Here is a 242,793-nt window from a genome sequence, read left to right as displayed (position 1 = left end):
GAGGAGGGGAGAGTGGCTCACTCTTCCTAGGAAGAATGACCCAGTGTGTACACTCACACATGCACACCCCCACACAGACACACAAAAAACAGGCATCTGAGCATGTTGCTAAACTTATGCAAGCACCAAGGATGACATTTCTGGACTCCTCCTTCATATTTTAATTACTGTCAGGACACCTCCATTTTTGCCTAAACTAATTTGCCCCTCCTCTGTCCCTTTGACCTTGCTTATATTTTATTAATCTCTTTCTGGCCTTACCTTTCCCCACAAATAGCTTTATACAGTTCCCTAACTTAAAGCTAACCTCACTGCTACGGTAAGCATTTTGGTTCTTGAATCCAACTGTCTTCAGTTTCTTCACAGTATTTCCATCAGGGTCTTCGAGAAGGCTCATCTCTCAGTCTCAGAAAGGGAGAGACCATGAGAAAGGTGGCCGTTTCCAGGCAACCTTCCTGCGGCCAGAATCTCCTTCTTTCGGTGTGAGGAATTCTTTATAAGCGTAGCACTCAGGATATTTTGTTTGTCTTTTCAGGTATTATTCTTTTTATATTGACAAAATTTGTATATATTTATGGAGTAAAACATAACAATTTGATATGTCATACACACACACACATTGTGGAATGGCTAACTTGAGCTAATTAACATAGTCATTACTTCATATACCTGCCATTTTTGTGCCTGGTGAAAACACAATCTACTCTCTTAGCAATTTGCCAATACATGATACATCGCTATTGCTATAGTCACCATACTGTACAGTTAGATAGCAATTGTTTTCCTATGTTGCTTTAACATAAGAACTCTTTTTCTACTACCATATTTGGAATCCCAAAATATAAAAGAGATTAAAGAAATGCACATATATAGAGACTGGAGGTAGGGCAGCTACAGCCCCTCCTCCTAGTTTTCCCTTCTCTAACCTCATAGGCATCCAGCCTTCTCTGCTATATAGTTCTCCCTGCTGTGTCCTTTCTAAGCTAGTGGAGCATCCAAATTACCTTTATAAATTCAAACTCCTGAGTTCCTTCCCACATCTACCAAATCAGCAAACACCTCCGAGTGTGAGGTGATTGTGGAGAAAGCCATCCGTTTTGAATTGCTCATCATCCATTCATATTTAGTGGGCTCCCACATCATTCCAAGAATTAACAACCAGAGAACTCCATTCATGCCACTCAAAAGGATGTTTTGGTGGAGGCAGCCTTGGGTAAAGGTCTCAGGGCCTGGCTTCTTTCACCCAGGAGTCATGAGAGACAGCAAACTCTCAGGCACAAGTAAAATGTCTAAAATCTCCATCCATATCCCTAATTATTTGGGATAACTTGTGGTGTCAGAAGACGAGGGACTCTCAGAGCCTCCTCCAGCAGACTTAGAAAAGCAAGGTGGCCCTGCTGCCTCAGAATCAGGCTGGTGTGGTAAAAAGGACATCATTCCCAGAGCCATACACACTAGGACAACTTTGCCATATTTGCTCAAACTTTAGGTCTCAGTTTCCCTATCTGTTTATTGGGGATATTAACATACTCAGTGAGCTGATTGGGGAGTTAAATGAGAAATAGTACAAAGCATTAGGAGACTGCATGGCACTTGGTGGGCTCTCTGGAAATGCTTCTTTTCTCCCTCCACTAAGTGTAGAGCTTGAACCCCAGTATCACCACATTAATAAGGAATGAAGTTTCATATGAGTGGCCTGAGAACTAACCCTCCATGTTTATAAGAACAAGTAGAAGGGTCTGGAGATGGCGGCTCACGCCTGTCATTCCAGCACTTTGGGAGGCCGAGGTGGGTGGGATGCCTGAGGTCAGGAGTTTGAGACCAGCCTGGCCAACATGGTAAAATCTTGTCTCTATTAAAAATACAAAAGCCAGCTGGGCATGATGATGTGCACCTGTAATTCCAGCTACTCAAGAGGCTGAGGCAGGAGAATCACTTAAACCTGGGAGGCAGAGATTGCAGTGAGCCAAGACCACGCCACTGCACTCCAACCTGGGTGACAAGAGTGGAAATCTGAAAAAAAAAAAAAAGAGAGAGAGAGAGAGAGAAACAGAGACAGACAGAGAAGGAAAGAAAAAGAAAGAAGAGAAAGAAAGAAAGAAAGAAAGAAAGAAAGAAAGAAAGAAAGAAAGAAAGAAGGAAAGAAAGAAAGAAAGAAAGAAAAGAAAGAAAGAAGGAAGGAAGGAAGGAAGGAAAAAGTAAGAGAAGGAGGTGAAGCTGGAATGGTATAGAAGAAAAGGAACAGAGGAACAGAATAATGACTATTCACATTTGTTAAGTTTTAATCTTGTCCCAGTGACTAGACTAAGAATTTAATTTGCATTACTTCATTCAAGACCCACAAAAACTCCATCAGAAAGGCACTATTAATATTCTCACTTTACAGATGAGAAAACTAAGCCTCATGAGCCTTATCAGTTAACATGGCTGAGGTTGCACAGTAAATAAGACAAGTAGCTGGAGCTCAGATCAGACAGCATCGTTGCAAAACAAGATCCCTTAACCACAACCCCCTCCAGAAAACAGAAGCTTAGCAGCTGGCTGAAATTAGGATTACAAGATCTTACACAGACATGGAAAGTCAAGCTCAGTTTTGGAATGCAATGCAATTGGAAATGTGAATGTTTCTCAGAAGAGGAGATTGGAAAGTTGAAATGAAAACAAAGTATAAAATATACAAACAGGTTTGGATCTTATAGAACAATGTTTAGCCCCTGCCCTTCAGAACCAAATATTTAAAAAGCTAAATGCTCAGAATAAGAATCAAGGGGAAATCCATTGGAAAAGTTGTGACTTGGCCTTGCCTGGGAAGTCATGAGGCTCTTGTGATACAAAGGTCACTCTGCCACCTACCAGGTGTAATAGCACTGAACAGGCTAAACACTCCAGGGAGATCCTTAGGCCTTGGGATCCAGAAATAGCAGAGAGGGATAGAACAAAGAGTTGCTGTGATACAACGGCATTAAATACAAAGGTGAAGGGCAGTAGTGAGACCTAACTGGGGTGAGGGTCACTACCAGTTTCTCTATCCCCATTCTTCATCTGCAATTGAGAGTGTATCAAAGTAATATAAAATGAACCAGATGGCTGCTGCCCATAAATGCCTTTCAGATAGAAAGTAGGAGATCCAGACCTGCTCGTGCCCATGGAAAGAATGCATCTACAAACCTCCTGGAAGTGATATCAGAGAGCTGACAGCACATCCATCGCAACTATGTAAAAAGACTCATTTGTATAAATAAACTATCCATTCAGTTCATTCAAAACATATGCACCTGTACATTGGTGGAATGTCAGGAAAGAGGCCCTTGGAATTATTTCTGAATAATTTCATACTCAGGGGAAATTCAGATGAAATCTCCCAACATGTGTCATGGCATATCTATGATTCTTGTCCCCTCTCTCTCCCCCACTCCTATTCTTAGCAATCACATGTAAGTCCAGGGTTTGGAATTAGTCAATCTGTCTTCCTGGACAAGGAAATATGCCAAAAAGTCCTATTTTGAGACTTAGTTTCTTTTATGACAAGGCCGTAGGAAAGTTTTATGAGAATTTTGATTTAAGGTTAGAGGTTAATAGCTCTGAAATTCTGAGAACCAAAAAGTATTGTGTAGGTGGGTATACAGTAAAACTGAAATCAGGAAGTCTTGTGCAAACTGATCCAAAAATCTGCATAGTCAGTGCATCTGAAAACTTCTCGAGTGAGGATAGCCCTGCTGCGAAACTGACCAGCCACACTGGGCTCACTTCCTTACAGTGTAAACATGGAGGCTGTTAGGCTGGGTTATGCTGGAAAGAATGGGGTAAGGAGAGCAAGGGGAAGGAGACATCTATGGCAAGGGGAGTGAGAGGCATGCCTGACTTGCTGTGGACTTTGTTTACCAATGCCAAAAATACCTTAAAGTCTGCTTAAGGTTTATGATCCTCAAATTCATGTCTGTGGTTCTCCAGGAGTTGCCAGAAGCACCAGGGCAGAAAACCTCAGGGAGCACAACTTTAGATCTCACAATTGTGTATGGTTGTGGTGGGGGATGGTGCTTTTGGCAAACATCTGATTTTTGCAAATCCATTTTCTTTCCAGCTTGGCAGGTCACCTTAACTTGGAAGCTCAATGCCCAGCTGGGAATAATATGCTTGTTAGGAGATGGGCCAATGCTCTGTGAACTTGAGCCTTGGCTGGGGGTAACATTCTTTGTACACCCAGGTAAAATAAGCCTGGAAAGCCACAGCATCATGCCAGTGCAGACATCATTGCCAGGCACCCAGACCCACTGGGGGTCACTGTATGGCCCACGGCCTTACTCAGAGCAGAACTGTTCATTCTTTGAACTGTAATCCCTCCTATTCCTCAGAGCTGTTGGCAGCAAGAGTTGGGAAGAAGGCAGAGCTGCTGGGAAAAAGAGCAAAGTGAGACCAAAAAGGGAAAAGACAGTGAGAGAGAGCAGTTCTTGTATATTTCATCCTGCTGACCACAGAGACTTTGAAATGCCCCACCCCAAACTTGCATTGATAATATTTCTTCCCATGTTAGTCACAATCGTGCCAACATTTTATGCACATATCTTCCACTCAGTACTTCCTCACAAGTGTAGTTTTCTCAAAAAGCAACTGAATCATTTCTTCTTTCAAAAATCTTTGCGGGTTCCCCTGCTGGAGCTGTGGTCCTCAGAGGGAAGTACACCTACCTCAGGTGGTGGGCAAGATGATTCTACATTCAAATTATAATTTTTATTTTAACAGCCATGTGTGTTTGATAGGAAAACAAATGTAAAGTTTAAAAGTCAGTCATTTGAAGGAAAAGTATTAAATAAATAATATAGGTGGGCACACAAACATGGCAAATATAGTGGCAATGGAATAAGAAGGATTGAAATTTGGACAAAAAAATGGCTTAAAGAAGGGAGTCCAAACTCCCTGAAAGTGCAGCATTCTTCATCCTCCACCACCTGATCTCCACCAACATGTCCAGTTCTCAGGCCCTCAGTCTCCATCTCTACCTCACAGGGGCCATCCCAGGTGCAATGGACACATGTCACTTCTGCACAGGAATCCTGTACTCCTCTGCTTCCTGATCCCAATACATGGTACCCAGACCCTTTCCAACGCCATTTCTCCCTTCAAACTTCCCCAACTTGCCTTCATCAGAATTTAAATCTCCCTGGGCCATTGGTTTGTACTTGGAACCATTCGATAGTCAACATCTCACCAATGTTTCTGGAGTTTCTGCCACGTGCTGGGCACTGTGCTGGGTATTGGGGCTCCAGTTATAGAAGTAAAAAAGAAAAGAATTCCTGCCCTCATGTAACACAGATTTGGGTGAAGCAAGATGACAACATGTTTCCTACTCTGCCATGTGGGGCTGGTTTGGGCACCATTTTTCCACATCCAGCCTGGTGAACCCAGGCAGACAGGGCTCTTCATCATGGTCAATACCCAGAAAGTCCTGACATGACTGCCTCCAAGGAGCAGGGCATTCAAACCTGCTTGTTGAATTGAAAGGTGGGCCTTTTCCAGGCCCACCAACCAATCCTCCACAGAGAGGCTATGTATAGACTTTCCTGATTTTAGGTCTGAATGCCCTACATCCCAGAAAACCCCATATTCCCGGGTAAACCAGGAAGGTCGGTCAACCCAGCTGTATGCACATATAGTATGCTCCAATACTACTTTGTCCAACTGCTGTGTGTCTTTGGACAATTACCTACCATCTCTGAGCCCCTACAGTCTCATCTACAGATGCAAATAATACCATTCCCCCAAGGCTGCTGTGGGGATTAAAGAGATAATGTAAGGTTAGGGAGATCAGCTTGCCACCACGAACAGCTGCTGTGATTAATACCACTGGTGGACTGAGAGCAGAGCAAAAAGAGAGCACTGTGCTGAATCAAAGAACCTGAGCTGCTTGATGCCTGTTGAGAAGCCATCTCTCTTTTGGAGATTGACATGCCAAAGGTCATGTGGCCACAGTGGACATAGTTAGGCCATGGTCTCTGAGTGGCAGGAATCAAGAGACTTGCTGGCAAGGTGCTGTAAACCAAACTCTCAATCTACCCAACTCTGCCTTATTATTTTTATTAAGCACTTATTATGTGCCAGATACTAAGAACTTTTTTGTATGCAAGTTGTCATTTAATCCTCGCAAAGGCCCCACAAAGTAGCATGATAAGCCTCCATCTTAAGGATGAGGACATTGAAGCTGAGAGAGATTAAGTAACTCACCCACAGTCACACTGCTGGGAAGGACAGACAGAAACCAGGTCTGCCTGATCTTGGAGCCTCTACCCCTAAGCACCACCTACCCATGCACAAGAAACATCCTCTCCCTGTGCCTCAGCAGGAGCTAACAGCTTTGCTCCCCTCCACACAGAAGGAAACTGGCATTTTGCTAGGTGCTGGGCAATCTGATCAGTCTCGGAAGAAAGGGGAATTAGCAGGCGAGCCCTTGCTTGCTGGTAGATGGTTTACCCTGAAACCCTTCTGGATTTCCCAGAACCCTGAGTAAATATTAACATAATCTCATTACATTGCTCATTACATTGCTTCAGATTGATGATAAAACATAGAAGCAACCTGGGCCAATGTACCCTGTGGTTTGAACAGATCATTTTTCAGCCAAACAGTCTAATTTATGTAGATAGCATTATGGAGGAAAGGGCTCCTGACTTGGAAACAGACTGGGGTTTTCATCCCGAGTCTATCACTTTTAGCTATGCCACTTTGGACAACTTGAGGCTCAGTTCTCCCATCTGTAAAATGGGTGTAAGTTTGTCCCAGCATCAGCATTAGCATCCACATCATCACCACTTCTAGTAGAGTGTTTGCAGTTTGCTAGGCACTATTCTTGTATCTTTGCATCAATTCCTCTCGAAAGCTCGTGGATGCAGTTACTATTTTTCTCTCTATTTTATAGTTGAGGAAATCAAGGCCTAGAGAAGTTAGGAAGGTTGGGCCAAGGTCATACCTCCAGATAAGTGGCAGAGGCAGGTCTGAAACCCACATAAGAATCTTGCTCTTTCTCCCTGTGTTCTGCTTGTATAACTTGTGCTGTAAAGCTTTCAATGAGATGGCTCATATGAACGTGCCTGGCTCATAGTCACCCTATGGTAGCATCCTCTGTTCTGCAATTCTCTGCCACTGCTCCTTACACATGGCTGGAAAGAAGAGAGGGGGCTTACCCTCTCCATGGGAGCACCCATGCCTTCCCAAACTGCACTGCTCTCTAGGGTGACGGCGAATGATTCACCAGTCTGGATAAGCACAAGTGAGCCTGCGAGTGACTCAGGGACATGCCGGGAACAACGAAAGAGCCTCTACCTATAGAACAAAGCCAGACAGCAGCTTGTGACAAAGATAATTACAGGCTGGAATGGCAGCACCAAGGCCAAGGGCTGTCTAGTTTATACAGCGATTAATCACAATCTCAAAGACTTTGAGGAGGTCTGGAGGCTCTACCAGGACACTGGGGACCAACTAGGATTTTAAAAACAAAAACCCAAACCAAAAAAACTTCCCCCAGTCCCTACTAACACACTGCATAACCTCCTTGCCTTTTCTCCCAACCTATGTCCATGCCCAAGGTCCACAACACTCCCCACAACTAGACCAGTATTCTCAGACAGGGTGGGAGGAGGGCATAAGGCTGGTAATGTACTACAGCTGTCAAATGTACACAAATCTACAACATCATTTCAAAAATGGAAGTCATGCTCTTTTGTGATGTCCTGCAACAGATTTTTTTAAAGTAGCCCATTTTCTCTTTCAAGATAGAAGGAAAAAACCTACCACTCTCATAGCTGGTAATCTACCACACTGCCCTCTACCTCAAAGTTGAACCCTGCCATGGTGAAATCAAAGCTACATGCAGCACTTGGGTTTAAAGTCAGATAGACCTAAGTTTGTGTTCCAGATGTGCCATGTGTCACTGTATGACTTTGGCCAAGTAATTTGACTTCTCTAAGCTTCTGCTTCATCTCTTTTTTTTTTTTCATGTGGATCCTGACAGTGCAAACTCTATAGGGTTAAGAGGATTAAATACTTTTCTTAGTCATTTCATTTATTATTCCTATCATTCTGAATTCTGCCTCCTTCTTCCCCAGCACATAGCCATCTATCTTACACAATTCCCATTGATTACCATCTCCCCAGTGCTCTTGGGCTTAATCCTCTGTTTCTGCTTATGAGAGTTTTTAAATGGGGACAGTTGAATTGGAGACCAACTCCAATCTCAAGTTTCCTAATTCTTTGGTCATCCCAGGCATGCCAGCAGAGGGGCCTGTCTTCTTAGTGATCCAGTTCCAGAACTTTCTATTGGCCCCTTGTTTTAGGTTGCAGAGGCTGGAGAGGCCCCTTTTACCCTCCCGACCCTGGCCATCCCTTTCTAAGTGCTCACTGTCTCACCTGTACACAGCACCAGAAGCCATGGATACTCCCATGGAAACGCTATTTGGTTCCCTGGTGATTTGCATTTTGTAACACCAAAGGCCTGGATAGAACCAGGTTGTGGGACCAGCCACAGCTCAACAATGACAAAGACATACTTTTTAAAACTAACACCTCGACCTCTTCATACCTTCCTGCTCTCTCTGACTATCCTCCTTCCAAACACAACTGAGATGTGTGTGTCAGAACTTTCCATAACAACAATAATTATTTCTTGTGTCAGATGCAAAGTTATCTACTTAAAGTGCATTTCTCCACTGCTGCTAGATTGCATATTTGGAAATGTGCATACTCCATTGAACCCTCAAAGCCAGTTTCCCAAATCCCCTAGGGCTGGTTCCTACCATTTTACTGGGTAACCAGGTCTCAGAAGGCCCTACCTACTGGTGTTATATAAGAATAGACTTGTCAGACAGAAGAGCAATGTGATGATGCAGGCAGTAGCCACATGACCAGTTGAAGGAAGAGGAGAGTTTCATGGAGGCTGAGGCAGACAAATCACTTGAGGCCAGGAGTTCAAGACCAGCATGGCCAACATGACAAAACCCCATCTCTACCAAAAATATAAAAATTGACCAAATGTGGTGGCACACACCTTTAGTCCCAGCTACTTAGGAGGCTGAGGCATGAAAAAAAATCACTTGAACCTGGGAGACAGAGGTTGCAGTGAGCAGAGATCGCACCACTGCCCTCCAGCCTGCACAACAGAGCAAGACCTTATCTCAAATAAAGCTTCAGCAGTGGTGGTAACGCCTATGGTTGGTCCAGGTGTGGACGGCAGGTACTCTGTGGGAGCGTGTATTTGTACAGTCTTTATAAAAAGCAGTTTGGTTGCACCTACCAAAATTTTAAATGCTCATATCCTTTGAGTCAGCAACCCTATTTCTAGGAATTTCTCTCATAAGTATATGTACAAAAGACACATATGTACAAAATATATGTACAAAAAAATGATGAAAAATTGCAACTAACTTTAATGTTTACCAAAAGGAGAATGCTAAACAAACTATGGTTCACCTAAACCATGAAGTAATGTTAAAAAGGCAGATCTGTATGCCATGATGCTGAAAGATTTCCATGTCATGGGGAAAAAAAGCTAAAAAACAAAGCTTATAATATGATTATATTTTTGTTTGAATATATACATTGCACATGCCTGGGTGGATATACAACAAACATTAATAGTTGCTGCTAGGGGTGAGATGGGAGAAAGTTCATTCTTTCTAAATTTTATGACAGATACGTTTGTTCATATTTATATACATACAGATATTTATATCTCATGATAAAAATATTTCAAAGAATAGATTTCTCAGTTCCTCTCCTTCCATCCCTCTGGTAGACTACTTCAGCAAAGTGGTGCCTAATAACCCCAAACAAACACTTATTTAGAGCTTTGTAGTTTACAAAGCAATTTTGCAAACAAAACCTTGTTTAAATCTCACACCATCACTATGACATGAAACCCATTTTATAGTTGAGGCAACAGGCTCAGAGAGGAAAAGTGCTTCTGCCCCCTGTCAAATGCCTGGTGGCTGGGAGAGGACTGGAAGCCCGGTTTGTCCATATCCAGCACCAGGCACCTTTTCCAGCCCTCCCCAACTGATACCTGCAATATCTTTCCCATGGCCAAAGTCAGATAGATCTTCTCTGGCACAGGTGAAAACAAGACCTGGGCATGGCTAAGAAATTTGAGGGCAGAAGGGAGAAGAGTAGAGAGAGAAGGGGCAGTGTAGGGCATGGTGGAGAAGAAAGGTTAAAAAGTGTTTGAGGCCAGGCACAATGGCTCATGACTGTAATTCCAGCACTTTGGGAGGCCAAGGTGGGTAGATCACCTAAGGTCAGGAGTTTGAGACCATCCTGGCTAAAATGGTGAAACCCTGTGTCTACTAAAAATACCAAAATTAGCTGAGCATGGTAGCACATGCCTGTAGTCCCCGCTACTTGGGAGGCTGAGGCAGGAGAACCTGAGAGGCAGAGGTTGCAGTGAGCCAAAATTTTGCCACTGCACTCCAGCCTAGTGTCAGAGAGAGACTTTCTCAAAAAAAAAAAAAAAAAAAGTGTCTGAGGGCCAGGTGCAGTGGCTCACACCTGTAATCCTAGCACTCTGGGGGGCCAAGGCGGGTGGATCACCTGAGATCAGCAGTTTGAGACCAGCCTGGCCAACATGGCAAAACCCCATCTCTACTAAAAATACAAAAATTAGCTGGGTGTGGTGGTAAGCACCTGTAATTCCAGCTACTAGGGAGGCGGAAGCAAGAGAATTGCTTGAACCCAGGGGTGGAGTTTGCAGTAAGCTGAGATGGTGCCACTGCACTCCAGCCTGAGTGACAGACTGAGACTCCATCTCAAAAAAACAAAGTGTTTGAGAAGGCACAAGAGGCTTGGCATCCTGTTCTATAATTAAATGCATAGGACACCAGCAAACCAGGTAAGCAAGACCCTAACCGGGGTCTCCTTTCAATGCCTGCTCTGTTGTTTGAGGATTAGTCATTTGTCACCATTTTGCTCCGAGCTGCACCTAAGCCCCATGTGAGCTGAGCCTAAACCCCAGTGCGGTGGTGGGACCACTTCCGCCCTTGAGAGCCCCACAGGGAGCTGTCCCCAGAGCCACAGTTCAGAGAAGAGGAGATCCCAGAGGCCTTCCTGGCCTTTCTATAATGTGCATATCCTTGTTCAACACCCGTTGATGGCTCCTGTACCCTTTGGAATAAAGTCCAGCCTCCATGACACTATTCACAAGGCCATCTGTGACCTGGCACCTACTTATTTCTCCAGCCTCATCTCCAGCTATCTCTCAGCTGGCTTTTTACATACTGGCTCCTTTTTTTTTAATTGCATTCTAGGTTTTGGGGTACATGTGAAGAACATGCAAGATTGTTGCATAGGTACACACATGGTGGGGTGATTTGCTGCCTTCCTCCCCTTCACCTATATCTGGCATTTCTCCCCATGCTATCTCTCCCCAACTCCCCACCCCCCTGCTGTTCCTCCCCTATTTCCCCCCAACAGACCCCAGTGTGTGATGCTCCCCTCCCTGTGTCCATGTGTTCTCATTGTTCAACACCCATCTATGAGTGAGAACATGCAGTGTCTGATTTTCTGTTCTTGTGCCAATTTGCTGAGAATGATGGTCTCCAGGTTCATCCATGTCCCTACAAAGGACACGAACTCATCGTTTTTGATGGCTGCGTAATATTCCATGGTGTATATGTGCCACATTTTCCCAGTCCAGTCTATCATCGATGGGCATTTGGGTTGGTTCCAGGTCTTTGCTATTGTAAACAGTGCTGCAATGAACATTCCTGTGCATGTGTCCTTATAGTAGAACGATTTATAGTCCTTTGGAATATATACCCAGTAATGGGATTGCTGGGTCAAATGGAATTTCTATTTCTAGGTCCTTGAGGAATCGCCACATTGCCTTCCACAATGGTTGAACTAATTTACACTCCCACCAGCAGTGTAAAAGTGTTCCTATTTCTCCACATCCTCTCCAGCATCTGTTGTCTCCAGATTTTTTAATGATCGCCATTCTAACTGGCGTGAGATGGTATCTCAATGTAGTTTTGATTTGCATTTCTCTAATGACCAGTGATAATGAGCATTTTTTCATATGTTTGTTGGCCTCATGTAAGTCTTCTTTTGTAAAGTGTCTGTTCATATCCTTCACCCACTTTTGAATGGGCTTGTTTGTTTTTTTCTTGTAGATCTGTTTGAGTTCTTTGTAAATTCTGGATATTAGCTCTTTGTCAGATGGGTAAACTGCAAAAATTTTTTCCCATTCTATTGGTTGCCGATTCACTCTAATGACTGTTTCTTTTGCCGTGCAGAAGCCGTGGAGTTTGATTAGGTCCCATTTGTCTATTACTGGCTCCTTTCATTTCCCCAAACAAGCAGGCCATTCTCCCATTCCCTTTCTCTCTTCTTTGTCCCCATGCCCCATTATTGCATGTACTATCCCACATGCCTGGAGCACCTTGACTCTCTGTCTTTCCTGGCTAACTGCTACTCATCCTCACACCCCAGCCCAAACTCAGCTTCCCTGGGGGCCCTTCCCGACGAACCCACCCCGCCACCATTCAGTCCCCACTGAGCTGTTGTCTCCCTGTTCCAGAGTCTTCCTCTCTCCAGCACATATCGCACTGTGTTGTAATGTCTCGTGTACTTCCTCTCTCTCGAGCTGGACTATCACAGTGGCTGGGGCACTCTAGGAATCCACAAATATGTACTGAATGAATGGAGAATGACACAGTATGGATGTCACCCCATGGCAGATGACAGGTATCAGACTTCAGCAATGGAACTTAACATCACTGGCTTGGCAGGTGTCACGTAAATCCCACTGCCTTGGTCCACATGGCCAGTTTCTCTCTGTCATGAATGCCAAGGCATGTTGAAAAGGACAGTGAACAATGGAAGATTGGTCCATTGTGAGAAATTTCTGTCAGGTTCTAACCACAACTCCTAGGGATAAAAACAGAGCACCCTCAGGTTTACAAGGTGGTAATAGAACCCAAAGGTTGAGACCAATGTCAAGAGGTCATTGAATTCATTCCCGTTTCTTCAGGCAGGGCTGGCTCAGTCACAGACCAGTGGGAGTTTCCTTATATTATTAGGAGTAATTATTATTACCACCATTAATAGCAATATAGCAAGGTTTTTATCAAAAATAAGTACTCACAGGGAAGATGTGGGTGCCTCCCTGCATCACCCTTCCCAGTACTTAGCAGAACACAGAATCTGTCTCAACAATGTAAGGTCCGACTCCACCTCCCTCATGTCAGGATGATTGCTCAGTGGGAGAATTGAAGCAAGCAGGTTCTGGTTTGGAAGACAGCAAAGAAGATGTTCCAGAATCAGGCTTTGGGGGCTCTCTCTCACAGCAGCCCAAAGCATGTGCCAAGTCTTGGGGCCACAGCCAGGCATCCCCTTTGCTATTTACAATCAGCCCGGCTGTTTCCCTGTGCAGAGGGCATGCGGTTCAGAGTCCTGCCCATCCATGACCTCATCTGATCCTCACAGTAACATGCGTACCCAAGGAATGGGAAGAAGCCAAAGGTGGGACAGGCTGTAGGTTGGGTCACCAGAGTTCTCAAAACCAAGTGGGTGAGTGGGCTCAGAGTAAGGAACAAAGACATTCGATCACCAGTCGGACCCTCTGCACTTTATCTTCTGCTTCTCAGTCTAGAAAGAGTCCACGTGGTTAATAAATATGTGAGCACCTGCTATATTCCAAGTTCTGTTCCAGGGTCTAGAAATACAGCAATGAACAGATTTTTTAAAGACAAAACAATATCAAAAACCCCCGCCCTCGTGGAGCTTACATTCTGGTGATGTGGTATTTATAAGCAACTTTAAGTGACATGGTTTTAGATGATAGGTGGAGCTGGAATTAATCTATATTGAATCATATCCTGAGAAAAGTGTGCCCTTTCCAATTCTCTTAATTCAATCCTTCACAGACTTTAGAGGAGATCTCAGCTGGCTGATAGTCCCCTTCGACTAAAAGAGCACAGCTGCAGGATCCAGTGAGAAGTTAATTCCAGCCTTGGGTTTCATCCTATTTATTACCAGGTGTAGCCAGGGTTGCTAATTTTCCATTAAAGGTAGTGATATTGTTGCTGTGTAAATAAATGCACATTCTTTAATAAGTGAGTCATTAAAGAAAAAAACCTAAGAGGCTAATAGGACAAGTGGAAAATGAATATAGCAAAACACTGGATGTTTAGAAGACTTGAACTAGGTGGGGCCCTCAGCCTGGGAACAGCCAAGAGCACTTCTGCTTCTAAAGACCCAGACAAACTAAGGTTGCCTCACTTTTAGAGCAGGATAGTCTAAAGGTTCACTGCTTCCTTTTTTTGAGACAGTCTCGCTCTGTTGCCCAGGCTGGAGTGCAGTGGTGTGATCTCCGCTCACTTGCAACCTCTACCTCCCAGGTTTGAGAGATTCTCATACCTCAGCCTCCTGAGTAGCTGGGATTGCAATGCATCACCACACCCAGATAATTTTTGTATTTTTTTTAGTAGAGACAGGGTTTTACCATGTTGGTCAGGCTGAACTCAAACTCCCAATCTCAGGTGATCCACCTGCCTTGGCCTACTAAAGTGCTGGGATTACAGGTGTGAACCACCATGCCCGGCTACACTGTTTCATGTTTTAATTAATCCCACACCTGTCACCTCCATCTCACCATCCACTCTCCAGCAGCCACTGCACTCACTGTGCACCATCTCCAGGTGGGATACCACAAGGGCTAAGCCTGGAGCCTGACAGCAAACACCTGCCTTTCCTCCTGGCCACCAAGGATTTCTGTCTCTTATCTCAATCTCCACACTTTCACTGAGGGCAAAGATCACTTTGGGAAGCTCCCCAAAGTTAATTACCCGTCATTCTCAGAAGCCAACAGTCTCCTACTATAAATAAGGAGGAGCCGTCCAGTCCCTTTGAAACTGCGTTCTCCTTAGGTCAATGGGTTTTGCACAAGTTTAATATCAGAATTACCTGGGAGCTTTACCAAAATACAGTTGCCTCGCTCCCTACCACCGATTTGCTGAATTGGGCACTTGAAGACGGTGCCCGGAAAGCTGCCTGTTGTGCTCCTTTGGAGAGTCCAATGTTCAGCCAGATTTGGGAGCTGATATTCTTGACTGAAAACAACTTCTCCATAAGCTCTTTATTTGGCCAAGTAACAACCCACAATTATCTTATCAAGGCAGGAAGTGTCGTTTAGCACACAGGCTTTGGAGTTGAACAAGCCTGGATTCAAATCATGGGCCCACCACAAGGAAGTCACTGAGTGGCCTCAAGTTAGCTGTTTAACCACTCTGAGCCTCAATTATCCCAGCTGTAGAATGGGGGTATCAATGGCTCCTACTCATCATCAGGTCGTTTGAAGGATTTCATAATATAATGTATGCAAAATGCATTATGCACTGGCTTGGAGTCAAAGCTAAAGAAATACCGGCCATAATTAATGTGGATTGGTTTTATCTCAGTAACCAAAGGGGACTCAAAGTGGTTTGCAGGGAAGACAAGAGGAGAAGCGGACAGAGAAGAGTGCAAAGGAAGGCAAGCTGAAATAATCTTTGATGTCCAGATCTTATCTGTCCCTCTCCCTTTAACACGTGAGGCTCTAAGGTCAGAAGCCAGGATTCTAGGTCATTCCTCACCCCTTTCCCCACCTTCTAATCTGAAGATCCCACACTGGATAAGTGGCCAAAGTTGCTGAGTAACCGACAGATGTGGGGCAGACATTCCAAGAGAAATCAACTGAGTGGACCATTGAGAAGGGCAAGCTGAGACTGCTGTGTAATGTTAACAGTCGGGGAGCTTGGGCAGGCCCTACTCTTTCCTGACCCACAGCAGATACGCTTGACATTGTTTCCCTTCTACTAGCATACTTCTTTTGTTTTCTGTTTTCTTTTCTTTTCTTTTTTTTTTTTTTCTGACACAGAGTCTTGCTCTGTCACCCAGGCTGGATTGGAGAGCAGTGGCACAATCACGGCTCACTGCAAACTCTGCCTCCCAGGTTCAAGTGATTCTCCTGCCTCAGCCTTCCAAGTAGCTGGGATTATAGGTACACACCACCACATCTGGCTAATTTTTTTTTCTGTATTTTAGTAGAGACGGGGGGTTTACCAAGTTAGCCAGGATGATCTCAATCTCCTGATCTTGTGATCTACCCACCTCGGCCTCCCAAAGTGCTGGGATTACAGGCGTAAACTACCACGCCCAGCCACATACTTCTTCATTTGGAAATGGGGGACTGTTTCCTTGTAGTGGATGATCAGTTCACTCACTCATTTACTGGTTCCCTCATTCAGTAGATTCCCCACTGAGTCCCTGCTGGGCACCTCATCCTGTGCACATAGAATATGCTGCTGGGGCCAGGCGCATCTCTGGCTTGCCTCCTGGTTTTACCAATTAGGAACCTGGGACCCAAGAAGGTGAAATGACTCAGCCACGGTCTGGCAGCTGGCAAGTGGTAGCACTGGATTTAGATCCAAGCGTCCTGACTTGTACTCCACACACTGCCTGCATGAAGGGTGTGACCAAGTTCCATAAGGACATGTGTCTCTGCACCTCCATTGGTCACCTGGCACAACGTCTGGAGCTCAGTAATCGTTGGCAGGTGGAATGAATAGTTTGAAAACGAAATCTGTACTGAGCATAGAGCCATATAATGTAGAAAGGGCAGTGCTTCTGTAATGTACACACCAATCACCTGAGATCTTGTTAAAATCATGGTGCTGATTTGGTGAGTTTCGGGTCGGCTGAGGATTCGACATTAATAACAAGCTTCCTGGTGATGCTGACATTGCAGTACCAGACCAGAACCTGAACAATGTATAGCACACTTTGAAGCCAGAGTGCCTAGATTTTGAAGCCAGAGTGCCTAGATTCAAAGTCCAAATTTGCTACTTATCAGCTGTGCAGCCTTGAGCCAGTTATTTAAACTTACTGTGCTTTGATTGTAAAAGTAAGGGTGGTGATGATAACGGAGTACTTGCTTTACAGGATCATTGGGAGGTTTAAATCAGGTAATACGTGTTAAGCACTTTGTCTAATGTCACTTGCTAATACTAGGCACTCAAAGGGCAGAAGATGGAAGGAGAGCCTTCCTTCCTTAAAGTAAGGCAGTCTTCTTGCTTTCTGTCCCAGGCCCCACCCCAGAAAAGTCAACGTATTCTTTTCTGGAATCTGGCTAGTCTTCATCCAAACCACCAGACCACCCTTGAACAGCTCCTGCAACCAAAAAGGATGGGCCCACCCTAGCCAAGATGATGGTTAGATTAGCCCAGAATGTGGCCCAAGCCCCAGCTCTTCCACAGCTACGTGAGCCCAGAAGATGAAAATGTGCCAGCAGGCAGATGTGGCAGGGTGCTCCCTTGCAGAGTCGAAGTTCCAGCTGGCAGTCATTTAGCTTTGTTTCCCCTAAAAGCTTCTTTCCATGAGCACATTGACAGCAGGGACCCTGTCTGATTTATCTTGGATCTCTGCACCCCGCACAGAGCTGGCATAGTAAATGGGACAAGCTGAATTCCTGGCCCTGACCTTAGAGATAAGGGAAGGGCTCCTTGAGCAACTGCTCCTGTTTGTCCTCCAGGCTGAGGCATGGCTGAAAGAAAGGGTCGTAGAAGGAAAGGGGCAGCAACTACCATTGGACCCTCAGCCTGGGGTACTGCAGCCTCCCCAGAGACTGGTATGTCAGCTCTCTCGAGTGAATAAACTCAGTTTGATCGCGGGTTTCTCTGGTCAGGCCAAGTTCTGGCGTGTGCAGGCAGGGAAGCACTAAGCTCTGGGTTGGGCATTTTCTCAATTGTTTCATTCTCTCTCTCTTATCTCCAGCTAGTTAGTGATTAACTGCTCTTTGAAAGTTTCCCAGCCTCCCCAAGCTCCCCAGGAGCACAGGTGGCCACTGAGTTGGAGCAGAAGAACCTGACTCAGGGCCCAGTTCTCTTTGCAGGACAGGGAGGACCGACAGACACAGCTACTGGGTCATGGGCCCAGTGGGGTAAGGCCAAGAGGTTTGGCACTGTGCTGCCTGCCAGGGGTTACTGGGAGGGCACCAGAGAGGCATGTCTGCAGGCGCCGGTTCCTTGGAAGTCTGTGGGTAGATGTGGAACGAGACAGGGGATACAACCAGAATCTGGGAGAGAGAGAGAGAGAAGCTTGACTTTATCTCCCCACCACCAAGAGCTTTCTGTACAAACCCTGACCTTGGGCCACTTTCATCAGATAATACCTGCATTTACACACAGCCGCCATAGGTTGGAGCAACCACCTCCCACAGCTTTTTCTAGCAAGCCCCACCCCAGCTGAACCACAAAGGATACCAGGTAGAAGAAGCAGCTGACTTGGTCCAGGAAGCACCATCCAGAACCTTCCAGGAGTCACTGGACCATTTCATTCAGAGTATGAGCCTCTCCTTCATCTTTTCCTTTCTTTAACCCTAGGATTTTTTATTAGCGGTTTATAATTCCACAGGGAGACCTGTAAACCTCTAAAATAATAATAATAATAATAATAATAATAATAATAATAATAAACAAGATACGCTTTGGCTGAGTGTAGAAGCCCATCCTAGAAAAATGTACTTAGATATGTATTGGATTCTCAGCCCCTGCCTGCCTTCCTGCCCTGCTGCCACTTTTGTGAGCTGCCCCCTCTCCTTTCCAGAAGCCCCTCTCTCTTCTGCCTGCCCTGTCACTGACCTAGGCTCCTGGCTGACCCAGGGGAGAAGCAAGTAGAAGAATGGCAGTGGGCTGGGGTGGACAAGTGACAGCGGAAAGGAGGGATTATATTTGGAGACCGCACTTCCCTGTGGTAGCTTCAAGACAGGAGTAGGAAAAACCCAGGCAGGAGGCTTGATTAGAAATTGATCCCAGATGAACACTCTGTCTGGTATTTCCGGTGGGGGGTAATGACTCTCACTTTTGTGGCTGGTTTGTGAAAAAGAATGGGTCTCCTTATAAAAAAGCAGAAAGAGATAATCTTATGAGTACTAGCCCTGGGAATTCAAAGACAGATGATGGGGAGGTGGGGCAGGAAGAGATTAGTTTCAGAAGAAGTATGACTATGGCTTCTCTGCCTCTTGGCTAAGATCAGTGCAGAAGAAATATGGCTGATATATTAGTAAAGGCAACCAGAAGAGGACTGGGCAGTGCGCTCTGTTTGTTTCTGTTGGCACCATATCGGCTAAAGGCTTTCTATCTGTTTGTGCTTTCCCTGCGTTTGTTCGAATGACTTTCAGTGGCAACTACTAATAACTCCTAGGGGACCACAAGACTGAAGGCGAGGAAAGACTCTGCACCACAAAGCACCTCTTTGGAGGCCAGGTAGCAAGAGGAACCTAGCAAAGAAAATCAGATAGATGGCAGCAAAACAGAAGAAACAGGTGGGCTAATCCTCAGAATCTGCAGTAGAAGAAAGAGCTGGGTTAGGTGGACTACCCTGACATTCAGAAGTGATCTGTCCCTTACAGAGGTTGAACAGAACCTTTCTAAAATTTGCCATCTGCTCCTTCAGTCTGTAAACTTTCTTTGTTTTTTTCCAGGGCTGAGTGGCCATTTTTACACCAGCAAAATTCAGAAAAAACAAATGTTCATGCAATTTATTTCTTTTTCATTCAAATGAAAATTACTTTACAGAGGTGAATCCCAGAGTGAAAGAAATATATATTCTTACAACTCGAATTCACTGCTAAGAAAACACAGAAGAAAGTCAATAAAAAATGAACATCATTAAACACATAAAAAATGCTCAATTGGCCAAGTACAGTGGCTCACCCCTGTAATCCCAACACTTTGGGAGGGTGAGGCGGGCAGACCACTTAAGGTCAGGAGTTCGAGACCAGCATGACCAACATGGTGAAACCCCATCTCTACTAAAAATACAAAACTTATCCAGGCGTGGTGGCACATGCCTTTAATCTCAACTACTCAGGAGACTGAGGCAGGAGAACCGCTTGAACCCAGGAGGTGGAGGTTGCAGTGAGCTGAGATCATGCCGTTGGACTCCAGCCTGGGCAACAAGAGCAAAACTCCATCAAAAAAAAAAAAGATGTTCAACCTCACTGATCATCAGAGAAGCACAAACTAACACATGAGAAGCCACCGTATTTCCTTCAAATTGGCAACATTTTAAAAATCTTATGATAATAATTGTGGGCTAGGATGTGATGAGGAAGGAATTCTAACCCACTGCTGGTTCAGGAGTGTGAATTGTTATAAATACTTTGAAGAGTGATTTGTTAATATCTAGAAAAGAGGAAAATGCATATGGCCACAGTCCAGCAAATACAAGCCCATGGAAACTTTACTGCATGCTCACAGGTACAAGGATATTCAATGCATCACTGTCTATAAAATGAACATTTGGAAGCAATGTAAGTGCAGTAGGAGAATGGATACATACATTGTGCCAGCCATCCTCATCTGCTGCTTCATTCATTCTTTTATTCATTTTTCATTCAATACATTCCCATGAGTTTGTATTATTATAATATGTACAGAATCACCTGGGAAGATTGTGAAAAAGGCAGAATTCCTGGTCCTACCCTCAGAAAGATTGAGTCTGGGAATGAGTCCAAGAAATGAGGACCTTTTGTGAGAATATGTGACACAACTGCCTGTGGTGTCCTTGAGTCACATCATATATAATTATTCATTCTGCAAGTCGATTTCAAGTTGCATTACCAAACTTGGTGGGGCTACATGTGGCCCTTGTACTCATCTCTAGGAAAGAGTCCTGAATTGCCTGGATTGGTGGAACATGGGAGCCTGAGAAACTTCTGGAGCCTCAGCCATCAGACCCAGAGAAAAAGAGCAGAAGAAGAGATGGAGAGGGGGTAGAGTGAGGGGGGAAAGGGTAGGGAATGGGTCTGAGGGCAAAAAGGGCTAGAACAGCACATCTTCTGATCTTTTGCCCAGACACAGGTCTACCCACAGATCTTTGTTAACAGAATTTGGCTTGGAACTGAGAAAGCTACCCTCCTCCATCCTGTCCATCAATAACACTAAATGATTTAACTCAAAAGTTTTTTTTAAAGTCCCAAAGGCTAAGTTTCTAGATCTGGGTCACTTCCCCACATGACCAAGATTCATGAGAAAAGAGATGAAATTGAATCAAGCTTTTATCTGAACCTTTGGTCAATATTATTTTTCCTTGTCCACAGAAGTAGGGAAGTAAGTATTTGTAGGGAATTTACCCAACCTTTGTCCAAACAGTTTATATAGTCACATAATTAATCAGATAGTCTGGCTTTTATAGCTATGATATCTAATATGTATGTATTGATTTTTTTTTTCAAGGCCTTAAAATCTATCATCTATATTCAATTGGGAAATGGTCTCTAAGCATAACTTAATGTTTTGGGAGTACACAGGAACCATGTAGAGATTTAAGGAGCTGGAAGTCCCTGTCCTGATTAATGCAGCGCTGGTAAACAGAATTGCTGCATATAGAGGTGGTGCTGTGGCTTGTTTGGAAAACTGCGTTCGCTTAATAGGTAGCTGACTTACCCTCACCTACTTACCCTGCAGGAAAGAAGCATAGAAGTGAGAAATGGAAGGAAAAATTGAGCCAACCTCTGTTTGACCCTCCTGTTGTATGCAAGGAAACTCTGTTCTGTAGAGGAGAACTGCTCCCCTGAGTTCAGCCAGTGGGGTGCCTGCAAGGACTGGTGGGAGGAAATGAGAAGCCAGTGTATTTCTCTGCTCCATCTCTGCCCCGGGAGTGCCTCTAGCAGCTAATACATTTCCTCCATGGCCCCAGCCTCCTCCAGACAAGCCCATCAGGGATTCTGGTAACACTACCTCCTCCCTTTCTCTTTTCAGCCTACAAATAGTAGTGACTTTCTGTTCTTACCAACCTTTGAGCTACCTCTTCATCCCCTATTTGGCTTTGCAGCTCTTCTAACACTGGTGTGACCCATTCCCTGCATTAAATTGCCACTGTTGAAGACACTTAGGTTTCTTCCTGGTTAGATTCTAACTGATAGAGGAGGTGACTGGCCTTTACTTTCCAGATCACATTCATTTTAGAAAAGAAAGAGCAAATTTATAGACGCTCAACTAACGTGCCAACGTTGCACAGCTACCAAGCTAGCAGCCAGGTGGCTTGTGGCCAGTGTTAATTTTCCTACAGTATTCAGGCCCTTCTCTCTCTCCCCGAGTCCTTACTGGCAAAGACATTCTTTCTGGGTCAAAATAAAGATTCATTTGGGTCTCATTTGCACATGATGAAAAGGTGCTATAATTATGCAAAGTGCACATCCAAAGAAGTTCAAGGGAGTATTCATTTCTATTTTGGTCTTTATAAGAATATTTTGCATTTGAGTCAACAAGCCTTTGTCAGCACTCTGTAAATCCTATGGCAGTATTTCTCAAAGTCATAATTCCCTATAGAGCATGAGGGTGCAGGTCTTAGTCCATTCGGGCTGCTACAAAAGAATATCATAGACTAGGTTATAAGCCATGGAAATTTATTACTCACAATTCTGGAGGCTGGGAAGTCCAAGAGCAAGGCACTGGCAGATTCAGTCTCTGGTGAGGGCCCACTTCCTAGTTCATAGATGCCATCTTCTCACTGTGATCTCACATGGCAGAAGGAACAAGGGAGCATTCTGGGGTCTCTTTTGTCAGGTCAGTAATCTCACTTATGAGGGCTTCATCTTTATCATCTAATCACCTCCCAAAGCCACCTGATAGCAACACAATGGTGGTTTAAATTTCAACATATGAATTAGGGGGGAACACAAAAATTAATTCTATAGCAGGGGATATTTTGGTAAAAACACAAATTTCCAGGACCTGCTACCACCTACTGAAACAGAAAATCTGGGGAATGGGAACTGGAACAGTGTATTTTTAACTTGCAACCTAGAAAACTAGTAATAGTAACTAGCAACCCAGATAATTCTTATGAAAACAGGTTTTGAGGACCACTGTTCCATGAGATAGAAAAACACTGTCCATGTCCACAGAGAAGAAGGAAGGACCAGGAAGGTGACTAGAGTGCTGGCTTCTGGTCAGTCAAATAAGGGTCCAGCTCCTCTGGCTTCCATTCCCAATAAGAGGTAGTGCTTACTGACACCCTGTGTCAGTAAGTGCTTGGCACCACACATTGCAGGTGCATGATTTTGTGTACACTTTATAGCAATCCTGTAAAGCAGCTACTGTAATTTCCACTTCACAGACAAGAAATCTAAGACTCATTAAATAACTGTCTCTGGATCACCAAGTTCTGCTTGACTCCAGTGTCAGAGCCTTCTCTATTCAGGTCGCCCCTTCCAGAAAGCAGCCTGCTTCATCCCCAGATGATCGGGTGAACAATTATATGCTGAGCTGGCTCTACATGGTATGTCCTAATCCTGTTCTCTGCATGGTCTGGTGTTTCCTTTCTGCTTGTTTTTGGACAAGACATCAGTGTATCTGCAAAGGGGACGGGTGAATTGTATTCCAATCCCCTCTTCTGAAACACCCCCTGACAGGACGGGATCCTGAAAGTGGAGCTACCAGTGGTCTCTTGATTGTCCTTCCTAAATTTTCTCAGGAGCTCTTCGGAGCTCTTCTGCCCCTGCACCTGGCTCAGAAGCTTCCAGTTTTGCCCCAAACCAGTGGAAACCAATCAGAAAGCCTGAAGCAGCAGATGTCTGCACTAATCCATCCAGGACCTGAAGGAGGCAGCTAAACCGTAGTTCTCATTACAAATGCTTAAAAAATCAACATGAATGGACAAGTGTGCAAGCACACACAGGGCTTGACATCTGGATAATCTTGCATCATCTGAGCTGCCTTTTCTTTCTTTCTGATACATTGCTTTACGTGCCTGATCACCATTTTTTTGTTGACATTGCTGTTTGGATCAGCCAGCTGATGAAACAGCCAGATAGAAACTGGCTGAGGCAGGAGTGGGGGTAGGGGATTCTCTGATCAAGCTGATCATTCAAAGGGTTGCAGAGAGGGCTGCTGGCCTATTTATTTATTTATTTATTTTCAAGTCTTTGGGAGGCCGAGGCGGGCAGATCATGAGGTCAGGAGTTCGAGCATAGCCTGGCCAACATGGTGAAACCCCGTCTCTACTAAAAATACAAAAACTAGCTAGGCATGGGGGCGGGTGCCTGTAATCCCAGCTACATGGGAGGCTAAGGCAGTAGAATCGTCTGGACCTGGGAGGTGGAAGTTGCGGTGAGCCGAGATTCCGCCATTGCACTCCAGCCTGGGAGACAGAGTGAGACTCCATCTCCAGAAAAGGAAAAAAAAAAAAAGCCCTATGCTCCCACATCTTTAGTGTTTTTCTTTTATGCTTCCCAACAGATTGGGATTCCAACCTGTCTCTCTTAATTGCATATTCATGTCTCAGTGAGCATTTTCCATAGAGGTGAGGCTCCTTAGCTAGCTTTAGACAGCACAGCACAGTTCAAATCTCAGGTCAATCGCTCACTGGTTCTGTCTCCTTAGGCATGCTAAATAACCTCTCTGAGCCTCAGTTCACTCATCAGTAAAATAAGTAAAAAGACAATAATAACATACTAAACTTTTAGAGCTGCTGGAGAAAAAATACTTAATTTCATGTAAAGTAGTTCTCACAGCATCTAGCTTATGAGTATGTCTTGAATTCCTTCTACATGCCAGACACTATTCAAGGCACTGGAGATGATTACGGTGAACAGGAAAACCAGAGTCCGTGCCCTCAGAGAGCTCATGCATGAGTCATGGAGGCAGGCAGTAGACAAATGGATCCGTTTGTAATATTCTGACCCTTAGTGATAAGTGCTATAAAGCAGGGTGAGATGATGGAGAATGGCAGAGGGGAGAAGGAATGCTGGTTATTGGATAAGTTGGTCAGAGATGACCCCTCTCTAGAAGTGACATTTGAAGAGATGGGAATAAGATGAGGGATTAAAACAGATGGGTATCTGGGGAGAAGAGCATTCCTGGCAGTGGGCAGAGCAGGTGCAAAGGCCCTGAGGCTAGGGCAGGCTTCCTCATTTAGGGAACAGTAGGAGGCCAGTGTAGACTGAGCACAGTGAGCCATGGGAAGAGTGAGGTCGTTGAGGTTAGGGATGAAGCCAAGCGACAAACTATAAGTGAGATGTAAGTAGGTAGGTTAACAGGTAAGAGGGTAAGACTAAAATCATTCACTTAGTCATAGTGTCTTTGTAACTTGGGTGGAAGTCTGCTAGGTACCATAAGAGATACAGAGATGAACGAGACAGAGAATTTACCTTTAATAAACTTTGAACTATTAGTTTAGTAGAGGAGAAAAATATCTAAATGATGAGATGAGAAAATAATAAACATCATGAAAGAAATGTGGGTAAGTCCTAAAGGCACCTGAAAGAAAGTTTTCATCTCTCATGGCCAATCCTCCACCAGAAATGTGGAAAGATTAATAAAAGAGAAGGTCTTTACATAAAGACTGTAAAACAACTGTGCTCACTATGCTCAAAGAGATGAACTTGAACTAAAAATGTTTCAGCAATCAGCTGAACCAAAATCATTGCAAATTTGAGGAAAACCCAAATGAGAATGATAGAATTTTAACATTTAAAAGCCAATAAAACAAATGAAAAAGTCATTCAGATAGCTTTAATAGCAAATGCAGCACTGGTAGAGAGAGAATTAATGAACTGGAAGGTAGATGAGAAGAAACTACCCAGAATGCATAAGAGAGATAAATGATGGAAAATACAAAGATGAGAAAAATACAATGAGCAGACTTAACATCTTTCTGGGAGTCCTAGAAAAAGAACTGAAAAGAACAGCACAGTCATCTACTAAAAATATGGAAGAAAGGAAATATAAAATATCAGAGGAAAAATTAATGAGAGTAAAAATAATAGATAAGATTTAAAAGATAAAAATGTTAAATGACTGATAAAATTGATAAACCTCTGCCGAGACAGATGAAGACAAAAAACGGGAAAGGCACAGATAACTCATGTCAGTAATGAAAAAGAGAACATCTGTGGAGAAAGGAGAACCTTTGTACACTGTTGGGAGCGTAAGTTAATATTGCCATCATTAAAGACTGTACGAAAGTTCCTCAAGAAACTGAAACAAGAATTACCATAGGGCCAAGCAGTTCCACTTCTGGGTGTTTATCCAAATGTTGAAATCAGTTTGTCTAAGAGATGTCCTTGCTCCCATGTTTACTGCAGCACTATTCATGCTAGCCACATTATGGGATAAACCTAAGTGTCTATCAACAGATGAATGGATAAAGAAAATGTAGTATATATGTGCAATGGGATAATTCAGCCTTTAAACAGAAGGAAATTCTGTCCTTTGCAGAAATGTCCCTGAAACTGGAGAACATCATGCTAAGTAAAATAAGCCAGACACAGAAAGACAAACACCACATGTTCTCGCTTAGATGTGGAATCTAAAACAATCAAACCTGTAGAAGCAGAAAGTAGAATCACAGTTACAGGGCTGGGGATAAGGGGAATGAAGGGATGATGGCCAAAGAGTACGAAATTTCAGGAGGAAGAAGTATTTTTTTGAGATCGGTTGCACACCATGGTGGATATACAGCTGCTTCTCCAATTATGATGGAGTTATATCTGGAGGAGCCCACGGACATTTTCAACTTACTGTGGGTTTATCCAGACAGAACCCCATCATAAGTCATGGAGCATAGTGAATGCATATTGCTTTCACACCATTGTAAAATTGCATTTCCCCACATGGAAAGGTCAAGAAAGACAAATAAAGGCATAAGAACCATAAAGGAAAAAATAGCATTGCGATTATTTGTGGATTATGTTAAATCTATGAGAAGCTGCAGATAATTTTTAGAATGTAAGAAAATTTCATAAGGTTACTGAATAAAGTCAATACAGAAAAATGAATTAAATTTCTATATACTAAATACATATATTTGTAAAATGAAAAATATATAAGGATAACTTTTATACTAGCATCTTAAAATATCCAAAACCCAGGGGGAAATCTATCAAAAGATGTGCAAGACCTTTGAGCAAAACATTATAAAACACTCTTGAGAGAATTAAAGAAGACCTGAAGTCAAAGAGAGAAATTCTCTGTTAGTGGATTGGAGTGCTCCCTATTTTAAATGTCAGCTCTCTCTAAATGAAGCTATGGATTCAATAAAAGTCTCAGCAGAAAGAACTTAACTAGCACTTTCTAAAGTTTATATGAGATTGCCAAGGTTCCAAACTAGCCAAGACCTTCTTGAAGAAGGAAGGGGTTAAGAGGACTTGCTCTAACAGGTATAGAGTCTTCCTATCTTACTGCAGTAATTAAGACTGTGATTTTCATTCAATGATAGTTAGATGGAAGTACACGTCACGGTATTTTCCAGCATCTGTGTATTCCCCGCTTCCAAGCAAACAGCAAACAGCATGTCATAACCCTTTGCAGGTGTGTGGAACTCTGACTGGTTCTGACAAATAGGCTGTAAGAGGAAGGGAATGATGGGTGATGCTTTCATTCTGGTTCAATGAAAACCTCATGGACCATTTCCGGTCTCTCTCCCCTGGATGGAGAGTACTCCTAATGATGTAGACACTTCATCTTGCAAAGGGCGGTTGCCCTGATGCATCCTCTGCAGTGACCTGCCAATGGAAAACAAAAATGACTTTAGTATGTTCATTCATGAGATGCTGGGGTTCTTTGTTACCTGAAACAAAGCACAGCCTATCTGATCCTGTCCAACATACAGACAGACCAATAGACTCCAAGAGTGCCCAGAAAGAGATCCACCCACGTGTAAACAATTGAGTTTTCAACAAACAGTGAAACTGCAAAGTAGTGGAGACAGGACAGCCTTGGTCCAACCAAATATTCATTTGAGAGAAAAAAGCAGAACTTGTCTCTACTGCATGCCATACACAGAAATCAATTATAGGTGGATTGTTAACCTTATTTGAAGGGCAAAACTGTATAAAACTTTAGAAGAAAATATAAGACAATTGTTTGTGACTAGGAAACACTTTCCTAAATAAGAAACAAGAATCATTAACCATAAAGTAAAAGATTCTTCAGTTGTACTCTATTAAATTTCACAAGAAAAAAAAGTTTTGTTAAAAAAGGAAAAGTGAATACCTACATTTTAGTAATTATTATCTCTGGGTGATTACAGGCTAAATTAATTTTTATGATTTTATCTCTTTTTTCCAAATATTCTGTGATGAATATAGATATCTTTTGTAATTAAAAAAAAGAAGAAGAAAAAACTCAGTTGTTAGTTTTTGTTTGTGTTTGTAGTCAAGAAGAGGCGATCCAAAGTGAAGACGTGGAATAAGAGTCTTCCAGACCTTACTCTTTCTTGGTTGCTAACCCAAAGGAAAAAATTTTAATGGTGGGGTTTCAGGCAGTGAGGAAGGTGGATGGAGGTGGGATTTATTGGTCATCGTGGCCTTTTTCCATTCAGGCACTAGAACACCATCCAGGCATCTTGCTATTTCTTGTTTAAAACCTTTCTACTGTAGATTCACAATCTCTACTTCTAGAAGGGGATGCCCTTGAGAGGTCCCTTCCTCTCTCCCTCTTCCATTTATGGTCTCTTTTCTTCGATAGAACACATTTTGACTCAGGTGTCTTTCATGGAGTGTAATAGACGTGGAGATGTGGCCCCACGTGGCTGTCCATCTTGTCTTCCAGTAATAGACACTGGAGCCCTCTCTCTTCCTTTGGTCACACCACACCAGGCCCTTTGTAGAATGTTTATTAGGCACATGTTTGACTCTGAGCAGCCTGAATATAAAGGTCTCTTAAGATCTAAAGCACAAGCAAGGAGGCTTATTTTGGCTCTTGGTCTTTATAGTTATATGGGCTCTTATTTATTCCTTAAACATTTACTGGGCACAGGTAGTAAACTCATCATAGACCATGGATCCTGAAGCCCTGAGAATTTAATACCTAATTTCTTGAGTCTGACGCAACATGGAAGGGGTCTGTAGGATGAGGCAAATGAGCTGTCAATAGGTAGAAAGAGCCAGCCCTCGAGATAATTGGACTTCAGATGGGTTTAGAGATTCTAAAGTGCCTCACAATGGTCAGAAAGAAGGCTCTGGGGTAAGGGTGGACATTAGTAGCCCCTACACTCATCCATACCATTAGTCCTTATTGAACACTTACTATGTGCCAGAAACTGCCAGGCCAGGTACTTTACATACACCATCTCATTTAATATCGACAGCAATCTTGGGACGTATGTAATATTATCCCTCTTTGAAGATAAAAAAAAATTGAGACTCAGAAAAGGCTAGGTAATTTGCCCAAGGTCACATGGTTAGAAGGGGGTGTTGTTGAGCCAGGAATCCAGTCTGTCAGACTGGAAATCCTTGCCTCTTTTTCTGACAGTAACTACGGCTCCAGGCACTGACTGTCATCTGTCTACATCTTCATAAGCTCTTTCCATTTCCATTTCACATGCTTTTAAGGTAAAACAGGAACGTTGATTTATGAAGACCATTTTTATCTGGCATCCGTTTCTTCAGGATGACTTTCTGCATTGCAGACATTGCCCCCTGTGAGGATGGGGTCCTTGCTACTTCACGCTGTCACAAGGTCCAAATGAGATTGTGCATGCACTTCTCTCAGAGCATGACATGGAGGAGACTCCCAACATGCTAGCTTCCATTAGGACTGTTCACCCCCTCGGTCCCCAGCACTGCCTGTTCCTCTTTGCTTTTGTAGGCAGTGGGGAAAATGTCCAAGGAGACCTAGATTCTGAGTGTTTCTTGGACGCGGGTGCTGGCAGCTTTATGCAGGAGTATCTCTCAATATCCCTGGAGTCCACATTCTAAATGTCCTGTAGGTGTGATGCTGATATTACCAACTCTATAGGCCCTAAGCCTGCTCGCTATCACTGAGACTTCATGTCACAACAGGAAAATGATGAGAGGTGACTGCTGTTCCCATAAGAAACTGGTAAGTTTCCGCATCAGATCCTGTAAATGAGAAAAACCGTCATGAAGAGGCAGCACAGCATAGAGCCTAGAAGATCAAATCTGGAATTAAGCAAAACACGGTGTGACTATTGGCTCTGTTTCTTCCAGCTCTGTGACCTGGGGCAAGTTACCTAACCTCTCTGAGTCTCTGTAATAACTATTTCACAGCTTTATTAGGAAAAGTGCATGACACAGTGATGTTAAGTGCTTAACACAGAGCCTGGTCCACAGGAAACACTAAATAAACATTTGTTGTTATTATATTGTTGTTAAATGCAAAAAAAAAAAAACCTGCTATGAGATTTGTTTTGCAGATTAATAAGCAATTACTTTAAAGACTTTTCTACTCAACTGGCTAGATCTGCTGTTGGATGGCTTTGAACCAATCTGTCAACTGTTGGAGTCTCACTGAGTGCATGCAGCATGCCCTGGTGTGTATAGATGTGGAGGCGTGGCAGGCCCGGAGGCCAACAGGCTTAACACGGTATGCTAGCTGAATACAGCAAGATGAGACATTTGAAAAGTCTACTTGAGATGTTTAAGTACAAAGTAATTTGGCAAGGAGATAGAATCAGGAGAGCTGACCTGCTCTAGGCCTCAATTTCCCCATCTGCCCAAGAAAGGGGCTGGACTTTATGTTGCTCCCTTGCAACTCTGACCTTTATGAGCAAAGAGTCTGATTCTGCCAGGACCATTTTAGCTGCGCTGTGAGTGCATCTGGCAGCTCCTGGTTTTGCATTGTCTGGAAAAACTTGGCACCAGATGCCCCTCTATAAGTCAGAGTTTTGCAGGGCTCACGTAGGCCGACCAGCTAGGGCACATCTCCAAGCCCCCTAAGCCTCCTGAGGACCCACCAATTCCAGTATCTCCCAGTTCCCACCATATGTATGCACTCACAGAAGATAAAATTCCGACTGAAGCTCCCAGTCCTCAAAGAGAAGAGAGATCTTCTCTTAACAGGGGCCCTATCTGTTTCCACTATAAACCACCTGAGAAGTTCAGAAGGAAAGTTACTTCTTTCCTCCACAGTTTCAGAGAATTCATTCTTTTGCACGTTCAGAGGGGGAAAAGTTGGCCACAAAACTTGACTTTTTACCAGAACGAAAACTTTCTTTGGGGTTAAGGAAACATTGCCATCTGGTGGCATAATGTAGAAATAACTGAACAGAGTGATGAGTTTCTAATCCACCACAAGAGGTGAGGTCACAGAATTCTAATTAGAAAGAAGTAGAAGGGTCCTTAAAGCTTAAATCCAATGCCTTTACTTTACTGAGTAATGGAAATACTGTAGAGAGATGGCTTGTGAATTTCAAGACCAGAACCCAGATCTTCTCACGTTTATGTGAATAATTCAGCTCTCTCCCAGCTCCACAACTCACTCCGCACCCCAACATAGACACACCTCACACTTTAGCCTGCAATGCTTTAATAATTCAGGCTGGCAGGACCAGGATCGTTTTCATCCTGCATGTTCCCTCGTGCCTTTTATCAACGCCATGGGAGGCAGAAGAGGAAGATAAGAGGCTCTTTCAACTGGCAACGCAGCTAGAGGGTTTACAAAGATAAGGAGGAGGCCTATCAGAAGCCAGGGGAAGAAAGAATGGATTGATCAGGAAACTGAAATTTTTGTTTCATGTTTCCAGCCCAGGAGTCAGCAAGGTTCGCTTTAACTCTAAACCAGCAAGAGATATTTGACCTAACAGCAGGGGATGCTTTCGGCTTGGGGATTTTGGATCCTGAAGATAGTAAGTTCAGTGATTTGAGTATAGAAACCCTCATTATTTATGCAAAGTGTGAAAATCTATTATTGTGTAAATTGAGCCACGTTATCATAGGCATAGTCATTCCCACCTCTTATGTTTGCATATTGCCTTGCAGTTCATACATGCTTCAATGCATTTAAAATTATTTAATCTTTACAAACACCCTATGGTGGGAATTATTGCTCATTACTAATGAGGAAATCAAGGTTTGGAAAAGTTAAGCAACTTTCCTGAAGTCACAACACCAGCAATGGTGGCACCAGGACTTGAAAGAAGGGAGGAAACTTGATATTTAATCTACTCTGGGCCAGATGAGGTACAAAGTGCTTCCAGGGAAGCTCTCAGTGGCTTCTCCCCTTGGTGAGTAGTGAGGGATCAATCACTCATTCCTTGTTCTTCCAGCCTAACAACTGTAGAGGCACCCAGTCTTCCTGCAGCTACCATATCCAATTGTTATTTGCTTGACTATAGAACATACTAAAAAGCCATATGACATTCTTTTTTTTTTGAGATGGAGTTTAGCTCTGTTGCCCAAGGTGGAGTGCAATGGCGTAATCTCTGCTCCCTGCAACCTTCGCCTCCCCGGTTCAAGCAATTCCCCTGCCTCAGCCTCCCAGTAGCTGGGACTACAGGTACGCACCACCACGCCCGGCTAATTTTTTTGTATTTTACTAGAAACCGGTTTCACCATGTTGGCCAGGATGGTCTCGATCTCCTGACCTTGTGATCCGCCCACCTTAGCCTCCCGAAGTGCTGAGATTACAGGTGTGAGCCACCATGCCCAGCCAACGTTCATTTTAATTTATATTTGACTTGGAGAAATTTTTCCAAATATACAATATCTCTTCTGAGCCACAACAGAACTCAGCCTATGAGGCCACCAGTCCCTGAGGCTGTTCGAAGGACTTTTCACCCAGTCACCACCTAAACCATTTCCAAACGACCTGACAAAGAGGATTCTCTATGCCTTTGGATCCTCACCTCTAAGCATCAGAGCCTAAAGCCCACTCCTCAGACCACTGCTCTTCTGGATCTGATCTCTCTCTGTAAGGGGGGGTCATCTGGTCTCACAGCTTTAAATGCCATATGGACACTGAGGATTCATATATCGACACTCAGAACCCCAGCCCCTCCCTCTGCACTTCTGACTCATATGTGCACCTGTCTACTCAACATCTGCATGGCAATGTCTAAGGCCCACATCCAAACTCCTGGTTTTCTCCAATCACGAACTCATCCTTTCACAGCCTTCCCATCACAGTAAGTGGAAATTCCATTCCTCCAGTTTCTCAGGCCAAAAACTTTGACATCATCACTGGGTCCCTCTTTTCCTCTCATGACCTAGAGCCAACCAATCTGTAAATCTTGTCAGCTCTGCCTTCACGGAATTTTCTACTTCTCCTCCATTGCTACCCAGCCACCTTCAACTGGACAATTGCAAGAGCCTCTGACCCGGTCTCCTCGTACAGCAACTAGAGTTGCTCTTTTAAGATGTAGGTCAGAATGTAACATCCTCTTGCCCCAAAACCCAGTTGCTCCATGATCTAGCTCACTCCCCTCTCTAACCTGACCTCCTACCACTCTTCCCCTGCTCTCAATTGTTATCATATTGCTGCTTTCTGCCTCACCCCCTCAACTTGTAAGAAACAAAAGAACGGGAGTGTTCTTCTATTCCATGCTGTAACCTAGTGCCTAAACAGTCTGGAGCATGGATGAGGCTCAATACATCGTTCCTGAAACACAAACGCCTCTTCTCTCAGCCCAATTTGTTCCTTAACCTCATCGGTCCAGAGCCTGATGTAACTGCCTCCTACTGCATTTTCAACCTGGAACTTCTTACACTGTACCCCATGGTGAGGGAGTCCGGGAGCCTCAGGGGCTTCACACCACCTTTCCCACTCCCAGCAAGGCTGTGATGGGCATGCCCTCCAGGCTTCTAGCCTTCTCTTCAGGGTGAGGTTTCTCAATGACCATGTGATCTTCCCATTGGCAGTTCAAGATAAGTACAAACAGCCAAATGGTGCCAGACAGTAGAGCCAACCAGGAACTGAGAACACATTGATTCTGATGATGCACAGGTGTGCTCAGATACCAGCCAAGACCACACAGGTCAGGGGCTGACAGTTCTAGATAAACACAAACAGCCGAATGATTTCTTGATCTCTTTCTTCAAGTTCATGTAGCATCTGCCTCAGTCACAACTGAGAGGTTTAAATAAGGAGGGAAAGTGGAGGGGAAAGAACGAGCTAAAACAGAAAAGAGAGAAGAGGAAAAAGTTTTCAGGGGAAATGAGAAACATCGAGGTACACACTTGGGTTGGTGGTGTGCCTCTGGAGAAGGCAGTAACCTTTTGGGGGGAACTAGGAATTCCAAAGACATTCCTCACACCTGCAGTGTTACCAGACATGCAAACCCTATAACCTTTGGGTCAACAAGACTCCTTTTTTAAAAAGTGAAAGTGTTCCCAGGCCATTAATGACTTACACCTTATTATAGATTGCTGCTGCCATTTGGTATCAACCCTACCGTGGAAATAAGAGTACTGTTGGGAAGCAGATGAAAGGGAACGGTACTCTCTGGGACAAACGTTTTCAAAGACTGGTTTGGCAAAAAGTGGGGTTTCTGTGTAGCCAGAGGGCCATGAAAACAGCAAAGGATACTTTGGGAAGCAGACAGAAGCTAAGAGGAAAAAAGGGATTATCTCCCGGAGACAGGGAAATGGCTGAAAAAAGAAGACAACTGGGCACTAAAGGAAAGCAATCTTGCCAACTTCATGACAATCGACTGCTAAGTTCCCAGAGATTTTGCAAACCACTTGTTAAGCCCAACCATTATTAGAAATTAAAATATAAACTTACAAGCAAATAAATTCTATTTAGAAACAAAGGTGATAAATACTTGAAACTCACCAGTTCTTAATTATGACTGCATTTTACTATTGTCTACGCTCTGCAAGTTATTTATGGCCACTGTCACTATAGAGTGAATATACTCTATAATGGTGCACTTTACACATCTCTTCCCAACTCTATGTTTTGCTGTGTCACATTGGTAGACAGAAATTGGCTGTGGCGGGACTATTTACACCATGGAAATTGGAAGACACTGCAGATCAAGGCTTGATTTATTGATTTGTTGACTATACAGACCAAGGGTTGGTAAATCTTGTTTTTCAAAGGGCCAGATATTAAATAATTTTGACTTTGCATCCATTCAATCTCTGTTCAATCTACTCAACTCTGCCTCTCCTATTGTAACACAAAATCAGCCATACACAATATATAAAACTAGTGGACGTGGCTGTATTCCAGTAAACTTTATGTACAAAAACAGGTCGTGGGGCCAGATATGGCCCCTGGACCATAGTTTAATAATCCCTAGTCTAGACTTATAAAAAGTGATGGAGAAATGTTAATAATGCAGGTCAAATTCTAAAATTCTGTAGCCAATGCATGGTGAGTAGCAGAAAAAGATTGAGGAAATATTCTTCTGGTATTCAAAAACTACCATCCAGTTCAACAAAAATGTTGCTCATGTTGTTAACAAACGATTGAAAGCCCAATGTCTAGCTCTTTTGTTTCCCTTTCTTCTTACTCATTAACATAAAGGGAAATCTCAGCCCATGTTCTTATCAGAATGACACTTATTCCTCAATTGCAGTAATAGATTGGATGCACTATAGATACAAGAGCCCCAAGCACAAATCAGCAAGAGCATTCTATGGGGATCCATTGGTTATAAGGAATTTACAATCAAGAGTACTGTATGTTTTAAATTGTGATGACGCAATCTTTGTATCATTAAATATTTGCCAGCACACCAGGGAATACTTTTTTCATGTGCCTCATGCTATTTTGTTAAGGCATAAGCCAAGGAATGCAGGGTTTTACAGTCTTTGAGGATGCATCATGGACCATCAGTAATATTTGTTCTTTTTCCATCATTCACCCCCTGCCTCATCCATACTGAAGCTCAGAGCAGGTCTCTAAAGATCATAGCCCAACTTCCCCAGGCATCCACAGGGACTCCCCTAGTCTAGAAGCCCTGAGAATCAGAGGGATCTACATGAGATCCACTGCCTTTTCAAAGTGAACCCCAAAGTTTCCACTATAGACATACACCCGTAAGTCCCTACACACCACTCCTGGGAAGTAAACGCTATTTTCAAACCAAAATTGGGTGTTTGCCTGACAAAGGTGTTGCACACGTAAAGTAAGCGTGTTGTAGGAAATTTAGGCCACGTGCTCAGTTATTGCAGAGCTTATCTTCTGCCTTCATTTCCAATAAGCTCATTCGTGAGAAAGTTTTAAAATATTGACCGATGTATCCATGAAAATCAATTATCTAGCAGAATATCTAAACTTAAAAAATAAAGACAATTTCAAATGTTTTGTTATTCTTCTTGAGGAACACAATTCCCAGCCAAGACAGGGAATCAGGCCAGTCTAAGAATGATGTTATTTTAAGTCTACTTTAGAAAACGCTGCCTAGTTCCAGGACCATTAACGATATTGCTGCATATACTGTGGTTAAACAGTCAAAAAAAATGTAGCCCTAGAATTATGACCCTAAGCTAAGAATTGTATATGATTTTATAACTTCCTCGTGTTTAGTGTCAGCTTGGGACCCTGTTTACATTCCTATTGCCTTTATTAGGCTCTGTGCTATTAAAGCCAGTGACTATGTTTTGTTCTAATTTCCCAAATGACTGGCACATTATACAACATAATGTACAGCCTGCATCACTGCACAGGACAGAAACGGATTTACACAGCTGTTGAGGTATAACTTAGGATCCCAAACACTGCACTGGGAGAGAAAAATGTGCAGGCACCTTGTTCATTCTCGCACAGAGAAAGAAACAGTTTTCGTGTACCAAAAAGAGCAGCGGACTCGTCCTGAGAGCTGGGTTCAGATGCTGACTCTGACCATGGACAAGGCTCTTGCTTCATACCTCCTGCATTCCTCCATTTATCCCCATCTCCAGGGATGCCCCTCAAGTTCAGCAGTCATTGCCTCTGGTCATGGGGTCTGGAGAAGCCTGCTCTTGGCCTTCCACATGTCCACTCTGGTCCCCTCCAACGGAGTCTGCACAAAAATAAGAATGAGTGCTTATGTAATAAATCTCATCGTTTCTTTCCATTGTACAAAACTCTAAGTCATGTCTCCACATCTGCCAAGGCCACATACAGGTTCTTTAACAGAGTGCACAAATGCTTCATGGCCTTCTCCCTGACCTGGTCTCTGTTGCACTTTATGCCACACTATTCCATTGTTTGTTCCAGCCACACTGGCCTTTCAGTTCTTTATATATGCAAAGCCCCTTCCTGCCCCTGAGACTTTGCTCATGCTCTTCCCTCCCCCTCTCCAACCATAGACCTCATTTCATCTGGCCGACTCTTTCTTATCTTGCAGTCTTAATGCACTGCTTCAGGAGAACCATCCCTGAGTCCCCACACTAGGATAATTAATGGCCTTTACACATAGCACCTTGCACTTCTTTTTCTTGACCCTTGTATCAAATGTATTTAAGAGACTATTTGTGAAATTATTTATTTCATATCTGTTACCCTTGGAAACAGACTAGACTAGACTAGAAACTCCAGGAGGCCAGGAACACATGCATCTGCCCCCTGCAGTATCCTCATTTTCTAGCACATAGTAGATACTTGGTAAATGTGTTGTATGGATGGCTGGAGAAGTTTTATCTCTCTGAAACTCATTTACGAATGGCAATAATGCCCACTTCACAGGACCTTCATGAGGACTACATCGGATAACCCATGTAAAGCCCTTGCATGGTGTCTTCTATATGGCTGACAATAAATGTTTGTTGAATGACTATAAACACTATAACTTCTAAGATGCCACCTCTTTAAATGAGTCTAGCTTGAGGACTAGGTTAGTAATTAGCACTTGTGACGGTTTTTTTATTAGGTGATTAATGCAACTTAAACCTCGGGTGTTGAGGCTAAGGTATTATTAAGACAAGTGTTGATTGGCATTTGCTGGGAATAGATAGTCACCTCATGCCAGACCAGGACACACAGACAGGTTGTCCTGGGGGATGGGTTCACCATGAGCTCAACAGACAGAATAGAGTTATCTATGGTTGAGAAGTGCAAGGGGAATCTCTCGTACAGATAAAGGCACAATGATGCTTCCACGTTGGTGACTTCAATATTCATCCCAGAACTCAAAAACTCATTTCTCTTTCATTCTTTCTTAGGAACATCATAGGTAATATGTTCAATCAAAGCAAAGCAATAAACCAAGAGACAGAAAGATATGGGATCCAAGACATAGTTGGTCCAACACAGGAAATGGAAGACCAGAATTCCCAGGATGATGAAGATAAGAAAACCTAGGAGGATGAGAGAGCGACCAAGAAGAAGAGCCACCTGGTCAGGATGGAGGGCTCGTGAGCAATGTCGACAAGGGGAAAGGGTGGAGCTGAGAAATGATCTTGCTGAGAGAAGGGCTGGAGCAGCAGTCGGGAGATAGATTTTAGAAAACCAAGCAAAGGAAAAATAAGGTAATTTTGAACTCCAGGATGAGATTGGGGTTGGGGAGGGGGCGGAAGACAATAAGGAATAGTAAATATACACATATTGTGTGCGTGTGTGTAACCCTAACACATTACATAAACAACATTTACATAGTTATAACGTAAATACTGACCTGTGACTTAACTAAAAGAGTAATATTGCTTCTAGGAGGACAGGGAAGGAGAATTATGCATATAGGTGGGGAGGGTGAGCACGGTGTGAGGAAGGCCCTGTAAGTGATCTAATCCCTATTTTTCATAGCAGTAAATTCAACAAATAATAAACAAACAAATAATACAAGAAGCCAGAGAAGCCATTTAGGCACATTACTGATAAATATAAAGACCAGAAATAGCATGTGAAAGGATTGGAGCACAGGGTTGGGAGGAGGGGAGTTAGACTGCTGTTGTTTATTACAAACCTATAGTACTATCCGAGTGTTTAAACTATAAACATGTGTTTCTCTGAGAAAAAAAGAAGAAGAAAAATAGATCTAAGAGGAACTAAGGTAGAAGTATGGCAAACAGTGTTTGAGTGATTTTTATTTGTCTGTATTTCTCAGTTTTTGAAAAATGCCCACCTTTATATCCCTGGCAACTACCATTCTATGATTTTGACCACTCTAAGTAGCTTATATAAATGGAATCATATAATATTTGTCCTTTTGTGACTGGCTTTATTTCACTTCACATAATGTCTTCAAGGTACATCCATGAAGCATGTGTCAGAAGTTCCTTCCTTTTTAAGGCTAATATACCATTGTTGGTGGACACTTGGGTTGCTGCCAGATGTTAGCTCTTGTGAAGAACGCTGCTATGAACATGGGTGTACAAACATTTCTCCAAGATCCTGTATTTTGAATACCCCATTCTTTGGGGTATGTATCCAGGAATGGAATTGCTGGATTATATGATAAATCCATTTTTTACATTTTTTAAAGATCCATCATACTGTTTCCTACAGTAGCTGCACCATTTACATTCCCACCAATAGTGCATGAGTGTTCTGGTTATTCCACGTCCTTGCCAACATTTGTTATTTTCTGTTTGTTTGTTTGTTTGTTTTTTTTTGACAGTAGCCAACCTAATGTATGTGAGGTGGTATTTCAGTGCAGTTTTGCATTTCCCGAGTGATTTGTGATGTTGAGCATCTTTTCATGTGCTCATTAGTCTTGATTTTTGATGTGCTGATATCAGCAAGAGTCATGGCCCATATTGCACCTGTGTAATCCTCTTTTACTGCACACAGCACAGAGCATGGGCAATTAGACACTAAAAATACTTAATGAAGAAGCAGAGAAGAGTTAGTAAAACTTCATGGTTAAGTGCATGGGTTTTGGAGTCTCCTGGACCTCATTTGAATCCCCATTCCACACTCATGAGCTGCTGACTACAGGACCCTAGGCAAGTTGCATCTCTTTGTGAGTTTGCTCATCTGCAAAACGAGGAGAGCAAAAGAGCTTCAGTAACAGTTGTGAGAATTAATTGAGATGATGCAGAGTACCTGTTCCCTATTACCTCCTATGTCCTATTCCTGGAGGAAAGCACTTTCTACTTCTTTTAATTTTTCTTCTGGCATTTGCATCCACATTTCTAAATAATATACTATGCTGCTATTCTTTGGTATGGCAATTTTAGGCATTACGGTAAGTGAGGATTTAGGTCTCTTACACCCCACTGTCCCTACCCCTGCTTCCAAATGTCACAACTTTGGGTTAAATCAATAATAAATGATTGCTTTTTCATAACTACATACATCTTCATTTTTCACCCATTCATCCAGAGGTACACCATGATTTCATTTCCTTTCTTGAATATTGTTTTTTGGTTTTCCAGGAGTTAACCATTGCCCTCTTTACTTTTCATCTGCTTGGGAATTTTTGTGCCTCTTACTCTTTTTTTTTTTTTTGGCAAATGTAACAACACACTATGAAACCATACAACTTTCCAAATGTTTATGCCAATCAGATATTCATTTCACATTTGCCCCTGGTGCTGTCCGTTCTGAAGCTGTCCATCCCTTTTTCACCCTGGCCATGTTCTCCCTGGGACCCCTCTGGCTGTGACTCTGTATCTTGTGATCCCCCTTATTACCAGATCTCATTTCTTCCACTTTCTTGAACTATGTCCTTGTTCTGACAAAGTGCACCTTCCTGAGATACTTGCCAAGATGAGGTGCACAAGAGGTAGAGTTTTAGAGCTATTATATGCCTGAGAAGATTTGAATTTTTTCTTTACACCGAGTTTTTTTAATTGAGATTGAAATAGAATTCTAGTTAAAAATCATTTTCTTTTAGCAAGTTTAAGGTATTGCTCTTTTTCCTTCAGTATCCAGTATCGCTATAGAGAAGACTAACGCCATCCAAGTCCTTTGTATGGACTCCCTCTAGAAGATTTTAAATCGACATGTCCTAAAACTTCACAGGGATGGGTTCTGATGTAATTCATTAAAAGTCCACTTTTTCTGGGTACAAGATAGATTTTTATCCACCTGGAGACCCATGACCCTATATTCTGGAAACTTTTCTGATAATACTTCTTCCTTTCCTCTATTCTCTTTCCGAGACTTCTTTTGGTCACAACAATCTCCTTGGTTGATCCTCTGTTGTTGTTTTTGAAACCTAAAGTTTTATCATTTCAATATTACGTTCTAAGTTACATTTAATTTTTTTATTTTGTCTTTTATGTCTTTAATTTCCAAGATCTCTTTCCTCTTCACTAATGAATCTGTTTCCATGGCAACCTGCACTTGTTTTAGGTATGCAATATCTTTCTTTATCTGTGCAAAGGATTACAATTGTATATAAGTTTCTGTTCCTTAACTTAATTTTCATTTCCCTGCTCTTTACACTACCAGGTTTTTTTTCCTTTTTTTTTAAATTCCTTTATTCAAGTTGGAAGTTTCTTCAAAAGTAACCCTGTCTTTTGAGCTTTAAAACTGAGTTACTAAACAACAAATTAAAACCCAGAGGTTCATAGTAAGGGCCTGATCAGCGGTCATCACTGGAAACTGATCAAGTGGTGAGCTACATTTTTACTGGGGAGCTCTAAAAAGTAAGAATCTGAGCTGTTCACTCGTGGATGAGTCGATTTCTCCAGAAAAGGATCTTCCCATCGTCTTCCTGGGGAAGGGTGGAGAGGCTGATCTAAGCCTGGCTGCCGGCATTCCAGGAAGAGAGCAAGAGTCTCACCTGTAGATTTGAACCTCTTCTTTATTTTCTAGATGATACCATACTCTGTATTTGGCTGTCTCTAGATCTCTCCCACCCAGAGAACAAAAAAAAAAAACAGTCTCCTGAGTTGAGATGAGGGGGGAAAAAAGCCCCTTACATCCAAATTCGCCGTATTCTGAAGTTCAACAAATTCCCTGATAACTGCTACCTGTAGTAGCACCAGCTGCTTCCAAGCCTCCATCTTTCTATAGTTCTTCCCAGTATAGCGGCTTGTTTCTCACTGGTTCCACAACTGCCCCATTCCTCACAATCATGTACACTATTTCTTCTGCCATTCTGGTAAGTCAGTTGCCACTTCTCCATATATTCTCCATATTCCAAAACTTGTTGAAATGTCTGGTTCAATAATGTCTCCTTTCCTCTCTTTTCCTTGGTCTTTTTCTGTTTCTACTCTTTTTTTAATTCAGATAAAATTCACATAACATAAAATTCATTTTAGCCATTTGGAGGTGTACAACTCCATGGCAATTAGTACATTCACAATGTTGTGCAACCATCGCTTCTGTCTGAGTTCCAAGACATTTTCGTCATCCCAAAAGGAAACCCCACACCCATTAAGCAGTCAGTTCCCAGTCTGCCTTCTCCCCAGCACCTGGAAACTACCAATCTACTTCCATCGCTATGGATTTACCTAATGGAATCATACAATATGTGACATTTTTGCATCTGGCCTCTTTCACTTAGCGTGGTTTATGAGGATCATCTATATTGTAGCCTGTATCAGTACTTCATCCCCTATTATGATTTGGTAACAATTTATTGTATGTATATACCTAATTTTCTTTAGCCACTCATCAGTTGATGGACCTATTTCTAGTCTTTTATAAATTCTTTCCTATCATGGGCGGCTGGAATTTGGAAGGGGAGGTGATAATGTGGGCGTTTGATCTGACACTTTAGCCAAAATAATGCTGCCAAGTATTAATGCAAGCTTTATCTTACCAACCAGACAGCAGCCTGACTTTCATTTTCACATCTGTTTAGAAAATAAGCTCTGTGACAAGTCCCCAGTAGAGTCACCACCAAAAGGATGTAGTTCATTCCATCAGTGTCACAAATGAAATTCTCTTCCTCTTCCCTGGTCTGGGGTTTCTTAATCAGTTGAAGGAATCCCCCAGAAAGATGCTTGGAAAGGCAATTCAAAATTGTTTGGAATAGCATGACTACTTGCTTATTAGACAAGTATGTTTTAATCCCAAGAGTATTTATAATTAAGTATAGAACTGATAAATTATTTTAAATCTGTAGAATAATATGTTATCCTAAAGAATACTGTTAAAGAATATTTCATGTTAGGCCAGGTGTGGTGGCTCACGCCTGTAATTCTAGCACTTTGGGAAGCCGAGATGAGAGGATCTCTTGAGCCCAGGAGTTCAAGACCAGCCTGAGTAACAGAGAGAAACACTGCCTTTTAAAAAAATTAAAATTAAAAAATAATAATAATAAATGCATGTTAAAGATGTTAGGGAATAATTCATATATACTCAGTATTTTAAGAACATATTGGCTGGGCAGGGTGGCTCATGCCTGTAATCCCAGCACTTTGGGAGGCCAAGGCTTGTGGATCACCTGAGGTCAGGAGTTCGAGACCAGCCTGACCAACATGGAGAAACCCCGTATCTACTAAAAATACAAAATTAGCTGGGTGTGGTGGCACATGTCTGTAATCCCAGCTACTCAGGAGGCTGAGACAGGAGAATCACTTGAACCCGGGAGGCGGAGGTTGTGGTGAGCCAAGATTGCACCATTGCACTCCAGCCTGGGAAACAAGAGTGAAACTCCATCTCAAAAAAAAAAAAAAAAAGAACATATCTCATGCTACAGAATTTCACACTTCATGCCCTAAAATTGGCACCAAGTAATTTCAAGACATGGGCAATATCTGGGTTGGAAAATTGGCATGAAGAGATAATGGTACATTCTTAGGTGTCACTTGTTCATTTTCAGAATATCCCAGGTGGATACAATGTGGTCTGTAGAAAAAAATAAAAAGTTGTGAGATGCTGCTGTGTCAGAATTTGCTAAAAAGATGAATCCCCAAGTCAATTCCTAGAACAAAAGCTTTGGGGAGTTTACCATGAAGTACCTATCTCAGACTCTTGAATTTCTTAAAAATATAAAATCCGAAGCACTTCTGAAGAAGATGGTGCATACTTCCCTCAAGTCCAGTCAACAAGGTTAATGATAAAAACAAGCCCCCAGAAAAAGAGCTTAATACAAATTCTTATTTTAATCCAGCCTTACCTTTTGGCACTACTGAGCACAACGCTAACCCTCCTTTGTTCTGATTTTGGAATAGGAAGTCTTTCCTCTGCAGCTTTCTTGGGATCCCCAGCCCAGGGGGTTTCAGCCCTTCCCAGGAGGCTTCTGTGATCATCTGGCACATGGAGGCAGCAGAATTCAGTGGAAGATTTCCTGGGCAACCATGTTCCAGGCGCCTCTGTCTAACTAGGTTTGGGCCTCACCCCCGGTTTTGCACGTGTTATGCGTTTGAGTCCTACGATATCTGATCTCTTTCATGACAGGAAAGACACAGGTCACTTCTTGCATAAGGCCACAAAGGGTCATATTCTGTAAGTTTCTAGCATTCTTTCCATGGTCCCCAGGGGCTGAGAGGCAAGTCTCTTGAAGTAAGTATAAAATAGTTGCTGGGAGATGAATGACCCTGCGGTGAACAGAGATCTTACTCCCAGAGATCTTACTGGATTTGTGTACCACAACTGCAGTACTAGGCTTTACTGAGAGACAGAGACCCAGGAGCACAGTGGAGGACACACAAGCAAAACAGATCAACAAGGCAGAGAGGCCTGGAAGGGAGGCAGGGCACAACACGTTCGTCTTCAGCGTATTGGTCAGACGATAAGGTAAGGGTTCCTAGGAAAGACAAAGGAAAATACCAATGATGTAGCTCGGGTAGGGACTGTAAGTCTTCCATTTCCGGTCATGTTCGTCACCCCCACATGACCATCCCTGTAACAGTCATCATATCATCAGCAGCTTCATCAATGCAGATAAACTAAATGAATGACAATATAGGTCATGCTATTCATCACACCCAACACACCCATTCCTGAAACGATCATCATAGCCTCACCATCATTATCATCAACACCAGCAATGCCTGAGGAAGTGTAGTAAATTCATGCATAATGCTGCGGTCCTCCATTAAAAGGGGAAGAAAAACCTAGACCTATCCAAGTTAGAAATGCATTATTATCATTACTAGTATTATTGGCTAAAATGTATTGCATGCTTACCACGGGCACTGTGTAAGAATTAAACCTTACGATTACCTATAAAGGGTTAATGCCCTCATATTACAGGTGAGAAGAAGATAGATGCAGAGAAGTTAAGTGATGTTTCCAAGATCACAGAATAAAAGAGCAGTGGAGCTGGGATTTGGACCCAGGCTGTTCAGCTTTACGGCCCACACACCTCACTGGGTTGGGATGTAGTATTACCTCCCACAGCCTTCTCCAGTGGTCTGCAAATGGAGGTATGTGCAAGAGGATCCACTGAGGGAAGATGAAGATATTAGAATTGCTATTCATTTTTACTTCTCATTTCATCCTTCTAGTTTCTATTTTATAATATATATAATTTACCAGCATAATAGAGTACATAATGCAATTTACAAGTAAATAACTTATATTTTGAAAAATAGTATGAGTACATGCTTAATTATCTAGTGATAAAAGAATTATCTAGTGATAGAAGTGTGTACCCAAAAAAGCTAGGAGGCCAGGCACAGTGGCTCGTGCCTGTAATCCCAGCACTTTGGAAAGCCAAGGCAGGCAGATATCCTGAGGTCAGGAGTTCAAGACCAGCCTGGCCAACATGGTGAAACCCTGTCTCTACTGCAAATACAAAAAAAAATAGCCAGGTGTGGTGGCAGGTGCCTGTAGTCCCAGCTACTCAGGAGTCTGAGACATGAGAATTGCTTGAACCCAGGAGGTGGAAGGTGCAGTGAGCCAAGATCATGCAACTGCACTCCAGCCCAAGCAACAGAGTGAGACTGTTTCAGAAAAAAAAAGAAGGAAAAGTTAGGAGACCCCTGGTCTGGACAAAACTGACATGATCAACCCCATACCTAGGCAAATGGAAACTTATATACAGTGGACCTGAGATTACCTCTGGACAAAACATTCAATGTGTACAATTTGCAATCGTGGTATGACATTCAGTAGAATTAAAGTCTTGGTTTCAGCAAGTGACTAAAAACTATGATATATCTTTCTTAATGGCCCTTCTAAACTTATCTGAAAACCTGATCTCACTAGACTATGTATAATAGAATGATCCTATTTTTATGGTATCCATGTTAGAAGCAGTAAACATGGATTAGTTGTCCGATACATTTTTAAATTAAAGAAGTATAGTTTCTTCCCTTTCTAAGACCTTTATGAAAATGTCCCTCATTTTTCTTCATTTAAAAGGTGGATATATTTTTTAAAGGGAATGCTTACCTTTGGGAGATACAGAGTGCAGTGCGGAAGTGGCAGGATGTCTGAGACGTGCTTCAAAAGAAATGAAAGTCAGGGAGCATATGGGAGCCAGAAGAGGCAGAACTGACTGCAGGTTGTTCACTGTTGAGGCTTGGAGATAGATATTGAGGGTACGTGATGTCATTCTGCCAACTTCTCTGTATGTTTTAAGTTCCATAATAAAGAGTTTAATACTTAAAATATTTTTTAAACTGTCACACTTAATTTCTTTCTTCTCTTGGGCACTGTCAGAGCCCACCTCTCAATTGAGAAAGGCAAGGAATGATCTAGTGTGGATTTCACAAAATTTGTGTGGCCTTTCATGCCTTCATGAAATGTGTTAAACGTGCATATGTCATTTGCTATTGTGTTAGAATTAATCTCATCCTATAAATACAATTAATGGGGGTGGGAGAGGATGTGATTTTAAAAATCATTACATAGTTGTACAGGGAAAAATTAAGAAAAGAAACAAATATCTTGTATCACTGAAATGAATGTCCTTTGAAGACATTTTTCCACTAATATTGTTAGTGTGGGTAGCAATTATAGGACTTTTCACACACGGGGTCATATATTATCTCTCTCTCTTCTGTGCCTTCTGTGGTTTTTTTTCTTTCTTTGAGATGGAGTCTTGCTCTGTTGCCCAGGTTGGAGTGCAAGGCACAATCTTGGCTCACTGCAACCTCCACTTCCTGGGTTCAAGCGATTCTCCTCCCTTTGCCTCAGCATCCTGAGTAGCTGGGATTACAGGCGTATGCCACCATACTCGGCTAATTTTTGTATTTTTAGTAGAGACGAGGTTTCACCGTGTTGGCCAGGCTGGTCTCGAACTCCTGACCTTAGGTGATCCATCCTCCTGGGCCTCCCAAAGTTTTGGGATTACAGGCATGAGCCACCATGCGTGGCCTCCTTCTGTGGTTCTAGAGGCTGAGACCATTGACTTAGAATCTGAGTTGGAATCTCACTGTCCACACTGAGAGGGACATGAAGCTATTTGAAGGACCCCAGACACATTCAAGGGAAACACAGTGAGATGCAGACCAGAGTTCCCATAGGGACAATTAGAACCAACAAATGGTGACTGCTCTGTCACTGGAATTGAACTGTGGAGTAATTCCAACGTCACCAAGCAATGCAGAGAAGACAAGGAACAGTGGGCTCAATGACAGCCCAGAGCTACTGAAAAAGCAAGAAATTGCTCCCAAAGGAAACATCCACCTGTTGGCCATACCACCGCTCCAAGAAACAAGAGCCAGATGCCAAGAGGCCTCAGGGAAGTGTCCTTCCAGAGTTCAGCCTTCAAGCGCTCTTCAATCCTTTGTGTTCTGAGTAAGAATTTCCACACTAAGAGCTCAATTCCAATTACACCCCAAGATAGTATCAAAATGATAGGTAAATACAGTCCCAACTTTCTGGCCAGGCAGCCAAAGCACACAGTGCCACAGGGGAAAAAACGGGCTGATTCGGATCTTTCGCGGTTATGACGTCTTCTTGGAGAGCAGGTGAAGGCAGCCGGGAGCAGTGTTTGTCAGATGCTGCTACCAAGAAAGCACTGAGGAGAAGCACAGGCATGCTTATTGTGACATGGGTTTTCCTAGGAAGGGAGAGGAGGCAGCCACCTCTCCGTGATGTCTGAGGTGAAACAAGACAGTTACAGATGAGCCAGGGTGCTGTGAGTGGCTGGAATCTCTGGGTCCAGCTAGAGTCTGTGCAGTGGCAAGAGTCCTTGAATCACAAAATCTCAGAGATGGGAGAGGTTTGACTAGGGTCAACTCTCCCCCAGGTAGGGGAACCAAGGGGTGGTTTGGGGTTTGACTTTAGATTACCCATAATCTCCACTAGCAACCTTCCAAGTCAGCCCCAATAAACACAAGATCTAAAGGAAAGAACAGTGCTTGATCTGTGCATGCTGTTTCAAAGAAAACTCCCATCACCCCTCATGAAGAGAACAGCATCCCTACGCCTCTCCTACATAGGAATTTTGGAAGCTTCACTGCCCTTCCCACCCTTACTAGGTATCTAACACTTGAATCAGCCCTACCAATACTCAACATCCCTTAAGATTAGAGCTTCACAGCCCTTGGTGGCAGCCCACTCCATCTGCGAATGGCACCTTCTGAACATTTTTTTCCTAGTCATTTGGTGATACAGATTATGAGTCTGAAAGGTTCACATTCCCTATAAACCAGTAATTAATTTATTGATTCTGCACAGAGGAAGTGCCTTGCAGTATGATAAAAGTTCAACCCAAAAATACATTTTCACAACATTGTTTAAAACAGCAAATATTTGGAAACAACAGAAGACTAATAATGACTGGTACACCCACTGGATTCTATAATGTTCAGCCATTAAAAATGACTTTCAAGGCCGGGCACGGTGGCTCACACCTGTAATCCAAACACTTTGGGAGGCCGAGGTGGGTAAATCACTATGTGAAGAGATCAAGGCCATCCTGGCCAACATGGTGAAACCCCATCTCTACTAAAACTACAAAAAAATTAGCCGGGCGTGGTGGCACATGCCTGTGGTCCCAGCTACTCGGGAGGCTGAGGTGGAAGAATTGCTTGAACCCAGGAGGTGGAGATTGCAGTGAGCCAAGATTGTGCCACTGCGCTCCAGCCTGGTGACAGAGCAAGACTCTGTCTCAAAAAAATAATTATGTTCAAGGCCAATACAGTGGCTCGCACCTGTAATCCAAGCACTTTGGGAGGCCAAGGTGGGTGGATCACCTGAGTTCAGGAGTTCAAGACCAGCCTGGCCAACATGGTGAAACCCCATCACTACTAAAAATACAAAAATTAGCAGGGCATGTTAGCATGCGCCTGTGGTCCCAGCTAATGGGGAGGCTAAGGCAGGAGAATCACTTGAACCCGGTAGGCAGAGGTTGCAGTGAGACAAGATTGTGCCACTGCACTCCAAGCCTGGGCAACAGAGTGAGACTCTGTCTCAAAAAAAAAAAAAAAATGATGTTCATTTAGAGAATATAGCAATACAAGAAGAGTATAGAATACAAAAAGATGCTTATGATGCTGAAATGTTCAAAGAAGCCAGTACACTATATTCAATCTTCATTAGGCTCCATTCATATTTTTTAAGACAACCTATTATAAAAGTGACTGAAAGTCATCCCACTTATAAGAGGCACCAAGAAAGTCAAATTCATAAAGACAGAAAGTAAAATGGTGGTCACCAGGGTAGGAAGAGGGGAATGGGGAGTTATCGTTTGGTGGATATGGAGTTTCAGTCTTGGGTGATAAAATCTGGAGATGGATGGTGGTGATAGTTGCACAGCAATATAAATGTACTTAATGCCACTGAACTCTACTCTTCAAAATGGCTGAAATGAGGCTGAGTGTAGTCGCTCACACCTGTAATCCCAGCACCGTGGGAGGCCGAGACTGGCGGATCATGAGGTCAGGACTTCGAGCCAGCCTGGCCAACATGGTGAAACCCCATCTCTACTAAAAATACGAATATTAGCCAGGCATGGTGGCATGTGCTCATAATCCCAGCTCTTCGGGAGGCTGAGGCATGAGACTTGTTTGAACCCAGGTGGTGGATGTGGCAGTGAGCTAAGATCATGACACTGCACTCCAGCCTGGTGACGGAGCAAGACTCTGTCTCAAAAAAAATAAAAATAAATAAAGGCTAAAATGATAAATTCTGTGTCACATATGTTTTACCACAGTTTTAAAATGTGCCTAAAAATGACCTGTATTTGAGTAGACTTCGTTTGATGGTTTTGCTTGTTTTGTTTTGTTTTTTCCTATTTCTAATTTTCTGTATTCTCTAAATTGTCTACAAGGACTCAGTTGTTCGTGGAAAATCCAATAAGTCTTCTTTTAAAAAACTAATTTCAACATGATATTGAATAAAATATGTCTAGTGTCTTTCTGCATGGTTTTCAGGGCACTAATAATACATTTTCCTCATTTAGGTTAAATGTTTTGTCTAGCTTGATTACCCTGCCCTTTTTACAAGAGGAGGAAACTGCGGCTCATAGAGGTCAGGTGACCTCCTGGGATTACAGAGTGTGTTGGCAGGGACAGTTTTGAGAATGATGGCCATCAAAACCTCAGACCATTTTCTGCTGAAGGCGGCCAGCACAGACCACCAGGATTCAGTTTGCCCTTGGACACAAGTTTCTTCAAGAAGGAAAAAAGAGCCCATTCATTAACTGGAATTCCAGCTAGCCTCTACCTTCATTTAGTTTTTTAGCTTTTGTGACAAACAAACAACTGATTTTTTTTAACTATCTTGAATTTAATTCAAAAAAGACAGTTTCTTGATGGATCATATTTTTAAACTTCTGAAGTTTCTGCTTTTCAAGACTAGGATACTGGGGCCTCGAAACTGGATCATTAAGGACTCGAGAGCAGGAGGTGGGACACACTGAGGCAGGAAACTTAGACTCAGCTATTTTGGAAGAGTTTTTTACAGCAAGGGCTATTAGTAGTTTAATACTATAATTTCATTAATGTTCAACTATTAGAATATGAAATTACTCAAAGCACCCATCTCTCCCACATTCTGATTTTTTTCCTTTAAATAAACAAGCAAAGTATGTCCAGAGGGATTTTATCTAAGTCTCTGAAAGGTACAATGAGGATAAATCCCACACCTGTTGGTGTTCTAGGCATGACTTTTCCTGGTCTCCCTTCATTCTGATTCCCAGCTAACTTGGATTTGCCTTGATTACCTGCTCAGTGACCTGAAGAATGAAAAAATCAGGCAGTTCATGCCAGACATAACAAATATTTATAAGCCCTTTGCTAAATCCCTTGAAACAAAGAAAAGCAATTCTAGTATCTGGCACCTGGTAATTAAGGAACAACGCCTCATTAGTAACAGAGGGAATATGGTGCAATGAGAGGTCTCAGCCCGAACTCCGGCTGAGCCTAAGAACCAGCTGTGTCAGTGGAGGAAACAAATAGATACCAGTGAGTCAGTCAGGCTTAGTATGCGCTGACAGCCATCAAATCCAGAGGGCATTTTGCGAATCCACACGGGATTGTCTTCCGGGGCACCAGGTCCTATGGAAACCACAAGAACAAGATGGAGCTCCTTGGAAATAGGTAACTCCAGAGAACTCGTAGCAAAAGGCCTAACCAGGCATAGGGAAGTGTCTTCGTTGCAAATGCCAACTCTGACCAATGGGGCCATGCAGGATGCTGGATTGCGATGGGTCTGTGTCTATAGTCACAGAGAGGAGAAGTGGTGTGTGCCCTTGCTAACGTGTCAGGAGACAGGGGCTGGCAGCAACCCTGTCAGACATGTATCAGACATTTATTTGCCATCCCTGGCCCAAACTGTCATGAAAATTTCTCTTCCAAAAAGAGACTGCCCAGGCAACATAAGTCTTAGGAAAAATTGACAAGATAAAGTTTGCTTTTAGCAGACCTCGCTCACGTCCTTCTAACATTCCCCTTCTCCCAGTCTCCATCACTCCATTAACTTTATGTTTTCTCACTAATATCTCAGCCCCTCCATTTTCTCCTGGGAGCTAATGACAAGCAATGATTTAAAGAATGTACATCTTCAGGGGAATCAAAATGTCTGTCTAATGAGCTGGTGTGTGGGCGCTGGAACCACTGGATGAGAGGAGAGGGCAGGGATTCTCCTCACTCCCAATCCCATCCCTCCCTCACAGATGTCTCTGACAGGAAGAAATCCCTGAATCTGAAAAAAGGAGAAATCAGTGTTCCCACTGCTTCATGCCACCAGCTCTAACTCTGTTTTCCTTCCTCTGTTGCCAGCACAAAGACAAAGACTCTTCCATAAGATCTCGGGAAGAGTCCCAGGATTCATGTTAGCCTAACAAGAAGCATCACACTGGGCCCAAGACAGAAATCACACGGCCTTTTTTCTGGGTTTATTGCCTTCCTCCAGTAACTACCGCTAATTCACCTACACCATTCTTTCTCTCACCCCAGACCTGGGCTCAAGATGTCAGTAAGGATGGAAGGATAGAGAAGGAGAAGTTCAAACCATGGAAAAGGAATTGGCATTGTGTAGCCAACACTTAGATACCAGCCTTCCAAGGGACTTGCATGTGTTCCATTTGACCCTGTCCCATAGAAAGGTACCCCTCAGAACCTCTCTTCTTCCTCAAAGTCCCAAGGATTGGCATCCCAAACATCTGGCATGCAGTCTCTGACATCCCCACCCAGGTCTCAGAAGCCCACTGCACCCACAGATATATCCGGGGGTGGAAGAAGGAAGGGGATGCATACCCAGAGGCTATCTTTAATCCTCGTCAAGAGGAAGGACAAAGCAGGCTTGGACAAAGGCAGAGGAATATAGACAAGGCTCTCCCTACATCACGTCTGGGGTAGTATCCTGTCTGGCCCAAAGGTGAGATTCCAAGCTCATTGCTATAAAATCTCTATCCAATCCTAGCAGGCTGAGCTCACCAGAGTAGAGTGCAGTCTTTGTTCCTGCTGCATACGCTCAATAAGCTTGGGAAGCAGACCCAAGGTCACCTGAGGATCCTTTCTATTCTCTTCTGAACCAAAACAGTTTAGAAGCTACCCTTGCAAATCTGTAGGTCTCTGGACCTACTTCTTTGCCCTCAGACATAGCTAGGACTTTTTAAAAAATATTACTAATGAGTTATAAATAAATGGATGAACTAACAGCTAACTCTGGCCCTTTAAGATCACAGAGGGGTATCCCCAGAGACAGACTTCTTTGAATAAATCCTCAGCTGGGGAGGATTAAAGGCCAGTCAACACAAACTTTGCATGGAGGCAGCTGCTCTCAGCAAGCCTTCCCATAGTTAAGTTAGACTCACCAAGGGATTCTCTGTTACCTCTTACCCAATCCTTGTCCATCCAGTCAGGACATGGTGCCTCTGCTGGGTCAGCCAGCCCAGCACTCACCTGGCCAGCCTGGCCACTCCCTCCTCCCTGTGCCCACCAGGGAGAGAAAGGCAAGTATGTGGCACAAGTGAATTGCAAAAACTGACTTCAGTATAAATCATGGGTCAGTCATTTTTGGCTGAAAAACTCAGCAAGTTACTTAACTCCTATGTCTCTGTTTCCTAAACTGTAGTCAGGGGATAATAACATCTACCTCACCGGTATCAGACTCCCTTCACTAGAATGCAAACGCCACAGAAAGGGGCTACCAGGATGCTCAACACCAGAGCGCACCATTCATAAGTTGGCCCCTGTGTGTGATGCCCCCTAGAGTTGTGTGCTGTTAATTGCATGTAGTAACCCTAACAGCAGAACAGGGGTTTTGTCTATCCTGTCCCTTGATCTAAACTAAGCACCTGGAATAGTGCCTGACTCATAGTAGGAACTTAGTAAACGTGTGTTGGGTGAATGAATAGAACCTTTGTAAGGATTTAAGTAAATAATTTTTGTAAAGGACCTGTCTTTTCAGTCAATGGTAGTAGCGATTATTTTTGTTGATGATGTTACTAAGTATAATGGGAAAAACCTTTGCCCCCAGCCCTGCCCTTTAGTAATCCATGGGTGTGAACTTGAATCTTGAGGGCCATTCTCCACCAAGCCTTCAGCTCCAGATGAGAGTGGTTTAGCCCACATCCTCTCACCAGGTTGCAGGAGACTTTGCCCTTCCCACCTAGCTTGTCCAGGCCATTCTGCCTTCAGCCCAGCTCTGCCCCTACTCTGACCGCAAGACCACTGCAGAACAACGGGGCTGCCATCTGGCTGCCACAAGGCCGGCTGTCTCATCTTCGAGTAAAAGTCAGGACTTCCCTCTTCTCTACCTTTTCTTGGCTCCCTCATTTGGCACCAGGGCCCCTATTCAGGAGCCCAGTCCTACTCAAAGGCCACTGCTCTTTCTTGGAAATGACACAGACCTGAAAACAAGAGGCTCAAATATCTTTGCCAACAGGGACATTGCATAACAACAGCGCCGTGTTCTGGGTGAAGAAAACCCTGTTTCAGAGAGGAGAGCGGGAATTCTTCCCCCTACTCGGGAGGCTGTGTGGATTTTTAAGCCGTTTCTCCTTGGAAGGAACAGATTTGGTTTTGAGAATCAGATGACCATGGCTTCCGCCTGCAGGTGCCTCTCCTCTCCCACCATCGCCGCACCCACAGGGACAGACAGCCTCCTTTCTAGAGACAATAGGTGGCTGCCACCTTTGTAGAAAATTAAGTGCCAGGAAGGAACCCACCCCAGAAATAGGACATCCCTGGATGCCTGAGATTCCACTATTAGTGATTCACTCTTTTGAGTTGAGTTCAGCACCACCCACTCGCTGACTGTCTTGAAAAACACAAATTCTCCTGGGAGGGGAAACACATTAAGTTCCAAACACCTTGAGTGAAGAAATTCATCAGGCATTTTATTTCCTCCTGATAGAAGCAATATCTGGGTGCTCGGCCATACTGTGGGGCTAGGGTGGGGCTCACCAGAATCAGAGAAGAGGGAAGACTTTGAAGTCAAACTTGGTCAGTGTCACCAGATTTCCTAGAGCCAGGCCCGCCTACACCTTCCAAAGACAGCTGGCTCTGGAGCTGTTTATTTTTATGAGTTGATCAACAAAGAATTAAAAGAGGCAAACACACAAAGGGCCTACCTCCATACCCCCATGTCATAAATACTTAACAAATGTTAGTCTCTCCTACCCCTCCTGTGAATGGAAAAATACATTTGTCTTTGTGGAGAGGGCTGGTCTGTCTGTGCCTGCCCCTCATCTTCAGGGACAGGGCGAGTCAAAGAAATCAGGTTTCTCCTCCACTCCTCTTTAGAATGCTGGTCCACCTCTATTCAACAAGCCCCTTTGGCCTATGGTTTCTTTGCTGCTGCTGTAGGAGAGAAAGTGAGAAAAGGCCAGGTGTACAGGCTTAAGTGAATGCTCACTGGAGACCTGGTTTCTGAGATCCCAAGACTATGAGAGTCTGCAGAGTCTCTTGCTTGGCGTTGATTCTGCTCTGCTTTCCAGGTCTGCAAATTCTCTCCAGAAATCCTGGCCCTGTGTGAAGAGAATTTGCAGAGCTGGAAAGGTACCTCCTTTGCCCTCTGGCTTCCAGTTAGACTCAGACAATTCGAGGTACCAGCAGGAGACTCCAGGGAAAGAGGAGGGTGATGTGAACTCTTTATTTCCCCCACTCCCTCCCTACAGGGCCAGAGTTGTGGTGGCAGCTGTAACCCCCTAGCTATGACCACAGTTCCTGACAGTCAGCCCCCTAACACATGGTGCAGTGGTCACTAGGTCCAACTACCTAGCGGTGCAAAAGGCTTCCTGCTCTCATGGTTCCTGGTGCTTTGCCAGCTCTTACTGATCATAATCCCCCCAACAGTGTCACTGCAAGGACCAAATGAGACTACAGATACAGTTTCTTCACAAACACCTGCTGAAAAAGGAAACAACCATGAGAAAAATCTTCCCTTAGGAAGAGGCCACACAGATCAGGACCACGGTTAACCTTGATAGGTCACCCTGTCTATGCTCAGCTGGTCCATTCTCCGGATCCCCGGATCCCTGGATCTCTGGATCTCTGGATCCACTCTGGATCCAATCTGGATCCCTGGATCTCTGGACCCACTCTGGATCCACCCTGGATCTCTGGATCCACTCTGTCCATTTGCAGCAGCACCTCGTCCATCTGTAGAGATGGATGAGTTTACACGGATTTCAAAAAAACTGTTCTCCTTTCGGTTGAAATGATCATTTTTAGTCACTTCTCTAAGCAGTGAGAATTTCCCCTGGAAGTCTCCACATTGGCTAAGCCCATGAGAATTTGATTTCAAATGTTACACTTCCCCAAAGAAGGATGGAAAATAAGTAGAAACAAGTTTGTCCCTTTTAGTCCCTTTCTTTTTGAAATTATTAGATTCACACTTTAAATCAGAATACAGGTTGTTCTCCCAATCCTGGAGTCTCTGAGTGACCAAAAGAAAAAAAAACAGAGCTGCAAAGACCCACAGAATACAGCATTGAGTATGGCAAGCCCCCAGTTTCAGCCAGGGAAATGGAAGGTCAGAAGTTGGAAATGACCTGCTCAAAGTCACAGAGCCTGCATCAAAAACCCAGGTCTCCTGGCACCCTGGATCAGCAGCCTTCATACTAACCCAAAGACACAGGTAGCCCAGCCCCCATTTACCCAGTTAGAGCCCTCACTCTGCTGAGTTTACTCATCTGTTTCCCCTACAAGAGAGTAAGCTCTATGAGGGCAGGAATCAAGCCTTGTGTGCTATTTACCCTCAGCCCCTGCCTCTGTATCTGGAACACCGATTCCATCTTGAATGAATGAATGTTTTATGTGCACATCAGTATTTCCAGACATCAGGCATTTTAAAACATGATCACTTCCACAGCCCTCATCTGTCAGCATCGATGAAGAGACCAAAGTCATAGCTCTTAGAAAAAGCACCCCCCAGGCTATCTTTGTGCAAGTCCCACTGTGGGGGTCCCCACTCCTCAGCTTTGTACACAGGAGAAATCTGGGACAAATGAATATCCAGAAAAACCTTGGAAGGAAAGAACTGGACAGAGATGGCTCCAAAGAGCAGCTTGCTGGGAATGTTTTCATGGAAGGCAGCCCACCACTCAGTGATTATTAGTAATTAATAGCTGCCATTTATGGAATGCTTACTACGTGCCAGTCTCTCATTGCACCCTTACATGCATCATCTGAACTGAGCCTTATAATACTCATTGCACATGTAAGGGATTTTGTTTCCTGAATTGACAGAGGAGGGAAATGCTGAGAGGTTCAGCAACTTACTGAAGTTCACGTCACTTCCACGTCTGCGTCTGTTCCACTTCACCACCGTGCTTTTTCCAAGACTACCGTAGGTTTTCTTTTTTTAAACGAATTTCTATTTTCATTTCAGTAGGTTTTTGGGGAACAGGTGGTGTCTGGATGCCTGACTATGCAGCCATAAAAAAAGATGAGTTCGTATCCTTTGTAGGGACATGGATGAACGTGGAAACCATCATTCTCAGCAAACTGACACAAGAACAGAAAATCAAACACTGCATGTTCTCACTCATAGATGGGTTTTGAACAATGAGAACACATGGACACAGGGGAGCATCACACACTGAGGTCTGTCAGGGGGAACTAGGAGAGGGATAGCTGGGGGTGGGGAGTTGGGGAGGGATAACATAGGGAGAAATGCCAGATATAGGTGATGGGGAGGAAGGCAGCAAACCACATTACCATGTGTGTACCTATGCAACAATCCTGCATGTTCTTCACATGTACCCCAAAACCTAAAACACAATAAGATATATATACATATATATGAGGTTCTTTAGGGGTGATTTCTGAGATTTTGGTGCACCCATCACCTGAGGACTACCCAGTGTATAGTCTCTTATCCCTCGCTACCCCCTCACCCTTTCCACCAAGACCCCAAAGTCCAGTGTATGGTTCTTATGCCTTTGCATCTGAGAAAACCGTAAGTTTTCTTAAAACATCATTTTTTTTATTTCTCCTGCCTTCCCCTCACCCACCACAACTTCAGCCCCAATCTGACATCAGGGGAAGAGGAGAAGATGTTGGCAAGAGCAGGGTTCAAGACAATCTGGTTTGCTCTGAGAAGTGACTTTGAGCCAACAGAAGAATTGGGGCTCAGGGGGCAGTTTGCAAGGAATGCAATAAGTCCAACCTTCAGAATCCTGTTTTTCCGATTTCTATCCTCCTATTTATAAAACACTATCTGCATGCCTAATAATAGATCACACAAAAAGCTTTCAACTCATTATATTATTTAAGCTGCTCAACAGCTTAAATAATATAATGAGTTGAAAGCTTTTTGTATGATGAGACTTAAGGTAAGGAAAGATTACTATCACCATTTAAGATGAGGAAACAGTGGCTCGGGAGGTTCAGTCACTTTTCTAAGGTCACACAGCTAGTGACTGGAAGAGACAGATTCAAATTCAAGTCTTCTTACATCCAGACTGATTCTAATTCCCCTGAACTGAACCATCAGAAGAGACACAGGGCTATGAACCAGATGAAGCCAAAATAGCCTTGGCATTGACTCAGCTTGCCCTGAACCACAACCTCCACCACTGAGTTTTATGAGATGACTTAAGTACTCTTCGTTAACACCAAGCAAGATGGCTACCAAGCTCAGGACACTAGCTCTACACTTCTCAGTGCTTATGGGTGTTCTAAAAATGGCAGGCAGATTTTGTTGGTTGAGTCTAGAGAATAAGCAGGGCTCTCTTTTGGCAACAGAAAGTTGTAAGGCACATGGGCTGGCCACAGGGCAGAGGTGGGGCAATGTTCTGCTAACTCAGGGAGCTGAAGACAAGTGTACACACAACATTGAGGCCAACACTGTAAAGTTCCCACTGGTGCTAGCAGGTCAGAGGACACAGAGGAAGAAAGAGAGAGGAAGACACAGGCAACAGGCTAATTCTATTTTTACAATTCCTTTAGCACTCAGCCTGGATGATGTTTGGGTTCAAATTCCAGCAACATCATGTTCTGGCTCTGATCGGCTTGAGTCTGTTTCCTCATCTTCATAGAGTTGCTGGGGAGATCCAAGATACTGTATGCGATCATATCTCTGAGCACACACTATTTAATATATTCCAGGTACTCCGTGCCACATACTGATTATCTCCTTTAATCTGAAGGACTCGGCAATGTCTAAACACTTTTATCCCTATTTTACAATGGTGACACCGTCTCAGAGAAGGCAAATAACTTACCCACGACCCACAGCCAAAACATGCTGGTGCTAGGATAATAAATATTAGTTAGTAGTAACCATCCTAGGTCAGGCCTATGAGCATCTTGGAAGCAGACATCTGAATTTGGGTGTTTTTTTTAATTATGAAATATTTCATGCCGGGCATCGTGGTTCACACCTGTAATCCCAGCACTCTGGAATGCCGAGGTGGGAGGATCGCTTGAGGCCAGGAATTCAAGACCAGGCTGGGCAACATGGCGAAACCGCTTTTCTACTAAAAATACAAAAATTAGCCGGGTGTGGTAGTGCTTGCCCATAGACCCAGCTACTCAGGAGATGGAGGCACTGAAATCACTTCAACCTGGGAGGCAGAGGTTGCAGTGAGCTGAGATCACACCAGTGCACTCCAGACTGGGCGACAGAGTGAGACTGTCTCACGCATGTGTGCGCGCGCACACACACACACACACATTTCAAGTGTACAAAAGTATATGTGATTACAAATGCCTGTGTAACACTCAGCCTAAGAAACGAGATATTAAAATCAAAGTCTCAGCACACCTCCCTTACTTTTATTCTTCCACCTTCCCCAGAAAGTGCCAGTCATTTGTTTGTTTAACAATATTTATTGAAATACCTACTCTATGACATGAGTGGTTTCCAGATGTTGAATTGTTGTAAGCATTTTCCTGAATCGTGAGTTCATCATTTCTACACCTATTTTATACTTTATCATATAGTCAAGTATCCATTAGCAACATTTGGCATTAGCTGCATGGTTTGAAATTTTGTACAAATGGTAAAATATTTATAAATCCTTTGAAACTTCGTTTTGATTTTTTTTTAATTTTTTTACAGACAGGGTTTCACTATGTTGTCCAGGCTGGTCTTGAACTTCTGGACTCCAAAAATCCTGCCTCCTCAGTCTTCTGAGTAGCTGGTACTGCAGGTTCACACCACCATGCCCTGCTGATAATCTTGTTTTTAAGAAAGACAGAGACAGATAGAAACACCCTATCACTATACTAGATATGGTAATATCAATAAATGCATTGAACTGACTTACAAAAACACACTCCTTCCTAAGAAAAGATAGGAGCCTCTCATCTCATCTGAGCAGTTTCACTTTAAATGGGCTTTGCAATATTTAGTGGAGCTATTGGGAAGAGTTATGGAGGCTGATACATGACCTGTTCTGACCAAAATTCAAGCTAAAATCACAATGAAAAATGATAATGACAATAATATAGCTTTCCCTTTGTATAGTGTCTTATCATTTTTAAGGCATTTTCATAAACATTATTTTTCTTGGGATGTTAACGTGTTAGTGAGAAGAAATTCTAGTGAACATCTACTCCAGAGGATTTTAGGGTTCATTTTCACAGCAAAACACATAAACTAAATCTTACCTGGATTTCTCTGGTTTAAACAGGACTGGAGAGTCCAGATGCTGTTCCCCAGCTCAGCCTCCTCCTCATCTCCTCTGTCCCTTAAGAAAACCATGGAGATCCAGGACTCTGGAGACAGCTCTAGCTCACATACCTTATGTTACAGAAATCAATATGGGAAGAGACGCTGAGCTTGGATCCACTGAGTCTCTACTTTGGCCTTATCATGCATTCCTCGTTGAATTCTTCCAGTAGAAGTGCAATAACATTAAGGGCCTTGCCCAAGGCCACACAGCTGTTTTACAAGTCCATGGGAGCTCCCGTGAGTAGGTGGCTGAGTCAGAATTTAAAATCCATCTTCCAATCTCAAGGGCAGACCTGCTGGTTTCTAAGCCAGGGAAGATTAATCAGCCAATACATTTCAACTTCACTTCTCTTCACTACACCTTAGTTGGATAGCTCTTTCTGAGTTTATCTTCCAAAAGCAGGCTCCGTCCAGAGAACCTGTGACCTTTTTGGATATAGTTGGGTAAAGATTTAGCTGCCCGGGAGGACCCAGCACATCCAAGCCTTGGCAAATAGGGGATATGGAGAATCTTTGTGAAGCCTCCTTCTCTTCCTTGGGGTATCCAGTGTCTCCCTTCTGATCCTCAACTCTATGTCCACAGAGCCCTCTTGCTGATCTAGAGGACCCCCTAACACCAATTTTCCTTTCTCATCCCTCCATATGTGCCTTCAGCACATTCATCCCACATGCTGCTCCCTGAAACTGTGCCAATATAATCCAGGAGGACTCATTGTTTAACTTATTGAAATACGCGTATCCTTAAGGTAGCTCTAAAAGATCAAATTAATGGTCGAAGTTTTAGGTGCCAGATTAGATCAATCAGAGAGTTATTTATAGAGAAAGAACGTTTTTCTCTGATTTTCCAAAGATGCCACACAGATCTATAGGTTATGGTTCCAAAACCTCTAATAAGAAATGGGTTTAAATTGGCATTGGAGATGCCCTAAAATCTGTGTCTTCTAGCACTTTCAGGGAAGGAAAGAGAGATTGAGCACCAGGCTTACCCCAACTTGAAACCAAAACACCTCCTCTTTTTACCATGAGTAATAGAAGCAGTGAGTGCAAACCAAATATTCCATGTGCTTCCCTGTATTCCCAGTCTGCCTCACAGCTAAGTGAGCCACGTGACTAGCTTTGGACACAAACTACAGCCACAAGTGACACGTGCCACTCCTGAGCTGAAGTGGTTAATGGCACATGTGCCTCCTTCATCTCTCTCTCTTCTCCGGCCTTGATGTCTTGAAGGTCATTTGTTCTAGAAGATGATATGCCTATAAGAAGGAGGAAGGTTACCCATCCTGCACCAGGTATTTGGTGAGTGAGAAATCAACACTGGCTGTATTAAGTCACTGAAGTTTTAGGGTTGCTTATGACTACAGGGTAGGAGAACCTATCTGACTAATACCAGGGAAGGTGATATTTGCAGTGTTTGTGCTAAATAGGACTGTTGGGAGTAATTTCCCATTTCCTGTAACTCGGGAGCTAGAAAAAAAAATCAACATTTCTGAGATACCCCTAAAGGCAGGGTTCTGGAGGCAAATTAGACTCCCCCAGTAATGCCCTTGTGTGAAGCAACAATATAATAGAGACATGAGTGCTTAGAGAGTCCTCATTTCAGTGTCCAGTCACTAGTGAAAACAGCAGGGGCAGCAGTTCCCTGACATTTAGAACGCAGCTACAATGGAATGACTTTGAGATAGTGCAATATCTATCCAGACTTCCACTCTACCGACCCTTAACAACAGTTCTGCATGCTCTGAATTCTCTGAATTGAATCCCTCTCTACTTGAAATACCTGGATTAGTGTCTACTTCCTTCACTGAACTATGACTGAATCTTTGTTGCTTTCAAAAATTTGAAACTCTTTGAAAAATGATATACAACATATAAGAAGATGTCGAATATTCCAAAGGCTCAAACCTAGGAAAAGGCAGGTTCTCTGATGCCTCTGGGAAAAAGCTTGAGAAAAAAAAAGTAGTAGGATGAATTTTCACAAAGCCATGAATTCATCTTAAAAACATGACATAAATCATTTCTTGCAAATTCTTCACATGACAGTTGAAGGAGCGAGCCCAAAGAATGTAAGTGCCTTCTCTAAGGTGGCACAGCTAATGAAGGCAGAGCTGTGTTTCAAACTGAGGTCCCCAAGACTCTGACCAGTGCTTCCTCTGCCACATCATGCCCACTTTGAGTCCTGGTAGAGAAGATTAAACTCACCTTCCTGAACTACTGGAGACCTACCTGAATATTAGAGAGGTGATATGTGTGGAACTGGTTACTCAGAGCTGGGGAAGTTCTACCACATGATCACTGCATTTAAGATTGTGGAAGACATGCTTGAAATAAAATCTAATGATTGGCATTTATTTTTATGGCATAGTTTATAAAAATATAAAGTCTTCATAAACAGCGGCCATTGCCAACCAAAAGCCTGTTAAGTGCATTGACCTTTTACTTCAGAGCTAACAATCCGAGCTCCTCATGTGTCCCAACTAATAATACCCCACATGACCTTGAACTTCTGGTTTAAACTTCTTGTGTCTCATTTTCTCTGTCTGTAAAAGGGAGATAATGACACTAGCCGCTGGATCACATTGGTAACATGCTCGGAGATCCCCAGATCAAAGGTGCTCTGCCTCAACCAAGCAAGATGATGATGGTGTTTACCATCATTAGTGTTGTTATCGTTATTGTTTTTGTTGTTTGGAGTGGCCATGTTGCAGCCCAGGAACTAGATATGACTCTTACAGCTGAGTCAGCACCACAGCAAGAATAAGGAGGCATTTTATACTGCAGAAGCCACTGATACAGAGACCACCCCTGTCATTGACATCACAGGAGAGCACATTCCTAGACTTCCCACGTGGTCTGAGGCATACTCCTCCCGGAAGGTAGGACCATGCCTAGAATATTTCCAAGAAGTATGTATCTGCCTTCTGGGGAAGGAGATCAGTGAGGAAGACCCCATCATTTCTTTGGCAATATGGTCCCCGTAATCACACAGCCAACTAAAGAGTCCTGGGAACACGGCCAGGAAGCTTCAGATTTGAGTTCCAGTTCCACCACCTTGTAGCATTGACAATAGGCTATCATTTCTCAGGGTCATCATTTTCTTATTACAAAATAAGGGTGTTTCACTGGAGGGGTCCCTTGGTCTCCTTGTGTTGAGATTTATAGATCCAAAGAAAGTCACAAAAGAAGATTCTGCCAAGATAAGGTCTTGCCTAGCATGTTTCTCCACAGTTTAGTGACAATATCAGTCCCTGCCCTTCCAACAGGCTGTTGGCCTCTTGCCCACACCCAACCAGTCATGTTCAAAGTTTGGGACAAGAAAATGTACTGAACTTGTTTTTAAATTTACCAGCAAACTGGGGGCTTAACATAGAAGGCCAAATTCTATGTTCTAGTCAATACTTATTGTGGTTCTCAACGTATATTCATGCAGGAGCATCATCTGCCTTTATGTGGCCTGTATAAAAATGGTGCCCCACTTAGATGGAAGAATTTGTACCTCTGGGTACATGCTACTCTTTGGGTACACCGTTTTTAAGCAGATTGTACTTTGTGCAAAGAAAAGTGTACCCATTCACCTAGATGGCCACAGCCCTCTACCAGAGCCTAACTCTTGATAATGAAAGTTGTGGTGGATTTCAACTCCATGACCCCTTGGCCAGCACGTTTGTTTAATGTGCACACTACACAACCATAAAGGTTCCCTGGAGGCCCCTCATGAACCTCAGAGTTGATGGGAAACTTCCTCCCTACCCCACCAGCTGTTTTTTACTTTTACTGGCTTTACATGATATTGGCCATCCTTGAAAATTTTGTTCAAGCAAATAGGACTACCATGCCCCCTTGCCAAGTTACACCTTCCTTTTTGGAGGGAGACACAGAGTAAGGCCACTGCCATTCACGCCTAACCCCCTTACTTCATTTCTACCTCTATTATACCCAGTGGGTCAGAGGTCAGTGGTAGGGGAAGGAACTGACTGAGCACATCTACTTCCCAAATCTTGCTGCCTTATATCTGGATCCTCAAGCACTTGAACCTAAAATGAAATGCTTGCCACCTTTGTGCAGAAGTTCCGCCATGTCATGAATGAAGAAAAGCCCTCAGGATGTGGTAAAGTGGAAGAGGGAAGGTGTGGTAGCATCTGCATTAACTTCTCACATGTCATACTACTGTAAGCTAGCACTTGTGGACAGAAAGAAGTAGAGGGGAGGCTAGAGGTGGCACCATGGGTGCTCTGTGAATGAGATCACTCTGGAGCCAAATGGGAGCCAACCAATGGGACTAGTACTAAAAGCAGGATAGGAGGCTAGGTAAAGATACATATCAAAAGATATGTTTTCAAAAATGTACATTCCCTACAGCCCAGAAATTCCGTTCCTAGGGGGTTATCTCAAAATAATCAGATAAGTGCTCAATGACTATCTACAAAGAAGTTCCATGCAGAACTGTCTACGATGGAAAAAAAATTGGAAATAATCTCCATATTCTATAACAGAACAGATATGTGAAGAACTGTTCTTGCAATGGAATATTATGTAACCATTAAAATGATGATCTAAAACTGTATTTATTGCAGTGGAAAGATGTTAAGATATCTGCTTAAGTGAAAAAGTAAGTTTCTAAACAAAAGTAGAGCATATTGTATTTTTTTGCATAGATATAATAATATACAGACAGTTCTTGACTTTAAATGGTTTTATTATGATTTTTCAACTTTACAATGGTGCAAAAATGATAAGCATTTAGTAGAAATTATACTTCAAGTACCCATACAAGCATCCTTTTTTCACTTTCAGCATAGTACTCAATAAATTACATGATATGTTCAATACTTTATTATAAAATGGGCTTTTTGTCAGCTTATTTTGCCCAACTGTAGGCTAATGTCAGTGTTCTGAACACATTTAAGGTAGGCTAGGTGAAGCTATGATATTTGGTGGGTTAGGTGCATTGAATGCGTTTTTAACTGACAATATTTTCAACTCACAGTGAGCTTATCTGGATGTAATTTCATAATAAGTCAAGGAGTATCTGTATTATATTTATATACCACATATGTATACATAATATTTATATTTCATAGATTAGCAGTAGCTATTCTGATGTGGGTGCTCTCTGTTTCACTTACCTATATGTTCTAAATTTGCTATAAGCAACAAGTATTACTTTTGAAAAATAAAAAGTATCTGCAGGTCTAGATCTGAAAAAATAAAAAAGGAAAAAAATGCACAAGAATGTTTTTGGTCATGTTCTGAAGATAACTTTTGTAATCTGGAGAAAACAGAGGAAAACCACTCATAGGCAAAGCAGAGAGCTACCACTTCTGGGAACTTATTGATGAGATCAACGTTCTCAGCTTCAGGGGACAGTTCTTCTGTGCTCCTGACCTTCATAAAGGGAAAGGGCATCAGCTGGGGTTCTTTGTTGCAAACAACAGAGCTCAGTATGGCTAGTTTCTGCAGAAAAGAAACTTTCAAAGGATTTTGGGACTTCTGTTCCTGGGGAAATTGAGTAGACGTACTGCACACTCTTTCTCCCACTAAGTATGTCTGAAAACCATAGACAATCACAAGAAAATTCTGAAAGGTACACAGAGGAAGGCAGACAGACTAGGTAGATGGAACCCCAGGAAAGTCAGAAATGTGAGATTTCTGGGTTTTCTTTTCATCTCGTATATCCCAGACTTAAATGAAGCATGTATTCTGTAACCTAGAAATGCAAATGAGTACAGACATTTAAAGCCCCAGTAAAAGCCAACTCTCTTTAGCCAAGGACCAGAAAGGGGGAAGGTAGCAAGACAGAAAATTTTTAGGCAATAATTTCTCTAGTCCAGTCAAATACCACAGAAAAAATTGTGCCCACCCTCACCTGGGCCAGCAAAGGCCAAGTGGAGAACTTAGATCTCCACTCTGCCAGGCTGTCTTATGACTCCTTAACACCCCTGCTAGCATGGTGTCAGAGAAGGCCCAGTAGAGAGCTGGGACTTCCATCACCACCCAGCAGTAACAAGCACCCACCTATCACAGTGTAGGTAGGTCTCTCATGGGGAGCTTGGACCTCCACCCCCAGCCAGCAATATCAAGGTGCCCTTCTGCTTCCATGCAAGACGGTGTCAGTGGAGCTAAGGGAGAAGTCAGGGCTTCACCATCACCCGGACATAATGAGGCCACTTCCCTTTATTGCAGTGTCAGAGGACAACATGTGACAAGCAGTAACAAGGCACTCCTACCCCTCCCAGCAAGGGTGGTATCAGGAAGGCCTGGTAGGGAACCAAAACTCCCAATTCTGCCCTTGTAATGAGGAGCCCCTGCCCACCTCGGGTGTCAGTAGACAGCAAGGCAGTACTCCACTTTCGCTACAAGAGCAGTGTCAAAAAAACAAAGGCCAGCTAAAACGGAAGGTGTAAATAAGATCCAGGATAGCGTAACATCATAACCAAAATGTCCTCTTCCCATAGAAAATAACTCTCTACACCAAGAATCAAGAAAATTTTAACTTGAATGTAAAAGAGACAATCAATAGACGTCAACATCAAAATAACAAAAACATTGAAATTATCTGCAAAGATTTTCAAGCAAATATCATTACAGTGCTTCAGTGTACAAATTATAAATGTGCTTGAAACAAGTGAAGAAATAGCAAGTTTCATCAGCTGGGCACGGTGGCTCATGCCTGTAATCCCAGCACTTTGAGAGGCCAAGGCAGGTGGATCATGAGGTCAAGAGATCAAGACCAGCCTGGCCAAAATGGTGAAACCCCGTCTTTACTAACAATACAAAAATTAGCTGGGCGTGGTGGTGTGTGCCTGTAGTCCCAATTACTGGGGAGGCTGAGGGAGGAAAATTGCTTGAACCTGGGAGGCAGAGGTTGCAGCGAGCCAAGATTGCACCACTGCACTCCAGCCTGGCCACAGAGCAAGACTCCATCTCAAAAAAAAAAAAAAAAAAAGAAAGTTTCATCAAAGAAATAGAATGTCACAGTAAATAAATAGAAATTAAACTGGAAAATATAATGACCAATAATTTAAGAATTTAATGACTGGGCCCACCAACAGAATGGAGGGCACAGCGAAAAGAAACAGTCCACTTGACAGTAGCACAGTGATAGCCCAGTCTGAATAACGAGAGGTAACAGGCTGGAATGAAAAAATCAACAGCACCTCAGGGACTTATGGAATTATCAAAAAAGATTTAAGTGCATATCCTGGGAATGAAAGGAGAGAGAGGGCAGGACTGAGGAAGTATTGGAAGAGATGATGGCCGAAAACTTCCCACATTTGCAAGACATAAACCTACAGTTTGAAGGAGCTGAGTCGTAAACCCAAAGCAAGATAAATCCAAAGAAATCCATTTCAAGAAACATCATAGTCAACTTCTGAAAATCAAAGACAAAAATCTTAAAAGCAGCTAGAGAGAAACACCTTACCTGTAAAAGAAAAACAATTTGAATGACAGAGTATTTCTCATCAGAAACTATGGAAGGAAAAAGGGAGCAGGACAAAAAATTACTCAAAATGCTGAAAAAAAAGAACTGTCAACTCAGAATCGAATATCCGCCAGAAATATCCTTCAGTAATGAATAAGAAATTAAGACATTCTCAGATGAATGAAACAAGAAAATTTGTCACCACCAGGCCTACCCTAAAAGATTGGGTAGAAAAATTTCTCTGGAAAAAAAAAAAGGTATCTTAGACCAAAAAAAGAAATCTTTTTTCTTTATTAGGAAGAAAAAAGAACATGATAACAAAAAAATATATAAGTGAAATCTATGGTGTTTTTCTCTTGAGTTTTCTAAATTACATTTGATAATTAAAGCAAAAATTATAACATTGCCTAATATGTTTTTAAGTGTATTTGGAGGAAATATTTGAAATGATTATGATAAATGAAAGGAGTAAAAGGATATAAAGGGAGATAAGTTTTTACACTTCACTTCAACTGGTATATGTCCATGCCAGTAGACTTTAACAAGTTTTATGTATGTATAAAAGTGTATATATAGGTTTTAATATACATATAAAAGTTTTATATATGCGTGTACATATATATAAACACACATATATAACATTTAGAACAACCACTATAAAGGCTGTCAAAGAGGTACAGTCAAAAGCATAACAGATAAATCAAAATTTAACTTTAAAAATGTTCAACTAAACCACGGGAAGGCAGATAAAATAAAATAGAGAAACAAAAACAGAGAACAAACAGAAAACAAAAAATAAAATGGCATATTTAAAGCCTAACACACCAATAATCACATTAAATGTAAATGATCTAGATACACAGATTAAACATACAAATAGTCAGAGGTTGTTAGACTGGATTGTAAAATATGATTTCACTATTTGTTGTCTCACTTCAAATGATATTGGTAGGTTGAGTGTAAAAAAGGATGGGAAGAAAAAGTCTTGCAAATTTTAATCAAAAGAACGCAAGGTGGCTATATCAGTATCTGATAATGTAAATTTCAAAGCAAAGAAGATAACCACAGGCAGAAAGAACATTAGGTAGTAAGGACAAAGGGTCAATTCACAAGGAGACATAACAATCCTGAATAGGAATGCATCAAACAATGGAGCTGCAAAATATATGAAGCAAAAACTTGAAAGGAGACATAGATAAGTTCACAGTTACTGTTGGAAACTTCAGTACCCCTCTCTCAACAACTGATAGAACAACCGATAGTACTGCCATGAGAACAAGCTGTGTTTAGCCAATGGGGAATGAAAGATCACACACAGCAGAGCTGAATTGTCCCAGCAGAGGCCACCCCAGGCCAGCCAGCCTCCAGCCAACCTGCCAGCAGACCTGAGATGCGTAAGCAACCAGAATCATGAGAAATAATACATGTTGTTTTAAGGCATATGTTTTCAGGTAGTCTATTTCTGTTCTAATATATATTCACATTATCAATGAGAATATGGAATTTGACAACACCATCAACCAAAAGGGTCTAATCAACATATACAGAACACTCCACTCAGACACAGAATAATACACATTTTTTTCAAGCATCTGTGGAATATATACCAAGATAGACCATAGCCTAGGCCATGTAACACACCTCAAAATATTTAAAACATAGTGAGTATCTCACAAATCTCTGAAAGAATCAGATTGGAAACTTTGCCACCAAGAATAACACCCAATCCCCACCTGCTCCTGCAGAGGTGACACTGCCAGCACTGTTAGGCACAAACTCCACACTGACCCTGCCAGGACCCCAACCACTGCTGCCCTTGAAAATGGATCCCTTGCAGGGATGCTTGAAAATTATTCCTTGTATGGGGTAATATGAAAAGTGGGCTTTTTCCTAGTACCCCCACTTCAAAATCAAATTCCGCTTTGCGGGTATCTCATTGAAGGAGCCTAAGTCCTATTCCCCAACCCAGCTGTAAAGGGGGCTGAGAAGACAAGAGTCTGGCTCCTCTGTTGGGGAACCAAGATTCAGAAAGCAGAAACAAACCAAAGAAGGGTATTCAAAACAGCCACCTGCCACAAGCCTGGGAAATGCTCACTACAGAATGCATGGTACCCAGAGGTTTGCACCAGCAGCCCCGCCCCATCTTCTGCAACTGGTCCAGGGGCTGGTCTCCTAAGTATTTGCAGTGGGAAGACCTCAGCTCTCCTTAGAGAACTTGGCTGAATTTTTAGCTTCCCCCAGCATGCCTCCCCACACCAGGACTCACTCTTCACACATGAGAATTCAGGTGGAAGAAGTCACCAGTTAAAATGAACTCATTGCAAGGGCCACATTATCTCAACCTTCAATCTTTCTGGGATGACTTCTTATCTTCAGGTTGGGGTTGTTTTTCACCAAAAATGAATCAAACTCAGGCACAGGACCAGCTATCTGTCAGGAGGAGCAAGTAAGGGAGGGTGGATCACGCAAATGTACACACACATTCACACATGATGGAGCCACTCCTGTCACACTCAGAGAGAAAAACAAGTGACTTATTTACACTCAGCCCCAGACAAACTGTGTAGGATCCTCCTGGTTCCAGATTTGAGGGATCACAGGGCACACCATTTGGGTAGGGAGAAAATGGCACCCAAATGACCCACGTGCTCTCCCACCCATGTGACAGTTTGGACTTCAGAATGAAAAGAGAGTGGGGCGAAGAAAGACATGGAAAGCCACATGGGATAGTGGCTAGAAGGTTTGGGATCAGAAAGCTGAGCTCAAATCTAGCTTGGCTGCTTCTTACTGTGTGCATTGGAGCAAGTTAATCTCTCCACATTAAGTTTATTCAAAGGTAAGAATACAATAGCCGAGGCCAGAGACACACAAGGGATCTCCGGCCATCCAAGACAGGATGCGGATCTGACTCTCAGATCCTAGGTTGGGAAACAGGTGACCTGAAGCAGAGACTGTGGCATGAGAACAAGGCAAGAAAGCACAAGAGACCCACTTCTGGGAAGGGAGCCCCCTCCTTAAAGGAGGCAGGGAATTCTGACTTGGGTTCTCAGAAGGTGGGGGTATGTGGTAGGCCTGGGAGCCCAGCCGAGGGAGCAGGTTGGAGCCAAGTTAAACGGAGACCAAGTCCATGGACAACTACGGGCAGGAAACAGTCAGATGCCTTCCTCTCGGTCTCACCCTGAAACTCACACACCAGGAACCACTGTTCCCTAAAAATCAGGTGGAAGGAGGGTCATTCCACAGTGAGCACTCCCTGATCAAACACCTGGCAGCTGCCAGTAGAAAGCCAGGTCAAGAGGCATGAGGACTACCATATCTGCTTCCAGCACATTCTACCAACTGGTTTCTGGGCTTTACTACATGGTTAAAATCCTGGTGGCTCTCACATATAATCCCAGCACTTTGGAAGGCCAGGGCAGGAGGATCACTTGATTCCAGGAGTTCAAGACCAGCCTGGGCAACATACCAACGTCCCCACAAAAGAATCCAAAAAATTATCCGAGTGTGGTGGCATATGTCTGTAGTCTCAGCTACTTGGAAGGCTGAGGTGGAAGGATCACTTGAACCAGGAAAGTGAAGGCTGAAGTTAGCTGAGATCTGGAAAAAAAAAAAAAAATCCCAGCTGTGTAATATTAAACAAGTTGCTCAACTGATCTGTACCAAGTTTCCCATCTACAAAAAAAGGGGGAAGCTACTATTCTAACTGTATCAGAGCACTGTAAGAATTAAATGAGATAATATCTGTCAAGTTCTTGCAACAGTGTCCAGAACATATTGAGCACTTGGAACAGAGTGTTCAATCAATGTTACTCATAATTATGGTTATTAGTATTAGTATTAGTATTAGTGCCATTCTCCTCCCAACCTGACTACCAAGGAAACAGCCTAGGAAACCGCCCTCTCTGATTATTGCGGGAACTAGGGAGTGGGGATGACATTCAAAATGAAGTTAAAAAGTCAACTGGAACATGTAGGTGACTATTCTTTGGGGTCAACAAGACATACAGAGCAAAGCCCAAGCCAAAGGGGAGATGCTTCCGAGGCCAGATGGATCCTGGTCCAAAGTCTGGCTTCGATCTCGCTCTGTGACACTGGGCATGTTGCTTAAGTTCTCTGAGCTTCTGAATCCTCGTTTCCAACATGGGGATAAAAATCCACAATACGTTTCTTGCAAGTTTATTCCTGTCAATTAAATAATGCACACAAAACAGGCATGGGATGGTGCTTAAATTGCACCCAGCAAAAATTAGTTTCTTTCCCTCTGTTCCCAGTATGAAACTCCTCAGCTTCTAGCTTAAATATTATGGTTCTCAGCACCATCTCCAAAGTAGTAAAAAAATCTTACCTCCCATACCATTTTTTCATTCCTCCCATCTGAATTCTAAACAATGTCTCATAAAATGTAACAGCTAACACAATACTGACCTCTCACTGTGGGGAAGCCCAAGACTAGCTCCTTCAATGACTGTGTGGCATTGAACATGTTACTTCTCTTCTCTGGCTTCCATATCCTCATTTATAAACTGGGGATGATAATCTATAACATCGAATTTGCTATGTTCATTAATATGGATCAAATTGCATATTGTGTATACAAGAGCCTTAGCTTAGCACTTGGCCCATGATGGGTGCCCCACCCTTTATATACATCCAGCCATTTAATCCTCACAGCAATCCTATGTCCCCAATATTTCCATCTGAAACTAATGCTCAGAGAAGTTCCTCCACTGACCTAACCTCACACAGGTGCCTCGAGCGCCCTTCTCAGCTCAAACAGGGGCCCCCTGTTTCTCCAGGTGTTGGTGCTCATGGTTCTTTTTCAGAACGGAGAGCATGCCAGTTTCACAAGGAGATTGCTGGCAGGCGCCACGGTCTCTGTTACTAGAAACTGAATTGTCAGTGAAAGAGGCCCATTGTGCCGCCTCTGAATGAAGAATACCCCATTTAGAGAAAGAATTCAACTAGTTTTTCACAGAGAAAGAAGACAGCCTTGGTGAAAAGAGAGAACAATGGAGATCATTCACCAGGTTTTTACTTAACATCCAAGCCCAGTGACCAACCAGGTTAAGGGCCACACAGCGCCCAGCAAGCTGAGGCCACACTAGTGTGCAGGAAGACAGGAATGTGGGCTAAGAAGTCAGGGGACAGAGGTTCCAGGCTCAAGCCCTTCTCTGTCCACATTGGCCAACTTAACTCCTGGACGCTCTTGAATAAAATGAGGAGAGTGGACAGGTTCAAGGTTCTACCATTTGGGTTCAGTAGAAATACTTTAGCTCACCAGGTTGTCAACACTGCACTCAGCTGGTTCTCAAATGTGACTGCACATTGAAGTCACCTGGAGAGTTTTTAAATTACTGATGCTTGAGGTGTCTGCCCAGGGACTCTGATTTCATGGGATGGGGCACCCTGGGCATTGGGAACTTTATTAAGCTCCTAAGGTGATTTTAAGATACTGCTAAGGTTGAAAACCATTGAGCCCAGGTGCAAGAACTGTCTTTTTATCCACAGCTACAACCAGAACTAAGCACAGGGCTTGGCATATAAATGTCTGTGGAATGAGGGGATCTGTGGGCGGCTCCAAGACATTTGGGAGCTGTCCAGCTCCAGCCCCAATGATGGCAGTTCTGTGGGTTTTTTGGTTTTTTGTTTTTGTTTTTGTTTTTTTGAGACAGAGTCTCATTCAGTCACGCAGGCTGGAGTGCAGTGGCATGATCTCGGCTCATTGCAACCTCCACCTCCTGGGTTTAAGTGGTTCTCCTTGAACCTGGGATTACAGGCACCTGCCACCATGCCTGGACAATTTTTTGCACTTTTAGTAGAGATGGGGTTTCACCATGTTGGCCAGGCTGGTCTTGAACTCCCGATCTCAGGTAATCCCCCGCTTTAGCCTCCCAACGTGCTAAGAATACAGGTGTGAGCCACCATGACTGGTCACAGTAGCTCTGTTTATCAACCATTTATTGGGATTTAGCACAAGGTTTCAGTTCTTTTTTATACAAAAGGACTGTCTCCTTTAAACCTTTTTTTAAACCGCTGAACCATAAAATCTCTGAGATTCTTTCCAACTCCAAAACACACTGTTCCCAAGACCGTAAATCCCTTCTTACCCTGTGAGAGCAATAGTATTTTTCAGATCAATTATCAAGGTGGGAAAGGCTTGGGAGGGTCCCTTTTGACAGCTGCTTTGCATCCCACTTGCCCAAGCCAAGACTTTTGTCACATTTCCCCTCCTTTTCTCATGATGACCGCTTCCTGGGCCTGCCCCTCTGTTGTCCGTGTTCTCCCATGTTCCATTCTTCTCCCTCTTCTTCTGTCACTTTGTACTCATTCCCTGAGTGAACTCAAGCATTCCCGAAGTTTCAGCTCTCATCTACAAAGCTGCTGACTTACAAATCAGTATCCCCGGCTCCCTTTCTTCTGAGGTCCAGACTCAGTCATCCAACTGTCTACTGGGTATATCCCCCTCAATTTCCCTTTAGGCACCTCAAATTCAACCTGTCTCAGAAATGAACTCATTCCCTTGCCCCACCCAAACCTGCTCCTCCTCCTGCCTTCTCTGTTTTGATGAACAGCATCTCATCTGCCCAACTGCCCAAACCAGGAACCTCCAGAATCATCTTTGACCTCTCCCTCTCTTTGTCTCATACCCCACCCTATGAGTTTTTAATCTTTAAAACAGCCACTGATTTCATCTATCTCTTCCCTTTCTGATTTATTTATTCTCCACAGCACTGCCAGAGCACCTTTCTAGAATGCAGATTTAAAGATGTCAGTGGGGCCGGGCTCAAGCCTGTAACCTCAGCAATTTGGGAGGTCAAGACAGGCGGACCACCTGAGGTCAGGAGTTTGAGACCAGCCTGCCCAACATGGTGAAATCCCAACTCTATTAAAAATACAAAAATTAACTGGGCATGGTGGTGGAGGCCTGTAATTCCAGCTACTTTGGAGGCTGAGGCAGGAGAATTGCTTGAAAATGGGAGGCAGAGGTTGCAGTGAGCCGAGACTGAGCTATTGCATTCTAGCCTGGGCAACAGAGCAAAAATAAATAAATAAATCTCAAAAATAAATAAATAAACAAACAATAAAGAAAATAAATATATAAAACAAACAAATACATAAATAAACAATAAAGATGTCACTGGGAAGAAAGTTCTGGTTCCTTAGCAAGGCAAACAAGAGAGCTAGATCATCCCCAGCATGGCACAGGCACAGCACTGGTTGTTCTTCATCACCTCCCTCTCACCCTTACATTCTGAACACAATGGCTGACCTGAGACCCACATTTGCCACACATCTCCTGCATGCTAGTTCCTGGCAGTGCCTGGACATACAATCTTTCACCCTCCTTGCCTTGATCTTCCATCTGAAATGCCCTGCCCCTCTCCATGTGGCAAGTACCAACACATTTTCCTTTTTCAAAATTTTTGGGCAAAATAAGGTTTATCTTTATTTATGGTTTTTGCTTTCCCGATTTGGTGATCTTTTAATTTTTAGAAATTACAAAATGAAGTACTAAGCAAATAATAACATAAAAAATTCGTATTTTACCACCCAAGATTTTTTTTTTAGATTGTCATGTTAGTTTCAGGAGTACATGTGCAGGTTTGTTACATGGATAAATTATGTGTTGTGGGGGTTTGATGTACAGATTATTTTATCACCCAGGTAATAAACACAGTAACCAACAGGTAGTTTTTTACCGTCTCCCACCCTCCACCCTCAAGTAGGCCTCAGTGTCTTTCGTTCTCTTCTTTGTGTCTATGTGCACTCAATGTTTAATTACCACTTGTAAGTGAGAACACACAGTATTCAGTTTTCTGTTCCTGTGCTAGTTCACTGACGATAATGGTCACCAGCTCCATCCATGTTGCTGCAAAGGCCAGGATCTCATTCTTTTTTTTTTCTTTTTGTATTTCTTTTTTTTTCAGACAAGTCTTTCTCTGTAGCCAGTTTGGAGTGCAGTGGCGCGATCTTGGCTCACTGCAACCTCCAACTCCCTGGTCCATGAGATTCTCCTGCCTTAGCCTCCTGAGTAGCTGGGATTATAGGCACACACCATGCCTGGCTAATTTTTGTATTTTTAGTAGAGATGGGGTTTCACCACGTTGGCCAATATGGTCTCAATATCCTGACCTGGTGATACACCCATCTTGGCCTCCCAAAGTGCTGGGATTACAAGGTGAGCCACCACGCCCGACCGTATCTAATTCTTTTTATGGCTGTGAACCTGCCTATTTTCCAAAGCTCAAATAGCACCAGTTTTCAGAGTTTTATCTTCCCCCTACATGGGGCATGCTTGATCAAGGAGCTTCTTAAATAATAAACAGCAAACACTTAACACAGCATTTATTATATCTTGGGCACTTTTCTAAGCACCTGACATATTTTATTTAACCAATTTAATTCTCACAGCAACCCAGTGAGACAAGTACTATTATTATCCTCATTTCATAGATGAGGAAACTGAAGTACAGAGATGTGAATTCCAGGAGCTGGGACTCAAACACCCTTGGATAATGCTCTTACCCACTGCATCCTAAGACCATATATCCAATATGCATATTACCTGTCCTAAGAAAACTATTATCATGTTTTTCAGATGAGGACTATTTCCTTCAAACGAAATCTTCCTCTGACACCCAACCAGTTGCACAGAAAATAGGGGGCTAATCATGATAGACAGAGAGAACCCAACTCCCCGCCACCTGCCACCCACCAGCACCATCTACAAGAGAATGCTAAGGAAACCCTAGGGCTCTGAAGAGGAGAGCGTGAAAAGCAATGTCCTAAGATGATGTCTTCTGCTTCCTGCTGTTCACTGGCAAGAGGGCCTTCATACCTAAATGCGGTGATGAGACTGCAGAATATCCTCCACCCAGCAGGACCGTTTCTGTGTTAAAATGTCCAAGCACCTTCATGATTAAAGGGCCCCATGTCATTTCCAGATGGCTGTAGCCTCTTCCATGAAAAAACCAATAGGTTTCAACGCTTTTGCTTTTTCTTAAGCAGAGCATGCAAAGTATAATTTAACGTTCTTGTAACTTGGGGCATTCCATTGAATATTAATTTTGGGGCTGTGCAGGAATGTCCTGTGCCACCTGAAGTTGCTTCCCATACACGAAACAAGCCCATACTTGAGCGCTCCATTGTGTGTTTTGTAATTTAGCTATTCTTATCACTATCAGAGTTCAGGTGTCATTTCTGCATTCAGTATTCTTACCTCTAACAGCTTCTTCCCCACTTCTTCTAATCTGTTCTTTCTAATCAGCTATGGATTTTTTAAAAACTGTTAAAATTGTGCCTAAGGTAAGAATAGGACACAGAAGCTTTTATCTTAGTAAAGTGAATGTCCTTTAGAACAATGACTTGTGACTTCTCTGTTGAGGTATTAGGAGATCTCTTTCCACCTTCTTCATTCATTCAACATTTACCAAGTACTCTGTATGCAAAAAAAAAAAAAAAAAAAAAAATCTTGGCTGGCTGCTGAGAACAAGAAGATGATAAAACATAGTCCCTGCCTTCAAGGATTCCATTTAGAATGAGAGACAAGTAGGTAGAAATAATGGTGCCACCATGGTATAAGCCCTATGACAATGATACCTACAAAGCACAAAAAAGCATTTAACTTTGCTGTGGAGCAGGGTAGCAGTCAGGGAAGGCTTCCTGAAGGAGGTGATGTGTGGTCAGGAAAGGCTTCCCGGAGGAGGTGACATGTGAGCCAATTCCTGAGACATCCATTGGCAGGAAGTCCCTCTGTCCCACCACCATCAAAGACAAACAAGACAGACTGCCAAAAGGACATGCCACGCAAATGCAAAATCAAGGAAGCATAGCAGAGCTCAACGAGTCTGGGAACCCCAAATAGTTCAGGGAAGCTGAAGTATGTGTGTGCTTGTGGGAAAGGATGAGAATGGCAGCTGAATCTAAAAAGAAAACCAAGTTAGCAAATTGCTGACCTATTTTTTAAATGCTTGAAGGAAAGATAATGCAAATTTCCCAGAGCAGATTAATAATTAACTTTATCACACCCATACGTATTTAATGATTCAAATTAACTTGCTGCAGGGGAGAGAAGACATCACTAGCAGTGAGCAATTCCCATTTCCCAGACACATTGCTGTAAGTGCTTTACCTAGATCATCTTATTTAATTAACCCAACAAACTTGGAGTTAACATTATGTCTAAAAATGAGGAAACTGAGGCAAGGAGAGGTTAAGTAACTTTCCTGAAGACCCAGAGAAATAAAGCACCAATCTAACAACAGAGACAGGGACCTTAGCATTTTGGCTTTCGTGGAGTGGAACTAGGTGAGCTAGCAAAGGTCTGAGGGTGTGAAGAAGGAAAGGAGATGAGAGGAGGAGAGAGAGAAAGAGAAACAAGATGAGTGAGAGTCAGTGAAACAGAGAGAGAAGTGCACACATTGCCAGTTTCCCATGGGAGGCTCCCTAAGCTAAGGCCTAGGGCTGGAGGCCCCACTACCCAGTTGACCCTTTGGCAAACACCAAAGGAGAGTCCACCAAGCCCCAGATTCCTATGTAGAGCCCAAAGCTGCCAGCCATGTAGGTGAGGGAGGAGCTGACCAGCAACCACAGCAGTAGGCATGAGACTAAAACAGAAATGAGCCTTCCACCTCCATGACCCAGAGACAGTCAAAGGAGATGAGACTCAAGAACTCCCGGCTGAACGAGGTTTAGGCAGCACAGTGCAGATTCCTCATTCTATAGCTGATGAAACTGACAGAGGCTGAGATTTGCCCACAGACACCCAACACTAATATGTACTTCTCTCTCTGCCTAAAATTACTGGTAAGAGGAGAAGCAGAACTAAACTCTAGAGCTTCTGATCTCCTGCAATCCAAATGTTTGTCACTAGCCCTTTCTTCCTACAGGAGCAATTTCTCAGCCAAGTTCTGGAGACTGAAGTTTAGGATTGTCACAGGGAGAACTACTCTTCCAAAGGTCACGGCTTCAAGGGTAGGAGCAGAAGGGTTAGAAGGCTTTGTGAGTGTAGCAAAGCTCACTTGAGCCCATGAGGAACAGGAATTTGAGGGTTACTCCCATGAAGTCCAGGGTGAATCCCAATCCTTTCTCATGCTTTTCTTGAATAATGTGGCCTCCCACTGACTGAGCAAGGGGAAGAGAATTCTAGAATAATAAGTGGTGAAAGGTAGAAACCAGAAGAGAAACTTTTAGAAAGAAATTTCATCAGGATGTCCTAAAAACATTCTGTGTACTGTACTCTGCAAAATGGTCTTCTAATATTCAGAAGCATGTTCTAGGATTGCCTTGCTGGCCGCTAAAATTTTGCTAACAAATACATGCCATCTCTCACTGTGCCCTGCTTTCCTGACTCCTGTCACTGGAACCCCCTGGACTGTCCCATGAGCCAGTGGGTAAAGATTGCCTGTTCCATCAGGGGGGCTTCCAGATTCTCCAGAATAAGTTTTGACTGGTCCATGCTTGTGCAAGTACTATTTGTTAAATATTTTGAATATTACCTCTGTTTAAAAAAAACTCTGCAGTTCATTTTGAGTAAGTTATGTGAAATTAATGCTATAATTACTATATGTATACTCTTTCCAGCAACCCAGTACAAATATCTATTGAGAATCCACAAGGGTCAAGCCCTGTCCTCAAGCACCAAAAATGACAGGGAATAAAATCCAGTATGGGTCTGTGCAGGGTTTATGGAACTTCCCTTCTAGTGGGGAAAGTTCTAGGCTGGACTCCACACCATTGCCAAACAAGGAAACCTCCAAGAGGTGTACAATATTAGCTAGTGGTTCTCAGTAGGGCAGGTGCAGTCCCTCTCCAGGGCTTCTAGAAAAGGGGGAGGCATTTTCAGCTGTTGTAATGACTAGGTGCTGTTGGCTTTCACTGGAAATGAGAGGAACAGTTTCATGAAAAGAAAAGTTGCCCTTGCCCAGAAGTTGCAGCGAGCCAAGATCGCGCCACTGCACTCCAGCCTGGGCGACAGAGTAAGACTCCATCTCAAAGAAAGAAAGAAAGAAAGAAAGAAAGAAAGAAAGAAAGAAACAAAGAAAGAAAGAAAGAAAGAAAGAAAGAAAGAAAGAAAGAAAGAAAGGAAAGAAAGAAAATTAAAAAAAATAAAGGTTGTCCTCCTCAAAATGCTAATAGTTCTCAGATTTACTAGAAAAAAAGTTAGAATCAATCAACACGAAACAGCTATCCAACAATATGTTCTGCATGTCAAACCACCACCTGCCGAAGTATTTTTTTAGGATGCTCGACATTCAAAAATTGGGAAGAATCTATGTGGCCAAAGTTCTAAGAATCAAAGGGGCAAAAAAATTTAACAGGGAAAAGATCTATAAAGTGTTGCATATAACCAATGTTCCTCCACCTGGAGTCAGGCAAAGGGTACTATATTCTGAACAAAATACTTACAAATCCAAAAATACATGTATGTTTACTGAACACTCTACTACTACCAACCAAAGACTGTGGATCACGAATACTGAATTTCAGCCCAGTACGTAAAGAGTTAAGTCCCTAGCTTGTTCTTGGTTTGTGTATTTTTTTTTAAGTGCAGCGTACCTCCTAATCCTTGTGGTTTCATGCCTTACCAGCCAGAAAGTATTGTCTGAACCCATACGCTTCTCTCTTAAGCTTTCTTTACAGTCGTTCTGTTTAAAAAATAGCAGAAACAGAAGTATTATTTTCACCTTTAGTATTCCCCTAAAGTGAAGTAAAGGATCTCTTGTCCCTAACCAGAGGGCTGGGAGCTGGCAAAGTAAACTCCAGTGAAGAAATAAACAGTCTAGAATGCTAATCCATCAGTCAGCCAAAACTACAAAATATTTTCCCAGCATTAATCCTGATTCCCACACCAGGACTGTGAAAGCTGCAGTAGCTTATATGTAATAGACAGGCAATGAACATGTGTTAAGTGAATGAATAAAATGATGAAACAGCATACACTGGGTCACAGTGAGGTCTGAATGCTGCCTTGAGCTACCTGGAAGTCAATTCCATGTGGGGTTCCTAAAACTCTGCCCTGTCTCCTACTAAATATTCAGTAGGTTTTTATTGATTTATAATAGCAACCACAGCTAACTAAGTTTTTCTTATATGCCAACCACTGAACTAATTCTGTGTCGTTTTATTTAATCTTCTCAGCAATGCTAAGCAGTAGGGTTCAACGTTATCCCCGCTGTACAGATAAGAAAAGTGAGGAGTAATGAGAAGTTAACCTACATGCCCAAGATGCTATGGCCAGAGAGTGATGGAACAGGTTTCCAATCCTGATCTCTTATCTCCAGAATTTAGCCACTCTGCCCTCTGGGAGGGAAGAAAGGGGAGTTACTGCCTTCAGTTAGCCAAAGCCCATAGGATTTCAACATGTCTCATTCCACGGTTTTTACAGGCTATCCCAGAGAAATGGGAGTTGAAGAAGTTAATTCTGAAGCCTGAAACATCACTACCAAATACTTGAGGAGCACAGTGGCAGGCAGTGTGCTGAAAACTCGTTAAGAACTAAAAGATGGATAAAGAGCTCCAGAAACCCCACAGCTATAAGAATTAAACAGGCCTGAGAGGAAGTAGGGTCAGGGATGGATTTCCTGAGAGGGTAGCATCTGGCAGCCCTGGAGCATAATGGAATTTGGGGAGTGAGGGAAGATATGTAGGGAAGAACATTCCAGAGAGAGGAAAGAACATGTTGAAACCCCCAGACTCCAACATCACTACTTCCCGCTATTAGGTTGGTACAAAAGTCATTGCGATTTTTGCCATTGTAAAACAAAGGAATGGGAAGAACCATCTCGAAGGAAGAATTTCACTCTCCTGCCTTTGCATTCCTGCTGTTAATAACGACCCAGGGGCCAGACCTCAACCACTGAGAGTAATCGTCACAAACCCAGCACCCAACATCTGGAGGAATTTTTATAAAGGCATTTACAGGGTGACAGGGAAGAGCCTGAGACCAGCCGCCATGATGTGAAGTTTGGCTCAATCCAAGAACCCTCGGGTCAAGAGTGGGTACCCGCAGGTGCTCAGATCAAAAGAGGCTACTCCTCTGCCCTTTCAAATTTAGGAGTTTATACAGTAGAAGCATATATATCTCCCCAGAGGTTCTGCTTTCACGGGATCCTTTAATCACTCCAAACTGGCACTGAGTTCCAGTTTATTTATTCATACATATTCTAGAATTTCTCACCAACAACTCCCTGAGGTCCCCAGGCAAACCTGGGGCTCTGTTCAGGATGAGTCACTTAAGACCTCCAAGATGTTCCTCTGGGTTGAGCAGGGGATGCTGGGAGCAGGTGTGAGGTGTTTATCCTCCAGCCGGGGCAGCCAGGGAAACTGCAGAGGTCACAGAGGGAAGAGCATGGAAATAGTTGATGAGGGTTCCTGGATCATCAAAGGGCTGGCATTTTGGATGTGCTCATTAATAGTAATTGACAGACAAGGCTCCTCAAGGATATTCTAAGGGAAGGAAGATTAATGAGGTCCTTGTTTCTTTATAGCACCAAACAATTTCAAAGACCAGGTTTGCAAACTCTGTGCTTCCAAGAATATTGTCCGTTCAATTGGTCATGACACTTCTAATACAGGTAACAGAGACTGTTTGAGACTCAACTCAAACTAACAGGAAGGAAGGAAGGAAGGAAGGAAGGAAGGAAGGAAGGAAGGAAGGAAGGAAGGAAGGAAGGAAGGAAGGAAGGAAGGAAGGAAGGAAAAAAAGAAAGAAAAATGATTGACTTATCCAAGTGAAAATTCTAAGGGGACTTCAGGCATTGCTGGGTCAAGGATCTCAATCAACAAGACTTGGTCTCTCCATGTGTCAGTTCTGCTTTCCTGTGTGTGTATCACTCTTGAGCAGTCTCCTACCACATGATACATTCCCAGCAGCTCCAGGCTTTCCCCTTCCCTGCTTCAAATCCAGGAGAAAGAGAAATTCTTTTAAATAGCTCCAAGAAAGATACCAAAATCAAGTCTCTTTGTAGTCTGGTGGCTGAGTTCCAGAGCAAACATCTCAAAAAAGCTACATAATGTCACTTCCACTGTAGTCATGGTCTCGGGCAGGTGAGTGGGGAGACTCGGGCAAGTGGGGAAATAGAACCCAGCTTTCAATTATTGGCATGTCAAAGAAGAGCACATGGGGAAAGGCATATTGTTGTAACCGTCTTTGAAAAATACAATCTGCCAGTGACTGGTGTGCCTATTCCACTTTGAGAAGCCCTGCACTACAACAGTGTTGGGCTCACTGTTTATTGGACACTCAGCTTTCCAAATTTCCTAATATGTACAACAACCAAAGAAACATAGTGAACGTTATTTATATTGCAAATGCTCCCTCTGTGTACACATAGCAAGTTGGAAAACAGGATTTTTTTTAAAGTAATCTCCAATTTTCACTTGTCCATTCACTCAGTAAATATTTGCAGAGTGTCAGTTACATGGACAAGGCACAGTCCCAGGTGCTGGGATAGAGTGATAAACAAGATGACATGGTCCCTGGTCTTGTGAAGCTCTAGTCCAGCAGGAAAGACGTTTTTTGTAGAGTAAGTGCAGCTATAATGATTATAATGGCAAATGAAATAAATATACCATGGAACGTAAAACAGAGGGCATTCACCTTGTCTTGGGGTTCAGGGAGGATCTGAAGGATGAGTGGGAGTTACTGGTCAGCTGTCACCTTCTTATTAAAATTCCCACCACTTGCCACCTCCTACCCACACATCCCATCCACCTTCCTGACTTCAGTTTTCTCTATATCTCTTTTCTTCATCTAACACAGCATATATGTCATGCATTTATTTTTCTTTATTGCCTTTCTATCCCTACTAGAATGTAAGCTCCATGAGGGTGGAAATTTGTGTCTCTCACTTGTAGTGTCCCCAATACCTATGCAAGTGCCAGGCACATAAAAAGCACTCAATTAATATTTGTTAGGTGAACTCAGAGGGTTCCAGGGAGGGGAATTGGCATGGGCACAGGACTTGAGAGAAAGAGTGTGGAAAAAAAAAGGAGAAGTCCAGCAAAGCTGGAATGTTGAAGGAGACAGAAAATAGAGTCCACCACAAATAATCCAATTATGTATTCACCAGCTACTTACTGGATGTCTGTGTGCCAGGCTCTGTTCTGGGCATACATTTTGAGTATTCAATAAAAGAGCAGAATTCATCACTAGGCTTCAATCAGTAACTAGGTTTTATATGAACGTGTAGTCAAAACCAGTTTGTAAAGGCACTGTCATAGTGAATTCTGCAGGCTTAATACGTGCCTGCTATGGACTGAATTGTGTTCCCCCAAAATTAATATATTGAAGCCCTGACTTCCAGTGTGATGGTGTTTGGAGATGGGACTTGAGGTAACTAGGTTTAGATGAGATCATGAGAGTGGGCCCTCATGATGGGATTAAGTAGAGAATCATATCTCTCTCTCTCTCTCACTCACTCACACTCTCTCTCTCTCTCTCACTCTCTCTCTCTCACTCTCTCTCTCTCTCTCTCTCTCCATCCCCGCATCTCCATCACTCTCCTTCTCTCAGATTTACTTCTTTTTGCACATTTGCCTCCTTCCCTCATCTAATAATGGCTTCCTCCAGGTGGTCAGGGAAAATGTCCCCGAGAATCACCAGGTTCATTGTCCTCACTGTTTCTTATCTGAGAGGAAGAGAAACATTCCCTTTCTTAGAACCTCTATGCATCCCTAGTGAGAACTTTGGTTGGCCCTGTTGGGACATATGCTCCCTTCTGGGCCCATACTGAGACCCAGGAAGTTGGAGAACTCTCACTGGCCAGCCTGGGGAAGGGCCAAGAAGTGATTGGATCAGGGAGAAGTGACTTTGATAAAGGAAAAATGAGTGTCTGTTGCCAGAAGACAAGATAAGAACACTGGCCAGGCAAAAATTACTGAGATCCCTTGCATCATCCAGTGGCTACTTGGCCCTTAGCCTGTGTCTTCTCTGGGACCAAGATTGTCATTGCAGATGACAGTGCGATAAAGCCTTCCTCTGCATATGCCCAATCCCGACACCCTACCCAGCCTCATGCCTCAGTCCAAATGCTACCACCTGTGTGAGGCCTTGCCTGATTCCCTAAAATCAAAAGTAGTCATCCTGCCTCCATCGTCAAGGACATACTGTGGCCAGTGATGGTGCTGGGCTCTTACATCATCTCCCAGATCCTCACATTTCCAGGAAATAAGTACAGCTATTTCCCCCTGTATTTGATAGCTAAGGCTGTCATACCAAAGAACCATAAACTGGGTGGCTTAAACAGCAGTCATTTACTCTCTTGCCACTCGGAGGCTAGAAGTCCAAAGTCAAGGTGTCAGTCCAGCTGGTTCCTCCTGAAGGCTACGAGGGAAAGTTTGTTCCAGGCCACTCCCCAAGCACTAGGCATTCCTTGGCTTGGAGATGGCCATCTTCCCCCTGTGTCTTCACATTGTCTTCTCTCTTTACATGTCTGTCTCTGTTTCCAAATTTCCCCTTTTTCTTTTATTTATTTGTTTATTTATTTTGAAACAGAGTTTCACTCTTGTTGCCTAGGCTGGAGTGCAATGGCGTGATCTCGGCAAACCACAAACTCTGCCTCCTGGGTTCAAGCAATTCTCCTGTCTCAGCCTCCCAAGTAGCTGGGATTACAGGCATGAGCCACCGTGCCTGGCCAATTTCCCCTTTTTATAAGGACAACACTGATATTGGATTAGAACTTACTTTAATGCCTTCTTCTTAACCTGATCATCTGCAAAGACCCTGCTTCACTCTCACAGATACTGAGGGTAGAACTTCAACATCTTTTTGGAGGCATGTGATTCAATCTATTAAACGGAGGCATGTGATTCAATCTATTAAACTGCGACAGAGAATTTTGGTAATCCTCCAGGACCGCAAAGCCAGTAGGCAGCCTAGATGCTAAGGCCTGGGGTCTTAACAACTTCACTATGTCTCTGTTCTTGCTTTTCTCCAGAAATTTCATCTCTCTTCAGGACACTCAGCAGACTCAACAGGACACTGTTTATGAGATTTGTATATAATTTTCCATCACCCTCTAGACTGTAACCTCTTTAAAAAACAGGGGTTGAACTTATTATTTCTTTTCTTTTCTTTTTTGAGACAGAATCTCACTGACTCTGACACCCACGCTAGAGCGCAAAGGTGGGATCTCAACTCACTGCAACCTCCACCTCCTGGGTTCAAGTGATTCTCCTGCCTCCACTACCCATGCAGCTGGGGTTACAGGCATGCACCACCAGACAAAAATAATTTTTGTATTTTTAGTAGAGACAGGGTTTTACCATGTTGACCAGACTGGTCTTGAACTCCTGACCTCAAATGATCCACCCACCAGTCTCCCAAAGTGCTGGGATTACAGGTGTGAGCCACTGCACCCGGCCTGAACCTATTGTTTCCCCAGCCTACCCAGCAAGGGCACAATTAATAGCTCTCAGATGAACAGAGGTGAACACCAAGATCAGAGGAAAAGCTGGCTGGATTATTTCATTTTTGAACCAGAGAATGCTCATCTTAAAGGGTTAAAAAAGAAGTTTTTATTTGTCTCTCTGGCTTATTTATTCATTCTTTCAACAAATATTCAATGATTCTCTCCTATGAGCTGAGCATACTACTAGGCACTGAGATAAATCAGGCAGAACATACACCCTCTTAGAGCTTACAACCTGGTAAACAAGACAGATGAGTCAATAGATCCTTGTAATGCAATATCTCAGGGAGCACTTATTTCTCAAGTAAAGATTGTTTTGGAGTCAGGAGTCCTCAGAAAAATAATGAAGGCAGGACTTGCCTTCCAAGACAGGGACTTAAACAACTTCTAAGAAGTTGGAGAAGAGACCATATAAGCCAGAGACCATCTTAAAATATCAAACCATAGGTCAGGCATGATGGCTCACAACTGTAATCTCAGCACTTTGGGAATCTGAGGTGGGGGCATCACTTGAGCCCAAGAGTTTAAGACAAGTTTGGACAACATGGCAAGGCTCTATCTCTACAAAAAATAAAAATAAATTAGCTAGTCATGGTGGTACCTGCCCGTGATCCCAGCTACTCGAGAGGCTGAGGAAGGAGGGTTGCTTGGACTCAGGAGTTTGAGGCTGCAGTGAGCTCTAATCGCACAACTGCACATCAGCCTGGGCAATAGACAGGGAGACTCCACCTCCCAAAAAAAACACCAAACTATAATACAAGAGAATGCCAGCAAATAATCCCCCTGTTTCTGGTATGGCAGAGAGCCAGACCGAAAAGAGTGTGCTTGAGACACTACCTTGGATCTTGGTCTAAGCCAGAAAGCCGTGGAAAAACTTCACATGGGTTTCAAATCCAGTGAAGCCTAGGTTCTGATACAGAGTGCAGTCCAGTACTGCACTCATTAGCTGCGTGCAGTTAGGGAAGTCTCCTAATCTTTAAGTCTTAGTTTCTTCGTCCATAAAATGGGATGATAACAAATTGGCCCAGTTCTTATGTGATTGGGTGAAACAAATACACAAAGCACATCCTGTGGTATAAAAGGCTCTATAAATATCATGAAAGCAGATTTTGGACACATCAGACCTGGATTTGAATTCCAGCTCTGCTCAATGCCACCTTGGGAAGCCACTAGACATCACTAAACCTCAGTTCCCCCTTCATAAAATAGGGAAAATAATGATCTGCCTCATGGAGTTATTGTGAAGATTCACAGAATGAATATATAAAACCCTTAGCACATAAAGGCGAGTCATTGCTGTGTTTTCTGTCTACATGGCCCTGTGGCTCTTGCTATTATCTCCTGCTCTTTTCCTGCCTTCTTGTCTGGGATTCTTAGGTGAGCTCTGACCATTTCCTTTTGTTTTTTTAAATTGTGATAATATATATATATAACATACAATTTTCTATTTCAACCCTTCTTAGGCATGCACTTCAGTGACATGATATAGATTGACAATACTATGCAACCATCACCACCATCCCTCTCTGGAACTTTTTTTTTTTTTAAGATGGAGTTTTACTCTTGTGGCCCAGGTCGGAGTGTAGTGGTGCAATCTCGGCTCACCGCAACCTCCACCTCCTGGGTTCAAGCTATTCTCCTGCCTCAGTCTCCAGAGTAGCTGGGACTACAGGCACATGCCACTACATCTGGCTAATTTTTGTGTTTTTAGTAGAGACAGGGTTTTACCATGTTGGCCAGGATGTTCTTATTTCCTGACCTCATGATCCACCCCCTCAGCCTCCCAAAGTTCCGGGATTATAGGCATGAGCCACCGTGCCTGGCCTCTAGAACTTTTTAATCAACCCAGACTGAAACTCTGTACCTATTAAACAACACCTCCCCATACCCCCTCCACTGTCCCACACAAACAACTACCATTCTATTCTGTTTCAATGGATTGGACTCTTCTAAGGATCTCATGTAAGTGCAATCATACAGTATTTGTCTCTTTGTGTCTGCCTTTTTCACTTAGCATAATGTCTTCAAGTTTCATCCATGTTGTAGCCTGTGTCCAGATTTTGTTCTCTGACCCTATATTTTCAAGTTCAAGTCTACTTGTTGTTCCCTCCCCTAATTCAGGCCACCCCTCTGCCAATTGGAAATATGGAGACATAATGACATACAAGACAGTATCTATGTACAAACAAAACACAAAATGTCTTTTCCTGACTAAAAACATAATGCATATTCTTTCCTATGGAGCATTTGATGACAGTTCCAAATTCCTCTGAAGGCCACATCATCATCACCCATGGCCCCTTCGATGACAAATGTGTTTCTTGCAGGGAATGGCTGTTAGTTTCTCATCCTATAGGGTGGGGCAGGGCTGAAACAACAGGCAGCTTCTAACCAATATTTACTCCAAGCAACACCATCGCATATCCACAAATCTACATTCACTGCGTCTCCTATCTTTCTCTGGATCCAAAATTGAAAGCATCCTGTTGCTCTTTTCATTTGGGACATAAGTATTTCATTAATCCTATTAATTTTTAAAAAATAAATAGTTTTGTGGGGTTTGAAGCCACTCCTTCATGCTAATAGGCTTGACCTGGCCTGCCCGCCACCCCTGCCCCAACCCCAGAGACTCACCCATCACTGGTTCACTGGCTGGGCTTTGGGAGGCTCACCCTGTACCCCTACCCCACTCTATCCCCAGGAGCTATCATGGAACACATTGTGCAGTGGTTCTTGTAATCACGGAAAGCTGGAAGTAGCCTAAACATCTAACACTAAGAAATTAAATAAATGGAGTACACACATAAAACAGAATAGCCTGGAAGCCATTACAATCATGGTGAAGAGCAAAAAAAAAGTGGAAAGGTATTAAGAATAATCCCAGTGTGTGTGTGTGTGTGCATGTGTGTGAAAGTGTGTGTGTGTGTGTGTGTGTGTGAACCTTCACTACATGAAGCAGAATTACTGTGACTTTTCTTGTCTTCTTTGGCCTTGTCTGCATTTTTTTCTCTTAGATTCTCAAGGCTGCCAAACAAATTTTCACAAATTTAGTGGCTTACAAAATTTATCTTCTCACATTTCTGGAGGCCAGAAGTCCCAAAACAGGGTATCAGCATGACCATGCTCCCTTCAAAGTCTCTAGCCTCTTGCCTCTTCCATTGCTGGTGGCTGCCAGCATTCCTTGGCTTGTGTCCACATACTCCAGTCTCTGCCTCCACGTCACACAGCTTCTCCTCACCTTCTCCTCTTCCAAGTGTCTGTCTCTAAACTCCTTCTGCCTCGCTTTTATAAGGATCCCTGTGATTGCATTTAGGACCCTCCCAGATCATCCAGGATAAACTCTTTTTCTCAATATCCTTAATTTAAACACATCTTACTTACTCCTGACCACATAAGGCAATGTTCACAGGTTCTAAGGGATTAGGACATGGACAGATCTTTGGGGGATCCACCTTTCAGCCTGATTCACTTTATAATCAACAAAAAGAAAGTTCATGTTTTCCTTTTAAAGACTCACTAGCTCACACATGATTTTAGCCGGAATGCCCACTGCCTGGCTCATGGGAGACACAAAGTAAATATTTGTTGAAAGGATGAATGAACTGCCCAGAGTAGGCACTTTGTTCAGGGTGAGAAATTATAAGTGGCTTCTTTTCTGTCGAATTTTTCTTTGTTATTTTTTTATTACTACTGTTTTCAGATGCCAAAAAAGATATTTTCTTCTCCCTTTAGAGCTAGGAAGCTAAAACTTTCCTAGAGTCCAATATTATAGCACAGGAGGGGGGTCCAGTTTTCTTGGCCTGTCTTCATCTCAAGAGGGTAAATGAATGAAGAATTCTCACTCTCAGTGCCCTCCCGCCCACTTTCACTTCTACAGCCACTTCACGGCAACGTGAAACCAGACACTGACGTTTCAAGAAGGGATCTTTCGTCATTTTGCTCTTCTCCCTTCTGGCACTGGGAATATTGCTGAGCACCAGAGCCAGAGGCTGAGCATCTGAGAGTGCAAATTTTTTTTTTTTTTTTTTTTTGAGATGGAGTCCTACTCTGTCACCCAGGCTGAAGTGCAATGGCGTGATCTCGGCTCACTGCAACTTCTGTCTCCCAGGTTCAGGAGAATCTCCCATCTCAGCTTCCCAAGTAGCTGGGATTACAGGCATATACTGCCACACCTGGCTAATTTTTTGTATTTTTAGTAGAGACAGGGTTTCACCGTGTTCTCTAGGCTAGTCTCAAGCTCCTGAGCTCGGGCAATCCACCCACCTCCGCCTTCCAAAATGCTGGGATTACAGGTGTGAGCCACCGCGCCCAGCCTGAGAGTCAGATTTATTGCCTAGTCTCCCACCTGAGAACCCCTTCCACATACCCCTTAATCCCATTTACCAAAATAGCACTGAATCTCTACAGGGTCTAGCTTAAGAATGACGAGTTGATACTATGTGCTCTACCTGCCACACACACACGCACATTGTGAATCGATTGTGACGATCTTTGCACATAGCAACAAGAGCCTTCTAAACACAGCTCTTTGGCATCCATGGCCATTGGTCCAATTTGACATGTGAGATTTGCTGTTCCTCATCTACCCGGTGGTGAAGAATATCAACAAACAGAAATGGATTGAGCTTCATTATCAACAAACAGAAATGGATTGAGCTCCTAATGCCTGCAGGGGTTTACAATCCAGGTGTGGATTCAGGGAATGGAATTCAGGGAACGTATAAATAAAGAGACACAAGGCAAGCCAGGTGGCCTGACTTAAGGGCCAAAACTGTGATGCACTCAATGTTTGGGTGCTGCTGAGATGTCGGTGGTGGCCATGAGGGCTCCAGGAAAGCTGCTGGGAAAGTCAGACTAAAGAAGACCATGGGGCTGTGTGGCAATAAGAGTTAGATGAGTGGAGGGGGTGTTATAACACAGTCTCAGAAATCACCACTAACGTACTTATTCATGTAACCAAATACCACCTGTTCCCCAAAACCCTACTGAAATACAAAAATTAAAATAAAATAAAATGGGGTGGGCGCTGTGGCTCATGCCTGTAATCCCAGCACTTTGGGAGGCTGAGGCCAAGGCGGGTGGATTGCCTGAGGTCAGGAGTTCGAGACCAGCCTGGCCAACATAGTGAAACCCCATCTCTACTAAAAATACAAAAATTTAGTCAGGCATGGTCGTGGGCACCTATAATCCCAGCTATTCGCTACTCAGGAGGAGTATATTGGATTATAGGAGAATGGCTTGAACCCGGGAGACAGAGGTTGCTGTGAGCCAAGATCACACCATTGCACTCCAGCCTAGGTAACAAGATCGAAACTCTGTCTCAAAAAATAATAATACTAAAATAAAAAATAAAGATTATGGAGGAAAATGAAGAGAAGAATCCAGACCTCAAGGAGAATGTGACCTAAAGCTCAGAGACAGACAGGAATGTCTGGGGTATCTTCCGGGAATCGAAAGGGAATCAATTTAGCCAACATCAAGGTCATTCAGAGGTCAAAGGTTCACCTCCTCAGAGAGGTCTTCCCTCACCAGCCCAGCTAAAACAGACACTTTGTTTTTCTTCCTGGTCATCTAAACTAGGAGCTCCACCAAGACAGAGACCTTGTCTATTGCATTCCCCAGAGTGTTCCCAGCACCTGTCCATGGTCTGCTCAGAAGATATTCCCTGAATGAGTGAAGGAACTAAGGGCTTCTGCAGGGGCACTTGCAGGAGCTTAGTATGGAGAAGTATGTGGGCTCAACTACTATTACCTTTGAATATCAAACGAAGGACTTTTACCTACTGAAGAGTATTCCCAGCCAACTCCATGGGAGGTACTAGGTCAAAAACAGGAATGTCATGTTAAGTACATTTTTGGAACACTGGGCTAAACGAAGTTTAACAAAATTTTTTTCTGTAGTTCTTTCAAACACATTCACCATATAATTGTGGATATCCGAGTGTGCCCAGGTACTAATCCGTAGCACCTGGATTTTTTTTTTTTTTTTTTTTTTTTTGAGACCAAGTCTCACTCTGTCACCCAGGCTAGAGGACAGTGGCACGATCTCGGCTCACTGCAACTTCTGGGTTTTCAAAAGATTTTAGTGCCTCAGTCTCCCAAGTAGCTGGGAATACAGGCACACACCACCATGCCCGGCTAATTTTTGTGGTTTTAGTAGTGAAGGGGTTTCCTCATGTTGCTAAGGCTGATCACGAGCTCCTGGGTTCAAGCAATCCGCTCCCCTCAGCTTCCAAAAGTACTGGGATTACAGGCAGGAGCCACCATGCCCAGCCCCTTTTTTTTTTTTAATACATTACTCTGGATTTGGTGCTTCTCTGACGATACTTTGGGAGACAGAGCTGCAGAAATGGGAATTTTTTAAATTGCTGGAATGGGAGGCTTTTGCATACACAACGATATGCTACGGTTAATCTGGTAGGATAGATTGGCAAAGGGGAGGGACTTGAAACAGGGAGCCCAGTTTGAGGAATACAGTGGGAGTCAGTCCCTCAATTAGAAAGCCACAAATACGAGGTGTCAGGTACTGTTCTAGACAATGGACAGTGTAAACAGAACAACGAAGTCCTCCCGACACAGACAAGGCAAACACATGTTCTGGTCGCCGAGGACAGTCCCAATTTTTGTTCGTTGGCCACATAACTATTAAATGGCACCATACTTATTCTCAAAAGTGTTTGGGTTCAGTTAATAAACAGTCACCTAATTCGTGGAGCTTACCTTCTGTAGAAGAGATCGTGAAGCTAGCCCACCTGGCACCTCTGTGTAAATTAGAGGATCCTCCTCTGGGCAGACATAGCTAACAGGTGTGCAGTTGGACAAGTAGATATGCCCCTTGTGCAAACTGAATAAAGACCTTTTTACGGAATGCTCAGCCTGGAAGGCAGAGCTCAGTGTGCCTTTCTGCCTCCATTCCCTTATCAGATGCAGGGATTTGCAATCTAGGTGTGGATTCAGGAATGAAACAAAAAGACACAAGGCTATGACTGGCCTATCCCTTGATGTGGTGACCAGACTGCATACCAACTAGTTGATGTCCAGATGATGATCAATAGCAAATAAAGACATAAGCAAATACAATGTCAAATGGTGGTAAGTACCATGAAGGAAACTAAAGTGAAGTTGGGGGGCTGAGAATGATGAGGGCAGCCGTCCAATGTGCACACTTCCAAAAGGCACCCATCGCATTGTGGTCTATGGAAATGGTGCCCTTGGGGTTGAGCAACATGGCCACCCTGACAGGAGGTGCTATTTTAGAGAGGGTGGTAAGGAAAGGCCTCCCTGTGGAGGTGGCAGATAATTTGACACTGGCTGTTAGAAAAGAGGGCCACAATAAACATACCTGCAGTGTTTATAATTGAATATTTTATAATCCTTTGGGTATATACCCAGTAATGGGATTGCTGGGTCAGGGGCACATATACACCATGGAATACTACACAGCCATAAAAAAGGATGAGTTCATGTCATTTGCAGGGACATGGACGAAGCTGGAAACCATCATTCTCAGCAAACTGACACAAGAACAGAAAACCAAACAAGGCATGGTCTCACTCATGAGTGGGTGTTGAACAACGAGAACACATTGTTCAACAGGGAGAGGAACATCACACACCGGGGCCTGTCATGGGGTGGAGAGCTAAGGGAGGGATAACAGAGGGTGGGGGGTTTGGAGAGGAATACAATTAGGGGAAGCACCTAATGCAGATGACCGAGAGGATGGGTGCAGCAAACCACCATGGCACTCGTATACCTATGCAGCAAGCCTGCACAATCTCTACATGTGCCCCAGAACTTAAAGTATAATAAATAAATAAATAAATAATTTAAAAATTAAAAAGAGAGATAAATATGAGAGAAACATCACAGTCAATGTGACATGGTGGCTGGTTTCATTCAAGGACTTCGGGAATGAGTGTTCAAGAGGACCTCAAGCTTCATGCCTGGGAAACTAGGGAAATGAAGGTGCTGCTCAGTTCTGCGCAACATACCAAGCCTGCCACAAGTGGGTGGTGCAGGGAACACACTGGCTGGTGAAAGAGGCACAGTCCCTTCTCCTGGGGAGTGGACCATCTCAATGAAGATTTCCCAATGTGCGTCTGGTGGAACACTAGCTGGGTGGTATGCTAATGGGTGTTATGAGAAAGAGTTGCCTAAATAAGTGTGGAAAATGCTGAGCTAAGCAAAATTAAACAGGTTTCTTTACTGAAAGCTTCTTGGAGCTTTTAATAAGCTAATATGCTTTGTGAACATATGGATGTCAGTCTCTCCCAACTTAGCTGTCCAAGGAGATTTTTCTTTGCAAGGTATTTCAGAAGGTTCGTGTTACCACGGAGGGAAACTGGACTCTAGGCAAATGTCAAGTGGGCCAGAATAGAAAAGAGTCAGAGAAGGGATATGGGGGAGCCATAGCCAGCAGAGATAAGGGAACCATCTCAGTGCCTTCTGCACAGCCCCAAGGAGGGCAGCGGTTGGATTCCACAGCATCATGGGGCAGAGGTGCCTGTGGCTGTCCCCGCAGGCCTGGCTTCACCCAAGCTCCAGTGGTAACTTCTGAGTCAGCCCCGCTTCGGGCCAAGTTTAGCCTCTGAGCGACTGGCTAAAGTTGTTGTCTGACCTCCCTGGGCCTCCACTTGCCCTTCTATAAAACGGGGATACAAATATTGCCCTCCCTCCCCTGAGTGGCACGAGGCTCCGATAATTACTATTTGGCAGGGTGCTGAGGTGCTGACAAGCACTGTCTGACACATTTCTTTCTGGCTCCTCCGGACGCCGCACGCCTCCCCTCCACTGGAGACCACAGACCCATCAGCAGCACGCTGAGATTTCAGCCACTAACCACAGAGCAGGAGTCTCTCTGGCTGTCTCTCTCTGTGGTAGCTCATGTTAAAACGAAAGACTGGCCTAAGCCTCTGCTGACCCCTGGGCATTGTGGAGGTGGAAGAGCCACCTGACAGGTCCTCCAGGACCCTGCTGTGCCTGGAAGGCTGCTCAGGGCCGGGACACCCAGGGGCAGCGTCCCCTACCTGGAGGCAGCCATGCAGTGTCCTTCTCACTGAGGAGGAGGGGCCGATTCAGCCGGGGCCCTCGCAGGGCTGGGTGATGACAACATCGGAGGACCCGAGTCCGGCCCAGCCTGGTGGGACGAATGAGCTGAGGTGGGTGCTGCATGGGTCTGAGCGTGCAGGGAGAGGAACGGGCACCTGGGGGGAGAGGAAGTGCTGGGGTCCAGCCGGCAAAGCTGCCTGTGCTCCAAACTTTCCACCAAGGAAGAAGGAGAGGTGGCTCCTGTAGCAAGTGCCAAGGAAACTAAGGCCCTATCCTTACACTTAGCCTGCAAGCCAGCCTCCATTGCCCTCCTAAGGGGTGGGACAACTCTCCCTAGGAAGCGGGACTGTCCTTCGTAGCTACTATGTCCCGTCCAGTCTGCCTGTGCGATGCATTTTTACTTTTACCTAATTTCATCTAGATAGGGAATGTCAGGAGTCATAAAGCTGGGCACAGCACCCTGGAGCTTGGGCTGGAGTCTCTTGGAGACAGCTCTGCATGTGGCTAACCTATTGCCTGGCCCCAAAGAGAAGGATGGAAAAGGATGTCGGTTCTCCTTGTGTGATTTTGAGATGCCAGTGTGTCCACCTGCAGAATGGGACCATAATGTGAGCTCTTTCAGTGGGCTGGAATCGGAACTCATTCCTGTGTTTTGGGCATTTGACTGTGATCTAGTCATTCATATTGATGTATACCTTGCTTGTTTGTACAGTCCTGCCTTTTGCATGATCCAAAAGCACCCCCTTAGATAGTGGGCTTTTGTTTGCGTACTTGGCTAAATTCAGCTGCTGTAAAAAGCGTAAGACAGAACTGAGACCCATGAGGACGCCGATTCAAATCTCCAGGCCCTTGGTATTGAATGTCAGTTTAAAATCAGGATCTCTTAATTCTTGAAAACTGGGAAGTGGGGTCGGAGCTAGGGGGTGGTGGACAGGGGAGGGGCTAGATTAGGGAATGACGTCCGGGGCGGGTCTAGCTGAGTTTCCAGTCCCTGTGCCTTCCTTAAAAGCAGTCGCTGTCTTTAGCCCTAGCATGTTACCGAGTGACTTGTCAATGTCAAGGCAGCCGTGCAAAGAATCTCTGGCATGTCATTAACCTCGTTCCAACATGTAATTAGCCTGAAAAGCCTCCTTGCTGCCTCCATTCAGCATTACATCACAAAGAATACGATATTTTACTATTTGCAGCACACGGTGAAGACTTTAAAGAGTTAATTATGGCTCACTGGAGCCCGTCCCCAAGAGCCCAAGACCCAGAAATTAAACTGATGGCTTTCAAGTGTCAATCTTCAAGAGAGCATGCCAGGCAACCTCCTCTATGGAATCTGAGGTTGACACTGGTTTGCAAGGAGACCCACCAGGATACACAAGGGTGGGTTGAAGGAGGTCATTTGATTTTGGCCTTCCTCCTGTATTTGGCCATGTATTTTCAGAGGTCACATCATCTGCACAGGGTTGCAGAGAAAAGCAAAGCAAGGAGAGCTGGAATTCTACTTACCTTCTTGGTTCCATGGGGTGAATCCACCTAAAGCCATTTGTAATCTCTGAGCTGGAGAGACCAGCAGTGTGGCCAGAGTTCAAAGGGAGTTCAGCTGTAATCTGGATGTTACAATCTGAGCCAATCTAACCATGCAGGCTCTGAGGACATTATTATCAGTCAAGTGTAATTATAGATAAAATAGTTTAGTAATCAGCTTCCTAAGGGGACTGTGTTTATCTGATGGCTGTGTGTATAATGTGTGCATGGGAAAAGGGGGAGGGGTCTGTGCTTGTGGGGTTGGACAGGGTGTCTGCGGGGAGAGTATGGTGGATGCACGGGGTGTGCTAGGTGCCAGGTGAGCTCTATGCATGAGGGATGGGAGTGTATATGGTAGCACTGGCAGCATGCGCACGTGTGTGTGTGTGTGTGTGTGTGTGTGTGTGTGTGTGTGTGTTTGCTCAGGTTTATTCAGCTGGATTTGAAATTGTGCCGGTTTTATCCACTATACCTTGGATTTGTCATCACTCTTTTCCCAAAAAAAGAGGCTTTTCCATATCTGTACAGTTATTGGCTACAGTCTATAGGCTTCCTAGTTGCAAATTCCACCCAGAGGTGCCCTACTTGGCTGCTAACTCTCAGCCAAATTTTCAAATCATATTTCCAGACCTATCATGATTTGTCTTAAATGTGCATCACCTTCAACCTGTTTGTCAGTTGCAAAGGATCTTGAAAGGGTAGGGCTCCTGCTGAATATTGTTTGGTCTGCCCTGAAGTCAACTCCACTCAACACTGGGTAGGAGAAATGAACTTGCAGAGCCCCGAACTGCAGGTTTGATTTAAACTTGATCAGGCATCAGTGGGCAGGTGGGTGTCCAGTAACACTCTGAGGCTACATTCCCCCTACAGTGAAGCTGAGGGCTGAGCAACTGCCCAGAGACTGTGGAACAGGCACAGCCAGCCTGGTTGCCTCTGCCCATCCCAGCAATCTACCTGAGCATTAGTGCCTGGACCAGCCCTCTCCACACACAGCCTTTCTCTGCTGGCTGACTGTGCAACATGCTGCTCACCCTGTCTGGAACACTTGACCCAAATTATTCTCCACTTCAGAGGGCCTTGTGCAAAATCTGCCCTCTGCCTTTAACTTGGCCAAAAATGACAGCTGAAACCTGGGGTGGAGCCAGCCTGAAAGACAGAAACACCAGGTGGCTGTTTCCTTCCCATCGAGGTAGATAGCATCCATTCTTCCATGGGCACCGCAAAAAGGTGAACTCATCAAAGCCCCACTATTAGGACTTTTGATGTCACACCTGTTGGCCACTCTGCAGAGTGATTTGCTGGGATTCCTGGAGCTTCATTGCTCCCAGAAGGGCACATTAGAGCCCAGGGAAGGAGGAACAATTTAAATAAGGAAATAAATATTTTATAGAACTATTGCTCCATTTAAGATAAAAGAGGACTGTCGGCCAAATATAATGGCCTTCTCCTAACACCCAGGGTTCTTAAACTTTTGATGACTTCTAAATAAACTGAAAATGAACAAATGGATGGATGAATATCTACCATGTGCCAGACACATACACCTCTATTATTTCAATTTATCTAGTGAGTAGTTCATATTGTTTTTATTTTTCTCATTTAGAAATGGAGACATTACAGTAAAAATCACTTATTGAGTATTTAATATATGCCAGGCACTGGGCTAACTGCTTCTAATATTACACATATTATGTTATCTCATTTAATTGTAACCAAAACCATATGAAGTGACAATTTATTTTCAGATGAGGAAACTAAGTCTCAAGGAGATAAGTAACTTGGCTACCAAGGGATAGAACTGAGATTTGAACCCACATCAATCAGACTCAAAGCCCAGTGCTCTTTCTGTTACTGGTTTTTCTTTAACTGCCTTCTTATGTGGCTTATGTTCTTTGCAAAACCATGGATATCTTTTTCTTTTTCTTTTATTTATTTTTTTGTGTGTGAGATAGAGTCTCATTCTGTTGCCTAAGCTGGAGTGCAGTGGCATGATCATGGCTCACTGCAACCTCTGCTTCCCAGGTTCAAGCAATTCTCCTGCCTCAGCCTCCTGAGTAGCTGGAATTACAGGCACACACCACCACAGCCCGGCTAATTTTTGTATTTTTGGTATAAATGGGGTTTCACCATGTTGGCCAGGCTGGTCTTGAACTCCTGATCTCATGATCCATCCACCTCATGCCAGGATTACAGGCGTGAGCTGCTGCGCCCAGATGGATATCTTTTTAAATTATTACATCACTCAAAAATATTCAGCCAAGTTCCACATCTTACTGGTTCTTTGGAACCGAAGAGATATTGCTGTCCATGCAAAACGAAACAGAATCCTGCCAATCTCCCTTCACACACTGAGAAAGAATTAAAACATAGTTTCTTGAACAGGGATTTGGGTAACAGTGACATCCAGAACATTAAAGATACCTGTCTTCACTTTAATTCCAATTGCTTCGCAATAATTTCCAAAAATTCCAATCCCAGACACTCACCTTAGGGATGGGCACATTCTAAGGGCGCCTACTTAGGCAGGCTCAGGGTACAAGTGAGCCCATGTTGACATGAACCTGTTGGTGAGTCTTGAGGCCTTTCACCTTGGATTTAATAGTACCAGAATCATTGGACTTCTGTTGAGATATGATGTTAAACTCTGTAATAAAGTGGCACATCAGAAAACTTCATAATAGTTTTGTAAAAGCATAACGCCTAAATTCTTATACCATTCTGTCACTCTATGTTTGCAACAGAGACTGTTTCTCTAAACAAGTTGCCAAACAGAATCAAACTTGGGAAATATCAGTGTATAATTTGGAGACATAAACTTTTTAATGGCAAATGAAACTGTGGGAGATGGTAAAAAATTGTAAAGACAAGGAAAAAAAAAGATTCTTTCAGAGTTGGTGGAAGAAGAAAAGGAAGCAAATCTCCATAAGACACAACAGCACAGTCTGGGCACGGTGGCTCATACCTGTAATCCCAGCACTTTGGGAGGCTGAGAAGGGCAGATCACATGAGGCCAGGAATTAGAGACCAGCCTGGGCAACATGGTAAAATCCCATCTCTACTAAAAATACAAAAGTTAGTTGGGCGTGGTGGTGTGAGCCTATAATCCCAGCTACTTGGGATGCTGAGAAATGAAAATTGCCTGAACGCAGGAGTCAGAGGCTGCCGTGAGCCAAAATCACAACACTGAACTCCAGGCTGGGCAACAGGGTGAGACTGTCAAAAAAGAAAAGAGAGAGAGAGAGAGGGAGGGAGGGAGGGGAGGGGAGGGGAGGAGACACAACAATATGAATCCCAGAAAAATGCAGCAGTCATATTTTATTTTTAATGGGGCAAGAGTAAGAGCATAATCAAAGCTGGAGACCAAGTCTCATTTTGCTTTCCTGCACAAGTTTGCCCCTAAAGAGTAGACAAAATCAGAACCCTTTTCAATATTGGGGTCCCCATTAACAGGTCAGAGGTCCCCTTGTTCATAGATGCCGATATTCCAGACACATGATTCAAAACTTACCCAGGACTGTCACACAGTGACACATGTAAGACTGAACCAACCTCCCATGAGTAGGAAGTAGCAGTCATGGGCTCTCCATGCCTGTTCTTTCCTTCCATTCATGGCCAGGTTTCCACTTGATTGAAAGACCCCCGACCCCACCCAAACACTGCAGAACCCAGTGGTCAATGGCCCAAGCTTTGAGTTAGATTATCCTAGGATTTAATCCTGGCTCTGCTACTTAGGTGTGTGACCTTGGGAAAATTACTGAAGTTCTTTGACCCTCAGTTTTCTCTTATGTAAAATGGATATAATAACAGCCCCTACTCCTACAGCTGCTGAGCTTAGCACATAATTAGCCTCCAGTTCTAGCAGGTGATTCCAATCCTTCATCACCAAACTCAAATACCAAATCCTACAGAAAGTTTTTTTCTGGCTGCTCCAGCCGTGTTAGCTCCTCTTCTCTGAAGTCCTGCAGCCCCTAACTCAAAATTTGGCTTGGAATTATATAATGCCTCTAAATATTTCTTCTTGAATTCTCTATTAGGGTATCTATTCCTTGAAGGCCACAGCTAGGTCTTGCTCTTTTACACCACCCTCTTATTAGATACTGCCCTATTGGGGTTTTTTATTGTTACATTTACCAAATTGACATTTTAACATTTCTGATATCAGGACAAGCTTTATTATCTATCTGCATAATTAACATAGCATTTCCTCTAAGACAATTGCTTAAATCAATGATGTATCTTATAACCAACAACATCTTAGCATTAAGACTTGGTTGACTGATGAGGATAGATCTACGTGGATCCAGCATCCCTTCTCACCTCCCATGCTTTGTCTTCACATCCTTCCACTCTCATCTTTTGACCAAAGACATGCCTATGGGTGACAGTCGGCAGGAGTGAGGTGTTTCATCCCGGCTATGGAAGCCAATGTGTGTGATCACACACATTATCAAACTGCATCTTCACACTGGAAAGGTAAGGAAACAGGTTCAGAAAGTTAAGTTCTCCCAGCAAGTCCAGTGCTCACTTGCCTGCAGAAAGAGTGCTTAATAATTGTATGATTGATAATCTATTGATAATTTAACTTTTATTAGTGTGAATCCCAGATTCATCAAGCTAATTAGCTTGATGGGGAGGGACCACCTCATTCACCGTCCAAGATTCCAATGGCGGCACCATTAGCCCAGCCCACCCTCTAAACAACAGTGTGGACTGGCCACAGAAGTCATCCATTCCTCAGACTACCGTCCCAAACAGCTCTCTCAGAAAGCACACCTCATGCTTGCCATTTCTTACGTGTGATAGGAAAACATCTAAAGAAAATCCTGTCTTCAGGAACCCTTCTTATGAGAAGGGTTCCCTTGGCTGTGCCTCTCAGATCTGTGCCTTTGTAGAGGCATTATGGCTTAAATTCACTGGGCTTACCCAAAATACAGAAACACCTAATAGGTTGACTTCCAGTGTCTTTAATGCAAGAAGAAAGATCAGCGGTACAATCATGCAGTTACATCAACTATTTCACAAACATTACAATAATTAAACCTACAACTATAAAATCAGTATTTTTATTACAGATTTTAATGAAATCAAATTCTGTCATTTTTATATTACAATATTTCCCTTTGACTTTGCCATTGTTTAACCTCCAGGGTGCCTTCATAACTGGAAATTACAGAGAACTTTACTGTCCTGAGACTCATAGCCAAGGAAGGGTTATTAAGGGAACCACCTAACCGTTGCTCTCAACTGAATTGGGACTTGTGGTCAGGAGGATGGTGACATGAACAGCTAAAGAGTGAGTTGGATGTAGGAGGATGAGGGAACACACCCAAAGAGGAAACAAAGTAAAAAAAGAAATCTGACCAATCAACGAACCGACAATCAACCAATGAGAGTTGCTTAAACACCTATTCGCAATCAACCGATTCACAACCAGTGAGAATTGCTTAAGCACCTACTTTTGCTCAAGTCTGTGGAAGGCATTTTGGGGGACAAAAGATTTGTGACTCTTGTCCTTGCTTTCAAGGATCCTACCAGCAATTTTGGATGTCTAAGAAGATTGGTATCTCTTCAACCTAGATTCTGCCTGACCGAGAGGTACCAAATGGTAGCATAATGGTAAAGCTTGTGGACTCTGGTGCATAGGCTCCATATATGGTGCATTGGTGCATCCTACAGCAGCTGCAATCCTGCTTTGTGTTCCACCTGCTGTGTGATATTGAGCAAGTCACTTCGACTATGTATTCCTGTTTCCTCATCAGTAAATTTTAGGTGATAACAATGGTATCTACCTTTTAGGAATGATGTAAGAATTAAATGACTTAATATCTGTAGCATGCCTAGACAGTTCTTGGCACCCAGTAAATGCTCAGCAGATGGTAGCTATTCATTGTGGAAGAGGAAGGTCGTTATCCTACTTGTTATGGTAACGCCCGAAGATTAGGGATCTCAATCAATATCTGTGTCTCTCTCCATAGCCCAATACAATAACTGCCATCTACTGAAATTTGCCATGCACCAAGAATCATAGTAGATACTTCACCAGTGAGGAAACTGTGACCCTGAAAAGCTGATAGCTCATCTAATGTCTCCCAGGTGGCAGGTGCTAGGAGATTGTTGTCATATACAAACCACTGACAGAAATCTTTTTGTTCTTAAATATTTAAGCCAATAGAGCATAGAAAACTGCATTTTCTCCAACAGACTCTTTTCTAAAAATAATATCAGATTAATAGTGACGAGGTCTAATCCAAAGCCAGTGCATTTCACCATCACACTGTAAAGCTCTCCTTCCAATGGCATCATCTATGAATTTATCTAAACTTGTTTTCCTGACTCTTTTTTGTCTTCAGCCTGTGCTGCCTCTTGGGCTGGTGGTGAAGGTGGCAGGTTGAGGGAAAAGTAAATGACAAAGAAATGTTGACCTTGGTTAAAGAGAGCAGGTTCTAGGGAAAGCAGGTGAGACATGAAGCCTGTTATATGTAGTGAAAAAACCAGATGGGAGCTTCCAGCCTCTGTCAAATGGCATGCCCTTTAAGTCATGTGGAGTTTATGATCCATGTAGGTATTGAGTGCATTCTTGACCTCAAGAACCATGCTAGGCACCATATTCCATGAGGCACCAGAATTTCCGCTCTATACTAAGAGACAGATTGTGCCAGCAATAACCATGAATCCTAGAGATCTTGAGCCAACAGAGAGGGATCGGCCCCTTTTAGGCCCCTGCCGAGGCCAGTGCAAAAGAAGAGAGGCCAACTTCAGTCCCTGTTTCTATAGCTTGACTTTAACATTGGTCAGGCCTGAGTTCAACACAGGTTTGGCCACTGACCAACTGGGTGACCCCCAGCAAGCATAACACCTCTGATTCTTTGTCTCAAAAAAGAAAGTAGAGGCCAGGTGTGGTGGCTCAAGCCTGTAATCCCAGCACTTTGGGAGGCCAGGCAGGTGGATCACGAGGTCAAGAGATCGAGACCATCCTGGTCAATATGGTGAAACCCCCTCTCTACTAAAAATACAAAAAATTAGCTGGGCACGGTGGTGCATGCCTGTAATCCCAGCTACTCAGGAGGCTGAGGCAGGAGAATTGCCTGAACCCAGGAGGCGGAGGTTGCGGTGAACCGAGATGGCGCCATTGCACTCCAGCCTGGGTAACAAGAGCGAAACTCCGTCTCAAAAAAAAAAAAAAAGAAAGAAAAGAAAGTAGTGATAGCTACCTCGTACGATAATTGTGAAAAATAACCAAGGAAATACAGATGACTCATCCTAGCACAATACTTGGCACATCATAGATGCTCTTTAGGTGTGATTGTCTCCTCCCTATCTCCAAAGATTTGCCCCAGGAGCACCCAGAAACTGGTTAGCACAGCAGTTAAGAGGATGGGCTCCAGAGGCAGTCATCCTAGACTAAAATACTTTCTCTACCACTTAGCTGTGTGACCATGAACAATTTACTTAACCTCTCTGTGCAGCAGTTTCCTCATCTGTAAATTGGAAGGGAGATGATCAGTAACTCCCTTGTCAAAAATGTATGAAAATTTAATGTAAGGAATGTAACAGGCCAAAATGTAGATAAGTCACACATAGTTAGGGCTTCCATCTACTCCCCAAGTTTTCACTCATTTAATTCACACAACAACCCTACAAAAAATGTATTCCTTTTTTCCCACTTTACAGATGAGGCAACTGGGATGCAGAGATGTTCAATAGGCTTCCCAGACTCACCCGGACAGCAAATGGCAGATGGGAGATTCAAACGTAGGAAGTCTCCTTCCAGAATCTGCTTTGTTAGCCACTGCGTTATGATTATGAGCCCAAGTAGTGTTAATGATCGCTGTATGGCCAGGACACTGGAAGCAGGATAGACTGAGAGTTCTAAAATGTCTCATTCCTTCTTCTGTTCCCCCCACCCACCCCGGTCCTTTTACCTTCCTCTTCCATCCTCAGTCCCCATTCTTGTCCTCATTCAACACTCAGTTCTTAGATGCTTCATGTTCAATATCATCCAAAATCTCCACTCCAATCAAATTTAAGTTTAAAGTGATAAACTTAATTAGAGTCAAATTCCTCTTTTATTTTGGGTTTATCTTCATCACCCCATTTATCCACTGGGCCAGAAGCCTGTAATTTCACACACAGGCCTCCAGAAATGCTCCATTATGCATTCAGGACCATGACACAGAGTTCATGGTCTTACACATCCATTGCCAGAAGACTTTTACACTCAGATAATTGAGCCAGTTGGGCAGCCACAGCCTCTGGGGGCGGGGATATTGAGTCAAGAGAGTATAGAAAAAGTCTTTTAGGGAAAACATGTTATTCAGTTACTGTCTTAGCCCAAAGGCTCTTTTCTAAAAACAGTATCAGAATAACATGTTTTCCCTAAAAACCTCTCCACTGAGACGAATGTATGTGTTCAGAAAGAAACATTGTTAACATTTGAGAAACCAGTGACAAGATAGGCCAGTGCCCACCATGGAAAACCTAGTGTGTAGAACTATCACAGCCCACAGTCCCCAAGAAACCGAAGAGGAAGAGAAGTCACAGAACTGTAAAGCGTAAGCGAGGCCCAAAGACCATTAATCCAGTTGCTTGCAAACCTTTTCTAAGAGCAGATTCTTTTGTTCAAATGAAATCTTACCCAGATTTATAGAAAAGCTGAGATGCTCTTATTGAGTCAGGAAGGACTGCGGTGGTCTAGAGCCCAACCCATTCTACTCCAGTTCCATCCTCTCACCCCCAAAAGTCCTTGTAAGGGCTCTGGGGAACGAACCCCTGGGGCTCCTCAAGTCGCAGTTTGAAAAAATCACTATTCTAACCCCACTTCCTCCTTTTGCCACTGGGGAAAAATGAAGCCTTGGTGACCCAGCCAAGACAGCGACCTAGGCAGTCACCTACCTTTCTTCAACAATTTTTCCATGATGACACCCGGAATGCTCTCATGAACTGCCTTTTGTTTCTGCAGACTATATGCGTATTTGTATTTGTGTGTTTGTACCCATGCCCAGTGATCCCAAGAAAACCTAACAAACCAGTCCCTGCTTTCGCTTTTAAGCTTAGAGTCTGCCATTTGAATACATCTCGGCTGCCCAAGATGGCTAGAAGCAGAATGCAAAACAGCATTCTGTTTATAAATACCTGCCTCGTCAATAACATGGGACACTGTGCTTCACAGCCTAAATTAGGCAGTTTCTGTTGTCACCTAGAAGTACTAAAAAAGGGCGCAGTTCTCAGAGAGACACCTGTGAGCTGGCATCCACATCAGGCCCCCTGGCCTATTAGCTTTGGACAGCTGACTGGGCCACTAAGCCTCTTCATTTCTCCATCTGCAAAACAGAGGAAGGGAAAGGAAGCCGCTGCACGGCTCATTACATACAAGCATTAGAAGTTTAATAAGTTAATGTGTCTGATGCCCTGTTGGTGCTTAGGGATAAAAAGTGGAAGAAAAGGCCCCAAAGCAGTTCTCTGAGCTGCCTGTTCCCTTCACCTGGTTGGAAGGTGTAGGCTGGAAGAAATAGCGAGGAGGAGTCCTGCTGAATGTGCTCTATCAGGGACAATGCTGCAGTTGTCCTAGCTAACAGAGGGCTTGCCTGGTCTCGTGAATTTCACAGCAGTCATGAGGAGAGGTCCCATCATTTACATTAGACTCATGAAGCCCAGAGAGGTTAGCTACGTTTTTCTAGGTAGCACAGCTAGGAAATAATAGACACAGAATTTGAATCCAGTCATCTACCTGCAAATCCTGAGGTCTTAACACCCACCCTATAATGTTCTTCCTTCTCAGCACATGGGAAAGACAGAGAATGAGTGATCTACAAAAGCATCTCAGCCAGCCTGGGAGGGAGGCAGCGGGAACTGGCACTAGGGGAGATGCTCTGCGTTTCCCCTCCAGCCTGCACAGAGGAAAATTCCTCAGCAAACGCACCATCCCGCACAGCTCCCAGGGACAAGAATTTTCTGCTTGTTTACTGAGTCCCCTGGGTTGAGGGGGGGGGTTGCAGGGCAGGGGTGAGCTGGGCACAAAAGCAGGATAAAGGTAAACTTTCTGCATATGAGAACCATTCCCCCCTTCCAGGAGCCGTGTCACACTGTATGTCACCGTCATCAAAGGGGCTGTGCATAAACCTGAAAAACCAAACGGACCTGTCTGTAGGTGTCACTTATATCACAAGGCTACAGGTGCCTTTATTTCCACTGCACGCTGGTGCTGGGAGCGCCTGCCTTCTCTTGCCTTGAAAACCTCCTCTTTGGACCTAGCCACTGCTGTCCTCACGTAAGCGCCTTTTCTTTGCTTTTTTGGATGACTCTTAGTGGGTGTTGGGGCTCAGAGGCTCCGCTTGGGGCCTGGGTCTGCTCGTCCATCTCCAGCTCCAGGGCCGGCCTCTGCGCTGGGTGCAGTCCCGGGGCCTCCCGGGAGCTGTTTGACACGGATGTGACAGCTTGTCTGAGAGAGTCGTGTTTGCCTCTGCAGGCCGTGCGGCCCCCCCACCCTCCTCACAGACCCCACTCCCTCTGGATCCCTTAGCTGAACCAAGGGGAACTAAGAGAAGGCACCCAGGCGCACAGTTCTCTACCCTCCCTTAAGTTGTCTTTAGGAAGAGAAGCTGGATTTTACGCAGAAAAATATTCAGTTTCAAGGAAAGCGCCTCCCCCCACCGCCTCCACCCGCCTACCCTTCTCCCCTGATTGAATTCCTTTCCCTGCCAGCCTGCCCACTGTCCCCCACCCCCTCAATACAGAGAACTGCTTTATTATAGTTTGGGGCATTTTTTCAGGAATTTGTCTGTACAAAATAGTTTTAAAAGAAACCCTTTTGCCCTCCGACATCTCCCCAAAAGAGAGTGCTTCCAGAAAATCAATGGTTAGGGTTTTTCCACTGTGCGCTCAGGTCTTGTCAGATTCTGCAGTGTGTGGGTTTCTGTGGGGTTGCCCCCTGCCGACGGCCACCGGTAGCACAAGCTCCCTTCTCAGGCTGAAGCTGGGCCGCTTGTGGATGAATGAGCAGTTTGTACGCCCGGAAGAGTGTCAGACATCATTAGGTGCAACCGCTTCATTTGACAGATGAGGAAACCAAGGCCAGAAAGGCTAGGCGACTTAGGGAGGCAGCTCTGTGTTTCAATCCTAGTTCAGAGACCCAGGGAAAGGGGTGGTTTGCCCTTCCAAGTGAAGGCTTGATTGTTTTGTCTTCGTGTTCTCTGCGACAATGTTTTTCTTAATCTAAAGTAGTCTCAGACTGGGGTTCTCAGTTTGATCGTCTCCCTTTTCCATAAGTCGTCAGAGTGGCAAATTTCTAGATACATTGTCGATGGCTGTTTGATTTTTCCCTCTAAAACAAGATTGAATATATGTCTTATGCTCCGTCCTCTGCATATATTAATAAATTTTCTCAAATCCTCAAGACATCTTGAGGATTGCATGGTTTTAAAAAATCTGCATTTTAGAGATGAGGAAACCGGAGTTCAAAGAGGGGCATGAATGTTTATATACCACACCTGCATGAAAAAAAGCTTAAGAATTTCTGCAGGCTGGGCAGTAAGAAATGTGCCCCATGCCCGCTGCAGCAGAGGTAGGATTTAACCCCTGATGTATTTAATCCAAAACTGGTAAGCTTTGCTTCGAAGCCCACAGCAAACTACATGGCATACCTTTTTGGATCTTCACTGCACCTTCAGAAAAAAAGCTATCGACAAACAAACATGTAAACTCCCCAAGCGAGCTAAAGAAAAATGAGGAGTCACTTGACAAGAGGTCAGCAAATTGGTTCTCACAGCAGCTGGGGTTCTTCCGAGAAGAACAAACACTCAAGCACCCAACCCTCAATCTTTCTTTAGCAGTGAGTGTTGAAATACTCCACTGGGTTCTCCTCAATGGGCCCCTTCTTAGGGAGGTCCAAGGGCTGGGAAATTGACACTCCCTTGCTCAAAAGGCTTGGGACGGAGTGAACATTTGGGTGTTGTGAGGCTCTGGGGAAGGAAAACTGATTTTCTTCCTAGTGATACCTAACTCAGAGGGTGGAATTAAGGAATCCATTTCTTGGCCCCTTTTTTCTATATTTTGCACCCTTGTGGCCTTGTTCTGCCCAGTGATGATCTGGCACGTAAACAGCCAATGTGTAGATGCTTAATTGGGTCGATTTTTGGTCACACGCCCAGAGTGAAGTTGATGATCACCACCAGAGTCAGGAAGGAATTTTCCTCCTCTGGCAAACTGGCTAAGGCTGAGTGGTTTGCTCCTTCCCCTCTCTCTGGGACGCTGAGCAGGCCATGGGCACCACACCTGTTATTGCTGCCTCTGATTTGTGTGACGCTGAGAAGCCCACAGGCCTGTCCCTCCAACTGGGTGGACCCTCTTTGCGTGCATTTGGTGTGTGAGCTGGCTCCGAGAAGGGTTCAGAAGCCACCGGAGGCTCCAGGAGACCTCAGCTTCCATGCCATCGCTGCCTCACTCCCACAGGTATCTGCAGCCGACTTTCTCTCGTGTGAAGTGAGCCCACCTGATTCCTCCACCTTGTGTTAACCATTCTTGAGCCTTTCCTACTTACCAGACAGCCAGAATGGTGTTACTTTGGGGGAAACTGATTCCAACTGCCATGGATCTATTGGTGGGCAGTGAGTGAGGGTCCAGAGTGTTTAAGGTGCCTAGCTAGCCCGGGCAAAGAATGTCCGGCTGTCCTGAGATCTCTACATCCAACTGTGGTAGAAGGCAGTGGGCATAGGAGAAAGGGAGAAGAGGAAATCAAGGGGCTTTTTCTGCACTAAAAGTTCAGTCTGTGTGTGTACTGCTTGCACTTTCCTCCAATTTACTGGACTTGCTTGACCCAAACAATCCCGATATAATCAATGTAGATGCATATGTGTGTGTGAGTGCCCAGGTTTGGATGTGTTGGCTCAATCAGGTGGGTGTCTGCAGAAAGTCACAGACAGAGTTAGGGCAGAGCTTGAGGGCTGTCTTATTTATGTTCCTGTTTAGTAGTTGAAGAACTGAGATTTGGAGAGGGGCAAGCGGCAGAATCATAATTCCAAGCCTGGGGCTACTTCCAGAAGGAGCCAGCCAGTTCCTCACAAAATGAAAAGTGTGGCCAGAACAGCAGGCCAAGAGCCCTCCCTGGAGACCCCCATCAGCCCTGACGCTCACACTAGGTTTATCTAACCAGCACTGCTCCGCCTTTTTCCTTTATCACTTCTCCTAAGGACCCTTTTTAGATCATTTTTTCTTAATCATCTCCCCACCAGCAATGTAAATACCAGAGATATAGTATACACCTACTGTAGACCTTTGGAGGGTGATAAAACACTGTAATTAATATCTCAGTTTGGCTGAGCACCATGGTGCATACCTGTAATCCCAGTACTTTGGGAGGCCGAGGTGAGTGGATCATAAGGTCAAGAGATCAAGAGCATCCTGGCCAACATGGTGAAACCCCGTCTCTACTAAACAAAAAACGCTGGGCATGGTAGCATGCACCTGTAGTCCCAGCTACTTGGGAGGCTGAGACAGGAGAATTGCTTGAACCCAGGAGGTGGAGGTTGCAGTGAGGTGAGACCACGCCACTACACTCCAGCCTGGCAACAGAATGAGACTCTGTCTCAAAAAAAAATCTCAGTGTTTTGACCCCCAAAAACCCATTTTTGTCCCCTGAAGAGGGGGACAGTATCACCCCCCTTGAGCAGGGCTGGCCCAACTTCAGGCCTGTGTTCGATGTTACTGCTGAGAAAGGGGGCTCCAAACACAAGCCTTTTCCCACCCATCCTACTCTACCTCCACTGACAAAGTCCTTAAGCGCTAAAATGTTCAATTATTGCAAGGACCTTAGAGGGCCTAGGGAAGAGGCGCTGCTGAGTACAAAGCAGCCATTATTCCTGAGCTCTCACACCTACTGCATGCTAGCTAAGGAGCCAAGGTCTTTTGTGGAGAGCCCAGAGTTCATGATACCTGCTCCTACTGTAATAGGGGGGAGAAACCACCTTTTTCTGCTTTTATAGAAGACATTTTCTCCAAAAGCAAGAAATAATTACAGAAGAAAAATAGCATGTTGCACACCTCACGAGGCCCTTTACGGAAACTTAATGGATATAATTTGCCTTAGAAGGAATTACTAGAGGGAATCAGAATCAGTGACGTGTGTAGCGCTAGAGAGATTACAAATCAAGGGAGTGGGCCGGCATAAAGAGGAGAAAGAATACAATATTAAAGGAGGTAAAAATCCTATCGATCAAAACATATTCCTAGTTTTTATGTAATTCCATTCAATTCACCAAATGACCTTTTTTTAAAATACTAAATGACATTAGAGAGCAATTAGTCAGGCATAGATGAGGAAGATCTCATTCCCACGGTGGCATTTTGTATTTGATGGATTCCTTATTTGACATTGAAAACTTAGGGACTGTTTTCTGTTTTCTTCCATGTAGATTTCACCTCTCCTTTCTCCCAACCCAGTGTCATATCACAGGCCTGCCATCCTTTTCTTCAGTTTTCTGAGCCTTCTGGCCCAAAGGAAAAGGGATATATTTGTCTTCCGCCCTCACTTAGAGGAATTTTTCTGAAGTCCAGTCCAGAATACAGAAGTGGCTTTCAGCTCCTGGGGCCCTTCCCTCCCTCATAACCTCTCACCCCATCCCTCAGCATCCTGCCCCCTACCTGTCCCCCACACTCAGGATATAAAACAAGCCAATCCATGGGAAAATCACAGTCCAAACCCAGGCAGCCTTGAAGTCTGTTTGATAGGGCTCCCAGGAGGAGATCCATGCCCACGATAATCTGCAGAGCACATTAACCCTCTCCAGGCATCAGAGAAGACTTCCCAGCAGAGGGTGGAAACTCCTGGGTGATGGCCCGGATAAGGAGCCTAAGTGACAGAATTCAAACTCAGCAAGATAGTTACATCTGGAGAGGAGTTTTCATGCACATTTGTTGTTGTTGTTGTTGTTGTTGTTGTTGTTGTTGTTGTTGAAACAGAGTCTCACTCTGTCACCCAGTCTGGAGTACAGTGGCATGATCTCCGCTCACTGCAATTTCCGCCTCCCAGACTCAAGAGATTCTCCTGCCTCAGCCTCCTGAGTAGCTGGGATTACAGGTGTGCACCACCACACCCAGCTAATTTTTGTATTTTTAGTGGAGACAGGTTTTCACCATGTTGGCCAGGCTGGTCTCGAACTCCTGACCTCAAGTGACCTGCCTACCTCAGCCTCCCAAAGTGCTGGGATTACAGGCATGAGTCACCACACCCAGCCACTCATGCATATTTGATGATGGTGGTGGTGGTGGTGGCAGATTTTCAAGCATTGTAAAGAATTAATCTTTGGTTTTAGAATCACACGACCCTGCCCCTCTTAGTACTGAGGTTTGATTTGCTATATAAGTGTGGCTTGGGGCTCAGAAAGAGAACCAGATGGGCTGAGAGTCAGAAAACTAAGGACTTCCCTGCCACTTAACTCGCATCCGTTGGCTATGTGACCTTGAGCTAGTTACACAAATTCACTGAGTCTCAACTTCCTCAATGTAAAATGGTGGAGGTTGAGGAGGGAGATTGGGCTAACTCAGTATTTTCCAACACTTGGTACTCACATCAACTGGTAATATGCCAGATAAATCTGGTTAGGGTTGCAAACTTTTTCTTAAAGGGCCAGGTATTTTAGGATTAGCAGGCCAAAAGGCAAAAGCAAGGATATGATGTAAATATTTATATAAACACTTAAAATGTAGCCACTTAAAAATGTAAAGGGGTGTGTGTGTATGTGTGTGAGAGAGAGAGAGAGAGAGACAGACGAAGTGTTGCTGGAGTGCAATGGCGTGATCTCAGCTCACTGCAACCTCCGCCACCTGGCTTCAAGCAATTCTCCTGTCTCAGCCCCCTAATTCTCCTGTCAGCCTCCAGAGTAGCTGGGATTACACACACACGCCACCATAACCAGCTAATTTTTGTATTTTTAGTAGAGGCGGGGTTTCACCATGTTGGCCAGGCTGTCCTTAAACTCCTGACCTCAGGTGATCCACCTGCCTTGGCCTCCTAAAGTGCTGGGATTATAGAGGGGAGCCACTGCACCCGGCAGTAAAATTATTTGTAACTACAGGCTTTACAAAAATAGGTGGGGGGCTGCATTTTGCCTGTAGGGTGTAGTTTGCTCACCCCTGATTTCGGAGGCACATGAACCATTTATATTCAAATGCTTAAATATTTATTTTTATGTATGTTTAAAAAATCTTGACTTTCTATTTATAATGCTGATATAAGGTTTTCCTTTTAAATCAGCATGTTTATATTAAAACAAAAAAAGTTGATTTTTAAAAAATATTTTAAGTAAATAATAGTGCTTGTACTATATGGATTGAGTGAAATTATCACAGTGGTACACAAATGACTGAAGTTTAGGAAACGCTGAACTGGATAAAGAATTTGCTCCTGCCAATCTTAAAACTCCACGTGTTTAATATCCCAAGGCACTTACCAGTGGTGTGATCTTGAGCTGCTATGTTCCCTTTGCAAAATGAGGGAAGAACTACTCTATCTCAACATTATTTCAAGAATCAGAAAAAGAATTCGAGTGAACAGATTTTTGTTTTGTTTTCTGTTTTTTCTCCAAAAAATTTTATTTTATTTTTATCATTTCAACTTTTAGTTTAGATTCAGGGCGTATGTGTGCAGGTGCGTTACCTGTGTGTACCGCATAATGCTGAGGTTTCAGGTACTATTGATCTGATCACCAGATACTGAGCACAGTACCCAGTAGTTAGTTTTTCAACCTTGGCCCCTTCCCTTCCTGCTCCCTCTAGTAGTCCCCAGTTCCTCCATCTTCATGTGCAGGAGTACCGGATGTTTAGTGCCCACTTCTAAGTGAGAACGTGAGGTATATGGTGTTCTGTTCCTGATTAAATTTGCTTAGGATAATGGCCTCCAGCTGCACCTGTGTTGCTGCACAGGGCATCATCTTGTCCTTTTTTATGGCTTCATTGTACCCTGTTTCTGGGAGCATAGTATTGAACATTGTAAGTCAGAGTTCAGGGGTCACGTGTCAGCAAACAGGAAGCCTAAATAAAGAGGCAGTATTGCATAGTCAGAGTCTCCATGCTCAAGTCCTCTCTTTGACACTTCCTAGTTATGTCACTTGGGCAATTGCCTCAACCCTTTTGCCTCAGTTTTCTCATCTAAAATGGGGATAGACAGGATGTGGCGAGGGTGAAATAATGTCACTCAGAGGTGACATTAGGGGGTGCCTGCTCCTAGTGAGTGGCGTGTTTGTTATTATTATTAAAAACCAAATATCTCCCTGCTAGGGGCTCCTGCAGAGGGTAGCTTCAGGAGTCCCTCACCCCAGCCTCCTCACAACCTCTCCTGCTGTTGCAGGGTGATGTTGGACTCCGTGACACACAGCACCTTCCTGCCTAACGCATCCTTCTGCGATCCCCTGATGTCGTGGACTGATCTGTTCAGCAATGAAGAGTATTACCCCGCCTTTGAGCATCAGACAGGTGCGTACATTTAAAGGATCCCATCCGAGCATAGCCCCGATTGGCTGGAGTGGGAGGTGGTGCTGGCCTCAGGTGGAAGGCAACGCTGTGCTGGGGCCTAGGAACAGCAGTGTTCAGGGCAGAGGGCTGGAGGGCTCCTGGATGGAAGAGCAGCCTCTTGCAGATAAAAGGCGCTGCAATCCTCACCACCCCCAACTCCCTAGTTCTGTGGCTTTGCGGCCGTGCGCAGCTCAGCTAAACTCTCTGAACCTCCTTTTGCTACCAAGTAAAATGTCAGTCTCTTGGGGTTATTATGACATTTAAACAATGTAGTAGAAAGCAAGCCCTTAGCCCAGGCCCTGGTATATGGTGGTTGCTGGATCATGGCGGTTTGGGCCAACATTTACTGAACACGAGCTGTGCACCAAACCTTGGGCCAAGCATCAACCTTGCCAAAGCCCTATGTGATGAACAATTATTAACCTCATTTTATAAATGAAGAAACTGAGACACAGAGAGGCTAAATGACTTGCCCTGGGCCTCCATGCAAGTTGACCCATCTTATAATTGATATCGCACTGTGGTTGCTGATATGACTATATCATTATTCTCTGAGCTTCTTTTCCCTAAACCAGTGGCGATGACAGCTACCATAAGGTTTAAGGGAGTCAAAGGGTGTAAATACATAGCCTGGCACAAAGCAAGTGCTCAGTGAATATGAGCCCCTCGATGTCTCCCAGGCCACCCTCCCCACCCTTCCTCCTCACTCAAGAAGGCAGCATGGGACCTTGAGATAATCCCATGCCGGAGGGAGGCCAGCCAAGCTTTGCCCCAGAAACCCTTTGAGGGCCTCTGTCCCTGAGGTGCTTGGGTGACCGCACATCACAGCACACCTGGCTGACTGATGGCACAACAGGAGCACACACTGCTAGGCGGTGATGCAAGTGCCAATCAAGCTGTCAGTCCTCACTGAGTGTTTTAGTGTCTGGAGGCAGGCAGCGGGCAAGAGTCCATGCCTCCAGGTGCTGCAGCATGTCCACTACCAGGAGCCCTGCTTCTGGGGCTAGGGGCCAGGCCACACACACAGACTTGAGGCACTTACCTGCATAATACAATCCCACACCTGTCCCCACCCCACACACACACACACACACACACAGACACACACACACACACACGTGAAATCTCTCACCCTCATCTGCAAGGTCTAGATCATTGCATTAGGACTTGAATCAAGCAGAGACATTGTACAATGCTCCTTTAGGCCTAAGAAGCACCTTATTTCCCAGAAAGATGTGAGAAATGTACTCCATCTCCTTCCCTTGAAATTTGGTTAAGAGGTTAAATCTGAAGGAGGGAAATGAAAACTTTCAAGTCTCCCTACCCTCCCTATGTGTGCCCCAGTGGTAAGACCCAGCTCCAGGGCCTCTCCCTACCCATGCAGAAGGCCAGGCCTCACTTAACCCAGACCTGCCATCGTGGGAGCCCCTTCTTTCTGCCTATTCTGCTGGGAGGCAGTTGGGGTGGTGTGGGAGGGGTGGGCCACAACCGCCTGCCCCAGGCAATGGGGGCCTGGGCAGTGAAGCAGCAGCTCTGTGTCATAAAGACCTGGCATGTCCCAAAAGGGAAGTCTGACTTTGACACTAGCTGTGTCATCTTAACCTCTCATGTCCCAGTTACTTTTTTCATCTGTAAAACGGGAATGACCACAATGCTACCCTGTAGAGTAGTTACACAAATGAAATGAGTTATCATATGGGAAGTGTTTAGGACAGTGTCTGGTACCTGGTAAGCACACATAAGTGTTTTTTAAAAATAGAAGGATTGGCTGGACGCAGTAGCTTACACCTGTAATCCAAGCCCTGTGGAAGGCCGAGGCAGGATTATCACTTGAGCCCAGGAATTCGAGACCAGCCTGGGCAACACAGTGAGACCTCATATCTACAAAAAATTGTTTAGAAATCAGCCGGGCATGGTGGCACATGTCTGCAATCCCAGCTACTTGGGAGGCTGAGGCAGGAGGATCCCTTGAGTGCTGAAGGCCGAGGCTGCAATGAGCTGCAATCATGCCACTCTACTCCAGCCTGGGCGACAGAGAGAGACACTATCTCAAAATAAAGGTCAGGGAGCAGTCACAGTGGCTTATGCCTGTAATCCCAGCACTTTGAGAAGCCAAGGCAGGTCACCTGAAGTCAGGTATTTGAGACCAGCCTGGGCAACATGGAGAAATCCTGTCTCTATGAAGAAATACAAAAGTTAGCTGGGTGTGGTAGCACCCCCCTGTGGTCCCTGCTACTCGGGAGGCTGAGGCAGAAGGACCCCTTGAGCTCAGAAGGTCTGGACTGCAGAGAGCTGTGAGCGAGCCACTGCACTCCAGCCTGGGCAACAGAGGGAGACTCCATGTCAAAAAAAAAAAAAAAAAGTATTAGTTTCAGAATGTGATAATGAACAAGTTCTGGAAGTAAATAGCAGCAATGACTGCGCAACAGTGCGAATGTACTTAATGCCACTGAACTGTGCCCTTAAGAAGAGGTAAAATGGTAAGTTTTATGGTATGGATATTTTACCACAATTTTAAAGAATGAAGTTAACAGAAGTGATCACCAGCGGCATTGCCAAAGTTACGTAAGTCCAGCCAAGCCTTGGCCACTCAGACCCAGCTCTCCGGCCGGAGGCTTCTGCATTCCCATCAGCGTCATGAAAGGTTAGACCAGGTCATAGCTAGAATCCCTTCCAGAAGCTTCTCTGATTCCTGCATCAGGCAATATTGAAGACACGTTTTCTCTTCCCACCACCCACTGAGAGAACAGAAATCCCTACCAAGGCATGTAGCCAGTGAAAATGAAATATCCTTCAAGACAGGCCCAGGTTGCTAAGGTTCCCGAGGGATGGAGCCAGGCTTTTGAGTAGCCACCAGCCCTCAGGATTTCAGGGGAAGCTGAGTATCTCTCACCTCCAAAAGGTCGAAGTTAGGTGCAAAATGTTCACCTGGAGTGAACACCTCTCTTGGAGCTACCTGGGCACCACGTAAGCCTCATAGCCCCTGCTCTCCTCCACGTCCCACACGTGGGAGGAAAAGTGGGAGGGACCTTCTGTCTTTTTCAATGAGGAAAAGCCCCAGAGAGCACATCCAACTGAGTTTCTGCAAAAGCTCTCTCTGACAGGAATGCATCAGGGAACAGCCAGCTTTGCCTCTGGGCACTGCTCAGCCAACTTCCCCTGTTCCGTGGCCAGCAGGCTCTGAGACACCTCTCTTGAGGTTCTTACCCACCTCCCAGGAAATACTATGTTGAATTCAGGGCCCCCCTAAGGATTGTCCCAATGGCAGCTTCCTGTTCACCCAAGTGCATGGGCAGGCACTGCCATTTACCAGCCATGTGACCTGCAGCCCATTTTCTGAGATATGCTTTCCTCTGCCCCCTGGAGTTGGGAAGATTGGATGAGATTTTGTGTAGAAAGTGTTTAGTCACATGCCTGGCACTTGGGAGGAGCTCACCCTAGCCAGGAACTGCTCATCTTCCCTGTTGAGTGGAAAAACAGCCTTCCCTCTCCTCTCTTTATTGTCCTTATAGAACAAAAATGACACAGATTTCCATCTCAAACTTCCCAGTTCAGAATTTTTAACAGCTTAGATATTTTCAGACGGGAGGGAAGGGAAGGAAAAGGAGGAAAAAATGATGTGCCTTCTAGACAAATGATGACTGGGCTAGGGAGGGGGAATACTCAGCCTATTTAGGAAAAACAGCTGTTCTCAAAACCCTTCAAACGGCTCGAGCAGAGTGCTGCTGAATCTGCCCTGGTGCGCTAACCACGAACGATTCTGACCTGCTCTTTGAAGCAGGACTTCTGCTTGGCTGCACTGCAGGCTGGAAGGTGGACAGTCACAGAGGGCAAACTTCTCTAGAATTTCATGAACTCACCCTGCCTTGCCTGTGGCTTTTTCCAAGTAAAGAATGATGACTACTGGAAAATGTACCCAAGTGGGAGGGAATGTTGGTGGTGGGGAGGCTCCGTGTAGTTCACATGCAGATATTTTAAAAAGATGATTTCTCCAGTTGAGCTCCAGGAGCAGCCCTCGGACAGTCATTGAACACCCTGGCCTGGCCGCTACTTTCTTTCTGGAGTTCTCTCCTTAGCCCCCAAGGACCACACCCCTCCCCTAACGGCCAATATGCCATGCGCACATGCAGCCCCTCCTTTGCTTTGGAATCTTGCTGGTACTTTGCCAAGCTGCAGAGGCTTCTAAACCGGGGTTCCTGAGAGGCTTTAGGGGTTTCCCAGAGGTTCCTCAGGGACCACCAGAGAAGGGAGTAGAAGTGACAGTTGAGAAGATGGGGCTCCTTCTCTCTCCACCTCCATCCCTAAGCAGGCTCCTCCGCTTTAATTCTGGGCTGCAGGAGCCAGAATAGACCGAGATAACCCACTCCTAGCTCTGCCACTTACGGGTTATGTGACCTTGAAAAGGGTCACACCCATGTGCCTTTTTTTCTCCCTTCGTAAAACAGGTGACATGATACAGGACTTTATAGCATTGTGTTGAGGACAACATGAGACGGCGCAAAGCATTTAGCATGATGACAGGCACATACTAAGTGCTCAACAAATACGTTAGCTATAATATTATTGCACAATGGAAGATTTTATTTGAAGAACACTTTTTGTAAGGAAAAAAAAAGTGCAAAACCCACTGGTCAGAGAAAGTGGCATTTGCATCCCCACATGGGCTTTTCTAAGCAAGCTTCATGTGCTGTGTACAGAAGTTAGAAAGCAGATACAAAGGAAAGAGGCTAAGAACTTCTAGATCAATACTAGATTAACAAATACAAAATCAGCTGAAAGTCTGAGGTGAGCCCTGTGGCAGCGTCCCACCACAGGAGGACACCTCTAGCCCGTTTGACATGCACCTGAGCCATCCGTGTGGCCGTGGTCCCAGGACGGCTCAGGGCTTGGCTCTCCTGGCACCTCCCTAACTCTACGCTCCCAGGGCCACGGCTACCACGCAGCCAGCCCGTCTTCTCTTGTCTCTATCCGGTTTCCTACACTGCACTGGACTTGACTTTTCCATCTCATGGTTTAAGTCTTTCCACAGGCTGTGCTGGACAGCCAGGATGGGATATGGGATGGAGCTGGACTGATTCAGGGAGGAAACTTGAAAGCCAGTTATCATTTCAGGTTTTCCCTCGTAAACTCTTTCCTTTCAGTGACAAAGCTGCAATGGATGGTGCCCCTGCTACCCAGTTCATTCTCTACCTCTCTTCATGCTGCCCCAGGCGAAACGCTTTCCCAACTCCCTGTGCTAGTAAATCATGCTAATTATGGTCCACGGTTGTCTAACTCGGGCCTCCTCTGACCCAGACCGTCTTGTCCCAGCCAGGCCCTGAGCTTGCTTTACTGTAGTTGTTTCTCAGCTACATTGAGCAAAACCCTGTTACCCTGAGAACAAATGTAGTCCCAAAATAATAACCATTAACAGGTGACTTATCCTGAAAACTTACAGTCGTTCAGATACTGTGCTATATTCTTTACATGCATCATTTCCTTTTCACAACAAACCTCCTGAGATACAGGTAGTATTGTTATTTTTATTTTACCAGTGAAGGAAGCTGAGGTCCAGAGAGGTTAGGAAAGCTTGTTAGAGTTGCACAGGTAATACATCAAAGAGCCAAGATTTCAAATCAGGAAGGTCCGTCCCCACAGCCCAGGCTCAGCTGCCCTAACCAACCTTGTGACTTCCATTGGAAGGTCCCTTCCACTCCAAGAGGCTCTTCGGCAGAATCCTAGAATGGAGGCTGGGAACAAGAATGGATTGAATTCCTGTAGCTGGCAGGTTCATCTAGCTTCATAAACTTTCTTCTCTGTTCCCCAATCAGTAGAGAAGAAAGACCAAGTTCTCCTCCAGCGGGACATAACTGAAAGCTCTAAATTCAAACTACTTTCACAATCTGCAAATTTTACATCCTGCTGCGTATCCATTTTGTTGTAATATAAAAATCAGGCCAGGTGCAGTGGCTCATGTCTGAAATCCCAAAAATTAGCCAGGCATGGTATTACCCACCTGTGGTCCCAGCTACTCAAGAGGCTGAGGCAGGAGGACTGCTTGAGCCCAGGAGGATGAGCCTGCAGTGAGCCATGTTCCAGCAACTGCACATCAGCCTAGATGACAAAGCAAGACCCTGTCTCAAAAAAAAAAAAAACTTAAAACTTTCCCCCAAAATGTATGCTTTGAGTGAGGCTCCAAGAAAATGAACAGTGTGGGTTCCAGAATCTTTACATAGGAAGGGCTTAGGGACAACAATCCATTTGGAAGACATGGCCAAAGGACTTGTCTGTAATTATTTATTTATTTATTTATTTGGAGATGGAATTTTGCTCCTGTCACCCAGGCTAGAGTACAATGGCATGATTTTGGCTCACTGCAACCTCTGCCTCCTGGGTTCAAGTAATGCTCATGCCTCAGCCTCCCAAGTAACTGGGATTACAGACGTGCACCACCATGCCTGGCTAATTTTTATATCATGGGTAGAGATGGGTTTTCACCTTATTGGTCAGGCTGGTCTCAAACTCCTGACCTCATGTGATCCACCTGGCTCAGTCTCCCAAAGTTCTCAGATTACAGATGTGAGCCACTGCACCTGACCTGGAAATAATTTTTTAAGAACACTGTGTAAGATTGAGAAGACATCAGTTATCTATAACAAAGAACAGAGTTGGGGGATTAATGGACCCACCCTCTGGCCTTTCTACTGAAGATACACAATGAATATTATGGGACTTTCAATTACCTGCTCTGCACCACCCTGGGGATACAACACCACCACCACCAACCTCTCCTCTGCTCAGTTTCAGAGGCTTGAGTCTTGTGTGTGACCTGATGATCAAGAATTTTACAAAGTCACACAGACTCACCTGTGTCCCCATGTTTTAAAACGAAAATGGGATGGCAGCATTAAGGCACCTAACCCAGGCTGGCAACACAAAGACAAATTAGCTAGGTTTGGTTTCTAAGCTTGGTTTCTAATATAATTCCTATTGTTTTAATGAAGAAAAGAAACCAAGGGTCTAGAAAGGGACAAAGCTGCTGGCCTACACATTCAGAAAAAAATTAGAAGTGTTTGAAGGAATGTAATTATAGTGGCTTGGGAAGCCCAGGAGGTAACCCTGATACTGACAAATGGAAGCGGATGATACTTAATGAGCACTCACCATATGCCTGGGCCTGTTCTAAGCACTTTCCATGTATTAATTTACATAATCCTTTTAGTAGCCCAAATAAGTCGGTCCTATTATTTTTATTTTGCAGATGAGTCTGAGGAGGCAGGACCACTAAGGCTCAGAGACCATGTCCCCTTTCAACTTTGAAGGGCAATTCAAAATATAGGAATCCTGGTTACAAGTTTGAGAACAGTGATTTTCAAGGAGCCTCCTGGAGCTAATACCTCCACCTCCACTCCCAGAAAAGCAGGGTTGCTTTTTTCCAGATAAGTTTTAACTTGAATAAAATAGTATTCAACTAAAAAAGAATCCTTCAAAGTTCTTAGCATGCCCACTCTAAACAATAATCTTGAAGGAGACAAGTGAGATTCTTCATCACAAAGTGATGGCCAGGAGTGATCCAGCCTATGAGAACATTTTGACTGGGCTTCTCGTGCTGTTTTGTAAAAATCAAGTTAGATGCCACACTTGAAAATAGAAATCAGAAGAGTTCAGTTAGCAATCTGGTCCTGCCAACACAAGGCCCACCCTTCCACAAGGCAAGGGGTCAGGTAGCCATTTCCCACTTCGGCGTGAACTTTCCAGTCCCGACTGTCCCCCCACGTGGGGGCTCAGGCATAGACATTATCCGCTGACCCTGCGGGCATCTGGTGCATCCACCCAGCTCTGAAAGTTAGTCCTCTTTCTGAATTTAAATGCATCCCAGGTTATATATAGCATCATTTGTGAAAATTCCCCCAGAATTTCTGAAAACTCCCTCTAGCTCAATTCTTCCTTCCAATGCAGCTGGCCCTGAAACAGTGGGTTAGTGCCCTAACCCACTTCAGACTTCAGAGGAGCTGGCAGAGTCTACTGCTTAATAATAGTGACCTCTGGGCATCCGGAGTAAGCCTACCAGGCAGAGGATGAGCCTCTACTGGTCAACATAGGCAGAAAGGCTTATGGCTCATCTTCAAAATCTTGAGATTATTTTATAAATGATAGAAGCATTGGGAAAATCACTTCACATTTCCAGACAACACAACCCCTTAAAAATAATATATTCTGCTGGTATATAACCCCTTATTTTATTTGCCCTGAGTTCATTTCTTCCAAGTAGCAAAAGGGTCTTCATGTCTTCATTAAGAGTATAAACCCCGTCATCTTCAGTCTCTCCATCCTCTGTCTGATTTTTCAAACCTAGATTGTATTTTTTACTTTTTCTAGTCAGGCTCTGCTTATCCATTATTTACAGTTAGGGTTATACATATCTACCTTCATCCAAATCTTGCTTTAGTCAGTCTTGAGATGTGTGCCCACCTTGGTCCTCCTCAACCAAGAAGGGTGGGGCATGGTAGGAGGGAAAATCCCCACATTCAAGAAGAGATGGGGGTGCCTAACGCCTTTACTGGCAGGCCGTTTGACCTTACAGGAGTCCCTCAGTCCCTGGAACTTCAGTCTCCTCGTGTGTCAAGTGGAGAGAGTGACTGCCAGTCATCTGGTCAATCAGACACCCTCACTGAGGGAGGCCTGCGGTGGGCTAGGTCGGGCTCCAAGGACTCCTGGTTCAGGGCGAGCAAAACTCTTGGTCTGGAGGGGAGGGATGAGGAGGACGTCTGAGGGCCACTGAGTGGAGAGGGGGAGACTCTACGCAAGGGAGAGTGAGGATGAACTGGGATTCCTCAGGAGAAGGCAGGTGGGGACCACGTTCCATCCAAAGAGAAGCCCCTGTGGGAAGACTCCGGGCTGTGAAGCCTCCTGAGCGAGGAGAGCAGGAGAGGAGTGGATGAGGAGGGGCTGACGCTGCCCTCCCTCCCCTGGGCAGCCTCCGCTCTGCCGCCCTCCTCCCGTCCAGAGGATGGGACCCCCTCCCCCGGAAAAGCGCCCCCTGGCGGCCCGGCATGGCACCCAGAGCAGCCATTTTCCTCCCAGCTCTGGGGCTGTGGAAGGAGTTTGCGGATGAGGAGAGGGGGCCTCCGCCAGGCTCTGGCTCCCCTCCAGGGGCCGGGGCCGCACACAAAGCCGCTCTGCGGGTGAGCTTCAAAGCCGGGCGCCGAGGAGCAGGGAACCAGCGCCAGCAACACCTTCCCCGTGTGGGGCCGACTCCCGCCCGGGCGTTTCTCCGAATCCTTGAGGCCCCCTTGGCTTCCGCAAACAATATGGCCCTCTTCCAGTGCCAAAGAAAATAGCAACGGGGTGGAAGCTCTTTTCCACCGAGAGGGGAGGGGAGGGGAACAGGGGACAGAGCCTTGGCGAAACCTTTCCATGAAAAGAAGTCAGCTGTGCCCTCCGACCGCCGCACACCGATAGCCATCTCGGGCAAGGCCCGAGCAGGACCCGCGGCTGAAGAATGTCAAGGCTCATAAATGTTTCTCGCGGAATGCCAGGAAAGTCCAAAGGCCCCTCAGGTTTACTCAAGCCAGAAATCAGTAGATGAAAACGCAGGCCGAACTCAGGAATGGCGCCTTGTTCTGCCAGGAGCCCCTGCCTGCCCTGAAGAGCCCCCACGAGCCTGGTGGGCCGGCTCCAGCCAGTGGCCAGTGATCAAGACCTGGCCTCACCTGCTCCCTGGCTCTTCCCATCCGCCAGGTAGAGGCTACGACATCAGCCTCAAGCAGCCTGGCACAATACTGACGCTTTGATCTGCATGCATATAAAAGATCTCTGGAAGAGCTTTGAGTTTTAAGGGGAGCCTCTATTTCCTCCTTTGTGAAATAGCCCAATTATACCTACTGGATAGGATTGTTGGGGCGACCTGGGAAACTTGAGACGACAAAAACACGTAGCACCTTGGCTGCCAGTCAGAGGGTGCTGAGTGAGCACCTGACTGCACAGAACCCACCTCCTGCCTGGAATCATCAGCAACTGGCAATGGTGCGATTGCTACTCACCTTTAAATGCTGCAAATCGCGCCACTGCCATTTGCTGTGGGACCTAATATGTGAGGGACCCTTTCTGTCATCGTCACCTTGCTCTCTGCATGTTACTCTCTGCTGTCTGCCTTTCTACTCAGGCCCTTGCGTTGTGTTTGCTCCAGCTCTCCCCCTGTCTCAGCCAGCTCTCCCCCAGTCTCTTCATGTTCATCTCTGCTCTGCGCTGACCCTCTGAGGACCACTATGGTGGCATGGGGAGAGCAATGGCTTTCCAGTTCAGGCTAGGGTTCAAATCCAGCTCTGCCACTCACTGGCGTGGGTTCTTGGGAAAGTCCTTCATGACTTTCAAGTTCCTCTTCTGTGACCTCCTGGGGGACAGGGACCAAACCTGTCCACCATGAATCCTTAACAGACAGTGTGTTGCTGTACACATAGTAGATATTCAATACTAATATTTGTAATAGCGTTTAAATCCTCCAGGCTCTGTTCCAGGTACTTTTATGTATATTAATTCATTTCATCTGCAGAACAACACTATGATGTAGGTGCTATAATTATTTCAGTTTTACCAGTTAAGAAACTAAAGCTTTCATTTGTTGAATGAAATGAATAAATGGATGAATGAATAAATAAATTCCATGGCAGATAGAATAATTGTTTATGTCAAAGAGCCTGACCAAGTACCTAATACCTCACCTCTTGCATACCTTGTGTCCACCTCACTTTCCATTTCTCCCAGCAACAGTAGGACAGAACTGCTGAACACCAAATCTCTGTCCCTGGACCACGCACAGTCACATCCCAGTCTCCCAGACAGGTGGCACTCACAACATTGAGGCATGTACACGACTCCTTTAAAGGAGTGAGGGACTCTGATCTCCGGATAGAAATTACTCCAAACACCACCAAAAACACAAGAACAACAAAACAACCAGCTCTCCTGTGACCACCTTCCTCTGGAGGCGTCTACTATGGTGACCCAAGGACAGTTAGACTCTGGGCAATGTCTAACAACCCAAGGCTCTTGCCACAAGATGGCGAGTAACCTTGCAGAAACGAGTAGCCAGCACTGGGCAGCTGCCCTTTAAAGTATAGGAACTAAACCAGCTTCAAATGGTGTCTGATAGGCAGTAGATGTGTAACTATTGAATTGGTTACTAAGTTTCTATGCGCCATTCTGCATACGTTAACCCCAAACTCCATAACAGTCCTGGGTGTTGAGCATATTATCTCCATTTTACAGATGAGGAAACTCAGATTTCAATACCCACAGACCTTGCCCAACTGGAAAGTGGTAGAATCCGAATTTCAACCCGGCCTGTCAAATAGCTGAGTCTGTGCTTTTGAAATCATGTTGTCTGGAATCAAATAACTGAAGGGATGTTTTCTTTCTTTTTTCCACTAAATGCTTTTTTTTAAGCACCAGCATTAACTCTGGTTCTTTCTTGCCCCTGTCATTCCCTCTCTGACCCTAAAGCTTATCTGCAGGATCCAGTCCCTCTGATCTTCTCTGCAGAATAGAAGGTGACCTGGGCCCTACAGAAAACCCAGGGGTGGAGGCCCTTTTCAACTCATTGGCTGAGGGATGAGGATGTTATTTAACTGATGTGGCCTTCGGGGGCCCTCTTGAAGACTATCTTGGGACTATCATTCCTCACTTCTTTCTCCTTTGGTGCAGCCTGCGACTCGTACTGGACATCAGTCCACCCTGAATACTGGACTAAGCGCCATGTGTGGGAGTGGCTTCAGTTCTGCTGTGATCAGTACAAGCTGGACACCAATTGTATCTCCTTCTGCCACTTCAACATCAGCGGCCTGCAGCTGTGCAGCATGACGCAGGAGGAGTTCGTCGAGGCAGCCGGCCTCTGTGGGGAGTACCTGTACTTCATCCTCCAGAACATCCGCACACAAGGTCAGTGTTCAGAGGGCCAGGCCTCCAGGGGAGGGACAAGGATTGGGACCAAACAACCTGGAGAAGTCCTTTTTCACCGTGTGACTTGCACAGCAAAATTTTACTAACTGGAGTTCTCTGTTAACCAAAACCTTCAATAACTGGAAGCTAGCATGACAGAATTGGGGATTTTAGGGAAAAGGGAGCAAGTTACAGAAATGCAAGTTGAGTGCATTTTTAAAAAAGAAAAACTGGCTGGGTGTGGTGGCTGACACCTGTAATCCCAGCACTTTGGGAGTCCGAGGCGGGTGGATCACCAGGTCAAGAGATGGAGACCATCCTGGTCAAGATGGTGAAACCCTGTCTCTACTAAAAATACAAAAATTAGCTGGGCATGGTGGCATGCTCCTGTAGTCCCAGCTACTCAGAGGCTGAGGCAGGAGAATTGCTTGAACCCAGGAGGCGGAGATTGCAGTGAGCCAAGATCGTGCCATTGCACTCCAGCCTGGGTAACAAGAGTGAAACTCCATCTCAAAAAAAAAGAAAAAAGAAAAACTAACACCACATTCAGGGACTGCCCAGGCACCAGGCTTATAATAATACAGTATCTTCATAACGATTTGAAACCACACAGGATGGACAAAAAAGAGGTTTGTGCTTCATCTCTCATTAAGCAAAAGGGGAATAAAATTAAACAGGCCCTTTCCCTTCCCATTTCCACGAGTCCAACTAATTACCATTTCTTCACATTCCTAATGGTTGAGGATCAAGTGGCCAGAAGGTGGCGCCAATAGCATTATTTAACTTTTCAACAGGCCTTTTGCGTGCAGAACGTCGAAGCACATTTTTTTCAATCCAGAAAGGTTCTTTGAGAACATCGAGTTCTGATGTCTCAACGTCACACATAGATGAAAGGAACTGATATCCCGAGACGTTAAGTGACTTCCTTTAGGTCACACAGCATACAGGGCTGATTCACGGAAAGTCAGTACAAAGCAAGGGCTTGGAGATCCAAAAGGCCTGCATTCCAACCCTGGCTCCAATACTCCCGAACCATAGTACCTCTGGCGAGTGGCTTAACCTGTCTGAATCCCCATTGCCTCATCTGTCCAATGGGGTAATGACACCTCCATGAGCTTTTTTAGAGGATTGAGGGAAATATTACCTAGCACAGCATATAAAGATGGAAATGCAGTAAATGGCAGCTATTTCCATCATCATTAATATAACCAACATGCATATTGCAGGATGCTAAAGGAAACATATCTCAGCTCAGTTTTAAGAAGGATCTTTTTAAAAGGTAGCACTTTCTTTTGAAAAGGTAATTCAGAAGATACAAGAGATAGGAAGCTCCCCACCACCAGAGATAAGCAAGCAGTCTAATAACCCCCTGCTTGAAGGGGAGGCTGTGACAGCCACTCTTATTTGGAGAGAAGACCCGCAGAGGACCTTCCTGTCTGACTCTTTGACCTCTTCCTGATCTTCATCCATCCTGAGCTCTAGAGGGCAGAAAAGCTAAGAACGGTGGCCTTTGGGTGCTTCATAGCTTGGGCCCTGGGAGCCACAACTCCAGTGACAGTGACCTACCAAGAGTTGGGATCTGTGTCCTGTGCTCAGAGTGGGCACTCCCTGAGAGAGGACCAGTCTGAACAAGTCACAACAGCTCCAGAAGGAGCTTGGGACTCCATTTAGGATCCTCCCAAGGGAACAGGCTTGCACAAAAATCCTAGGGCCATGGAGAGGGGTGAATTTCATTCTGAAAAAAGATGCAGACTGGCAATGCCAGCTTAGCCAAATGTCAGGTCAACCTCATTTATCTCCATGCCCCAGTGCTGGCGTCTCCCACCACAGTCACCTCTCTTCCCTGGCAATTGTCATATAAAAAAAAAAAAATACCTGTTGCTGGGCATGGTGGCTCATGCCTGTAATCCCAACACTCTGGGAAGCTGAGACAGCTGGATCATCTAAGGTCAGGAGTTCGAGACCAGCCTGGCCAACATGGTGAAACCCTGTCTCTATTAAAAACACAAAATTAGCTGGGCATGGTGGCGCGTGCCTATAATCCCAGTTACTCAAGAGGCTGAGGCATAAGAATCACTTGAACCCAGGAGGTGGAGGTTGCAGTGAGCCTGGATTGCACCATTGCACTCCAGCCTGGGCAAAAAAAGAGTGAAATTCCATCTTAAAAAAAAAAAACTGTCACTGGTTTTATTACCCCAGGGCTCTGTGCAAAACAAATAGGCTAAACCTATAAAGCCAACTGCTTTTTAATAGGCCGTGCATTACCTCTTCTTATCCTAAGGAATTCCTGGAGTCACAATGCTGCCTTTAATGGTGGGATTTCAGACACTTTTTAGCCAGGAGGGTTCCATGTTGAGCAGTAAAACTCTCTGCTCCACCAATGTACTCCCTTCTGAAACTCCTCTTCTAATGTTTCTCAAGCAGGTATGTGGATTGTAGATTGTGGAGATATGTTATTGTGACCAAAGTTCACACTGTCCCCATTTGCCCAAGAAACATCGTTTCCACCTGTTATCCTGGAGTAATTATTACTACAGCACTAACCTTTCATTCTTAAAAGTGTCTCCATTTGGATCATAAATTGTATAGTGAACTCAGGGTTATTACCTCATGTATGCCTTATGCTACCCCACAGGTTAGGACTCTGGCAGAGCAGGATACTGAACAAGGCAGTTTTCTTGAGGAGATGAGCTGGAAGGGTGCTGTAGGGCCGGGCACCATCAAGCTCCATAGGTATTAGGGTAGGATTTATGGGCCCAGAAACCTGGGGACACTGGTTGCTGGGAGGCAAGGTCAGAGGGTGGCTTCCACAGCCTAGGAGAGAAATGAGCCCCTCTTCAGTCTCCCATCCTGTTCTCAGTCGGTCCCTTGGGCAGAGTCAGCTGAGGTAGCTGGCTGGCCAAAACCAGTGAGAACATGACACCAGGAATAAACCGTCACAACTGCACCCTGCTCCAGTGTGCTTAGCAAATAGAAATTAGTCCTTGGGTTGGACCAAGCTAGGAAATTGGTATCCTTCAGCCTACACTGCTATGTGGAAACACAATCTGAAACTTCAACCCCAGCCCACCCCATTCCCCACAGGGGAGAGAACAAAGGTCCTGGCCTCATCATCCACATCCTCATTAAACTCAGCATTCACATAGGGTTTCGCACTTCTTGCAATGCCCATTCTCCCTGCTGACCAGCACGTAACAGGCATTCCAGTCCCTGAGGGATTAGAGGCCATGTCAGAGACTATCGACTCTTCACCAAAGGGGAGCTTAGTGGGTATTTTGTCTCATGATGTCAATGAGAAACACCTATAAGCCCAGAGACTCAGTGACTGGACGAGGCTGCACAGGAGTCAGTAGCCCAGCCCAGCTCAGAGCCCAGCCCTGGACCCCATACCCAAGCTTACCCTCCAGTGCCTGCTCAGAAAATCTGCAGAGGCTGCTGGGATGCCTGGTTCTGGGTGCTCCCTCCAAATGACCTTTAAAAATGAGGAAATTGTTACCTCTCAGGGATGACTTCAGGGTGGCATACTAAGGCCAGATGGTCTCCAAGGTTCCCTCTAAAATGTAAACAACCTTGAGAGGGACAGTCACTCCACTTCCCTCCAATACCCCTCTCCTGAGCTGGCCAGTGGAAACCAGGATTGTATGGTATGGTTTGTGGATTTCTTTTTCTTTCCCAGGTTACTCCTTTTTTAATGACGCTGAAGAGAGCAAGGCCACCATCAAAGACTGTAAGTATCCAAGCACAAGCCACCCAAGGCTCTATCAAGGCTGTCATTGGCACATGGGCTTGAACATTCTTTTAGGATGTACTGAAAAGTTGATGAACTGAAACAATCCCAGACCTGGAGAAGCCAGTGGGGAAAAGCGTGGTGGAAAGAGTGACAGAAAGCATCAGCGTGGGTCTGTGGGACCACAGCTTGGGTCTATGGATTGCTTATCCTCCAAGACCCAATTCCCCTGTCTATAAAATAGTGTGACCCTTGTGCGTCATGGTGAGTTTGAGAAACGACACACACAAAGGGTCCAGCATGTGCTACCAGTGCAGATGCCCCCAAAACCAGTATCTATTAGTCATAACACTAATAATACTATTAGAAGACTTGTGGTTCATGGTGCTTAAGAAGACTCTGAGCTCACTAAGTAGGGATGGTTTTTAAACACAAGATGATGGAGGATCTCAAATAACCTTGATGCTGGTGATTAACCTTCCCTGTTTCACTTTGGCAGATGAAGAAGGCTAGGGAAAGGGATCTGTGGTACTTTCATTTTTAAAGATGGCAGTGATTATTGCTATTAGTTACTGAATCCCAGAGGCCAGGGGGAGATGTGGTCCTGGGCAAACCCCATTCTCCTATGGGCTTCAGCTCAGTCATCTGCAGAGAGGGAGCAGAGCACATGGTGATTTCCAAGGCCTCTGAGGGGTGCAAGCTGGAGGGGCAGACACAGAGGGACTGTGCTTATGGTTTATGATTTTTTTCTTCTTAGTGTCCCAAGCAATCGACTGAGGAGTCATGTTACTTGGCTCCTAGTTAACAAAAGTTTTTGGATTTTTGCTTTTTGTTTTGTTTTTGGTGCTTTAGTACAGGAATAGCCAGTTTGTGGACCACATGCTACGGGCTTAAGCAGGCACACGCTGCCCCACAGACCGCAACTACCCTCTCACAAGCCGCTCTTCATTCTGCCAGGTTTTATCACTCGGGACCCCCAGGTCTAGCATCTCACCCATCTGTGAACAAAGCTCACAGTTTCCTGATGCTGGCAGAATCCCTTGTGATCCATCTGCAGCAGCCTTGGGGATGTAAATCCCAGCTTTCACCACCCCACCTAACCCAGGCAAAGGCCCTGGAAAAAATGAGACATTACTGTGGCCAAAGGCTTGAGCCACAGGCAGGCATTTGCTTTACTCTCTAAGTAGTGGTGACCTGGACCTGACCAGCCCTTTCTCCAGGGGTCAGTGTCTTTACCTACAAATGGGGTCGCTTACCAGCCTGCCTTCCATACGACAAAAGGAAGATCATGCAATAGAAAGGGAAGGTGTGTCCAGTCAGTTCTTTTCAGGTAGGTGTTACCTGAATATACAACTAGCCACAGTTAGATTCAGTGTGATCATGAGGATGAGGATGAGGATGAGGATGAGGATGAGGATGAGAATGACATAGCGGCTAGCATTTGTTGACTACTTCCTATGAATCAGGCCCTGTGCTAAAATCCTTATAGACATTGTGTCAGGTAATCTTCCCAATATGAGACAAGTCCTAGCACTAGAGCCTTTTTGTAGGGGTAGGAGATGGAGCTTAGCAGTTAAAGGTGACATGCTTAGAAGGCAACAGATGACCCAGTTGTGTCTAAATCTGAAGCCCTTGACGCCTTTGCTCCCCTTACCTATTTATTTCTCTCCTGTTTCCTTCACTCTTTGAACACCTACTATATGCCAGGCCCAAAGCTAGGCACTGTAGCTGCCATGATGAGCACTTCTTGAGTCTTGCTCTCACTGAGGCAGGGTCAGGGTAGAGATACTAAACAAATAACCCAAACGATAAATACATAGCTGCTCATCACAATGATATCATAAAGGGAAAGATCAGGGTGCTTTGTGTGTAATGGGGAAAGATTGCATTTAAACTGGGTCCAGGGACAGCTTTTTGGAGGAAGAGATATTTGAATTAAACATGAGCAAAAGTTAGCCAGGAAAAGAGGGAGGAAAAGGTTCCAAGAAGTGAATGGCCAGCACGGAGACCCTGAGGTAGGAAAAATCTTGGTGTCTTAAAGAAATAACTAAAGAAAGCCAGTGAGTCTAGCACTAGCTTGGCCAGTACAGTAGCCACTAGCCGAAAGGGGCCAGTTTAATTACTTAAAGTTAAATTATATTAAAATTCAGCTCCTCAATTGCTCTAGAAATTTCAAGTGCTCAGTAGCCACAGGTGGCTCAGATTCTACTGAGCAGTTCAATTCTGTGATAGTGGAGGCATAATAACGTGTATAACACTCAGACGGGGCATCAGTAGAATCTCAGCAGCATCAGCAGAATGAGAGGTGGGAGCTGAGGCCGAGAGCAAGGTAGGGCCAGATCACACACAACTTTGTGGGCAGCAGAGTTAGGATTTCATTTTGGGCAAGCTAGGAAGCCACTGAAAGTTCATAAGCATGAAAGTGATCAGATCCTATTTACATTTTAAGATCTCTCAAGCTACTATTGTCTAGAAAGCAGTCTAGCCAGGAGGTTCCTGCCCAGATGAGTGATAATGATGGTGGTCACCAGTGATAGGGAAGAGGTGGAGAGAAGTTTCTAGAAATAGAAGTGGTGGGGCAAGGGCTCTGGGCTAGCATCTCTGGAGCATGCACTCATGGAAACAAGCCCTCTGCTGATGGTGGGTGCCATGTGCTCTGCCCAGTCTGCTGCATTTGGGAGCCTAGAACTAGACTGAACTCAGGGTTAAGAAGCTTAAGTCCACCTGAGAGCCAGCCCCAGAGCCTTTGCCATATTCCAGCCTCAATGCCTTGGCCAGGACACTATGACCATCCCCCAAATCCCCTGAGGCCCATCTCTGGTTCTCCCACAACCCTGATGACCATGCTTTCTCCAAACAGAAACCCTAGTGGATAGTTGATGAGCACAAGGGGAGGTATGAAGACAACAGATTGGTAGTTTATACAACGAGCCCATTCCAGAAAGTCCAGGACATGTGGTCACAGTGCTCATGGCCCAGGTGATGTGTCATGGTCTCAGATATTCCCTGACCCAAAAATGAGAGGCCACCTTTCAGTGTTGATGTGCCATTCAAAGACCAAGACCTGTCCAATGAGGACAAAGTGGCATCCTGGGGCTTTCAGCAATGTTCCCATTGGGTCTTCAACAAAAATGAATAGCTCTCTTTACCATTTATTAAGCACTTACGATGTGTCAAGCATGACACTGTGCCAAGTGTTCTGCTTATATTGTCTCATTTTATCCTTGTCCTGGCTCTGTTAGGTAGTGTTGTTATCTCCATTTGCATCTTAGGAAACTGGACATGTAATGACTTGTAAGTGCAGGGCTGAGATTCCAACACATTTCCTCAAAGCCTGTGCTTTTATACATTGTGCTATGCACACTCATATATGCATGCGCGCACACACACACACACACACACACACACAGGGACATATGCACACACACTCCCAGACCCTTCTATTCACTCGGCTGCCCATTCAGTTAAGATCCAAAGCCCAGGAACCCCACAGCATCTGGGTCTAGCTGGTGACAATAATTCAAACAGACCATTTTCAACTTGGTGTCCACTGAAGTTGTCCAGGCATACAAGCTACAAAGCTGTCAGAGCTGGCCAAAGTGAAGCAGCCCATTCCCTCTCTGCTTGTTCTCTTCTCTCCACCTGCCCCACTCCCTACCCACCTCCACTGCAGCAATGCCAGTAGAGGGTATGCTGGACCCAAGAACCAAGTCTACAGTCCTGGGTTCATTGCCAGGTACCTCCCTGCTCCTGAGCCTCAGAGCTTCTCTGCACCAGCCTGGCATGGGGTATGGGCACCACGGCTGGGCTGTTGGTGTCATGGGGATATGATGAACCTGCTTTGGAAACCCTGCCAGACAGGCCCCCATCCCAGGGTGGGGGCAATCAACAGCTGAGAATATATCCTTTGGCCACATTTTAAAAGTGTCCAGTCTCAAGGCCAACCAAACCACTCTAAATTTCACAGACAGTAGAGAGCCTGGGCCATGTCTCCCCTCATTCCCCACCAGCTGCAGGGACAGAGTCAAGATGATGAAAGTTGTGAGCCAGGGAGAGCTGCACCCTGAAACACAACTGGCATTTACAGAGAAATATAGTGGGTTCACGGTGCTGCTACAGATCCACCAACCAGCCCTGGTGGATCTCATCTGTCTCCCAACTTTTTCCCTTCCCTTGGGTCAAATGGTTCCATTGGGGTGTGGCTTTCTCCTGCCTCAGGACCTTTGCACAGACTCCCCACTCCCTACTTCTACCCAGCTGACCTCTCACAAGACCTCTTCAGGAAGGCTTCTCTGAACTTACCTTCTGGGTAAGTTCAACCAAATCAACCCTGGTGGGGGTTGATTTGGGAACCTGCCTCAATATTAACACTGCAGTAATGACTAGCTCCCTGCCCCTGCCACCACCAGCCAAGTGAGGCCTTGACTAGTCAACCAATGAGTACCTTGAAAGCTATCACTGCAGAGCTCGGAACAGATAGAACAGGGTTATCTCCGGCAAGACCCACAGAAGAAACTCCCACCATCCTCATAAACCCCTCTCATGCTGATCTGTGCTGTGTTTATCCTACCATGCCAGATCCCCTGCATCTAAAACACAGGAGGAATCATAAAGTCCAAAGGCAATGTTTTTCCTCCCACTTCTTGCCATTTTGCATTTCAGTGAAAGCTTGTTGTCTATTCACACTTCATAATTCACCTTTGTTTATGACTCCATTTGTTTTCTCTTCTAAAAGATTAAATCAAAAGAATAGATCAATCTGGAGACAGTAATAGACATATATCATAAGGGTGCAGGAGGTTGAGTGAGCATCCAACAACAGCAACGCTCAACAAATCTTAGCTAATGATAGTTCATTAAATGTCTATTGAACGCCTGCTGCGAAAGATGTGATAAAGGAGTAATTGTGAATATTAGCTTTGGAATGAGAACTCTCTGGGTTCAAATCCTGGCTCCACCATCTGGATAAAATTCTTAAAACTCTCTGGGCATCAAATTTCTCCTCAATAAAATAAAAATCCTAATATCACATAGGGTTGTTACAAGGATTAAATGAGATACTCTGTGTGAAGCCCTTAACAAGCACTTGGCATTTAGTCAGTGCTCTGTGAATGTCAGCTAATAGTAGAGGAAAAAAAGAGATGAGATGAATCTTTGCAGTAAAGTGGGCCCAGTTCTGTGATACCAAGGGACACAGGTGCTCTCCATGGGGTTCATAAGGGATCTGACCCAGAAGGTAAGTTCAGAGAAGCCTTCCTGAAGAGGTCTTGTGAGAGGTCAGCTGGGTAGGAGTAGGGAGTGGGGAGTCTGTGCAAAGGTCCTGAGGCAGGAGAAAGCCACACCCCAATGGAGCCATTTGACCCAAGGGAAGGGAAAAAGTTGGGAGACAGATGAGATAAGGCTGGAAACTTGGGTGGGGGTCAGTCTGTGAAAGGCCTATCTAATGTGCAGCCTTCATCCTGGAAGAAATGGGGAACTACTGCAGGATGTTCAGCCAGGGAGTGACATGACCCAGTGGCACTGAGAGGTCACCCTGAGCAGCAGTGCGGGGCACGGGATGTCATTCCTGCCCTTCCTGCATTTAGCAGTGACAGTGTACATACTAGACGATGCAGCAGAGATGGTTGTACAGTATGATGTAGTATAGTATAGTATAGTTAGTATAGTACAGCACAATGCAGTATCATTAGTATACTATAGTGCAGTATAGTCAGTATAGTCTAGTTTGTATAGGACAGTAGGTATAGTATAGTATCATATACAGTATAGTTAGTGTAGCACAGTATAGTATACTTATTACAGTACAGTATAGTATAGTTGGCATAGTATACTATAGTATAATACAACATAGTACAGTTGGTACAGTACAGTATAGTTAGTATACTATACTAAAGTATATTAGAATATAGTACAGTTGTGTAGTTATTACAGTACAGTAATAGTATAGTTAGTATAGTACAGCACAATGCAGTATCAGTAGTATACTATAGTGCAGTATAGTCAGTATAGTCTAGTTTGTATAGGACAGTAGGTATAGTATAGTATCATATACAGTATAGTTAGTATAGCACAGTATAGTATACTTATTACAGTACAGTATAGTATAGTTGGCATAGTATACTATAGTATAATACAACATAGTATAGTTGGTACAGTACAGTATAGTTAGTATACTATACTAAAGTATATTAGAATATAGTACAGTTGTGTAGTTATTACAGTACAGTAATAGTATAGTTAGTATAGTACAGCACAATACAGTATCATTAGTATACTATAGTACAGTATAGTTAGTATAGTCTAGTTTGTATAGGACAGTAGGTATAGTATAGTATCATATACAGTATAGTTAGTGTAGCACAGTATAGTATACTTATTACAGTACAGTATAGTATAGTTGGTATAGTATACTATAGTATAATACAGCATAGTATAGTTGGTACAGTATAGTTAGTATACTATACTAAAGTATAATAGAATATAGTACAGTTGTGTAGTTATTACAGTACAGTAATAGTATAGTTAGTATAGTACAGCACAATACAGTATCATTAGTATACTATAGTACAGTATAGTTAGTATAGTCTAGTTTGTATAGGACAGTAGGTATAGTATAGTATCATATACAGTATAGTTAGTGTAGCACAGTATAGTATACTTATTACAGTACAGTATAGTATAGTTGGTATAGTATACTATAGTATAATACAGCATAGTATAGTTGGTACAGTACAGTATAGTTAGTATACTATACTAAAGTATATTAAAATATAGTACAGTTGTGTAGTTATTACAGTACAGTAATAGTATAGTTAGTATAGTGCAGTGCAGTACAGTATCATTAGTATGATGTGGTATGGTATGGTTACCATGGTATACTACAGTGCAGTCACAGTATAATTAGTGTGGTAAGTACAGTATAGTGTCATTAGCATAGTATAGTATAGCACAGTACAGTATATTTTGTGTAGAATAGTACAGTATAGTATAGCACAGTGCAGTATATTTTGTGTAGAATAGTACAGTATAGTATAGCACAGTGCAGTATAATTAGTATAGTATACTATAGTATAATATAGTTAGTACAGTATAGTTAGTATAGTATAGTACAGTATAGCATAGTACAGTATAGTACAGTGATAGTATAGTTAGTATCATATGGTATGGTATGGTATGGTATGGTATGGAATACTTAGCATGGTGTACTACAGTACAGTCACAGTATAGGTAGTATGGTATAGTACAGTATAATATAATGTAGTATAGTATAGCATAGTTAATATAGTGTAGTACAGTACCGTGTAGTTAGAATAGTATGGCACAATAGAGTATAGTTAGTACAGTATAATTTGTATAGTATAGTATGTATAGTATAGTACAGTATAGTTAGTATAGTACAGTACAGTATGGTGTGGTATAGTGCAGTAGAGTTAGTAGAGCACTATACAGTATAGTTAGTATAGTTACTATAGCATGGTACAGTGGCTGCTCGATGATACTCACTGAGCACCTACTATGTGCCCCGGCAGTGTGCTGGGTTCTGCAGGGTTCTGGCTGGAAACACAAATTGCTGCCCCCTTGTGGACACAGACCGACAGTGAACTACATGAATAAATACATCATAGAATATACTTGAATATTCTATGCAAAATGCGGAGAAGTGGGGAGGATATACAGTCCCAACTTGAGTGGTCAGAGGAGGCCTCACTGGAAGGTGATTTTGAGCCAGGATTGAGATGAGGGAGTGCACCGAAAGTATCCAAGGGAAGAGCGTGCTGGACAGGTGGAAGAGCAACTGTGAAGCCCCTGATGTAGAATGTGCCTGCACGTTTCCAGAGAGTGTGAAGCCAGGGTGGCTAGGGCAAAGCAAGCGGGGGGCTATGGGAAGAGGTGGAGACTGAGTGTGGGCTGGAGGAGCAGATCTGGTGCCACCATTTTAAGAACTCATATACTACTTTGGGACAGTGCTTGTCCAGGTGTCTCAGGTTGTGACTCACAGTCCGAGTTATCATTTAAATCAGCACAGAGTTAATGTCTTGCTTTCTACCCTTCATAGGCTGTCATCTCTTTGCTTTTACTTGTGTCTCTTCCAGTCTGTCCTCCACATAGGAGCAAGAGAGATCTTAAAACATGGATCTTTGCCCTGCACTTTGATATAAAGTCCCAAGTCCTTACCATGGCCTCCCAGGAAGGCCCGGCATGGGCCTTGATCAAAACCAGATTTATTTATTCTCATCGGGGTGGGTGAGGTTAAATCCAAGTGCTCCTTAAGGCACATCTTAAAGCATCTTGACACCTGCCACCTACTAATCACCCCCAAAGTGCCTAACATGGTGTCTTCTACCACAAAGGCATTCAGTTAGTGTTTGTTCATTTGGGTATAACTTGAGGTCTGTATACCTTTCCACTGCTATAAATTATTCTTTTTCAGATGCCGATTCCAACTGCTTGAAAACAAGTGGCATCAAAAGTCAAGACTGTCACAGTCACAGTAGAACAAGTAAGTGCAGGAGGCCGGTTTTCATTTCCACTGTCTTAAAACCATTCCTAAGACAAAGTCATCTACTTTAATAAGCTTTGGAACTAAACATTTGAGTTACTTTCCAAGGAAGGCAGTAAAGAAATCAGTGATTGCTTTTATATGTATTATCAAAATCTGATTTATTTCTTCTCATAAGAGTGGGTGAGATTGAGCATCTGACAATAGCAAATGCTTAACAAATCATAGCTAATCATTATCCATTAAATGTCTATTGAACACCTACTATGAAAGACATGATTGTAGTTGTGAACATTAGCTTGGGAATGAAAGCTCTCTGGGTTTAAGTTATGGCTCCACCATCTGCAGCCATGTCCAATCCTGGGTCCACTGTGGCTTCTTCTGAGAGGAGGATAACAAAGAAAACACTGGGAATCGGCAATTCTATTAGCTTTCCTAGCACTAAGATATCTGCCCAGAGCAGTGTCAAGCTTGTAATTTCACAAATGAGTGTGGAGAAAACAATTGCTATAAGCGAGGCATGATTCTAACTATTTGGTATGTGTTAAATCATTAAATTCTCTAACCTATCCTAGGAGACGGGTACTCTTATTATCCCATTTTATAGGTAAAGTAACTATAAGAGTTCATAGTTATAAAGGTAGGAAGAGATGAATTCAGTCAATGGGACTCCAGAGCTGGTCTTAACCACCATATCATAGAATAAGAGAAATACCAGCCTTTCATGAAAAACTAAATTACAGGATCAGTCCACCCAGACAGCTGTGGCTATGGAATCAGTACAGCCATGCTTCCTGTCAGAACGAAGAATCGAGAGATCATTTGACTGTCATTTCATTCATTCCATCAGAATTAAACTGTAGGCCAGGTGCAGTGGCTCTTGCCTGTAATCCCAGCACTTTGGGAGGCTGAGGCAGGCAGATCACAAGGTCAGGAGTTTGAGCCCTGCCTGGCCAACATAGCGAAACCCTGTCTCTACTAAAAATACAAAAACTATCCAGGTGTGGTGGCACACACCTGTAGTCTCAGCTACTAGGGAGGCTGAGGCAAAAGACTCACTTGAACCCAGGAGGCAGAAGTTGTAGTTAGCTGAGACCATGCCATTGCACTCCAGCCTGGGTGACAGAGTGAGACTCTGTCTCAGAAAAAAGAATTAAACTATAGTTCCATAGAACATCTGTGAGTCATAGTGTTTGTTTCACAATTGCTTCAATCAAAGACAGACACATGTCACAGCTCAGTAAGTTTCCAGGTAGAGCAATCAGTCATGGATTAGTGAGAAGTTGCACATCTGTTCTCTTAAAATGAAACAAGCTGGGCATGGTGGCTCATGCCTGTAATCCCAGCACTTTGGGAGGCCAAGGTGAGTGGATCACCTGAGGTCAGGAGTTCGAGGCCAGTGTAGCCAATGTGGCAAAACCCCATCTCTATTAAAAACACAAAAAATTATCTGGGCATGGTGGCGGGTACCTATAATCCCAGCTACTTGGGAGACTAAGGCTGGAGAATCACTAGAACCCAGAAGGCAGATGTTGCAGTGAGCTGAGATTGTGCCATTGCACTCCATCCAGCCTAGGCAACAGAGTGAGACTCTGTCTCAAAAAAAAAAAAAAAAAATTAAAAAACAACTGTAAATCGCTAATGTTTTCCCATTTTCAAAAGGCCTCCAAAGTTCTCATCTATGGGAATTTGTACGAGATCTACTTTTATCTCCTGAAGAAAACTGTGGAATTCTGGAATGGGAAGATAGGGAACAAGGAATTTTTCGGGTGGTTAAATCAGAAGCCCTGGCAAAGATGTGGGGACAAAGGAAGAAAAATGACAGAATGACATATGAGAAGTTGAGCAGAGCCCTGAGGTAAGTTAACAGCATAAAATACCATGAGCCTTCAAGAAGAGTTATATAAAATGGATGGCTATAGAAAATTACACTGTTTTTGCAGATTTTTTACCTGATAATGGAAAGGTCATGAGACAAAACTTTGGCTCTTAGTTACAGGTAGGATTATGGTTTGTAAATTGACACGCCGTCCTTAGCATTCTTGGCAATATTCCCCAGGGATCACTCTGAATCCAGGCCATCTCGCACACACATGCACAAAACACATTTTGAACTGAGAATGGTGAGGTTCAGTCTTCAAGATGTCTGGGAAAGGTTTAAGTGTAAGTTGATAACAGGGTGTGAAAATACCAGGGTAATCAAAGACCAGCCTTGTCACCTGAGAAATGAGGAGAGCGTTTGTGTTCTGTTGTTTTCCTAGGATGCAAGCCCTCCCAGAGTTTCTCTTCTGCTTGCTTTTTCAGATACTACTATAAAACGGGAATTTTGGAGCGGGTCGACCGAAGGTTAGTGTACAAATTTGGAAAAAATGCACACGGGTGGCAGGAAGACAAGCTATGATCTGCTCGAGGCATCAAGCTCATTGTACGGATCTGTCCTTTAAAACAATCAGATTGCAAGAGACATTGGAAAGGCTTCTTTTTCTTTTCTTTTTTTCTTTTTTTTTTAACCTGCAAACATGCTGATAAAAATTCTCCACATCTCAGCTTACATTTGGATTCAGAGTTGCTGTCTACGGGGGGGGTGACGGTGGCAACTCATAAGAAATCCTTTCTTCCCTGTAAGGGGATGAGGGGATGATCTTTTGTGGTGCCTTGATCAAACATTATTTTCCTAGAGTTGTGGAACAGTGACAGCCAATGCCATTGGTGCTAATCAGAGAAAAATGATTCAATTCTGCCATTAGAGACACATCCAGTACTCCCATCCCAACGGTTCAAAAGTTTTCAAATAGTTAACTGTGGCAGCTCACCAAAGGCAGGGGAAAGCATGATTAGTTTGCAGGTTATGGTAGGAGAGGGTGAGACATAAGGCATACATACTTTAGATTTTTAAATTATTAAAGCCAAAAATCCATAGAAAATATCCTTTTTCTTTCTTTTTTTTTTTTTTTTTTTTTGAGATGGGTTCTCGCTATGTTATCCAGGTCTGGTCTTGAACTCACAGGCTCAAGCGATCCTCCTGCTTCAGCCTCCCAAAGTACTGTGATTATATATGTGAGCCACAGCACCTGGCCAGAAAAGTATCTTAATTAATGAAAGAGCTAAGTCATCAAGCTGGGACATAATTGGATTTAGCATAGGTCCATAGTAAATTTCTTAACCAGAGCATCTTTCTGACCACTCAGCAAAATTTCCACAGACATCTTTCTGGACTTACTTAACATTAACCACATTATTAATTGTTGCTGAGTCTATTCCCCCTTCTAACCAATGGCTGGCATCTGATATGCAGAGTTAGTCAACAGACACTGGCATCAATTACCAAATCACTGCTGTTTCTATGATTAAAGCTGTCAACACAATAAAATTGTAATTCATTGATTCCATCTCTGGTCCAGATGTTAAACATTTATAGAACTGGAAATGTCCTGACAACTCTGTAACAGCCAATTAAATGGCGAGTCTTTTTTGTTTTGTCTTCCTACCTGATGTGTATTCAAGCGCTAAAACACCTATTTCCTTGACAAAAAATAGTGACAGTGAATTTACACCAATAAATGTTCATGGGTTAAAGTCTGCACTGACATTTTCTCATCAGTCACTGGCATGTAGGTCATTAGTGACTTACGACTAGGTAGACTGCCCCTAGGGCTTCTGTTTCACCGGAGGAGGAATCAAGTGGTAAGGCACTGAACCGCTGCACAGGCTGAAGACCTCCATACTTAGAGTTTAACTTCAAAATAACTTGTTTTAAAAATGTGAATTACTGTAAAATAATCTATTTTTGGATTCATGTGTTTTCCAGGTAGATATAGTTTGTAAACAATGTGAATAAAGTATTTAACGTGTTCAACTGTCTGCATATCGTTCAATTCAGCATAGTAGGCTCAGCAAAGCACTGACAACCTATAAAACCTTTGATGACTCTTCCATTTCCTAGCAGTAGTGGTTGGAGATTTATTTTTTAATTTTTGGAGATGGGTTTTGCTATGTTACCCAAGATGGCCTTGAACTCCTGGGCTCAAGCAATCCTCCCGTCTCAACCTCCCAAGTGCCTGGATTATTATGAACCTTTGCTAAATCCACACCACACTTGGCAGGCTGGAGATTTTTAAAGAGCCCAAAAAGATGCAAGAAATATATGAAGTAATCTTACCCTCCACCTTTAATATCTCAAGACAGATTCCCCTCGCAAAATGGAGTTCATTGACCCGCATAGCCTACAGATGCATTTTTGTTTGGTGCACACGGTATTGTTTGTCTGCTGTTTTGAGATGATCTTTTATTTCTTACTGTGACTTCATAGCCTTATATAGAAATTGAAAGACTCACCTAAAAATCCAGACTTTAGCTTCTTTTTAAAAATCATATCTGGCAACACTAGTATCTCAGTCTCTTGTGGCATTAATTTCCTGGAGCAAAATTGAAGTTGCACCTTGGGACAGAGGATTTGGTCCTACTGCCTTCTGGACACGCAGCTTGTCAGCTGCCATTCAACTTTGTTCTTGCACTAATGGTTGTTGTTGTTAATACATCCAGAATGCCTTTACATTTTGAATTTGGGACCCATGTCCTGGCCATCTGAAGAGGTAAGTACCATGTTAATGGACCACAGTCAGGATGAAAGGAAAGACTGTCCAGGAAAAGAGAAGTTAGCTAACTGTAGGGGAATGGGGAGTTTTCAGGCCAGAGCTTGGCAGTGACAATAAAGCAGAACTAAGCAGCTCAGGGGCATGGCAGGGACTGGGGTGGGGCAAACAGGCATAAGTCACAGGACTGCAGAGAAACACTGTCTAGGAGATGTGGATGCCCTCCCTCACATACCCCGGGCATCAAGCAATTTAGAGAATAAGAACATTAATCCCTCTTGCTACTCAAGATATTTTATCAAACCATTAAACCAGCATCCTCTTTGGATTAGCTTTCTAGGGCTGCCTGTTACAAATTACCAAAATTGGTGGCTTAAAACAACAGAAATGTCTTCTCTCACCATTGTGGAGGCTACAAGTCTAAAATCAAGGAAGCCATAGGCTCTGAGAAAGAATCCTTCCAAAAAGAAAGAAGGAGGGGGGGGAGGGAGGGAAGGAGGGAGGGGGAGAGGGGGAGAGAGGGAGGAAGGGAGGGGGGAGGGAGGCAGGGAGGCAGGGAGGGAGGCAGGGAGGCAGGGAGGGAGGGAGGGAGGGGAGAAAGAAAGGAAAAGAATCCTTCCCTTCTTACTGCTTCTGGTAGCTCCATGCATTTCGTGGCTTGTGGCTGCAAAACTCCAATCTCTGCCTTGGTCTTCACATAACCTGCTCCTTCTTTTCCCCTTTGGTCTCTTAGAAAGACAATTATTATTTGATTTAGGCCCCACCTGAGTAATCAGGATGATTTCCTCTTGATCTTTTTTTATTTTTTAGACAAAGTTTCACTCTTGTCGCCCAGGCTGGAGTGCAGTGGCACCATCTCATCTTACTGGAACCTCTGCCTCCTGGATTCAAGCGATTCTCCTGCTCCAGTCTTCCGGGTAGCTGGGACTACAGGCACACACCACCATGCCTGGCTAATTTTTTGTATCTTTAGTAGAGACAGGGTTTCACCATGTTGGCTAGGCTGGTCTCAAACTCCTGACCTCAGGTGATCTGTCCACCTCAGCCTCCCAAAGTGCTGGGATGACAGACATGAGCCACCACACCCAGCTTCCTCTTGATCTTTAACTTAGGACATTGAAAAGATCCTTTTTCCAAATGAGTCACACTCACAGGTTCCAGGGGTTAGAACATGGGTATATCTTTTGGGGGATCACTGTCCAATCCACCATATTCATTAAAGCAAGAGTTTTACTTAAACATAAAGTTCCACAATACAATTCATTAAAGGACAGAAAATACAAAGGATTGTTTAAAATGCTACACTTGGCACAGCATGGTGGCTCACACCTGTAATTTCAGAACTTTAGGAGGCAAAGGCAGGCAGATCCCTCGAGTTTAAGAGTTCTAGACCAGCGTGGCCAACATGATGAAACCCCACCTCTGCAAGATCACAAAAATTGGCTGGGTGTGTGGTGTGCACCTATAATCCCAGCTACTAGGGAGGCTGAGGTGAGAGGATCACTTGAGTCCAGGAGTTCAAGGCTGCAGTAAGCTGTGATTGTGCAACTACACTTAAGTCTGAGTGACAGAGTGAGACATTGTCTCAAAAAAATAAATAAAATGCTACACTTTGAGCAAACAATACCAAAGCAAAACAATAAAAAAGCAATAGACAATGCAAAATTCACTTGTCAATCAGTCGAATGAGGGAATAAGTACTTCCTTTGTGAAAAGAATCTGCAATAGAGCTTTCCACAGCAAACTTCCCATATATTAATATGTGATTGTTTACATTTTTCAGAGGTTCAAAATTATACAGAGCTGGCCAGGCACAGTGGCTCACACGTGTAATCCCAGTACTTTGATAGGCCGAGGAGGGCAGATCACTTGAGGTCAGGAGTTTGAGACCAGCCTGGCCAACATGGTGAAACCTCGTCTCGACTAAAAATATAAAAATTAGCCAGGCATGGTGGGGTACACCTGTAATCCCAGCTGCTCAGGGGCTGAGACATGAGAATCGCGTGAACCCGATTCAAGCGATTGCAGAGGCAGAGGTGCCAGTGAGCCGAGACTGTGACATTCCACTCCAGCCTGGGCAGCAGAGTGAGACTCCACGCCAAAAAAAAAAAAAATTATATGAAACGCCTTGAGTTGACTTCCACTAACCCTTCATATCTTTAAAAGCGCTGATAAAAAACATGTTAACACCTTCAATCTGGCTTACCAAAGAGTTTAAAGTGGAATGTGCCCTTTGCCCCTTGGTAATGCCATGAACTAAGAGGCAAAGAAATGGCCCAAGTAGCTTGCTTGTGGCTTTTCTCCCAGAAAAAATGAGTGCTAAGAAGTTCTTAAAACCGTTTCTTAGCACAATCAGAGTGATGCCCGTCATCCAGGAAAGAAAAATTAATGTGGTTGGTTTTGGTTTTTTGCTCATTTGTTTTTTTGTAATTGAGTCTTGCTCTGTTGCCAGGTTGGAGTGCAATGACACAGTCTTGACTCACTGCAACCTTCGCCTCCCAGGTTCAAGCAATTCTCCTGCCTCAGTCTCCCTAATAGCTGGGATTACAGGTGTGCATCACCACACCTCGCTAATTTTTTGTCTTTTTAGTAAAGATGTGTTTTTACCATGTTGGTCAGGCTGGTCTCAAACGCCTGACCTCAAATGATCTCCCCACCTCAGTCTCTCAAAGTGCTGGGATTATAGGCGTTGGCCACCATGCCTGGTCAAATTCATGCATTTTTAAACCCAAATTCTAACATGTAATTTGAAACAAACCAGGCAATCCTTCACAGTGCTTCTGAAAGCCCGGACCAAGTCCTCCTTTTAGAAGAGCAAGTCTCTCGAGCAGTGTGAGGTCAGAGATGACCAGGTCCAGGCACATCTGTGTCTTTCCACAATGTCTGACTTTCATGGAAATCATCTCAGTCACAAAAGCCATGAGCTGCACGGAGTTCCCAAGGAAGCAGTTTGCCTCAGTGCTTCTCACTCACTCATTAGTCAGAGCTGCATGCACACAGGCTCACACCACTCCACAAGTCAGATAATATGGCAGACCATACATAATAGTACACTTAATATGTAAATGTGATAGATTAAACATTCCACAACAAAGGAACGTTTAACATCAAAAGAAGGAGGAGAGGAAAAAGGGTTAATGAATCAGTTCAGGGAAAGCGACTAAGGCAAAAAGAATCTCCTGGTCTGGGCCAGGCAGTCCAAGAGCCTTCAGTGGCAGATGCCAGGTGATTATCATGATTTAGCAAGATGGTGTTAGTTAAGACAGCCATTTTGAGCTGCGCAGGTCCTGTTCTTTTTATAGCCACAATCCTCTGGTGAGGACTGATAGTGGAAGAGTGTGCTTGCTTATGTCCTCATCTGGTTGGATGCAGTCTTTATTTATTAAGCAAACATCTTGTCCCTGTTGGCAAAGTGCCCTGTGAAATATAAGATGGAGTCTCTAAGATAGAGTCACTTATGTCAACGGTGCTTGACACAGCAAATGAACAGATTTTTAACTAGGATTCTAATATTTACATTTTTAGACAGTGCTGTGGCAGAGTGTAGATGAAAAACACCTTTTAAGATGAGGATGCAAGAAACAAAAATGTTATGTCCACACAAAAATGTATACAGAAATGTTCATATCACCACTATTCATAATAGCCAAAAAGTAGAAAGAGCCCAAATATCCATCAAATGATAAATGGATAAATAAAACACAGTAAATCCACACATGGAATATTATTTGGCAATTTAAAAAATGAAGTACTCATATATGCTATAATATGTAAAAATCTTGAAAACATTATGCTAAGTGAAAGAAGTCAGTCACAAAAGACCACATATTGTATGATTCTATTTAAGTAAAAAGTGCAAAGTAGGCAAATCTTAGATTCATGATGGCCTAGGGCTGGGGGCAAGGTTGGGAAAGAAATGGAAAGTGACTGCTGATAGGTACAGGTTTCTCTTTGGGAGATAAAAATGTTCTAAAATTGATTGTGGTGATGGTTGAGCAATTCTGTGAATATACAAAAAAACATTTACTCATACACTTTAAATGGGTGAGTAAATTATATCTCAATAAAGCTCTTATTTAAAAAAGAATGAGAAGAAGAAAAAAGAAGGAAGAAGAGAAAAAAGAAGGCAGAAGAGAGCAAGAAGGACAAGAAGAAGAGGGAGGAGAAGGAGGAGGACTAAGAAAGAAGAGAAGGAGAAAGCGGGGGTGGGGGAAGCTGGGCCTGATCATGTGTGCCTGTAGTCCCCGCTACTCAGGAGGCTGAGGCCAGCCTAAGCAACATAATGATATGCCATCTCTAAAATAAATAAATAAAGAAGAAGTCAGTGTGAATGACCCACTGTGTCAAACACTGCTGAGAGGCCACATAAGACAAGGACTAAGAATGAACTGTTAGATTTTTTTGTGTGGTAACATATACATAAAACTTACATTTAGCCACTTTCAGGTGTACAGTTCAGTAGCATTCAATGCATTCACACTGTTGTGCCACCATTGCCACCAACTACCTCCAGAAGTTCTCGCCTTTCCAAATAGAAAGTGCAATGGCACAATATTGGCTCACTGCAAACTCTGCCTCCCGGGTTCAAGAGATTCTCCTGCCTCAGCTTCCTGAGTAGCTGAGATTACAGGTGCCTGCCATCTCATCCAGCTAATTTTTGTCTTTTCAGTAGAGATGGGGTTTCACCACATTGACCAGGCTGGTCTTGAACTCCTGACCTCAGGTGATCTGCCTGCCTCGGCCTCCCAAAGTGCTGGGATTACAGGTGTGAGCCACCATGCCCAGCCCGATACATCTATTTTCAATGTCTACAAATATAATGGTTTCAAAGCATATTCAAACACAGCGGGAATTTAGGCAGGAGGGTTTGACAGAGGAGAAAAGGAATTTGAGCTAAAAGATCAAGAATGAGTTTGTCTACTAGTGGTCTAATAGTTTTCTGAATTCCTGAAAGTACAGACTGGTTTGGTTTTTTGTTTTGTTTTCAGTTGTTATTGCTGTTTGTTATTTTGAGACAAGGTCTCTGTTGCCCAGGCTGGAGTGCAGTGGTACAATCATGGCTCACTGAGGCCTCAACCTCCTGGGCTCAGGAGATCCTCCCACCTCAGCCTCCTTAGTAGCTGGGATTACAGGCATGTGTTACCACACTCAGCTAATTTTTATATGTTTTGTAGAGACAGGGCTTTGCCATGTTGCCCAGGCTGGTCTCAAACTCCTGAGCTCAAGTGATCCTCCTGCCTTGGCTTCCCAAAGTGCTGGGATTATAGGCATGAGCCACCACACCCAGAACAAACTGGTTTTGAATATGAACAAAATAAAGATTTTCAAGGAAAACAAATTTTCATTTAGCATTCAGAATGCATCTTTAAAGTCTTTCATGTGATTTTCAACAATGATAGGCAAATACCGGTTTTAAAAAGGAGGAGGAGGCCAGAAGCAGTTGCTCATGCCTGTAATCCCAGCACTTTGGGAGGCTGAGGAGGGCAGATCACAAGGTCAAGAGATCGAAACCATCCTGGCCATCATGGTGAAACCCCATCTTTACTGAAATACAAAAAATAGCCAGGCATGGTGGTGAGTGCCTGTAGTCCCAGCTACTCAGGAGGCTGAGGCAGGGGAATCGCTTGAACCCAGGAGGCAGAGACTACAATGAGCTGAGATAGTGCCACTGCACTCTAGCCTGGCGACAGAGCAAGACTCAGTCTCAAAAAAAAAAAAGGAGGAGGAGGAAAATAACTAGTGGTTCTGAGCCCTTATTTTAAAAACTCAATCATAGGTAAGTGAGCGAATGGACAAGAGATTTAAGTAATTTTCAAAGTTAGAGCATTTGCTATTTTATCAGTGTCTCAGAAGGCTGACCAAAGGCTATAGATTTAAACAAATAACATGGTGTCCTTGAGATACTGACATTTCCATTTTTAAGGGTAAAACATCTGAAAATGATGACATTCAAATTAAGAGTCTGGTGGTACTTTAGGAGTTATACATGGAGTCAAAAGAAATCAAATACCATCTCTATTCTTATGTACAGATTATTTATTGTAAAAATGTAAGCAATTACAAATTGATCTGTTGTGAAATTAGTGCTGAATTAAGATTATTGTAATTCCAAGTGAAAAAAATGAATTTGATCAATTACAAGCAGGAATAAACATTAAGCCATGATGGTGCTCAAGTCAGTTTCTGATGACACTAGTGTATCAAATGTGCTTTTGCTAGGAAAACCTTAGAAAAATAAAAATTTCTGAGTTGATCTTCTTATATAATTATAGCCATATTTTAATATAATAGGCCATGAGGTGATATGTAAACATATATAATTTCAACAAGTTTTATCCAATAAAATCATATTTGTAGCTAGAAACTTTTCTTCTAGTCATTTTAAATGAATAATCCAACCAACTGTCAAAACAAATATTTTCTTTAAAAATGACTGTTAAATTCTAACCTTCATTTTCCCCTGGGAAAATAGCATTAAAATTGTGACACGATTTGCTGTGGAAAGCGGGATTCTCTATTTTGACGCCATTTGCTTGCATTAGCGCATCTAGCCCAGGAGAATCTTCATCCAGTGATGAGTGGGTTACATGGGTGAACGCTAAGCTTTGCTGCACTGGTGCAGGCCCCGGCCTCACAGATTTGCCTTCTCCCTTGCAGCCAAGTGAGACCCGGACTGCACAAAGGTGTGAATCGCATTCTGTTTTAAGAGAACAAGACGGACAGGTTAATCACCTCATAGGCAGCAGCGTGGTATTTACTTAGTTTTAATACACATGCAAGTGAAAATAATAATCCAGAATTCATTCACTTTAACTGTCTTACATTGTCCAGGGCTAAAATGAAGAGTATGTGTTTTGCCGGTGCGTTCTTTATCTCTCAAATGAATTTCTGCACAGCTGCTTAAGAAATCTAACAGTGTTAGCCGGGCACGGTGGCTCACGCCTGTAATCCCAGCACTTTGGGAGGCCGAGGCGGGTGGATCACGAGGTCAAGAGATCGAAACCATCCTGGTCAACATGGTGAAACCCCATCTCTACTAAAAATACAAAAAATTAACTAGGCATGGTGGCGTGTGCTTGTAATCCCAGCTACTCAGGAGGCTGAGGCAGGAGAATTGCCTGATCCCAGGAGGCAGAGGTTGCGGTGAGCTGAGATCACGCCATTACACTCCAGCCTGGGTAACAAGAGCGAAACTCCATCTCAAAAAAAAAAAAAAGAACAGTGGCAGGTAATGGCCCCCGCAGACTGTAACACTAAGTGGTAGCTGGGCCACGCCTACTCCAACCCAGCACACACAGCCTCTGCATGGTCAGGCTGCTCCAAGCTTACCTTAGGCTTCTCAGCATTGTACTTTTCCAGAAGAGACTGGATGCGGGTCCCATAGTCATTGTGGACCTCCCTGAAGTTCTTGACCTAAGGCCAAAAAAAAATTAATGCAAGCCTTACTCTAACTCCCCAGTGACTGTGGTTTCCCAGAGTTTATTCCACAGGGGAGGAAAGATGTTTCGGCAGGAGGCAGCACCACAGGCTGTTTAACAATGCCAGCCTCAGAGGAAGACACAGGTCCAGTGAACGCTCTGACATGTCCTGGCTGAGCAGCCTCCCATAGGTCACTCAACTTATCCGAGCTTCTCCCTAAAGGTCCCTCTGCCTAAGTGAGCAAGAGAATGACACCTAATTGGTATAATTTTAAAAATAAATATTTGGTCTTTGTCCCCCATTCCTGACACATACCTAAAACTCTTGGAATTTACTGTCTTTTGTATCCTACTAGGATGACTCATGAGGGCCTAGATAGCTTCCCAACGGAGGCTAGTACCAGGAAAACCAAGCATGCGAAGGTTAGAACTTCCAGCCCCACCCCCAAACCTCCAGTGAGGGGAGAGGGGCTGGAGACTGTATTCAATCACCCATAGCCAATGATTGCATCAAGTATGCCTATGTCAGAAAACCTCCAGAAAAGCCTGCAACTGGCAAGGTCAGGGAACATGTGGGTTGGTGCACACATCCAGGTGCTGGGAGGGTGGTTCCCCCAGCAAGGCCAAAGCTCTGAGGCCTTCCCCTGTGCCCCACTTCCATTTTGCTATCCCTGAGTTGTATTCTTTATCATAAGTAAATCATTTTCCTGAGTTCTATGAGTCTTTCCAGCAAATTATCAAACCTGAGGAAAGGGTGTGTGAACCCCTAATTTGCAGTCAGAATCTGCAGAAGTATGCATAGCCAGGGCACCTCATTTGGCATCTGAAGTGGGAAGTGACCCCTAAATCTTTGGGTTCTGATTCTAGCTCCAAGAGTTACTGTTAGAACTGAATTGAGTTATAGGATACCCAGTTGCTGTCAAATAATTAGAGAATTGTTCATTGTTGGGGGAAGAAAACTATACAACCTAGGCTGGGTGCGGTGGTTCACGCCTGTAATCCCAGCACTTTGGAGGGCTGAGACAGGCGGATCATCTGAGGTCAGGAGTTCAAGACTAGCCTAACTAACATGACAAAACCCCATCTCTACTAAAAATAGAAAAATTAGGCATGGTGGGGCATGCCTATAGTCAAAGCTACTAGGGAGGGTGAGGCAGGAAAATCACTTGAACCCAGGAGGCAGAGGTTGCAGTGAGCCGAGATCATGCCACTGCACTGCAGCCTGAGCAACAGAACAAGACTCCATCTCAAAAAAAAAACAAAAAAAAAACAACCTACCTCACAGGATGCTGTGAGAAATGCTGAGGAAGTGAGCTGCATTTACTACATGGAAAGAGTGACCTCAGAGTAAGTGCTTAGCAAGTTACAGTGATTTACATTAAGAAACAGGCCCAGACACAGCCTGAAGTTAATGTGAAGGATACAAGAACACTGGTACTTGCGGCGCAACTCCTTATATTCAGGCAAGAATTCCTCAGTGGACAGCAAGAGGAGGCGAGGTTTTGGGAACCCATAAAAGCCTTGCAATTTCACCATATGTGGAAGGAGAATGCCAAGGGTTCCAGCCCAGTCTGCTACTTGCAAGCTGTCTTACCCATTCTATCCAGTAAAATGAGATAAATCCTGCCCTGCCTACCGCACAGAGCACCTGTCAGGCTCTCTGCTGATATTTGAACCCAGGCCCTTGGACACAAGCCCAGACAGCTGCTAGCGCAGCTGCCCCTAGGAACAGAGAAGCAGCAACTATGGGCCAAGGAAAAAGGGGGATTTCAGATCTGCAAAAAGCTTAGCTCTGGAACAGGCCAGAAAACCAGAAGTGAGAGGGCTTCACGCCACTCTATGAGTGGCCATCAGAAGTACCTCAGCACCTTAGCACGAAAGTCCAGCCTGCCTTTTGGAAGCATTGCAGTTCTTATTCCAGAAATCACACCAAGTTTCTAGTTTGCATCTGAAGGGGGATCGAGGTATCATGACATTAAGCCTTTAGGCAGGTTTCAAACCATAAAAATGCAGGAAAGAAAGACAGACAGACTGACTGATTGACTGACTGATTTTAGAGATAGGGCTGGCAAGCAATCCTCCCACTTCAGCTTCCCAAGTAGTTAGGACTACAGGTGCATGCCATCACATCCAGCTGATATATTTTTTATCATACAATGTGTAAGTAGAATTGTGGGAGGACTCTACCATTTTGAAGTTGGTCATTTACTACTATCTTGCATGGAATTTGGCTGCAGCTGAATTAAACAGCATAAGATAAAATTCACTGTGAATACAACTAAATGAGTACACATTGGACAAACAGCTAAGGACTGATGGATATACCAGACCAGATAAACTATGAAAGGAAAATAATCAGAAGTTGGTTGAGGATTACTAGTATTTTTTTTTAAGTTCCCTAACTTAGGTCAAGTAAAATAGAAATGGCACTTCCTTTTTAGGGTTCTCCCATACAGCTGCACTGTCTTCCCAGGCCAGCAGAGGGCACCCTTCAGCTTACAAAGACTCACCGCTTTCTTCTGGATGAAAAGTTGTGCGTCTTTCAGGTGGCCAGCAATGTTCTCACACAGGCGTTTCCTCTGTTCCTCATTCAGCACGTTCACATAGAATGCCCGCACCTGCTCAGGGAAAAGAGCAAGTGCAGGAATTGAATCACCAATTTATCACCAACAAAGTTCACCTACTACAACACTTATGAAATAAATGATTTTAAAACTTTAGAATTTAAGAATAATTTTAAATTACAATTAAAACCGTCATTTGGGTTGTGTTCCTCACTTTTTGTTTTAAGCAAAATAAGTAAAATTCATTTGTTAATAGCTCATAATTATTTTTTAATAATGTCTTGTAGTAACTGCCATATATCTCTTATAAATAGATCTACAATTTAAAACCTCACCACATTCTTAATACTGACAAGTCTAAAATGTGCAAGCTGCCCTTGAATGTAAACTTAGAACAATACAACCTTTGTTCAATTCACTCAGAACCATGGAGAAAAATAAAAACTAATTCATTTAGCTAGAGATATAATTAGATAGATAACTGTAACTACAGATAGATAATATATCTAAAAAACTACTTCATTTATACATGTATATCTGTAGTTATTCAGAAGCCAATATTTCTTAGATAAGACATATTAATAGTGATATTTTGCTAGATTATTGGGTTTACCTCTAAAATAAATATCCATAAGTTAAAACTGGAGCTTAGTATCAGGTATGTGAATCAAAGCAGCCTCTGCCCAATTGTGAAATCAAAAGGTTGTAGCTTTTATTCTTACATTTCATTCAGTCACTCATTCAACAAATACTGAGTATCTATAATGTGCCAGACTCTGTTCTATGCACTGTTCTATTCATGTTTATAAAGTCCAATAATATCCAATTATCCAAAGTATCAACTTCATAAATATTAAGAGATGCATCATTTCCCTAAGTAGCCAAATATCAGGCTATAATTATGTTTTTAAATTTTTGAGTAAAGTTTACACCTGATACCAAAGTTAATCAGATATTTTGGATTAACACAATCTAATCAAAGTACTATATCCTGGGGACTTTCTCAGACCTATCACCAATTCATTAATTCTCTCTTCAGCTGTATTTGATGTAGTTTGTGAAACCATCCACTGTATTGCTATATCTGTTGAGTTTTTATTTCACAGATTGTAATTTTTGTTTCTAGAAAATGTTATTTGGTTCTTTTTCAAATCTACCTGTTTTGTTTTTCTCCTCATCTCTTACTGTCTTGATAATATTCCTTTCTGCATCTCCTTAAATATGTATGTTTATTTTAAAGCCTCTTTCCAATTACCATGTTTATGATTCTTCCATCTATTGCATGTGTAATTTCTCACTGGATTTCCTAGTATGTATTATAATTTTTCACTATGACTCACCTTCAACAGGAGTTATCTTCTGCAAAAGTACCAAATGTACCCTCGTTGTGTCTTCCTGTGGTGGTTTTCTCATAATCTCTGCAAAGGCCTAACAGGGTTCACTGATTCGCTTGTTTCTCAGTTAAAGTCTTTCTTTTTTTTTTTAGTTAAAGTCTTTCATGGTTCCAACTGGGATAAGAATGCAGGAACCTCATTTGAGCACAGCATAGGGGAAGGACTCCCGATTTCTTAGAGTTGGCTGCTTCCATTGAGAGCCCACATTCTTCCAAGCTGCATCCTCAGTCTGAGGGATAGTTGAGGTGCCCTTTCCCGGTTCTCACCATTATGCTAAGAGCTGAGCTCTAATTCTGGGCAACATGTAAAGCCTGAGGCGTCAACTCCTAACCCCCTAGAGGCATAAAATCTTTATAAGATACAAATCAGGCTCCTTACCCTTATGAGATACTTGCTTTCAAAGTTCACTCACTACTCTCCTTTTCATTTGTGGGATTCGGAAATTAAACTTTGTTTCTTTAGTCCAGCTTCATTATTTAAAAAGAAAAAAAAAATTAATCCTTCTATGGGAAAACTGAGGCAGTAAAAAAATTTTTAAAAAAACAAAATTTTATTTAGCATGTCCATATGTTAGAAGTAGAAGAAAGGCCTCTCGTGTCATCTCCATCTGCCATCTTGAACCTCAATCTACCCCTCAGCCTGTCACCTCAATCTACAATCTTGAACATCTTGAACTGTAAAAATTTGTTTCTGCAATTCCAGTGGAATGTTGTAGCCAGCTTGCTTATGAATGTAGAATACTGTCAAATTTTCAGGAATTTTGTGAGCAAGTTATTAAATACAGCCATTATAAGATTAAATTACATAAACTTATAATTAAGTATACTACAAACAAAAGTAATACTCAAAACATCATTTCCTAATTAATAGATATTACTTATGTTTTTGAAGTCATTCGTGTCTGCTGTATTGCTATGGGTGAAATACTATATAACAGTGATATGATATTGTACACCATTTCACAATGCCACAGGTTTAGTGATATTATATTAGTAGCTTGAAATCAGCCCTGTGAAATATTTCCACCATGAAAATGGATAAACACTACAAACCAGGGCTTTCTCCCCAGGGAGTCAGCTGTTAAATATTTATCAACATGACACTGAATAAAATCTATTAAAAAAAAAAAAAAACTTTCTGTCTCAGAGATTTGGTTAATCTACAGTTTTTCATTGTTGTTTTTGAGACAGAGTTTTTTTTCTTGTTACCAAGGTTGGAGTGCAATGGTGCAGTCTCAGCTTGCTGCAACCTCCACCTCCCGGGTTCAAGTGATTCTCCTGTCCCAGCCTCTCAAGTAGCTTGGAGAACACTCAGCTAATTTTTTTGTGGTTTTAGTAGAGATGAGTTTCACCATGTTGGCAAGGCTGGTCTCAAACTCCTGACCTCAGGTTATCTACCTGCCTCAGCCTCCCAAAGTGCTGGGATTACAGGTGTGAACCACTGTACCCAGCCTACAGTTTAAAGGGCTAAAAAAAAAGTATGTGTACATACTCTGTCACCTGGGGTGGTGTACAGTGGAGCAACCACAGCTCACTGTAGCACTGAACTTCTCAAATAAAGTAGTCTTGATAATATCTACAGTTCTATCTCCCAATTCACTAATCTTCTCTTCAGCCATGTTAACCTCCTTTAAAAGTCATCTAATAAATTCTAATTTCAGTTGTTGCATTTTCTAGTTATGTCCATTCAACTCTTTTTCCACAGTATAAGCTTTCTTACTAAATTCTTCATGCTCTCATCTATTTTCTTAAACCTATTAGTCAGTCATTTTAAAACCTGTATCTGACAGTTCCATTATTTAAGCCTCCACTAAGTTTGTTTCTACTGTCAGTTTGCAGGGAGTTTTTTCTCTCTCTTGATTTTCAGTCATAAGGTCTTAATGTGTTAGGTGCCTGGTCATTTATTGTTGAATGCTTAACATTTCCATGTAAAAAGGTCTAGAGATCATTTGAGGTTCTATTTTCCACCACAGAAAATTTTGTTTGCTTCTGGCAGATGGCATAGAGATAGATCACCTTAATCCAATCTGAGACAGGGCAGAGGCAAAGTTGTGTTCCAGGTTTTCTGAGGGCAAGTTTATTTCATGTTTGCCTTTACTTATAGGCATGGCCCTCAGGTATTTCAACTGAAAGACTAGAGTGTAACTAGAGGCTATGCTTCTTAGCAGACCTTGAATTCCAATTTTTGTCCCTTGAGACTCATGAGACTGTGGTAAACACCACTCAGCTTCTGGACCAGTGCTTACCAATTAACAAATAGCTTAAGAAGAAAGAAAACCAAATGTCAAGCTTAGTTCTTTGCACTTCTTCTCTATCTTTGATCTTGGCCCCTTAAATTCTTGTTGCTTTGTTAGCTCTCCAAGAAAAATGCTTTATGTATTTTACCTACCTTTTCAGTGTTCTCCATGAGAGAGTAAGTGCGATGCAAGCTAGTGTGCCACAGACAGATGCAAGCCCAAGTCAATCATTTTTAAGAGAATAAATCTGGCCCTTCTTATGTATTTCCCATGTGACTCATCATTACAGAATTATAACAATAGTATTGTTATTACTTAAAAATCATACTACATCCTACATAGTGATGACAAACTCTCTCAATACAATAAGGATGAGCACATAATCAGTTTTCGTATGTAAGCAATAGCCTCATTAATTTTTGCAGGGATTGTATGAACTGATTTTATGCCTGTATTGACCTCACATAGGCAAAATTCTTGAGAGGCAGAGAATATACTGTAATATACTTGGTGTCATCTGCATCACCAAAAATAATGCAGTTATATAAAAGGTTTGTAGGAAATGTTTTTAAATCCTCCAAAAATGATTTCTATCCTACAATAATGTAACTTCATTTTTGTATATACACATATATGTATATACATGAATGCTTTTCAAACAAAGATATTCTGACAGTGAATTAATTAATGTATTTAGCTATATTTTACTTGGAACTCACATTCACAAACTGAGAAATCAGAAATAGGTTCTAATCTAATTTAAAAACTAAGTTTAACACTAACTGCTCAAACAGAGCTCTAGAACAACTATACTTTTATTTTTTTATTGTGTGTGATATAATAAGGAGGCACCTGCCCACCCACAGGCCCTTCTAAGTCTGAGGCTCTCCTTCATAGCATGTACTGAAAGAGCCCTTAGGGCAGCCATAGGTGACTGGAAAGAGAATGAGCACTTGACCTGGGGCAGTTAACTAGAGGCTGACCAAGGCCAATGGTGCAACCTGGGGTGAAAAGATTAGCCAAGTCAATATGATTCTGTCTCTCTAGAATCTAAGATAGACATGTTGAGAGAAAGAGTAAAAGGTGGTCCAAAAAAAATATAACACATGAAGAAAGATGCCATAAAGGAGAGTTAGGCGATGGTCACAGACAAGCCACAATGATAAAACAGAAGCTCTGAGGCTGATAGGAGAAAACAGGAAGATGTGGTAAATATAATCAATTAGCATTGGCAAGCAGAAGCAGACAGATGGAAAATAACTAAGCCATGTGAAGGGCAAGTGCTGCGGTGGAAATGTGGTCGAAGCTCCTGGAGCTATTTTGAACCTGGGCTGTCCTGCTCAGATTCTTAGATTTGGCTGCACATAAGCTGTGCATGCTCATTCCTTAAATTCCCATGAGATCACTCTTTCCCCAGTGCCCCCCTCCCCATATCCCTTCAATGAAGTTTCCAGGAACTGAGACAAGTCTCCATACCTTGAGGCAAAAGAGCAGAGTAATACAACCCTTCAACTCCACCCAGTAAGGGGCCCAATTTACTATTACAGACGAGTCTTCCTTGAATTCAATGTAAGACATATTAGACACTTTGGGCAGTGGCCTGGGGAGGGGAGGGAATATGCAGACATTGACAAGGAGAATTAGCAGGTGACTCCTGTAGCAGACAAAGAAGTCATTACCTGGGTAACATTATCATCATTGGCAGTGTTGAAGCGCTGCACTTCTGCAGAACATCGGGTGCTGTGCTCCAGAGCAGAAGGCTGGTGTTCCGGAGCACCAAAGCTGTTGGGGTAGTAATTTGGAGCACCACCTTCAAAAGAAAACCACCCAGATTCACTTAGGAGTAAGAACAGTCAAGTAAATCTGCGAGTAATCACTGTAATGAGAAATAAATTTAAGTAGTAATCAGATGCACGTGTACACATACACGGATATAAACACAATGCACGCATTATTTTTAATTTCCCGCATTTAGCTGCAGGTAGTATGAAGATTCTTAGGGAACACTGCCATCTGCTAAATGCTTGCACAGGCTGCCACACTCCGAGTCTTTATGAATAAACTTCTAAGTCCCTTCCAACACATCAAAGGGTCCCATCCATCAAGTCCTCTGAGGCTTACTAGCACAATGTAGAAGTTCATCCAGGCTTGACTGGGCCACCACACAGGGATGAGACCCAAAGACACATTTCAAAGTTAACTTGTAAAATTGTTTCATTTGGACTTGGGCTCAATTCAAATACTGCATCGCAAAATTCTTGAGAGAAATCTGAAAGTTCTGGGTCTGCTCCTTGAATCGACAGGCACAAGCACGGAGCTCTGTGAGGTGACCTGACTGCTGCAAGGTCACACAGCAGCCAGTGGCAGATATGGGACTGGAACTCTGGGTTTATTGTCTCCTCCAGGCCAGCATGTGTGCTGTTTCCATTACAGAACTCTTCTAGGATCCTCAGGGTCTCTACTGACCGTGATGACTTCACTCCATTTTAGCTGCCCTTTAATACCCTCCACAGATCAATAAAAAAAGATTTTTTTTAATGTGGTAATTGAAGTATATTAGCACTTACTTATCTGGACTTATAAGAAGAAACAGTGACAAATACAATCAAAACATTTTCTATGACTTCTGAAATAAATTATGTGGCTTTTTTTTTTCATTTTGGCTATTTATTTTCTCAACTATACTTTGCTTGGGCTGACACTGGCAGAAGCTTTCATTACCTGAGCACACACTGCTTAAACAGGAGTGGCCCAGAAACATATGAAGTGGTCTGAGCAAACCAATTACACTGGGGTTGGAATTTTAGCCAGCTCACTGTCATAATAGATTATCCACAGTGGATAATCAAGAGATGCCTATGTATGGCATTCATCAAGTCACCAAGTGTGTGTGCAGGGGAAGGACACCATACTATTATGGAGCCCAATTATCAGCTCAAGAAATTCAACAGATCGGCCACATCTGTATGAAAAGCAAAATGCTCCAACAACCAGCCATCACGGTGTTTTCTTCATTAAGAATTCGCTCTTTGAAATGTGCCTAGTTAATTTTTAAAATCCTACTTCCAAATGAACTCTGACCTTTACTCAAAATGGATTGTCTTTAAGGCGCTGACCACAGGAACAAGTAAGCTCTTTCAGGGAGCTTCAAGGTCATAGCCTAAATGGTCTACTTTAAAATCAGGCCAGCCGCAGTGGCTCATGCCTGTAATCCAAGCCCTTCGGGAGGCCGAAGCGGGCAGGATCACCTGAGATCAGGAGTTCAAAACCAGCCTGGCAAACATGGTTAAACCCTGTCTCTACTATAAATACAAAAATTAGCTGGCATGGTGGCACATGCTTGTAGTTCCAGCTACTTGGGGAGCTGAGGCATGAGAATCGCTTGAACCCAGAGGCGGAGGCTGCAGTGAGCCAAGATCATGCCACTGCGCTCCAGGCTGGGCAACAGAATAAGACTTTGTCTCAGTAAATTAAATAAAGCAAGCAAGCAAAATGTAACAGCTGTGGTCTTTGGCTGTGGGGACTATAAGGGAATTTTTCTTCTCTCTGTTCTTCTCCCATATTTTCCAAATTTTCTTTAGGACACATGTATTATTTTTATCATAGAAAAGTAAACTTTGTTTGAATATAGACACCTGTGGCTATAAATATAAATCATCAGTAAAATTTCTGAAGGGATCAATGTATGCAGTCTATTACTAAAACACATGTCCTAAATGGGAAAAGAAAATAACTAAGATCTATATTAAATTGTGAATTGTAAAAGGAAAAAACTTTAATCAAGCATTCTGCTTGACTAATTAGAATAAGTAATTAGAACTAGAGGCTATTTGTACACGACACCAAAAAAAAGTAATTAAAAGAAAAAAATCATAAGTTTGATAAATGAGTTCCAAAAATCCAAAATGTGGTGGAGTTTCATCTCCCCAGTTGATTCGCGTGACTTTATTCACTTGGGAAAAAATGAAAGGAGGATAATCGTTTGACTTGCTCTGTCTCCCCTACTCCCTTCTCCCCAGGCTTCCCTGCTCATTTCAGCTCCCTCCAAATTATACTAGACCTGCTCCTCCAGGCCACAACAGAACTGCAAAGAGAAACAAAAGACTCTAACTCTTGGCTTTTGCATTTCCAAGGGTCTAAATCTCAGTAATTTCACAGAGAGTTAAGGAATTGTCTGTTTGGGTGAAGCGTCTCTAAAACCTAACTCCCAAGCTGGATGCTACTATACTCTAACCAGTGTGAAAGATCTTCCTCCCTACTCTTAACTACTCAGATGTACAAGTAACATCTGAGGTGGGAACTCACAATAAAATAGATAAAAAGCATGGAGAGTCCTCAGGCAGCCTACATCTTCACTGCTGGGCAAAAAAAAAAAAAAAAAAAATGCCCAGTAGGCAGCACCTAGGGAGCACCTTCACCAAGCAGGAGGTCCTGGTCTTGCGTGGCCAGCTTGAGTGCCACTGGCCTGGCATCCCACCCATCTGCTCCACATGCCCTCTGCCCACGCAGGAGGAGCCCAACGTCTTTAGGCCTACCCTGATTGTCCTGCATGCACATGGGGCCGTCACGCTGGTAGTTGGCCACTCGAGCACGGTAGGGACAGTTCACAGGTATCTGAAGATAGTTGGGTCCCAGGCGGTGGCGGTGAGTGTCAGGATAGGAAAAAAGGCGGCCCTGCAGGAATAAATGCAATAGACACTGACTAAGGGCTATAGACACTGACATATAACACAGGCATGGGCTGTAAACTTCATTCTGAAATATGAAGTACAAAGCACTCTGTACACGCTTACCACAAAATTCTGCCTATCGCCCTACTTAAGAGTCAAGCCTCTACCTTATGAAATGAGTTCTACCTAACTAAACAGTTCTTAATTTCCCAGGCCCTATGGCCAACCATAAATCTTCACACCTGTTCTAGGTAATTTCTGCATAAGTTAGTATCTTGTCTTATACAGTATTACTTGCTATTCCCAAGGAAGTATCACATTATAAAATAAATATTGCTAGAACATTCACTAACTGAAATATTGAATTAATTCTATTCCTCCTCATTCCCCCACTCCAGGATAGGAACCAATCATTTGCTCTTAACAAAAAGCAACAGATTTCTACAAAACCAACAGTATAGGAAACTCTTCAAATAAGCACTTCCCACTGGGTGCAGTGGCTCATGCCTATTATATATAATCCCAGCTCTCTGGGAGGCCAAGGTGGGAGGATCGCTTGGGCCCAGGAGTTTGAGACCAGCCTGGGCAACACAGTGAGACCTGTCTCTACAAAGAAATTTAAAACATTAGCCAAACATAGTGGCATGTGCCTGTAGTCCCAGCTGCTCCAAGAAGCTGAGATGAGAGGACTGCTTGAACCCAACGGGTTGAGGCAGTAGTGAGCTGCAATCGTGTCACTGCACTCCTGCCTGGGCAACAGAGCAAGATCAGAAAAAAGTACCTCCCATGATGCCTTCTGAATTAACTCAGATATACTTTGAGCTCTGAGACTTTCTAGTTAACAAACAAAAAAAAGCTATGGTTCAAAATGAAGGCCCTACAATGCCAAAAGTAATGAATCTACGATTCAATTATGTTCCCTATTAACCAAGGCAGGGTGACAAGCATTTTGAAATTTCTTTCAGTTAATGCTGAAACAAAAAGCTTTATGATAAATTCTGCATTAATCTTAATATCTAATTATTGAACTATTCTTATGATTCATACTTCTATGAGTAATTTTTTCTTCCATTGAATATATCATTGGCCTTGAACCTTAAAAGTATTTTTATATCCCTAATTCTATGAGGCAAAATAAAAGCCAAATTGAATAGGGCAACTTAAGCAATGACCTTGTACCAAATCACTGATCCCAACAGACTTAATCCAGTCCCACTGTTCTGTCAATATTTTGCTTTTGGCTGAATGACCGGTCACATAGCCATGATGAAAACTCAGCTATAGGTTGGAAGCTGGTTGTTTCCTTTGGCTCAAAAAATTGTGCTCTTGACTCTACCAACAGGATAGGAGATACAATCGCACCAATCGTGCCCTGGGCAACTCCTGGATCTGGCCTCTATCATATAATTCTGATTTTGTGTCACCCTGTGTTTGTCAGGCAACCTTACCCCACCTTTGGGTGGAGACCAACAAAGGTTGGGAAATGGGCACAGTGAGGCCATACCCTGGCACCAGCTCGAATCTAGGCCTTCCCCAAGGCTCTGTGCCTGAATTCCCTTACTCGGCCTGTGTAAGTGGGAAAGGCTTTCCCATTCAAGCAACAGGCTCAGCTCTCCAACTCCTGGTAAACTGCAGAGCATGAGAGAAAGAAAGCCTGCAGTTGCATCCTCAGGTCCTCAGGGATAATCAATCTCTCTACGACTTGTATTATATTATTTGTCCATTTCACCGTGATGTGGCTCACCACTTTGGATAAAGTTACAAAACTTATTAACATGACCTTGTGAAAAGGCACCTGTAAACACTTTCCATTAATATACTGCCACTGCCTAAGCTACAGCACTCATGAGCTTCAGCACTTGTGAGCTCTCAGCAGGAATAACTCCAAAGCCCTCCTAACTGGCTCTCCACTTCCAGTCCAACAAGACAATCCACATACTCCCTACTCACCTACTCAAAAAATCTCAAATCATTCCTTAGTGGTCACCAAATGGCTAAATGAGTACAACAGTCCCTCCCCAATTATACGGCCCCTCACAGGCTCCATGGTATTGGAATTCATACCTAAATGTCCTAAGAAGAAAGGGGAAAAGCTAGGCTAGAAATGATAACTCGACAAATTTACGAAATCTCTTTCAAGCACTTTCTAAAACTGGTTTTATAAAAAAAACTATAAAGAGTACACTGAATTTAAAATAGACATATTTGCCAGAACTGAAATTAATATGAATAGAAATTACATTAATCTCTACTTGTCATCCTTTTTCAGGACTCTCTTCCCCACTGTGTGAATAGCTGCCTTAGACATTTGCTTTCTTATGATGCAGAGAATGTGTATTTGCTCTGCAGGGGCCTCGTTCTCCATTCAAATCTTCATTATTCTTCAAATTATGACCCAGTGCTGCTGACTGCCTCAGGGTCCCACTGAGGTCCCAGAGACCCATGGTGACTCGGATTCTTGTGAAAAGAGTTTAGGTAACCTTGTATTCCTCAATCTGCTCCCTCCCTACATAAGCAGGGTTATGCAGCTTTAGCTCTGCCCATGACAATTTCACGCCTTGGCAAATCCCATTAGCTTCACCCTCACCCAGTTCAGCTACCAGGCAGGGAGTTTCAGGGCCCAGGGTTACATTGTTTTGGCTTCCTCTATTCTAGGGCTTCAATGCAACTTCTGCGCTTCCTCTGAGAGTTGCCTATCTTTCCTTTTTCTATTCCCAACCCCTAGTCCCACTTTTTCTATTTATCACCAAGAAGAGTGATTCTACTCAATTTACCCGGGATCGTATTTCTCAAAACTGAAGAAAGCTTTCCTTTTCCTAGAAGGGACAACTGTACAAACTCCTACTCAAGCACTTAAGGTCCCCTCTGACATATACTCAATGAATCTATCCAAACTCTATTCTTCTCATTCAGGAAAGAGTCACTGTTTATAGTTTCAACACACCTAACACGGTCCACTTTTGTACCTATGCTCATGTCCCTCTCCTGCCCCCTTTTACCTATTGAAAATCAAATCCTATCTATTCTTCAAAACGATCTCAAATGCTACCATGTTCATGAAACTTCATGGTCGCCCTCCTATCAGACAAAATTTTGCCTTCGGAATCACCATGGCATTCTGCCTTATGTTATGGCACCTAAGACAGTCCACCATACACAACAGACAGGCACTCAATTTATAATCGTTGAATTGAACTAAAAACTAATGAAAAACTTACTTTCTATGAAAGCCTCAGATGTTCCCCAATGAAATAAACAAAAAAGTTACTTTTTAAAAAATTGGAATCTTAGCTTGTCTGCTATGTAGACTGAAACCTGAACTGGCATCAGACACTTACATAAGAAGTAACCTTCAGTCACTGTTGTCTGATTTATGGTACATTCTTTAACCTTTGTTTCACGGTCACAGTCCAAAAACACAAAAGATTGATTTACACAGTAATTATTAAGCCAATTATTTTCCTACTGATTCTGATCCAAAGTAGAATTTTTTGCTCTTGGTACTCTTGAAAAAGCATATTGAAAAGTAATGTAAAGCATACTGATGAGGCCTAATAACATTAGCAAGGTGAATGGTTAATCCACTGCCTTTACCACTGGCAGCATACATTCAGTTCATAAAGGTCATCCCTAAATCTCTTTTTACAAATGGAAAAATTCAAGCATCATTGTGAAATAGAAAATGAGGCTGGCCGTAGTGGTTCATGCCTGCAATCCCTGCACTTTGGTAGGCCAAAGCAGGAAGATCACATGAGGTCAGGAGTTTGAGACCAGCCTGGCCAACATGGCGAAACCCTGTCTCTATTAAAAATACAAAAAATTACCTGGGCATGGTGGCGCGTGCCTGTAATCCCAGCTACTCAGGAGGCTGAGGCAGGAGAATTGCCTGAACCCAGGAGGTGGAGGTTGCGGTGAGCCAAGATCACGCCATTGCACTCCAGCCTGGGTAACAACAAGAGTGAAACTCCATCTCAAAAAAAAAAAAAAAAAAAATACAAAATTGGCCAGGCATGGTGTCAGGTGCCTGTAATCACAGCTAATCAAGAGGCTGAGGCAGGAGGATCACTAGAATCTGGGAGGCGGAGGTTGCAGTGAGCCAGCATCACAACACTGCACTTCAAGCTGGGCAACAGAGCCAGACTCCACCTCAAAAAAAAGAAGAAGAAAATGAATAAAGTTAGGCTTACCAAGGTATTACAATTAATTAACCACACTCCCTCCCATCAGTTATAGACTGAACAAATGATGCTTTACCAACACTTAAGGTATTTCTAGTACATCTTTTTTTTTTAATTAAGAGACTAAGTATTCTTGTCTTCACATATGTAGGGACTCTATCATGGAATTTTGTTTATACTTGGTTTATTCAAGGAATTCTCATTGAAGGATAGTTCACCTCAGTGAGTCCCACAAGGTAACTAAGCACCCAGATTAAATTTTAAGTAATGTTCTTGTTAACTCCTCATATAAAGATCATGCCAAACTACATATTTTGTGTGTGCATGTGCACATGGACACCTGCCTCAGAACATCTCAACCCGCCAGGCTCACCTGAAGCATTTTGTCAGGGCTGGCCTCAATGCCAGGGGGCATGTTGCTTGGGTCGAAGGCTATCTGTTCAACCTCAGCAAAGTAATTAACTGGATTCCGGTTTAAGACCAGTTTACCAACTGGGATGAGAGGGTAGTCCTTGTGAGGCCAAATCTGAAAATGATGTCGTATTCACAATTACCAGGCAATCAACCGAAGGAAATTAAAGCTACCCATAAAAATACAAGATTTCAAATACAATCAAGCCAATGAAAATAATTTTTAAATCCAATAAAACATAGGAATTTAAGATGAGTGCCTTAGTTAAATCTTTCACAATAGTAAGTGGTAAATACACTTTCCCAGGCAAAAGTACATCAGCTTTTCACAATCTGTTCCCTGTTAATAACAATATACATATTCAATGAAATTACAAACAAGAATGTGGAAGTAAGACTCTGATAAGCACTCATTCACAGCTTAGGGCACTCTGAGATGGTACCCCACTTATTTTGTATATGACTTCCCCATCATTATAATTGCTTGACTAGATTTTTTTTCTAATTAGGTAAGAAGAGACTTCAAAAAGAAAACAATATAGTTGTTACTGACTCACCTTGGTGACATCAAATGGATTAAACGGAAAAGTTTCTGCCTGACTAAATGTCATGACCTGGATGTAAAACGTCCAGGAGGGGTAGTTTCCTGTGGCAATGGCGTTAAAAAGATCCCGGAGGCCATAGTCAGGATCTTCCTGAGAAAGTCTTGCTGCATCTTCAACAGAAAGGTTTTTGATGCCCTGGTCAGTCTACAAAATGAAAGAAAGAAGCTCCAATGGAAACTTACTGGCAAAGTTATCAACATCTAATCAGTAATTCATTGAAGGTTTATGAGTAACACACCCCAAAGAATGAACTTTCTTTACAACAATACTTCTATTGTTCAAATCTGATACTAATGAATTTATCAACAAGAAATTCTACTTGCTTATTCCAATACTTTTAAATGTTGAGGGAATCCCATCTATATATTTCATATTTAAAATTAAAATTAATCCTATCTTTCCCTTTATGTATTCTATATTTGAATTTTTAAACTCATGTTACTTTCCAAACCAGAAAAATCAAAATATATCTTAAAAGTAGACAAAGGATTAATAAAATTAAAGGATCTCCCTTTTATCATGAAGTACTGTTTTAATTCCCGTTTTATGATCGTTCAAATCAGTTACTGAGATTGTGCTCAGCTAGTATTCCTTCACCCCTGCCCTATTCCTTTTTTTTAATAAACCATAGAATCATAGCTCATAGAGCTGCAAATAACTTCAATACAGCCATTTGGAACTAGTTCTCTGACTATGAGCAGGCAAAATTAATATTCTGACTTTCCAAGCAAGCCATATAACTTCAATACAGCCATTTGGAACTAGTTCTCTGACTATGAGCAGGCAAAATTAATATTCTGACTTTCCAAGCAAGCCATGAAAACTCAGAGAAGATGTTTCCCTTCATAAGTGCTCCGGTTATCATATCATACTGTTCTTTGATGGACTGACCATGTAATCTTATTCTGAAAGACCTCCCAAAAAGCCAAATGCTGCGGAAAGATTTCCTTAGCAAAAATCAACTCTGAACGCTAGTCTATTTCTACCACAGAAATCCAGCTCTCTAGTCAGTGACAAGGTTTGAACTCTTACTACTGAACCAGAAGTAAAGCCACCTTTAGGATTAAAAAAAAATTAAGGTCACCATGTGCAGATCACCCAGAGCTAATACATTAAGTTGTGAAATAATATTGCAATACCTTTCTGATTTTAACTGAATCTTTTAGGTTTAGAAAAGAATAATCTTAGGTCAGAATAATCCAGACTGATGAATCCATATAGATCTCAGGCTACAGGGCCCTAGGATAACAGACCCATAAGCACTCCAATCTTTCCAGGACTTGTACAGCTGGTAATATTATGCCAACTTTACAGTGACAAGAATTGGAGCTCAAAGAACTTTTAATACTATGCCCAAGGCCACAGTTATCTAGGAGAGCGAAAATTTTAGTTCAGGTTGACGTAACTCCAAAGCTACCAACTAGACTGGCTGTCCCAGATATAACCATTTAGTCTTGCTCCGAGTAACACTAAACTGCTCCCTTTGGCAATTACAAGCCAATGGGTCAACTGTTTCATAAAAATTTTCCTTGTCAAAGATTATAGACCCAAGTTATGAATATAAAAAGAGGTGACAGTTTTTCTGTTTGATACACCTACATTAAGTTGTTCAGATAAAGAAGAAAACAGGGCTTTTGGATATCATTAAGAGAGGGATTATCCACTACTGGTCACAAGCCCACTTCTTTCTGCTTATTTTAACAGCAGTATTTGGAAACAGAGGTTCTCAGCTTGTTTTTAACTAGCCCTCGGGAGTTCTCCAGGATTATCACTAACATGCCAGAGTTCACTGGTAATATCGCTCTGTAATAAATGCCACGCTTATACCAAAAGAGGGCCCTTTAAAATATTTCAGTTGATTAAAACGTTCTCAAAACCCTCCCCAGAGGTAACTGATTTGATCTGGCTATATGAATGCAAATGTTAAAAAATAGTATAATATTTTACTTATATGCCTTGTTCATAATACAACCTCAATAAATGCTAAATAAATAGATAGATGACTTAAAAGGTTAGAAGAAATGATGTTGGAAAGATGCTACTGGATGCTGGAAGTGATAGTGAGATTGGGATATGCTCCAAGCTGTCTTAGCCCCCTTCTGGGCCCTAAAGGTATCTATGCTCAGGATAATGACTCAGAGCTAAGAAAGGCAAAGCATCATAGCACTTTATTATTTTCTAGAGCTTGATTCCAAACTCCAACAAGAACTCTAGAAAAGCCAGGCGAGGGCCAGGTACAGTGGCTCACACCTGTAATCCCAACACTCTAGAAGGCCAAGGTGGGAAAAGCACTTGAGGCCAGGAGTTTGAGACCAGCCTCGGCAACACAGCAAAACCCCATCTCCATAAAAAAAAAAAATTAAAAATTAGCAAAGCACAGTGTTGTGTGCCTATAGTTTCAGCTACTCAGCAGGCTGAGGCAGGAAGATCCCTTGAGCCAATAAGTTCACTGCAACCCAGGAGTTACTGTGAGCTATGATCATACCACTGCACTCCAGTCTTAAAAAAAAAAGCGCTAGGCTAAACTAGGTGGAAATTATTTCCTTCTGCCTAGCCAAGAGGTTTAGATTATCCTCTTTGAGCCCAAACCAAAAGCTTAGATATTCCCACTTCAGGGAGAAAACTGTATTCAACATGAAGCTGCCAGTACAGAAACATTAAACCATTGGCAGCACAAAAGAAACACATTTTCTAAATATTTACGGCAAGGGACACAGGATCCAGAAAAAAGAAGCTTAAAGTATTGATCACAGCAATGTGCCTTACCTCTGGCCACATGCAAAAGAGAGACTAAAGAGAAATCACACGCAGTTCTAATTGAACAGTGAGAAATTATCTCCTTGGTGGTAGCTGACAAAATACTCACAGGACTGATCAAAAGTGGAAGAAAGCCTTAATCTTTGCTCAATCCTTCAGGAAAATCAAGGAGCTGTGTGGTAGGAGCCTTGTACCCCCTGCCCCAAAGGTAACATGTACCTTATAATGGAATTTGCAATAAACCGCCTCTCCATTTGCATTAACCAGCTTGAAAGTATGTGATCCATATCCATTCATGTGACGATGTCCATCTGGAATCCCCCGATCACTGAACAAGAAAGAAACCTAAGGAACAGAAATATAAAGCTAAAATGTTTTCATTTAAATCAAAACAGCCTAGATTTTAAAGATAGTCCTTCATTTCCAAAAAGTCCCTCAATGACATAAAACATGCTAGCCAATTTCCCACTATTATTTCACTTATAGAAAAACAAAAATTTTAAACCAGGATGATATGCAAATCACTAATACTATGATTCAAAATTCTACGAAGGAAAGCTAAAACAACCTGAAAACTAGCCTAATTTGTTATTCAAAATGTATTTTCATAGCAAATTTGTTTGGTACTATTTTCCCCTCACTTTCCTAATTCAGAGCTTTACCTTGTACCACAGACTTTCATCCTTACTAATGCTAAATATCAATTGACAATGTTGCTAGCTAGCTATCATTATCATCATTTAAGGCTAATGAACGGGGGATGATTAATAAAGCCAGTCACTACGAAACTCTTCATGATTAAGAAATCTGAGGAAGATAATTCCAATAAAATAGCCAAAACTGGAGAGATACTTTATAAGGAGGCATAATTAAACACTGCATCCCAGGTGACACAATACAATAGAAAAAAAGGGTTCACACCTGATGCAGAGATTCAGGACGTAGGCTCCAGAAGTCCCAGACCATGTCTGGATCCTTCAGATGCGTCTGAGGATTTCTCTTTTGGCTGTGGATAAAAGATGGAAACTAAATAGAAAAGAGAGAAAAAAATCCAAAAACTAAGTTTACAGGAATTATGGTGTCTTGCATTATACATGCCTATTACTAGGTTTATGGATTATAATTCTAAACACAATCCTAGAATTTAAAACTGCCAAACCAAAAAATGAAATTTTTTAAAATTGCATTTTAGGTTTTGGGGTACATGTGAAGAACATGCAAGATAGTTGCATAGGTACACATGTGGCAGTGGGATTTGCTGCCTTCCTCCCCTTCACCTATATCTGTCATTTCTCCCCATGCTATCTCTCCCCAACTCCCCAACCCCCGCTGTCCCTCCCCTATTCCCCCCAACAGACCCCAGTGTGTAGTGCTCCCTTCCCTGTGTCCATGTGTTCTCACTGTTCAACACCCACCTACAAGTGAGAACATGCAGTATTTCATTTTCTCTTCTTGTGTCAGTTTGCTGAGAATGATGGTCTCCAGGTTCATCCATGTCCCTACAAAGGACACGAACTCATCATTTTTGATGGCTGCATAATATTCCATGGTGTATATGTGCCACATTTTCCCTGTCTAGTCTATCGTCGATGGACATTTGGGTTGGTTCCAGGTCTTTGCTATTGTAAACAGTGCCGCAATGAACATTCGTGTGCATGTGTCCTTATAGTAGAATGATTTATAATCCTTTGAATATATACCCAGTAATGGGATTGCTGGGTCAAATGGAATTTCTATTTCAAGGTCCTTGAGGAATTGCCACCCTGTCTTCCACAATGGTTGAACTAATTTACACTCCCACCAGCAGTGTAAAAGTGTTCCTATTTCTCCACATCCTCTCCAGCATCTGTTGTCTCCAGATTTTTTAATGATCGCCATTCTAACTGGGGTGAGATGGTATCTCAATGTGGTTTTGATTTGCATTTCTCTAATGACCAGTGATGATGAGCATTTTTTCATATGTTAGTTGGCCTCATGTATGTCTTCTTCCGAAAGTGTCTGTTCATATCCTTAGCCCACTTTTGAAGGAGCTTGTTTTTTCCTTGTAAAGCTGTTTTCGTTCTTTGTAAATTCTGGATATCAGCCCTTTGTCAGATGGGTAAACTGCAAAAATTTTTTCCCATTCTATTGGTTGCCAATTCACTCTAATGACTGTTTCTTTTGCCATACAGAAGCTGTGGAGTTTGATTAGGTCCCATTTGTCTATTTTGGCTTTTGTTGCCAATGCTTTTGGTGTTTTGGTCATGAAGTCCTTGACTACTCCTATGTCCTGAATGGTTTTGCCTAGATTTTCTTCTAGGGTTTTTATGGTGTTAGGTCTTATGTTTAAGTCTTTAATCCATCTGCAGTTAATTTTAGTGTAAGGTGTCAGGAAGGGGTGAAGTTTCTGCTTTCTGCACATGGCTAGCAAGTTTTCCCAACACCATTTATTAAACAGGGAATCCTTTCCCCATTGCTTGTTTTTGTCAGGTTTGTCAAAGATAAGATGGTTGTAGATATGTTGTGTTGCCTCCGAAGCCTCTGTTCTGTTCCATTGGTCTGTATCTCTGTTTTGGTACCAGTACCATGCTATTTTGATTACTGTAGGCTTGTAGTATAGTTTGAAGTCCAGTAGTGTGATGCCTCCCACTTTGTTCTTTTTGCTTAGAATTCACTCGGCTATGCGGGCTCTCTTTTGGTTCCACATGAAGTTTAAGGTGGTTTTTTCCAGTTCTGTGAAGAAGGTCATTGGTAGCTTGATGGGGATAGCGTTGAATCTGTAAATTACTTTGGGCAGTATGGCCATTTTCACGATATTGATTTTTTCCTAACCATGAACATGGACTGTTTCTCCATCTGTTTGTGTCCTCTCTTATTTCGTTGAGCAGTGGTTTGTAGTTCTCCTTGAACAGGTCCTTTATGTTCCTTGTAAGTTGTATTCCTAGGTATTTTATTCTCTTTGTACCAATTGTGAATGGCAGTTCGTTCTTGATTTGGCTCTCTTTCAGTCTGTTATTGGTGTATAGGAATGCTTGTGATTTTTGCACATTGATTTTGTATCCTGAGAATTTGCTGAAGTTGCTTATCAGTTTCAGGAGATTTTGGGCTGAGATGATGGGATAGTTCTAGATATACTATCATGTCGTCAGCAAATAGAGACAATTTGACTTCCTCCTTTCCTATTTGAATACCCTTTATTTCTTTTTCTTGCCTGATTGCTCTGGCTAGAACTTCCAGTACTATATTGAATAGGAGTAGTGAGAGAGGGCATCCTTGTCTAGTGCCAGATTTCAAAGGGAATGCTTCCAGTTTTTGCCTATTCAGTATGATATTGGCTGTTGGTTTGTCGTAAATAGCTTTTATTATTTTGAGATATGTTCCATCAATACCTAGTTTATTGAGGGTTTTTAGCATAAAGCGCTGTTGAATTTTGTCAAAGGCCTTCTCTGCATCAATTGAGATAATCATGTGGTTTTTTGTGGGGGTCCGGCACGTGTGCCGGGGGTCTTCCGACCAGCAGAGAGCCTCAGCCCCACTCAAGTGTTCTCAACCTGGAAGAGGGAGTGCGCGGAAGAAAAGATAGACAGACAGTGGGGTCTGGAGGACTGCTAGGCAATGCCAGAGCAGCAAGTTTATTTGTGCATACTATAGGTTATATACTTTTCAGTGTTTAAGGAGTGACATACATTCTATTGTATCTTGAAATAAAATCAAGAACAAAAAAAGGGGTACAGAAAGTATGACTCATAATCAAAGGGTGTACAGCAAAGGGACAATAAAGTTTGCAAAAGGCGGTCATAAATCTAAACATGTGTTTATCTAAATTCAGTCAAGCAAGCAAGATCATTAACAAGGTACAGCTGGAACTTTCCAAATGTCATTCTAAATAGAGATAATCTATCTATTCTTATAGGATTACATGCAGAAAATATGATTACAAAGTCATACAGTTATTGTGCAGAGAAGGAACTAGGAGGCACACAATGTCTAACCACACAATGTCTCGTTAGACCACAAAGCCTGAGCTCAGCCATCCTGTTGCAAATGTCAGAGGCAAAGATAGACGTTTATAAAATCAGTGCAACCAGACTTCCTCTTTTCCCTTAGCTCAACAGCCTCCAGGAGAGGAGAAATGTGTATGGGCTCAAGCTCAAGATACTGAGGGTCTTGTCAAGGGCCCTTCGCAGCACCGATCCCCACAGTTTTTGTTTTTGGTTCTGTTTATGTGGTGAATTATGTTTATAGACTTGCGTATGTTGAACCAGCCTTGCATCTCCAGGATGAATCCTACTTGATCATGGTGGATAAGCTTTTTGATGTGCTGTTGCAATCGGTTTGCCAGTATTTTATTGAAGATTTTTGCCTCTGTGTTCGTCATGGATATTGGCCTGAAGTTTTCTTTGCTTGTTGAGTCTCTACCGGGTTTTGGTATCAGGATGATGTGGGTCTCATAAAATGATTTGGGAAGGATTCCCTCTTTTTGGATTATTTGTAATGGTTTCAGGAGGAATGGTACCAGCTCCTCTTTGTATGTCTGGTAGAATTTGGCTGTGAACCCATCTGGACCTGGGCTTTTTTTGTGTGGTAGGCTCTTAATTGCTGCCTCAACTTCAGACCTTGTTATTGGTCTATTCATGGTTTCGACTTTTCCTGGTTTAGGCTTGGAAGGAGGCAAGTGTCCAGGAATTAATCCGTTTCTTCCAGGTTTACTAGTTTATGTGCATAAAGTTGCTTGTAATAATTTCTGATGATGGTTTGAATTTCTGTGGAATCTGTGGTGATTTCCCCTTTATCGTTTTTCTTGCTTCTATTTGGTTATTCTCTCTTTTCTTTTTTATTAATCTGGCTAGTGGTCTGTCTATTTTGTTCATCTTTTCAAAAAAACAGCTCTTGGATTTATTGATTTTTTGAAGGGTTTTTTGTGTCTCTATCTCCTTCAGTTCTGCTCTGATCTTAGTTATTTCTTGTCTTCTGCTAGGTTTTAAGTTGTTTTTTTTTTATCTTGCTCCTCTAGCTCTTTTAATTCTGATGATAGGGTGTCAATTTTGGATCTCTCCTTGCTTCTCATGTGGGCACTTATTGCTATATATTTTCCTTCAGAGACTGCTTTAAATGTGTCCCAGAGATTCTGGTATGTTGTGTCTTCATTCTCATTGGTTTCAAAGAACTTCATTATTTCTGCCTTCATTTCATTGTTTATCCAGTCAACATTCAAGAGCCAGTTGTTCAGTTTCCATGAAGCTGTGCAGTTCTGAGTTAGTTTCTGAATTCTGTGTTCAAACTTGATTGCACCATGGTTTGAGAGACTGTTTGTTACGATTTCCGTTCTTTTGCATTTGCTGAGGAGTGATTTACTTCCAATTATGTGGTCAATTTTAGAGTAGGTGTGATGTGGTGCTGAGAAGAATGTATATTCTGTGGATTTGTGGTGGAGAGTTCTGTAAATGTCTATTAGGTTTGCTTGTTCCAGGTCTGAGTTCAAGTCCTGGATATCCTTGTTAATAAAAATGAAATTTATTCAACATAGACAACTAGCATCTAACATAGCCTAAGTATTTCAAATATACTCAAAACTATAGTCCTTTTTTGTGTAATAGGGTCTCACTCTGTCACCCAGGCTGAAGTGCAGTGACATGACCACAGTTAACTACAGCTCTGACCTCCTGGACAGAAGCAAACTTCCCACTTCAGCCTCCTGAGTGGCTGGGACTATAGACGTGAGCCACCACACCTGGCTAATTTTTGTATTTTTTTGTAGAGACAGGGCTTTGCCATGTTGCCCAGGCTGGTCTCAAACTCATGGACTCAAGTAATTGGCCTGCCTTGGCCTCCCAAAGTGGTTGGATTTATAGTATTTCTCTATGGAAAAAATGTAGTCACCTTTATGGAAAAAATGTACCTACCTCCCTGTGCACACGCACACACCCACACCCACCCACACACCCCCTCGTGCTGACTCAGAGCATGTAGAGACACCTTCTACTTGTTTCTAAAGTAAAGTCCCTCTTTTGCTAATCTTAGATGCTCTGCAAGGAAAACTAAACTCACTTCCCATTAAGTCAATGAATCGTAAAATGACCATCTAAGACCAATAGTAACTGTTGGTATTTGATCTTATTAAATACAGAAAAATGTAGGCTGTGAGTCATGGCTCATGCCTGTAATCCCAGCACTTTGGGAGGCCAAGACGGGTGTATCACAAGGTCAGGAGTTTGAGACAGGCCTGGCCAATATGGTAAAACCCTGCCTCCACTAAAAATACAAAAAGTACCGAGGCATGGTGGCACATGCCTGTAATCCCAGCTACTTGGGAGGCTGTAGCAGGAGAATCCCTAGAACCCAGGAGGCAGCGGTTGCAGTGAGCCGAGATCGTGCCATTGCACTCCAGCTTGGATAACAAGAGCAAAACGCCATCTCAATAAAATAAAATAAAATGTAATATAAATATAAACACAGAAAAATGTGTTGAAAAAAAGTAATCCAGGAAACTCTTTTCTTTCTGCTTTTCCTAGGGTTTCTCCTCAAATGTCGATCTATTTGAAATCAATTTAAATCAACAAACAGTTGTTGAGTGCAAAATACTCTATTACCTACCAAGAGGGGATCCCTGATGAAGAAAATAGGGGTGTTATTTCCAACAAGATCCCAGTTACCATCTTCAGTGTAAAATTTCACTGCAAATCCACGAGGGTCACGAACTGTGTCAGCTGAGCCTGATTCTCCAGCTACAATATTCAAATGGAAACGGGAAGCATAAGCCACAGCACTTTGCATCCAGGAAACCTAAAGTCATAATGAAGCACCTGGATCTATCCTTCTCAATCCACTTCCCAGAACTAAATTAGGTATTTAAGTGCCCAGGTTATTATTTCTACCCACCAGCTAATTCAGTCCACAAATCAAACAAAAGAATTAATTGAGAGGAATAAAAGAACATATGTAATAACAGCTAATAAAGTTATTCATTTAACATAATAAGATAACTTTGTTCAAACAGGTAGGTAAACTTTTAATTAAAATAAGGGAAGAGAATAATTAGTAGTCTTACAGTAGTGACAAAGGAATAAGTGAGTTGTCAAAATGGTGAGGTTAACATTAAGAAAATGAGTTAAAATATTGATTCTTAGTTCTAATGTCATTTATTTTCACATTCCACAGTATTTTTTAAATGCAGAGACTGACACAGAAACAGAACTAGTCAAGCATTAGGAATGCTGAAATATAGCATGATAGATCTAATGCTAGCTCTGTAACATGAGAAACATTGCTTAACCTCTCAGAAATGAAAATAATCCCTCTCTGCAAAGTCAATCTACAAATTAGAGATTATATCTGTAAAGCACCTAACCATCGTTGGCATAGAGTTAATTCTAAATAAAAGTCAACTGTAGGCATGGTTATTAAATAAGATTTCCCCTCTATTCTTCTGTTAGAGGCAACCACTTTTAGGGAAGCTCTTTCCAAATGTCACAGAATTGCAGAGGTAGCCTCTGTGCAAGTGTGATTTCCTAAGACCTCAACAAACAGAAATATAAGTAACTTCCTACATATCTCCAAATATGTCTTCTACTGTAAAACCTTGCCATCATTTGGAGAAGTGCTTGCTTCCTATTTTCTAATAAGTTTTTCTTTAAGTTATAAACGTCCCCAAAAAAGATGCAGTTGAGTTAAGCAATACCAATCATGCCAATAAACCGACTTACCAACAGTGGAGAAGCGAACTGCAATGGGAGTCCTCTTTCCAATATGCTCAAATACCTTGGCCTTGGAGTATTTGGTTATGTCATGTGTGACCTCAAAGTAGCCAAAGGCCCCTAACAAGAAAGATACAGAAATCCTTACCATGGGACGATTACTCAGACCATCAGGTCCTCAACAGGCACCCAGGTGACAAGAGAAACTGATGGTTAGTCCCAGCCTTCTGGCAGCTTCCAGTATGATGGGGGAAGGGGAAATGCCCAAACACGAAATAAAGAGGGTGAAGTGCAAAGCTCTGTTCTATCACTCAGTGCTAAGCCAAATGCCACAGAGCTGGTACCAAGAGAAGGAGGTGAGTGGGACTGGAAGTAGTCAAGACTGACCCAAGGACACAGGGCCTCAGAGGGGCCTGAAGTACAGGCAGGACCTAGGAGAAAAAGAGAGAGAAGAAGAGAGAAAAACAGAGAAAAGAAGAATCTTTTCAACACTTAGCAAGGATGATACAAAGCAAGCAACAAACTAAACAAGTCAAGATGGAAAAATACACAAAAACCACTGGAGAAGATGGGAAGAAACCTTATCTAGGAACAAGAGGATGAAGAAATGCAGAAATCCTAACTGGAAGTCCAAGTCAGCAAGCTAAGAGAAAAACTTCCTTTCTGTGGAGCTCTTTTTCCAACTCAATTTTTCACTTTCTTTTAAACACCACCCCCATATTTTGTGTCTGTTATAAGAGCAATAAAGAAAGTTTTACAGAAATTGTTGGACAAAAGGAAAGGAAAAATCAAAGGAAAAAGGTAGTTTTTCTCCTGGTACTCCAGCTTCCCCCATATCCCAAAGATGTGCCCATGAGGTGAACTGGGATGTCTCACTGGCCCCAGTGTGAGCGGCTATGTGTGTGGGTGCAACCTGCAATGGACACCATCCTGTCCCAGGCTGGTTCTCGCCTTGCACCCCAAGCTGCCAGGAGAGGCTCTGGCTACTTACAACCTTGAATTGGAATAAGCTAGTAAATAACTATCTCATTTTTACTAATCTTTCTTAAAGGTATGTATAGCTCACATTAATTTCAATGTTTAATATCAGAAGTATTTTGAAGTTTGGTGATGTTTTACCAACCAGAAGTACCAATGTGATTGAAATTTTACCAACCATAGAAGCTTAACTCTGCTTATGTCAATTAGCCTATTGTAAAATTGGTTTCATTACATGTCATTTAGCTTACAGTCAAAGTTTCCAAGAACCTGTCAATGTTAAGTGCTGACTTACTCTATTTTTATTCCTTCCATGAACTGCATGATGGAAGAAATGGAAGATTTCTATTTTTAAAAGAAACTATTTTATATATAATGTTCAATCTGAGGAAATAACCATCATTTAATTGCTAATTTCCCTACTGATGGATGTTTTTCCTTTCTCCCACGAATGGAGATTTGGCATTTGTGTTAAAGGTCCTCCAGTCCTTTGGGAAATAGTACTTGACTAAGGTGCTGTGAAACAATTCTTTTCCAGCAAATACACGTAGCACTGACCTGCTCCTTTAGCATGCACGACTCTCTCAGGAATTCTCTCTCGGTCAAAGTGAGCCATTTCATCAGTGAAAACCACATCCTGAACAAGAAGGGGACCACGGGGTCCTGCTGTAATAACATTAAGTTTGTCTCCTACTGGGTTACCAGCTCCAGTTGTCAGGACATCAGCTTTCTACAGGAACACAGAAAGAAAGTGCAGGAGAGTTAGTTTACACTGAAACTAACGTTTCATTTACACTGTCACAGGTACATAGCCTTGCAATGTTTATGCCATCTGTCCTAACTCATTTTAAATTTCCCATGTCCAAAGTCCTGAAATCCTACAAGATAGACCATTGCCTGAAACTTACAGTTATGCCTCAGAAACCCTTGACAAATCTCAACACCAATCTGCTAAGAAACTTGCTCTGAAGAGTAGAAAGATGATTTGGAGCCCGAAAATGTGCTCAGTATCTGCTCTAGAGAGAGCCACTGGGTTCTGCAAAGCCCCCAGACAGTGAGGTACCCAAAAAAGTCCTACAAGCTCAACAGTGAATATCCAACCCACCAGTGAGAAGATGGTCTCCGGGGAAGCTGTGCTGGTCAATACTTTACTCAGAACTTACAAATGTTTCATTACTGCCAGGATGCTCAAGTGTGCTGTCCTGTTTAATGCACCTCAAGCAATGTTCACCAGCTATTTGCAATGTCTCTTTTCAATTCAGAAAAAAAAAAGAGGCAATGGCTTTTACTGTCACTAAAAGTAAACTGTTACTGATGAGGTGGATTATAGTATTGATGTTTTAAAGATATCAAATGTCTCTGAAATGGGATAGGTTATTTTACTGCAATAAAGAATTAGTTTTAATCCACCCGATTCTCCAATTTCAGTTATATCAGAAGACACTCAGCTGTCCCTCCTCATCAAGGGAGAGAGAAGCATTCTTCTAATTCCAGTGATCCTGGAAGCTTAGCTTCACCTAGTTCTATGGACAAAGAAGACCTTTGACCACAGACAACTGCCTCTGCAGTGTCTTCCCCTTGGGCCACTGGGAATTGAGAGAGACATGTAGTTGACGCAAAACTACACCACCTCCACCTGGGAGAGGAACTCAATGGTGTCTACTGACAAAATTCAATAGACCAACTTCACACACAGAAAAAGCACTATTTTTAGTATTTCCACACACCTGGAGTGGAGCATGTAGCTTTACTCCCCATGCATGTCTGTCCTGCATATTAAAATAAATTCCTGCCTCTTCTCTAGAAGGCAATATGGTGGGGAGTAGGCACTTTAAAAAAAAAAAACACAAAATCCCAGCACTTTGGGAGGCCGAGGCAGGTGGATCACTTGAGGTCAGGAGTTTGAGACCAGCCTGGCCAACATAGTAAAACCCCATCTCTACTAAAAACACAAAAATTAGCTGGGTGTGGTGGTGCATGCCTGTAATCCCAGCTACTCAGGAAGCTGAGGCAGGAGAATCACTTGAACCCAGGAGGCAGTGGTCGCAGTGTGCCAAGATCACACCACTGCACTCCAGCCTGGGCGACAGAGCAAGACTCTATCTCAAAAAAAAAAAAAAAAAACCATAAAAGACCTGTGAGCTGTTTGAAAAAAGATGCTGAATAAAGGAGACCCTGCAATTTGCAAAACTAATAAACAAGACTCTCTGACACACTAGTAAATGCCCTTGACACTAAAGGTACATTCTCATCCAAATGGGAAGAGGCCAACATGGCACCAGGGAGAAACCTTGGGTGCCGGCATCAGAGCCTGGGTCCAACTTCCAGTTCTGCCAATTACCAGCTATGTAGCTGCTGGCAAGTTACTTATTTCTGAGTCTCCATATTTCATCTGCAAAATAGAATAATAACTACCTCCTAGAGTTAACACATGCATTAAATGAGCTAAACGTAAAATGCAGGCCACACACTCGGCACATATATGCTACCACTTCACTGGCTGTGAGACCATGACCTGATAGCAGGAGCAGCAAAGCATTTGAAGTTTTACTTTTCTAGTAATCATGACAGATGCATACTGCTCCATCCACATTCTCACTCTACCATCTCTGTCTCTAAACCCATCTAGCAAAGTCCCTTCTAAGCCGTCAGTTTAAGCGCCCAATCAACACTTACCACCCAATCACACCACTCTTTTGAAGATACATATGTTGCTAATACATGTGACCCTCTGTAGTTTTATTTTTAATCTAAAGTATCAAATGAACCAGAAAAAGAGCAACTTCACCTTTTGTTTAAATCTAAAGCCTTGGTTTTCAACCTTGGCTGTGCACTGGAATCACCTGGGGAGCTTTTTAAAGCCTCCTGATACCTTGGTCATCCCCCTAGAGATATCTGATAGAAGTGGCCTGGGTGAGACCTGGAATATTTTTAAATGATTCCTGTTCAAGCTAGGATTGAAAACCACTGATCTAGAACTTTTGGGTGATAACAAAAGTAAATTAAGAATCAGAGCAAACCAAGTACGTCCATTCTTTAACTGCTCTTTTCATCATATAAACCAGGCATTTAAGGAAGCCTTTAAAAAATAAAGGGACATTCCATAAAAAAGAAAAGTATGAGAAAGGATACCAAGCAGCTCGGTAAAAGGAACGCTAAACAGGCCAGAGAATGATACTTGCATGCCGGCATCCTTAATATGGGGAAGCAGCTTCCCCTAAGAAAGAGATGAGAGCATATCACATGTTCCCTTCTGGTTACTGGGTCAGGGTGATGGATCAATAAATACCACGCCTAAAGGAGGCAGGTGCAGAGTTGGATAAACAAATAAAGTACTAAAGCTCGAGATGGTCTTTCCTGATGACACTAACTCTTAAGAGTGGGAATGCTGAAATTATGGCACCATGAATCCTCCCTCCTGCCCAATGTAGGAATCCCCTCTATAACATCAATCCTGTTAAGACATAAAACCTGAGTTTTTAAGTTATAAAGGGAGGCTTTAGAATCTCTTCCATTTCCCCACTCTAATAGACCAACTATCCTCATTTATAGAACAGCTTTCTTCACACAAGCTCATGTATACCAATTTACCTTCAAAGCCAGTGTGGCAGGAAAGCTTCAATAGTCAGCAACAGAGAAAGGAGGCCAGGGAGCAAAAACTAGAAAGGAAAAGATCCCCCAACTTCAGGGGACATTTAGTGCAACATCAGATAAGAGGAACTGACCTAACTGAGAGATAAAATATGTATTAATATTAGAAGGTGAGGAGCAGGATGCAGTATATTTAAGATGAAAATAATCAATGCAAATGAAGATTTACTAGATGAAATGAGAGGGTGGGGCTAGAAAATGGACCACACAAGTTATCTCAAGCTTCCCAATCCTCCAGAGATCGATGTTATTAATCCCATTTAATGGGCAATACTATAAACAGAAAATTTAAGTAGCTTTGCAGAGATGTCAGTGTAGTGGCACAGGTTTATTTGTTACATATAACAAGGACAGGCAAAGAGATTTCCTCCAACTTGCAATTACTGTTTTTAACTCAATGAATAACTTTAGAGCCAGAATATTTTTAAAGATGAAAACGCTTTTCTATGGCTGGACAACTTTCTGATCTATCTTTGGAAAAGTAGCATTGGTGCTTGTTAACATGTTTATATCTTCCTGGCTGCTAGTTCTTTGTGACATCCATACATGCCTCTCCTGAACTGCTCTCTCTGTTCCGCTCCACATCACCCCTGAAGCAGGGCCAAGGGCATCTTCTTTTCCTTTTTTTTCTTTTTACCTTTTTTTTTTTGAGCTGGAGTCTCGCTCTGTCACCGAGGCTGGAGTGCAGTGGCACATTCTCGGCTCACTATAACCTCCACCTCCCAGGTTCAAGTGATTCTGTCTCAGTCTCCCAAGTAGCTGGGACTACAGGCACCCACCACCACACCCAGCTAATTTTTGTATTTTTAGTGGAGATAGGGTTTCACCGTGTTGGCCTAGCTGGTCTCCAACTCCTGACCTCAAGAGATCCGCCCGCCTTGGCCTCTCAAAGTGCTGGGATTATAGATGTGAGCCACAGCACCCGGCCTGTCACTGCTTTTCCTCTCTAGATCGTGTACTCCTTTACAACTATATCTCTGATCCCTAATATACTGCCCAATATACTAACAAACACACAACAAATGTGTGTGGATTCAGCGTGCAAATAAACTAAACCATGGACCAATATGATATGGCCAAGAGTATTTCTTTTTTTTTTTTTTTTTTTTTTTTTGAGACGGAGTTTTGCTCTTGTTACCCAGGCTGGAGTGCAATGGCTCGATCTAGGTTCACCACAACCTCTGCCTCCTGGGTTCAAGTAGTTCTCCTGCCTCAGCCTCCCAAGTAGCTGGGACTACAGGCGCGTGCCACCATGCCCAGTTAATTTTTGTATTTTTAGTGGAGATGGGGTTTCACCATGTTGACCAAGATGGTCTTGATCGGCCAAGAGTCTTTCTAAGGAGAAAGAGGAAGCAGCAACAGCCTCTCTCTCTCCCTGCATCTCCCCTCCAAAAAATAAAAGAAATATTTTAATATATAAATTCTGATCAAACACCTTTAGACAAACTTGTTATGAAAACTGCCACAGAAATTAGCTTGGATAAAAACTGGCACAATTATTAAAAGTAGGGACTTAAAGTAAAATTCAACTTTGACTTTGCTCTTTTATAGGCTTCTTTTGACCCAAACAAATACATAAATGAAGAAATTTTCCTGATTGGCTTCATCTGTTGAAACATTTTATCAATATATTACACTTTACACTTAGTAGTTCCCTTCACTCACAGAAGTTTCAAGAACCTAAACATGTTCTTCCACTTTTAATTAAAAGATTGGTAATGCAAATTGTCCCTGTCAGTCCCTGAGGAGTCATAATGATGTCTTCTGTTCTGTGATAAAGTATGTGCCTAGCGTTTTCTAGCAAATAACTGCCTAACAGTCTCCGTTTATTCAACAAAGATTCAAGTGCCTACAATGTGTACACCCCCGTACAAGAAACCAAAGACTGTCCTGACTCTCAAATTTCTTAGTCTGTGGGAAAATAATAAGAGTGATCTAGATATAAGCTGCCGTGGAAGCTAAAGCAACTCCATCTTAGATGCTGATCCACCATGTTGACTTCTGATTAACTTCAGTTTTAAGATTTCCAGTTTATCTATTGTTCCCTGTGTAAGAGCACCTACATACTATAAATCCCGCCGTGACGTCGAGCAACCTTGACATTATCATACTTCAGTCATCGCATACTTCCCTTCTGAATCACCCTTCCCTATGGTATTAAGCCCTGGGTCTGAGGGTAATGATGTGGGATCCACCATCTTGTCTCGACAACACCCAAGACGCAGACATGGCTTCTGGTCCTAAGTCCTTATTAAACATTTCTTTCTGAGAAACTTGATTTGTCAGCCTCTTTCTTTGGCCTTTCAGATTCCTTAGACTTTAGGGATAGGTTTGCATTGACCTATCCACCATGGAAAAGCTAAGAAAAAGAAACTAAACCTTAAAAAGTTCTATTCCATCTCCCATAGTCTCTCCCACTGCACATTATGACTTAGCAATTCCATGCCTAGGTATATCTCAGGAGACACAAAAGCACATGTGAACAAAGGGTTGAGTCCCTCAGTCACCCCTTCTCCATCCCAAATGTTGGCAGTGTAACATCAATGCAGTTATTACCAGGGATACCCTAAAAAATATAAACCCTATATTTTTAATATATACAGGCTATAATACATAGGCAACTCACTGACAGAAATGGATAGCCTAAGACCTAACCTCTCTCCTAGGTAATAAGAAAACTGTATAAAAAGGTAAGGCTTGAAATGCTAAAGTTCTCCCATTTTAAAGGGATCAGAGGCTACTTGTTAACATTTCCTCTTTACCCCAAGAAAAGAGCACTGGCAGCAAGCTGCACTTCACTTAAAAAAAGGAAATGAGTTAACGGTAAGTATCTCAAAAGAAAAGCCCATGGCATCCTAAGCAGCCAGCAATGAAGTTCCCATTTAAGTTCCCTTCAAAATGACAGAATACCTGCAGAACCACCTCCTTCCTGCCAAGAGAGAAAAAGAGATAAGGATTTTTAAGTGGATCCAAGTCATACTCATGAACACATCTGACTCAATGACCAATTATTAAAGCTTACAAACTCCCAATTCACTTGTCAGCAAACCAAATCTGATCCACAGAAGAAATGCCCAGTAAATTGCCTTCACATTGGTTGACTGTGTTTCCAAAAAGAATGCTCTGATTCTTGAGAGAGGAGGTAACAGAGTGCTCTCCTACAGTAGTCCCAAAATGTAAAGTTCTCCCAGTTCAGTAAAGCATCAAAACTAATTGGGAAATGGAGGAGAGGATGTCAGCACAAAGCTGCCCACCTATATAAAAGCATTTACAAAGCAAGAGGAGATATTTTTTAAATACCACCTGTTACTGTCATAATTTTCTAACAGAATATCTTAATGTCAGAGAGTAAAATGACATATTCTTTAAAAAGAGATTATGTTGTGGGTCCATTGCCACATCAAGAGAAAATGGGTGGACAGATTTTCACCAAATATGAAATGTACATTTTGGACAACAGAGTAGAGTCAGCTTCCCGGACAGGGGTAGACCACATTTCCCAGGTGTGGCCCATAATAGAGTTCTAGCCAATGGAATGTAAGTGGAAGTGACCCTGGCCCCTAAACCTCCCCATACTCATATACCCTTCTCCATGCTCCTGAGCCTTCTATGCTGGACAGTGATGCCAAGGGCAACCTTAAAAGCCATGTGTTGACCAGTGGGGAGCTTCCTTCAGCCTGGTGCCCTATTCAATAACTGTGGGGAGCAGAGAACCTACCTACCTCCTTCAACTTCAAACCACTTTGGGCCATCATGTAAAAGAGGAATAAATTTCTAATACATTTATACCATTATAAATGTTGGGATTTATTATTATAGAACTTAGCCTACACATGATTCCACATGATTTAACTTAATATATGGGCTATGAATCAATAATTTAAAAGCAATTCAATTTTTAGAAAGACAGAAAATCTGAACATATACTTCAAAGGAACATATACCAATCAATGGTCAATAAGCACATAAAAAGATGCTTAGAATCATTAGTCATCAGAGCAATGCAAATTAAAACCATAATGAGATACCACTTCACATGCAACAGCTAAAAGTAAAAGATTAACAACACCAAAAGTCAGTAGGATGTGGAGCAACTGGAACTCCCATATACTGTTGAGATAAAGTATAAAATGGTACAACCTCTTTGGGAAAAGGCTCAGCACTTCCTCATAACACATTCACTTACCTTATGACCCAATAAATCTACTCCTAGGTATTTCCTAAGAGAAATAATAGCATCTGTGCACAAAAAAGACTTGCATAAGAATTTTTACACCAGCTTTATTTTTTATTTTTAACACAGGGTCTCCCTCTGTCACCCAGGCTAGAGTGCGGTGGTGTAATCATAGTTCACAGCAGCCTCCACACCCCAGGCTCAAGCAATCCTCCTACCTCAACTTCCTGAGTAGCTGGGACTACAGGCATGTGTCACTATGCCTGACTACTTGTTTTATTTGTCGTAGAGATGGGGTCTCACCATGTTGCCCAGGCTGGTCTCAAACTCCTGGGCTCAAAAAATCCTCCTACCTCAGCATCCAAAAGTTGTAGGATTACAGGCATGCACCTCCATGACCAGCCACAGCAGCTTTACTCATAATAGAAAAAAACTGAAATAGCCCAGGTGTCCAGCAACAGGATATCCAAATGGTGATATATTCATATAATGGAATCTTACTCAGCAATGAAAAGAACAAACTGCTAATATATGAAAAAACTTGAATGAATCTTACAACAGTTTTGCTGAATGAAAGAAGCCTTATACCAAAAAAGTACATAAATAAATGATTCAAAAACTCAAAACACTGTTTGCCTGGCGAAGATTGTGGGGATTACAAGGAATGACTGGGAAACTCCCCAGGGTGATAAAAATCTTTGATATCTTGATAAGGGTTTAGGACTCACAAGTATATATATTTATCAAAACTCATGGAATGGTACACTTAATATGCATGCACTTCACTGTATATAAATATTACCTTAAAAGCATACACACTGGACTCCCTTAATTTGCATGCTCAATGCTTAGGGGTCAAGTGTACTGATACATACAACTTATTCTGAAATGTGCTGAAAAAAATTAATGGATTATTGGATGAATGAAAGGATGGACAGACAAATGGAGTAACATGAAATAAAAGACACAGGGCAAAATGTTCATTGTAGAATCTAGATGGCAGATATATAGGTATATACTGCAAAATTCTTTCAACTTTTCTGAATGTTTGAAATTTTTCAATTAAAAAAAACGTGTTTGAAAATTATATAGACTATGAGGCATATGTATAATTCCTTTTGGAAGGCCCTGGTGGGGAGGAAGAAGTACCTCAAAGAAGTAAGGAGTTTTCACTCAGAGGAGCTAAAATGGAGGAACAACAAGACACCAATGTGACTGCCAATCAGGAAGATGGACACAGTGTACAGAGACGCCATGGACAAAGGAGACTGCCGTATTTCAAGTATGAGTTTCCCAACTATGGATGCACTCTGTGAGTCAACCATTTCTCACATGGGCAACTACATAAGGCAAATCAATAGCAGGGACTTCATGATTGAACAGTTCATGATTCTCCCAAACAAGAAAGGCAGTTAGTCTCAGAATAAAGGAGAGTCCGTTAAAAATGAAAATACTTTGTTTTGTAAAAAATCTCACTACCTTGTCCACACTTTTCTCAATTCACTGAGTATTCATGAAAACTTCAGTGTGAACCAGGATTTAGCATCCTCTAGTTATGGAAAAAGTCTTGGGCCCAAGAAGCTGAGTTCTAACCTTGTCTCTGCCACTAATTAGTGGCACATCCTTCACTAAGACTCTACATCTCTCTGGTTCACTTTATTATACATATACAAGAGCTCATGAACCAACCTAATGGTATATAACAAAGGACAGGACCAAGAGTGGAGATTTTCCAGGCTCTTAGGGGAGAATGGCAGCCTTTTCCCAAACAGGGAACCATTAAAGCGATCCATGAGCACTTAGCATTAACCCCAGTTCATGAACACTGAGTTTTGAGAAAGAACACTAGGCAGAATGGGGGAAAGAGGGTTACAGGGTTCTCCTACCATTAACCAGCATCCAGGGAACTGGGCAAGACCTTTAGACTCTCTAGGCCAATCTGCCAACAGAAGACTCAGACCAGATTCGGTCTCATCTATCATAGATGCCCTCTGAGACCCTGCGCCCCCGGGGCACAGGCCAGGAATGCCTCCCCGACCACCAAGTTAAAATCCTACTCATTAAAAAAATTCCTGTTCAGATGCTTTGTCCGGCCCACTTGGTCACTGCCTCTACATTCTACAGATGACCTGTATTAGAGCCCTCACTACGCTGGAGTGTAATCATCTGTTCATGCGTCTTGTCTCCCAGACTAGACTCTCAGCTTCTCAAGGTTGTTGTTCTTGCCTCATTGGAATCTGTACACCTTGCCCAGGAACAGTGCCTAGCACCTGCAGGCACTCAAAGAATAGAATAAACGCATTAACCAATCCCTAATGTCACCGCCCAGCTCTAAAATGCTAGGCTTGATATTTTGAAGTGCAAATGAGACAGTGGATGTCAAAATTCGTTTATTTAGTTGTTTAATAATGTGCATAGTACGTACCAGTCACTGTGATCGGTGCTAGAGACATCAAGATGGTAAAACACAATCCCTGCCCTGCTGGTACCCCACAACTATGAAAGCGTGTAAATAGTATTTCAGGAAGGGCAGCGTTACAGCCTACCCTTCTCCCCTCACGGACTTCCTTGCAGCTGCAGCTCTCTGCCTCTTTCCCCATGAGCCCTCATTCTGTCCTCAAGCTGCGACCTCTGTCCCAGCTGGCAAAAGTGCAAAATTCTGAAGCAACCATCCGAGCCTGTTGCCGACAACAAGTCCTCCAGGCCTGCGCCCCAGGCCCTACGTCCCACGCCTCGGACTCCCCTCCGCTGCTCCCGCTACTGTAACAGTCCCTCTGCACCGAAGGGGACCCTCCCGCCCTGCGAGTCGCGGTACAGTCCCTCCAAGCACCGCCCCGGGGTAAGCCGGGGGCGCCAGACGCCGCCAGTTTCTATGCGGACCCTCGGGCCCGCTCGAGAAGCTCAGGGTGTACCTGCGCGGCCCGCTGCTCCTTCCAGTGCTTCATCTGGTCACTGGCGGGATCCCGGCTGTCAGCCATGGCGTGCGGTTGGCGGTGCAGAACACTGCAGGCGGCCTCGGCTTGTGGGTCTCCACCCAAGGAAGGCAAATGAGCCTGCTGCCCCGCGGCCGTGGCGACTTCAGGCTCTGCCAATCAGCACCGCCCCTCATCCCGCCCCCTCGGAAAGGCTACCTCCTGATTGGCTGCTCGGTGCTAGGAGGGCCGGGATTGGAAACCCAATGGGCGCGGAGTAGGGTTCCCCCCTAGGGAGGCGGTGCCTGGGGACCTTAAGAGACCTGGGAAGGTGCGGAAAGGAGGGGCCCTGCGCTGGCCCAGCTGTTGAAGAGCTTCGCCCAGCCGGCCCCGGGTGCCCACGATAGCCGAACCCAGGGCGGGGATCCCGGTTATCGTCATCCCTCCAGCTTCCCCGGTACGCGGCCGTTGGTGGCCTGCCAGTTTTACAGAGTGCTGGGTGGGGCCTTGCACTCTATAACTGCTTTCTCAGCTCTTAAAAAGTCAGCAATCCTGGGTTTAAATTCCTCTGTGCAGAATTAAATTTTGCCTTACCCCAGTATAAGTATTATTTGCAACCAAAGGATGGATACTTTTCTTTCTTTCTCTTAGCTTTTCTTAACTATTCATGGATTATCACTTACTAGACTAGTATACTAATTATTTAAATATAAAAACACTCTGAAACGTTTATCTCCTTACAGATGGGCGTTGATTTCCTCCGTTACCAGAGAAAAACAACTGAGAGATGGGAAAAATGTATTCCCTTGTGATGGAAAAAATGTATTCAACCCCTGTACATTGTGCCGAATTGGCTTCTTTAAACACTGGAGAAATCTACTTCCCCAAATTTTACTCCCAGGTGAGCAGAAATTTTGAAAAGCTCTTGTCTTTAAAAAGCTATGTTGAAGAGTAAAATACTTAGTAATATTTAGTACAATACTTAATAAGTTACTGACTAGTTTGTCATTGTAATCAAATAGTTTGAATGATTTCTACACCTCCTCAGGTACTAGGATTTATCTTTAAGCACCTTGATATATATAAATACTATATAAGTTATCAGCTATTGATTTTTTTCCAGTACAACTACATATAATGGGTGGCTATATAATAGTGGAAACTTCACATATTGTTCTTGATCTTACAACAGTATGATAAGAATCTTGGGCATAAAAGTGGAATTTTTGCAGTTCATTGGAAAAGAAAGCCACAAATTGATCTTTAGCACCCTATACTTTTCCTATATTAAACTTAAAACAAATGTAAAGATGCTGTTAGCTGTGTGATTTGGTGTCTTTTTCTACCTACAAGATCTGTACTGCCAAGACTGTAAACTCCACGTGGGTCGGAATCCTCCCATTTATAATTTTTTGAGCACTTACTATATACCAGGGACTGGTATAAGCTTTTCGTGTATTTGCATAGTTAACCCTCCCAACAACTCTATGAGTTAGATACTAATATTATCTTCATTGTTCAGATTAGGAAATACAGGTACAGGAAGGTTAAATAACTTGCCCAAAGTTACACAGTTATTAAGGGCTACAGCCAGGATTCTAGCCTCAGCTGCTGATCTCCAAAGCCCACAGTTTGTTGAATAAACAAATGTTGAAAGAATCAAACATCATCTTCTTAACTAACCAACACAAATATCAACAAAATAAATAAGAAGAGACCTGGAGTTATATTAACCTTTGTTCATTATATAAACACTGGGCAACATGTGTGGGGTTTTTTTCCTGTATTTTTGTTACTATGGGTTTGGACTCTAAGGAATTATTTCCAGAGAAAGAAATGGAGAAAAAAGATTGGTTTCTGATCTTATCATACCTTGTATTTTAAAATAAAGGGCAGGCGTACAAGTAATGACAATAAATTTATATATATATATATATATATATATATATATATACACACACACACACATATTTTATTGCACTTTAGGTTCTGGGGTACATGTGGAAAACATGCAGGATTGTTGCATAGGTACATACATGACAATGCAGTTTGCTGCCTCCATCCCCCCATCACCTACATCTGGCATTTCTCCCCATGTTATCCCTCCCCAACCTCCCTACCCCCAGCTGTCCCTCCCCTATTCGCCACCAACATACCCCAGTGTGTGATGCTCCCCTCCCTGTGTCCATCTGTTCTCATTGTTCAACACCTGACTATGAGTGAGAACATGGAATATTTCATTTTCTGTTCTTGTGTCAGTTTGCTAAGAATGATAGTTTCCAGATTCATCCATTTCCCTACAAAGGACACAAGCTCATTATTTTTTATGGCTGCACAGTATTCCATGGTGTATATGTGCCACATTTTCCTTGTCCAGTCTATCATTGATGGGCATTTGGGTTGGTTCCAGGTCTTTGCTATTGTAAACAGGGTCACAATGAATATACTTGAGCATGTGTCTTTATAATAGAATGATTTATAATCCTTTGGATATGTACCCAGTAATGGGATTGCTGGGTCAAATGGAATTTCTATTTCTAGGCCCTTGAGGAATTGCCACAGTGTCTTCCACAATGGTTGAACTAATTTACACTCCCACCAGCAGTGTAAAAGTGTTCCTATTTCTCCACATCCTCTCCAGCATCTGTTGTCTCCAGATTTTTTAATGATCGCCATTCTAACTGGCGTGAGATGGTATCTCAATGTGGTTTTGATTTGCATTTCTCTAATGACCAGTGATGATGAGCATTTTTTCATATGTTTGTTGGCCTCATAAATGTCTTCTTTTGAAGAGTGTCTGTTCATGTCCTTTGCCCACTTTTGAATGGGTTTGTTTGTTTTTTTCTTGTAAATCTGTTTTAGTTCTTTGTAGATTCTGGATATTAGCTCTTGGTCAGATGGGTAGATTGCAAAAATTTTTTCCCATTCTGTTGGTTGTTGGTTCATTCTAATGATTGTTTCTTTTGCTGTGCAGAAGCTCTGGAGTTTAATTAGATCCCATTTGTCTATTTTGGCTTTTGTTGCCAATGCTTTTGGTGTTTTAGTCATGAAGTCCTTGCCTATACCTATGTCCTGAATGGTTTTGCCTAGGTTTTCTTCTAGGTTTTTTATGGTGTTAGGCCTTAAGTTTAAGTCTTTAATCCATCTGGAGTTAATTTTAGTGTAAGGTATCAAAAAGGGGTCCAGTTTTTGCTTTCTGCACATGGCTAGCCAGTTTTCCCATCACCATTTATTAAACAAGGAATCCTTTCCTCATTGCTTGTTTTTGTCAACTTCGTGAAAGATCAGATGGTTGTAGATGTGTGGCATTGCCTCTGAGGCCTCTGTTCTGTTCCATTGGTCTATATCTCTGTTTTGGTACCAGTACCATGCTGTTTTGATTACTGTAGCCTCACAGTATAGCTTGAAGTCAGGTAGTGTGATGCCTCCAGCTTTGTTCTTTTTGCTTAGAATTGTATTGGCTATGCGGGCTGACGATAAAGTTATAATATTACATAAGAGGCTGGGCTAATGCCTGTAATCCCAACACTTTGAGAGGCCGAAGCAGGAGGCTTACTTGTGGCCAGGAGTTCAAGACCAGCCTGGCCAACTTGCAAAACCCTGTCTCTACCAAAAATACACAAATTAGCTGGGCATGGTGGTGCATGCCTGTAGTCCCAACTACTCAGGAGGCTGAGGCAGGAGAATCTCTTGAACGTGAGAAGCAGAGGTTGCAGTGAACCAAGATCACACCACTGCACTCCAGCTTGTATGACAAAGTGAGACTCCATCTCAAAAAAATTAAAAATTTTAAAAAGTCACATGTTAGGTGGAAGTTCTATTGGCTTTATGACTATAATGACTATACTTTAATTATAGTTTAAATGAAAACACTTCTAAAAATCAGCCCTAGTTTAAAAATACTTGAAACCAAATCTGTTTGATTACCTAAAGGTAATTGCAAGTGATTGGTTAGGTAAATAAATTAGGTTCTAGGTTTTAACATTTTAGTCATATGAATTTATGGGTATTTTTATTGATATGAATAAAATTGTTATTTTAAAAAATGCTGTTCTCTGATTTTCAGAACTCAATGAAATAAATGTACTGGTGCAAGACATACAGTTATTAATCCTGATATCACCAAATTTGAAGCCAAGCTTACAAAGTAGACCATATAACAAATGTTCAAGAAAAGCATTTGAGTACTCAACTAGGAATCTTTGTAGACAAATTTTATTTCATCAGTATTGCAAGAAAAGAATGGAGAGAATGAATGTTATGTTTTATTGGTTGACAGGCATACAAAACAGCACAAGGTAATTATTCTGTTCTGATTCCACCCATCCTTGGAGAGGCTGAGAATGTTCTACAGATTTCAGTTTCATTCTTTTCACAGTGGCCTTGTGAGGCAAATTCAGAGTTAGGCAAAAAGGAGGAAAAAAGAACATATCAAGAAAAAAAGAGAGTTACAATTCAGTGTTGGCTGTTGGCTTTAAGAGAAGAGAGTAAACATCACAGCTTCGTGACTCCTACTCACTGTGGAACAGGCTTGAGCAGGCAAAAGAAGAGGTGGAATTTGCTTTAAAAAGTTGCAGTGGTGTTATATCCAGTAGCAGCACAAACCCCGTGCTCTGCCTATTTTGCTGCACCATATCTTTCCCGCTTTAATATGAATACTTACTTGGGAGGAGGCAGCCTAGATGTCCCTGGTGTCTGGTGATGCCCACAACATGAGCTATCCTGAGGGGAAGAAATGGATGTTCCTTTTACCCCCTCGGCCTTGCGTGCCGTGCTACTGATCTGGAGTTTGCAAAAAATGAAACATAGGCCAGGCCTGGTGGCATGGTGGTGCGTGCCTGTAGTCCCAACTACTCAGGAGGCTGAGGCAGGAGAATCTCTTGAACCTGAGAAGCAGAGGTTGCAGTGAGCCAGGGGTCACACCACTGCACTCCAGCCCTGGGGACAGAGCGAGACTCCATCTCAAAACAACAACAATTTAAAAAAAAATAGAAAAGAGAATTGGGAATTTGTTTTTTCCTTAACTTTCTTTTTATACTTACTAATGGAGGCTTGGAAAATGCAGGATAAAATATCAAACAATCATTCAAAGATGATTATAAATAGATAACATTTTTACCAATATTTTCTCTCTTATATGTATATAAAGGAGTGTGTGTGTGTGTGTGTGTGTGTGAGAGAGAGAGAGAGAGAGTGTTTTACAAAGGCTTCTGCAGAATATATAATCTTATATCCTGCTTTTTCCACCTAACATTATCAGAAAAAATTCTTTGCAGGTCATTAAGTCTTCTTCCAAAAGGTGATATTTTTCTCCTATGGCTGCACAATTTGCAATCAAAGGATATTCCTTTATTTACATACCCTTTTACTAAGAACATTTAAATGGTTTTCTTCTATAACAGTACAATGACATCCTTCCTCTACATTTGTATTTATTTCCTCAGGGCCTATTTTGAGAGGTTATTTTTGGTTCGAATCATTTGAATGTTTTAAGGGTCTTGTGACATATTGTCAGGTTTTTTTCTGCAATGCTCAAGCTAGTTTATACTCTCACTGGCACTAAGAGTGTGGATTGGAAGTGCAGTTTTCAAGACAGGTGAATACCTGAATTCTAGGTGTTTATCAACTGCGTATTTCATTACATTCTTCTGACGGAGAAGGCCTCTTATGTTATGTTCAGCCATAACCACCACACCATGGGACTCATCCAATCATCCAATCTACAGAATGTCTGCTGAGTCCTGGGCCCCCTGCCTGCTGGGCTCTGGGAGTACAGCAGGGGAGAAGGTGGACATAGACAAATAATGAGGCAATAACACAGGGAAAAAGTGCTGACGGGGGAAGACCAGCTGTTGTTAGGAACACCTAAGAAGGTCACCTAACTTGAACCTGCTAGGTCCTGGAGGCTTTGAGTGAAGCTGAAAAAAATGAATAGGTGTTAGGTGTGTTGTCAGGAGTGAGCATTATATGATCCACCCTGTTACCACAAAAATCGAAACAAATTGTTACCACTTTTCCTTAAAAGTCCGACTTCATTAATGATGGTGTGGCAATGGCTTGAGTAGGACTGGGTAGCAAGCAAATATTTTACAACTGGTGTTGAGCCTTTTTCAAGTCTGTGCAGGTCCACTGGCCTCTGTGGCCTCTCCACTAAGCTCCTGCGGCTCACTCACATTCCCTCCTTGCCGCTGAGCTCCTGCAAGGCGTGCATCAACCAGTCAGGTTTAACTACTGGGATTGACATGCTTGGATTGAAGTTATTTTCCAGTGCTGCTGTCTTAGAGGTGTTTTGCTTGCCTCCCTTGTGTATGCTGTTAAATGTTGCACCTGGATTTGACCCTGGGTTTAAGTCTGTTTGCAATAACCAGACATGGGTTCTTGCACTCTGACAATATAAAAAAAAAGTCAAACCTCATAGACAATCAACACATTTGTTATGGACTGAGAGCACACAATTATGCATCTGTGGAGAAATGAATAGTTATAAAATATATGTGTTTGGGTGGAACCGTGGATCATAGCCAGGAATGGTCAACTAGGGAGAGTGGAACAAACGTCTCTCTTCTCCCTTTCTTTCCCATAAACCCAGATCATTACCTAGCAGGGCTCAAGAAGCAAATTAGCATGGTATATGGTTAACAGTCCCAGAGCTAGCACCCAAGCACTACGGGTCAAATCCCACCATAGACATTTACAAACTGTGTGACCTTGGGCAAGTCACTCAGTTGTTCTAGGCTACCATTCTGCTTTTGTAAAATGGAGATAGTAACACCTTCTTTATTAGGTATGATCTTTTTTTTCTTTTTTTTTTTTTTTGAGATGGAATTTCGCTCGTTACCCAGGCTGGAGTGCAATGGCGTGATCTTGGCTCACCGCAACCTCTGCCTCCTGGGTTCAAGCAATTCTCCCGCCTCAGCCTCCTGAGTAGCTGGGATTACAGGCACATGCCACCATATTAGGTATCATCTAATCTGCTATAACAAAAACAGCCCCCCCAAAAAACAACAAAATAGCTTAAACAAGATCAAAGTTTATTTCTCTCACAATAAAGCATCTCAGACCTAAATGGTACAGGGCTGGATAGGCAGCTCTGCCATCCTCAATACTGTGCTTCCATCTCTGAGTCCAAGGTAGCTGCAGTAGCTCACTTGATCATAACTGCATGCCAGCCAGTGGGAAGGGGACAAAGGAGCAAAGGGAGCCCATGTCCTTTCCTTTTTAGGGCACAACATGGAAATAACATACTTTATTCCTACTCACATTTCATTGATCAGAATTTAGTCACATGGCCATGCCTAGCTACACAGGAAACTGGGAGATGTAGTCATTGGCTGGGTGACCATGTGCTTGGCAAAACTCAGGCATTCTATTATAAAAGAAAGGAAAATGAATATCAGTGTTTGATCAGCAGCACGGGCCACACCAACCTCCAAGGGTTGTTGGAGGATTAAGGAAGATTACATGAACCATATGAGTTAGTTATCTGTATTTTCTGATTATTAGTATTTCCATTTATTCTGCTGTGCCATGTGGCTCTTGTATGAGTTGCAACGCTGTTCAGAAAATTCAGTGAACTTTGTTGTAGGATATTGTATTATACCCATCCTTATGGGATGTGCTGTAGTTAAGAGGCTGCCTCTGGACACTGCAGTTTGGCTCCGAGGTCTCATTATGATGAACAAGGACCAATCGCTACCCTAAACCAAACCTTTCTATCCCACAAACCAACCTCTCAAAACAAACTTTGTTTAATCAACAAACAATATCGCTACTACTATGTCTAGGCTCTGCACTAAGGGATTTTCCAATATTAAACCATCTAGTCCTTATAACAAGCTTACAAGGGGAAATGAACTCTTACCACCTTCACTTTATATCTGAGACACTAAGGTACAGAAAGGTGAAGTAACTTCCCGAAGTCACCCAGATAGTTCACAATGGGGCCAGGATTCAAACCAGGCAGTGCGGCTCTGGAGAGCACAGCTCCACTCCTACACTGTTCTGCCTGTGACAAAGTGGGCAGGAATACAGGAAGATCTGGAGTGAGTGTTCTACATTCTTAGAATTCAATTTCAGCATTGCCCCACCTTCTGCCTACCTGAAGACCCAGTGTTACAGGACATATCCTGCATAAACCAATTGTGACATCCGGTTTTGTACCCACAAATTGAGAAGAACCACAGGAAAATGACATTCTTCCCAGTCTTTAAGAGATAATTCTTCCCAGGATTTAAAAGATAAAAAGTGGGAAGTTGGCCAGGCGTGGTGGCTCATGCCTGTAATCCTAGCACTTTGGGAGGCTGAGGTGGGCAGTTCACAAGGTCAAGAGATCAAGATTATCCTGGCAAAAATAGTGAAACCCCATCTCTACTGGAAGTGCAAATAATTAGCTGGGCATGGTGCTGCATGCTTGTAATCCCAGCTACTCGGGAGACTGAGGGAGAATCGCTTGAACCAAGGAGGCAGAGGTTGCAGTGAGCCGGGATCACACCATTGCACTCCAGCCTGGGCAACAAGAGCGAAACCATCTCAAAAGAAAATAAAAAAGGGAAGTGGCTATGAATTTGTAACACAAGAGCATGACAAGCCTAGAGAGCCACATAGGATTGAGGAACAGCCAAAGGCAGAAATGAGAGTGCCGGGGAGGAGGCAGCTTGCAGAGCAGCAAGGATAAGGAGGAGGAGGAAGCTCTCTAACTGCCTCTCCTTACAGACAGCAAAAGGCAGGCAGAGACTTAGCTAAACAAGTCCACTGAAAGATTCATTTTCCACCAAGCAAGAGGATCTCTTGACCAGTATCATCCTATATGCAGTTTCTGTTCCAGGATATGTGGACATAAACAGATTCAGTTCTGAGACTTGGTGACGTGAAGCCAAAGTCTCCTTCTTATGCCAAATGTCAAAAGCAATTGCTCCACGCAGTCTGAAAATTAAAATCTATTTACTTCTTTTTTTTTTTTTAACTGAGAGAATAAAGAGAAACGTGGCCAGGCAGGTAGATCACTTGAGTCCAGGAGTTTGAGGCCATCCTGGGCAGCGTGGTAAAACCATCTACAAAAAGGAAGAGAAAAGGATATTTCACAAATTTGTATCATTTGTCATGTCTGAATCTTGAATCTTTATATTAAATCTTTTTCCTTTGGGGGAAAAAAAAAAAAAAACTTGGCCAGGTGCAGTGGCTCATGCCTGGAATCCCAACACTTTGGAAGGCTGAGGCTAGCAGATCACAAGGTGAAGAAATTGAGACCATCCTGGCCAACATAGTGAAACCTCGTCTCTACTAAAAATACAAAAAATAATTAGCTGGGTGTGGTGGTGCATGCCTGTAGTGCCAGCTACTCAGGAGGCTGAGGCAGGAGAATCACTTGAACCCTGGAGGCAGAGGTCGCAGTGAGCCAAGATTGCACCACTGCACTCCAGCCTGGTGACAGAGTGAGACTTTGTCTCAAAAAAAAAAAAGAGAGAGGGAGAGAAATGTTATTTTATTTCTTTGTTTGTACTCTATGTAAATTCTGTCTAGTGTCTACCTGTGTCTTCAGTAGGAACTGAACTTGCATTGATTCCTGAAAGACCAAACAAAGGACCTTCTCAGTCCACGTTGACATGACCCCATTTGTCACACTTAATGCAGTTCACAGTTCTAACCTGAATACCTGATTTTTTATGTTTATGTCATCTTTGGCATATTTTTCTTGTGGGGCTTCTGTTTGCCATTTAAATTTGTCTTCATTCTCTCCTGTTTTCTTTTTCTTCTGTTTCCTTTTTTAACTCCTAGTGGGGCCCCATACATGAAATTAAGACTGTTCTTCACACATTCATCTCCCATAAGCAATCTATTTTCATATGATTCTTATTCTTTAAGACACTGCTACATTCATTCTTCTTGTTTCTTCTTATCATAAGATATTTTCTGTTCTACCATTCATACTTTGTTTTTTCAGATAAGAATCTCTGTCACCCAAGCTGGAGTGCAGTGGCGCCATCTTGGCTCACTGCAACCTCCACCTCTCAGGTTCAAGTGATTCTCCTGTCTAGCCTCTGCAGTAGCTGGACCACAGGAGCATGACACCATGCCTGGCTTATTTTTTGCATTTTTATAAGAGATGATGGTTCATCATGTTGGCCAAGCTGGTCTCGAACTCCTGGCCTCAAGTGATCTGCCCGCCTCAGCCTCCCAAAGTGCTGGGATTACAGGCATGAGCCTTTTAACATTGGATTTGGAGGCAAGATGAACGTCCTTCTTGCGCATGATGTTGGCAGAGGATTTTCCCATCCTTGAGCCAGACCTGGGGAAAGCGGTGATAGCTATGTAAGCAACATAAACAAACGATTTACTTCTTAAAGTACAAAATCGTAAGACTACAATGTACAACACAGGCATTATATGTTTATTGTATAGCTTCCTTTCTGCTAGCAGTTCAAAATTTGCCCAGATGATTCCTGCTAGCCCTCCATATTTTTGTCCCTTATCCTATCTTTGTCATAAGGGACAAACAAAGTAGCAAGCACTAGCTTAGCTAAGTAGCAGGCACTAGCTTAATTCTCTGAAGCTTTGTACTGGGGCTCCATTTTTTCCAATCCCATCCCACCCAGTATTCTAAATATCAATGAATAACAAACACTGTTGCCTTTCTCTTGTCTGGCTGGCCCCTGATATGTGAAACAACTTACTGATTGGGTAAATGACAGATGACACAATATTAGAATTTGTATTGTGTTTCTCTTAAAGCCCTTTTAAACTCTGCATCCTCAAAAGAAGCCAGGAGTCACATGGCTCAGCTTGGGGGCCTGTGGTTTACCACGCTGTCCTCTCAGGAAGACCTTCCTTGACCACCTCTTTTAACCTTATAGCGTTTTCTGGCACTTCCTGTCATGTCTTCCCTGCTTTATGTTTTCTCCATGACCCTTTTCCCTTTTAACATACTGTATAACTGATTTCATTTGTTTATTGTATATTTTTCCTACTAGAATAGAAGCTCATGAGGATTGGTGGGTTTTGTTTCTCTTTTTGTATTTTCTGCTTATTCTCAGCACCCGCAACAATTTTCTGGCACCCAGGAGGTGTTCAATCGACATTTGACTAAATGATTGAACAAGCAAGTGAATGAATAGATGAGTTAATACCAGGACAAACCATATTACAATAAGCAGAGTAAATGACGATTTGCCTTGAGGGGTCTGAGAGAGAATTTGATCAGATCCCTGGCTCAAATGCACATACCATTCCATTTCATTTTTAAATATGTTTTCCTTTAGGACTTGAGTACCTTCCCATATTCTCAAAACGAGTTTTAAAAAATAGATATATTGCAGGGCACAGTGGCTTATGTCTATATTCCCACCACTTTGAGAGGCCAAGGTGGGGCAGATCACCTGAGGTCAGGAGTTCAAGACCAGCCTGATCAACATGGAGAAACCCCGTCTCTACTAAAAATACAAAATTAGCTGGGCATGGTGGCGTGTGCCTGTAATCCCTGCTACTCGGGTGGCTGAGGCAGGAGAATCACTTGAACCTGGGAGGTGGAAGTTGCAGTGAGCTGAGACCATTGCACTCCAGCCTGGGCAACAAGAGTGAAACGCTATCTCAAAAAAAAAAAAAGATATATCACCCCCATCATGCACACCAGGAAAGACTCGACATCACTTCTGTGGCATTCCTATCAAAAACACATACCTTGAATCTAACCACAAGGAAACATGAGGCAAACTCCAACTAAAAAACAATCTACAATAACTGGCCTTTTCAAAATATCAAGATCATGAGAGTTAAGGACTAAAGAACTGTTCCAGTTTAAAGAAGGCTAAAGAGACACGCCAACTAAGTATGAAGAGTGTTCCTGGATTGGGTCTTAGAACAGACAGAAAAGGCTTAAAAAACATTATGGAGACAATTTATGAAATTTAATATGGGTCATAAACAATATAAATAAGAATATTGTATCAATGTTAAATTTCCTTGTTTTGATCATTAGACTGCAATTATGTAATCTCTTACATCAGAGATTTCTTTTCTGCCTTAGAAAATACATGTTGAGTATTTACTGGTAAAGAGGCATGATGTCTGCAACTTACTCTGAAATGGGCCAGAAAAAATATATATTATATATATTCATATACACATGTAAATAAAGAGCAAGTGCATGACAAACTAAATAGGGCAAAATCTGGGTAAAGGGTAAACTGGACTTATTTATACTATTTTTGTAACTTTCTACAACTTAATGTTATATCAAAGTAAAAATTTATAAATAAATATACATATATTCCTAGGAGGGGTCATACATAAGCATCTCAGGTAACACCTTCATTACATTATTCAGTAGCTGAGAGCCAGAATCGGGTCCTCTCACTTCTCTTCACCCCAACCTGAGGACCCCTACATTCATTCTTCACCCCAACCCGAGGACCCCCTTCATTCCTGAAGATGAGGAAGAGGTGGAAGCCATCAAATTCAAACTTCACCTATACCACAGTTTTGCCTTGGACCCAGTGACTTTTTGCAGGAACAAATTGAGACACAGAGAAGATAAACAGATTAAAGATAGAAATACAGCTTGGGGCCAGGCACGGTGGCTCACACCTGTAATCCTAACACATCAGGAGGCCAAGGCAGGTGGATTGCCTGAGCTCAGGAGTTCAAGACCAGCCTGGGCAACATGGCAAAACCCCATCTCTACTAAAAATAAAAAATATTAGCCAGGTATGGTGGTAAGTGCCTGTAATCCCAGCTACTCAGGAGGCTGAGGCAAGAGAATCTCTTGAACCCAGGAGGCAGAGGTTGCAGTGAGCCAAGATCGTGCCACTGCACTCCAGCTTGGGTGACAGAGCAAGACTCTGTCTCAAAAACAAAGAAAAAAGAAAGGCAAGGGAGGGAGGGAGGGAAGGAGGGAGGGAGGAAGGAAAGAAAGAGAGAGAGGGAGAGGAAGGAAGGAAGGAAGAAAGAAGAAAAGAAAGACATGGATGGCTTGGGGTGGTGACTCACACCTATAAGTTCAGACCTCTGAAAGGCTGAAGCAGGAGGATCTCTTAATCCCAGGAGTTTGAGACCAGCCTGGGCAATATAGTGAGACCCCATCTTTGCAAAAAAGATTAAAAATAGCTGGACATAGTGGTGCACACCTGTAGTACCAGCTACTGGGGAGGTTGAAGTGGGAGGATCAGTTGAGCCCAGGAGGTTGACCAGTCCACTGATGATAGCTCACTGCACTCCAACCTGGGCAATACAGCAAGATCTTGTCTCCATAAATAAATAAGTTAAAAAGTAGGAATAATAAACAGATAACCAGACAGGCTACACAGAGAAATGACCAGATTGTTTTCTTAACCCTTATACCTTATGAAATTTAATGTGTTACTACTTATAAAACCCTGAGGTCATCTGACAAAAAGTACTCTAAGCTTGCCTTTTATTATCCTGAGAGAAGGAATTACTTGACAATGAACATCATTTCTGACTTTTTTATTACTGTATCACTGGTTGATAGTAGTTTAATAAATATCAGTCACAATTTTCAAAATAGACCCTGATTTTATGGCTGCCTTTAGTGGTGTTTTGAACACGCCATCTCTTGCTGTAGGATCGCACTGTTAGGTTTACAGATTATTCTGTATATTGTTCTGTTGGCAAGAACCCTAACAACACAAGTCTTGATGTCTGAAGTTAAATTGAGTGCAAGAAAGCACCCTATCTTATAACGACTTGCATTCCTCAAACATCTGAGCTTCTGATATTTGAGTGTCCTCAGTACTAACCCTGAAGTAAACCTTGAGCAAGGGAAAGTAGGATATTAGAAAGGGTCTGTTGGAAAGGATCTGGAGCAGCTGAAGTCCATGACACGCAAAAGATGCCACAAGAGCCAGTCATTAAAACTCTTGAGTGCCGTAATGAACCCTCCAGGGAGCATCATAGTTGGAAGAATGATTCAGCAGTTGCTGACCCTAGGCTGCATGGACAGACTCAACATAAGTGTATGGTCAAAAGCATCGCATTGGCTGGAGACAGAGGAGGTGTGTGTGTGGTTTGTAGCAGAAAAGGCACATGCCTTACTTACATCATATTCTCCCATGTAATTACTCTCTGCCCCTCTCAAACACATCAACGCGAAAGCTCTATGACCTAAAGATGAAAAAAATAATTATTTGTAATGGTCAAAAGTTTATGTATTATGAAACACAAAGTCTATGAAATCCACCACATACACTGTGAAACCAAAGTCAAGGTTCTATTTGTTTTGTGCCAGTGTAAGAAGAAAAAGAAGTGAGGAGGCATATTTTTAAAGATAAAAACTAAAAAAAAATGGATAAAATGATGACTGCAGACATGTGGAGAGTCCTATCTACACCCTGTCAGGTGGTCCAAACACTCCATCCCAAACATTTAGCCGCACTTTGCATCTGTTTACGGCTACATCTAGGAAATCAAAAGCAGATGACAACATCGTCACTGCAGCCAATGTTTGTAGCAAATATTCCTTCTCTCCAAAGGCTTAGAAATTTGTGAACGTGGAGCCAGGAAGACAGAATCATAATTAAATGCAGACGTGCTTTCATTTTATACTGTTACGCACCTAAAAGAAACAATGACCCGGAGTGCAAAACCAGTATCTCCCTAAGAGAGCCCCAGATGGCACAGATGGGCTATGGACAGGTTTCACTGTGCAGACCTGGTTGTGAAGGAAGGCCTAGAAGGAAAATAAAGAGATAAGGGTGCATTGAGATTAGAGAGTCTGCCTTCATCAGCTTAAAAAAGGAAGAAACAAAGGCATTACAGAAAACACATATTGATCAAGACTAGATCTCAGCTTTGAAATTCTGCGGAAAGTGCAATTTGTCTTAAATAAAGGAAGGGAATTTGCAAAATCCAAAGAATAGTGGACAAGGCATGCATTAAAACAGCTTCAGGCTTCAGGCCAGGCACAATGGCTCACTCCTGTAATCCCAACACTTTGGGAGGCTGAAGCCAGAGGATCACTTGAAGCTAGGCGTCTGAGACCAGCCTGGGCAACATAATAAGACCCCATCTCTACAAAAAATCTAAAAACTTAGCTGGACGTCATTGCACATGCCTGTAGTCCCAGTTACTCCAGAGGCTAAGGTGGGAGGATTGCTTGAGCCTGGGAGGCTGAGGCTGCCATTAGCTGTGATCGTGGCACTACACTACAGGCTGGGTGACAGAGTGAGATCCTGTCTCAAAAACAACAAACAAACAAAAAATAGCAGCTTCCATAGAAGCCCATTTATCCAGAGGTGGAGGGAGGGAGGCCTGGCTACAAGAAACCTTTGTGCTCAATTAGCAAATTCAGCTTTTGATTGTAAAGTATAAAAGGAAGTATTTCAAGAGCAACACTTACTCAGGAAACAGTAAAACTGAACACTGTGTTTCATCATAACCGGCTCTAACCTGCTGTGGCTGGTTAGGACCATACATTTTGAGTGATTCAGGTATCCCAGACCCTCAAAGAATCTAACTGAAAACTGTGTATTGACTAATGAACCATAGGACTTGTTTTTACCCACACACAGGCCTGTGGACTCTTTCCTCCCTATCCACAGTGCTAGTTTTCAATCCTTAATTAGTGGCCCTGGTTTTTCTCCCCTCAGTGAAACTACTCAATCATTTTTTTTCTCTAAAATATGTTCCATTGTCTGGCAGTTTTTTAAAAAACTTGATTTTTTTTAAACACTGAAGATCTTTACATATATATATATATTTTTTTTTTTTCAATAGCTTTAGAAGTACAAGTGGTTTTTGGTTACATGGATGAATTGTATAGAGGTGAAGTTTAGTGTATCCATCACCCAAGTTCTATTCTTTGTACTCAAGAAGCAGTTTTTCATCCTTCACTCCACTTCCACCCTCCCCATTCTGAGTCTCAAGTGTTCATTATGCCACTTTGTATATCGCTGCATACACATAGCTTAGCTCCCACTTATAAGTGAGAACATGTGGTATTTGTTTTCCATTCTTGAGTTACTTCACTTAGAACAATGGCCTCCAGTTTCATCCAATTTGGTGCAGAAGACATTTGCTCTTTTTTATGGCTGAGTAGCATTCCATGGTGTACATATACCACATTTTCTTTATCCATTCATCAGCTGACAGGCATTTAGGTTGATTCCGTATCTTTGCAATTGTAAATTGTGCTGCAGTAAACATATACATGTTCATATCTGTTTTGTATAATGACTTCTTTTCCTTTGAGTAGATAGCCAGTAGTGGGATTGTCAGATTGAATGGCAGATCTACTTTAGTTCTTCAAGAAACTTCCGGGGAGGATCCAAGATAGCTGATTGCTAACATCTTGGGATTGCAACTCTCAGTTAAAGCACAGAGAACTAGAGGACGCCACACTTTCAGACAAATTCAGGTAGCTCAAGGAGCAGAAGATCCCCAGTGGAGGAGTCGCATGGGTCGCCAGCACGACTCTTGTGGCTGGCGCAGTGGTTTCGCCGGCACCTCGGCGCGGCAGCTCTCGGAGCAGAGCATACAGGGCTGGTTCCCCTTCTGACCGAGGTTTGGAGCCCCGGGAAGGCAGAGTCGCCTATTTCGGACACAAGAAGGAAGCCAGACAGGAGAATCCTGGGCAGAAAAGCACCATCAGTCTTAAAGCTGCTGTTCTGGCCCTGGGAACTAACAACTCGGACGTGCATTCAAGAGACCTAATCTGAAAGTTGGTAATTTCAAAGACGACAGGAGGATAAATTTACAATGATGGGAAGAAACCAGTGTAAAAAGGCTGAGAATACTCAAAATCAGAATGCCTCTCCCTCTAAAGATGATCACAGTTCCACATCAACAATGGAACAAGGCTTGATGGAGAAAGAGCGCATCCCAATAACAGAATCACGCTTCAAGGAATGGATAATAAGAAACTTCTGTGAGTTAAAAAAACATGCTGTAGCCCAACGTAAAGAAACTAAGAACTTTGAAAAAAGGTTTGATGAAATCCTATTGAGAATAGACAACTTAGAGAGGAATATAAGTAAATTAATGGCACTGAAGAATACAATACAGGAACTCCAAGAAGGATGCACAGGTTTAAACACTCGAATTGTTCAAGCAGAAAAAAGGATATCAGAGGTCAAAGCCCAACTTAATGAAATAAAACAAGAAGACAAGATTAGAGAACAAAGAATAAAAAGGAATGAGCAAAGTTTCAAAGAAATGTGGGACTATGTGAAAAGACCAAATTTACGTTTGATAGGTGTACCTGAATGCGACGGAGAGAATGAATCCAAGCTGGAAAATACCCTTCAGGATATTATTCAGGAAAATTTTCCTAAACTAGCAAAGCAGGTCAATATTCAACACCAGGTAATACAGAGAACACCACAAAGATATTCCTCAAGAAGAGCAACCCCAAGGCCCATAATCGTTAGATTCACCAGGGTTGAAACGAAGGAGAAAATACTAAGGGCAGCCAGAGAGAAAGGTCAGGTTACCCACAAAGGGAAGCCTATCAGACTTACAGCAGATCTCTCAGCAGAAACTCTACAAGCCAGAAGAGAGTGGGGGCCAATATTCAACAACCTTAAAGAACAGAACCTTCAGCCCAAAATTTCATATCCAGCCAAACTAATCTTCACAACTGAAGGAAAAATAAAATCTTTTATGAACAAGCAAGTACTCAGAGATTTTATTACCACCAGGCCTGCTTTACAAGAGCTTCTGAAAGAAGCATTACACACAGAAAGAAACAACCAGTATTAGCCTTTCTAAAAATATTCCAAAAAGTAAAGAGCATCAACATAAAGAAGAATTTACATCAACAAATGGATAAAACAGCCAATTAACATCAAATGGCAGTAACCCTAAATTTAAATCAACTAAATCCCCCAATCAAAAGACACAGCCAAAACCCAAAGGCATGTTACATCCAGACCTGTTTCACATGCAAGGATACACAAAGACTCAAAACAAAGGGATGGAGAAAGATTTACCAACCAAATGGAGAGCAAAAATAAATAAATTAATAAATAAAAAGCAGGAGTTGCAATTCTCGTATTGGATAAAATAGATTTTAAAGCAACAAAGATATAGTGGTAAAAGGATCAATGCAACAACAAGAGCTAACGATCCTAACACCCAGATACATAGAGACTTAGATTTAATGAGAGAAAATTAATAAGGATATCAAGGACTCAAACTCGGATACGGAACAAGTAAACTTAATAAATATTTATAGAGCTCTCCACTTCAAATACACAAAATATACATTCTTGTCAATACCGCATCACACCTACTCATAGGTTTAAATGAAACATTGATTGGCCATTATTAATAACCATTTTTTTTCAGAATAAAGCAATATTTTCATTCACCCTCCCTCTTTCTCTTCCTCTTTCTCCCTCTCCTTTACTCATTTTTTTTTCTTTCCTCTCTCAAAAAAAATAAAAAATAAAAAATAAATCAACTTGTAAACCTCTAGATCCAGGTCAGCAATGTCTCTCTCATTGCTTGATTTCCTTCCTTCCCTTCCCTCCCTCCCTCCCTCCCTCCCTCCCTCCCTCCCTCCCTCCCTCCCTCTCTCCCTCCCTCCCTCCCCCTTCCTCCCTTCCTTCCTTCATCCCTTCCTTCCTCCCTCCCTTCCTCCTTCCCTCCCTTCCTGCCTTCCTCCCTTCCGCCTTCCCTCCCTTCCTGCCTTCCTCCCTTCCTCCCAAAAAAAAAAAAAATTCCATACTGTTTTCAGTAGAGGTTGTATTAACTTACATTCCCACCAGTAGCATATAAGCATTCCTTTTTCATCACATCCATACCAACATCTGTTGTTTTTTAACTTTTTAATAATAGCCATTCTGGCTGGGGTAGGTGATATCTCATTGTAGTTTTAATTTGCATTCCCCTGGTGATTACTAATGTTGAGCTTTTTAAAAACATGTTTGCTGACCATTGATATATCTTCTTTTGAGAAATGTCTATTCATGTCCTTTTGTCACTTTTTGATGGGATCGTTTGCTTTTTTCTTGCTGATTTGTTTGAATTCCTTGTCAATTCTGGATATAAACCCTTTGTTGGATGCATGGTTTGCAACTATTTTCTCCCATTCTGTGGATTATATGTTTACTCTGATTTTTTTGTTGTTGTTGTTTTGGTTTTTTTTTTTTTTTTGAGACGGAGTTTCACTCTTGTTACCCAGGCTGGAGTGCAATGGTGCAATCCTGGCTCACCACAACCTCCGCCTCCTGGGTTCAGGCAATTCTCCTGCTTCAGCTTCCCAAGTAGCTGGGATTACAGGCACGTGCCACCATGCCCAGCTAATTTTTTGTATTTTTAGTAGAGACGGGGTTTCACCATGTTGACCAGGATGGTCTTGATCTCTTGACCTTGTGATCCACCCGCCTCGGCCTCCCAAAGTCCTGGGATTACAGGCTTGAGCCACCGCGCCTGGACGATTTTTTTTTTTTTTTTTCTGCTATGCAGCTTTTTCGCTTTTGTTGCATTTGCTTTTGAGGTTGTAGTCGTAAATTCCTTACATAGGCCAATGTCCAGAAGAGTTTTCCAAGGTTTTCTTCTAGAATTTTTATGGTTTCAGATCTTAGATTTAAGTCTTTAATCAAAGATATTTTTTTAAAAAAGAGGAACGTGAACAAGAAAGATAAAGGATGATGTGTGTAGAAAGCTAAAGATGACTCCAGCCCCTAAAAGCTGTATAAAGACGGGTAGAGTTTGGAAAGGACCAGCTAATGCTTCCCATCCCTAGCGTGAGGCAAAGACAATCGAACAGATGTGAGTACTCAAGGATCATTAAGAGAGACGAGGCCTCTGTGGATGTAATTCCTGGAGTGTCAGCCACCACTACCGGCCCTACCTCTGTCCCAATGCTTTGGATTCTCCAGTTACAACAGCGCTGGGAAAACTGAAACTGAAAAGCCATTCTATTTTTTTTTGAGATGGAGTCTTGTTCTGTTACCCAGGCTGGAGTGCAGTGATGCCATCTTGGCTTGCTGCAACCTCCACCTCCTGGGTTCAAGCGATTCTCCTGCCTCAGCATCCCATGTAGCTGGGATTACAAGCAACCACCTGCATGCCCAGCTAAGTTTTGTATTTTTAGTGGAGACAGGGCTTCACCATGTTGGTCAGGCTGGTCTCAAACTCCTGACCTCAGGTGATCCACCCACTTTGGCCTTCCAAAGTGCTAGGATTACAGGCATGAGCAACCATGTCTGGCCCGAAAAGCCATTCTTGCCAGAGCTGTCAGCTCGACTCTTCACCTGGAGTCCAGGTTTCTACTGCCAGGGGCACCACCACATCCTGGCATCTCTCCTAGCACCACAACATTGTCACCATGGCAACTGTTGCCTTCTGTCATTTAGTTGCCATTGCCTCCACAAGCTTTTGCTGCCCCAGTGAGGTACCTCTCCCAATCACTGTTGATGTGCCCACAGTACAGGGAGACCAACCGTCCTGGTTTGCCTGGGACAGAGGGGTTTCATGGGGTGTGGGACTTTCAGTGTTAAAATGGGGAAAGTCAGTCTCTAGCAAATCAGGATAGTCGGTTACCCTACCACCATACTTGCCACAACTGCCTCTGCCATTGGCTGTATCTTTAGAGTCGAGGTGGGAACAGTGGAGCATACTTCTGTCCTATGAAAAAGTGCTAGGGCAGATTTTTCTTCCACCTTAAGTGCCCTACTAGGCCCTCAGGGGACATTCACACATCTCCATTTCCTCAGATGGAACCAAGCCAACCTAGGAGGCTGCACTGCCTTCCCTCAGGCCATTTCTGGATGACAGCTCTGTGTCCATCCCACTGTCTCCTCAGTGATGTTGGGTCCAGGCTGAATCTGCCCATCTCACCTGCCCCCTTATCTCTAAGGAAGACATTCACCACACAACCTGAGGAAGGCAAGCTGTACTTAAAACTTACTGCAATTGTCTATACATGTGCACCAATAAAATTCATAGAATACTCACAATTTTTTTTTTTGAGACAGATTTTTCACTCTTGTTGCCCAGGTTGGAGTGCCATGGCATGATCTCGGCTCACTGCAGCCTCTGCCTCCCGGTTCAAGTGATTCTCCTGCCTCAGCCTCCCAAGTAGCTGGGATTACAGGCATGTGCCACCACTCCCAACTCATTTTGTATTTTTCATAGAGATGGGGGTTTCTCCATATTGGTCAGGCTTGTCTTGAACTCCTAACCTAAGGTAATCCACCTGCCTCGGAATACTCATGAATTTTAACCTTAAAACCTGCTCAGGCTAGGCGCAGTGGCTTACACCTGTAACCCCAGCATTTTGGGAGACTGAGGAGGGTGGATCACCTAAGGTCCAGAGTTCAAAACCAACCTGACCAATATGGGAAACCCTGTCTCTACTAAAAATACAAAAATTAGCCAGGCATGGTGGCACACACCTATAGTCCCAGCTACTTGGGAAGCTGAGACAGAAGAATTGCTTGAACCAGAGCGGTGCAGGTTGCGGTGAGTTGAGATCATGCCACTGCACTCCAGTCTGGGTGACAGAGCAAGACTCCATCTCAAAAAAAAAGTCTGCTCATGTGTTAGCTAAGTGCTAAAGTGTGGAGAAATGATACTTTCAGATAATGTTTTTCAAAAGAAATGAAATCTTTAAAAGAAAAATTTCTTAACCTTGCCAAAAGCCCCTTTTAAAAAAATTGAAATGATATTAATATGCTGGTTTTTATAAAGCTATATGTAGTCACTTCAAGTGCCTTAGAAAATAGAGAAAATCGGTAAATTTAACACCCCAAAATCATCCCCAAATTTTACCATCCCAAGATAACCATTGCTAATGTTTTTCACAATTTGATGTATAATCTTCTAGTTTTATCTATGAATATTTATGCACTAAAGAAGGCTTTAAATAAAAATGAGATCATATATATTATTTACAAATATTACATATATACATACTATATAACTTGTGCTTCTCACTTAATATGTCATAAACATCTTTCCATATTGATGAATAAAAATCTCCATGATGGTTTTTTAATGGCTGCATGATATACTATGTATTCTACAGTATTCTTTTTTTTTTTTAATTTTTTATTGGATTTTAGGTTTTGGGGTACATGAGCAGAGCATGCAAGACAGTTGCGTAGGAACGCACATGGCAGTGTGCTTTCCTTTCCTTCTCCCCTTCACCCACATTTGGCATTTCTCCCCAGGCTATCCCTCCCCACCTCCCCCTCCCACTGGCCCTCCCCTTTTCCCCCCAATAGACCCCAGTGTTTAGTACTCCCCTTTCTGTGTCCATGTGTTCTCATTTTTCATCACCCGCCTATGAGTGAGAATATGCGGTGTTTCATTTTCTGTTCTTGTGTCAGTTTGCTGAGGATGACGTTCTCCAGATTCATCCATGTCCCTACAAACGACACAAACTCATCATTTCTGATTGCTGCGTAATATTCCATGGTGTATATGTGCCACATTTTTCCAATCCAGTCTATTATCAATGGGCATTTGGGTTGATTCCAGGTCTTTGCTATTGTAAACAGTGCTGCAATGAACATTCGTGTACATGTATCCTTATAGTAGAACGATTTATAGTCTTTTGGATATATACCCAGTAATGGGATTGCTGGGTCAAATGGAATTTCTATTTCTAAGGCCTTGAGGAATCGCCACACTGTCTTCCACAATGGTTGAACTAATTTACACTCCCACCAACAGTGTAAAAGTGTTCCTTTTTCTCCACATCCTCTCCAGCATCTGTTGTCTCCAGATTTTTTAATGATCGCCATTCTAACTGGCGTGAGATGGTATCTCAGTGTGGTTTTGATTTGCATCTCTCTGATGACCAGTGACGATGAGCATTTTTTCATATGATTGTTGGCCTCATATATGTCTTCTTTCGTAAAGTGTCTGTTCATATCCTTTGCCCACTTTTGAATGGGCTTGTTTGTTTTTTTCCTGTAAATCCGTTTGAGTTCTTTGTAAATTCTGGATATCAGCCCTTTGTCAGATGGGTAAACTGCAAAAATTTTTTCCCATTCTGTTGGTTGCCGATCCACTCTAGTGACTGTTTCTTTTGCCGTGCAGAAGCTGTGGAGTTTCATTAGGTCCCATTTGTCTATTTTGGCTTTTGTTGCCAATGCTTTTGGTGTTTTGTTCATGAAGTCCTTGCCTACTCCTATGTCCTGGATAGTTTTGCCTAGATTTCCTTCTAGGGTTTTTATCGTGCCAGGTCTTATGTTTAAGTCTTTAATCCATCTGGAGTTAATTTTAGTGTAAGGTGTCAGGAAGGGGTCCAGTTTCTGCTTTCTGCACATGGCTAGCCAGTTTTCCCAACACCATTTGTTAAACAGGGAATCCTTTCCCCCTTGCTTGTTTTTGTCAGGTTTATCAAAGATTGTATAGTTGTAGATATGTTGTGTTGCCTCCAGTGCCTCTGTTCTGTTCCATTGGTCTATATTTCTGTTTTGGTACCAGTACCATGCTGTTTTGATTACTGTAGCCTTGTAGTATAGTTTGAAATCTGGTAGTGTGATGCCCCCCGCTGTGTTCTTTTTGCTTAGAATTGACTTGGCTATGCGGGCTCTCTTTTGGTTCCATATGAAGTTCATGGTGGTTTTTTCCAGTTCTGTGAAGAAAGTCAATGGTAGCTTGATGGGGATAGCGTTGATTCTGTAAATTACTTTGGGCAGTATAGCCATTTTCATGATGTTAATTCTTCCTAACCATGAACATGGAATGTTTCTCCATCTGTTTGTGTCCTCTCTGATTTCGTTGAGCAGTGGTTTGTAGTTCTCCTTGAAGAGGTCCCTTACATTCCTTGTGAGTTGTATTCCAAGGTATTTTATTCTTTTTGTAGCAATTGTGAATGGCAGTTCGTTCTTGATTTGGCTTTCTTTAAGTCTGTTATTGGTGTAGACAAATGCTTGTGATTTTTGCACATTGATTTTATATCCTGAGACTTTGCTGAAGTTGCTTATCAGTTTCAGGAGTTTTTGGGCTGAGGTGATGGGGTCTTCTAGGTATACTATCATGTCGTCTGCAAATAGAGACAATTTGGCTTCCACCTTTCCTATTTGAATACCCTTTATTTTTTTTTCTTGCCTGATTGCTCTGGATAGAACTTCCAGAACTATATTGAATAGGAGTGGTGAAAGAGGGCAACCTTGTCTAGTGCCAGATTTCAAAGGGAATACTTCCAGTTTTTGCCCATTCGGTATGATATTGCCTGTTGGTTTGTCATAAATAGCTTTTATTACTTTGAGATACGTTCCATCGATACCGAGTTTATTGAGGGTTTTTAGCATAAAGGGCTGTTGAATTTTGTCAAATGCCTTCTCTGCGTCAATTGAGATAATCATGTGGTTTTTGTTTTTGGTTCTGTTTATGTGGTGAATTACATTTATAGACTTGTGTATGTTGAACCAGCCTTGCATCCCCGGGATGAATCCTACTTGATCATGGTGAATAAGTTTTTTGATTTGCTGTTGCATTCGGCTTGCCAATATTTTATTGAAGATTTTTGCATCTATGTTCATCATGGATATTGGCCTGAAGTTTTCTTTTCTTGTTGGGTCTCTGCCGGGTTTTGGTATCAGAATGATGTTGGTCTCGTAAAATGATTTGGGAAGTATTCCCTCTTTTTGGATTGTTTGAAATAGTTTTAGAAGGAATGGTACCAGCTCCTCTTTGTGTGTCTGGTAGAATTCGGCTGTGAACCCGTCTGGACCTGGGCTTTTTTTGTGTGGTAGGCTCTTAATTGCTGCCTCGACTTCTGACCTTGTTATTGGTCTATTCATAGTTTCAGCTTCCTCCTGGTTTAGGCTTGGGAGGATGCAGGAGTCCAGGAATTTATCCATTTCTTCCGGGTTTACTAGTTTATGCGCATATAGTTGTTTGTAATATTCTCTGATGATGGTTTGAATTTCTGTGGAATCTGTGGTGATTTCCCCTTTATCATTTTTTATTGCATCTATTTGGTTGTTCTCTCTTTTCTTTTTAATCAATCTGGCTAGTGGTGTGTCTATTTTGTTGATCTTTTCAAAAAACCAGCTCTTGGATTTATTGATTTTTTGAAGGGTTTTTCGTGTCTCAATCTCCTTCAGTTCAGCTCTGATCTTAGTTATTTCCTGTCTTCTGCTGGGTTTTGAGTGTTTTTGATCTTGCTCCTCTAGCTCTTTCAATTTTGACGATAGGGTGTCAATTTTGGATCTCTCCATTCTCCTCATATGGGCACTTATTGCTATATACTTTCCTCTAGAGACTGCTTTAAATGTGTCCCAGAGGTTCTGGCATGTTGTGTCTTCGTTCTTATTGGTTTCGAAGAACTTCTTTATTTCTGCCTTCATTTCATTGTTTATCCAGTCAACATTCAAGAGCCAGTTGTTCAGTTTCCATGAAGCTGTGTGGTTCTGGGTTGGTTTCTGTATTCTGAGTTCTAACTTGATTGCACTATGGTCTGAGAGGCTGTTTGTTATGATTTCAGTTGTTTTGCATTTGTTGAGCAGTGCTTTACTTCCAATTATGTGGTCAATTTTTGAGTAAGTGTGATGTGGTGCTGAGAAGAATGTATATTCTGTGGATTTGTGGTGGAGAGTTCTGTAAATGTCTATCAGGTTTGCTTGCTCCAGGTCTGAGTTCAAGCCCTGGATATTCTTGTTGATTTTCTGTCTGGTTGATCTGTCTAATATTGACAGTGGAGTGTTAAAGTCTCCCACTATTATTGTGTGGGAGTCTAAGTCTCTTTTTAAGTCATTAAGAACTTGCCTTATGTATCTGGGTGCTCCTGCATTGGGTCCATATATGTTTAGGATCGTTAGCTCTTCTTGTTGTATCGATCCTTTTACCATTATGTAATGGCCTTCTTTGTCTCTTTTGATCTTTGTTGCTTTAAAGTCTATTTTATCAGAGATGAGAATTGCAACTCCTGCTTTTTTTTGCTCTCCATTTGCTTGGTAAATCTTCCTCCATCCCTTTATTTTGAGCCTTTGTGTATCCTTGCATGTGAGATGGGTTTCCTGGATACAGCACACTGATGGGTTTTGGATTTTTATCCAATTTGCCAGTCTGTGTCTTTTGATTGGTGCATTTAGTCCATTTACATTTAGGGTTAATATTGTTATGTGTGAATTTGATACTGCCATTTTGATGCTAAGTGGCTGTTTTGCCTGTTAGTTGTTGTAGATTCTTCATTATGTTGATGCTTTTTAACTTTTAGTGTGATTTTGGAATGGCTGGTACTGGTTGTTCCTTTCTATGTGTAGTGCCTCTTTTAGGAGCTCTTGTAAAGCAGGCCTGGTGGTGACAAAATCTCTGAGTACTTGCTTGTTCGCAAAGGATTTTATTTTTCCTTCACTTCTGAAGCTCAGTTTGGCTGGATATGAAATTCTGGGTTGAAAGTTCTTTTCTTTAAGAATGTTGAATATTGGCCCCCACTCTCTTCTGGCTTGTAGTGTTTCTGCCAAGAGATCTGCTGTGAGTCTGATGGGCTTCCCTTTGTGGGTAACTCGACCTTTCTCTCTGGCTGCCCTTAGTATTTTCTCCTTTATTTCAACCTTGTTGAATCTGACAATTATGTGCCTTGGGGTTGCTCTTCTTGCAGAATATCTTTGTGGTGTTCTCTGTATTTCCTGCATTTGAGTGTTGGCCTGTCTTGCTAGGTGGGGGAAGTTTTCCTGGATGATGTCCTGAAGAGTATTTTCCAGCTTGGATTCATTCTCTTCATCCCCTTCTGGTACACCTATCAAACATAGGTTAGGTCTTTTCACATAGTCCCACATTTCTTGGAGACTTTGTTCATTCCTTTTTGCGCTTTTTTCTCTAATCTTGGTTTCTCGTTTTATTTCATTGAGTTGGTCTTCGACTTCAGATATTCTTTCTTCTGCTTGGTCAATTCGGCTATTGAAACTTGTGCATGCTTCGTGAAGTTCTTGTATTGTGTTTTTCAGCTCCTTTAATTCATTCATATTCCTCTCTAAGTTATCCATTCTTGTTATCATTTCCTCATATCTTTTTTTAAGTTCCTTAGTTTCTTTGCATTGATTTAATACATGTTCTTTTAGCTCACAAAAGTTTCTCATTATCCACCTTCTGAAGTCTAATTCCGTCATTTCGTCACAGTCATTCTCCGTCCAGCTTTGTTCCCTTGCTGGTGAGGAGTTTTGTTCCTTTCTAGGAGGCGAGGTGTTCTGGTTTCGGGTGTTTTCCTCCTTTTTTTGCTGGTTTCTTCCCATCTTTGTGGGTTTATCTGCTTGTCGTCTGCGTAGTTGCTGACTTTTCGATTGGGTCTCTGAGTGGACACCCAGATTGTTGATAATGAAGTATTTCTGTTACTTGGTTTTCCTTCTACCAGCCTAGCCACTTCGCTGTACGACTGCTGAGGTCCACTCCAGGCCCTGCTTGTCTGGGGTGCACCTCTAGCAGCTGTGGCACAGTGAGGGATGCTACCCATTTCTTTTTCTGCTATCTTTGTCCCAGGATGATGCCTGCCAAATGTCAGTCTTTTGGATATAGAGGTGTCAGGGAGCTGCTTGAGGAGACAGTCTGTTCTTTTTAGGAGCTCAATTGCTGAGCTATGAGCTCTGTTGTTCATTCAGGGCTGTTAGGCTGCTATATTTGATTCTGCTGCAACAGAGCTCATTTAAAAAAACCCTTTTTTTCTCAAATGCTCTGTGTTGGGGGGTTCGGGCTTTATTTTTCGATGTCCGTTGAGGTGTCCTGCCCAGCTAGGAGGCAGACTAGCCACTGTTTGGCTGCCGAGTCTCCGCCCTGCTGTTGTGTGATTCGCCCTGTTCCTGCAGGCTCTGCTGTGGTCTCCGCCACGCCCTGCAGCGGAGTCTCTTCGTTGTAGCGTGTTGCCTCGGCAACAGCAGGCTGCGTCAGCAGTGGGCGTGTATCTCAGTAGGGACGGGTTGCCTCGGCAACGGGAGGCTGCATCCGCAGTGGGCGTGTATCTCAGTAGGGACGGGTTGCCTTGGCAACGGCTGGCTGCGTCAGCAGTGGGCGTGTATCTTAGTTGGGGCTGGTTGCCTCGGTAGTGGTGGACGCCCCTCCCCCACAGAGCGTCTCGGACCATCTGCTCGGGATAGTTTGAAATCGTGGTTTTGTTCGTCCCACTGGGTACCCCGAACGCTCTGTCCCTGCAATCCCCTGGGCTGGCCTACTGTCCAAGTCTCGTTCAGTCTCAAGTCCAGCCCTCTCAAGTCTCAGGTGGCCGGTTCAACAGGGCACCCAGACAAGCGCGCCCTGTGGGGATTGCTGGGTAGGGCCGGCCACCGCCGCCCTGGCTGCCAGCTTCGCCAGGCAGACTTACTGCCTGGCGTCCCGTGTCTTTTTTATACTTGGGAGTTTCCCCGTTCTGTGGGCAACAAAGATCAGTCTGGAAATGCAGCTCTGACTCACCTCTTTGCGGATTCAACAAGAGCTCCAATCCTGGGTTGTTCTCACTGCGCCATCTTGAGTCCTCCTCCCGTATTCTACAGTATTCTATGGATGTTTACTCTAGGTCTTCTTTAGCTGGGGTAGATAGCAGCAGAAATTTCCCCAAGGAGAAGCTTTTAAGAAAGCATTTTTTCTTAGGAGCTGCCTCCATGTCATTGCAGTGTCGACATCTCATAAAAGCCTGCCATAACTCCAACTCCCACAGCTGTTTACAGAGTAGCCCATATGGTAAGATAACTGAAATGGCATCTTTATCAAACATCACCAAATAGAGGAAATAGAAAACCCAGAGGCACTCTGGTCTAATAGCCATGATTCCTGTAAGTAGACTATTCCAGAAAACAAAGAGGGGAAAGTAATCGAACTGCCAAATACTGGCAGTGGAATCCAAAGAGGTGAAAAACAAATTCACAAGAGGTGAATAAAGAAACTAGCAATCAGGAAGGAAGCACAGGGGAAATCACAAGAGAAAACAGCAGAGCAGCCCTTGAGATAAGAAAAGGAAGGCAAACATGAGAAGGGTTCTTAAAAGAGAGGTAAAAACATCATTTTCCAGATTTTCAGATTGCTACAATGGTCACATGAAGAAAAATCTGAAAACTATATGGGTATTTTGTTCTAAAGAATCTAGGTAGTCAGACTTCAAGTGTCATTTCTCCAGATTCTATGTGTTGGGGATTGCAGTGGGAGTTCAAATGTCTCACACATCTGTGAGACATCCGGGGGTAAGAACTGTGGATTTCATAATATTATAGGCTATGAGACTGTCATATACTGGCTATTAGACCTAGGGCCCTGTGAATAGGCTGAGAATGAGGGCAAGCCTCAAATCTTCCTGAAAGATGACCACTGGCTCTGTTTTGAGAAGGCAGTTTCCCCTGTTCAGAGAAAAGGGATTTATACATCAATTGAATAAATCATTCTGCAATTAAGTGATTCCAAAAGAAGATGAAGAAAGCAACCTCTCCAATAAACTTAATAATTACACCATTCAAAGGGTGCATCTCTCATGTTGGAAAGCCATTCCCAAGATTAACAGAATAGCTCATGCCCACTTGCTGGGCAGCATCCCCGTAACCTGTGTCCCAGGATTCCAGTGTGGTGAGAAGACCTACTATGTAACAAACTGAAGGAGGAACTCTTCTAATTTCTTTGAACTTTAAGAGTTATAAGTAAATGTGTTTTTGAACCAAGAATCTTTTTATTTACTTTTATTTTTATAGGTAAATATGCTTCTTGTAAAATAGAATTAAAAAAATAAAAATGTACAAAAGCTTCTTATTACCCACTCTCATCCCCAAACTCCTCTCTCTCTCTCTCTCTCTCTCCCCGCTTCTCTCTCTTATCATGTGGCCCTTACCGTTCTGCAAACAAGCTAATTTCACTCAAAAATATCTTATGTCCATCTGTTTATCTATGTATTATTATTATTATTATTATTATTATTATTATTTTGAGAGATGGAGTCTCACTCTGTCACCCAGGCTAGAGTGCAGTGTTGCAATCTTGGCTCACTACAACCTCTTCTTCCCAGGTTTAAGCAATTCTCCTGCCTCAGCTTCCCAAGTAGCTGTGAGTACAGGCATGTGCCACCATGCCTGGCTAATTTTGTATTTTTTAGTAGGGTTTCACTATATGTTGGCCAGGCTGGTCTCGAACTCCTGACCTCAGGTGATCCACCCGCCTCAACCTCCCAAAGTGCTTGGATTACAGATGTAAGCCACCACACCCAGGCTATTATTAATATATATAACTCCACCTTATTCTTTTGAGTTGCCAAATAACATTCTACAGTGTGAGCACATCCTATTTACTTAACCTTTCCATTATTAACAGACATTTAGGTTTTCTCCAATTTTCACTTTTACAAACAATACTGCCCTGAACACCCTTGCAGGGACAACTCTGCATACTTTTGTAAGTCTTCCTATAAGACAGATTCCTAAAAATTGAATTGCAAAGCTCTCCTCCCTTGTGAATAACACTCCACTCTGATTATCCACAGGATCCCATACTGGCCAAATGTTAATTGTCCCAGCCTTAAAAGTCAGGCATCCACTAGATCTCTCCCCACTCTCCCTCCACCTCTTACTTTCTTCTGCGTGCTGCCACTAGCTGGTCTCTCTTGAGGCAGCTTGTTTCACAGTCTGCTAGTTTTATGTGCAAGGGCTCTGGCTGAGCAAAAAGAAGCAAGAATTGGTGCCGTGAATATAAGACCAGCTTTTCAAAATCTCGGAAACAGGCTACTGAGAAATAATAGATAATGAAATAGGTACCTTTAGGTCACAAAGTAGAATAAATGGTTTCATATAGTCCCCATTACCTCTCAGTTTTGATTCTTTGCCTCATTACTTCAAATGCTAAGTACTGGGTAGAAGGAGGAATTTCTAGATATTTCGGTAGATTATCTTTGCTAACTGATAGATTTCTTTAAATTGGGCAACTTGATCCTGGTGTTTTCACCAGGTGAAACAGATGGACTGGTACCACGTATTCACCATAGACACCATACCTCACTTAATCCTCAGAACACTCCTGGGAAGGAGTAGATGATGTAACTGAGGCTCGGCGATGATTAGGTGACTTGCCTGCTATCGAATGAGACTGAGGATTCTAAAGCAGGTCACTCCAATAACAAAGCCAATATTTCTTTCACTCTTTGATAAAAGTGTCATAATCTTAGCCCAGACCACTTTCTCCAAGTAAGTCTTCAATCTTTTACTAATGCACCTCCTCGCTAGGATAAGGAAGAAACCAAAAGAGAGAATAGCATTTTATTTCTGAGTTGGACTCTTGGTCTGTTTTTTGCATTTATTTCTAATAATTATTTGCCATATGTTGAATCATTGCTGAGGTATTTACTTCCTCCTCTTGCTCAGATGTGGGTAACTGTCCCAACATTTTATTTACTGTCATACAATATTGGTGACTTCTTTACTTTTGTTTTTTTAATGAGCTGATTTTCAAATGACAATGGAAGAGAATGTTGAAGGTGTTTGCTCTAGATTTAGCGATTAAATTTTCAATATTCCTAGTACCTGTTTTCTCTAATTACTAGAAAAACACCCTACTGGACATAGAAAGTGCCCCCTAGAGGCTAATTGGCATTTATTTGTTTCTGTTGGAATTCAGATCCCCTCTATAAGCAGATAAAAGGATAGAAGATAGGTGTTGAGATTCACAGTCTACAAAGTCATAAAATTTATACTAGCAAAATGTAGGTATACACAAGAAAGATTCAGATACATGTAAGAATGACAGCTCCAACAAGGAACTATAAGCAAGATATTAAGAATTTCTTGGCCGGGCACGGTGGCTCACGCCTATAATCCCAACGCTTTGGGAGGCTGAGGCAGGTGGATCACGAGGTCAAGAGATTGAGACCATCCTGGTCAACAAGGTGAAACCCCGTCTCTACTAAAAATACAAAAATTAGCTGGGCATGGTGACACACGCCTGTAATCCCAAGCTACTCGGGAGGCTGAGGCAGGAGAATTGCTTGAACCCAGAAGGCGGAGGTTGCGGTGAGCCGAGATTGTGCCATTGTACTCCAGTCTGGGTAACAAGAGCAAAACTCCATCTCAAAAAAAAAGTAACACATGGGGAAATGCAAAATAAAGCCAAGAGCTGGGAAGAAACCAAGACATTCTGATGATCTGTTCCGAGTCCTAAGTCTAGTTTCATCCTATCTACCTAGGTATTCAGCCTGGGTTCATTATTTATATTATCCACTACATTTCCATCTTTGTTTAAGCAAATTTGAGCTGGTACTGCTGCTCACTTACAACTGTTAAAGTCTTAAGTGATACAGAAATGCCCAGAAGTAGGGCATTTTTAAATGACAGGTTCTAAGATATAGAATTAACTGAACTGAGGTGATGGGGAATCCATTAAACTCACCTAAATTACAGCACTACTGTTTTTGATAGGAAACACACAGGAAGTTAGAATAGATCGCCCAATTCTTGGTAAAGTTTCAATAAGAAATAGAAAAGCTTGAGTTGGGACTGGTCCTTGTGAAAGTAGAGACTGAAGAAGATACATCTTTGCCTCAGAAAGCTCACCCTTTTCAGCATGTAATAGAACGTGGAGGCAGAAGCCAAGTTCAACCGAGGGCTGGACAATGGGCAAAGCACTATTCTGTTTTTAAGAGAGATAAATTTTCAGTCTGGATTAGGGAGTCAATCATTGCCTAGCCATCGGTCATTTGGCATTGGAGTTCCACAAACAAAAATAGGTTAAAATTTACTTTGTTTTAAGAAATGTGTACTTCTAGAGAAACTCATGCTTGGCAAACTATAAGAGCCCAGGATTACTTGTCCATTAAGGCAATGCATAGATTCCTAAACCAATGAAATATAAAACAGACTTGTAATTGTTACAGCCTCCATGATAGCTGTCTCCCAAAAACCCTTTTTAGACATGGCCACATTTGCCAATGAACAAGGTACACCCTCTAGTAAATACACCATAAGTAACTAGATTGGCTGATTACAGAGCTCACATTTCTGGCAAGAAAAGGGAATCTTGTTACTTCTGTTCACTAAGATTATGTGCTATAAAATGGTGGCCACTGTGTAATGTTTCCTGTGTTCCCTTTTTCTAAATGAGTTTAAATTATTTTTATTGTAGTTACTCTTTCCTTATTTATCATTCTACATTGGGATAATCGAATATAATTCAGCAGTAATTCATCTAACCATGTAGAGCAACAAAAGCAACATTCAGATCCAACTGAGAGAACTGAATGTCAGGAATCCTTGTATCAAAGTTAGATTGAGTAACTTGATGATACTTCGGGTGGTCTTCTTTCAGGGGAGAGGAGAGCTGAATAACAGGAACTAAAATCAACCCCATGCATAGCAGGGAATCGTATCAAATGTCACACTGTGACATAGGAACTGAGGCAGACCTTGTCCACAGGGAAAGGGGGCATTGTTAACTGTGTATATGTGGTGGCTGGAGACAGAGAATGCCATGCAGACAGGAGCTGACAAGCTCTTTGCCAACTGAATGACTTCATCTGTTGCCTCTACTACCACTGCAGGACAGGAACCCTGAACTCCCAGCTGTAAACCTAGCTCTAGATTGCAGGTCCTGAGATTAGTGGAAGATAACTTCAAAAATGCCAAACAGGATAGAATTAGCATAGGGAAGAAGACAAGAGATTTCCACTCAAGAAAAAGATGTAAATAAATGAGAATGAACAGAAAGAGCCAGCCAACAAACTCAATTATGGAGAAATTAATTCATTACTCTCAAAATACAATTGTAGGCCGGGTATGGTGGCTTGGTGGCTCATGCCTGTAATCCCAGCACTTTGAGAGGCCGAGGTGGGTGGATCACGAGGTCAAGAGTTTGAGACCAGCCTGGCCAACATGATGAAACCCATCTCTACTAAGAATGCAAAAATTAGGCTGGTGTGGTGGTGTATGTCTGTAATCCCAGCTACTCAGGAGGCTGAGGCAGGAGAATCACTTGAACCCAGGAGGCAGAGGTTGCAGTGATCCAAGATCATGCCACTGAACTCCAGCCTGGAAGACAGAGCAAGACTCTATCTCAAAAAAAAAAAAAATTTTAAACTACACTCAGAAAATTACCTTAAGTATGTACATTTAAGAACTTCATGAAAGTAAGTGAAGCAATAACACGCTTTACAATCAACAAGACAATGTTGGGAAAAGACATGTGACATTAAGAACCAATGGACATGAAAAATAACCAATTGGAAATTCTGTAAATGAAAACTACAGTCATGGAAATAGAAACATTTAATGAATTGGATACACAGCAGGCCTTCACTTTGCATAGTGTTGTGTTAGGCAAACCTCATGCAACCATGTCTCAACTTTGCATGGTTCTTTGATAACTGATGACAGGGTTCTGATATGCACAGGTTTCATTTAACATAGCATCATGTAAACCCAGGATGGCCTGAACTCTGGCCTGGGCAAAATCAAAAAATGAATTAGTGAATACTGGAAACTAGCACAAAAATTTGCTGATAAATACAGACCAATAAAGATATTAAAATATGAAGGAGAAGTGAAGAGAAATCGAGATTAGATTAAAGGACTATACTAAATGTATAATTTATGAGCCTCTCCAAAAGAATAAACAATATTGAAAGACTGGTAAAGGATTAAGAATTAAAGAAAAATGTCAGATTTTTAAGTGCCTATTAAACGATAGAAAGGATAAATGAAATAAAACCTAACTTAACAAAGCAAAGATAGCACAGTTGTGGAACAAAAAGATTAAAAGAAAATTATAAAAGCTAACAGAAAGAGAAGACAGAAAGTCTTAGAAAGTAAAAATTATACTGATAGCAGACTCTCCTTTTCCAGCAATACATGCCAAAAGACAGTGAAGTAAGGTATTCAAAGTGCTAAAAAGAGATTACTAATAAAATATATTTTTATATCTAGCTAAAAATCATTCAAGAGCACTTACATAATACAGAAATTTAAAACCTACAAAACTCCACTGATGCCTGATAAAAGAACTACTCAAAGACATACTTTAGCAAGGAAAAGAAAGTGAGCCCTTGGAGAGGAATGCAATGGACAGCAAATAAAGACTATGAGAGATTTGTCCGTGAAACGAGGCAGAAAACTTGGTATCTGATTTCTAAAATTCATAGATGTCTAACTCTCATATGAGAAAGCTGAAGTAGCCTGGGGCAGCAGAGTAAAGGCTGTGTCTGGGAAGCAATGGACTCACCTCCAACTAGAGGACAGAGGTGCATGAATCCTAGGGATTAACTAGGGATCTGGAACAGCTCTACCAAGGGAGCAAAAATCAAACAGAATTAGTAGGGGAGTCCCCAAAGAGCCTGTACAAGTGCTCATGAGAGAAAGATTTGTATTTAAATACCTGCCAGGTCCAGAGAGCCCAGAACAATCTTTTAATAGTTCTGGTCAAGAATTTTCCAATCCCCATTTCCTTTCTCCCTCCTCTTGCTCAACACAGGTGGAGAAGGCAAGAACATTGGATGAACAGAGGAAGAAGAAAACAAGAAAGAGACAAGGAGCTCATTATGTCTCTCCTTCCCAGATGGCATGTTCTTGTCTGCCGCAGACTCTAACTGCAAGAAGAGCAAAAACACAAATACCACATTTAGATGGAAGTTTCACCTTAAAGTGATCATAACATATTTGTTTGTTAGAGACAGTGTATTACTCTGTCACCAGGCTGGAGTGCAATGGTGCAATCACAGCTCACTGCAGCTTCGACCTCAGAGGCTCAATCAATCCTCCCACCACAGCCTCCAGAGTAGTTGGGACTATAGGTGCTCCACTACACTTGGCTAATTTACTTATTTTAGAAACAGGGTTTCACTATATTGCCCGGGCTGGTCTTGAACTCCTGGACTCAAGGGATCTGCCTGCCTTGGCCTCCCAAAGTGCTGGTATTACAGGTGTGAGCCTCGGAGATTAGCCCATAACATTTTATTTTATATCTGTAACCATTGACTACCCAAGTTTTCAACAAGGAGTAGGGAAAGCATCACCCTCACTGAAAAGGTTCAGAGAGACAAAAATGAAGTTGTTTTGGCTTTTACCATAATAACCTGGTTCAACAATAATTTCAAATACTGCTAGTAGTTGGGGCCACAGATCTAAAATAGGCCTATAGGCCCTGCCCTCACTCCTTCATGTGGCAAAGAAAACTACTCAACCTGCACAAGAGGAATATCTCTTTTCCCCTTCATGTCCTGGTTCCCCAAAAAAGGGAAGAAATCTTTCCCTCCCATGTCCAGCATCCCTTTTCTACTCTGGGATGATCAATGGTGGGGGAAAAAAAGCATTTCCTGAAGAGGGAAATTCACTTCCTTCTCCCTACAGGGGCATAATCTGCCCCATGACTCAGACAAGAAAATGATGAGTCCAGAGTGAGTGATAATCCAGAGTGAGTTTCTCAAAGTTGTTTAGTCTTAACTAACACTTCATGCAGAACATTCTCAGTTCAGTGCAGATTGAGCTTGTAAGTGCAGCCAAATCTTTGTCATGGTCTCTTCTGCAATGGGAAATGGAAGCAATCAGATTACAGTCCCTCCTTACATGGGCTCCTTTCAGATTTTAACCTGGGTTTTAATCTCCTCTCAATTTAGACATGAAGGTATTAATATCCACTGAGAACAAGAAATTGTCAGATGTGGAATATTCAGACTCAAGAATGAAAAATAAAATATATGTCTGAAGAGGCATGGTTTTAAAGAAGGACCCAAATTATATTCCTAAATACCTATTTGGGATAGGAAAAACCAGTGTTTTTCTTACTTTCACTGTCATTCTCCTGTCACTTCTGACACCAGATGTATGGGATGGTTTCCTCCATATATCAAGCAATTCTCCAAAGAACACCAGCTGGGTGTCCTACAATTTAAGTCAATTCTAACACTGACTACCTGGAGACAGCATCAGATCCCACAGGTTAAGTGTTCAGTCCCGCAAGTCTGTCCCACTTCAAATTCCAATTGCAAACCCCAGGTTGTGACTGGTGCTTCTAACAAACTGGCTATAAATCAGAGTTCCCACAATCTCCTCCTCAGGTTTGATTATTTAGCTGGACAACTCACAGAACTCAAGGAAACACTTAACACTTACCAGTTATCATAAAGTGTATATAAGGGATACCAATGAACAGCCATATGGAAGAGGTGCACAGGGTGAGGCATATGGGCAGGAGTGCAGAGTCCGTGACCTCAACAGGCATGCCACCCTCCTGGTACCTCCATGATTTCAACAATCTAAACCCGTCCTTTGGAGTTTTTACAGAAGCCTCATTATGTAGGCATTATTGATTACAATCCCTGGCCATTGGTGATGAACTCAACTTTCAGTCCCTTGCCCCGTCCCCTCCCTGGAGGTTGGTGGGGTAGTCCCAACCATCTAATCACATCTTGGTCTTTCTAGAAACCAGCTCACATCCTGGTCTTTCTAGAAACCAGCTCACATCCTGAAGCTCTGTAGTGACTGCTAGCCACTAATCGTCTCATTAGCATACCAAAGACACTCTTATTACTATGGAGATTCCAGGGGTTTTAGAAGTTGTGTATCAAGAACCAAGAACAGACACCAAATACATATTTCTTATTATAGCACAATATCACAATATTAGTTGACATCTTAATCTAGAGTATCGCCATTCAGATCATTGTGTAAATAAAGGAATGTATTCGAAAGTTTTTTCAAAACATCTGCCCCAAAGTAAATTAAAATTTTCACTTCCAGGCCAGGCACAGTTGCTCAAGCCTGTAATCCCAGCACTTTAGGAGGCCGAGGCAAGTGGATCACTTGAGGTCAGGAGTTTGAGACCAGCCTGGCCAACAGGGTGAAATCCCATCTCTACTAAAATACAAAAATTATCCAGGTGTGGTGGTGCGTGCCTGTAATTCCAGCTATTCGGGAGGCTGAGGCAGGAGAATCACCTGAACCCAGAGGCAGAGGTTACAGTGAGCCAAGATTGTACCATTGCACTCCAGCCTGGGCCACAGAATAAGACTCCGTCTCAAAAAGTAATAATAATAATTACTTCCAAAAACAGGTGTTAGTAGCATTTTTAAAGTGACATTTCACTATCTAAAGAACAAAAACCATTAGTCTCGCCAAGTGCCCCATTATATCCATCTTTTCAGCATCTGGCCCATTGGCATGCATGTATATAGGGGAACCTAATCCTTTTGTCATATATCCAGAGGACACCTCATTCACTGACTAGTGTTATGTGACAGGGTGACAATGAATGTAAATGGACTAAGCCATCACATTTTCCTTTCCAAGTACATTTCATCTTTTCAGGTTTGACCCCATGTTTTGTTGTGGTTGTTGTTGTTTGTTTTTAATATATGATGACTTGCTTTTCAGGAGAAGAAACTTGGAATCCGTATCCCAATATTATTTGTTTCTTGTAGGCAGCTAGTTCTGCTCTGCCCCTGAGTGTCAGCTACTGTAGATGGTGCAGGGCTATCGCAAAATAGGTGGCTCAGGTTGTTCTCATGTTCACCAATGGTCCTTGATGCTGTCAAGTCGGGTGGGTGTTGTGTCATTGCTTTTCCTCCATCTGAGTGCAGTGTCATTTATAAAAACACTCCAAAGTCTCTCATCTCCACAATGACCACTCCTAACTCCTGCCTCCTTGAGCTCAGCAGAAATTCATGCTCCTACAACTTACCTTACTAGAGCCCTAGCATGAATCTTTCTTCCGCTCTGTGAACCTCAATAGTAGGGGACCTCCTTTATCCCTCAAATTCATTCTTTTTTTTTTTTCTCTCTTAGAGACAGGTTCTCACTCTGTCACCCATGCTGGAGTGCACTGCACAGTTCACTGCAGCTCACTAGGAGGATCAATTGACCTCCCAGGCTCAAGTGATCCTCCCACCTCAGCTTCCCAAGCACATGCCACAACACCCAGCTAATTTTTGCATTTTTTGTAAAGATACTACAGTTTTGCCATGTTGCTTAGCTGGTCTCAAACTCCTGGCCTCAAGTGATTTTCCACCTTGGCCATCCACATGTTGGGATTACAGATGTGAGCCACGATGCCCAGCCTCAAATTATTTTCATCTTCTCCTCAGTTATTTCCATCCATGTTGTGGGGCCAGGAATTGTCTAACTCCCGACAGGCCATCACTCTTTTCTCCTTTTACTTCTTAGGTAACCTTGAGGCTGGCTTTGAAATGCTAATATCCTGTTAAGATTCCACTCACATTTGTATGAAAAGGGATTTTTATGGGTAGATCTGGAAATCTATTGCTTATATCATCATTTTCATGAGAATGAGTATTTCAAGCTTAAAAGTGAGTGAAAGGAGCTAGCTAGGGCTACCAAGCATTTTTGCCAAGTCAGCAGACCTGTTAGAGAACCCTAAAGAAGTAACCGAAGTAAGAAGAAAAAAACAGAGCCCTTAGAGAAACTTCAGGGATCCAATAACAGATGTTGTTTCTCCAGTGGCTCTTATGTAAACCCCATCTCCTGCATGCACTGCTGCGTCTCTCCTTAGGTTAAAGTCCCTTCTTTCCCCAGGCCTCTGTTGCTCCCTGCCAGGACATTTCATCCTTTCCACCTTCCACTGTGAGCTGGATCAATTATGGATCAATTACAGTGTGTCACCATGTCATTGCTTAACTTATTTCACTTGACAACTGGGCATTTTCTGCTTGCTCCTCCAGATTTAATCTCCATCCTCCTACATCCTAACATGTACTCTGTGAGTCTTTTTTTTTTAATTGACACGAATAATTGTATATATTAATTGTGTAAAACATAATGTGTTTTGAAACATGCATACTTTGTGGGATGGCTAGATGGACCAATTAACATGTGTTACCTCACATACTTATCATTTTTTTATGGTGAGAACACTTAAAATCTACTCTCTTAGCAATATTTGAGAATACATTAACTATAGTCTCCATATTGTACAATCAATTTATTCAATTTTTCTTCCTGATGAACTGAAATTTTGTATACTTTGACCAATGTCTCCTTAGCACTCTTCATCTGAATCTGCCTGGCTTACTTCACTTACCATAATGTCCTTCAGCTTCATCCATGTTGTCACAAATAACATGTGACACTTTGGAAGTTAGTTAATGAGATGGCAGTATGGTCCATTTAAATATTAATGGAAGGCAACTGTTGCCCTAGTATTGAACTTCACTTCTGAAGGCAGGTAGCAGAAAAATAAAGGAGGAAAAAAATTACAATGTATCTAACTATGACTTAACATTATTGAGAAATTAAGGTGTATATTGAAGCTCTCAATCCCTACATTGCCAACCATGATTCAAACACAGGATGTGTTTATGACGAAGGATCTTACAGCATCCTAGGAAAATTATAATCATGACTCCAAACTTTCCATTAGCTAGGACTGTAAAGAGTTGCAAATATGTGTCCAACCACAAAGATACTTAACATGCATATGTTGAGCTCTCAACAAGACAAGTAATTTTGGGCAAAACAATATTATTAAATGCTGAGTGAAGCTCATCTGTTTTATGAACGCAATTTAGAGAAAACAAGCCCCTCTGCTGCTTTCTGGCTAGATTGGGTTAAGGGCGGGCCTGGTTTTTAGTAACTCTCCCCACCCTTCTTGGGATGTGTCAAAGGCAGTGGGCAGCCTTGTTCTGGAATATCCAGTCAAGCTAGATTGCTGGTGGGGGAGGGGTGGAGCTACAGTTGCACTTTATCAACCTGAGAACCGATGCACCAACACAATCACTGATTTTCCTTAATTTTTCCTGGGCCTTGATCTTCTATCAGGATCCACAGAAAACTACCACTGGCACATGGGGGAGTTGACGGTGATAAATTCCAAGGGTAAGTGGGAAGAAAAAGCATCAGGATCCATTGAAGAAGTCAGTTATTGTTAGGTCAGGCAACATCAACACAATAGACATCTGTTCCATTGAGAAAAAAGACCTCTGTTGAACCGATGGAGCTGTCAACATAAGTCATGCTCTTTAGGCATGTCATAAAATGACCTGACCTGCAGAGAGTAGGCTGGAGTATTAGAATCCTCATTCCTACCATCAGTGGAATCTGTCATGGCAGAATTTTGTTCCCTGAGTGGTTTCCCCAAATGTACACTGATTATTCAGTTTTAAATTTGTAGCTTATGAACTATAGGAGGATCTAGCTCTGAATTGAAGATAATGCAATTCTACTGGCTAGCCAGCCCTCAGTTGTTCCAGATTCAATAGGTTTTTATTGGGTCTCTACGCATGCAAACATCAGGGTTCAACGGTTAATAAGACAGTCATGATCCCTGTGCTATAGATCTTATAATCTAGTTGTCCTTCTGTTAGAAATATAACAGTATCAAAAATCAGTCACCGGGCATGATGGCTCATGGCTGTAATCCCAGCACTTTGGGAGGCTGAGGCAGGCGGATCACCTGAGGTCGAGAGTTCAAGACCGGCCTGACCAATACAGAGAAACCCCGTCTCTACTAAAAGTATAGAATTAGCTGGGTGGGTGGCATATGCCTGTAATCCTAGCTACTCGGGAGGCTGAGGCAGGAGAATCTCCTGAACCCAAAAGGTGGAGGTTGTATGAGCCGAGATCATGCCACTGCACTCCAACCTGGGCAACAAGAGCAAAACTCTGTCTCAAAAAATAAATAAATAATAAAAGAATCAATCAACAGTTCCCAATTGACTGAGTTGGAAAGAACTGCCCAATCTTCTCCATTTATCAATTTAAAAATAACTCTGAAAAGAATATATCTGTGTATATAAGGTTCAAAACGAATTACAAGAGAGGACTAGAACCCAGGTCTACTGACTCCCAGACCTTCCCTGTTTGTTGATACTCTACCCTCCTTTCTACCCACTATCCAGACAAGCCTAGTTTCACATGCAGAGTCCTTATGCTGGTAAATGTCTGCTGACACAGGCAGCAGTGGATGATTATTGACTCTGTGAAAGCAATACGTTGTCTAGTTTATTTACCAACTGCTAGAACACAGTAGTGACATAAATTTGTTTTTCATGAAACTTTATTTCTAAAACCAAAGTGCAGCAGAAAACTGAACTCATGGAAGTATTTCACATGAAATTGTATTTGATGGACAGATTTAAAGGGCAAATATTAAATAATGGCTTTAATCTTTATTCTTTTATATATGTCAAAAAAGCCTCATCATAGTTTATATTTCATATGCATGAAATATTCCTTTAAGTTGGCTTATCAGATTACTAAAAGAACTTTGTACCAGAGATTTTTAAAAAAATATGCTAGGCTAAGACAACATTGTGAAATATATTTAGGAGTGGGAAGACAGGCTGACCTCTCTATTTTTCTCCTTCTTCTCCCTTCAGGAATCCAATGAGTTCAATGTTGTCTAGTAAATATACCAGGTAGAGTAGTTGAATACATGAGAAAATTGGCAAGTAGTCAATATTCTAGTTGTCTCAAAAAAGATTTCTTTTTTAAAAAAGAAGACTCAAGGAAAACACTATCAATAGAAAGAATTGAATGTTTATAAGGAATTTAGGCAACACTAGGAAAGTGTTTGGGGGGAGGGGAAGGGTGAAGGGAGAGAAGTGGAGAGATGGGAGGGTGGAGGGAGAGAGAAGTGGAGAGATGGGAGGATGGAGGGAAAGGGAAGTGGAGAGATGGGAGGGTGGAGGGAGAGAGAAGTGGGGGGGTAGGAGGGGTGGAAAGAGAGAAGTGGAGAGATGGAAGGGTTGAGGGAGAGAGAAGTGGGGGGATGGGAGTGGTGGAAGGAGAGTGAAGTGGAGAGATGGGAGGATGGAAGGAGAAAGAAGTGGGGGGATGGGAGGGGTGGAGGGAGAGAGAAGTGGGAGATGGTAAAGGAGAGAAAAAAAAGTTGGGTTCATGTTTTCTCTCAATCCAGTGGGGAAGATGCTGATACCATTCCTATATCCTGGATGAGAAAACTGACGATCACATTTGTCACTTGCTGAGGGTCACATGACCAGAAATGCAAAGCCTGATCTGACTCATATTCTCCTAATTAGAAATGTTATGTGCTTTCTTTTACCCAGGCATTGCTACTCTTTCAGTTGTGCCAGGAATATCCATTATTGTGTCTGATTCTCACAGCAACCCCAGAAAATAAATGTTACCCTCAATTTCAAAATTAAGAAACTGCCTCCAAGAGGTTGGGTCATTTTGCATAAGGTCCCACAGTAAAAAGAGAGAGCATTTAGCAAATAAATGAGAGCAAAGCTCTGCCCTTTTCGTTATTTCAGTGTTCCCCAAACACACTCTGGGGATTTGAGGTGAAGAAATGCCACAGTGTCGGTCAGATCGATCCAAGATGGCTGACCACTAACAGCTCAGGATTGTAGCTCCCAGTGAAAGCCCAGAGAACGAGACGACGCCACACTTTTAGACGAATTTTCGTCACTCACCAATCAGCCGATTCCCAGTGGAGGAGCCCCACGGGTCGCCAGCGCGACTCTTGTGGCCGCCACAGCGGTTTTGCCGGCGTCTCGGCGCAGCAGCTCTTCATGGAGAGCCAACGGGACTGCTTCCCCTACTGACCGGAGTATGGAGCTCCTGGAAGTCAGAGCCGCTTGTTGCAGACTCAAGAAGGAAGCCAGACCAGAGATTCCCGGGCAGAAGAGCACCATCAGTCTTACTGCTGCTATTTAGGCTGCCACAGTGGGTTGCTCGGATCCCAGCACTGGGAATCAATAAGTCGGACATCGACTCAGAAAACTAATTAGAAAGGCGGTTCATCTACAATGAAGGGAAAAAAACAGCCTAAGAAGGCCGAGTATACTCAAAATCAGAACAAGCCCTGATGGAAAAGGACTCATCAGCAACCGAACAAGCCCTGATGGGAAAGGACTCATCAGTAACGGAACAAGCCCTGATGGAAAAGGACTGTGTTCCATTATCTGAAGTAGGCTTTAAAAGGTGGATGATAAGAAACTTCTGGGAGTTAAAGGAACTTGTTCTAACCCAATGTAAAGAAACTAAGAACTTGGAAAAAAGGTTCGATGAAATGTTGAAAAGAATAGACAATATAGAGAGGAATACAAATGAACTTAAGGAGTTGAAAAATACAACTCGAGAACTTAGTGAAACATGTACAAGCTTAAACAGCCGAATGGATCAAGCAGAAGAAAGGGTATCAGAGGTCGAAGATCAACTTAATGAAACAACACAACAAGACAAGAATAGAGAAAAAAGGATAAAAAGGAATGAGCAAAGTCTCCAAGCAATATGGGACTATGTGAAAAGACCTAATATATGCTTGATTGGTGTACCTGAATGTGACGGAGAGAATGAATTCAAGCTGGAAAATACTCTCCAGGACATTATCCAGGAAAATTTTCCTAATTTAGCAAAGCAGGACACTATTCAACCCCAGGCAATACAGAGAACACCATAAAGATATTCCTCAAGAAGACCAACCCCAAGGCACATAATCGTTAGATTCACCAAGATCGAAACGAAGGAGAAAATATTAAGGGCAGCCAGAGAGAAAGATCAAGTTACCCATAAAGGTAAGCCTATTAGGCTTACAGCAGATCTCTCAACGGAAACCCTACAAGCTAGAAGAGAGTGGGGGCCAATATTCAATATACTTAATCAACAGAACTTTCAGCCCAGAATTTCATATCCTGCCAATTTAAGCTTTACATTTGAAGGAAAAATAAAATTTTTTAGGAACAAGCAAGTACTCAGAGATTTTATTACCACCAGGCCTGCTTTACAAGAACTTCTAAAAGAAGCACTATACACAGAAAGGAACAACCAGTATGACCCTTTCTAAAAATACACCAAAAAGTAAAAAGCATTAACATAAAGAAGAATTTTTATCAATGAAAGGACAAAATAGCCAGTTAATATCAAACGGCAGCAACCCTAAGTTTAAATCGACCAAATCTCCCAATCAAAAGATACAGACAAAATCTAACGGTATATCCAAAGATATACATAGACTCAAAATAAAGGGTTGGAAAAAAAAAAACGTACCAACCAAATGGAGAGCAAAAATAAATAAATAAGCAGGAGTTGCAATTTTCACATTTGACAAAATAGATTTCAAAGCTACAAGGATACAAGGATAAAAGGATTAATGTAATAATAAGAGATCTTAACACCCAGATACATAAGACCCATAATGAGATTTAGATTCAACGAGACAGAAAATTGATAACGATATCCGGGACTGGAACTAAGATCCAGAACAAATAAACTCAATAGGGCTCTCCATTTTAAACACACAAAATATACATTATCCACAAAATCTAACGATATATCTAAAGATATACAAAGACTTAAAACAAGGGGATGGAAAAAAGCTCACCAACCAAATGGAGAGCAAAAATAAATAAATAAAAAGCAGGAGTTGCAATTCTCACACTTAATAAAATAGATTTCAAAGCTACAAGGATGCAAGGGTAAAAGGATTAATACAACAATAAGAGATCTTAACACCCAGATACATAAGACACATAATGAGATTTAGATTCAACGAGACAACAAATTGATAAGATATCCAGGACTTGAACTCAGAACCAGAACAAATAAACACAATAGAGGTCTCCATTTTAAACACATAAAATATGCATTAACCACTTTAAACACTCAAAATATTGATCGGCCATTACTGAAACCCATTTTAGGAATGAAGTAATATTCCTTTTCCCCTCTTTTTCTTTTTTTCCCCTTCTTTTTCTCTTTAAAAAAAAAAAAAAAAACATAAGTAAGTGTTTCCTAAGTTCTTTGAGCTGCTCTAAAAAATTAATTGGGCCAGGCGTGGTGGCAAAAAAAAAAAAAGAAATGCCACAGTGTCCTAATCCCTTTTATAAAGGTGATCTTTACACAAAGTTGGATGTGAAGTGTCCTGAAAACACCTGGATCAACCCAGACAAACTTTCTCAACTAGAAGATCTGCTGCCTTCTAGAGTAGATGTTTCTAATGTAATTGGAGAAACAGCGGAGGTAAAGCTTCCACAATGTGATTCACACTTGAGGCTAAGGAGGTTGGTCAGAGGTGAAGACTAAAAGAAACCACAGCTTTGAGGGAGAAAGCCGCAGCTTTCCTGTTCCCAGAGGGGTGTGCCCGCCCAACTGCAAACTCTGCAAATGAACTGCACGGGTGGGCTTTCTTCTACATCTGCCTGATTTGTTCTCAGCGATCCCACTGGAGTGTCCCATCAATCCAGGAGAACTGACGAACATCCATTGGTCTGTGTGCAACTTTTAAAATTGGTATAGTATCTACAGCGCGTATAAGTTAAACTAAGCACAAAGCTTCATGTCTTCGTTTCAACTATTCCATAGCAGAATAAAGCACTTGAAAAGAAAGCAAGCTCCCCTTCCCATGTAGGTTATACGTTTCGATCCTGATATCTCTGTGCTTGATTTTTATCAGTGTCGTGCAGATTTTATGTCTCATATTTTAAATTCAAACCCCATATTGTAAAGTTTGTACACGTTATCCTAAAGCTTTGCGTTTGACTGCACCTGAATAAGCTGCTACAAATAGAAGAAAGAATCTCATAGCCTGTATCTATCATTTAGATGCGTGGAGAAAGTAGACTTTGCATACAATGAGTTTGGAGCTCAGTAGGAACAATGGAAAAAATGGCATTAGTTGTGATTGTAAAGTTTTTTGTTTGTTTGTTTTTTATCATCCTGTGAAAGGGTTCTGAAACTCAGTAACAAAAAGCAGTTGGTGTTTTAAAATAGTTCTATTCTTAGAAGCCTGAACATTCTCTTCAAGGGCTTTTACATTTTATATTTTTATTTAAAAGGTAATACTTAAAAATTAATAGCAGCTTATTTTGGATAGCCTGGCAATGCAGCAAAGTTTCAGTGTGGGCTTTGTACTGATGTTTACTGACACTAATGGTAACAGTGTGCTTTAATGTGCTGGCAAACATGTTTGGCTGCTGTTAGGTCAGCATATCCTGATGTCAAAATGACAGCAATGCTCTCACATTTGTACCTAATATCTGTTAGGTTCATACCAGCTAAAGGCAAACTGGTATCTAGGTACAATGTACAAAGGAAGTTTCAACAATATTTAAATAGAGAAAAGTGCTAGACGATCACGTGGCATAAAGTCATAAGGAGAGCTGAATTCAAGCTATTACTTAGGTTGGCCATTGCACTAAAAATTAGATAACATGATTGCTCAATATATGAGGTCTCAGCAGCCAAAAAGGAAAGAAAGAAAATACAAAGACAATTGAAAGCAATGTTTTAAAAATGATTGAAAAGATTGGGCATAGAGGTTCATGCCTGTAATCCCAACATTCTGGGAGAGACCAACCTGGGCAATATAGGGAGACCCTGTCTCAACCCCCAAAAAAAGAAAAAAAGGAAAAGTTAGGTAGACATAGTGGCACATGCCTTTAGTCTTAGCTTCTCAAGAAGCTAAGTTGGGAGATCACTTGAGCCCAGGAGATTGAGGCTGCAGTGAGCCATGGTTGTACCACTACACTCCAGTCTGGGCAACAGAGTGAGACTCTGTGTCAAAAACAAAACATTATAAAACTATAAACTTCATTAAGGCTTTTTTGCTTCATTCTCATGTAATTATTAAATTTTATAAATCAATGAGCAGTGACCAAAAATAGCTTTCATTATGTTTTAGAATATCTTGTCTGTCATACATTTTTGCCCAAGTATCCATTTTACCTATAGGTAGAAATACCCTAGTGTTTATTTGAGTATCTTCCCCTTCTTTATGCAGCCCATAGCAGATATTGGTGGCTATTAGAGACCGAGTTCGACCAGGTTAATTGTGGGCAGGATGCAATATACAGAGCATTGGTACAGAAGCCAAACTCCCTGAATGTTGGTCTCAATTCTGAACTCTAAGAAGCTTTGTGACCTTAAGAGGCCATGGAACCTCTTTGTGACTCATCTTTTATTTTATTTTATTTTTGAGATAAGATCTCACTTTGTTGCCCAGGCTGGAATGCAATGGCACAATCATAGTTTGCTGCAGCCTCAAACTCCTGGGTTTAAGCCATCCTCCCACCTTAGCCCCCCAGTAGCTAACTACAGCCCTGCACCCCCATTCCTGGCTAATTTTTTTATTTTTTTGCAGAGATGGGGAGGGCAGTCTCTCCATGCTGCCCAGGCTGATCTCAAACTCCTGGCCTCAATCAATCCTCTGGCCTTGGCCTCCCAAAAAGTTGGGATTCCAGGCATGAGCCACCGTGCCCAGCCCTTCATCATTAAATGAACGTGATTATTAAGTCTTAGGCATAAACATTCTATGGAATATATAAGTATGCTATTATTTTCTCTCTTTAAGTAAAGCTGCTAATGGCATTATTTTCTATCACCAAAGAACTGACATTTGTATCACACATTAAAGGAGGACACAAAGCCAATTCTCATTTCTACTGGGGTTAATATTGAAACGAGTTCAAAAGGAATCTGTATCAGTTATAATTTATTGAGTTGGAATTAGAAAGTCTATGGATAAGCAAGGTTTTCAGGTTCGCTTCTTCCTCTGTTAATTCAACAGAAGAGGATGTTTGCCCTTCTCAGTTACTTGTCTGAAGTCTAGGATCTTGTTTTAATTTCCCAAGGACCCCCATCAGGTAAGTATTATTATTCTCCTCTATTTAATATAAGTACCTGCTTCATGAAGTTGTAAATTTAAAATAAAACCATGCATAAGAAAGTACTCAGCAAGATCCCTGGTACATAATAAGCAATAAATGTTAGCGATTTTATACACATTCATATGTATATATTTATATCTGTATATTATGCATATCTCCTTTTTACTATGCATAATATATTACATATGTCTTATTATCATCACTAGTTGCTTTCAAATTGTGCTCCAAAGAAACAAAGGTTTTCATGTGATCTATAAACAATGAAATATTTGTCACTAATTATGAAAATTAATGAGGAACATACTTAATGATTTTTAAAAATATATTTTATTCATTGCATGTTCTATGTAAGACTGCTAGAAACATGCATTTTGCTGCTAAAACTGGATTTTTAAACCACTGCTATATTTCAATCCATTAATTTCACTGATTATAAAACTAAAACACAGAGAGCTGAATTTTTTTACCTTTTGGCTTTGAACACCTTAATATATCTGTTAGGACATATTCAATTGCAAATAATGGAAAATCCAAATTAACTGGTTTAAATAAGGAAGGCAAATTATCAATAACATAACTAAGAGAAAGGTCCAAATATACGGTCTAACTCAAGGTTGGCTTTATTCCACAGCTCAATGACATCATCACGGCCTGTCTGTCTCATCTGCTTTCCTCTGTGAGTTTCACCCTACACACGGCTTCCCTCGTGGATGCAACATGGCTGCAACTGTTCCAGGCTTTGAAACCATCCCAGGTCATTTCCAGAGAGAGTGTGTTTGAATGTCAGCATTCCAACGAAGAAGTCTAACATTTACCCTGATCGAATTAGTGTGAGTCTGAACCAATTACTGTTTCCTAAAGAACTGAGTATGTCCTCCAGGGGACACCCTGGAAGTCAAGGTTGGGTGTTGCTCAGCTTCCTCCAAAGTGCAGTGGCTTCAATGGATGGCTTATGTGCGCTAACAAAAGCCTGGGTATGCTTAGAAAGGAGGAAGAGGGAATGATCACTTGGTAGACAACCAAGAAATGTGTCCTATGCTATGTGATTTTGGGTAAATTACTTCCCGTCTCTTACATATAAAATAAGTATTGGACTTGATAAGTGATTGCAAATGCGAAGATGCAGCTGGGCTCAGTGGCTCACACCTGTAATCCCAGTACTTTGGGAGGCCGAGGAAGGTGGATCATTTGAGGTCAGGAGTTTAGGATCAGCCTGACCAACATGGTGAAACCCCCATCTTTACTAAAATACAAAAATTGGCTGGGCATGGTGGCGGTCACCTCTAATCTCAGGTACTTGGGAGGCTGAGGCAGGAGAAATTGCTTGAACATGGGAGGCAGAGGTTGCAGTGAGCTGAGATAGTGCCACTGCACTCCAGCCTGAGCAACAGAGTGAGGCTTGGTCTCAGAAAAGAAAAAAAAAAAGAAGTTGGTAAATATAATTTCCTAAATTTAAGCCCCTTTATCTAATCCCAGCAGAACTTTTGAAGCATTGTCCCTAAATAATGATTTGTAATTGAACATGCCCCAGAGGCACACGCAAGTAGAAGAATATACAATTTGTCACATAGAATATGAGTCAGCAAGAAATGAGTCAGCAAGAAAGCTAAATAAAACAAGGATCAGTACCAACTTGCCCAGTTGCTCAGCTTTCCACAGTGGCATGGGGCCATCTCTGAATTTAGCTTCCCTGTAAATAACCACCTAATTCCAGAACCTTACGTAAAGGAAGTTGGTGCATTATTTGTTGGGCAACAGTGGCATACAGAGGGTAAAAGGCCCCGGGCAAAATGTAAAATATCTGTCCTTCACTATTTCAGTGCTGCTGCTTGAAATGCTAGATTTTATAGCATCTAGTGCCTTGTGGACCTTCATAAATCAGATCCCTATGTGTCTCAGTGTGAACCACCTTCTTTATTCTCTGATTGTCAGTGTCTGGTAGAAATGATACCCTCAAAGAACTATTATTGAAGAACAAAAGTCTACTATTATCCAATTATCAGTTCACAACTTCTTCTCCTTTTTTTTAAAAAACAGGATCTGGCTCTGTTGCCCAGGCTGGAGTGCAGTGGCACGATCTCACTCACCACAAACTCTGCCTTCAGGACTCAAGCGATTCTCATGCCTCAGCCTCCTGAGTAGCTGGCACTACAGGCATGAGCCACCATGCCCAGCTAATTTTTGTATTTTTAGTATATATGGGGTTTCACCATGTTGGCCAGGCTGGTCTCAACCTCCTGACCTTAGGTGGTCTGCCTGCCTCGGCATCTCAAAGTTCTGGGATTACAGGCATGAGCCAGTATGCCCAGCCGCATTTACCAACTTCAATATTCTTGTATTTTAGAATTTGGTGTTTAGGGGGCAATAGGATAGTCATGGCAGATGGGAGGCAAGACTAGAGGCAGAGCAGTATCCGGAGGCTTGCACTGTGAATTTTAGCTCCAGATTGACTGCAAGAACAAACCAGCAATCCCTAGAGGACCCACAGACCCTCTGAAAGAAGCAGACTGCTCCTGAAGGACCCAGGAGACACCCCAAATATTGTGAGTGCCCCAACCGTGGAAGTGGGAAAGGGAGAGCCTCCTCTCCCAAACATACACCCCCACTGGAGAAACTGAAGGTCTGTTTGCAGGAGAAGTTTCCAACTTTACTTGGAGCTGATTAAGTTTAGAGAGCCAAGCAAAATACAGGGGTAGAAGCAGCAGCAGAAAGGCCCTGGGAGCTCACTGGGTCCCCAAGCAGGGCATTTCTGACTGGCACCATGGGGATGCATCAGCAGGGCAGCCAGAGGAGTGGGGTTGTGGGGGTAAAAGTACACAGGGAGAAGGAAATCTCTAGCTAAACTGTGCAACAATTTGAGTGGGGCAAGGAGCCTCCTGGCCAGAACTTGAGGGAGGGTGCAAATCCGGTGTGCAGACTCCAGGCGGGGGAAGAACCAACCCCTTTCCTTTCACAACCGGGAAGTGGGTAGCCTGAGGCAAGTTTTCAAGCCCATCTTGCCCTCCACCTGAAAACAGACTTAGGTCTGTTGTTGGGTGGGCACAATGGAGTGAGACTAGGCCTTCAATTTGCATGGGAGTCAGGCGAGGCCTATGACTGCCAGCTTTCCCCCAACCTGCATGACTCAGCAGAGGCAGCCATAATCTTCCTAGGTATATACAACTCCAGTGACATGGGTATCTCACCACATCTGCCTCCTGGGTTCAAGCAATTCTCGTGCCTCAGCCTCCTGAGTAGCTGGGATTACAGACGTGCACCACCAAGCCTGGCTATTTTTTCTGGATTTTAGTTGACATGGGGTTTCTCCATATTGGTCAGTCTGGTCTTGAACTCCTGGCCTCAAGTGATTCTGTCCTCCTCAGCCTCCCAAAGTGCTGAAATCACAGGCATGAGCCACCGCACCCAGCCTGTAATGTCTTCTTGAATCCTGATTGGCAGGCTCCCCAGGATACGTTTCAGACTACCTTCCCAGGTGTTTCTTTCTTCCTACTAGTTCTCTGATATCAACATTTGTATCTCAGTTCTCTAAGTGCACCCTAGGTAGGGTTCTACGTGGAGCACACTCAGTATGGCCTACCAGACATCATGGGTATATTCCCTGCTGGAAACTTGTACATGATCTTGGTTGACTTCAAGCTGACTGTCAGCACGTTAACCCTGTTCAAAGAACAGCTTACTCTCTGAGACTTATATTCTTTTTTTTTTTCTTTTCTTTTCTTTTTTTAAGATGGAGTTTTGCTCTTGTTGCCCAGGCTGGAGTGCAATGGCACAACCTTGACTCACTGCAATCTCCACCTCCTGGGTTCAAGCGATTCCCCTACCTCAGCCTCCCTAGTAGCTGGGATTACAGGCATGCACCACCACACCCAGTTAATTTTGTATTTTTAATAGAGACGGGGTTTCCTCATGTTGATCAGGCTGGTCTCCTCAGGTTGATCAGGCTGGTCTCGAACTCCCAACCTCAGGTGGTCTGCCTGCCTCAGCCTCCCAAAGTACTTGGATTACAGGTGTGAGCCACTGCGCCCAGCCATATCCTTATTCAAAGAAAGTGAGAAGCAAGATGATGAAGTGGGAGAGTCCTTAAATGACAAACACTAACGAACCAGGGCTTCCGCAGCAGCCCCTATGCTGGGCATATTGGTACAATGCTTTCAACATGGCTTGCCTAACTCTGCTGGTGTCCAGCATGCCTGGAGAATTACCAGATTTAACCCAAGACCCCAGTTATCAACTTTAGAAACAATCTTGGAATCAGATTATGGAAAATGAAACAAAATGGTACTCAGAATTATACCCCAAGAGGCGAGGCACAGTGGCTCATACCTGTAATCCTTGCACTTTGGGAGGCTGAGGTAGGTAGGATTTCGAGGCCAGGAGTTCAAGACCAGCCTGGCCAACATGATGAAATTCCATCTCTATTAAAAACACAAAAATTAGCCAGGCATGGTGGTGTATGCCTGTAATCCCAGCTACCCAGGAGGCTGAGTTAGGAGAATCACTGGAACCTGGGAGATGGAGGCTGCAGTGATACAAGATCTCGCCATCGCACTCTAGCCTGGGCGACAGAGCAAGACGACATCTCAAAAAAAAAAAAAAAAAAGATACCCCAAGAGTTCCACTAGGCCCCTTTAGTTACCAGTTTCCAGGCTAAGTATGAACAAGAACTAATTGTTTCCTCTCTTCAACCCTTTGAAAAAGCAAATAACAGCAGAGACAGCGTTGCATCATCAGTATTATTTCATCAATTGCTTCTGAAGAATTTCAGAAAGCAGGCTCTAACCAGGCTCATGGGATGAGTCACGTGGCATTTGCTCATCATCAAGAGCCAGAATGTTTGCTAAAACAGCCACAGCCTGAGTCATCATTTTACATAATGTCACACAAATAATGGCCAGGAATAAAGAACATCTTTCACTCCCTGGAAAATACAGCCTTTATAGTGGGATTATAAGGCATGGGAGAGCTTGCTACTTCATTAAGTTATTTTTTTATTGTAGATTAAATGTTTGAGGTTACTTTTACCCATTGCTGGCCTAAATGTCCCATACTGCAATCCTGGCCTTTTTCTAGCTAATCTACGTGATGTTGACTTGTTTTGAAGAGAAAGTCTTCTAAATGTCCCAAATTGCAGTGTTTTGTGAGTATTTACACATGCTTTGCCAAGAATCTTCATAAGCAAAATGTGTGTGGCCCTACAGAGAAAATAGAGCTTTCTATTTTTGATTAATGAGTACTGCATAATTCAGTTAAACTCAATTGCATTTAATCCAACAAATATTTATTAAGTGTCTACTCTAGATTTAAAGTGTACTAAGCTCTATTGGGAAGAGAGTGTTTCTGTCTTCAAGAAACACAGAACAGTGGGAAAGAAAGACATACACCCATGAAACAAATTACCAGCTTTACATAATAAATGTCATTTTTTATTCAACAAAAATATTGAATATTTTCTATGAATCAGGGCCGTGCTGAGTTGGAACCGGGGATACACAGTTAAATGAAATAGACTCTGCTTTCAAGGTACACACAGGCAAATGGAAAAACACAGACAAGTAAACGATAGTTACCCTGAACTGTGAGGAGGGATGATAACAGCAGAAATGGGACGAAGGAGTTGGTGGAGGGGTCTATGAGGCTTATGGGAAACTTCAGAGAGGAAATGAATTCTGAGAGGTACCACTAAAAGGAACCAGAGACAGGGCATGGTGGCTCATTCCTATAATCTCAGCACTTTGAGAGGCCATGGGGGGGGCGGATCACTTGAGGCCAGGAGTTCAAGACCAGCCAGGCCAACATGGTGAAACCCCATCTCTATTAAAAATACAAAAATTAGCCGGGAGTGGTGGCACACACCTGTAATATCAGCTACTTGGGAGACTGAGGCACAAGAATTGCTTGAATCCGGAAAGTGGAGGTTGCAGTGAGCTGAGATCGCACCATGCTCTGGCCTGGGTGATAAAGCCAGACTGTCTCCAAAAGAAAAAGAAAATTGTGTTCCAGCATTCATCTGTTGAAATAGGATCACCCATAAACCCACAAAACTTCTTCAATTCCAACTTGACTCCTTGCTTTAATTAGGAATGTTTAAAGAAAAGGTCC

General features: G+C 42.8%; 2 protein-coding genes and 1 long non-coding RNA gene across 6 annotated transcripts; 2 read left to right on the top strand and 1 right to left on the bottom strand.

Annotated features, from left to right (window-relative positions):
- The first annotated feature begins 106,581 nt into the window (after positions 1 to 106,581).
- ELF5 (E74 like ETS transcription factor 5) lies at positions 106,582 to 141,901 on the top strand. 2 transcript variants are annotated; one of them, XM_002755169.5, is made up of 7 exons: positions 106,582 to 106,667; positions 113,739 to 113,863; positions 125,585 to 125,818; positions 129,495 to 129,545; positions 137,977 to 138,045; positions 139,708 to 139,903; positions 140,350 to 140,596. In XM_002755169.5, the coding sequence occupies exons 2-7, from the start codon at positions 113,743 to 113,745 to the stop codon at positions 140,444 to 140,446; spliced, it is 768 nt and encodes a 255-aa protein (XP_002755215.3). In that variant the 5' UTR covers positions 106,582 to 106,667; positions 113,739 to 113,742; the 3' UTR covers positions 140,447 to 140,596. The 2 variants fall into 2 exon arrangements, with proteins under 2 accessions (XP_002755215.3, XP_009006157.3); XM_009007909.5 differs by lacking the exon at positions 106,582 to 106,667 and adding an exon at positions 108,635 to 108,847 and having other exon boundaries at positions 140,350 to 141,901.
- Positions 141,902 to 148,661: 6,760 nt separating this feature from the next.
- On the bottom strand, positions 148,662 to 188,395 carry CAT (catalase). Its single transcript, NM_001267733.1, is given in 13 exon segments — positions 148,662 to 149,334; positions 149,967 to 150,050; positions 152,566 to 152,673; positions 157,929 to 158,059; positions 160,785 to 160,923; positions 165,471 to 165,623; positions 166,066 to 166,257; positions 169,090 to 169,215; positions 169,792 to 169,896; positions 175,444 to 175,574; positions 176,553 to 176,663; positions 178,080 to 178,251; positions 188,259 to 188,395. Coding segments are annotated over 13 exon segments (1,584 nt in total). The 5' UTR covers positions 188,325 to 188,395; the 3' UTR covers positions 148,662 to 149,268.
- Positions 188,396 to 188,550: 155 nt separating this feature from the next.
- LOC118145482 (uncharacterized) lies at positions 188,551 to 242,131 on the top strand. 3 transcript variants are annotated; one of them, XR_013523372.1, is made up of 5 exons: positions 188,551 to 188,715; positions 189,002 to 189,159; positions 236,595 to 236,670; positions 237,326 to 237,524; positions 238,732 to 242,131. It is a non-coding gene; the product is annotated as an uncharacterized LOC118145482 (long non-coding RNA). The 3 variants fall into 3 exon arrangements; XR_013523371.1 differs by lacking the exon at positions 236,595 to 236,670; XR_004730607.3 differs by lacking the exons at positions 236,595 to 236,670; positions 237,326 to 237,524; positions 238,732 to 242,131 and adding an exon at positions 192,325 to 192,456.
- The last annotated feature ends 662 nt before the right edge of the window (positions 242,132 to 242,793 follow it).

Source organism: Callithrix jacchus, chromosome 10, assembly GCF_049354715.1.
Source record: "Callithrix jacchus isolate 240 chromosome 10, calJac240_pri, whole genome shotgun sequence".
Lineage (NCBI taxonomy): Eukaryota > Metazoa > Chordata > Mammalia > Primates > Cebidae > Callithrix > Callithrix jacchus.
This window is presented reverse-complemented; position numbering and strand designations above follow the sequence as displayed.

Bases quoted from the DNA above. Each gene is read 5' to 3' on its own strand.
- ELF5 (XM_009007909.5), top strand. From the start codon at position 108,822: ATGCCATCGCTGCCTCACTCCCACAG. The intron at 138,046-139,707 runs GTAAGTGCAGGA...CATTTTCAAAAG, and splicing joins TCACAGTCACAGTAGAACAA to GCCTCCAAAGTTCTCATCTA. The intron at 139,904-140,349 runs GTAAGTTAACAG...TTGCTTTTTCAG, and splicing joins AAGTTGAGCAGAGCCCTGAG to ATACTACTATAAAACGGGAA.